Source organism: Pithys albifrons, chromosome 3 (assembly GCF_047495875.1).
Source record: "Pithys albifrons albifrons isolate INPA30051 chromosome 3, PitAlb_v1, whole genome shotgun sequence".
NCBI lineage: Eukaryota > Metazoa > Chordata > Aves > Passeriformes > Thamnophilidae > Pithys > Pithys albifrons.
In genome coordinates, this window is record NC_092460.1 from 42,765,133 (window position 1) to 43,053,490 (window position 288,358).

Here is a 288,358-nt window from a genome sequence, read left to right on the forward strand (position 1 = left end):
CAGTCTTTGTCACACAGGCTGGAACAACACGGTGGGCAGACGCTGCCTGCTCCCTTCACGGGCTGACAGCAATGCCACCGGAGCCACCTGCTCGGCGAGGGGCTACCCGTGGCTCCAGCGGGATGGGTGACACCGGTGGGGCCGCTCCCCCGCAATGAGGTGGCGATGCCGCAGCACTTGCCACCTGATTTATTGCCCCTCCGTTGTGCCCCCCACGCTGCCACCCGCAGGGCGCTAAGGGAGGATGGATGGCCGGTTCCCTCGGGGCGGGCGGGGCCATGCCCGGCCAGCTCAGCCCAGCCCAGCCCAGCCCAACCCAGCCGGGGCCGCCGCCGCCGCCGCCGCCGCCTCCGCCCCGCCAAGCGAAAGCGAAAGGCCGGGCTGTGCTTTGGATCCGTGAGCACCTCTGGCAAAGGGCAAACGGGAGAAGGGCAGAGGGACAAGGTAAAGGCGGCGGGGCTGCCCGCGGGAGGGGCGCGGGAGGGGCGCGGGAGGGCGCGGGCAGGCGGGACCCCGCGGGGCGTGTGCGGATACAGCGATCGCACAGGGATGCGCCAAATAGCGCTGAGCGCTGCGCCTCACAGAGACCTGCTGGGCTGCCCTCTTACCTCAACCCTGACCGCCTTCTTGGATGAAAAGTGCCCTGTCCAAAGGGGAACCAACCAGGCGCGTGGTCTGGGGTGCCCCCCGCATTCTGCCCCTTCGGGCACCGGCTGTGCCGAGCTCACGGCGCTTGGGGGTTCTTTCTGCGGGAAACCTTCGTTATCACTGTTTCCCGCAATTACGTGATTCGTTTCTCGCAGTGACATGATTCGTTTCCTGCAGTAACAGGATTCAAAGACACGTTTACACTGTGACAGGTTTTATGGGAGGCTGTTACTTTAGGGCGATGCTCTCACCTTCGCCTGGGAACGCAGTCGGGGTTATCTAAAAGCACAAGGATATGACTAAACTGGATAGGATTCTGTGCACGGAGAACACCTGAAATAGTTCGCCGGGGTTGGTGGTGGGTGAGTGAACTTGCACCCTTGTGGATATCCCCACTGACTCCGTGCGAGAACTTCGTGGAAAATTTCTACATGTAACAACTCTTGCAGAATCGGAGTTTGTAACAATGTGAAACCTCGGGAGAAGGAGAAAACGAGGTGACAATTACTGTCAGCATTGTCTGGATGTGATACAAGTCGTTAGGATGTGGTACAAGTCGTGAATGTTGCGAGTCAACTCTTTAAGCCACAAAATAACTTTTGAAGAATAGCAATGTACTGATGTGCTGTGCTTTCGGCGGTTTACTTCCTCCTCTTTGTTACTCGTCCCTTGGAAATGAATTCCTCTTCACCCTCACTGTAGTAGTTCACTTTTCAGCACACTTTCTGTATGTGCTGCATCATATATTTGACACGTATTTAAAATCCTATCGGAGTGTGTGTGCATACGGGGCTGGATTTACGGTATTTATGGAACCTTTCCAGCTGTCTGGGCGATAACCTTGTTTTCTCGCACGTTTTCCCGGCAGAAGGTGACACAAAGTTTAGTTAAGGCCGATTTAGCTCCCGGAGAGGGCTGTGTTAGGCTGTGAGTACACACTGGAACCGGTTCCTCTGGTTTGCTGCCATCAGCATTCCTGCAATTCCTCCCGGCCAGCCCCCCTTCCCAAGACACCCCTAGACCAACACCACCAAGCTGACACCCCTCGGGGCAGACAAAGGAGACTACGCCTCTCTCCCCACACTGGCACAGCGGGGAAGCAGCGCATTCCCGGTTGGATTCCTTTCCCTTCCCGCAGGGGTGGCTGAGGGCACAGTCCAGAGTTCCCATCCTTGCAGCTGTTTGTTGGACTGACGGCCTTGCTGGGCATGGGCATTCTTCTTTTTGTGTTTATCACCCCGGAGCTGTTGGCCTGTTAGAGCTGAATGATCGCTCAGCTTCTTATCTGGGCTTCTCTAAGTCAGCCCAGGCTGGGCACAGGCTAAAGCTCCTCGTGGAGCAGCAGCCAGGCCATTGAGGGGAGGAGCCTTATTGGGACACCAAAGCCTCTCCCGCGGAGGTGTGACCTGCTCTGGGGGCGTGTTTTGGCATCGAAGTGCGATTTGTGCCGCTGAGGTGCCACAGACCTTCATATGCTGCCTAAAGAGTGTATCATCTCACCCTCAAATCTTGCTGTTGGCTGAGATTTCTCTCAGACAATAGAGCTGAGTCAGTCAGTGATGTTTCTGTAACCAAAGACATAATTTTTTCAGTTGCTTTTACACAGATCACTTTTCAGACAAAAATGTGCACTAATGCCAGGTGCAACTTCAAAAAGTGCAACGAAACTGAGTTCCTTGTGTGATTTACTTCATTGTTAGAGCAGGAATTCAAAAAGTAAATAAACGTGGCAAGATGTAAACTGTATTTTTCAAGTTCTGCTGGACGGAATAAATGTCTAATAGCAGCATTACCAGGAAAGTGTGGAAACACTATTTTTTGTACTCCCCCATGAACTCTAAAGCTTTATTTTTGAAACTAAGGCTGAAGAAGAACTCGGGGTTTCTATTCCTCATGGCTCACACAACCAGCAGGGAGTGCACTGTCTTTGGCGGGATTGTGGTGATAATGCTGAACATCAGGGCTTCCAGAAGAACATTCACCAGGAATTAGTTGTTCTGTGACATACAGTGACATTCCCAGACACAGTGACTATAAAAAGTTACAGCACACAGCAAGTTTCTGCAGATTGACACTTTAAAGCAAACAAAAAATGAAACCAAACCTTAAACTCCTTACAGAGTTCTCAGGTACTTGCAGTCCCTCGGTGGGGACTTTGCTGGCCAGCATGGAAAACTTGGGCTGGGTGTGAAAACGGGTGCACAGGCAAAAGTTACAAGGGTATTTAGAGGGAAATAGGGCTTTCTCCCCCCTCCTCAGCAGGATAATGTGCACACTGGGAATCCAGTGTATTGGATGCTCCATCCTTAAATACTTCACAGTATCTTTTATCACACAGCTAAGAAGAACCAGAGAAAATTCAGAACCTAAAGCTAGTGAGTCAGTTCTTATTTTTGAGGCTTTGAATTATTATGGAAGGATGTATTACCTGCAATACAAGAAACTGAAAAGACTGAGGTGTTTCCATTCACAGACTTTACACATCCATCTTTACCACTGTTTTTCAGTATTTTAATCTACCATGTGATGTAGAAAAAAGCACGAAAATTATTTTCTTAAATATGCATAATCTTTCATGTATTTACACATACTAAACATGTAAATTAATTGAAACTATTAAAAAAGTCAATGGGTTTATGGGCTTTTTTTGTCTAAACCTTAACCTCTTTTGGTAAATATTATTAATAACATTGATGGGAGATTCTACTTTTGGAAGCTGGCCAAGCTTGAGAAGCCACTTGCTTGTGAGATTTTACCTTGAGTGCTGCATCCAGCGCTGGGATCCCCAGGAGAGGACATGGAGCTGCTGGAGAGAGCCCAGAGGAGGCATCAGGATGGGCAGAGGATGGAGCAGCTCTGCTGGGAGAGAAGGCTAGAGAGCTGGGATTGCTCAGCCTGGAGAGCTGGGATTGTTCAGCCTGGAGAAGGGAAGGCTCTGGGGTGACCTCACCAGGTCCTGAAGCACCTGAAGGGAACCTGCAAGGGAGATGGAGAGAGACTATTGAGGGCGAGGACAGATAAGAGTCTTGGAAGAAGAGCATTGAACCTGACACCCTTGGCTCAAGAGATACCATGGTTTGAGGATTGAGAGACTGTTCTGTTGCTGGTTTGGGGGTTTCCAGTGGTTGCTGTGAGTTTCTTGTTGTCCTGAATGTTTTTCTATGGAATGTTCAGAAAGCTTTCCCTTGTCCCCCGTGGTTTGAACCCTCTTTAGTTGTAGTACACTGCACCCCCAGTGCTCCACTATTGTTCTTATGGTCGCTCCCGAGTCCCTGTAAGGCAGAGAGCACCTCAGCAAAGCGCCATTTCCCCCTTGTTCCTCCTGCTCTCCAGCACTGTCTTTCTGTGCCACCCACTGGGCCGCAAATGGCGCAGCCTGAGGGGACAGGGACAGCCTGAGGGATTTCCAACCTTTAGAGACCCTCTGGTCCCTTCCGGGCAGAGCAGAGGAGACAGGTGTGCTCGTGACTCCAGTGGGTACTGCAGCACAAAAGCCTGAGGGAGAAACATCTGTCCTCCCACGTGACAGGACAGGTGAGGTAGCTGCATAAAAACCCTGACTTTCCCTGCCCTTCCCACTCCTGGATAGTAACAGAAAAAACAATGCGTGCCTACTTGTCACAAGGTGAGAAGGGCTTATATAAAAAACTGAAAAAGCTGATAGAACAGCACAGCCATCCCATTGGTAAGGCCTCTTTAAAAGCTCTGGCCCAATGGATGCAAAAGAATCAAAAATCTGTCCCTGAAAACGGAACTCTTCATGATTGGGATGATATTGGTGCCTTTTTGTGGAAATCCCTTGCAGGGGGTTGTGGCTTGGGGGTTAATCCTCAGACTCTTAAAAGAGCAAGCCCGCAAAAGGCGCCAAGAATTATCATGTATTTTGTTTGAGGAGTTAAGATCTAGGGATTGCGGTCGATGCGGGGAACTGACATCGTGACAAGAGCAGGAAAATTTAGTTAAAGGAGATAAGAGGTTTAAAGATTTTATTGCTGCGTCATCAGAGTCAAAAAATGGCAGCCCTATCCCTCGGACACAAAATGGCGGTTCTACCCCTCAGATACAAAATGGCGTCCCTACCCCTCAGATACAAAATGGAGGTCTTGCCATTCAGACACAAAATGGCACCCCTACCCCTCAGACATACAAAATGGCAGTCCTACCTATCATACACAAAATGGCGCCCCTGCCCCTCAGACACAAAATGGTGGCCTTACCCCTCAGACACAAAAAGGCGGCCCTGCCCCTCAGACACAAAGTGGTGCCAAAGGTGGGAAGGAGATTTATTCTTTATCCAGCCTTGGTTGACAGAAAGATTAAGCAGCCTTGACAAACTCACAGTTGTAACCTTATCTTTGCAGTCAGAAGTGCTACAAGTCAGGATAAAAGATGTGTTAAGACTTGCAAAGGAAAATACTTCAGGAAGAAAATCAAAAGGAAAATAATTAAATTTTTGTGCTTAATTTGACATCTGTCTTTGCAAGTAGAGGTTGTAATTCTGCACGTTGGTGTGGTACAAATGCCAGTGATTCTGTAGATCTCTTTTATAAGTCTTAAGTTTAATTCTGGCTGTGGTGGCCTCATTGATAGTTCACTGCGACCTGGTGACATCCCATGGATAAATATGTAATATTTGATGGACTTAAAGTAGAAAGGAAATCCAAAAGCTGATGATTTTTAAGTAATTGTAATTAGCTTGACATATTGCATTTCTTGCTTTATCTGATAACCTGGTGGCTTTTCTCATCCCTTATCCTTCTGTCCCTTAAAAAAGGCCTCTCTCCCTTCTACTAAAGACCGATGCAAAGAAACTGGTTGTTTTCTGAGAAATCAGTGAAGATATCCAAGTACAGAATGGTACAACTAGGAACCATTAACAGTACTGACTAAAAGAAGTTATAAACTTGGGAAGACCTTATCTTTAATTTCTTACAGTTATCTTTGCTCTTAATTGTACCAACAGTAGATAAAGGTTTTGTATTGAAATGTCATTTTAATCATGAGATGCTTTTGAATGCTTACAGTAGCTTCATGTTCCAGCTGTAAACCTTAGTAGGGCCCAGTTATTATAAATGACATTTTTATAAATTCACCTTCCAGGGGTTTTTGGAGGTTTTTTTGTCCTCTCTCCTTCTTTCTTTCCCAGCAGACAGGAAGTGGCTCTGGAGACAAGTGAGCTTTGTCTGCCCTTGGGAGAAACTTCTGGCCATTATAAAATCCAACTCCCTAACAGGGCTGTACATCCAGGGCTGTGCCTTCCCAGGGTGTGTTCTCAACATGGGAGTACAAGCGAAGGAAAGGATACAAATCCAGGTTTGGGAGGAGGAGAACCTGCTGTCAAGTGCTTTGTTGCACTGCCAGAATTCTCAGCGTTCCTGCTGAAGTGTGTCACTGTTCCTGCAGATCAGCCTGGTTATCAGTGTGCAGGACTGGGGGGCTTTGCTTTGGTCTGGTTTTATTGTTTTGGGCTTTTGTGTGTGTGTGCTGCATAATTTAATTGACCCTCTGTTGCCAACCATGCTCTAGGGAGACTGCACACACCAATGTGATGTAAAGCAAATCCCAAGTTTATTCAAAAACACAGGTATATATGACCTCAAGTGACCCCGCCCCAGGTGCGGTGGTCTGACTCCAATTGGTTGAGGCTGGAAACATGTCCTTTTAAGGTGAAAACGAAACTTGTGAGGTGGTCCTCCAGACCCACCTGAATTAGAGGCTGCAACAACCCTCTGAAAGGTTTTTTCATCCTGGCCTTGAATTCTTTCCATGGTTGGGCATCTAAGCAGCTTCTAAACAAAATAAATGTAAAGCTGGCTTAGTAGTCCTCTGCTTCCAATGGCACTTACTGGTTATGGCCAACAGCAGAGACAAAGGCAGCACGTGCATTAATCACTCTAAGGAAATAACGTTTGTCTTGCCAACCACATTAGCAGAGCAACTGTGTGATGTGGCATTTCTGGGGATAAACTGTGTGTCCACATCCTTGGAAAGGCTGTAAATGTCATTCAAGGAAAATTAGGGGGTTATTTAAAAGGTTAAATTTGGAATTATGGCAGGAAGAAGAGAAGAGCCTCACCGGATGCCATTATTTATTACTGATCATTGCATTAATGACTAATTTATATGTTTTTCTTTGCTATGTGGCCTTGCAGTTTTTCAGAGCTGGCTTATGGTATCCTTGTCCCTTTGTTTTTCTTCTCAGTCTCTGGACTCTTATGTTTGTATATTGCTTATTAAATATTCAGTAAACGTATCACAAGGAATGTTGTTGAAATGTGCATAACATGGTAAGTTACTGGGTTCTCTTTCAGGTCACCTGAAGGGCTTGAGTGCCTGAAAATCTACTTTTAAAAAAAAAAACAAACCTGCTACATTCTTTGATTTAACAAAAACCATTAAGATGACTTGCTTAAATTCAGACCTTTGTGTTGCTTCTGTTGTAATGGCACTTCAGCCTGTAATAACTCTATAGATACAGCAACACCAAAGCCTGCTTCAAAATGTAAATAATACAAAAACTCTAATAGGCTAATATGCATCATTCCTGCCTTCCCATTCCTGGGAAACAGGATTCATTATTTTCCACATGATAAACTGATTCTTTCCTGTTTGGGGCTGCAGTTAAGGGCAGAAAGATGCAATGACAAGTAATTTTACACGACAGTAGGGAATTGGTGAGAGTTCTTTTGAGGCTGGGTGTTGTTCAGGTACAGGAAGGTCTGAGAGCAGAGTGCAGTTAATAATGTCACCCTTCCAGCTCCTGGGCTAATCCTGTTGCTTCATCTTTTCCCTACTGTCCTGTCCCTGAGCTCTGTTCTGCAATGACACCTTTGGGGAAGGGGGTGAACTCTGCAGGGCAGATGCCTTTATAGCAAGGCAATGCTTCCACAGGCATCATTCCCTATTATTAGTACACATTATTATACTATTATAAATGAAGCAAACTGGCCAGCAATAAAATTTGGTCCAGACTATGCAGTAATGCACAACCCCATTCCTGTCAGTTCGATCCAAGCACACTGAGGCAGCAAAGGAAGCATCAATCCCTGTTTGTTTCAGGTCAGGAGGACAGGACACACTCGATGCCACATTTGTCTTGCTGATAAAAACTTAACCTGCCAAATTTGTGGGAACAAATTTGAATTTGTGGGCTTTGTTTATGCTGTGTCACTTCTTTCTTTCATGTGACCTCAGTTGTTCTCATCTGGTACAGAGGACTTAAAAGTCATTTAAAAGACTTAAAAGACAGTGACCATGTCATTGAACATGACCCAGGACTCCCCTCACGCTGGTGGGGGTTAATCTTTTTGGGGCCACCTGGCTGTGTGCCAGACCAGGGAGGAGAATCACCCCTCTGAAACATGGACCAAGCAAACTAGGCACATAAAAGGCTCAGAGAGCTGGGATTGTCCCGCCTGGAGAAGAGAGGCCTCAGAGAGCTGGGATTGTCCAACCTGGAGAAGAGAGGCCTTGGGATTGTCCAGCCTGGAGAAGAGAGGCTTCCCTGAAGGGAACCTGAAAGGAAGATGGACAGAAACTATTTACAAGGGCCACATTTTGACCAGAACTGGGAACACTGGCCTGTGTTGCATAAATATAAGAAGAATATTTAATTTATTTTAAAAGCCCTAATTTATTCCAGCTAGAGAAATCCCCAGTGAATAATTATGCAATTAAAGGAACTCTTTTTATCACAATACAGAAACCCTTTGTCCAATAACTTGTCAGACAAATTTAATTAAAAACCAGGGTCTTAAAAATATACTTGTCTGCAATTGAAAGTGTGTAATCCCCTGAGATGGAAGCGCTGGTTAAACACGAGTTCAGGCCAACATATTTCTGCCACATTAATGTCTATTACAATATATTAATTTAGAGAGCAAGTTCCACAGATGACTGATCATTAATGTGCACTATGATCACATTATTTGTTTGGTCAATAAACATTTATGCTGAATCAAAAAAAATGGTGCAGTGCTTTGTATTGCAGCCACTTACCCACGTTCAGATAATTTTGTCCTAATGACACACAAGCATACATGGCTTTCTGTCAGTTGGTTATGCATTAAGCACTTTTTATTTATGCTTGCACTATGTCAGGTGAGTGAGTGGCTGTACATTATGCACTCAGCTCGTGCATTGCTGTGTTCATGAATTCCACAGCAAATTGTAAATAATGAACTGATCTGCTGGAGCCCCTTTACCTGGTTTGGTGTGTGATACCCGGAATTCTCATCCCATCCAAATGAAAATTGCAGGAGCAACAAAGCCCACGAGTGAAAGGCAGGAACATGGTGGGGAATGAAGAGCAAGGGCACTATTTCCATTTGAAGGAGAGCAGATCTGACAGCTGAGTGAACACAAAGAATGGGCAGCAGCGGCGCCGGAGCCCTGACAAATGTTGGAGGAATCCCTCGCCTTTGTTTGGCCTCTCGAGTTCATTATCAGGCAGTTCTGCGAGTGGCTGCCCACATTGTCACTGAAATAGCACCCTTCTCTCTGCAGTGATACTCTGTTAGGGATGGCAGTGAGTCATGGGGGGCAATATGGGACCTACGCTGGAGGAGGCTCCCAAATTTCTAGCAGTAATAAAAGACTTGTTAGTTGGCTCTTTTCAGGGCTCTTTTTGGTGGGGGAGGCCCTAAATGTGCCAGGGCACCCGAAGGGCTGACACAGATTTGAACCTGCCCTCCCCAGCCTGAGCCACCACTTCAAACTACACCATCAGCAAGGAGTAGGAAGGAGAAATTGGGGGTTTCCATACTATTTAACAGAAGGATGGTACTTACTTTTTTCCTTCAAAATGGGGTTCAAAGAAATGGCTTTTTCCCTGTTCCATCAGTTCATTGAGACTTCATTACTCACATCACCTGAAAAGCATTCCAGGGTCAGAGATACAGCCTAATTTTTATGGTTTATGGTTTGATTTATGGTTTATAGTTAAAATTCATTATGCTGGAAAGGCCTGGTGTAAATAGGCACAGCTTCCTTAAAAGAGCTTTGAAAAATACCTGGTTGGGATGAAGTCTGTGCAGATCAGATATACTGAACATCAGCTTTCTTTGTTCTGAAAGTTTGGGAGATGGTGATCAGTGAAAACTATTGAGAAACAACAGAAAAACAAATTCATAAAGAGCTTCTTGTGGTCAAGTTCTACTACGTATTTTAAAATAAAATTATTTTAATAATTATTTTAATAATAATACAAATAATAAATTTAAAACCATAATGGAATTATGGTTTTGAATACCATGTGGTAAAATTAACATGAACTGAAATACATCTGGCCCACAAGTGCTTTCTTTTTTCTTTTAAAAATATTGGTGCTCAGTGAGAAATTCAGTAATTTTCCACTTTGAACTTGATGGGACTTTTCCCTGTGTATGGGCTTTTGAGTTTCTTGTAAATGCAGATAATTATTTTCAACAAAGAATGAATAAGGTTGTTACAAAATAACTGCTATATGTTTGAAAATCCTCTAAATGGTGAACCTGCAGCACTCAGGCAAACTGTCTGCTCTTTTTTTGCTCCAAAAGACCAGTTTCAGAGATTTGAAGGAGCAATACCAACTCCAGCCTCTTGGCAGAGGAGAAGAACGTGCTGGTGTTTGCCTTTTTTCAAGGACCAAACCATGAATTTGCCAGTTTTGTTTTTATTTACCATGTTCAGCTGATACCAAACTGGTTTAAACCTGGGGGGTTAAATTGGATTCAAAGGAGAGTTATAAAAGCTCCTTTTCTTTCTCACCTCCACAGCCCAGTCTGGGTGTTTAATTTAAGGCAAGAACTCATTCTGCTGTTTGGAGCAGCTGCCTGGGGAAACAGATCTTCTAAATCATGTTTTTCTCTCTTGATGCTCACTTTGGGTGTGTTCCTTAATATTCTGTGTGCAAAGCACTCCACAGAGTGTTTCACAAAAAGTAGTGATTATGCACACGAACTGCTGCTTTTTCAGGGTTTTTTATATGTTAGTGCTCACTTGAAATTTGCATGGAGCTCTTTCACGTGAAATGTGAGGTATAGAATGTTTCCTGTAATGAAATTTAGAATTGCTATAGAGTAAGTGGCTTGGTGTGAGGGTATGGAGTGTAAACATCATCTGCATTAAAAGAAAAAAATTAATTAAGTTTTAAGTTCTTTCCAGAAGTCAATTATTCTGAAATTCTGATATTTGTCATTAAAAATGTGAAAAATGTAACTATTTTGAGGAACAATGCCCCAGAAATAAAAGCAGTTCAATTTTTCCAGTCTTACTAAGTCGTAGCTTTTCCTTTTTTTGGGTTGCTGGTTTAAAATAGTTTTATAATACTCTATGTTGTAAGACAATGGTGGCCAAATGCTGATGAGGATTGCCCTCTGCAGCAGTTGGGCTGTGGGATTTCTGGGGTGGTTATTTGTTTCCTTTTTGTATCTGTATAGTGGATAAAATATGCTACATTATGGTGACAGCTCCTTTTGTTTGTTTTTGTAGGGCTGACCCGAGGACAAGGTCTGCAAGGTCTGCATAGAGTTGTTGCTGGGGGGGAACATGACTGAGATTGACTATGAGAAGTTGGCTGAAATAGGTAAATATTTTTATTATGCCTGAACTGGCATCTGTGCAGAATGAGACGTGATTTAACAGACCATCCTCAGTGAGTGAAAGGCTCCTCCAACATGTTCTAACCCAGCCCGAGTTGCAGCCTCTGTGTGATGTGCACCCTCTTAGAGCCATTAGGGCTGAGGGTTGGTTTAACACCTGCAGCTTTTGTGAGTTACTGGCAGGGCAATTCCAGGCTGTGAGAATGTCCCCACATCGTCACAGGCTGTGGCACAGACAGGAGTCACTTCTGGGAGCAGACAAGGACTGAATGAGCCCAGGGATTGCTGCATTGCATGTTGATTCCAAAGTGTTAATCAAGTGGAGCAACACAACCATGGCAGGAGGGCCTCAGCACTTGGAAAAATCAGCATTACTTTGTCAATTTTCCCTTGAGTTTTTGAAGGCAAAACTGAAGTTTTTGGAGCCCAGAGCAAGGTCTGCCAGGTCCCCCCTGCCTGTTCCTGGCCCTGTCCCTGTCCCTCCCCCTAATTCCACCACTTCATGACCTTCAGGAGCAGCTGAATTACCTTTATTCTCCTGGGGACAGCTCCAAAATCCATGGAAAGCTGTTGTCCTCCTCCAGGCAGGCTGGGATTGGCCCCTCCCATTGTGTCACCGGCTGAGTCAGTCACGGACAGCAGAGGATCCTGTGCTGCAGCTCACGGGGCAGGGCAGTGAGTTTCTCTGTCACCTGCAGGAGAAAAAACAGAGCTCAGGTTTCATTCCGTTGGGGCCAATGAATATTAGTTATTATTTGTGTTTATAACAAAAACCCTCCTGACCTGCAGTGCCCTTGTCCACATCTAAAAGACTCAAAATAAATAAAAAAGCAAAACCAACGAAGGAAACCAACCCCAAATATCCAAAGCTCTGTCTCAGCAGGTCAGGGCTCTGCCTGTTCAGCAGGTGTGGTTGGTGTTGGGACCTCTTTGGTCCCTGTCAAGAACTGCAGCACAAATGGCTTTGGGCATTTCTTTTCCTTCTCTGGTTCTGTGGCCCATCCCAGAGCCAGACTGGCTGTTTCTGTTGGGTTTAACTTGAATGTACGCCTCACTTTTAATAACACCTGTTACACTTTCAGTGCGTTGTGGCAAATGCTCCACAGGTCCCCCACCATATCCCGACAGACTGGCATTTACTGATTCTTTTTCTCTCTTCCCTTTGAAACTTTTCCTTCCTTTAGGTGGTTACAGTGCTCAGGTATGAAAAGAAAACCTAATAAATAAAATAGTGTTTTCCTTGTTATGAGTTTTAAAATAATTTAAATTCCACAATATTTTCATTTTAAGAAAAAAATATTTACTGCATTAAGTTCATATTATTGTTCTTCCCAGCTCTTGGGACAAAAACATTCTTTAAAGAGAATGAATACTTCTTCAGGTAAGGCTGGTGTAGCTTTTTATGTGTGATACACTTTTTAATGGTAGAAAAATAGGCATTTTGGAGATAATAAGAACTTAAACATTTTGTGTGTGTATAAAGAAGACTCTAACAGTCTATTTCTAAAGGCACGCAGTTTTTTCCCTACTGAACTGCTGATTTATTTTTTGAGGCAGCTTTTATGAATTCAGACATAAAGAAATGTAAAAATAGTGCACATGTTCCTGACTCCTCTGTGTTTTTGAGAAGCCCAGGCACAAGTGGCATTTTTCATGCCTGTGAAATGCCTTTTTTGGTACAAATCACATTAAAAACAAAAATGAGACAATAAAACTTTCATGTGGCTGTTTGCAGGATAGAAAGATACTGAGAAACTGTGAGTGGAAAGCAATCCAAAATATTTAGTGCAAGTTTTTCTCTAACACTTATTAGCTACTGGCACATAAGTCTGGCTGGAATCAATATTTAATACATTTTCTCTGCCCTGCTGTGCCTTGTTTGGTGGTCAAGGCACATGAAATATGCAGATGATGAAGAGACAAAATGTTCTAGAAACACTTTTTAAAGTGGCATTAAAACTGTTTTAGATATGGAATAGCAGGTTGGACCTACAGGATCATGTGGCCCAACCTCTCTTAGGAACAGCACAGTCCACAAAAACAGGCCCAGCAGAAGCTCAAAAGCATCCAGACTGATGGAAAAACCTGTTAATTCTACCTTATTAAAACCTGTGTGATAAGAAGAGATGGATGATGTACAGGGGCTGGTGCACCTGATCAGAACATTCGTTTTCCCCTTTACCTGTGCCTTTCCCTCCAAGCCACCAAGACACTTGGGTATTAGTGTGCCATTTAGGATTGTTACCAGCACTTCCTGTAAAACACTTATTTGAGTAGCATAGGATCATTAGTGATGCCAATTATCCCAGGATCTGTTCATTTGAATATGGACTTAATATCAGCTTTTTTTGAACCTTACGACAGTTGGGGAAAAAAACCTGGGGGGGAATAAAAAAGCAAAACAAACCCAAAAGTCTTGGAACAAGATTCATCAACACTGTGTTGCTCATTTCAGGACAAAGTAGATTTTAACTCTAGGATCTCATCCAGAATGTGCTGAAACTGGAGGAAGGATGGCCATTTTACTGGGGTTTTACTGGGATGTTGAGCAGAAATTTGCACCTTTGCTTGGCCTCCACTGCAGTTGATGCTGGATGGACATTTGGCTGCCTTTCCTACTCCAGGTTCAGAAGGTTAAAGGATTTCAAGGGAACAGTGGGTTTGGGGGAGGTGAGATGGGGCTTTGTTTAAAATCTGCTCCCTTTCTGCAAAGGAATGAGTTTGCTCTTGGAGGGGATTCCCAGGAGGTGTAAATGTGACTAAAGACTAAAGGAGTAGCTGTGTTAGTAAAGTGAAATTCTGATTTCTCTGTTTGGGACCTTGAAATAAAAGGCAGGAAGCTGTGAACGGATACAAGCAGATTAAGGGAGTGTGAAAATGATGAGCCAACAGCAGCAGTTGAGATTAGCAAGGTCCCAGCATGGGACAGCTGTCCAGTCACACAGATTTTTGGGAGCATCACAGCAAATCCCAGCAGGGCATGGAGGGAGATCTGAGGTATTGAAGTGTTGGGTTTCCCACACATGAGAAAGGGTAAAGAATAACAAACTGATTTGTAACTACAACAAACAAAGGCCTGTGTTTTGATCAAAATTAGCTAAAACTCTACCTTCAATAATGTGTTGGAGGCAGAAGCTTCCCTTTGTTCACGTGTTCTTGTTATCCTGTAGAACTGCAGAAAGATGAAGCAGCTGACACACAGGCAGGACAGGAGGGACTATTTGTGCCTCCAACCCCTGGGGATCCCGAGCTCAATGTCAATCACCCCTACTATGATGTGGCAAGGCATGGCATCATCCAGCTGGCAGGTATGTTTGCAGAGCCCCGTGCCTTTACCTCAGCACACCATTTATCACATTTCTTCACTGTACTCAAGGTGATACAGAGGAATCTCACTGATGCTTTCAGCCTTCCCCCCGAAAAGCAGCTGAATGTGAACTCAGTGCTTTGCTGCAGGTGAATTATGAGCCAGGCATTTGAGCTTAATCTTGCTTTAAAACACAACTATAGCAATATGTTATGATCTAAGGCCTAACTGTGACTGGAACAGATCTGTACTCCATTTGTGATAAGCTGTTTTGTTTTCTGAATCACCTCAAGTGTTGTGTAGCCACACATAATCATTCTTCTTGTCTGCCCAACTAAAGAGATATAGCTTAGTGTGTAAAAACTAACAAAAGGCAGAAAGGAAACAGCTGACATCAATGTTGACTGCGTTTATCACCTGACTTTCTGCCGTGACTTGGAGAGAAGTTATAGGTCCACAGCATATTTCAGTATTGGATTCTTTCACGTTTGTAGTTATTTTTTTTTTAATATCCTGCTGGAGGGAATTGGGACTCTGCTCTGTTTTGATCAGCACTGCACAGGTCATGTTAAAATTTGATCTTCTCTAAAATTTATTGATGCCTATGAAGAGAAAAACAGGCTCTTTCCTTTCCTTAGCTGCCATCACTGATGGGAAGCTGGCACTGCTTTATTTACCTTCATGGAGCTGAGGGTCTCACCTTTTCTGGTTTGTTGTTCTTTTTGTTCTTTTTCTTTTTGTTCTCTGGCCCTATGAAGTTGGAGAAGGGGCTGGTGATTCTGAGAAAGCTCTTCTGCCTCAGTTTTGCCATTATTGAAAGTGGACAATTATGTCTCTTTGTGTTCTACATTTTCAGTGTGCACTTTCTGAAAGAGTTGGTTATGGGTTTTAATTCAAATGGGACCAACAGCAATAATTAGTGACTCATTTAGTAATTTATCTGGAAACCTTTCTAAGGTTTATTTTCCTCATAAAATCTATTATCTCTAACAGATAAAATATTCTGGAGTGCATTGTAACACAGCAATTTCTTTTCCTTCACAAACAAGCCATGATTTAGAAAGCAATCTCATATTAATGCTTTGATTTAATTTTAACACATCATTCATATTATGCATGTCACATTATAAAGCCTTTATAACTACTCTGAGAATATAAAACAAGACATTTAAATAACTTCAGGAAATAAATTACGGTCTGTTTAAGAACAACATGCTGACATACCTGAGCACATATTATAGTGGTGGTGTGCTTGTTCTTCCTCTAATGGTGCTCAAGCACTTCATTTACCCCAGGAGTGAGAATTTATTTTTAATGTGGGAAGGGACATCAGGCCCTGTGAAATGAAAAAAACCTTTAGAGAAAAATAATAAAACTAAGCAGCCTGTCAAACAAGAACAGCAAGATAGACTAAAGTGATAATGACCAAAATTCGAGCTAAGATACATCTTTGAAAGATGTTAAAACAAACAGCAAAAGTTCTCTGAGTGTTTAAATCAAAAAAAGAGAGAAGTGATCTGTGAAATAGGAGTGTGGTGGCCATCAGAGAGAATCCAGCTGTAGCTGTCAGACTTTTAGAGACAGAAATCAGCCTGGTTTTTAAGATAGAGCTCAACAAATTGTCTGGTGCAGTTCTGATAAATTCCAGAACTAAAGCCTGGAGAGTTTGGAAACAGGCAATTTCCAAGAGTAGGGAAAGCAGGCCTGTTTCCTCCCACAGCAGATGCTGCAGGGGGACTGAAGTGTTCCCTGTCCAGAGCTGGGCACCACCAACCACCCCTGAATACAACTTTTCTCAGCTTTGCTTTGCCATTTGCCTTGTGCTTTCTGTTGGTCACATGTGACCTGACAGGGAAGTTTCACAGTGTGTTTTGAGTAATCACAGGACACAGAGGTAGCCTCAAAGATCAGAAGAGCCACACTGTTCCTTCAGAACTCTGAAGTGCCACTGCAGAAGTAACTGAGTGCTGTCTTTGTTGCCTGTTCTGTCCTCAGGTGATGACAGCTCTGGCAGAAAGGTGATCACCTTCAGTTGCTGTCGCATGCCCCCCTCCCACCAGCTCAACCACACCAGGCTCCTGGAGTAAGTTCCTTCTGATCTCCTGCATGGACTCCCTCACTCTTGATATGAGCACTTCTCTCAGCTTGTTTGCAGGGGCATGAGCTCTCAGGGAGGCAAGGAGTGAAATTAAAGAAGGATGTAACACCTACTAGTGTTAATATTAAGTGAATGAAATGTTGATAGCACTGCCAGTTGCCTCATGTCGAGGGAGTTTTGACTGAAAGAAGCAATTCACTGTGTACTGATAATAACTTTTCCCCTTGATTTTGTTAACAAATTCTTACTGTAATAAAAAAGTTAATGCCTAGTGAGGACCAGTGAAAGTGAAATTCTGGCCATTCAGTGCTGCATACATATGTTCTCATGAATAGCTGTGTTTGCCTTAATTTGCTGACCTTCATCTCCTAAATAGCTCAGGCAGGGCATTGTTTAGTTATTTGCATTCAGTGGTTCTCTATTTTATAAAAATGCCTCCATTTCATTCAGTATGTTAAGCTTAACATTTTTATATGTATCTCACTTTGGGTCTTTTGTGTTAAAGGAGGGTGTGAATAGGAAATTCACCACATTTTTCCTTATAAAATTGCTGTTTGTCACTACAAGATCTGTTCTGTCTTGAGAATCCTGTCCTTACTAAGCACTTTAGGCCTGTTTGGAGCTCTTGTCCAGCCTCCATTGCCAAAATGTCTGAGCACCTTTCAACCATCAGTGCCCACCAGCACTGAAAGGACAGAAGTGCTGCTGCCTCAGCTCAGAAACAGAGAGGGATTGAAACAGTGGGTGCTTGGGAACAGGTTTGGAGAGCACAGAGGGAGTGTCAGTGCCAGGAAGGAGGGAGAGCCCTCAGACAGCCCCTCACTCACCCCATCCCCTGCAGGGCTTGGGAAATGCCAGAGGAGGAGTGTGACAAACCAGGATCTACACAACCTAAGAACCCTTGCTTAGCTCTGAGGAGATGCCCTGATGAAACTCAGGTTTCCAGCCCTCAGACTCCTCTGGACCTGAGCACTTACCTGTTTTCCTGTATCTGAGCCCACATCAAGGTCCCTGGGACAGTCTGTGCTGAGGGAGAGCTGAAGGCAGGGTCTGACTGTGCAGGTGGCTATACAGCTATTGGCTGATCTGCTTTTAGGTAGTTAGACTCAGATGTGGAATTCTGAGGAAAAGCTGTAGAGTAGGCCCTGATTGGGAGGTATTTTGTGATGAAATCCCTTTAAAAATTGATTTGGTAAAGGTTTTGTAATGGCCCTGCAGTTCTGTTACAGCCTTGGAACAGGTAATTGACTGGAGAAAAATACTGGTTATTTCAATTACATGCCCACAAAACACTCTCAGTTATTTTTAAACGTACGGGCTGTCTGGATGCAATGTGACAAGGAATTTACATGCTGTGAAATAAAACACGAGGTACTCTGTGTGTAACAGTGTCTGTTTATATATATTTTCATTTCAAATTCCTTAAAAAAATAATCTTGAATGACTGTCCCTGCTATTTCTTCCATTAAAATAACATTTCAGGCTCAAGTCAGGGATCAAAACAGCATTACATTAATTGCAGTGGCAATCCTTGTCCCAGGATATTTGCAGTCTAAGATTTACAATATACTGAGGAAATAAGCAGATAAATGAGGCTGTGGCAGTGTGAGGAGTGAAGTTATGGATTTTCCATGTGAAAGTGGGTAGTGACAGTGGCCTTCATACCTGCAGGCAGCCACAGCCCAATAAATGGCACAGGGAACTCTCTGATTTATTGAATAAAAATTGCTTGCACACAATTAAGAGCAATAGCTGAGGCTCTGTTGCAGAGTAAGAGCATTGAGAGCAATATGAGAAAGTTGAAATCTGGCACAGCAAGACACGAGGCCAAATTGCTCTGCTCCATCATTGCTTGATTTGAATCACTGGCCTGTGTAATAGGCCATCCTGTGTTCTTAATTGTAGGAGAAAGGGAAGAGAAAGCATCTCAAACTGCACCATAAAAGCATGAAGAGGCAGAAATCTGCTTATAAACATGGAGTGTTATTTCAGGATGGGGTAAGGGATATGCTGCTTTCAACCAGTTCCAGGGGAAATGATCTATGAACAGTCACCACCAAACAGATAAGGGAAAGGCAAACACAGGCAAGAAAAGCCGTTTACAGGAGCAGTTGTAATTGGCAGCAATTAGGGGGAATGAATTATTCAAGAATTTAGACAGTTTTAAATTAAGAGAAAATCCCACGACCTGTTCTTTATTGTTTGGAAAAGGCAAAATGACATTTGTTTCTTGTCTCAAAGGAAGGACTTTACAGAGACCAGAACAAATCAAAATAAAAGTTGCTGTTAGTTAAAATGCATCTTTTCAAAAATTTCTTGGCAAACACAGTCCTGTACTCTCTTCATATTTAAGTGATTTATGAGCACCATAGTTTTTGTTAATAAATATATTCTTCAAAATACCAGGCATTGCAATGATGTGGAATTATTTGCCACATTGCCACTAGAGTGAGATGAACTTGTTAAATACCTTGAAGCAAACAGGAATTTGCAGTCACTGTGCAAAAATAGCACATTTTTGTCCCCTTTCTCAGTTGCTGCTACAAAAATCTGTCTTAAAAACTGTCTTAAAACTGAAATGTTCTCTTTCTCCTCAGGTACTTAAAGTATACTCTGGACCAGTATGTAGAGAATGATTATACAGTTGTCTACTTCCACTATGGCCTGAAGAGTCTGAACAAACCCTCTCTGAAATGGTTACAAACAGCCTACAAGGAGTTTGACAGGAAGTATGTCTCCAAAATATTTGGTTTACTCTTAAGGTTGTGTAATGTCTGTAAACAACTTCCATCAGGAAAGTGGATCTGTCCTGACCTACCCACATCCAGCTGAGTCCATTTTGCCCTTGCAGATTCTTGGAATTATGTTAGTGCTGTTGGAAAACCAACACAAAAGTAGCTCCCTTTGGACTTCTGGGGTCAAAGGACAGGGAGGGCAGAGGAGAGTGCAAAGGACAACATAATTATCTGCACTGAAGGCAAGTGTTCAACAAGAATAGGTTCAAAGGAGCAGAGCTTGGAAGGTTTATAGCAGAGGGTCAGTAAATCTCTTGGTCATTGAATTGTAATCTAGGAAACTCTGAAGGACATGAACTTCCACACAAGGAGCAGCTTTGGGCAACTTGAGTGAGGCAGCTCAGAGGTTTTGCTTGTTGGGTTTTGTTGTGGATTTGGGGTCCTTGTCCTTGGAGGTGCCCATTGCACAGGGACAGCTCTCTGTGTGTGGCAGGGGCTCTGTGAATACAGTGTCTTTTGCACTCACAGATGGAGGGCCAAGTTAAAACCCACAAGGAAAACCTGTAATTGCTGAGCTGGTCCCTTTCCCCCCTCTTAGCACAACCTGTTACAAGAAGGTTTTCCTCAGGAGTCCTTGTTTTCCCCGATCAGTGTTTTCCAACAATGAGTGTTGACTCTTGGGAGGAACACTCCCCACTGGGAAACACCCCCGGCAGAGTAATGAGCAACAATTTCTATGCAAAACCAGGACCTTTCATTATGCATTTCTCAGGTTTGTTTTGCAGTAACATTGAGTAAGAGCAGAGACGTTTTGTGCAGCCTGGTTTCCATTTCAGCCTACTGGAATCTATTGTTCATGGATCATAAAATGACACTGCAGAGTCCAGCAAAGCTGTAATGAAGGAGGGGTTTGTGCCATACAAAGGGGGCCATGCAATAGCAGACAAGTAGCACTTGCCTTCATCTTTAGTAATTAGTAGCAAAATAGAACAATATTAGTGGGGAAATTACAAAAAGTAGGTGTAAATTCCACATCTGAAAATTTAGATTTTTTTTCTCCAACATGAAACTCCCGTAAGCAGAAAATAAAGGGATATGAAAGAAAGGGATTTTTATATCACAGATATTTTAATAGATTCTTCCTTCTCTTATCAGTAATTTTTTAAAAATTGCCTAATTTCCTTGCTGCCCCCTTGATATTAAATCCATGAGGCAGCAGACATTGGTTAGGAACATTGCAGTGGCCTATTGTCAAAAAGAACCATTTTCCAGAATTGTCTGTGGGTTTGGGTTCTTTTCATTTTATATTCCATTTCTTCTGAATTAGGTGTTTCGAATGTGTTTGAAAGGAATGCTGTGTAATGTTCCTGTAATAATACTCTCCATTCAGCTGGAGCTATTCAGTGCTCCTGTCTGTGGTATTCAACATTCTCCTAACAATTTCATTTTCTTCTCTCAGGTATAAGAAAAACCTTAAAGCACTCTATGTTGTACACCCAACCAACTTCATAAAAATCCTGTGGAATATCTTTAAACCTCTTATAAGGTACTTGGCAGTTTATTGAACACATTATTCCCATTTAGTTCAAGGATGGTTTGTTCTCTAATAAGTTGCTTATAAAAAGGCTCGAGGTAAAATATGTCAGGTAACAGCACAAGATCCACTTAAACTGTCTGGAATTAATGAGTAAGGTGAGCCTAAGCTTGGGTATGAATAAGAGGGTAGAGTTCTTTTCTTTCTAAGAAAAGGGACTCTCAATCTTTAGTAGTTTTACTGGTATGTTAAGGTAAATATGACTTAAAAGATAGTTATTATGTGACCGTGAATGACTCCTTTGTGGTGTCTGACAGCACTTACTATAATGGAACTGGGTGTGTGGCTGGAGTTACTGGGTGGTGCAGTAAAGTGGATAATGAATGCTTAACCTTCAGGGGAGCTGAAGTGGGGAGATGGATGGGAATGGTACCGATGTTAATGGATAAACTGTGGAGTGCCCAGAAGGATTGGAAATGCAGGAGATAATGAGGAAGGGGATGTGTTTTACTGTGTGTTCTTTTGCTTTGCATGGTAAAAACTGGTGCCATCTACAGGGAACCCCCAGAAATGGGCAGGCACTGATACCTGCAAGGATGGCTGGGCTTGCTCAGCGTCTGCTCCTGAATCTCTGACACTTCCAAAGTAATTCTGAATTTGGCAGATTGTATCATGAATGTCCTTAGGGCTGGAGGATGAAAACACCTCACCTTGAGAAGCCACAGTGAATCAACCAAAAACATCCACTACAACTGCAATTTCAATTTCTGACTGATAGAAAGCTAATTAATTAGAGGGGAAGTTTAACTCCTAGACAGGTCGAAATGTGTAAGATGCATGTGAAAATAAAAAAGTAATTACAGCTAAAAATCACTCCAGAATATGCTGTTCTTGAAACAAGACTAACTATAGATCTATATTTTCATTAGCAGTAAAATAAATGTCAGTGATCCAGGACACAGTGCAATGGGGAGAAAAGTGGACAGAAAACAGGATGTCCAGTACCTGGTGGTGGCTCAGGAATGGGGATGGATTTTCTCCTTGTTTGTTCCTGATGTGCTTTGAGATGGATATGGAGAGCTTCCTACAAAACAAAACAAAACATTAAACTGATCAAGACAACCAATCACACACGAAAAGGGCAAAACCAAATCCCAACAATCAAACAAGAAAAATTCTTGATGGATATCACAATGCTCAGGTGAACCACCTTCTTTCTCAGAGGCAGCCAAGAATTCCTCGGGAATAGCTCCAGGCAGGGGGTTTGGGACACTGAGGCTTTTCAGGCTGTGCATGTCAATGCACTCAGAGGGATATTTCACTTGCAGCAATAACTGGCTGCTAATTCTTACAAAATAAAACTTTACAGGTACCTGTTCCAAATACTGGTTTCCCCTGGATCTTAGTATGTCTGTGTAAATAAGCTAAATACTTTTTTTCTTGGAAAGTACAATACACTTGCATTTAAATCCTTGTTTGCTTTGAACGTGAAAATGGGTGAACCTGATAAGCTTAATCTTATCTGGCGTAAACAATTCAAACCAGGGCTCGTCAGAGGCACCGCCAATCGTCTTGACCTTCTGAACACTGTTTTCACAAGGAGTGGTTGTTTCTGTTTGTACTGACCTTTACCACTTTTACCACTGTGTACCTGTATCCTTGTTTAGTCTAATTCTGTAACACTCTCTGTTTTTAAACTCTGTAACCAACAGCAACAGAGCTGTTTGTACCCTGGGGCTGACAGAGTGACTGAACGTGTGAGTAAACTCTGAAAGGGTCCCTAAGCCAGAAAGCAGGAATTAGCTCAAGCTAAGGAAAAAACCTCTTTATTCCTTAAAATGGCTTAATAGCTGAATGCTCACATGCATTTTGCTTTTTGGGTTGGCTCTAGTTTGGGTTTGTCAAGTAAGGGAAAATTTAAGGCTATAATTTTAAAACTGAAGTGTGAAACGGCCCATGTACAACCTGCCTAAATTATATTCTCATTGAAGACTAAAACATAGAAATACTGTTAATTTAGTACAATAGTACAATTTCAAATTTGTTCACAGTACCTTTTTTACAGTTTAGCCTAATCTTATCTTGGCAAAATATTCTTTTAATTTAAGCATCAATTTTAATCCAGTTCACAAAAGCAAGGGAGAAAAACCCTCCACAGCTTCTGTTTCCCACCTTTGATGAATTAAAGCCCAGACTAATTTGTAGATAGTGTTGCCAATAAATATAGCAGGTGTAAAATACATTTCATTACCAAGAAGCATGTATTTCTTTTTCAGAGGCCTCTTAGTACATTTGGTACCTGTTAGCACATGGCCTAAGTACTTTTAAATGATGTTTTAATGTGTTTACTAACAACTGGATGAATAACAGAATTATTAGAGTGAAGGACAAAAGTTGTAATTATTTCAGCACACTTCTGTTTGAAAGGATATAAGAAAATGGAAATACCTGAAATTTTAAATGCTCCTAAAGTTGACTGATCTTCTTTCCAGTCTCAAAAGAAAGCAGTAAGAAGGTCATGTGTCAAGTGTATTTTCTCCAAACTGCAACACAACTGTAAGAAGCCCATGTGTGAGCTCACAGAAACCTGCTATAAAAGTAATACACATTTAGGTAGTGGCGATGTGGCATTTTTAAGGAACAGCACTAATTCCTAATGACAAATTCTGGGCTCTGTGGCCTGTCCTGTATTACCAGAGGTGATCAGATGTAGAGAGCTCTGTGCTCACCCATGGCTTGGGTCAGCTGTGGAAAGCCCAGGCTGGTCTGGATCAAAGGCACTCTGGATTGCTCTGGAGCTGTGCGTGCACAGCCTGAGATTCCTCAGTGTCCCAAAGCTGCTTTCCTGTTCGCAAAATTGAGCTCGTTTCAGTTGAAATCTCGAATTTAATGAAGTGGCTGCAGTTTGTTCCACGTCCCACCAGAGGGCGCCTGTGCTTGTGCATTGGACAATCCAGGGATAAACTCATTCCTGACAAGAGTTTTCCTTTTACTACGGAGCTAAGGTGCAGCAAAGTGGACTTTTTGTCGTCAACCTTCTGTTTTTCTTGGCACTTCATTACAGTACAGCTATTTGATGTTATGGCATTATTTCAGACCGTGTGTAAGTGTCGCTGACCCTTGTTTCAATACCTCAGCATGTCAAGTCCGGTATTCTGGATAAAACTCAACACCTAACTAGTGATACTTCACATTTGGAAGTCTGTTTTGTACAACTCAGAGAAAAATAGTGTTTCCTACAAATTATCCAGGCCTTTTCAAAATTAATAAAGCTGGTGGACCAGCACCATCCATGCTTTGAAAATCTCACCTTAACTGACCTCTAATTTATTTCTGCAGCCCCATTATTCTGTCTTTAGGGAGGAATACCTGAATAATACAAACATGTTGTTCTGTTGCCTGTGTAACATGTTCTGCAAAGCTCACAGTCCTTCCAGTGAGGTTTCTAATGCTGTGTGAAACCTGGGTTTCAGTGACTTTTAAAGAGATGCTTTTCATATCTATGCAAATCAGGAAACATTCAGATGGAAGGCAGTTATTTTTATTCAAATCAGACTCTCAGGCATGCACTGTATATGTTTGATCATATGAAATTAATCACATCTTATGTCTCCTGCTGCTTCAATTAGAGTCTAATTTTGAGTTCCATCAGCACTTTTAATAGAAACTAAATCCTTTGTAAATGTTCCTCCCATGCTGATTTTTATACTACTTTGTGATTTTCTTTTTTTTTTAGCCATAAGTTTGGGAAAAAGATCACCTACTTGAACTATTTAAGTGACCTGGGAGAACATCTCAAATATGACCAGCTAAATATCCCTCAAGAAGTCATCCGGTACGTGGCAAATTTAATAGACATTGCCTCACTTTTCCTCAGGTAGAGCTGCATCCTGCTCACTGTATCCTGAGCACAATCAATTCCGTCAGTGATTAAAAATCTCATTTACCTGTTTGTGCTTGGTTGGATTAATTCTGAAAGCTGCACTGGCATCTAACACATTCTGAAGTGCATCAGGTGTTCAGTTTTCTGCAGATCTGAACATCTCCATCTCAGTTGTGGAGCATTTACTTTATGGAATTGCAGCTCCTGTGTGAGTGTAAGCAAACCCAACCCATGTGTCCCTCCTGCTTGTGGGCAGAACTGCAATCCTGACCTCTTTCCTTGCGTGTTGCAGCAAGTTAAGTGATTTTCTTTCATTAGGAACATTCCCAGTCAGCAAAGTGTTGATTGCCTTTAAACTTTATGGCTGTATCTCCTGTCAGTGCTCCCATTACTTCTGTATCTCGTGTGTTAGGGAAGAGCATTAGAGAGGGTGGGGGAGAAGGCAGAGCCCTGCAGAGGGCTGTGATTGTCAGGTGCCAGTGCTGGTGTCAAGAACAGCCTCCCAACACGCTGCTTTACATGGAAAGCCTTTGATGTGCTGACAGGAAGTGATTTTATGTGGCTGCTGAATGAAAGGAACTGGAAGCTTTGATTGTGCCTCTTACTGATGCCTGGTGGGTTTTTACACACCCTTTTGTGTAAATGTGAAGTAACATAAAATACCTTACAGCTCCAAGGTTACAAGTTGCATTGCCAAAGAAAAGGGAGTTGTGTTTTGAGTAGCAAATAGGATTGAATTTTGCTGTTAAATTGTAGTGTGCCCCTATTTATTGAACATATTGCTGTGCTCCACTGGCTGAAGCACAAGAGCTGTTCTATGTCTTGCTTCAGTATTCTACCACAAATACTACTTAGAAATTTCCTCATGCTGAAATGAAATGCAAGTTGTGTAAGACCTGCAGGAGATGAGTACCATGAGCAACACTTACAGCTGTCCATATATATAGTTTGTCATCCAGGGTGCACAGAAATCAATGAAATCCTGATATTTTTTTTGCAGACATGATGAAAATCTTCGGAGGAAGCAGAAGGGAAAACTGCCACCTGTGGTGAAGGTTCCTCCCCCACGGCCACCTCTCCCCACCCAGCAATTTGGAGTCAGCCTGCAATAGTAAGCCAGATCATTTCAAACATATGAGATTTCTGTGCCCTACAGCTTTGCAATGTGCAGGCTCACCAGACAGTCTGCTTGCAAGTAATTTGTTTATTATATGTTTAGTTTCTCATTCTCTTTGCAAGCCACAGAACTATGAGGCCAGACAACATTTTAGGAATTCAGGACAGGTCTCCCAGTCCCAGTGACCTGCCTGGTGTTCATATTTACAGTATCTTAGTGGGAGTCAGGGCACAACTTCTTTCCCAGTGGCCAACAATATGCCCACACATGCCAGAGCCCGGAGCCAATCTCTTGCTGGTGGGTACTGGCAGGATGAAAGTGTTTTGGAGATATTTAAGTGATGGATAGCAAAGCCAGAACAGAGCTCCAGGCTCCACAGTGGCTGCATAAAGCTAAAATGGATGCTTGAGCCTTTATACATTGCTGTTTAGTTGCTCACACGTTGTTCTGATCAGAGTTTGATGAAATGAATAAAATCACTCTCTCCCAGCAATGCCCTGACAGCTGTTTGCGTAGATTACAGCACTGTATGTGGTGTAAAAAATTACTTACTTTACACGAGGAATGAGATGGCAACAGCACTTGCAAGATTCAATTTGGGTAAAAAAACAACACAAAAAAAGCCCACAAAATCTTCTAGCTTCCTACCCACACTCATTTCTGTCATCTTTCTGTGGCATCCTTCTCAAAAAGCAGCTGAAGAATATTGTTCACATTCACCAAAGGCAATTTAGGCTGTCTGATACATGGACTTTTGTCAAATCTCTTCCCACCCCCAGCCTACTTTTCTGCTTCTAATGATTCAGCTGTAAATGAGATATAAAACATAATTTCTCTCTGCTTGAATGTTAAGCCTCAATCCTTTCTGGAAGGCCTGAAATTAGTGCAATCAATATCTATTGTGTAAGAGCTACCATGACATTAACTTTTACGATACCTCTCTGGAGCTCAGCCTCACATTTGGCTCACTCACCTCTCCAAACCAGAGCCTGTCTTTGGGGGGGCTCCACTGGGCCACTAGGAGGGACCATGTTTTATACCAGCAATTAGTAAAGCCAGGACTGTTTCCAGGCACAGGACACACTCTGTCCCTCACCTCTACCCAGCCTGCTGGCTCAAGTTGCTCTGCTGAACTTCCCACAGGCTTTTGCCATCGGACAGCCTGTTGTGTGTCCCCCTTGCCATCAGACAGTGTATTGTGTGTCCCCCTTGCCATCAGACAGCCTGTTGTGTGTCCCCCTTGCCATCAGACAGCCTGTTGTGTGTCACCCTTGCCATCAGACAGCATGTTGTGTCCCCCCTTGCCATCAGACAGCCTGTTGTGTGTACCCCTTGCCATCAGACAGCGTGTTGTGTGTCACCCTTGCCATCAGACAGCGTGTTGTGTCCCCCCTTGCCATCAGACAGCCTGTTGTGTGTCCCCGTTGCCATCAGACAGCCTGTTGTGTGTCACCCTTGCCATCAGCCACTCCTGCTTTATTTCTGTGCCTGCCCAAGCAAGCCAGCAGTGCATCCTCCTGGGCTGCACACGGTGGCCACCCTTCCTGGCCCTGCTGCTTTCCAGCTGCGTCACTATCAGGGAAGTGTGTCCTCACTGCATTCCTTGGCTTTCCCAAAGTGTAAACAGGGTGAAAGCTCCAGAAAGGGCCTTCCTGTGGGTGGGGAGCATGAAGCAAGGCCTCACTGTCATGTTTGTTGCAGAGAATTCCAGCCCTGGGGATGGATGCACCGACAAACAGGTGCTCTCTGTGTGTGGGTGCAGTTCACAGCACTCCAGTGTCCAAGTGCAAGTCCATGGGGATCTCAGTGCCTTCTGTCTGCCCACCCCTGTCCAGGTTCACTCAGCACAGGACACACAAATCCCCTGCATTTCTGATCCCCAGCCTGGCTTGCCTGGTTGCCAAATTGCACCTTTAAAGGTTAGAAGTCAAGTTCAAAGTTATGAATTTTCTTGAAAGTATAAAAGAAGACAACAGAAATTCATGTTCATCTTCATGGGAATATATCAGACAGAACGTTTTCCCAATAACCACCCTAACCCCTCCCTGATGTCCCAGCCTGTAGTGGGCGGAGACTTGCAGAGCAGAGTATACAGCACTGAGGAAATGATTTTCTGTTACTCGCCAGTTGCTGTTGCCTTTATAAATCCAGACATTTCAAAGAATATTCATGCATTGTGTTGCCACAGCAAGACTAGTTTTTCTATTCTTCACACAATAAAAAAGATGTAGAGCAGCAGCAATTACCTATTCAAATGTATCTTCATTAGTTTGCTCTGCATGTCAGGGTGAAAAATAGGATTTTTATTCTAAAAGCCATTAGTAAAGATTTTATGTTTAAAAAAGGCAAAGAAAAATTAGGGGACCCCTTGCTTATGTTGATAAGATAAATACAATTAAAATGCGTGAATGAAGCTTCCTAAATGCCCAGACAGGAGTTAAACACTGAGTATGTGGGTGAAACAGCATCGCTGTGTGTTCTGGTGTGTGTTCATGAGCTTCTGTTGCTGCACCCACTTGTCTCTCTGACCAAACAAAGTCACAGCTGAGCTCCAGCACAGAGCACAGAGTTGACTTTCAGCACCTATTCATGTTCTGCTTTGTCTGGCATGTTTCTAAATCTAAAATTAAATATGTTTTGTGGGAAAACAGGAAATGTTTTCTTTTTCTATCCAGTGCCTCGAATGAGGAGAGGGGGAAGAGAAAAAGTACAAAATTGCCCCAACTGCACAGCTCCTGCTTGTTGAATTGTTACCATAACCCTCTCAGGGTGCTTTGCTTTGGCCATAACCCTTCTGCTTGTGCATGCTGTGCATGTGTGCCCAGCAAGGAGGGGTGCATTATAACCAGTCCTGTGTGTGCCTCAGCAGGGGAAAATGAAAGGGAGAGAGGAAGATTCTCAGCCAGGAATACTTAATGGCACTCAAGAACAGTGTGCAGAGGCCAAGGTGGTGACTGTGTGGTGTCTGGAAATGAGCCACTGGGTGTGGGAGGGGTTGCAGCAGCTACTCTTGTGCCCTGCAGGGAGCGGATCTCCCTCTGCACAGCTGCTCTGTGTCCAAGAGCAGATCCCTGGGATCTCTGCTGCAGCAGGACACACATCCCTGATCAGTCCCAGCAGCTGCCCCAGCCACTGTACACATGTACTGAAGGAGAAAGGATGGAGATGAGAGTGAGATGTCCCTCATTTCAGGTTCCTCATAGTGCTTTAGTTTGTGTTGCTTTGAGTTGGTGTTGCCCATCATAAGGCACAGCTGCTCATCACACCATGCTGGGCCAGGCAGGACAAGCACAGACTGCCTGGCAGGACCCACAAAGGTGGAATTGCATTGACCTCTGAGCTGCTCTGCTTTACATCAGCTGCACTAATGGTCCTGCACATTTCCTGGCACTTCAGGTCCAGTAAAGTGGACATTGTGTCTCAAATACTCTGAAAATACAGGTCCCAGCTCACCCCAGTGCTGCAGAAACAGAACAATCCCTTGCATGTGACTGTCAGGGACTATCCTACTGCATCTTAAAATACCACTTAGCTTGAGAACCTCCTTCACTGGACTGGCAACAAAACCTTTCCTTAAAGGGAAACTGGAATCCTATAGAAAATGTCAGAAGTGCCAAAACAGCACCTTTATTTCCTAGGAAAAAAAAAAAGAAAAGTGAGGTGTAGGTTTTATTATTACAAATTACAGCCCAGTTGTTTGTCTCACCTCTCTGACAGATAAACTAGTGCTCAACAGGAGCCAGTGCTGTAAATAATCGGTTTGCTATTTATACACTGAAATGGGCAACACATTTATGGGTAACAACAATAATTAGAGAACATTTATAAAAAGCTGCTGGGCTGCTATTTGGTGCCTCTGGAGTGAGCAGCTGTAAGAAAGCAAATACAATCAGTGCAACTTCAGAGAGGCTGAGAATGGGTTCCATGAGCTTAAATTGTCATTAGTAAAGATGTAACAGCTTCCAAGCACATTAAAGTCTTGATGATGTTCCCATTTCAGTCAATTAGGCTTTCAACTAATTTTAATAAAAGCTGCCCCAAATGTTTAGTGCTGATATGAATACATGGAATAAAATTATTAGACACACAAAGAGGGTGTTAGAACTCCCCTATTAGAAAAGCTGAAATTAATGTCGTGGTTTTTTCCCTTACCCTGATTAGCTGCAGGCTTTGCCTGGCTGGTGCCCTGAGCAGTGACCTCATCTCCCAGCCCTTTCCTTGCTCAGTCCCTGACTGGGAGATGTAATTTCACAGGGCATTTCAGTTCTGTGTCTGTGCAGAGAGCCCTGAGAACGAACCAACCTTCCTTCCTTCCTTCCTTCCTTCCTTCCTTCCTTCCTTCCTTCCTTCCTTCCTTCCTTCCTTCCTTCCTTCCTTCCTTCCTTCCTTCCTTCCTTCCTTCCTTCCTTCCTTCCTTCCTTCCCTCCTTCCCTCCTTCCCTCCTTCCCTCCTTCCCTCCTTCCCTCCTTCCCTCCTTCCTTCCTTCCTTCCTTCCTTCCTTCCTTCCTTCCTTCCTTCCTTCCTTCCTTCCTTCCTTCCTTCCTTCCTTCCTTCCTTCCTTCCTTCCTTCCTTCCTTCCTTCCTTCCTTCCTTCCTTCCTTCCTTCCTTCCTTCCTTCCTTCCTTCCTTCCTTCCTTCCTTCCTTCCTTCCCTCCTTCCCTCCTTCCCTCCTTCCCTCCTTCCCTCCTTCCCTCCTTCCTTCCCTCCCTCCCTCCCTCATTCCCTCATTCCCTCATTCCTTCCTCCCTCCCTTCTTCCCTCCCTCCTCGGGTTTATTGGAAACACCAAGTTATTAATGGGCTGTACAGTCACTGCTGGGTTTCGTCTGTGTTTCTGCAGCATTGTTGTACTATACTGTCCACAGAAATATGTACTGGGTTCCTTTAAATCTGAGACTTTATTCTATTCTTGATTACTGTGAAGTGTAGCAGAATACTCAGCAAATATTGACCCTCTGTTGCTATAATTTTAAACTGATAAAGACATTTCTTTTAAATGAGGAAGATAATTGCAGTATTTTCAGTGCTGTCTAGATCAAGAAAATGCCATGTTCGACTTTTTTGCCTCACCTGTTTAGTCCCGAACGAGAAAGAAATCTCATTTCATGGAAATCATTCAAAGCATTAATAATTTTGCTTTGCCTTCAAAATAAGTAGTACAATATCCTTTTAATTATACATACACTGGGGCTTAAAAAGAGACAAATGACAAAGGGAAATCTGCATGATAAAAGGCTCCTAAAGTTGTGAAGCATTTGCTGCAATCTCCTTCCTTGGTTGCCTTTAAACTGCCTTTAAACCCAATCGCACCAAGAGCATCCAACCCTTTCCAAGGGGAGCCACCACCATCCGTTGTCCAGTCAAACACAGCCCAGCTGGGACAGGCCAAGGGACAGGAACCAAACTAAAGCAAACCCACCTCCAGCAGGGGTAAAGTTACTTGTGCAGGACTCTGTGTTGGGTGCAGGCTCCCTAATTTATGAAATTAAATGTTTGCTCTTAGATTTCCCTCAGGTTTTTGCTCAGACTTGCTTTTGACTCTTTGTCTATAAATGCCAATTAAAGGCTGTTGCTTTTTCTTCCCCCCCACCCCCCCCCCCCCCGACAGTATCAAGGACAAAAACAAAGGTGAACTAATCCCCCCAGTAATGAAGGAAACTGTATCCTACCTGAAGAGTAAAGGTGAGTTCTGCAGCAAAACGAAAGGTGAGTTCTGTCTTTCAGAACAAGGACAGTAGTTTGGGACTGCACAACACTCAGTGCCTGAGTCAGCAACAATTACAGTGACACAGGAATGTTTCTGTCCTAAAAACTGGAGTGGCAATTCAGCACTGCCTTGAGAGCTCTGAAGGAGAGGAAATAATCATTATCAGACTGTTGTCCCACTCTGGAAAAAAAAATCCCAGACAAACAAACACAAAAACAACAAAGCAAAAACAAAAAACCACAACCAACTCCCCCAAACCCCCCCCCCCAAAAAACCAAAAATCAGTCAAACAAACAAATACAAAAAACCCCACAACCTCCAAAAAACCCCAAACAAAACCAAAACAACTTCTTGCCCTTAGGATGAATTATGAAATAGCAAATCTTAGATGTCTTGAAATACTCATTGTAAACCCATGTAATAGTGTTGGGGTTAAGTAGAGTTCCCAATAAAAAACAGTGAATTCTATTTTTAGAGAACCAGGAGCCATGAAAACTCACTTGCAAAATAACAGGAGTAAGCCTGAAGTCCTTCCTTCAGAACATATTTTTGCTGGTATTTGCAGAGCCTTTGTCAGCAGTTTGAATCTGTAACTACATTATACAGAGATACAGATTTAAAAAATACCCATATTTAAGGTGGGAGCATCCAAACCTGAGTTCCCTCTACCCCTTCAGGGCAAAGAGAGGCAGATTTTGCCCCCTGGTGGTGCCCCCAAACTCCCCATCCTGGACCTGACCAGAAATCAGGTGCTAAAAATGCTGCATTTCCCCCATGGGGACAAAGGCACATGCAGGGAGACAGTCAGAGCCAAGTCTGCAGTCTGAAATTCCCTTTCCCAGTGTACTGTGATTTTAGGGTTTCCTCCCTGGTTTTTAAGGCAGTCACAGCAGTGTTTCCACAGCCCTTTGTGCTCCAGGGTTCCAGAGTTTCACAAATGTGTGCTGATTCTTACAGAACTAAATCTACAGCCTTGGTTCACTTTCCTTACAGGTGACAGAATAGAAACACAACTGGCACAGCATTACCCAGTGCTGGAACTGGGAATGATTCCTAAAATCCCTGAAAGAAGGATGTGAATTTTTAATAGCTGTGTCAAGTGAAGAAAAACAAAAAGGAAACATCACTGTCATTTAATATGCCATTAAGTTTGGTTAATGTTTGAACAAATTTTGGGAATCAGCATAATTTTTAAGACAAAAAACAGTCTCAGATCTCTCTATTGCTGTTAGATGAGTTTTATCTGAAATCTTCCTCATTTAAAGAGCTGTTTGTATTGACAGCACACAAATGATGTAACACAAATTTTGAGTAAACTGTATTCTTCTGTAGACAGAAACCTGTATCCCAGAATATTCTTAATTCTTAATTTCCATCCTTCAGCTGTCACTCTGAACAAGGTAAATTTTGCTTTCACTGCTCGAATTGTATGTGATCTGTGTTCATTTTAACTGTTGCCATCAGTTTCAGCTTATTTGAGCCCTAAGTGAGAAACTGCAAACCTTTTAAAAGTTTGTACTGCAGAGGCTTCACATTTGGGAGGCAGAAGGGGCAGGCAGGGCAGACATTGCTGCTCACCTTTACTGCTCCAATACTGTGGCTGAATGCAGGGAGTGTAAAGAGTTCAGCACCGAGGATGTCGGAAGTGAGTGGCAGCCTGAGACAATCCCTGCAATTATAACCCTAAGTGGATAATTAGAGCCTGTGTGTTGTATCAGTGCATGCCCCACCTGCAGATTAAAGCCAGACTTTCTGTGGATTAAACTGTTATCAAACAATCATCTGTATGTATATTTAGCTTATCTTAGTAGGCAAACACCTTTTCCTCACTAATCACAGGAGTCGAGAGAGCTAAAATGGGGATGAATGTGCACTAACATTACTACTGCTCACAGCTGTTGTTATTTAGGAATTCAGTGAAAATTTAGTCACTAAAATAGTAATTAATTTAACCTGTGCGCTGGAGGAAGGCTTTGCACACCTGGGACTTTCTTGGGCCTGTTTAACGATATTAAAGAAGTAAGAGGTTTATGACCATCACTAGGGTGTGTTAGTGACCAGTAACTAGTAATTCCTGCATTAATTAGAAACAAAACCTCCTCCATGTCTTGCTTTTGTTCTTTCTGGATGTTTTGTCCTATCACTGTTGCACTAGTCTCATAATCTTCCCTCTCAACAATTTGTAAGTCCAGCTCAGACACCCACAGTTTTTTGAAGCAGCAAAGCCAAATGTGCAGTACAGGGAAGAAAAAGCACGTTTTACCTGTCATGGTTAGGGTTAATAAAAGAAAAAGAGAGGTTGGCTCAACCAGAATTTCTCCTGGATGAAATGTATGTTATTCTGAAAGCAGAGATCATCCTTGGGTTTTCTTCCAACTTTGTCCTTTTTTTGGCTGTTCAGTGTCAGTAGAACCATCACAGTTTGTGAGGGATGGACTCTGATGAGTTGAGACTTCTGAGCAGAGCCCTGGTCCTGCTTGGTGCACCTGCAGAAGTCAGTACACCAGGAGGTGGCCCAGCGCATGCACTTGCTAATTGGACTCTTGATTTTTTCCCCAGCTCTCAGTCCCTCTGTTTTCCCAGGAAGGCAGGTCCTGGGCTCTGTCAGCACTGTTATTTTCCAGCCAAGCCCAGGTTTGCTCAGAGCTGTCATATCCCCTCTCAGAAAGAGACTTCCACAAACCAGATCTCTGCAGAGAGATGCCTTGTCAGGTGGAGTGTTTTGTGACATTCCCAACCAGCTGCTGCTTGAAAAAGTGCCTGCCACGCCAAGGCTGTTAAGCAGGAGGTGAAAGACATGCATTTTTTTGCACTTGTAATTCCAAGTGTGCAGGTATGTGTTGTACCTGCTGTCTGCTGTGATTGTAACACAGTCTGGGCTCTCAGTTGTGCCTGTGCTGACAGCCCTGGATGTGACTGGCAGAGTTCTTTGCACTCCAGACGTGCCTGTGAGCACAGGCAAAGCTTCAGCGCATCTTCTGCAAGTGACAAACACTCCCTGTCTTTATTCTGCTCCGTGTGATTTTGGCAGAGCTTCCAGCCCTGCAGAATGAGCAGGGGAGTGGGCTGTAGGTTTCACCCACGGTGCAGAATTCCCACTCTTTCTTCCCATTGCTGCATTTCCCCATCTATTACCTGAAGTCTATTTCTGAAATTCTAAGTTAGATGACAAAAGCTTCCACAAAATCCTGCTTCAGCAACAGGGCTGGGAGTTCCTGCACCATCAGAGTCTCTCTGGCACCTGTGAAGTCCATTCCTTGCCCAGCTCAGGTGCAGGAGCTGTGCTGATACCCAGCCCAGGCACCAACCCAGGGGGTACCAGGCTGAGGAAGCTTTCAGTCTCTGCAGTTACCCAATCACAGAAGTCTGAAGGTTGGAAGGGACCTTTAGGATCACCCAGTCCAACCGTCAACCCAACACTGCCACTGGAACCCCAAACCACTGAACCACATCACCCAAACACCGGGGGACAACAGGAGTCTCTCTCCAAGACACTTCTGGTTTATCCAACCCTCCTCTTACCCTGATGCCTCCAATCCCTTTGGCAGATTGTTTGGGCTCACATTCTTCCTCCTTGACTTTTAGATGTTGTACCTCACTTCCAGGCACCACCATTTGCAGCAGTTCCTCCTGGTGGGAGTCACTGCCACCTGCACAAAGAACCAAAGCTGTATCCCTACCTGTGTCCACCTACTGAGGGGCTCTGCCAGCTGCAGGCACAGCCTTGTCCCCCACAGAAAGTCACCATTGTGGCAGGGAGGGTGGATTTGTTCATATATTTATCCAAAGTGCATTTACAGCTATTTCTGAGCCAGCAGGCTCTCACTAGTAAGTCACCCAGTTCTTTTACAGACACTAAAGAATTTACTCTCAGCAAAGATTCTTGTACACCTCTTTGGATTTTAGAAACAAGGTCTGTTATGGCTGAGGCCACAGACACTATTAAAATAGGCACAATATACTGGTTTCTTAATTTCTCTAATTTTCAGGTTATTTTTTCAAGAAGGGAGTAAAACACAGCCGTTTCACCGCTTTCTAGCTCCACGTTAGAGTGGAAAATGGTTTTAATACTGAACTTTAAAAATGCCTAATTTTGGTTTCTACTAACCTCCACAGGGGAGAATTGGTTTCCTAAAATGAGTTCTGAGTATTTGAGAAAACTATCAGCTCATTAAGACTCATCAAGGTTCTCCTGGGCCAAACCAGAAAAGTGCTCTTAAGTTCAGAAAGAAGGGATATCAGTAATGCCATTCTATGGATAAATCTGCATGGCAAAATCCACGTTTTGTCTGCAAAGCCCCCAACATCAGGCCACAGCTTTTAAGGGAATTTGTATTTGATTCAATATGTGTATAAACGGCATTGTTCAGACCTGCATGAAGATGTCAAATAGGGTACAAAGGGCAGGGATGTTGCTCAAACCTATCTCAAACATTAATATACTGTCATTTGTACTGGGTTTTTTTAAATATGTGGGTAGGATTATAATTTTTACTGCATTTTATGTTTTAGAGAGTATTCCCAAAGGTATAAACAACATGCTTGTTCATGTTTTAAAAAAATTCAACCCAAAGCTAACCTGCTGTGACTATCACTAAAATTTCCAGGATTTGGTAATATTTACATTCTACAGAGTGGTCGTATAAGGAAACAGCTGCAGCAAAATTTCACAGGGAAGTGCTTACTAAAGAGCTCACGTGAGCTCAGCAGGTGATGGAACAATAAACTCACAGTGAAGGAATCACACCAGAGAACTGTAAAGCACAAAAAATAACTGTCCCCTATAGGAAAATTCTCTCACAGTAGCCCCTGTGGCCAAGGCTTTCTCTCTTACCTCACCAATTTTGCTCACTTGAAGTGCTTTGCAGCACAAAGTTTTTGCTCTGTGTTGTCTGGTGGTCCCTCCGGAGAGTCCTGGGCAATGACTGAGACTTCCAGATGAAATGGTAATAACCCTGCTGTAAGTTTAATGATACAGTAATAAATGTCCTATTAGATGATTACAGTGACATCTCAAGCTGTCCTCTATCAGTTCAATAGCAGGAGCAATGGTAAACAGTGATTAATCCTTCCCCTCAGTCCTGCCATGAATCACCACCAACCCTGCTGAGGGAGGAAGTTTGGGTTCCATTTTTTCATGTGAATGAACATGCTGGTGGTGCTGGTCAGGATGGGTAGAGATGGGTGGTTGTGCATGCTGAATGCACTGGGATTGCTGCAGCTTTGCCTCCTAGCCTCAGCCTCTTCTGATCAATCAAATATCTTTTAAAAATGCAGCTCTGGGAAGGTTTGACATGGGCCACAGGAATATTTCTGAGTTCTTGGCTCTATTGTTTTCAGGGGAATGTTTTTACCTGAGATTCATGGAGATGAGATAAACCCTCCCTTCCCCTGTGCCCTTGCTCTGCAATGCACCCTTTGCCCTGCAAATCACTGTGCAAACTGCAGCCATCCCACTTGTTCTACATTCACTGCACAGAGCACAGGGAAAGGAGGGCTCTGCAAGCTCCTCCTCAAACTGGGCTGTGTTCCAGCTTAAAAAACAATCTCAAATTTGTCTGAAGCATAAGAGTTAATGCCACTTTGGGCATTTCAGATGTTACAACAAAGATGGACAATTAAAATATGCTGTAGACTCAGCAGTCCTCATATTAGAAATAAATTAGTTCTAGTTTTTAAAATTAATCTTGCTGGAATTAGGGCATCAGCAAGAATGTGTCTAAATCAGTTGTATGAATGAGAAGGAAAACCACTTCCCTATCAGGATGGACACTTCCCAAGACTTGGCAGGACCTCAGGCAAAAGGAACACTTCCAAACTGAATTTGGGACAGAAGGAATTCAGATGCTCACTCTTTGCCATTTCTCTTCTGAAAGCAGACAAATTAACAAAGATTTTTGCTGCCAGCAACCCTCAAATCAAGGATGACTGAAAGAAAAAGAATGTAATTTTCTCATCTCTCTTTCTTTGACAAGTTTGCCGCAATGTGACAGCATGTGTTGCTTTAATTTCCTTTTATCAGTTTTGATTTTCAGTGTCTTTCCCATGGGACAACTGATCAGAGGTAGAGAGGGGGCCAAGTATTTTTAGCAGCAGTTTATTAAAGCAGAGTGTGACACAGTTGTGTCATGGCACTGTGGAGTTTTGTCTACTGTGGTATTTCAGTGTGCAAGGAAGTGCCTGCCTGTTTTCATTTGTGATTGCTGCACTCAGTTCAGTTTTCAATCGCAGCATCACTTTCCATTGAGCACAAATGGCTCCCTCGCCACTCACAGACTATGTTTTTCTGCATAGCACTTAATATTTAGAATAAAATTTCATTCTTTTTTTCTGGAGAGTTTAGTGCAGCACAGAAAATGTCCATTGATCTCTGTATCTATTGCTGGGGAGGGGCAGGGAGCAGCTTGGGCCGAGTTATTGATCCCTGTGTGGGCCATTCCCTTCAGAGCTGGACTCAGTAATCCTTGTGGGTCCCTTTCAGCTCCGAACACTCTGGGATTCTGGGATCTCAGCACAGGCTCTGCACTGTTGGGACAGTGAGGGTCATGCAGGTGTGTGTTTATCAGACCTGGACAGCTCAGGGTAGCGGCTCCTGTCGGTCCCCCCTCACAGTGCACTGCAGGCACTGCTGCTCCAGCCTAGGTATCCCCTAGGGAATGGTATTTCCAGGGGATTCCCTAGGGAATGGTATTTCCAGGGGATTCCCTAGGGAATGGTATTCCCTGGGGATTCCCTAGGGAATGGTATTACCTGGGTATTCCCCAGGAAATGTGTTCCTCACGCCATTCATGGCCAAATAGCTCAACCTGTACACACACAGAAAAAAAAATAAATTCCTTTTCCAGAAACAGCTGACAGGAGCCATGCTGTAAGCAGGATTGGGTGGAAGAACATTGCTAATAGAAATTAAATATTGACTACCTCAAAATTATTTCCTGAAAGGCAAAAAATGGGTACTTTGAGCTGCATTGACCAGGATTACCTTCAGCCTATTTTATTTTCTTGTCCTGTCACTCTGGTGGCTCTCACATGTATTTTCTCTGCAAAAAAGAAGACAAAGTGATTAATTTTATTTTAGTTGTGCCCCTTGCGTAAGCTTAATTCTGGTAGTTCTAAGAGCTGGGATTTTTCCCCTTGTGTCTGAAAAGAGTCAGGATGAGAGAAGGTGTTTGCTGTCTGTGTATAAGGCTGTTTATTTATCCATCACAGGGAACAGCCAGTGAGAGGCTTCAGGTCCCTTTCTTCCTTCCCATCCCTTTTCAGGAGACCTTCTGCTAATGCTGTTCAGGTTACGTGACATGGAAGGACCTTCATCCAAATCATGGTTTTAGGGACCTTTCCCTTGCCCAGCTCAAACCCAGAAAGCACTGAGAGCCATTAATATAAACACAGACTTCTTAAAAAAAGTGTCCTTTGTTCATATGCATCACAGAAGTTCATATGAATTAGAAAAATAAGAAAACAGAAGTTTTGTTCACAGAAATCAGAAAAAAAACATTGCAAAAAAGGTCTGTCACTGTACCCAGGCTCGTATTCCCCCTTCAAAGCATAATTGCTGTTGACTATTTCAAAATTGCTGTAATATCTGATTTTCTGGTCTGAGCATCTGTTACACACACAAAAAAAAATTTCTATGACTCTCTTGCTGTTGTGGTTCTTTTGCCTTAGAAGCACAACATAGCTTTTTCTTTTTCCTAAGAATTGCACTTACTTACAGTTAATTAAGTTAATTAGTGTGCTGTCCCTTGGCTGTGCTGCCCACAGACATCAGGACTGGGGGTATCTGCTCTGGTGATGGGCACGTTGCCATCTGTGATCAAACAAATGGCTCTGTATTGATCCAGTTTCAGCTGACCTGGGAAAGAGTTCTGGGAGGAGCACAGTTAGTGCCTGTATTCCACACGTCTGCAGGAGAGGATGGAAGTTGCTTTTCCCCCTCCTAAGACACACCCAGCACGGGCTGGATGTTCTGTGCCATTGCAGGAACACTATTGGGATGCAGGGCCAGACAAGTACAGCTGCTGTCTGTGCCACAGATTAATGTCTTTGATTAGACCCTTGAAAGCTTAGCCAATAAAGGCATAAACATGTTCAAAATTGGTATTTATTGCACTGTAGTCCTTACAGCGAGATTCTCATCAGATAAAAACATTAAACCAATTCCTGCAAACCAAACTGCCAGCGTTTATGATGTCCATTTTCCGAAAGTCTTGTTTTCACAGAAAGCCTCTTGTCCACTGACAGCCAGCATAAAATCCCACAAATTCTGGGGAAATTACTGTATTTCCTGTGTGCTGAGGGCAGTGCCTTCATGAGCAGTTCAGAGCTGCCACTTCCCACACTGTCTTTGGGCAGGTTGCACTCTGAAGCTGATGGAACAGTTTTACTACAGGGGTGTTATTTGCTGTGCCTTTATTCAACTGAAACACAATCTCATGGAAAATAAGGCAAGGGTCAATACAGCACCATTACTGTCCATTTGGTGCCTTTAGTAACCACACTTACCCTTCTTACCTGCTGTGGTTTGAGTTGTCATCCTCCTTCCAGAGCTGAGTGCATGGGATGAAGGTTTAATATCCACCCTGGAACTGAACAGGCAAGGGCACATATTCCTGGGAAGTAACTGGGAGCTGCATCCAGCTGAACTCCAGCTGGGACTCAATCTAGTCAGTGCAGCACTCTCAAGCTTCAGATTTGTGCCAAAAGTCTGAAACATGCCTATAAAAATTATTTTAATGGCACAGTAGCCGTTCTTTTACTATACTATAAATTCATGTACATAATACTAAATGCTGTTCTGTAATTAATGGGTTTGTTAAAGAATTTTTTGTTACTTTATTATAAATTCATTTAATAATTATTTTTTGTGTATAAAATATACTTGGAACCTGAGCGATTTCACAAGAATTATTAAGCATTCACCACTTGGACTCAGTTTTTCTAGAACACCATAATGCTTCTTGCTCATGCAAACAGACCCACATGGACTTCCGCTGGAAAACAGAAATGCTGGTTTCAGTCTGGTGCTTATCTGCTGAAAGGGAAGCATGGAAAACCAAAAAGCCTTTCTGCTATTCCTCACTCACATAACGAGATGTCCAGCAGTGCCTCCAGGGCTGTGGGTGTGCTGCCAACCTTCCCAAACCTGCAGCAATTGGGTGTTTTGGCAGACCAGCACAGGTTAATGTTTTAGATTCCTCTGCTTCCGGTAGGAATCTGCAGCTCAGACCACAAATGTGTGGAACTGCATTACCTGCTGGGGGTGAGGGACAGCACAGGCTGGAGAGGGGAAAAGAGAGAGGGAAATGAGGATTTCACCAAATTCAGAAGCAAGGAGTACCACAAATCTCAGGAAAAGTTGCAGTTCCCATCCCCATCCTGTTTTGCATAATAATCAGATTAATAACGTCCCTGAAAGCCATGGCCAAAATGAGATCCTTGATTGGGTGCTTTTTATTGACACTCTGCAGCTCCTGTGTCATTAGGTGCAATTAAAAGCTACTTCTGAACAAAAAATACACTTGTCAAGACACTCTAAAACACTTAGAGCAAGGGGTAGCATTTCTGTAAGACCTGTTACAGAAAGTGCTGAAGGCAGTGCTGAAATACAATTTGATCCAACTTTGTATTCTCAAGGGGTTTATTTCCAAAACGGGAGTGTTTTGAGTGTCCTTCTTCCCAAATCTTCCTCCTCTGTTCTGTTTCCTACTAAGCTGTAGAGAAACACAAAAGAGGGTCAGCTTTTCCAGAGGAGACCTGGATTCCTTGTTTTTTCAGGGCTGCAGGTGGAGGGCCTCTTCAGAAGGTCAGCCAGCATCCAGATCATCAAAGACGTGCAGAAACTCTACAATCAGGGTGAGTTGTCCTCACACCATTCCCAGCAACAGGGAGGGGGCTTTGTTCACCTTGGGCTTGCTGGTGAAGCAGAAATGCCAACTGTCTGGTTATTAATTAATCATAAAGCCATTTGTAATATAAAATAATAAGAGCATTAGTGCAGCAACCTGAGAGACAGCACCAGGCAATTGATGATTACTGAGCATCAAGTCATCTCCTGATGTAACACCAGAGCCTTCAGAACCTGTAACAAGTAATGAATAACAAGTTTGAGTAAAAAATGGTCGATTTTTTCATAAACATCTACTTTGCTGTAGTTGCAAAGTACAGTGTCTCTGGTTATGGCAAAGAAATACAATTTCACCTAATAATTTATGAAATGTAGTGAAGTAATTGTGAAAGTCACTGATGTCCCTGTAAAGGCACTTTATGAAATGCCTTTATGGGGAGTATCTGTCACAGCAGGATAGTTAAAACTCCACAGAAAATAAAATATCAGGGGTTACCAGCAGCAGAAAGACAAGAGGTTTTCTGTTGAACATCTAGTGTGAAACAGTTTTAAAGGAATAGTTTAAAGAAAAAGTAAAACATGACTGAACACTTTTTTTACTTCTTTTTCCCCTATTAGGCAAGTCTGTGAATTTTGATGATTACCATGACATCCATATTCCTGCTGTTATCCTGAAGACTTTTCTCAGGGAGCTCCCTCAGCCCTTACTGACGTTCGAGTGCTACGATCACATCCTGGGAATCACCAGTGAGTGGAAAGGAGTGCAGGAATGTTTGTGCAGCAGCTTGAGCTGGGCCTGGCTCATCCACAGTCACTGCTGGCTGTTTGCCAGCCAAGGTGCAGCAGCAGAGTTCTGGAAACCAAATTCAGTTTGGTCATTCAGATGTTTTTGGGTTGGGTTGGGTTTGGTTTGGTTGGGCTTGTTTGGCTTGTTTGGTTTAGTTGGCATTGGTTTATTTGGTTGGGTTTAGTTTGGTTTGGCTTCATTTGTTTTGGTTTGGGGTGGTTATTGTTTAGTTTGGATTTTTTTGGGTTTTTTGTTTGGTGGTTTTTTGAGGGGAGAGTTTGGGCTTTTCTGTTTGACTGGTTTTGGGTTTTTGATTTTGTTTTGGGTTTTCTGGGGTTTTTTTCTGTTTTTTTGTTGTTGTTTTGTTTTGTTTGTTGCTTTGACATTTGGAAAAGGGACGTATAAACACTGATTTTTACTGACTGAATCCTGTGCTGACTCTCTGGATGTGACCTTACTTTGTGCTGGAGCTAAGGGAAAAGAGTGAACAAGTCTGAAAACAATCTGAGAGCAGTGCATCGTCCCAGGGCCACCAGGAGGCTTTGCTTGGCAAAGCACCTGTTTAACATTCTATTTTATTGTTGTTCACTCATGTTTTGAATTTTGGCAAAGTATTTTGAGAAGTGGAGTTTAAGGGAATTAAAATAAATTGAGTGACAGACTTAATAAAACCTTGAAGCTTATAATTGTTGAAGAACTTCACCTTTGATCAGGAAAGCTGCTGCCAAGATTTCTTTCACCCAGTATTGCTGCAATTCCTTTATTATGTGTTCTGCAGAAGGCTGGCAAAAAATTCTTGGGACTCAGATGAATGTTTGATGAGAACTGATGGCTTTGCAGTAGGAAAAATGTCCCCACAATAAAGCTGCATGTGATTAATTCAGTGCTTCAACAACACTTGACATGCTGAAACTTTGTGCATGCACAAACACTCTGGTGCACAACTCCCAGGGAGAGGGAGAGAAATGCAACAGAAATGGGAGAAGGATCAGCAAAAATGAGCTGGTTTGATTAGGCCTGATTATCAACATCAAAGATTTCTCCAAAGTAGTGTTAAATTTACAACATTGAAATAATCTGTGTGATTTCAGATATTTTAATTTATCATATATAAATATATTACACATTCTCTAATAACTATTCGAAAAAATAGAAATGTAAGAATAAAAATATATAGCATATAATATAAATAAATATTATCTATAATGTATAATAAACTATAATAAATATTTTAATTAAAATGCTGTGGTATTCCAGGAGAGCAGAAAGGTCCCCTGGTACGGCATCTGAAACAGGAGCGTTGGTGTAACTCTCACCTGGACAGCCCAGATGGTGCAGGAACTTTGGGGTCCAGTTCTGGCTTTGCCCATCAGTAGAAATGAGTTAATGAACCCGCTTAGGTTCATCCCCAGAAAATGCTCAGCCAGCCAAGTGACCATCTCAGATGTTTGTTGCCAAGACAGAAGAGTTTCCTCCAATGATTTTTAAGTTAGTAGATTGCCAAAACAGCATTTTGGGCAGGACTGTGGCTCAGCAAGAATAAAATCAGAGCATAAAAAGCAAACACCTCAATTCAGTGCATGGGGAGGTAACAAGGTTTGAATCAGGCCTGTGAAAGTCCTCTTGAGCAAAGAAATTACTTTGGCTATTCCACTGGATTGAGAAAATACTCTGCAGTTGGTCTGAGGCAGGTACATGATAATAAAAATATGACAGAGGAATACAAAGGGGTATATAACCCTCGTAGCCACTGTGGTCACTGTGGGTATTAACAGAGCTGGATTTTGTGGTCAGTTTTACAGAGGTAATTCCAGCAGATATAAATAAGTTATTATTTCAGTGCTTTGGAGTTAATACTGAGTTGGCATTGCAGGTGTGGAGAGCTGTCTGCGAGTCACCAGGTGCAAACAGATCATCCAAGGCCTTCCTGACCACAACTATGTTGTTCTGAAATACCTGATATGCTTTCTTCATATGGTGAGTATGGGCAAAAGCTCCACAGTGGGTTTCTGTCTGAGTTAATTCCACATCTAACACTTCCACAGAAAGGAAAGCTGAGTATTTTAAACAGTGTGGTGAGGTGATTGTGCAGGACCTGCAGGACCCTCCAGTTCTGGGAAGAATTGGAGCTCACAAAGATCTGACCATCCCTTCACCATGAAACCCTTTAATTAATTGTAATGAACACTAATGTGTGCATTCACATGAACTGTGTCTGCACTGGGGTATTTACCAGTCCTGCTCCCTCCACTCCACACTCAGAATGTATGTTTTTAGTGATTTATTTTTGAGAGTTTTTCTTCCAATTTGGAGTGAAAACCCCCTGAAAATACTGGTTGTGTAATTTTTGGTGCTGGAGAAAACCTACATGAACTCACCTTTTTTCCACAAAGAATAAATCTTGGGCAACTAAAATAATTAGGGTTAATAATTAGGCAACTAAATAACTTAGGGTTATTTTAGAAAATTATGGAATTATTAATAACAACCATCAGCAAAATATTTCATATTAAATACTAAAATTGGCACTTTCCTTTTTAAAATAACCATTTAATATAAGGATGTACAATTAAAAACTTAGAATGTACCATTTTGCAAGGATTTTTTTTATGCTTCAGGATAAATAAAATCATGTATGTTCTGCCCCACTTTTTATTTTGCTGATTCCTCTTAACCCCTTTGTGGAAAAGCCACAAGAGTGAGGGTTTGGGGCACAGGCACTGCAGATGGTTGTGCAGACCCCCTTTGGCTGGACAGGGAAAGGCAACCACAGGACTGTACCTTGCTCTGCCTTCCCCCTTGTCCAACCTGCCTTTTCCAGACTGCTCTGTCCAATCCTGGGTGCCCAAAATGCAGGTCCAGCCTTCAGGAGCCCCAGGAGCACCCAAAGCGATCCCACCCATGGAATGATTCCCACCAGGGAGGGGATTGGTCCTCAGGAGCTGCTCTGGGGCCACAGCCACGTTTGCCACATTCCAGCCAGTAGGTTATTTCAGAAACAAGTCCATTTAATCCCTCTTGCTGCTGAAGCACCAGGGAAAGCGAGATTAAAGGATAAACACACTGACACAACTCTCAGACAGCACTCCCAGGTTCCTGTAATACCCACATGTTCATTTACTGCTGCTCAGCTGAACTCCAAAGCTATTAAGGAAATCCTCATGTCATTTGCTATTATTTTAACAACTGATATCTCTGCTCAGCATTATGAGTCTTGTAAGTGACTTTGTTCCAGCAATAGATGCACCATCTCCACACTCCTCAAGGGCTGAGCACTCGAGGTGTTAATGAGGTGTGTGAAGGCAGCACAGTGAGTGCAGTAATTGGCCACCAATCCAGCATTATTTTTGGGCATGCCTTCTGATGTAAAGCGTCAGGGTGATGCCAGTGCTCACATCTGCAAGTTTTGCTGATCCACAGCTTTTCATCCTTAATGTCTCAGGGAATATTTGCATTTGGAAAGGTCAAGGAAACGTGGAGCAATCTTGGAGCTGAAGATTTCTATTCCGTGCAGATTGGTGTGCTGCACAGGCTGCCACAATCCAAACTTTAACAGACCACTCTACCACTAATCCTAGTTTTTACCTGCAAGCATCAACCTTCTTACACACAAGAGGCAATTTAATTCCTCCATGAGCCGCCTTGAGGAGTGCAAGAGGTACTTGTGGTAATTTCATGAAGTGGGATGAATTGTGATCACTACATACAGATTTTGAACACTCCAAGTTTGATGCAGACTTGTGGGAGAAGAAAAAAATCCCTGTTTTTCCTGCAGTCTCAACCCCTTTGCTTAATGAAACAGCTCCTTCTAGTCCAGGAGTGCTACAGCAAGACAGTGCAACTTCTACAGAAGTAGCAGACTTGAATTTGCAAAATAGGCCCAAGTCCTTTAACTTGAGGTTGGTTAGCAGTGATTTTGGCAGGAATGAGCCAGCAGGGAAAGGTACAGCTGTTGCAGCCCGATTCAGGTGGGCCTGAGTGACCACCGTACAGGTTTCGTTTTCACCTTAAAAGGACATGTTTCCAGCCTCAACCAATTGGAGTCAGACCACCGCACCTGGGGCGGGATCACTTGAGGTCACATATACCAGTGTTTTTGAATAAACTTGAGATTTGCTTTACATCACATTGGTGTGTGCAGTCCTCCCCAGGGCCTGGCGACAACAAATGGTGGACCCCAACGTGTCTCAGAACATGAAACCCACCTGCACGCCTGCCTAGAGCCTTAAGAAGTGGCCCCTGAGAGCTGCTATGCCCCAGTTTTTTTGGGTGCTTTGTGGAGAAGCCCCTGAGAGCTTCTGTCTCCTGTAAACTTGGGAGTTTTGTGTAGTAGCCCTGAGAGCTGCTGAAAGAATGTGGACTGAAGGAACCACGACCTTCGAACCGGTGAGTTAAAGAAACATGGGAAATTCCAACTCGACTAAAACGAAGTTATTGCTTGATAAATTTGAAAAACTAGCTCGTGTTACAAAAACAAACATTGAAAGACAAGCCTTACAGGAATTTTTGGATTGGTGTTTCACTCGAAGGCACCTAACAGATGCCAATTCCACGCTTTCCATAGAAGTGTGTGACAATATTGGGGCAGATTTGTGGAATTTAGTGCAAACTGCACCCGAAGAATTTCTGCCGCACATTTCGTCATACGCAGCTATAAGGAAAATGCTGTTAGAGGTAGAACGAGCCCGTAAAAACCTCGATCTACCGGAGAGAAGGGAAAAAAGTCACCTTTTGCAAGGCGATTTTTCCCCTGAACATCCTTCTGCACTGCCGTGGGCACCGCCGCCCGCGGAAACGCCGCCGCGGTACCCACACGCGGCACCGCCCGCTCCCTCTCCGGAAAACCCGGCAAGACCACAGCAACCATGGAATCAAAGCTTTTCCACGCCGTTCGTCACGGTAAAAAGCCAAGAAGTCGTCTTTGCACCGCCTTACAACTCACAGCGAATGAGACCACCGGCTGCCGCCGTAGAAGCGGCCGGACCTCAGCAGCAACCTTGGAACCCCACGAGACACGCCGCAGAAAACCAAACCGTGGGTGACTTTTATTTAAATCCTAACTCCGAGAAAGCGCGATGGGGAATGCCCTCAGACGAGAGAGTCATGTGGACGGGGGGACAAACCCCAGGGAGTTTCTCTTCCCCTGTCCATCCACATTCCGCGCCGGCTTCACCGCCGCCGCCGCCAATGCCCTGCGGGTACCTCGGGGCTGGGGTCGCCCCGCCGCCGCGCTCCCCGCCGCCCCGCGGGTACGCCGGAGTCGCTCCGTTGCGGCAGGAGACTGTTCAGGCAGACATTCCAGCAGGGCTACAGCTGCCCGGCATAACCGCGTGGCCAGGAAAACAGAGAGACCACGTGATGGCAAAGCCCGCGAAATCAAACAAAGGAATGGCGCGCCCTTACCACGAGGCGCCAGGACCGCCCAACCCCCCTCCCTACTGCACGCAAATCACAGCGCATGCGCCAGGCGCGGGTCCGCCGCAGCCTGCAGGGGCCGGGGTCGGCTCCGAATTCGCCCGCTCCGGAGGCGAATCAGTTCCCGCGCCACCACCACCACCTCCTGCGTGGATCGACTACGTCATGGAGAGGGGAGAGACTCCTCCCCAGTGGAGCAGAGCCACCGGAGCTCCCCCTGGTCGTTCCCTTCACTGTGCGCCCTCCATAGCGCAAGTGTCCCGAGAGCGAGTTCCCACAGCGCTGGTCGCGCAGGAGACAAGCGCTGCAGCACCAGCGGGGACTCCCTCCCCGATAGTCGCGCGCTGCCCGCAGCTGCCAGCACCGGCACTGGAACCCCCCGCGCCGGTAGAGGCTGCCCCTGCGCCGGCAACCTGGTACCTGCAGCCTCCATCACCGACAGCCACACCCACCAGCTGTATCCCAGAATGGAGAGCAACAGACAAAGAAGCCTCTGTTTGGGACGTGCTGGGGGGGGCTGGGAATCACGGTGTGGTGAAGGAGGGATTTGAAAGATCCAAGAATGCTGCTAACTTAATTTCAAAGCTTTCTGATACCCAGGTACCAGATTCTGCAGATGGAGTCACAAAGCCACCTTGCGACCTCACATTTAATACCCAGCATAGGTACAAAGAGTTAGTATCCATAGCTGCAGAAGTAGGTACACCCTCACCTTCCCTGCAACCCCGGTTTCTGCGCCTGTGATTAACACTACACAAGGCTTAAAATGGGAGCCACTTGATTGGAAAATTGCACAAAAAATACACAGTGTAGTCGTTCAATACGGCTATGACAATGCCTTGGTAAAAAACCAAATCACAGCCTTCATAAAATACAATAACCTAATCCCAGCAGACACTAAGGCTTTAATGGAGTTTATTCTACCTTCTGCTGCTTATATGATATTTCTACAGAAATGGAAAGAGCAGTTAACGGAGGAACAGGCAAAAAATATACACTTAGAAACTGGACATCCCTTAAGATTAGCATCTTTAGACCAGCTAATGGGATCAGGAGCTTATGAAGACCCACAAACACAAGCTGCATTACATTTTCATATTTTGCAACAGTCAAAGAATGCTGCTTTGACCGCATTCTCTAATCTGCCTAAGAAGGGAAAACCTTCTCTACCCTATATGCAAATAATGCAGAAACCTGGACAGACATTCATGGAATTTGTAGATAAAGTAACAGAAGCTTTGGAAGCTGCTCCAAATATTACCCCTGACATTAAACCAGTATTATTGAAAGATCTGGTAATTAATAATGCCAATCCTCAATGCAAACAGCTCATAGCCTCTCTACCAGCCACAGCTACTTTGGTACAGTTAATTGAAGCCTGTGCCAGGTTGCCCTGGGTAGAAGAGGAGGAAAAAGCAAAGCTACATGCTTCGGCTCTAGCCACAGTTCTTAGCAAACAATCCACCCAAAAAAGGGGGAAAAGACCCTGGAATTTAACAACAAAATCTTGTCCAGCACAACCAAAATATAGCAGAACTCAAAGGTTCACTGGAGAATGTAACCGTTGTCACAGACTTGGTCACAAAGCCCAAGATTGTCATTCTAAATATAAAAAGGATGGTACTCCTCTAACAAACATGGGGTGGGGAGCTGGACCTCCAAAAAACCAGAAGGGCTGCAAGCCATGGGGCGCAGCCAGTCAAATAGCTCATGGAAACTGGAGCCAAGCTGCCTTCCCCATATGGCAACCACAACCACAAGCAGCAGTAGCCTAAGACTAGTCGTTAACTGTCCAATCAAACAAGAACAGTCTAGTTCAAGAGCATGTTGTTTAGCCTGTATTTTGAAATTCTGTTAATTTCCAGTTAAAGTGCAGTTTTGAGCTTATTGCACTGCCAAGTTGCCCAGCAGGCTGCAGGGGTAAGGACACCTGCCCCCCTAAGCTGCTGAACATTTTCTAGAGAGCGTAAGATCATCAGTACTTACTCTCTTTCAGTGTTGGTTATGTTTAGCCTTTGTGAATTTTCTCTGTAAATTCACACTTGTTTGCTGCTTTACCAGGAGTCTATAAGGTGACTAAAAATCAAAGCTTCATTCTCAGACCTCTGTGATGGCCACACAGAAGTTCTGAGAATGGACCTTGAACTATAGCATAAAGAGATTTAGCTCAGCTGGACTGAACTTGCTTCTTTGCAAAGTGAAGTCACTCTGCACTCTTGGACACTATGCACAAAATTTAATAAAATTTGTAGTTTGTTTACAGTGGTCTGTGCGGTGACGACTGCCCAGGAAGGACCACAATTTCACGCGTGAAAGAAAAGTTTCTTGTTTTGCACTAGTTGTAAGTTTGCAAATTCCAAACATACATGTCTTGTGTCATGTATTAGTTTGTGTGAGTTTACAAAGGTTACTGTACCTCCTTCCAAAGGTCTATTTTGAAAAGAGAGGGGGAGGTAGGGATGTGTAACCCGCAAATACCCTGTTAAGTCTTGAATTAGCAAAATCTAAGATCTTCAAAATGTTATTTCTCAATTTTCAAAATTTTCAGCCTTTCTGTTCAAGTTGCAACATGCATGATCCTAATGGTAACAATTTCCCTGTTGGATAAGTTAGCTAAAGAGCTAAGATTTAAAATTACAGTGTTGTTATGTGTATTATGTTGTTTGCATTTTTGCTTTGTTCTTTGAAACAAAAGGGGGAGATGTTGCAGCCTCTAATTCAGGTAGGTCCAAAGGACCACCTTACAAGTTTCATTTTCACCTTAAAAGGACATGTTTTCAGCCTCAACCAATTGGAGTCAGACCATTCTACCTGGGGCGGGGTCACTTGAGGTGATATATACCTATCTTTTTGAATAAACTTGGGATTTGCTTGAACATCATATTGGTGTGTGCGATCTCACTAGAGCGTGGTCGGCAACACTCAGATATCCCTCCAAGCTGATGGACCTGTGGGTAGGGTCAGCTCCCCTCACTGGCTCCTCCTCACTGCAGGTGGTGTCTTCTCTTTCCCAGTCTGGGCCACTTGTCTGGAAATGCCTGTTCATGTTTATGTTTTGCAGGTCTCACAGGAGAGCATCTACAACAGAATGACAGCATCCAGCCTGGCCTGTGTCTTTGGCTTGAATTTGGTGTGGCCCTCCAAAGGAACAGCCTCCCTGAGCGCTCTGGTGCCTCTGAACCTCTTCACTGAGCTGCTGATAGACTTCTACACCAACATATTCACCGCGAGGACAGTGCCTGGGGAGGTGTTACCCTAGTGCTGCAGGAACAGGATGGGGTAAGGCTGCCTGAGGGGAAGGGCTCTGGGCCTCAGCCCCTGGGACACTGGTACTCAGGGCTCTCTCCTCTGAGGACAATGGTCAGTGCAAAGTTCTGCATCTCCCCAAACACCACAAAGATTCTGGGACAAGGACAGTGTCCTGTATGTTCTAATCACATGGGGAGAGTATGAACATGAGCTCAAAGACCAATAGGTCAAAGTGAATCCCCTTATTAAACTCGAGCTGCTGGCAAAAACTGGGGTGATAAAAACCCCATAACACCACTCACCTGTCTGCCATTCCTTTGGGGACCTGGACACATTATTATGTGACTTCACTTTCTGCATTGGCAAAGCCAAGTTCTGGACCACTCCTGCATGTACATATTTCTTTTTTTTATTTTATTTTAATTCATGTTTGTTAGAAATTTCCCTGTTAAGTTAATAAAGGTGGAATCAGTTTTTAAGATACAAATATTTCTAAACTATTTTTCCAAATACACAAAAAAGTGGGCAGTTATTGACAAGTACCATGAAGAATAAAACGTTTCCTGGATAATTTGAGTTCTGCAGACAGCTAACTAATGATGCTTGCAAATATCTAATATGTGCAGTTAATCACTGCAGCTGCACAAGCAAAGGGTGTGGAAGCTTTTTTCTGCTTGTAAGCTCAGATGGGGAGCAGTAATTTTGACTGGTTTTTTCCCCCTAAATTCTTGGCATTTTCACCAGTGGAGTTCTATCAGTGGTAATTCAGAACACAGACCAGTTTCGAGACAAGTACCCCAACATTTGGGCTGCATGATTTTGCAGGTTGAGTCGATAGAAATTTGCTTTTCAAATCAGTCTCTCCAGAAAGCAATAAGAGCAACAACTTGGATAATATAACTAATACCATTTTTAAACATTGAAAGTCTATTATTAGTCCCAATGTGAATAATTAGCAGGCATAAAGGAGGATTTTCAGTGTTTGCTTTCTAACTCTGCCATTGATATCACTCTGATGAACTCCAACCCCTGCTATTTCATTGTTTAACTTTGATTGGCAATGGTGGGCTCTAAGCAAGTGATCATCTCATTGCCTGCAGAGCAGCAGCAAATTAAGCAGTGGTACAGAAGGTAAGTGGTGTTTCCCCCAGTGCCCTGCTCTTCCTGCTCTGTGCAGAGCTAATGGAGCAGAGGGACTGCTCAGACTGCAGGAAAAGTCACGGTCTCAGGAGGACTGTGAGGCACCCCCTGCTTTGCACACACAGTCACCTTTTAGCCCCTGGGCTTTCGTGAGTTGAGGATTTGTGCTTCCAGCCCTCCCCCGGGCCATTTGGAATTCTCTGCCCCTGTCAAGGGGGCAACAAAACCTTGGTGCAGAGGGAGAAAAGGGTTTGCTCCTGTCAGCAATTTCAGGACATACCCAAATCCTTCAATTGACGAGGCTTCAGATGCTGGAGGTGCCAGACCCCGATTTGCCCAGTAGGTGTCATCTATAGCATTAGACAATGACTAAACTTTGAAAAATTCAGGCTTTAGAACAAGATGTTTTAGGACCAACTTCTCACGTCACAGTTGTGTGTTTTCCCCATTTCTCAAGTGTCTTACAGACAACATTTTGGCTTCTGAATAGATGCAAGAACAACCATGTATTACTCCCATTTAAATGTAAAATCTTGCACAATACAAAGAGAATAATTAACAAGTATTCATGATTGTTGCATTTCAGCAAAATGAGATTGCCAAGGAGAAAACTATCCTAGTTTTGTACTGCAACTCATCAGGTTTGCATCTGAGGTACCAGTGACAGCCTCCAAGCCCTGTATTCAGTTCTGCTCAGCACTGCTCACTGAGTTGGTTCTGTGCATCAACACCCCGTTTTCATTTTTGGCCTCTAGGAATTAACAAAACTACAGTATTTTGCCACCTTTTGGCCTTGGTCAAAATACAGGTGGGATAGTTTTGCTGTCTTTAAAAAAAATACAGGTGCACCTGGCTTTGGCAAAGTGGTTTGGGACTAAATATTGGTAAAGTGCTACACAATGGTTGTTTTCCATTTCCCCTTTCAATAAACCAGCAACAGCAAATGGCACTTGGTGTGCTGTGACACGGGGATGGGGGTCCTGGGCAGCCTTAGCACAGAACAGCCCAGAGCCTGAGGGCTGAAATCCTGAGTTCATGGCAGTCAGCTCTGCTCACAGTCCCTGGTCCTGGGGAGGGAGCTCCCCCATGTATTGAGTTCTCTAACTTGTCCTAGACTGAGGGAGAGCAGCAATTTGGCAGCCACAGCAGAAGGGAGTCCTCAGGATGCAGCTGCCTCTGACCCCTTTACTCTTCAAAGTACAAAGTCCACGCCAGGAGCATCCCGTCACTGATAAACCCTCGCTGATCTGCCTGCCCATGGGCACCCAGGATGACAAGTAAAGGCAGCCTCACTGTCTCAGTACAATCACATGGCAAAGGGCAGATCTCCCCCTCAGTGCTTTGTAAAATACCATTCCCAGCGATTTAGAGCCCCTCTCATCTGGAGAATGAAGAACCAACAGGTATTTTCTCCTCGCCAGGTGCCTCCTCGCTTTAAAGAACAGGTCCCATCTGTTACCCCAGAGCAGAGGGAAGTGCAGGCTCTGGCTCTGCTCAATGCTGGGGGCACAGACAGGGCACTGGGGCTCCTGCTGCCCTTTGCCTTCCACCACAGCCCTTCCCTGCACTTCTGCCCATGGCAGGGACAGACCTGCCCAAATGAAAGGCACGTGGGCAGCAAACCCTCCAGTGAGGAGCCCCCATCTCTGTTCCCCCTGCCCCACAGAGACAGGCAAAAACCATCTGCAGCAGAACCCCCAACTCTGTCCTGGGTGCCAGACCTAACTGTGACATTAAATCAGCTCTCATGAATTATTCAGAAGGGTTTAGAGTGAAATTCGTGTTAGAGAAATATATGTTTCAAATTTCCTGTCTCTGAGAGGAGTCCTGGAGGTGTCCCCTGCAGTTACTTTGATAACAGTTTCTCTTTACAAATGATAATTGCACGATTCCAGCTTTTGTACAGTGTGGCCTTGTGAACTCTTCCCTCAAAGAACAATTCAAAGAACAATTTTCAGATCATTTCCATCGCAAAAAGAAAGTGATTATGGAGATAATCTGTTGGAAACACACATGCTGGATTTCAGTTTAAAACAATAAAATGCAGCCATGGAATGAGAAATCAAGTGTTACCTAGCTGACAATATACAGAGAATAAATTGCTGAGCATTTGAGTTTACTGAGCTGTTAGGAGTTGAAAATTGGTCCCAAGATTAGTCTGATTATCAGGACCCCTCCAGCAACCAGCACTGAAGGGAAGGGGGGAAGGAAATACTTCCCTATCCCGAATCTATGAAGAAATGTCAGAAGATAGAACAGTGTCATTACCAGAGGGGTTTGCAGCACTTGCAGAACTCCCCCAGCTCCCTCTCACCTCCACGTGTGCAGATGATGTGACTGGTGAGCTGCAATCCCGAGCAGCCTCTCTCACAGCCTTGGAAACGTTAACAGATTCATCCCTCTGTGAGGAAACCAATAATAGTAGAGCTCCAGATATTTTACTGGCATGCTCAAGGTGCACTTAGGTAGCAAGCTGAAATTTTCATGGCATTGATGGTGCAATCACACCCTCCTTCCTTTCCTGAAGAGTTTGTCTTCACAAATGTAGGTTTGTCAACACTCCCACTCTTTGAGGGGCCATGGGAGTGTTGGGGATGTGGGAAAGAAGGGTGAGGGAGGGCTGTGCCAGCACCTGCACCTTGGGAAGGGAGACATTTCTCTTCAGTTGAAGCTTGACTGGCCACTCACATCCCTACTCATACCCTGCTCGTTTCTAACATGTTTTCCTGCAAAAAGAGGAGTCAGAAGCAAAGCCCTGCTTTGAGCAGACACATCTCCATCAAAGGCAAAGGTATGACTGTGAGAAGTGTGTAAATCTCGTGTTCAAAAGGTGTTCTGCCTTCTCTGGTGGAATAATCCTCATTTTCACAATCTGAATTCAATGTTTGATTCTTGTCTTTATCCATGCACGTCATGGAAAGCCAGTTCAGTGCACGGGATGGAGCAAAGGATTCCAGTGTTGTTCTTTCTTGCAGAGTGGGAAGCTTGAGAAAGGACTGCCTTGAGGATTAGGTTGGTGATTTGGACAGAGCTGGGCTGGAGTCTAAGCAGGAAACCCAAATAAAACCAGAGAAAAAGCCCTTTTCTGCAGTGGGCCTGTTGGCACCTAAAAACTGTTATCCAAAATTGTCACTCTGAGGGAAAAGCCTTTTGGTTTGCCCCTCTGAGCTGGAGATGCACAGGCACATGATGGCACACGAGTTCTCCTGTGTCTTCCTAACTGGGCTCTGTGCCCTGCGCTGCTGGGAGAGCTGTGGGACCTGCACACAGAAGGACTGTAGCCCAATCAACCTGACTCTTTCTAGAATAGCTGGCAATTCACCCTTAAAAATAATTAGCTAGCTGTCAAATTCTGCTGGAACATGACAACTGAACAAAAAATACAAGTGTTTTTCTAAAAGGCTCAGTTTTGGTGCTGTTCTTTCAGAAATTGTGAAGTTCTTCTCAAAAGCTGCCTGTGAATCACAGAATTCTGGGCTCATCCAGCAGAGCTCCAGAGCTTCCCATTCCTGGACTTCTGAGATGCCATCACCTTCCTGCACGTGGTGTTGCAACTACTGCCAGAGGTAAGGAGGGAATTCTGCTGGAGCCAAGGGAGAGGACACACACAGCTGACTGATCATTAATGCTGACTTTTCCTGTGGCCCTGATTTCCCCAAGGTGCCATCCTGGTGCAGGGACTGCTCTCCTGGCAGTCTGTCTGTCTGTCTGTCTGCAGTCCCCAGAGCACCAGCCTGTCACTCACAGGTTGGAGCAGGAGCCCGTAGCTGGGAGTGCCTGGATCTGGTGCCTGGCCCAGGTCTTGGGGGCAAACCTGCAGCCTGGGAACATGCTGCTCCAAAAACACAGCTCTGTCTGCTGTCTGCTCCATTTTCTCTTGCTTCAGTCTTCACAAACATACTGACTTCACCTGCTGCCAACCCACATATTGATGCCAGGCTCCTCAAGCCTGATATGAAATCAGGATTTCTGTACTTTGGGTTTTTTTCCTTTGCTGCATGGATTTGTGTTCCCCAGTACTGAGTTGTACTCTGAAATTATTTCTGCACTCCAACCTTTAATTGCCCACAACAGCAGTTTACAGCATCTAAGTCATCTGTCATGAAAATCATCCCCTTAATTAATGGAACAATAAAAAGCCACTGTAAAACACTCCAAACTGCATCACCTTTAGTGTCTGAACTGGATTTCTGCAGCAAGTCAAGGGACAGTCTTTGGATGGGTGGATATTTGACAACAATTCTTGACCCAAAGCTCTAAAAATAGCAATGACTATAGTAAGATTTTCTCTTCCAAAAGCGTCCAAAGAAACCTGTTTGCCTCTCTATATTTCCCACCCCTTCAGAGCTGCATCCTTGCCTTTTGCCAGTTGCATCCTTCTTCCTCTGCAGTGTCAGCAGCCCATGGACACGACCCCTCTGGGGTTCTGGGGGGCAGGAATGATCCAGGGCTCTCATTCTGCAGCTGGATAAACTGAATTCAAACTGCAGCAGCTTTCATGTGCAGGGAAGTGTCAGATTGCAGTGTTTGAGTGAGTGAAATTGCCCAAATTGTGTTTTCCCCCATCTCTGAAACAGAAAGATGGTTATGCCTGATAAGTAGATTGAGCTTTTATATCTAATAACCCAACACTTGTGCTGAAGGGGAAGAGAAGTTGGGACGATCTTTTCCTTTCCATATTTCCCACTGTTCCCAGCCTTCCTCATCAGCCTGTGGCTTTGGAAAAACCTGCTGAACTGGTGCAGTGCTTAATTCTGCTGCAAAGCAACAAGATGTTGAACTGTCAGAATCACCTCCACGTTGCAGAAGGACTACCAGGCCTACATTCTGTTCTCATCCTTTGAAGTTTGACTAAGTTTCTTTTCTTTGGTTTGTGGTTCACCTCTCCAGGCAATGCTGCAGCAAAAGCCTTCCAAGGCCCAGAGTGCACACTGCCAGTCCTGATGGGTAAGTGGCCACAGCACAAGGAGAAAACAAACCTATTCCATTACAAAAGAGCATTAAAATTCAGTGAGATAATATCACTGTCTCCTGCACCAAACCAGCTTTTATGGCATAATACAAACGAGAGGATGCAAATGCTGAGAGGCTTTGTAGAGCTCTCTCTCAAGCCCTGACACCCAGCATGCTCCTGCCAGGAACGCAATGAACACCCCAATCTCTGCATGTCACAGGATCACAACTTCTCAGTGTAATTACCACTTGAAAGTTAATAGGCCTCTGCTCCCAGCACGAGGCTGTGCTGGCTGCAGGCACAGCACGTGCTGCATCCAGGGCTGGCCCTGGGGACTGGCTGGGCAAGCAGTGCCTTGGAGGACAGGCTGCTGGGGGCTGCCTCAGAAATCCAGTCTCTCCCTAAAGGAAACCCTCTCTGCCAAGCACTGAAGGTGTGGATGGTGCAGAGATGGAGAGCTGGTTCCTCCTCCTCCCAAGGGTCTTGATGGGCAACACAACTCAAGTGCAGGAAAGGGAGATTCAGACAGGAAACTAAAGCTCCCTGGCTGGGACAGACTCACAAAATGATTTAGGTTGGAAAAGGCCTTTAGGATTGTCAGGTCCAGCTGCTAACCCGGCACTGCCAAGGCCACCACGAAACCATGTCCTCAAGTGCCATACCTGCACATCTTTGACACCCTTCCAGGGATGGTGACTCCACCACTCCCTGGGCAGCCATGAGGGTTTGGGGGCAGTGACTTCTTTCTGTCTGGGCAAGGAAATGCAAGTCTATGCCCTTTTCTGTAGCTTTTTGCAATGCCATTTCCAATGACCCAAATACTTGTGTCACTTGCTAAGTGAGTTTTTGACTGAGGAAAGCAATTTGATGACCAAAGAGGTAGAAAAGAAAACCAGGCAAAGCATCTCATGTGCAAGCCCAGCAATCCCAACCTCTATCTGGAGAAAAAGGAGGCTCCTGCAGGCTGAGCTCCTGCAGGTGCCCAGCCCATGGCTCAGTGAAACTGGGAGCACATTTTGTTGATAAACTTTGCAAACCCTCTCCTGCCCAATATAAAGTCCCAAATGGAAGGCTTGTGCCAGCATTTAATGATGGAAATAAGTGTTTGTGTTGTTTGATAACAGTTCATTTTAGCAATATGCAGAGGCTTGGTGGCATTTGTGCAGGGATTTGTTTGTGTTTGGTTGTACAGTGGCTTTGCCCCAGCAATCCCCACCACTGCTTTCACATGGTAGGTCTCCAGTTTTGAAGGCAAATTGGTGGAGTAAATGCAAATGGGAAGCTCTGAGTTGAGGCCCCTGGAGGCAGCCACATCTGCCTGTCTTTGACAAGAATTTCTGAGAGTGAGAGAAAAGTAGAGTGAAATTAAGAGCTTTGATCTGTTTTTTTTTGTTTCATCATTATTTCATGTCTGAGGCCTTTGCATGTGCCTTCCAGTTCTTTACTGAGCTGCAATGTTTAGTTGCTGCTCCAGCCCAAGGCAGGAGCTGGCAGCCCACTGGCACTGCCAGGACTCACCCCTGGCTCCAGGCTGAGCCCAGCCAAAGAAACAGGTGACAGACACAGCCCCAGACCAACATTGCCCCCCAAAAAGGGACTCTCTGGCCCCAGCACGTTGGGCACCCTGTATGAGGCAGCCCCAAATGCCCAGGGCACACAGAGGGGTGATGAAACAATCCCAGAATCCCTTCTGCTGGAAAAGGCCTTTCAGATGGTGTTAAACCACTAACCTGAAAATGCCATGTCCTCCAGTAATCCACATCCCCAAGTGCTACAGCTGCAGGTCCTTTACATCTCCCAGGGATGGTGGCTCCACCGTTCCCTGGGCATCCTCTTCCAATGCTTGACAACGTTTTTCAGGAAAGAGCAACAGCATCTTTTTTTTCTTGTTTTCCCTTCACCCTGGCTAGAATCTCTATATTAAGCCTGTGTATGCTTTGCAGTATTTTTTTTAACATGACAATTTAATTTTTTGCTTCCTTTTTAAGGGGAGGGAAAAAATATCCCAACTTTTGCTTTAATGATCCTTACCATGGTAAACTTAAAAGTGTCTTAGAGCAGCAGTCTGGCATTTTCTGTTTGCACCAGTCAGTGCAGGTGATTGATCTCAGAAGCCAGGCTTCATTTTCTAAGCAAAATACACTGCAGTTGGCAAAACCTGATTAAAGTGAGTGGAGTTCTATCTGATGTGGCTGTTGCCACTCATTTCAGCATAATGACTTGCTTTTGAACTACAGAGGGCCTGCAGAACACAGAACACTAAGTAGGCTCAGTTGATAATGTACTCTGCTGAAAGTTTCAGCGATCCTAATGGGCCATCAGACTGCTGAGAAACCTGCTGGGATGTGGGCTCCACTCCTGATGGAGCTGCTGTGCAGTGTGTGTTGCCACCCTAACCTTAACCCTTACCATGAAGGTCTGCCACGAGACAAGCTGCTGCTGCTCCTGTTAAATCCATCCTATCAAAATTGCTCCTCTGATCGTGAACTAAATATTAAAAAAAAAATAAATTGAGGGGCTTGACTTTGCTTCCTGATGTTTGAGCATTTGGGTCCTAATGGATCCATTGTGGCTTCTGCCTTTAGGAATCACAGAATATGCCGAGTTGGAAGGGACCCACAAAGATCATCCAACCCTTGGCCCTGCACAGAACCATCCCTGAGACTATGAAGCCCAAAACCATCAGGATCCTTCCTGGCACAGACAAGCCATGCCAGCATTCATCATCCTGCTTTGTGTTCCTATCAGACAGAGGAGTTTCTGTTCCTCTCATTTCTGAGGGAGGGGAGACACTGAGAGCAGGGAGGGTGGGTGACATTAAATGTGCAGAGGCACAAACACAAACCCCCAGGCTTGGGGACAACAGGCTCCACTGCAATGGCTATGGCAGAGCAGGCACCCAATGGCATGTGGAAAGGTCCCATGCACAGAGAACACTCTGCCAGTGGCACAAAGAGCTCTGAGGTCTGGCACAGCTCTAAGATACCTTTGGCCTGGGAGGGCAGGCTGGCACCCCTGCAGCTCCTGTTCCTATCACAGACAATGCTGGTGCCACAGCGAGGGCCACAGAGGCTGCTGGGGCTCCCCCAAAGCCCCAAGTCCTCAGCTTGACTCACTCTCCAAGATTAAAGGCTGCCAGAAGCCCCCACTCCCTTGCAACTGTATTAATTATTCAGCAGCACGCAAAGCTCTGGAATTGGCCCCTGCCTGACAGCACAGGGCTCAGGGTGTGAGTTAGGGTGGTGCCAGACGGGGGCGGGGGATGAGGAGGACACACCATTTTGGGGGTTGCTGGCCTGGGGGAGATGTGTCTTCTGATATTGGAAGCAATGCTGGGAAAAATCAGGCTGAGTTTCCTGAGGCTGGGAGAAAGGAGGGGGCAGCTGAGCTGAAGAGAAAGCAGGAACGCAGTGCTGAACCCCTGGTAATTCAGTCCAAAATTAAATGGTGGCACTGCCACGAAGTGAAGACAAGGCCACACACACCCAGACAACAAAAATACCCTTTTCTTTTCCCCTGCCGCTGACAAAACCAACCCTAACCCTGCTTCTGCTGTGCATAAGCACTAACCACTGTGGGAGGCTTTGAGTAGCTGCAACTTTGCTTTCACTTGATTTAGTGGGACGTTCTGTCCCTTTCAGTGGCCAGAAAGCAGCCAGCTCCTCGGAGAGCTCTCTCTCTCATGCTTTACTACTTAGAAGTGATTTATAAAGGCCTTGACAACGCTTTGAAGAGCACCTGGAAGTGCAGGTCTGACACTGAAGCCCAGGGGTCTGCCAGCAGATCTGCAGTTACTCCAAGAGCTGGGAAGCTGAGGTAGGGACTGCCCTGCCTGGAGACACCATGGCCTCAGGAACAGCTCACCTTCCTGGAAGAAGGAAAGCAGAAAGCACTGTAGTTATTCTGGCATCCTTTAAATCTGAAAATGGAAGACAGTGGTGGAGAAATCAGCACAAGTTTCTTACCCCTCAGGCAGAGTTGGGCCAGGAAAGGACACGCTGTGACCCCTCAGGGCCAACACCACCAAACAACACCAGTAAACTGGTCAGTCAAGTTTAATGCATCATAAAGAAGTAAAACTACATTGGCATATTTAAGACAAACACTTTTTTTTCCTATGCACACTATCCACTGGACAGTCCCCTTTTCAAAATAACTACTTTAAACAGTCCAAGACAGTTCTTCAGAAATTCTTCACATATTCAACCTTCCACACTTTTCCCTTTTTTTTTAAATTTGTCTGAGAAGGAAAAAAAAATCATTAAACCTGAAAACATTTACATTGCAAGCCACGTCAGAATGCATAACTGGCATACAATAACCAATGTATAACAATTGTGTTTTCCTTAGTTTACTTTGTTCATCGATAAAAGAATATAAAAATCTTGTTCAACCGAGTGTTGTGTATTAAAATAGATTTGTTTAGTACTGCACAGTTTCTCCCGGAGTTGTGACAATGACTGAAGGGACCATGTGCTGCCTGGGGATGGGCCAGGGAAAAAAGCCAGTCCCTCGTGGGGTTGGGTTGTTTTTGTCATTATAAACAACAGAAAAAGGAAGATACTCGGCACCGTGTGATATGTTGATGTGAGAGGCCAGCCTTGTGTCGTGCTCTGGTAGCTTTCCTTGAGTATCTGTTGTGCTGCTGGATGGAGGGCTCAGAGGGGACAGGGAGGTGGCACCTGGGCTGAGAGGGGTGGCACAACAGGCTGCCCATCCCTCCCTCCCAGGCAGCCACTGAGGGGCCGGCAGGGCCCTGCAGAACCAGGAAGACTATGGAGTGACACGAGCAGGTGTGCTGGGATTGCCTCAGGCTAATGCTAAACGCTCCCCAAATAGGCTAAAAGCCAACAAAATCTTACAAACGAATCAAGTTTCCAAAAAAAGAAAAAAAAACCCACAAAAAATCTTTTCATTTTCCATGCCCTGTCCCTCCTCCAGAACTCTTGGTATTATCCAGTTTGAGAAACAACCCCTTGAGGCAGTTTGTTTTTTCCTGTACCATTCAGCAGATATTTCTACAAGAAAAAAAAATTAAAAATCATATTACGTATTCTTAACAATAAAAATGCAGTACAAAAATGTAAAGTTATCTTTTTGGCATATTATCTGTACTGTCAAGAAACAGAAAACAGAATACTTATTTGCTTTTTTTTCCTTTAAAAAAACACATCTCCAAAATTAAAAAAAAGAAAACCCCAAAATAACCTCTTTAAAAAATGAAACCCAACCTGCCAAAGATATCCACTATCATGGTTTACGCTAAATCTTGCACAAAAACTCCATGAGAAAAATACACTGATAGCAAAATAAGTAAAAAGGACCTGCAAAAAAGTAAGGAGTTTTACAGTCATACTTCTTTAAATACTTCGGAACGCATATACAGAAGCATCGGCATGAAAATACTTCAATATTTGACTAGAAACGCTAACTTCATACAGTTTCTTTATTTAAATATCTGCAATTCTCAACTCTAATAATACTGAAAAAAGGATCTCCTTGTTTGGAAGGCTCTGAGAGTGTGTGTGGTGCCCCACTGGCCCTGAACCAAGGGGCCCTCTGTGCCGCTCCGCAGCACCGCGGCCAGTGCTCTGCAGCTCAGCTCCCGCTCCCCACCGCCCCCCACACTCCCCTCGCAGCCCAACTACTTCCCTACTACTTCTCCACTAAATCTTTGCATTGCCAGTTCCTCGGAGCAGCACAGAGACCTGCCCGCCCCACGATGCCACTGCCGCCGCCGCTCCCCCTGCGCATCTAGAAAGACAATTAAGGCCAACAGAACAAAACAAAATCTCATCAGCACTGAAGGGCCTGGCAGCCCCCGAAGGCGCTGCGCCAGCGCCCTGCCAAGGGCTCGCTGCCCTGGCACAGGTGGGAGCGCTCCTGCTCCCCGCGGCAGCGCAGTCTCCGCTCGCTCTGGCACGAGGTCCCGGTGCCGCGGCCGCGCCGTCAGTTGTTGCCCTGCGAGGGCTGCAGGGCTTTGTGCAGGGCAGCGGGGCCAGGGGAGGGCTTGATCCAGGGCACCGAGAGCAGGGAGGAGGTGGTGGTGGTCGTCATGGTAACCTGGATCATCTGCTCGCTCTGTATCAGTCTAATGAGGGTTTTGAGGCGTTCCAGAGATGACTGAGTCCCTTTCCGCTGGGCCAACAAGCTGGTTTTTAGCTCTAAGCATTTCTATCAAATAAAGAGAAGGAAAGAACGCATTCAAATTGGTGTCAAACATCTCTCCAAACACCCTTTTGTGCCTTGAGTGCACATCCTCCTTTGGGGATAGCAAACCCACAGCTTAACAAATGGAGTAACCACCAGTGCTGCACACACTGCAGCAGCTGTCTGAGGAACAGTGCTCCTCTTCCCAAACCAGACACATTCAGAGGCCATTTCCAGCCCCAGCCTGGCACAAACACCCTCTGCACTCCCAGGGATGTGAGCCATGGGGGAGCAATAGCTGTGCTGCTGGGAAGTACCAAAGGCACCAACCAGTGAGATCTCTCCATCTCACCGACAGGCACTGATAAACTCCTGGGGGTAAAACTCACCACGATGCATTCTATGCATGCCACAAGTTTTAGGGAGTCAGTACTGAGAGGATGCACTGATCTCACTAAATGCTCACGTTTTTATGCCAGAAATCTTGGCTCTAAGACAGCTGTTACACCAGTGCAGTCACCAGAAGCCCTTGTCCTACAGGGTGGCCAAATGCACCCTGTGATCCCCTGCAATGTTTCATACAAACCTCCATAAAAATGGGCATGACAGCACGAACCAAACAAAGGCATCTCAAATCCCTTGCTTTTCCCAGAAGAAATAAGGGAGAATTAGTAACTCTCCTTTCCCTCCCCAAGCACAGACTGCTGCAGCTGAGATGCCACCCTCCTGCCAGGGCCCCTGTGGCAGAGCCAACCCCTGAGCCTGTCTGCTACACGGGAGGGGACAGTGATCTCTGCTATCTGAAACCTCCTCTCTATTCTTTCTCCCAGCAGGCCCAGGGCTCTGGCAAAACTGGTGCCATGTCTGCAGATTGCTCCTCTTTGGCTGTGATCCAGACTGCCAAGGTAGGGATGGGGATTCTCCAGTCCTGAGGAAGTGGGAACTGCTCAGTTGAAACTCAACTTGTTTGGAAAGCAACTGTGTGGAGCTGCGCAGAGGTTGGTATAGAGAGATGAAATCTCAGGTGAAGCATAAATCATGTTCTGTTTTTACAAAATAACATCATGACACCTGTGGTGTGTATGAGAGTGTTCTTTTTAACATAAATCTCTTAAAATATCAGAAAGAAATTGCTCTGTGCTGGAACACCTTTAATTGCTTTTCTCCTTTCAAGTGGATACATTTCCAGTAAATGTAATCATTGGCTGACACTCCCATTTAAATCAAATAGTGCTGCCCACTGAAAGAACCTCATTCTGCTTAGGTAGAAATCTTACTGATTATGACATGCATCTGGCAAGTGACTACTTTGCTTTTCCAAACTCCTCACCCCACTGACCTCTCCTACCTCCCTCACACACGTGTGTTTCCATTAGTGTCATGGTGGCTAAACACACTTACAGGGAATATTCCCCACTGTGATGTCTTTTAATAAGTTATTGCTTTTCCTTCCATTCGGTTTTAAATGTCCCCTCTGGATTAACTGCACTGGTAAAACAAGCAGTGACCAGTTACTCCTGCAGCTGCCGCTTTGATTTTTCCAGGGTAGGGAAGTGTCAAATATTCATTGAGGCTGCCATGCAAACTAAGAGCTACCCCTTCAGAGTGAGGTAGCCCCAAATCAGTCCCTTCAGCCATGAAGGATAAGAATTATGGCTTTGAATTCAGCCCATTCAGCAAGAGACTGGTCCTCGTGGCACGGTGTGAGTGGGAGACACCTCAAACCAACATTCAGCTTTGAAATGAGTTGGAATGGAGAACATTATTATGAATCCATCTCCAGCTGTGGAGAGGTGTTACAACATTCAGCCCCTGATACAAATAAAGATGATTATTTCTATTGAATCTCAGGAGTTTTGAGCTAAGGAGGATGTGCTTGTGACTGATGGAGTGCCTGGAAGTCACTGGGTAGATCAGAGCTACCTGTGGCACTCCAAGGAAGGCAGCCATGGCTGTTTTGGGGGGGTTGTGTGTGTGTGTTTGCCACATGAGTTCAGGTGGTTTCTTCTCCTCAGCCTGCTAGAGAACCTTGTTTCTGTGCAGAAAGGAAACCCACACATATTTCCTCAGAAAGAAATGCATTCACACTTGAAAATCTCTAGCTTGGGAGCATAAATAATTTTCTAGCCACAAAATACCAGTTTTTTGGGCATAAATTCTTTATAAACATCTCTGCAGGAGACTCTGTGTCCCCAGTCAGGTGTCCTACCTTCACTGCATTGCTGAGAAGTCGATTTTTTTCTTCCAACTGTCTATGCTCACTCTTCAGCTCACTGGTCCTCTTCAATAACTTTCTCTTCTCTTCCTCTTTGACTGTGGAACAGTAAGATTAGGGATGCAGAGGTTAAGGAAGGACAGACAGCAGGGCTGTCCCTGCCAACACAAGGCACAAGGGGGGCTTCAGGTCTCACTGGCCTTTTGTCAGCAGGCACAGCCAAACTTCTGCACTGAAAGGGTGGGCAGGCACTGACAGGGGCTGTCCAGGGAGCACTGGAGTGCCCAGCCCTGGAGGTGCCCAAGGCAGGACTGGCCGTGGCACTCAGTGCCCTGGGCTGGGCGACAAGGTGGGCATGGGGCACAGAGTGGGCTCCATGGGCTGGGAGGGCTTTGCTAAGGTGGGCATCGGGCACAGGGTGGGCTCCATGGGCTGGCAGGGCTTTGCCAAGGTGGGCATCGGGCACAAGGTGGGCTCCAGGGGCTGGCAGGGCTTTGCCAAGGTGGGCATCGGGCACAGGGTGGGCTCCAGGGGCTGGCAGGGCTTTGCCAGCCTCAGGGATTCTGGGATTCCATGCTTGTATCTGTGCCAATGGCTGGTGCACAGGAGGACAACCTGAAAGCTACAGTCCACATTTGAGGTGAATTAAAATTCACCCCTTAGACCACATGTGGTCCTGGAGGTCTCCAAGAAAGAGGTGGATGGTATTTCAGAACAGGTGAGTCACCTGGAATGGCAATAGTTTGTGGCCCTGGCTGAAAAGCACAATTAAACAGTGCCAGAGCTCCACAGAACTCCTCAAGAATGTGCTCCAATGCCCCAAACAGCCCATTGTAAGACTGCAGAGGGAACTAAAAAAGAGTAATGACCAATGCACAGGTGTCACACAGCATGTGACACTAATGACTGCTACACCAAACAGTACTGCAACACTTGGAAGCTGAGGTTGCTGCAGTGCCTGAGACACCAGTCAGGCATTGTGCTACATACCCAGTGACACAACTTAGCCTGACTGTGCCTCTCTGCCTCCCAGACTATGATTCTGCCTCAATACCCCATTTCCAGCCCTGTTCCCAGGAAGGTACCACTTTGATGACAGCCTCCCCCAGAGAGTGAAGCCCCTGAGAGACCAATCTCAGCTTCCTCTCAGAGGGAAGATGGCACAGGAGCAGATCGAGGGGAAGGGGAGAGAGAGTGACCTTCTGTTCCCAGTCCTTGTGGCCCTTTGCTTACTACCCCCTCAGCCCTGGCAGCACTGCAGCACTGCTTTAGTGTCACTGCCACACACAGCTCCAATGGCACTGCCCACAGGGAATGGCAGGCAATTCCCTGGCAATAGCTGTGTGAATCCCCACCTGTTTTATGAGTCACATAGGAGTGAACAATGGCCAGAGTCCCAGTCCATGGCACGTTGTCATCTTTCTTTAACACCTACAAGCCCAGGGAACAACAAAAAGTTAAGACTCCACAAAGACACAGGTTAATGTTTTTCTTCCTCCAGCCTTACAGCTCTGCAGGACCAGATCCTGGGTCCTTGTCTCAGAACATAACAGTGATCTCAGAGCTGCACACAAAGAACCCCAAGGCACAGAATCTACACTTTAGTGACACTGCAGTGGTTTAGTAATTGTTTTCTTGCTCAAATAATCAGCATTATTTACAGTAACTACATAGATTAGCATTGCTGTCATGGCTGTGTGTAAGAAACATAATTAAAGAAGAGTTCTCCTCACAGTTTTCAGATCCACCGGTGAACAGTCTCCTGAACTGCTCCCTCACATCTGAGGTTTGCATTCCTTGTCAGGCAATGCCACATGCTGGTGGTGTTAGTGCAAAGGAAAAATTGTAAAGACAAAGCAATTGAAGGTACATTTTAAAAGGACAATTCTAAGCAGCTGTGATTGCAGGCAAACCAGGTTCAGGATGATGAAAATGCCAGAAATAAACACTGCAAGCTGTAGTAAGGCCTCTCAGCAATCCTTTAGCTAATGCAGACCCTTGAAGCTGCAGCCCCTAAACCAATGCAGTGTACACAAAGTGGAGGTTCCTCCCCTTTGCCCTCCTTGGCACGGCACGCTCCACACTCCTACCTTCTGTTGGCACTTGGGGCAGAGCCAGACGCCCTTGGGGGCAGTTTTGAGGGGGGGCTCCAGGCAGCTGAGGTGATACGCCCTGGGACAGGTTCCGCAGGGCTGCAGGTCCACCCCGCGCTTGCAGGCACTGCAGTGCTCCTCGTGGTGGATCTCGCTCTGCAAGAGAGGAGGGCCTGTGTGAGCTCAGCCCTGCACAGCCCTCTGTGTGCAGCACCCCAGGCCTGGCTGCAGCAGGCAGGCTCCCCAAACTCTCAATCCACCTGCCAGAGGGACCCTGACCCCTGCACAGGGCAAAGGGATGGATGGCAACAACAAACACAAATACACAAAAGAGGCATAAACAAGGTCCATGAATTGAAAGAGAAACATAAACCCCAAGCAATCAAACACAGCAGGGAGCTGACAAATGTACCAGCTTGTGACCGAGGAATTATTTCACTGGTTTTGCCAGTGTGTCACTCCAACACAAGTATCTCTGTCTCTCTGTTCTGAAGCCCAGCACAAGGTAAGTGGGGATCACTTGTCCTTCAGCTCCAAAGCAGAAGGAAACGAGCAGAAAAGGGTTGTATCCTTGGGGAAAAGGCACAGCTCCATGTTTGATGCCCATTGCCTCCAAAAGCACTGGGGAAGCACCCTGGACTCTGCACCCTCCCTGGCAGCTCCTGTAGAGGCTCCTCTCCTCCCTGGCACTAATTGTTCTCTGCTTGGACCTGCTCTGACAACCTTTCCCCAACAAGACTGATTAGTGCTTTGTCTGAAGCAATACATAAAATGAACTAAGACTCATCAACAAAGTTACAATGTCATGTAGTAAATTGCTATGCTAATTTGGTGGCAACGTTAATTACTCTTTGTATAATTAAGTGCATTTTAATAAAACAGATACTGATTCTGAAATTGTCATGGCTTGTGAGTGATTATAAAAAAACTTAAATTTCCTACTGGTTTTTCAGGAAGGAGAATAATAATTTTATATGTTTGTTAATTTAAAAAGCATATTTTTATTTTTGGGAATATTAATTATAAAGTGTCATGATAGTTTGATGATGTCTCATGATAGTCAGGCTTGTATCTTGAATTCTAACTCAGTTCTGTGGAAAAAAAATCACTCTTTAGAAACTACCTGCTCAAAAAATCTTAATTTTAACCTCAATGTAAAGAGATTTAATCTACCAAACTAGAATGGTTACTCATTTTTCTTAAAATTTTCATTAAACCCACAAATCTGTACTAGAAATTTCTAAACGACTGGATTCTACAGAAGGATTAAGCTCAAGCCTTGCATTTGAAGGAGATAATCTCCGAAATTCTGGCTTGGGGGATGGAAGGTTTAGTTAAGAGGGACAGGAGAACTCTGCAGTTTGGTGCCTTGGCAGGGAGCACAATAACCAGAGGCAGGCACTGAACTCCAGAGTGGTGAGAGGACTCTGCTCACACACAAGTGCCACACTCACCTTCCAGAATGGATCCTCATTTGCTGGCAGAGAAAAGAAGGGCAGAGAACAGGTTAGTGGCAAACACGTGGCTGCAGGGAGTGCCAGGCCTCAGCTGGGAACAGTTCCAGCCAGGCTGTGGCACAGGGAACCCGGGCACTGCCAGAGCCAGCACAGGCAGGGGAGGATGCAACAGCAAGCAGGGAATCAGCAGCTGAGAGTCTAAATGTGCACTGCAGGAATCCTGTGTCCAAAGGCCGGGGGCTGGAAGGGCACAGTGTGAGCACCACCTTCTATTCCACATTTTCAACAACTGTAACACAGAGCTCCTCTCCACAGGAGGCCAAAAGTCTTCCTTAGGGACTTGAGCCTGCTGTGCACATTTCTCTGGTTTTCTCAAGAACTGTAGAATACTTTGGCAAAGAGTTCCAGAAATAATCACAGACTAATAAAATCTGTAGATGCCACTTCAAATCCACAAATGCACACAAAAGGTGCACCTTGATATGACACCACAATTACTCAGGGGATATAAATGTTATTCAGATAAACACAGGCTTGATAATTGAAGAGGCTTTCCTACAAATGATACATGTCAGGAGACATGACCTCATTTCAGGTAAGGCATTTTCAGATAAATGAATCCTGATTAATTGACATTTTGATCAAAATTTACAAGAACTGTTCTCTTCTATATTTCCAGAAATGACAGCTGTTTCCTGGACATCATGGGGATTTTTTTCTAGTTTGTTTATTTGTCTTTTCAGCTCACTTTTGCTACAAAGTTTTAAACTTTTTAAAATATGCCCACTTCCACCTTCAAGTTTCTGAAAAATTAAACTGAAGGCAACATTTTTAAAGGAGCACCAAACCAAAGATACAGGACTCAAGGAGGAATTAACAACGCAGGGCAGAGAGTGGTGATTGCCAGGCAGCTCTGAGACAGTTGCATCACTGGACCCCTGCCACTTTTCTACTTCCTTGCAAATAAAATGGGAAATATGTGGTGGAAAAAGGTCAGAGATTTCAAACCCCAGTTTCAAGGAAACCCTCCCAGGGGCTCCAGCCCAGCTTGCTACCATTGCCATCCTCTCCTGGTTTTTCACATGTGTTTACATGGGAAAAACAAGCACTATGACAAGACTAATAACAAATTACCATTTTAATTTGAAGATAAAACTAAGGCAGGAATAATGTTGGTTCCACAGGGGCTCACACGAGCCTGGGCTCCTGCTAAGAGGGATGTCATCCAGGCTGTTCACTGTGTGATAACCTCTGGTGTCCCCTGAGACCACAGGGAACTCAATGCAACTCAAGCTTCTCTTTTCTTCCTTAAAATACTGCATGGCCTTGCCTGAAGAATTAAAATGTACTCAGTATCCTCCTTGGTTCAGCTCCCAACTCTCTGCCTACTCTGTGCTGCAAATATTCCCTGGAATGGGCTTCTTCCCACAAGCTGATCAGCATCCCCAAATGGCTCCTTGAGCTGTTCATTCTCAAGGCTTCTACTACTAAAGTCTCGCAATCTGAAGTTTTTATAAATTCAAGACTGGAAGGAATATCCAAGGTCATCAAATCTAGATTTATGGCTGCAGTTCTTGGAATCAGAAACACTCGGTGCTTTTCTGCCCTTGTTTCTAAAGCAAAAGGTATGGGGAAATTCTAGCCCTTGAGGCTGGACAGAAGTTCCTTAAAGCTTGTGAAAAGAGGCAAATGGAAAGCCCAAAACAGTAATTTCTTTTTTTAAATCCAAATTTTTCAATATATATTCCTAAGCACTTGGGGTTGGCAACACTGCCTTCTTCAATCAGTTCTCTCACTACATGGTGCTTACAATAGCAGAGACCAGATTTGCCTCTGATTGCAGAGACTTTGGATCCATTTCTACACAACTGTGACCTTTAGCCTTATCCTTCAATTGTTATTGCAGGAAAACCATCTATTTTCAGTGCACACTAAAAACTGCAGGGACCTTACACAGTGTAATGACCTGGCAGTAACTGCTATGAAATCCTCCTAATAACTATTAACATGTCATTACATGGCATTGTATCATTCCAAACATGCTTACCTCTTGCTGAGAGGAACAAGGGGTTATTCAGATAGTTCGAGGCGAGGCGTTTCCGCTGCAGGGAGAGAAACCAAGCACAGGTCACTGCAAAGGGCTCTGCTTGTTCCTCACACCCCACATTAACAACCTCCAGGGCATTCCCTCAGCCCTAACCAGCTCTCTAAAAGCTCCAAAGGATTGGCCAATGGGACAGTCAGACAAACAGCTGCACCATTTCACAGAATCCCAGAGAGTTGGAAGAGACCCACAAGGCTCATCGAGTCCAACTCTTATGTCAGTGGCCCACACAGGGGATTGAACCCATGACCTTGGCATTATTACAACCAAGTTTTAACCAACTGAGCTACTATTTCCCTTCCTAACAAGTTCTTCACAGAGGAGTTGGCTGTGCATTGGATTAGAAACACAAATTGCAAATGTCATTGATGTGGTTCCAGCATATCCACAAGGGAAAACCTGTGCAATAAACTTGCTGTGACATGACATCTTTATTTGCATGTATGGAAAAGTGATGGACTTCCCAGCTGCAGGAGAAGCACCTTCACCTCTGTGCCCGCTGCCAGCAGTGCAGAGGAACACACTGAGCCTGCAGGCAAAGCAGGAGGGCCAAAGCAAAGCATTTCCCTGCAGAAGAGAATGTGCTCGGCCTCGAGGGGCTGGCAGGGATTTCAGCCTGCTGAGACCACCACACTCACCAGCACAAGCCACTGACACCTTCTTGGGGTGTTTGACCCATCAGATGGCACGAGTTGCTGGTCAGCAGCAAACCATGCTTTGTTAACAGTCTGCACAGCCCCCATGCCTCCCTGACATCCGATCCCATCAGATCTCGGAAGCTAAGCAGGGTCAGCCCTGGATTAGTACTTGGATGGGAGACCTCCTGGGAAATGCCGGGGGCTGTAGGTTCTAATCCTGAGGACTTCACTGGCACTGTCCAAGCTCGCTCGGCCGTGGCAGACGAACCTCAGGACTTAAACGGTGGGGCCAGTTCTGTGCACGCTGAGCCTCACCTAAAAAAATCCACTGCGCAGGCTGGAAGGGCACACCCACGTGGGGACAGCCCTTCCCAAATCTTCGTTCGCAAAGCTGAGCCACACACACAGCCCCCAAATGTGTCTCTAAGCCCCCCACACGGGTACAGCAGCTCTGGGAACAGCACCACATTCCTCCATTAGAGGCTGGTAGATTCTGCTTGGGGGACAATTAGAGGGGTTTTGCTAATAAATGATTTATTCTGTAGTGAGTAAACTGTTCTCTTATACATGGGTGCCTGCCAGTCTGTTAATGAATTTTGAATAGATGTTTCTTTCTTCAGAAAAATAACCAGCCTGAAACTTAACTCTTTCCTATGGGGGAAAAAAAGGCTGCTGAGGGCAGGGAAATAGGATGGTATCTCATTTTTCTTAAGAACAAAGCCATGAAAAGAGAAAGCACAACCTTCCAGTGAAGCCATAAGACCATGACCACATTTTTGCACATTTTTGCTGAGCTCCTGCTGCTCTGAGGGGCGTCCACAAATGCAAACTCCAATTGATATGCAATTTCAATTTAAACAATCATGAATTAAATATCATCCAGGAGACTAAATTAAACTGCGCCAAAATGCCTGAAATGCCACAAATACCTCAACTCACTGATTAGCAAATCAATTTGAGCAGCTAATTGATCAGAGAAAAACCATCTGCCTTCATTTTACTGGGACAGCATTCCCCATGGTCAGTGCTTAATGACAGCTCCTAACGAGGACACAGCTGATCAGCACAGGACTCCTCCACAGACAGTCCTTCCTTCACCTCAGGAGATGCTTTGGGGAACAGATAAAATGAGAAGTACTGAATTGCAGAGACCTTCTCCATCCTCCCTGCCACCTCTGCCCCAGGACAGCTGAGTTTGTCACACACACTCATCCGGCTACAGCCACAAAACTCTGCTGCAAGTGTTTTAAAAACTTACCAGGACAAGAAGGCCTAAGGCCCTTGAGATTTAATGCCAGCAAGGCTGAGGTTCCTGCTGTGCTCAGAACTGGGTGTATGGACATCAGTATTTGCCCTGAGGAGAACAGCTGAGGAGTTCTGAGGAATTCAAGCACCCAGAGCTGCTCTGCAGTATAAAAACCTTCAACACTTGCAAAGAAAGAACAATCAAATGACTAAGCAGCTTGATTACCAAGGTGGGTTTCTTCTTGGCCTCCTCTGTCTGCCAACATAGCCAGAAATCTGAAATGCTGGCACACCAAAAACTCTGCACCTCAACACAGAAACAGCACTTTCTTCAGGCTTAAAGAATTCAGAACCCAGAGAAAACCTGCTCAAATGGAGAGCTGCCTGCAACTGAGTTTCATTTCCGTAGGAAATTCAGTTACCCCAAACTGTGCTGAAATTTAAGGGTGAAATTTTAATTAGATGAATAAATTTACATAAGTCAGTTCTGAAACAAAATAAAAATTCAGAAGAAGTTAAGCTTATTTTTGTGCTGCTTGTACACCAGGTTTGCAATGCAGTATTAGGCAGGACCAAATTCTGATGCTACTATAAATGTAAGAATGTAAGTGTAACAGATAACAGAGATTATCCAGAGCATTTTATTTTCAATTATGCATTATAGTATTTATTTGCAGCCTTCTATACCCCCACAGAGCACACTGACTCTTAAACCAACATTTCCCTTTTATGAATGTCACTAATAAAAAAGCAGACTCTCCCTTTGTTACTTGGCACACAGGAAAAGAGAAATAGCAATGCAAGTTTGAATATAATGCAGCACTTCTGTTCTTCAGTTGTGACCCAAAGGGACTGCCTGTGTGGGTGAAAGAGTAATTAGGTCCCACATTAATTTAGTCCTTTTGGCCTTTATTAAAACTAAGATGAATTCCAGTTTGAAGCAAGTGATGTTGTGGGGTGCAAACCTGTTGCTTAGCTACTGAGATGAGATCTTTTCTTTCTTCTCCACATCAATATCTTTTTACAAGTAACTGTGTGGGTCTGCATTCATATATATTTTTGTAGTAAGAAGCACTTAGACCTTTTATTGACATGAAATAGAACTGTGCTAAAAAAAGTGACTGCTGAAGTACCTCTGTTTCCAAGAGTCCACTGTAGGCTGGGTTTGCTGTGCTTCTTCTCTTCCTTTCCTGACGCTTGCTCTGGATTTCTGTAACCATGGAAAGAACATGAATTGTGCATTTCTCATTCATCACGGAAAAATGCAGATGTAACTTGTTAAGCAAGATGCTCTTCCCCTCCACCCCTCGGGCTTTGTGTCAGATTCAGTTCCTAAAGTGTAATTGGGTTGCACAGCATTGATATTTGCTGCAGTTCAAGGTTTGACATTAATAAGCTTTTCCTTGTGAGACTCAGAACACAGGCATATTTTTGTTTCCCTTCCTTCAAGGTGGACTTGTGCTGCCCTACAAGATTTTATTATGATCCCTTCCCTTCAGACAAGCATTCACAAACATCACCAGAGAGCTGTCACAGCACCCTGGGTGTAACAAAAAGGAAGCATTAAAGCAATTAAGCCTTGTATTCTCACCATATGAAAACACAGAGATCCTTTTTACATTCCCTTTGCATTACTTTTCCTTGTGGAGGTTACAGAGAGCAGGGCTGGATTCAATTCTAATGATGATTTGCCCACCCAAAGCACACAATTCACACTGCTGAGCATGGCACATGTTGTGAGCTCCACCTGTACCTGTGCCCCTGCAAAGAGCAGCACCAGGGTGGGCTCCCTGCACTGCAGCCCTGGCAGAGAGGGGTGAAACACAGCAGAGACCCCTGCCAGGACATGGTCCCTCCTCCTCAGGGCAGCCTGTGCTGAGGGCTGTTTGGCCACCACTAGCGATGGGCACCCTCAGTGTGCACACACACACACAAAGAGGGAGCACATCACCCCACCACAGAAACCTGCAGGGTTATTGCTGCTTTTATCTGAGCTAGGATTCCATGGACATCACATGGAATTCCTTTTTCCAGCTCTTGCCATCAGTTCAGAACAGTGAGATTGTTCCAAGCACGTTATTTTGTGACTGAAGAGCAGACACACTCCAGCAAGGAGAGCCCCACAGCATCCACCCCATGACATGAACTGTGTCCTCTGTTCCAGAATGTTTCCTTTGTGAATATTGTAGGTTTAGACTCTGTGCTGAGGTGCCAGAGGGATTCTGTTGGTCTAAATGCCCCCCAAATGGTGACACCTGCACTCTGCCCTGCTCTGAGTGAATCTCAGGAGAGGAACTGGCAGCAGCAGAGCCCCAGGGGGACACCCAGCAGGAACTCAGGACACCACCTGACTGTGCACAAGGTCTGGCATCTTCCCTCAGTGTCTGGGCTACAGAGTTCTATCTCAGAACATCCTCAGCACCAGAGAAGGGCCTTCAGGATGCTGAGCATCATCTGTAGCCCAAGGGTAAGACACAGCCCAGCTTTCAGAGTGTTTGTGAGCCATGAGAGTTGGATTCCCAGCACACAGTTCTGGTTTCCAGGCACCCTTTCCAAATGCTGGTCACTCCTGTGTCACATTTCAAGTATTAAGCCCAGACTGTCAGTCTGTGCATCGGACACAGAGTCCCTGGAGACGAGGCCAACATTGCATGGATTTTGTACTGCCCTGAGTGCCAAGATACTGATTGAAAACTTTGCCTTCACCAAAGTCCATTGGCTAAGCCCTGCTCTTGGAGTGATGAAGGGAAGGAAACCAGATAGACAGGAAAAACAGAAGAGCAACCACTTTTTTTAACTGCTTAAATCATAACCATTCCAGTAACCCAGACAGAAATATTTCAGTTTTTCTACTTTGCCATGGTAAACAAAGATGTGTATTTTTAGAACAACCTTTAGAACTATAGGGCATTCTTTTAAAGTTTTGCTTTCTATCTACCGTTTTTTTTTCTTTACTTAATGATAATGCTAAAAGGTGTTCTCATAGTCTAGAGAAAAAGATCCAATATGTTAGAACCATGCACTGCACCACAGAGTTGAGCTACTTCATTCCTCAGCTTATTAATTTAAAAAATAGGACCCAAGCAGAAAAAAAAAGAAACTGTAGTAGATTTGACAAATACGAATAATTTTGCAGACAGCTTTCTGTTGGAGGCCAGACTTCACTGAGCTGCTGCCTTCACCAACAAACACTCTGCATGGTCATTCCATGAGGGCTGAGGTGGCAGTTTCTCTGCAGGGGGAGCTGCTCCTTGCCACGTGCCAGGTAGTGGGAGCTGCTGGGGGCATTCACTGGGCAAGGCCTCAGAGATGCCTCCTGCTCAGAGCTCCTTTGAAGCCAGGGAATGTCCCTCTGGCTGTGAGCACACACAGCAACCCACATGCCAGGGGTCACAGCCCTGCAGTACAAAATTCATGAACAGGAGCAAGAAAAGCAGTGGAAATTAATGACACTGAGTGAATAAGCTTTTAATGACTCAATCTTCATCGAGTTTCATTCCAAAAATGTGAAATTGAGAAATGCATTAGAAGTATTAAAATAAACTGAGCTGTGTAGTGACCACTTCTTTCTGGCAAATAACAATAAACATAACATAGCACTAAAATAATAACCTTTAGCATGTGAAAGCTGTAAGGGCATTTCTGACAGTTGTAATCACCAATTCACATGAAGAAATATCCTTTCTATAGTAAATAGCTCTTTGTTGGAGCCATTTATTTAATGCTAGTAGGAATATAAAAAGTGAATTTGTCTGCAAGAATTGATTCTGTGGGATGGGTGTTGCAGCAGTTTGGGTTGGAATGTGCCTGTCCACACTTAAGTGTGAAACAAACAGAGCACAGCAGCACTTGGAAGACTGAAATCAGCATTAAATTCACACACACAATGTGATTTTAGTCCCAATAAAATCAAAGGGTAAAGAATTATTCAAAATAAAGTCCTCTCTGTTGTAAGCATAATTTGCACTTCAGCATAATTTCAAATGTTGTCCTATTTTCCTTAGACAAAGAAAACAAGAGCCAGTTGTCATTTGCACTTTTTGGATTATAAATCTTCTCCCGAAATTGCTGTAGCTTTTTGATTTTCATTTCAATCCATTACCATTAAGGGATTAAAAATGTCAGTGGCTTAAAGTTTCTTTAAACTGCTTTCAAATTCTCAGTCACTGGGACATTAAATGATTTTCTCAAATGCAGAGTTAAAGAGGAAATACACTGAAAAAATGCAACAAGACCCACAGAAAACCTGCTGCATATCTTGAGGAAACCTTTCAATTCAGATGCTGTTCTCTCCCTAATTCAGAACATGGATTAAAGCCAAGGAACAGGGAATCTTATTACAAAGACATCAGCAAGGTCCCTAAGCAGGTGCCTAAGACTGAAGTACATAAAACTTGAACTCAGTGCACTGGAAATGCTTAAGGATTTTGCTGACTGTGGTCCATGGGATGGATGGTAAGCATCAATTATCATTAACATTTTTGGTGATCAAGAATCACTGGCAGCTGACACAGACACCACCTTTCCCTCCTTCCAGTGGTGCAATCACAGCACTTGTCTCAGCTGAGCAGGGAACTCAAACACAGCAGGCTGGAGACTTTCCCTTCCAAACAGTTGGAACAGAGGTGTGTTATGGGTTCACCCAGGTGGGCCTAGATTTGGGCTCTGAAGTGTGGACTAGGCCGAAGCTGTCAGCTGACTTGAGCTGAGCTGAGCTAACAGCTGACCTCTTCTAGCCAGTAATTTTGTATTCCATACCACATTATGACATCATCTCCAGGGAAGTAGGAACCAGTGTGGGAGTGGTTAAGGCAGTCGCTTCTCAGCCCTCCTCTTGGGAGGACGCACGATGCTGTCCCAGGGGGGATGGAGAGGACCAGGCCCACCACTGGCTCACAGGGTATCTCAGGAAAGTAAAATGTGTTGTTCTGGGTCTCTCCTTTCTGCTTGGGTTTGTCTCCCTGGGGAATAAGCTTCTTAAGCAATGTGTAGTTAGGACAGTAGAATTTGTGTGTTCGTTAAGAAGTTGAGGTGGGGAACTTGTTGTGAGTGTATATTTGTACTCTCTTCTAATTGTCTCTTTCTGTGAAAAATATATGTAGATTTAGTATAAATGCAGTTTGAAGTGTTTTTTTTTCTTTCCCCTCTCTTTTCCTCCCTTTCCCTGGTGTTAGGAGGGAGGCTTTTCTCTCTGTGCTTGGGGGGGTTGGCAGTTGCTTATCTCAAACCAAGACAAGGTGCCATCTTACCTTCCAAATGTTCTGTTGTGACCAATCCTAATGCTACCATGAAGGCGATTTTCTAAGGAAAGAACAAACAGGGGTTAGATTTGCCACTGCAATAATCATGGTAAGTAAATACGTAAAACCAGCCTTGACAGAATAAACCCAGTAAAGGCCTTCTAGAAATGTATTTTATTGGATTGCACAGATATGCCTGTCCAGTCACGTTCTTCATGTATGAACCACATGAACTTTAGGAATTCAGAGACTTCTGCAGCCAGTGCTGTGACTACTGATTTTATACAGCACAGGACTCAAATCCAGTCAATCCAATCCATTCAATCGCCACCTGGTTTGTTACTCCCCTCTTTGGAAAAGTAATTGTGTATTATTGTTCCTATCTGGGCATGGCAGTACTTTTATTGGATGTGAACAAGCTGTGTGAAGTAAGACAAGACCTGGTAATCTTCCACTGAACATTACAACACTAAACAAGACACCTGAAGCATATTGGAAGTCCCTTCTCCTAAAAAAATAATCAGAAATTTCTCTTCCCAAGTTAAACAAAGAATACCCTGTGCATGAATTACAAAGAGGAACACTGATCCAGTATTCCCCCTTAATGAGGAGTGAACACACATCTGACACTTGTGATCTGATTTTGCAGTGATGAATCTGATCCAAAATATTACTCACAACTTTGTAAACTACTTGTGCACAAAACACATTTACATACTAAAAAATCTTCAAAATATGCTGATGCTCTCAGACAGGTACTAGACAAGACGTGAAATTTTCTGTCTGATTTTTCACTGGAAAATCTTTCCTCACAGCAGAAGTTTTGCTGAAGCTTTTGCTCCATTTTTCTGATGAAAATTGAAATTCTGCTGTGAAGTGAGCTCCTTGGTTTTCAGTCACATCTGTGGTGCTTGTGGGGCCTTGGGGGTCTCTGCCTCTTTCTGCTGAGCTGAACAATCTTAGGTCACGTCACCCAAGTGGCACTTCCATGAGATGCAATTCCACAGGAGGGACAGTCTGACTGAGAAACCCAAATTACTGGGAAATCAGGCAAGCAGAGCCCACAATCCAGCTCTGGTGAAGTGTACAGAGACCACAGGGAGATGAAATTATAAAACACCCAAAATAAAATGTGCAGATTTAGGTCAAACTAAAACACAGTGTTTAAGCAGTACCAGGTCAAAATGTTCTGTTTCAATCAAAGAAGTGTCAGGAGAACATGTTTCAACACTTCCAAGTCAAAATTAGTTTGACCTTCTTGTTTTGTGAAGAGCCTGATGATTCAACTTCTCATTTCAGTTCAGGATAAAATCAACTCTGAGACTACAATTTCCTTTGCAATTCTGACTTTCCCACAGTGAAACTGGAAGCAAGCACCTCCTCATTTTGTAGATGAAAAATCCAACTGTTGGATGGGTTCTTCAAACTCTGAGGGTCAGGACTGGCCATCTATACCCCTCTTGTATCTGAGAAAGCATCTTTGTTAAACAGGAGAACTAACACCCTCATAAGACAGAAATAATTTTCTTTCCACAATCTGGAATGTAACTCTCTCTGCAGATTAAGACACAGGGATGCAGAATTTCCTCCCTGGCATGACATCCACATTTCCGCTGTATTTCTGCCTTGCACAGCCTGGCAATGACAAGGGCACGTGTTCATTTGCATGTCAGCCCTTGGTTTCAATAATGTCCCTCCTTACACACCTGAAACACCAGCCAGGCTCAGTGGGGAACCCACACCTGAGGGAAAAGAGGAATATTTGATCCACTCTGCAGATCTGAGAGGAAAATTAGTCACCTGAGTAGAATTACAGGCTTCTCCTCAGTCCCACCAAAAGGTAACCCTGGCAGAGGAAAATGTCAGAGCTCTGAGCAGAAGTAATAACAACATTCAGGTGTAGAACCAGAAAGCTGGAATGGTTAATGTGCAACTGTGTGTTCCCAATGGAGCACAGAATTGCCTGGATTACCCCAACATTAAGCTGCTAAAATTATTTGAATATTTATAATATTAATATTTAACTAAATGTAATGACAGCTTCACATGTAAAGAGCTGTCACAAATGGACTTGATAACTATCTCATGATTAAACACAGGAAGGGTTAACTTTTATAGGGCTTTGAAAGATGGTTCCTTTTCACAAAACCCCAGTAGAAGCTGTGTTCTTTTTGACAAGCATATTATATTCCCAGTATGTTTGTTTTTATGGGTTTGGCTATTTCCCACCCCTGTAAAGCTGAATCCAAACCTGGCAATGCCCTGCCATGCTCTCCCCTCAGGTATCACAGGGGCTCCTGTTCTCCTCTGCCAGCCCAAGGCTTCCCTTTTCCAGAGTTTCACTCCAGGTTCAACATCAGCACTGACTTCACAACTGCCATGAGTCTCTTGTATTTCTGAGGTGGGATTAGAAACACTGGCACATGAATAGCCAGCATTGAGGCCTGGAATTTTTCTTTTAAATAGAAACCTTCTGGGATGAAAATGTCGCCAGAAATACAAACCTTTACTAACACAAAACTCTCAGAGTACAGGATCGGGTTCCCAGCAGAGTGCCCAAGGCAGGAACAGAAGGCAGAGATTGCCCTCACTGGTTTCTGTTCATTCAAGGCCCTCAGGAACTGGGAATGGGATTCCTGCCTGCTGCTAATTCTGGGTATTTCTGGGTGCTTTGCCTTAAATTTTCGGTTTACTTTGTTAAACCCCAGTCTGTCCTGCCTAACATCTATGTAGAGCCATACTGGAGTTCCTTCCTCAGTTTTGTGCTCTGAAGATAAATAAAAGCATGAAGAGAAGTGCCTCAAGTGCCTATTTTCTTTTTAAAAATATCCTGGTATCGTTGTTACTCTTTGCTTTAAATTTAATCATCTGCTTAAAGGCCATGAGTGCTTTTAGAAACACACAGCAGTCTTTTCATGAGGCAAAACAAAGATTTTCACAAAAGCATTTCATTTTCTAATTACGTGTTCTATTTATGTCATTACATGTATTTACACTAATTATGCTGTTAGTTCTAATTACAGTAATTGCATAAATACATGATAATCAACGAAAGTTTATTTTGAAAGAACAAAAGAAATTAACTCTAGACCTACCTATTTATGGCCATGAAATAATTCTACGAAAAGAACTGTCATATTTTAGCATCCTACCCAGGAAACAGCTTGCTGAGACCTCCAGGATATGCAGGGGAGGAACAGTGTCCATGGGTAGAAAAAGGTCATGGAGATATTCTAGTCAGCAATTAAAAAAGCTCATTAAGTTTATGATTGCCGTACCAAAAAGTGTGCCCAGTCCCATCATCTCCTCCTGCATCTCTCTGGAAGACTTTGCTCAGTACTCTTTCCATGGGGATAAGGCAAAGGAAAATGGATATTTTTCCCAGAATTCTGTTTTTCAGCAGGATCTACTGACCTTTCTGCCCTTTGAGTACTACAAAATTAACCATTTTTTGGAAATATCCGCCTAAACAAGACAGGACTCTACAGTCCCATCATTCAGTGGCAATGAAGGTTAATATGAGGGTCAGATTTTAAACTTGGTGGTTTCCTCAGTGTAGTTCTGCAGAGCTTCTGCATAAAGCTAAAAATATCTGTCCTTAACCCTATTTAACTATAGGAACCTCTTAAAATGGTAAAACAAATGACCACCCACAAGCCTCAAGTGACATTATTAATTTATATTGTAATAATCCTCTTAAACCTACAGCTCCAAGGATGCTTTTGTGCTACACATTTATTAGACAAATGAGGTTAAGATTTTATATGAGCTGAGCATTTCTGCAGTAGGAGATTCAGCTTATATTACCTCTCAAACTGCCTCAAAAGTACATCCAGTCTGTTGTGAATACACCACAATGTCTGCTAAAGAGACCCCATTTCTACAAGGACTTGCAGTTTAGAGTTTAGTTGAAATAAAAAATATGGCATATTAAAAATATAAACAAAATATTTGAAATACAGTATATTAAACCTCTTTCATCTTATAACCTGCATTCTGCTCTCTTACTCAACTTGAAGGATTTTAATGTATTTCAGATAAGGATCCGAGTACATGAAGACACAGCAAATGCATGAAACTGTTGTTAAAGACGACCTAAAAATTACAAGATTAAATATAAAGAAGATTAAAGAAATGTTAATTCCACCTCAAGTGCAGTCTGTAAACCCAATGTTATATATTTGATAACATAAAAGAAAATACCTGCAGCTTGTATAGACAGGAACTCCAGCTACAGCCACAAAGGTGCCAAGATTATTATGAGACCTACAAGTTCTGTTACATTTTGGGACTTAACCATTTGTTAAAAATGAAAAATAAAAAAATCACCTCTGGATTTTCCTCCTTTTTCTTTTTGGTAGCAGGGGGTCCCTGAGCTGACTCTTCAGGAGGTTTCTTTGTCTCAACTTTACTTTCTGTCTGGGTTTGGACTTGAGGCTGAATGATGATAACCTAAAAGACAATATACAAATAATAGCATTCATTATATAAAACTGCATTTTTCTGCCTGAAACCTTGGATCTTCTTTGAAAGGTTACTTGGTGCTCCTAAAGAAAAGAAATGTAAGTCACAAGCCAAAAGTATAAAAACCCTGGATAGTAGTAATTGAATTACCACATGAAGATTTACCTGGTGCAGGTCACATTATCTTAGAAAGTATTAAATTAAAAGGAATGAAGGGCAATTTCTGCCCACATGTGAGTTACACCCATAATCAAACCCTCATGAAGGACTGTGGACAACCTTCCTAAGCTCACCTGCTTGATAAATATTGGAAATGTTACATTGGAATGCTGGGCCTTTTCCAGTGATTTCCTTGCTAACTTGCAATCAGTGTTATTTAATTGTTAGATCCTTTATCTCAACTTGGTCACTCTAGAAGTCTCAAGAGTGTAAAAAGGGATGGTTTTCTTAACCAGCAGCCATTTCAAGTAAAGGAAATACAAATTATGGCAAAGACATGGGGAAGAGATGCCTGCTTTTATTCACCTCAGAAGCCATCTTAGATCCTGCATTCTTTTTCAGCACTCTGTGAGAACCTGTGCTGCCAACAAAACCAAAAGCAGGAGAATCCCAGCAGTGAATTACAGTGAATGTCTGCTGGGCACATTGGCAGCCTTTATTGAATCTGTTTGTGGTGTAAGAGTGGTGAAGTCCTTGCATTTCAAAGCCAAAAAGCAGGAAAGAGGAAAGCCACAAAGAGGAAAGAAGTAATGGATAACCTGAATTTTTTTTCTACTGATTCATGTGCTGCTCAGTTTTGGAGCCCTGAGCCCTCATTTCATTTGGTGATCCCCTGGAAGTGCAGAAGGGAATGCCTGATTACGCTGCACACTCCCCTGGGTCAGTCACTGCAACTCGTATCACTGTGTAATTGCACAGGGAGGGCATGGGAAATCTGAGCCTGCCCACAACTCAGGGATATTATTAGTCAGGACTGGTTTAAGGAAATGGAAGCTCACATGCTCCCATTACTGTCAGGCTCCAGAATGATGAGTTTTGTTCCCACTAACAAACAGGCTTGTACAGGTGTCTCCCAGCCCCTCCGTGTCCCCTGAGAGTTTCCCCATTGCTCTCTGGCCATTCTCTCCCTGAGGAGCCGCTGGCAGGGCTGTGCCCAGCGTTGTGCCCTCCCGGGGCCCTGCCCTGCTCCCCCTGTCCCGGTGACCCAAGGGAGGGAGCACCCACCTTGCTGGCCATTCTCTCCCTGAGGAGCCAGTGGCAGGGCTGTGCCCAGGGCTGTGCCCTCTCGGGGCCCTGCCCTGCTCCCCCTGCCCCGGTGACCCAAGGGAGGGAGCACCCACCTTGCTGTCGGCGCTGATGAGCAGGGGCTGCACCTTGATGCCATCGCTGCCCACGGCCACGGTGGCGCCGGTGCCCAGGGGGGCGGCATTGCTGGGAGCTGTGGAGATGATGGCATAGGCCACCCCCGCACCGCTCAGGGGGGCTGGCAGCGGCTCGCTGGCGCCCTGGCACTGGCTGTGGGCCGCTGGCACATGGCTGACCGTGTTGTTGGAGGTCGGGAGTGCAGGGCTGGGGTTCTTGATGCTCACCACGGTCGCTTTCTGGAAGGTGGGGGGTTGCTTGGAGGGCTGGTCTCGGCACGGGGAGATGGGGAGGCTGTCTGGAATCAGGGTCTTTGGCCTAACCTGCAAACACAGAGACAGCTGTTACCAGGCCCAGCCTCACACCCTCAGGGAACAAACACTGCACACTTGCCTTCTCCCAGGAGTATCCCTAATTACACTAACCATGGACCAGAAGCATCTGGACAACATTAGAGACAACTGGAAGTAGCCAGCCATTCCTTCACTTGTAGATATGGAATCACAGGATATTCTGAGTTGGAAGGGACCCACAAGGATCATCGAGTGCAGCTCTTAAGTGAATGGCCCATACAGGGCATTGAACCCAAGAAATTGGTGTTACCACCACTGAGTTTTAACCAGCTGAGCTCAGGGAACAAACACTGCACACTCACAATCCCCCAGCAGAACCCCTGATTGCATTAACCATGGACCAGTGGCATCCAGACAAAAAATGTAGAAACTGGAAGTAGCCGGCCATTCATTTACCTGTAGATACATTTCAGTGCTTCTCAGCTGGGCCATTTTGGAGTCCTTAACTCATTACAATGCTGAACAAGAAGGGAGGGGAAAAGTCAATTCCTCACTTTTACTAACACACATCCAGAAAAACGTTAGACAAGTCACATCCAGTTCTCAGCAGGGATGTGTAAGCCAAAGCCTTTATAAAGATTGGAAAACCCAGAAGCAATAATTTCCTGTTCTGAAGGACACAACACTCCAGCTATGATTTAAGGAGTGGGAACTGAATCATTAAAGGAGTTGGGGGATTTACAGGAACAGTAAAGCCTACACCTTTATACTAATGGATCAGTGAATGAACATCCTCACGTTTAAGGCATGCCATACTCAGCTCACAAAAAATAAATAGAACAGAGAGAGGGACACAGGAAACCCACAACCTTCAAACTTCATCTTTTGTTGCTGTAAGTAAAGAGCAATTTTGCAGCTGTGGCTGATGCAGGAGGAACTTGCAGAGGTGGAGGAGAACACTTTGCCCATGAGTGATAGCTGTGAACAATTGTTTTCAGCTACCATGGTGTGTTTCCAGTGGGGTAATTAATGTCACCTTGTCAACACGGCTCTGCCTTAACAACACGTTAAGTACAGTTGCAGGGTTGCAAATAAATAATTCAAGCTGCCTCCCATGAAGTTCACTCCACTCTCGGCTTGTTCATTTGTGCGGCCACAGCCAGCGGTCTGCTCCCCGTGCGCTTGTTCAGGGCTGTCACTGCTCACACCTCCCATCCTGTGACACCAAATGACAAGTTGGAGCAGATAGCCCCAGAACAGCTGCCTGTGTCACCACAGAGCCCACAGGAGCCCTGCCAAGGATGCTGCCTTCAGCCTGCAGCCTGAGCAGGCCACTGAATGTGAACATAGGGGCTCCTGATGTGCAGGGCATCGTCCCTCAGGGCTGCCCATCATCTCTGCCACACCAGGGAGCTGAACCCCCTTTTCACCACAGCAAATACCAAGTGCAGCAACAAAGCCAGGAGGCTGCTGTGTGGGGCTCAGCTTTGGGGCAGAGCTGTGAGATGATGGAACTCCAACTAACCACAGTCAGGACACACTGAAGGGGTCTTTGCTCTTTTGTCTTTGTCCAATGGCTTTAGAGAATTATTATCTGACTTACTTAGCTAAGGAACAAGGCAAATATCCTGGCCAAGTTGTGTATGGGAGGACTCTATAATTAACCTCACCTCCATAGTTAGTTAAAGGCTTATTTTCCAAAGTAGTGCACAGAGGATCGGTGTAAGCCCATCCTGGCCCAGGCATTCTGCAAAACTAAGGCTTCCAACATAAGCATCAGCTGAGTGCAGTGGGAGACATGATACTCAAAGCAATTTGTTCATGTCTGCATCAGCGTCAGGGATACAAGCAGATCATGTAATATCTGCTTTTACATTTCATAATGTCCTTTCTCTCCCATGTTAAATCTTATATAAATCTCTCATATGTAAGCCTTTAACAAATTGCTTATGCCTGTGTGTCCAGAGACATTCTCACAGAAATAGTATCATTATCGAGAAAAGAAAGTCTGAGAAGCTTGGTAAAATACTGTTAGAATGCATTACCATGGACAGAAAAAAAAAAAAATCCAAATTTCATTCTTAGCTGTTTGGCTAACATCTACATTTTACCATCTTTCCTTAAAACAAAACAATTTTCTTGTAAATTACTCTAACATCTGCTAGAAACAGAAATACTGTAAACACACAGATAAACACAGAGACACAGAGAGAGACACAGAGAGACAGAGAGAGAGAGAGAGAGAGAGAGAGAGACGGAGAGAGAGAATATGGAGTAGTTCAGATCAAAGATTCAATAGAACAGTCATTAAGATCTTTAGAAAAAAATCAAGTCTGACAAAAACTCAGCTCAGGAGTTTTTCTAGCCAAAAACTGTCATGTTGTCTACCAGGATCTACTGTATCTGTCACTCCTAATTGCACTTTTATATTTAATCAAAAGCCTAATTAAAGCTAAATGCCTATATATATTCCAGCTCTATAATTATCTTTTCTGCACTACTGCATATACATATTGTCAGATGTAATACCTCCACACACCCATAATACACATCCTGCAAGCTGGGGATGAGCACACATTACTTTGCTATAAAATAAGCTCTTCCTGCACAGACAATTAAACAGACTTAATTTTCCCAAGTACTCCATTCCTCCCAAAGCCCTGCACACCGAGACTATGTGACGGGGCTCACCCAGTGGTGCAGCACAGAACATAGACCGGGTGTTTTCTGCCACCGTGTGACACAGAGGAGGAATAGCCCCTGCAAACCCTGCCTGGCTCAGCCAGCGCTGGCACAGTGGAGTTACTTGCAATTACAGAAAAATAAAAAGGGTTGACTATAGGAAAAAAAAAGTTTCAGGTGCTCCTGAGTTAAAGCTAAAAGAATTGAAGGTGTAAATGATGTTAATTTTTACAACTCGCAGGTGTGGATCCAAAATAGAAAGCAAACAGAGAAGCCACTGTGCTCCAACACCCATGAATGTTCCCTCTGGAATATAAACACTAAGGGGAAGCATTTCATAAACAACTAAGTGAAGAGCCTTTGGCAGAGTGTCACCTTTAAAAGCGAACCACAGTAATCTGTGAGGATAAACGGTGTGAGCTGGGAATAAAAAAACGAAAAAAGGAGAAGGGAAGAGCTGGTGTAAAATCCCTTTCCTCAGGGCTAAGCTGTAGCTGAAAGGTGGGAATGAAAGGACAGCGGCACTAGGAGAAGTCTGGAAGTTGACAGTGACTGAAGAAGAGCTGGAATCAAACCAGGGCAGGACAGGGACTGCACCTGCACAGTGTCAGGAGACATTTCCCACTGAAAGCAGCACAGGTTGGATGGCACCAGTGCCTGTCATGAGAGCCCCAGAAATAAAAGGTGCACAAGTTGAGCAAAGGAGAAGAGAAGAGAGGGAACAACAGACAGAATGTTACCAAGTGAAAACTGCAACTGCTGGCGAGCACCGCAAATAACAACCCTGGAGCTCAACCCTCCTCTCCCCAAGTATCTCTCGTGTAACTTCTGACAGCTGTCAAAACAGAATGTGATACTACCAGGGCTCCAAATGTGGGGCAACAGAGAGCTGCTGCTCCAAGAGAATCACTTCCCAAAGCCATGTTGTTCAGAGTCTGCTTAATCCCCACAATGACAGACACAGACATGGCCCCAGTGCTGCTCCCTTGCCAGCTGAAGGGGAGCCTTTTCAGGAGACCCCCTCACACCTGAGCATTCCCTGCCTGCTCCTCAGGCAGGGAACTAACAGGGACCCCAGTCCTGGGAGATGTGCAGGGTGCTCTTTGTTCAACAACCCCTAATTTCATGTATTGTAAAGAGTTTCAGATCAGGAGGGGATCAGCTCTGTGACTAACACCACTTCCTGTATACCCCACAGCACGAAGCCCCATCCAGATGTCCCTACCAAAGCTCAAAGGCTTCCAGTTCACTAAAACATCATTGCAGCTCTCAAGAGCACAGACTGTTGAGCCTGCAGAGGTGAGTGAGTGGCTGAGTGCTGGAGGTGGGCGAGCCTGATGTGGTCAGTGTGCTGGGTTTGGTGAGGTGAACACCACTGACAAAGGCAACTGTGACCATGGGCAATCCATTTCCTGAGGTACAACGCACCAGGTGAGTTGGTCCCATGTTGCAGTGAAGAAAAATACTGTAAAAATAAAACCTCTTACAAAATAAGCCCTCAAGACCCAACCCCAACAAGTATGGAGAGAAAGAGGAGAAGAGAAGGCAAGCACACAATTCCCCCATCTCTGTGGGCAAACCCTTGTAGTCCTAAAGGATTTAATCAGAACAGTTCCCTCTGTGCAGATCTGCCAGTGCTGTGAGAATTGTTAAGGACAATTCTGGTGTGTTCTCCTTAAGGCCTAGCAAAGAAGGGAAGTAACAAGTGCACTCCAATTACACAACCAGAAGGGATCACAGTGACCTCCAGCTTCCCGGCTGGCCAGAGAATTTTCCCCTGAAGACTGATTTTTAAAGCAAATACTAGAGAGTTCTTAACGACAAATTCATCACGAGCCCCAGTAAATTGTTCTACTATTTCATTATGCTCACAACTGGCATTTGATGGCAAGGTGGAATCTACCTAAGTTCAGCCTGCAGTTCCTGCATGTTGTTACAGCTCTGTCAGCAGCCCTGGTGCCCTCCCCCTCTCCTGGATCAGATATCAGCTCGATCGTGCTCAGCATCCATCAGCCCTTCCCACTGGCAGGCCCGAGCTGGAGGAGAGGAAATTTTTCAGCTCAACGCAGTATCACGTTGCCTTTGAGAGAAAGACCATTATTCACCCTTTATTTTCACTTCACCCTTGTACTTGGAGCTTAAAAACAAAAATGGATTTGGCACAATTCATATGTCACAGAGGCAACGTGCTGGGAGCAGCAGACAGAGCTTTCATTCTTGAAAAGCTTCGGAGGATCACACAGAAAACATTAGCAAGGCTGATAAAACGAGTGCAGTGTGGAGTAATTATATCCTTCACCAGAATGAACAGATGCACTGACTTCAGTAAAGCTGTATCTGCTCATGCAGGCTCAGGACTGACTCTCTTCCTCTCCTTTTCTCATCAATACAAATGATGCAAAAGAAAAGGTTCTGCGTAACTTCACAGCAAGAACACTCCCTAAAATCCAGCTCATTCAAATACAAGTGTTTCCTGCTTGGCTGATTTTTGGTTCCTTCCCTGATAAGCTCCTGTTATCGTCAGCCTGGTCTGAGACCACAGTCAAAATAAACATGGCATTTCCATTCAGTTTTCCTCCTCCTTCAGCTTTGCTCACTGCTACAGCAATGCAAGTTTTGCTGAGTGGGAATCTGCCAGTTCTGCTTTTCGTGGATGTTGGCACAAGGCATTCAGGTGGGAGTTCTTTATTAAAAATATTATCAATGTTTTGAACACAAAACTGTATTTTCACAGGAACTTGACTGACTTTTGCTAATGAAATGTACATTTTCTCCTCACTTATATTGCCTGTATTTTCTGTTTTGGCATTGCTACTATTGAGTTGATGATTCATTAAGTGGGAGCTTTCCACTTGCAAAGGGGAAAAACTACCATTAAACCAGCAAATTAAAATCAATATTATTCAAAAAATAATAAGTAGAGGTTGAAGTTGACAAGGATTTCTGCTTTTTTACCTTCTGCACAATGATTCTGTCCTTGAACATGCAGTTATCTTTGTGCCTGTGAGGAAAGAATTTAATCCTTATTGTTTAGGATTACAATAGAAATATAAAAGGCAGACTGTGATTATACACACCAGTCAATAACTTACTTCCATTTCCACTCTTTCAGCATTACAAGTCAGCTTGCTTCTCTCTCAGATACTCATCTATGATTAACTTCCTTCAATTTAAAGTGTCTACAAAGCCTTTAGGCACAAATGAAAGAACATTTATCTGCTTTGCTCCTTTACCTCCATACCCAGCTGGGCACTCACTGAGCTCAGCTCTGGTGCCACCTCTAAGCCCGTGGGTGTCACTACTTTGTACTGTCCTCCACTTTCAGAGCTTATCTGCTTCTAGACATCAATACTGGCACATTATAATGATTTGACCAGCCTCAACTCATTTGCCAGCCAAAATCAAAAAAATTCAAAGCCAAAAAGCAAGGGCAAAACTAATTTCTGTCTGCCTGAGCAAAATGGAAGCACACAAAATGCTGAGACACCAGGAGATGAAAAGGAAGGGTTTAGGGATGGGGAGCAGCACGAGTTCCCTCCATGCACACAAAGAAAACCTTCCTGAGACCCACTGCAGCCTTGTACAACTGGCCTGGAGGCTCAGGGGCAGCAGAGGCAGATCCCAGTCACAGGTGGGTCTGAACCACATCGCTGGCATGGACACAAATGGCACCAGTGGGGAGAGGGGACATGCCTTCTCATCTGCTGTGCTCACACAGCAGCTTTTGACATGGAGAAACACAAGAGCTTTCATTTGACACAGAGAAACACACGAGTTTTCAGCTGGTGAAAAGGCACCCTGTCAGCTGTTCAAAAGGCTGGAATGTTTCCTGAGGTTTCTGTGGATGTTTCAGGACCCTCTGTGCTGACCCTCATGGAGATCTGACTTCCATGGAGATGCTTTCCAAAATGCTCACACCACTGAATGGATCTGTAGGCTTCAAGAAACAGTAACAGCCAGTTCTGCTTCTGGATCCCTTCCCTCATTAGGAACAGAAAACTGACACTCAGAAAGGCAGAGGAAAAAAAGGGAAACTCTGGGAAATGTGCATGTGGGTGTAGTCCCCCTTGACCCACCCTAGAGGTTCATCTGTGACCACAGTGCAGGAGACCAGACTCCTGGTCACTGCCAAGCTCTGCCACACCACCATCCACCAGGAATGTCCTTATGGAGCAGGGAGTCCCTGCAGCAGGGCTGAGGCAGCTCTCTTCACCTTCCCCTCCAAAAATTAAGAGCACAAACCTCACCACTTCCTACACCAAATGTTTTCCATGTCCAGCCTTCTCACAGAAACACACAGTGCCATCCAATTGATAGAAGCATGGCCATTTAAAACAAGCCAACTGGTAAAGAGGAACCCCAACCAGAACTCTCAGCTTCTTCCTCAGGCAGGGAAGGGAGGAGGGAAGAAATAGCTCCCAAGAGATGTTAATCTTTGTGCTTAACACATTACTGGAAGGTGCTTCAAATGCAGTGACAAGCACAGTATAAAAGCTTTTATGGAGTAAAACAGATTAACAACTTTATTTATTAAGGGCTACATTTTCAGCCAGGCCTGTGCAAACCTTTATGAAAAAGCAATTTTCCTTATGTTTTCTGAATGCAGACAGTCAATGAATATTAAATGCTGCTGCAAAAGCCCTAGCTTGGTTATATGCCACGCTGATTAAGTTACCTTGAATTAGATCCCTCTTCTTTTCCACCAGCATTCCACCACTTTCCCCTGGAAGGACTGAGGGTTCTATACCAGAAAGGTGCCCAACATCCCTTAGGGGATTATAGGCATTTTCCCCTCTGATACTGTAATAACAACTTTACCTAAATCAATTATTCCTCAAACAAACAATAAAGTGCCCTTGTCTCTCCACTGCACAATTCTGTGTAACTTTTTGTACAAACTGTATGCCTGCCAGCTTCTGTTTGTGTTTCACAAAGGCTGGCTTCATTTAGTAGTGTTTCTCCACTTTCCAATGGTGATGTGCAGTTTTAACAGATCACATTTAAAAATAATAATAGGGGTTTTTTTTGTAAGAGAGAGAAGCTTTGCCACAGACCACTCTGTTCCCACATCTCTTCCACAGCACACAGTGGCATCCCAAAACTTGGGTTCTGTCTCTAGGAGTTGCTTTGCTTTCAAGAACCTTCCAGCAGGAGGAAGAACCTCCAGCACTGAGGAAGCCAAAGCAGTGACTGGCTTTGGTTCACATGTGAGAGAAGCAACAGCCACCATGGAAATGTGCTCAGGAGAACTGTGACATGCAATGTTAATATGGAATGTTTTTTCAGGTTTTGGGAATGTCCAGAGACTCCCAGAGAACCCAGTGAGGAACAAACACACAACAGCCCCTGTCCCACAGCAGCTTTGCAGCCCAGCAACCAAACTCAGACCCTGCTGAGTTACACAGATTAAAGTCACTGCAGAAGGCAAAAACTGAGAAGCATCTGAGAGCAGAACTGGGTAGAGTTGATTAAATCCACACATTTCACCTAAAGCGACGTGTGTACCTGTTTCCTTTCCCCACTGCAGACACTGTCACCCGCCCCTGACCTGCTCCAGTCAGCAGGGGCCTGGGCAAAGCCATCCCCAGCCCTGCCTTCAACCAGGACTGGAGAAACAGGCCAGGGCAATAGCATCACAATCCGATTTAACTGCTCTCCAAAGCATTACAGTCTCTCCATTAATTTGAACATGAATTGGACTGGACCTAAACTACCAACAACAAAATGGGAGGTTTATTTTAATACCTTCTCCGTTTCCCTTAAAATCTTCCCTGTGAAGAACAGAAAATAAGATTCCCCACACGCCTTCAGGTGCTACAGTGCAACTTAAATTTGTGAGTAAACTAGTTCCATACTCCTGAGAGCTGGTGGGTGCCACAAGACAGAGGAACAGCTCAGGAGTACCAGAGTAGGAGCCATCCAGGATTTCCTTCTCAGAGTGCAGCGCAGAGTCTGCAGGTTCAAAGCATCCCACCCAGCTGGAAACCTCAAAAGCCCAAGTAAGAAGAGAAAGACTGTCTGAAATTAACTTCCCAAACATCACAGCTCATAGCAGAAATCTTATTTGTTTGATGAAAGCAAAAATAACTTCATATTCCATAAGGAAAATTAATTAAAAACCAAAAGAACAAAGGTCTGCCAGAGAGGCTCATTTTGGCAAATAATAAATGCCTAAAGAAACATTGTTTGTGTTGTGAAATGAACTTGTAATTAATGTTTGTTTGCTCACCATTTAATAGCTGCTCTGCACTAAGTGATGGGATTTTGCTGCCGTTTGTGGATGTGCAGATCCTGCAACTTCATTCCCCATATGGAAGAGCTGCCAGGGGGCCACACCACAGGCCCATTGCAGCGAACCAAAGCAGTGCCAAGGAGCTGCAGCTGAGAAAGACTCCATGTGAGTGTGGCTCAGGCACCTCTGGGCTGTGTTTGTGCCCACTGCAGAGGGGCACAGCATGAGGCTGTGGGCCAAGAAGGACAGCCCCAAACCCACAGAACTCCTTGGATGTGCTGAGACCCTGCAGCGAAGCAGTGCCTCTTTCTGCCCAGACAGCCTGGCATCTCTGTGCCTCTCGTGCCCACCTCCACATTCAGAGTGACTCTGGAACCCCAAAGAACGATGACACTGGCCAAAAGCAGGAATGGGTTGGACTCCTCCTGCTTGGAAGATGGGAATGTGCCTCCCAGAAAGACAGTGCCAGGACGGCAGGAGTGTGCCAGTGACCCAGAGCAGGGCACAGGCCCTTCCCTGTCCCCTGAGGGACAGAAGGAGCACAGCCTGCTCTGGGACCAGGTCTGATGCTGTAACAGCTCAGGACATGGACTGTGGCAGGTTCAGTTCTGCATCATTTCCAGCTCCTACTGGAAGATAATATACACCTCTAATGTCCAAAATATTCCTGAATTTGGTGCTTGTTTTCTCAAAGCTATAAGGGAGAAGAGAGAAGAGATGCTCTTGACTCTAACACCTCCATGGTATTACATGGCCTCACTTCCTGGCATTTTTATATTTCCCTCTGAAGCTTCCAGTTCTCCTAGACTAGAGATTCCCATTGACCCTCAGAATCTGCAGTCCCCTCCCAGCTCTTACAGGGGAGAGCTGTGACAGTGACACAGTGTGCACATCACCTGCAGTGGCCTCCCAGGTCACCTGGATGCAGCTGGACTGGGCAATGACAGCTCTCCATCACTCTGATCCATGGCTGTATTAAACATCCCTTCAAGGCATTGACTGCCCAGTTAGAAGCCAGATTTTCCACTGGCAGAGGAAAACCTGATCTCCCTGAAGACCTCAAGTAGAAAGCTTGGATGGGCGGAGGGAGGTCTCCACTAGAAACAACATGGGAATTTTAAATTCCTCTGTGAGCTTGGAGGGGGAGATGAACACACAGCCCATGGAGAAGTGGCCTGTAAATGGGACAGGCTGTTCCTTGGCCTGTGAAAAAGCCAGAAAAAACTCAGAACAGCTGATAAAGTGGTCTCTTACACAGCTGCCCATTGCACCTTTAGTTTTGGCAGCAAGATTGCTGTGTGGTGATTTCCCAGCCCATCCCTATGAGACATGCAGAGAACAGGAAAATCCAGGGAGCTGTGGCTGAGGGCAGAGCAGGGAGCATTGGGGTTCCATTAGTATTGAGCGCCATTGCATAAACAGGGCTGGAATTGAAGCTGCACCAGGAAGGGAGGGAAACAAAGTGAGACACAAACAAAAATATTGCCCTGAGATGAACAGCAAGACAGAAAGAATGTTCTTTTCAAAAAGCTGAGGAAATCAGCTTCCTCCACTTCTTCCAATCCTTCCAAATTGAACCTGGCACCGAATGAGAATTTTTCTGCTTAGCAGAAGGAGAGAACATTGATACTGTTCTAAGTGCAGCATTTGCAATGCCATCACCATTCTGAAACACAACCTAATGACAATTCAGGCCCTGGGACAGGTCTCTTAGCTGCTCTTGAACCTCATCTATTTTCAGGAGCAATCTGCTCATCTCTGACACCCCAAAATGGCAGAAATCAAAGGGTTATTATGCTGCAAAAACAACTGAAAAGCAAAGATGTGAACCTGATAAGAAAACTATAACCTTCCTTTATGTTCACAACTCTGCCTTCCACAAAATGCAATTTAAAGAGAGAATTTAAGAACTTTATCTTGGAAATGCTGCTTCCTCCAGGCAGATTTAGCTCCCAGATACTCTACTAGATTCCGCCAGTAAGAAAATATTAGGAAAAGAGTAAAGGAACAATAGGAAGAACACACACAAAATCGACCTCAACTCTAGAAAAGCATTCATATATCAGAAATAGACCTCAAAGGGCCACACTGGGAGAAATATATTTATACTTAATAATCATTAATCTGACAAGCAAACCACAGAACTGCAGCAAAACACTTGTTGCAAATGACATCTGAAAGTTTTGAGAAAGAGGGTTGAAATGGAGATTAAATCATATGGTTATGGAAACAGTGCTGGGTGCCCAGAAAAGCAGACACAGTTTGAAAACATTTTAAAAGCCTGTGAGTGTAACTCCCCTTTCGCTCTCACCTGAGAACCTGCCTCTGTCTGGCACTGGTTTCTCTGGGCCAAAATTTGTACTGGGATAGACAGGGATAAGGCATGGAACTCAGCAAAAGAACATGGCAGGGTAAATCATAAGCAGGGAAGTTAACAATTCCCCCACATTTTTTTAATTACAGAATTGCCGATTTTCACTTGTGTGATTTGTGATTCATCTTCTAAAGCACAAATTTACATTCCACCATCTGTACTTTGTTCTTCCACAGTGAATCTACACGATTTTTATAGCTTTTCATTGTGCTAACAATACACTCCCAGAAGAAAATCAATTTATGTTTTTGTGGACTGACAAAGAAACACAACTGTGCTGTTCAGCTCACTAAAGGTGAGTCTTTATTCAGCAAAATGTGTGTCTGACCTCCCCAGACCCAGGCACCAGGCAGGAACCGAGTAGAATTACATCAAAAATGACATAAAACCCACTTTGAAAGTGTATTTTGTACCTGAGGTAGCACTGCTGGTCCTTGTCCTGCCAACCTCTGCAGGGAGCTGACCTGAGGAACCTTAATGGGCACTGCAGTGAGAGTTCCCAAAGCCTGTTGGGAGAAAACAGGTGAGCACAGCTCAGAACAGCAGCAGAGCTTCCCCAGACAATCCCTCAGCCCAGCCGTGCCCTCCCAGCTCCTGGATCCTTCCCAGTGCCACCAACTGGTGTTCCAGAGACACCTGACCTGCCCCTCAGGGAAACCGCAGCATGTGCACTGTGAGATGTTGCATTTCAGGGCAGCAGGGCCACAGAGGGGATTTTGCTGGGCATTAGGAAACAGAAAATACTGAATTATTACCTGTCAATCCACTACAGCACAGTGCAACAACACCCAGCTGAGATGGCCCCATGTGGGCAACACAGCAGCTGTTGCTGGCCATGTTTAGTTTCAACTCTCACCCTTCTCTCAGCTGCCTAACAAATTTATTCAAGGCTTATTTAAGACAGGAGAGAATAAACTGAGAGCTTATAAAGTTAGGACTGGGCCATGGGTTTAAAGAACACAGCTAACTTTCCTCCTTCAACCTTTTCCACTCCTTCAGCCCTGATTACAATTCACAGAATCACAGACTGGGATGGGTTGGGAGGGACCTTAAAAAACACCCAGTGCCAGCCCTGCCATGGCAGGGAGCCCTGTCCAGCCTGGCCTGGGACACTCCAGGGATGGGGCAGCCACAGCTTCTAATCAAAATTTCATACTTTGGTTAACTGGCCAACATTCTTAAGGCAAAGCTTTATGATTTCTGCCTGGTGTTTTTTATTGCTGTTGGGACAACATAAGCAAGGGGAATTGTCACCATAATAACACCAGAGATGCTCAGTCACCCTCACAAAAACCCATCACACTGCCACAAACAGCTAATAGGGAAAAAAGAACAGACTCAACTGAATTTCTCTAAATTTAACTCTGCTCAAAACAAAAAAGTTTGGGCTCACAGCCAGTAAGTAAAGTATGCTAATATTACCCCAATGTGGTAATGCAGTTTGTGAGGAGAGACTTAAGACAAGTGAAACTGTGTCACGTCCATGTCTTTGATTCCCCTCAGGCCTCACCCACAGAGGGATAAAAGGCTCTGTTTCACTCTGTCTCCGTGTTTGTGAGAATACCCAACATTTTCAGGCAGAATATTCTAACAAACTGGCCCTGCAGAGTTTACATTTTTAACTCTGCTAATCCTCTTGGACACATTTGGAGGTGTGATGTTATTTATTCAGCAAAGATCAGCGTTTGCTAAGACTCACCTGAGTTAAACACGAAGGAGAGCCGAACAGTTACAAACATACGAGACAAATTCTCTTAAGGTGAACACCAAAGTGAACTTTCCCACCCATGCTAGAAGGTTTCCCACAAGTATTTTCCCACCATCCCAAGTGAGGTTTCTTCCACCATGTCATGAAGGTTTCCTGGAGCCCTCAGGAGCAGCTCAGCTCCTCCTGGGCTGCACACACCCTGTGGGAGTCTGGGCTTTGGTTTCAAACAGGCCTCAGTCCCTCAGGCCTCAGACTCAGCCAGGCCTCAGACTCAGTCAGGTCTCAGACTCAGCCAGGCCTCAATGTTGCCGCCCACTTACTCCAGTGGGTCCAGAAGAACCACGTGACACCGGAGTCAGAGGTCAAACAACAACAAGCCCAGCATCTCACCCGGAAAAGGCTTTGGATTTGACCTTGTAAGTACATGTTTCTAACCTTAGCCTATGGAGTCAGATGTGCTGTGCCTGGGGCAGGGTTATCTCACGTCATATATGTTGTCTAATTTGAATAAAGTTGGGATTTGCCTGAACACTATATTGGTGTGTGCGGTCTCCTTTGGACCCATCCGCAATATTTGGTGACCCCGACATGATGTTTGGGGACATAGAAGCCAGCTGTGGACAGATCCAGAACCTTAGAAGCGACCCCTGAGAGTTGCTGGTGTGCTGAATTTCGGGCACTTGTGTGTAGCAACCCCTGAGAGTTGCTGGGCCCTGAGGACATCAGGTGCTTTTTTTGTGTAGCAGCCTGAGAGCGGCTGGAAGACCGTGGCCACAGAACACGGGCCACGGAAGATTGGAATGTGAGTTCATCGCGGTAATCTGACCAAGAGTCGGTGGCAGCCTAAAAGGCTACAGCGTTGAAGACAATGTACTGCTGGATGACTACAATTCTCTGACCGGTGAGTCGGGGTAAAAAAGCATGGGAAATTCAGAATCGGTAAAGAAGCCCAAGCTGCTTGACAGCTTCGAGAAAATAGCCCATATTACGGGACATAAGATAGATAAGCCGGCGCTAGAGAGGCTTTTATTTTGGTGTCAGAATAATGGACACTCAACCGATGCTGGCCATGCATCTTGTATGGACGCATGGGAAAAAGTAGGGGCAGATCTGTGGGAAGCAATCCAGGCTGCTTCCAGAGATGCCTTAGAATTAGCTCCGACATATAAAGCCGTCAGAATGATGCTGTCTCAGCTTCACGGCAATACAGGAGCCAACGGAGCTTACGAAAGCCTCCAGTCCAGACAAACATGGGGAGGAAGTTTTCCGTGGAGCAGGACCCCCCCGCAGCGCCCACCGCTGCTTTCTGCACCACTGCAGAGCTCACCGCTCGCCGGAGCCACAGCACCACCTCATGACCTTACTTTTAATAGCCAACAGAGATATGAAGGTTTAACTGAAAAAGCAATAGATTTGGGTATTCAGCTCCCGATATGCGCATCAGTTACCACCACTGCTCAGGGCCCAAAATGGGAAGCACTGGATTGGAAGCTTGTGCAAAATATACGATCTATAGTAATGCAATATGATTATGATAATGCCTCGGTTAAGAACCAAATTGCTGCTTTTATGAAGTATAACAATTTGCTTCCTGCTGATATAAAGGTATTAATGGGGTTTATTTTACCCCCTACTGCTTACATGTTATTCTTACAAAAATGGCAAGAACAGTTAACTGAAGAACAGGCTAAAAACATACACCTAGCAGTGGGAGATCCATTAAGAGTAGCATCTCTAGACCAATTAATGGGTGGAGGTGACTACAAAGACCCACAAACACAAGCTGCACTACACACTAGAGTTCTACAACAGTCCAAGAGTGCTGCCCTGGCTGCCTTTTCTAACCTTCCTAGAATAGGGGAGCCTTCCCTACCCTATATGCAGATCATGCAAAAACCTGGACAAACATTCATGGAGTTTGTAGATAAGGTAACAGAAGCTCTTGATGCTGCTCTAAATGATACCCCTGACATGAAACCTATTTTATTGAAGGATCTGGTAACTAAGAATGCCAGGCAAAAGACCATTTCAGAAATGCTTGAGATGGCTGGCAAAGTCAACCAGCGCAGTCAAACTCAGGCTGTGGCAGAAGCTTTCACAGCTATTGTCAAGCCAGATGGAAAGCATCTTGCCACCATGGTACAAAAAGTAGTTAAATCCAGAAAGTGTCTAAGTATATCTCTTGCCTTTGTGTCTTATCTTGTTGCTGTTACTAACCAAGATGTATGGATAATGTTTTCTCAACAGGCAAATTTGGAGAGTTTCTGCTCAGGTAACATCGTTACAGAAGGAGAACCAAACAGAGCATGCCTTATAGGAGTGCCTTATTATAACATCAAAGATTTTATTTCTTTTGGCATTGAAGAAGCAAAAGTGTCTATTAAAGATCAATTAAGGTGTGCAAAAACAGGTAAGAAACATCCCTGCTGTGCTAATCACACAGATGCTTGTATCGGGGAAGTCACTGCAAAAGTCATGTGGCAGTTAAATACCTCAATAGAGAGGGAACCCAAAGAGCTAAAGTTAGTGGGGTCACTTCCCGGTAATGAGTCATGTGTTGAGTTTCAACCTGTGTATTCTAGCGTAACAGAATGGTCAAAGAAACACTGGTCACAGCAGTATTTTCCTGTGAGAAGCACAGATTTCACTCCTCATAATAAGAGTTATGCCAATAGCAGTTGGTGTTGGAATGTTGTTGGTTCACAAGATACAGGTTACCCAGAAACAAGATTGGTTCACACCAAAGGCAACCAGAGAAGAGCATTGCCTTTTGGATATTTCTTAATCTGTGGTAATAGAGCGTGGCCTGGAATACCTACTCAAGTGAGAGGTGGCCCATGCTATTTGGGTAAGCTGACCAAATTTACACAGTCAATGCAAAAGCATGTCTGATGGTCTAAAGATTTTAGCCCTCAAGCTGAGGAAAACGCCATAGAACACTGGAGTGACACAGGTAATTTGCTAGCATCAGTGTTTGCCCCAATCTGTGTAGACAGAGCATTACGTTTGGTACGAATGCCGAACTACTGGGTGCAAGAACAACTAAACATCATTACAAAAATGCTTGATGATTTTTCAACAGATGCTGATAGGATACAACAAGCAGTATTGCAAAATAGAGAGACCCTAAAATTCTTGCTAATGATTCATGGTTACCAATGTGATGAGTTTGAAGGGATATGTTCCACAGAATTATGCAAACACTACAAAGAAGTCCATGATAAAATACAAGTAGTGAAAAATAATTTTGACAAGCTAACTGTTAACATTTCTCCTTTAGAAAAATGGGTTCATTCTCTGAGCCTAATCAGTTGGCAAAAAGCAGTGCTGGTACAAGGAATATTAATTCTGGTTGTTACTATGATTTGTTTGATTGCTCTTATTTATAAGACTAGTCGTTGACTGTCCAATCAGATGAGAACAGTCCAGTTCAAGTTAGCATGTTGTTTAGCCTGTATCTCCAAGTTGCAAACAGATCCTAAAAGCTGAAAGTTTGTTAAGTCTGTTAATTTTCAGTTAAAGTGCAGTTTTGAGCTTATTGCACTGCCAAGTTGCCCAGCAGGCTGCAGGGGTAAGAACACCTGCCCCCCTCAGCTGCTGAACATTTTCTGGAGAGCTTAAGCTCTTTCAGTGTTGGTTATGTTTAGCCTCTGTGAATTTTCTCTGTGAATTCACACCTGTTTCCAGACAGCATTACTGCAGTACCAAGAGTGTCTAAAGTGACTGAGACTCAAGGCTACTCTCAGACCTCTGTAATGGCCACACAGAAGTTTTGAGAATTGACCTTGAAATATTGCATAAGGAGACAGCTCAGCTGGACTGAATCTCCATCTTTGCTAAGTGAAGTCACTGTACTCAGACACTGTTAATAGAATTTGTTGGGTTTTTTACAGTGGTTTGTGTAGTGACGACTACACAGAAGGACCACAACCTCACGCGTGAGAGAAAAGTTTCTTGTTTTGTACTGGTTGTCAGTTTGTAAATCCCAAGCCTACATGTCTTGGTCATGTACTGGTTTGTGTCAGTTTACAAAGGTTACTGTACCTCCTTCCAAAAGTCTATTTTGAAAAGAGAGGGGGAGGTAGGGATGTGTAAACCGCAAAATGCACTGTTATGTCTTGAATTGGCAAAAGCTAAGATCTTTCAAAATTTTTTCCCATTTTTCAGACAACATGCCTGTTAGCTGTACAGATGGCACACGACCTGCCAATGCTGATACATGAATCTGGGTAGTATCCTAATTTCCCCATTGGATAAGTGGCTAAGGAGCTAAGACTTAGAATTATTGTGTTATTATGTATTTGTATTCTTCTTTTGTTTTTTGAAACGAGAGGGGGAAATGTTGCCACCCACTTACTCTGGTGGGTCCAGAAGAACCACGTGACACCGGAGTCAGAGGTCAAACAACTACAAGCCCAGCATCTCACCCGGAAAAGGCTTTGGATTTTACCTTATAAGTACATGTTCCAAACTTTAGCCTATGGAGTCAGATGTGCTGTGCCTGGGGCGGGGTTATCTCACGTTATATATGTTGTCTAATTTGAATAAAGTTGGGATTTGCCTGAACACCATATTGATGTGTGCGGTCTCCCTTGGACCCGTCCGCAATACCTCAGCCTCGGCCAGGCCTCAGTCCCGGCCAGGCCTCAGTCTCAGCCTCAGTCCCAGCCAGGCCTCAGCTGGGCCTCAGTCCCAGCCAGGCCTCAGCTGGGCCTCAGTCCCAGCCAGGCCTCAGTCCCAGCCAGGCCCAGAGAGTCTATGTAGATTAGAAGGGACAAACCTCACCTGGCTTAAGCACCAAAAGAGATATTTCATATCATCTGACATCACTCAGAATTATAAAAAGAGAGGAGGGTGGAGCTTCTGCCTCTGTTTGGTCTCACCTCAGCCTCATCAGGCCGCTCCATGCTGCCTCACTGAGATGGGGACTTTTCCATTAAAATATCCCATTAAAATAACGAAGTGTTGACACTGACTGAAATTGGGAACTGATTATAAAGAAAAGAATCAAATTACTGAGAAATGGGGTAAGATGCAGTTATCAGTTGTTAAAATACACCAGAACTCCATATCTGAGCAACAAATCTTTTCTCTTGTACTACTTTAAACATCAGTTGCAGGGAAAAACCCAAACAACCCTGTGTGGAACAGAAAGCTCTGTGTGTGAGAAGGGAGCTCACTCAGCCTCTGGGTGCACCACTGGGTCAATCACTGGATAAAGTTCCAAAACAATGAACAATTGAGCCCAAAGGGATGGGAAAGGGAGAAGAAACCAGAAGGGCCATGAAAGCTCTGCACTGTTCTCTCAGCTTCACTTGGAGGCAAAGCCAGGAGGAACTGTCAGAGGGGATCAGAGAAAGGAACTGCCATCACTCCTGTCACCTGCACTCTCAGAAACTCATCAGAGGTATTTTCCTGGAGTGGGAGTTCTGCAGGGATCTCCAGAGAACAAAAACAAATTATGCCACTCTCAGGTTATGAAATTTTCAGTGACAAAGATGCAGCCTCTTTTACAAATGGTTTTACAGTAAGGATCTGTTATTTAACATTCAAGGAAACAAGCTCAGTATAGAAATTATATGACATGGGGAAAATTTAAAACTTTACTTTCCTGTTAATGACAGCACTATAGTATGTTCAGGCAGAAATCTATAAATCTATTTCACTTTTCACGATTTACACTGTTTTGCTATTTTTTCCCCAGCTTGAGCATTAAACAGTTCAAGCTGTTAAATCTGCAGAATTCAATGACAGAAGCCTCTGGACTTCCCCTGTAACACATTTCCTCTGTTATCTCAGGATACCTTGCCTAGGTCAGTATTATTGTTTCTGCTTTAGTGATCAAAAAATCTGGATTTAGAGGCATCATTGCCATCACTGTGGGCCTGTTTTTTCACTCCTTCCTCTTCTCCAATTTGCCCAAAGAGCAAGTGGGTGCACATTCTTATAAACCTTTAATTAACAAGCTGAAAAGACATTTTTCTGGCAATGTCTGACCTTTAAGCACGTTGTGTGAATTTATTGATACCAGCAGAAACAATCATTTAAAAGGTTATTTTACGAGTGCTGAATAGTTTATGGCAGCACTTTTGTCAAGATAAACGAGTTTCTTATTTCTCCATTTACAGCTCTAAGCGTTTTAATAAAAAAAAGCTCCATAAAAGTCAAAGATAACTTGGAATCTCCTCTAAGACTATTTGGGCTTTTCTGGTGACCCCTGAAAACCCACAGTGTGAAGGGATGGGGGAAAGTGCAGTCCCAGCTGGTGGGTGTCACCCAGCAGCACCTTGCAGAGGGTCCCACTTGGAATTGCAGAACCAGGGGAAGGGATCCAAATGAGACCAGCCTTTTCAGGGGTCACTTTAACAACCAATACAATAATTACAGCTTAAAAAAGGAAAACCAACTCAAAAGCCCCCAAAACAAGAGGACACACTTTCATTTAAAGACAAAAAAAAAGCAGTTCCTCCCATTCAACTGAAAGAAAATTAAAAACTTAGGAGATATTGCCAGGTGCAGTTTAAAAACAAAATCACTTCTCACCCTCAGTTCTCTTAATACCCAATAGCACTGTAAGGATTTGCTGTGTTTTCCCCTCTCTGCTTCTCCTGCACTAATCAGCACCACCCCTGGATTCAGGCTCTCAAAGGCAACTCAGGGACAGAAGTGTGGGGACATGGCAAGGGAAAGACATAAAAGTGAAGCAAAGACCTATGGCATGGCCAGGAATGGGAACTGAAGGGCTGGAGATGGCTGGAGGATCAAAGGATGCTGAGGCAGAAACAAAGACAAGATTTACGTTGTCAGTGATCAGAGCAAGGGCCATATGTGCAGTTTCCAGCTAATATGTTTTGACTTACTTAGTCAATGTCTGAGTTTTTAAATCTAGGATTTATGTATATTTGTGGGTGTAGTAAACTTCTGCATTTCTGTCCAGAGGGAACACATATACATATACACATGTGTGTGTGTATGTACACGTGTGTATCTCTCCTTTATTGAGAGGTATTTGCATTTTACTCAGTGTGTGCAAATACATTTGCCAGAATGCTGCAATGTTTGCTTTGAATTCCAAATTCCTTCCTCCCCCTCCTCTGGATGTGCCAACAAATGTTTAATAACCTACTCCTACCATTCATTATCCATGGCAAGTCATTGCTGAGCTTGGGTCTGTGAGCAGTTTGGGATCAGAGTACAGATGTGGAACTGTCCTCCCACTCCAGAAATACACCAGGATCAGTCAAATCCCTCCAGTCACTCACCAAAGAGAACCAGACTCAATGAGCAGCAGAAGGTTAAAGAGCCACAGAGTTTGAAAAGCCTCTCAGTGCAGCACATCACCCAAACAAGTGCTGAGCTCAGGAACACACGGGTTTATTGTGTCTCAGCTGAACAGTTCAATTATTTGAGTTCAACTGACACTGCATTGCTGTGTTATTTGCAAACTATTTTATCCTGACATCAACACTGCAGCACAAACATTGTGTTCCTACAATGTATTATAGCAGCACCAAGCTTTTCCTTTTTAGAGTACATATGCATCTCTAAGGTCTCGGTCCTCCTCCTGTTGCAAATAAGACACCTAAGCTATTAAAGAAATGGTTTTGTCTGTTATGTGTTCAATATTGGCAACAACAGTTTTACAGAATGGATTTTTAATGTGGTAGTGACAGGGGAACAGATTGCTATGGCAACAGCAAAAATGAAAATTCTTAACCTGAATGTATCGTTGCTGAAGTAATTGCAGGGGTTTTTTACCCATTCCACATCCATTTTACAACTGGAACATTGCATTCAGCCTTGAGCTTGCTTTATATTAATGCCAAGCACCACATGCAGCCTCCAAGTTCATTTGACCTCAAACTTGCTGCCCTTCCCTCCCTGCTCCTGGTACCTGCTCACCTAAACCTCTCAGTGTGACCATTTTTGCAGAGAATCCACCAGAAAAGGCCCTGGGCTGTCTGACACAACTTTGAGGCTCCTACAGGACATTTACACACACAGATTTTTTCCTTCCTCCTAGACTCAACTTGTATAAAAACCTGTGAAAATCACTCTTCATTTTCAAAAATACAGTGAAATCACTGTATTTTTAATAATCCGGTGGAATTAAGTTTCGGTTTCACACTCTGACTGTATCTTAAGGAGACTGTTATATCTTACACATATTCTGTGTAAACAGCAATTTAACTGGAATTTCATGGAAATTTAAAGATTTTCCAGCTTTTAAAAGCATTTGTTCTCTCCCTCTCTTATTAATCATGCTCTTGTATGCACATTCATTATTGTTAAGAAGTAGCCAATCATTAAGACAAGTCTTGTGGCTTTTTTCAAGTATTGGTATTTTTGAAACCATCCTTTCTCCAGGCTCTAAAATTACCATTTGAACCAACCCTCATTATAGCAAATAAGGATGACTGGAACTTTCGCCCTGGAAGTCAGAGCTGCTCTCACTGCCCTGCCCTGGGGTGGGCACACACAGCAGGAGACAGGGTACCACCTGTTCTGTGATTTGAAGCCTTATTCAGAAATCATATTCAGTAATTAAGTCTCCTCCTCCTGCACAAATGAGCACAGTTTCCCTGAGTTCCAACAACACTCAGCAGCTGTGATCACACCTATAGTCTCCTGCTCGGCTGATTCACAAAAGATTTGCTGTTTAACCACCAAACTGTTCCAGGCTGATGGTGTTTTAATGACTAATGTCTTCCAATTACTTATTCTGTGTTCACAGCCTGCAGAAGTGTTCCTGAGTGAAGGGGAAATGATGCACAGTGTCCCCCAAAGCAGGTTGTACCCTCAGGTAAGCTCAGGGAAAAGCTCCAAGGGAGCCCCAGCAGCTGCCAAAGCACCTCCAGCCCAGTGCAGGATGTGGGGATTACAGGTGGGAAGAGAAGGCAAGGGGAGGAAAAAGAACAACCCATAAACTTGCATTATGTCCTTTCAGGCAGAGAGCTCAGCCATACTGAGCACCTGCCCATCAACAAGAGCAGCGGAAAATGCTGCTTTAGTGCAGTGAGATGAAATTACCAGTGCTGTTGAACTCCTAACTTTGGTGTTCCACAGCCCCAGGATTGCAGCTGTGAAAAACCATTGCAGATATTGCCACGTAGGTGCCACCTTCTAGGGAGAGAAAATAGCCTTATTTCATCTTGGAGGGTGACAAAATCTATAGTATTTCCTTACAAATGCAATTGTTTCTGTGAGGATCCAAATTAAAAGGCTGACCTTATGCTTAGACAGTAAATGGATTAGGCAAACTTATGCTTATAAAAATAAATTCATAAAAAGATGTGCTGGTTTAAAGGTGAACCAGCAGGGGAAATGAACTCACCACAAGAGAGTTTATAAGTCAGAGCTAAAATTTAATAATAATATTACACTAAAAACACTGACACGAAAGGGAAATTGCTTTCAACTCACAAAAACCCAGCAGTATAACACTGGGGCACAAACCCAAGGGGGTTTCTTTGCCCTTGTGCTGAGACCCCTGTGGCTCCCCCCAGTCCAGAGCAAGAGGAAATGAAAACCTGTTCGTGCAGGCGAGGGCTGTGGTCTGGGCAAGAACGGAGATCTCCTCCTGTCGAGGTCCTGGTGCTCCTCTGGGTCCGAAGAGAAGTTACCAAAGTCTTCTTACCCACCACTTATGTACCCTCAGGGAGCACCCAGTCTCTCCCCCTGGGCGGGGACTCACACAATGGGTGATTAACTCTGGGAGCCAGGGGGTATTGAACTGTTATGGCCCATTAGCAGCTCTGCCCCCTCAGGCTGAGTGTGAAGCTGATAATGGCTCCCTGGGAAGCTACTGCTAATGGTCCATTGTCCTTGGGGAATGAATAGAGGGGGTTGAATACACAGCTTTGATCACCCCACACACAGTGTTAACTGGTCCCTCCTGCTGAACTAGGACATTATCCACCCCTTATTCTACACCATCTAGTCATTCCCAAATTTAATTGCCCTTTTACCTATATATACATATAAACAATGAAACATTACAAATTCTTCTCACTCAAAATTAGGCCCCCTTGTGGTACACAACGTGTTTCTCCATCTTTTTGCATTACCCACCAAGTGCAACCAGACCCTTGAGCAAAAACAATCCCTCGGATGGGTTTGCCTTTGTTTGAGATGGGACTAACCCAAACAGTCTTTCCTAACATACCTCTCATATGGACCACAGGGACTTTATCTCCATCTACAGTATTCAAGAGTTCTGATTGGGCAGGGCCAGCTCGATTGATGGAGCCCCGGGTGTTGACCAACCAGGTGGCCTTTGCCAAATGCAGCTCCCAGTGTTTGAGAAAGTTCCCCCACCCAACGCCTTCAAGGTGGTTTTCAGCAGTCCCTTACATCGCTCAACTTTCCCGGCAGCTGGAGCATGGTAGGGGATATGATACACCCACTCAATGCCGTGCTCTCTGGCCCAGGTGTCTATGAGGCTGTTCTTGAAGTGGGTGCCATTGTCAGACTCTATTCTCTCTGGGGTGCCGTGTCTCCACAGGACTTGTTTTTCAAGGCCCAGGATGGTATTCCGGGCAGTGGCGTGAGATACGGGGTATGTCTCCAGCCATCCAGTGGTTGCCTCTACCATGGTCAGCACGTAGCACTTGCCTTGGCGTGTTTGGGGAAGTGTGATGTAGTCAACTTGCCAGGCCTCCCCATACCTGTATTTCAACCACCGTCCACCATACAACAGGGGTTTCACCCGCTTGGCCTGCTTGATGGCAGCACAAGTGTCACAGTCATGGATAACCGGTGAGACACAGTCCATGGTTAGATCCACCCCTCGGTCACGAGCCCATTTGTATGTTACATCTCTGCCCTGATGACCAGAAGCATCATGAGCCCATCGGGCTAGAAACAATTCTCCCTTGTGCTGACAATCCAGATCTACCTGAGAGACTTTAATCCTGGCAGCTCGATCCACCTGCTCGTTGTTACAATGCTCCTCATTAGCCCGGCACTTGGGTACATGAGCATCTACGTGACGGACCTTCACACTCAGCTTCTCTACCCAGGCAGCGATGTCCTGCCACATCTCAGCTGCCCAGATGGGTTTCCCTTTGCGCTGCCAGCCGGCCTTTCTCCAACGCTCCAGCCATCCCCACAGAGCATTGGCCACCATCCACGAGTCAGTGTAAAGGTAGAGTCTTGGCCACTTCTCTCGTTCAGCGATATCCAAAGCCAGCTGAACAGCTTTCAGCTCTGCAACCTGACTTGATCCACCCTGTCCTTCAGTCGCTTCTGCAATTCGACGTGTAGGACTCCATACAGCTGCTTTCCATTTCCGGCTTGTCCCTACAATCCGGCAGGAGCCATCTGTGAAGAGAGCATATCGCTTCTCCTCTTCTGGTAGCTGGTTATATGGTGGGGCCTCCTCAGCTCGTGTCACCTGCTCCTCTTCTTCTTCAGAGGACAATCTGAAACTCTCACCTTCCGGCCAGTTGGTGATGATTTCCAAAATCCCAGGGCGATCAGGATTCCCTATCCAGGTTCGCTGCGTGATCAGAGCGATCCACTTACTCCATGTGGCATCAGTGGCGTGATGGGTAGAAGGAGCTTTTCCTTTGAACATCCAGCCCAACACTGGTAGTCGGGGTGCCAGGATGAGCTGTGCCTCAGTGCCAATCACTTCTGAGGCAGCTTGAACTCCTTCATAAGCTGCCAGGATCTCTTTCTCAGTTGGGGTGTAGCTGGCCTCAGATCCTTTGTATCCCCGACTCCAGAATCCCAGCGGTCGTCCTCGAGTCTCCCCAGGTACTTTCTGCCAGAGGCTCCAGGATGGGCCGTTCTCCCCAGCTACAATGTAGAGCACATTCTTCACATCCTGTTCTGTCCTGACTGGCCCAAGGGCTACTGCATGGATAATCTCCTGTTTAATCTGCTCAAAGGCTTGTTGTTCAGGGCCCCACTGGAAATCATTTTTCTTCCGTGTCACAAGGTAGAGAGGGCTTACAATCTGACTGTACTCAGGGATATGTATCCTCCAAAAGCCCACGGCGCCTAGGAAAGCCTGAGTTTCCTTCTTGCTGGTTGGTGGGGACATAGCTGCTATTTTGTTGATCACCTCTGTTGGAATCTGGCGACGCCCGTCTTGCCCTTCACTCCTAGGAACTGAATTTCCTGAGCAGGTCCCTTGACCTTACTTCGTTTAATGGCAAAACCAGCTCTTAGGAGAATCTGGATTATCTTCTTTCCTTTCTCAAAAACCTCCCCTGCTGTGTTCCCCCATACAATGATGTCATCGATATACTGCAAGTGTTCTGGAGCCTCACCCTTTTCCAATGCAGTCTGGATCAGTCCATGGCAAATGGTGGGACTGTGTTTCCACCCCTGGGGCAGTCGATTCCAGGTGTACTGCATCCCCTTCCAGGTGAAAGCGAACTGCGGCCTGCACCCTGCTGCCAACAGGATGGGAGAAAAAGGCATTGGCAACGTCGATGGTGGCATACCACTTGGCTGCCTTGGACTCCAGCTCATACTGAAGCTCCAGCATGTCCGGCACGGCGGCACTCGGGGGGTGTGACCTTATTGAGGCCACGGTAATCCACTGTCAGCCTCCACTCTCCACTGGACTTTCGTACTGGCCATATGTGGCTATTAAAGGGTGAGTGAGTCTTGCTGACCACCCCTTGGCTCTCCAGCTCACGAATCATCTTATGTATGGGGATCATAGAGTCTCGGTCAGTGCGGTATTGCCGACGGTGCACTGTGGCTGTGGCCAGTGCTACCAATTGTTCTTCAACTTTCAGCAGTCCCCCAGCAGAAGGGTCCTCTGAGAGGCCAGGCAAGGTGCTCAGCTGTCTGATTTCCTCTGTCTCCACAGCAGCTATGCCAAAAGCCCAACGCAGTCCCTCTGGGTCTTTGAAATACCCACTCCTCAGATAGTCTATGCCAAGGATACATGGGGCTTCTGGACCAGTCACAATGGGGTGTCTATGCCATTCCTTCCCAGTCAAGCTGACTTCAGTTTCCAGTACAGTCAGCTGTTGGGATCCCCCTGTCACCCCAGAAATAGAGATGGATTCTGCCCCAACGTATCCTGATGGCATCAACGTGCATTGTGCACCAGTGTCCACTAGAGCTTTGTATTTCTGTGGGTCTGATGTGCCAGGCCACCAAATCCACACAGTCCAATAAACCCGATTGTCCCTCTCCTCCACCTGGCTAGAGGCAAGGCCCCCATAATCCTGGTCATGGTATTCACTGCACTCTCCCTGTGAATACGACCGGGAGGTTCCTTCAAGAGGATCGGGCATAACATCATCATTCCTATACTGTCTGGAGTCTTGCCAACGAGAGACCGGAGCAGCCTTCAACCTTGAAGAAATCCCTGTTTTAGTTGTGCCTCTTTGCAATTCACGTACTTGAGCTGCTAAGGAAGAGGTGGGTTTCCCATCCCACTTCCTCATATCTTCTCCATGCTCATGGAGGTAAAACCACAGATTGCCGCGTGGAGTGTACCCTTTCTCCTTAGCTGGAAGACGCCTGCTTCTGTTAGCAGAGATTCTCGTTTGTTCTGGAGAGATATGGAAGAGTCCTTCCTTAATCTTCTCTTCCAGTTCAGCCAGTTTTGTTTCCACAGCTGAGACGTGGGCTCGTAATGGAGCAGTGACAGTGTCTTCATAAATCCTGAGTTTGCTGACCAGTGCGCCCACCTTGTCTTCTCCCTCTCTCCACTGCAATGTTGCAAGGTAGCGAGAATACATTTCTGGCCCAAGTCATGCAAATTTTAACCACATCTGGGATGTGCACTGGACACCATCTGGACTTTTAGGGAATCTCTCATCCTCTGAAAAGATTATTTCCAGTATGGCTAATTCCCTTAAGCACCGGATACCTTGTTCCATCGTGTTCCACTGTCCTTGCTGTACGTGGAGGTCCTCCTTACAAAGATATCTCTCTCTCATGCTTGACAACAGTCACTGCCAGAGGCTGAGAGTTTCCTGTCTCTTTCCAACGCCCTGAACAATGACCACATCTCGAGACAGGGATCCCAGCTGCCATGCCTCACTCCCGTCTAGAATTGTATCATTGGCTGCAGCATCCCAGATTTGAAGCAGCCAGGTTAAGATGGACTCATTTGCCTGTCGTGTGAACTCTCTCCGGAGCTCACGCAGCTCTCCCAGGGATAGGGACCGGGTGATTATTTCTGGCTCCATTTCTTCTGCTTGAGGTGAAGGTCCTGACTCTTCCTCGTCATGCACTATACGAACTGATTTGGTCTTTGATTTTCTTTTCTGGACAGGGGCAACTGCTATCGGTTTCTGTTGTCCTTCCGGCTCCTCCATAGTTTGTGTGGACATGGTGCTGGTTGGTTTGTTTCCCTTTCTCTCTGGCTCAGCCGTGGTTTGGGTGGGCACGGTGCTGGTTGATGTATCTCTTTTCCTCTCTGGCTCAGCCGTGGTTTGGGTGGGCACGGTGCTGGTTGATGTATCTCTTTTCCTCTCTGGCTCAGCCGTGGTTTGGGTGGGCACGGTGCTGGTTGATGTATCTCTTTTCCTCTCTGGCTCAGCCGTGGTTTGGGTAGGCACGGTGCTGGTTGATGTATCTCTTTTCCTCTCTGGCTCAGCCGTAGTTTGGGTGGACATGGTGCCTGTGGATTTGCTCCTTTTCTCCTGCTCCTGACGATGCTGTACCACACTAAGCAGTGTGCGGTAGGCAGTGGCCAGGGCCCAGCAGGTTGCTGTGAGCTGCACATCTCTGGGACTGCCAGAGCATCTTCCTTTCACATAGCTTAGCATTTTGGCAGGGTCCTGCAGTTGTTCCGGGGTGAATTTCCAGATCATTTGAGGAGAGAAGGTCTCCAAATACTGGCCCATATCTTCCCATTTCCCGTGCCACTCAACATCATCCGCTCCCAGGACAGGCCTCCAGCAAGGCTCCTTAGAAAGCCCAGTTCTGACCCTAAACATGGTGTATACAGTACAGAGGAGACAAAGCAACACTAACAACACTAACAGTAAGATTATGCTGTCCCTAACATCAAAAGGAAGCTCAATATTTTCAATTATTGTTGTAGCAGAGGTGAAAAGGTGGAAGTAACCATCTCTGCCTGTTTTCCCCACAGGCTGAGTGCCATTTTTAATGAGACCCTAGAGGCAACAACCCAAACCAAGACAGGCAGACCAGACTGAATATACATTCACAATGAAATTCATTGCTTCTGATGTTATGACAACATAAACATAGTATATTAATAAAGCAATTTTTATCCTTCTCCCTGGTATTAAAGAGAACATCAAAATAGGCAAATGGTTCCCCATGTGTCGAAATATAAACAGGCCCAGATACACCATCCACATGAATACATCAAGCAACATGGTAGTCAGGGAGTTTCTGTATCCAAATACACAAAATGAAATTGTAATTCTGACTTCTCTCTCGTGCCCCACGTTGGGCGCCAAAATATGTGCTGGTTTAAAGGTGAACCAGCAGGGGAAATGAACTCACCACAAGAGAGATTATAAGTCAGAGCTAAAATTTAATAATAATATTACACTAAAAACACTGACACGAAAGGGAAATTGCTTTCAACTCACAAAAACCCAGCAGTATAACCCAGTGTCCTGAGGCACAAACCCAAGGGGGTTTGTTTGCCCTTGTGCTGAGACCCCTGTGGCTTCCCCCAGTCCAGAGCAAGAGGAAATGAAAACCTGTTGGTGCAGGCGAGGGCTGTGGTCTGGGAAAGAGCGGTGATCTCCTCCTGTCGAGGTCCTGGTGCTCCTCTGGGTCCGAAGAGAAGTTACCAAAGTCTTCTTACCCACCACTTATGTACCCTCAGGGAGCACCCAGTCTCTCCCCCTGGGCGGGGACTCACACAATGGGTGATTAACTCTGGGAGCCAGGGGGTATTGAACTGTTATGGTCCATTAGCAGCTCTGCCCTCTCAGGCTGAGTGTGAAGCTGATAATGGCTCCCTGGGCAGCTGCTGCTAATGGTCCACTGTCCTTGGGGAATGAATAGAGAGGGTAGAATACACAGCTTTGATCACCCCACACACAGTGTTAACTGATCCCTCCTGCTGAACTAGGACATTATATAAGATACAGCCATAAATCTACAAACATCCACCTGAGAACACACCATTATATATTACACATAACACTTCTCCAGAGCTGCAATACACCAAAGTGAGCAGCAATGCCCCCCTGCAATGCCAGAGCCAGGGAATTCCAGAGTCAGGAAAGGAGGAATTTCCTCCCAGTCTAATCTAACCTGCTCTCTGTCAGAGTGAAGCCATTCCCCCTCGTCCTGTCACTCCAAGTCCTTGAAAAAAGTGTCTTTCTCTCTTTATTAAAATTCTTCTTAAATCCCAGATAACTGTCAGGGAGATACACAGAGAACTTCACAGCATGAAATGCCTATTAATTTTTTTGTCTGACTGGCTCTTATCCCAAAAGGATTATCTACACCATGGCATCGACCCCCAAGGCCAGATGTTGGTCAGGGATGTTACCTGGTTATCTGCTACAGGAAGACATGAAAGTTCTGTACTATATTCTCATACTGCAAAGTGAAAAATCATAAAAGTTAGGGTGAACACATCAAAAGCATGGTGGGCTTTGTCATTGAAAGTTCCTTTTCAAGGAAAATGCATTAATAATAGTAATAATAACAACTACTACTATTACTACTAGCTAATCAAGCCTATTGTATTGTTATTAGGAAAATGGTTAGAGACAACCTAGTGATGCATCTTGTCCATGAACTGCTGGTACAGATCAAGTCTCACCAGACCTGCCGCCAGGGACATATTCCAAATCCACACATTTGAAAATGCTCATAGAATTAACTGAGGAACACTTTGTTATTAAGACTTATAACTTAAATTGATTTAGGGACAGTGTGTATATCATGATACAGTTTAACTCTGGTTCTGTGTAATGCAGTAACCTCTAAATCCAAACCCAATTTTTACACTCAGGCCAGAGGAACTAGAGTTTGAGCTGATTTTCCTCAAGACTTGAGAACAAAGTGGAAATACTTTGAGCCATCATGGTGGTAGTTCAAAGCCACTCCCTCTGGCTTTAGAGCCCACTTAAGAACACAGATACAGCAGAGACCTGAAGCTTTTTATCTTCTCATACTTGGTAGGGAGGTTGGGCTTTTCCAGCAATACTAACAAATGAACTGTTTATTTTCCCATAGAACAAAAAGGTTAAAAAGTAACACAAGTATATAGACTATAGATTATGGGCTTGTATTTTGAAAAGACAAGTGCAGGGGAAGTGAATTCAGTGATGTCTCACTGAAGAAAACATTGCGAAAACAGCAGATAAGGCGGTGGGGTTTTATTAAAGCAAATGCTGACTAATTACCATCTAATTACCACTATCATTCTAAAATCATACCCTGTAGTATCCCTGCCAAATTCCTACAATATTCTCATTACTATAATGCTAGAATATCTGCCTTTTAAAAATATCTTAGTGTACTGGTTTTCTTCAAAGACAGATGAATGTTACAGTGAATTAAACAAGGCTGACTTGTGGGTTTATTTTAGACCCATAAGGAAAGTAAACATTTCAGGTAAGACCCTAAATCATCCTCACCAGTTCAGCAAACAACAGTAAGCAGAGTGCTGCTCAAATCCTGTCAGTGCTGTCATACCTGTTCTGGTATTGCCTATTCAATCCCTGCTAGGTCAGTGATCTTGCATAGAAAAATGAAGTTCCCTCCACCCCAGCCAGTGTCACTGTTTGATTCAGTCAGGGATACAACAACCAAACTGTTGGTAACATCCCAATCCATCACTACAGCTGTGAATCTGATGACACAGTCACTGAAAGGGGGTCTTAATAAAATCAGGCTGAACAGAGCTCTGTAATAAAGATCTCACTGAGCAAAGAACCCCAAACAAAGAGTTTGAAACATGTTTCATTAATGAAACATCTTGTACAGAGGCAGTGGGGACAGGTTCTTGCTTTCACTGCTCAAATCTCCAAGGACAATATTTGGCCAAAGAATTACAACAATCAAAAAGATTCAGGCCCCAGCAGAGAAAACCAGGTAAATACAAACCCAGTGACAAGCACATGACTAATCCTGCTGAAGACATGTGAAGTATACACATGTTAAACTCAGGGTTATGCTCAAAAGAAGGATAAACTTCAACTTGTTTTCTGAAATTATTGGCATCTAAGTCTGATTGTAAGATGAACAAAAAGAATTTTGGTTTGTCTTACCTTGCCTGTCACCTGCCTTATTTTAAAAGGGTCTACATTTCACTTTCCATAGTGATAAAAATCCATGTCCAGTGCAAGTCTTTCTACTCAGAGGGCAAAAACGTGACTCAAGCCTACAGCACATCTCCTGCACCAGAATCATGTGCTCTGAAGGAACATCAAGTGATTTCAAGGCAGCTAAAGAAGAAACAGGCTCATGATGAATAAAAGGAACCCATCTCTGCCCACACATACACACATATCTGAGTATCAAACACGCTGTACCTGCCAACAGGCATCCACCAACACTGTCCCTGGCACTGATGGGAATGGAAACATCTCTGCCTTGCCATTCAGCTCGGCTTCAAATTTAGAGCTGAACAAGTTTGGTTCCATTTGGCTCAGAGCGCACTCTGCCTCACATCGTGCTGCAATTCTGCAATGCCCCCAGTCATCACATAGAGCCCACCTGCGGGGCACTGGCAGGGCAGGGAGGGGACACCAACACCCCTGGAACAGCCCTGGAACAGCCCTGAGCCTGGCAGGGCTGTGCTCTGGGCTGGGCTGAGTGCCCAGAGCTCCATCTGCAGCTGCTGCAAACACAACCCACCACTCTGAGCACAACTCTGAGCAGGGCAGGGCACACCAACACCCCTGGAACAGCCCTGAGCTGTGCTGAGTGCCCAGAGCCCCATCACAGGCTGCTGCAAACACAACCCACCAGTCTGAGAACACTCTGAGCAGGGGGAGTTGCCCTTCCCCACAGCAATGTCTCCACAGGCAGATCACTTTCCTCTCTCCCTCTCACCCACACGAACAATTTTAATTGCTTATTGTGTAGCAATTTAACTGGAGTTTTTATAAAATGGCTGTGATGTGAGGAAAAGAGAACAACTAAACCCTAACATCAATAAGTGCTAATAAATATTAATATAACATAAGCACCACTTTTATTGCAATGTGAAACCAGTTTATTACCCACAGATGAAATCAAATTGCTGCTTTTATTGCTGTCAGGAATGACTTCTAAGATATCTCTATTTACTACTTGAGTATTCAGCTGCACTCTGTGTTTACAGCATTTAGTCTCTCTCTCCACCTCTCCCACCCACCCACCCCCTGCATTTGTACATAAAATAATTTAAGAGCAGTATTTCCTGATCCAGTTTTCCAATTAATTTAAATACAGACACAAATGCACATCATGAGATTAGCAGCAGACCAACTGCCAAATCCTGACACAGTCAAACACCAAGAGGAAATCTTATCATGCCTGTATTTGCAATATGAACATTGAAAGAAGATACAGAATTTGCAGTCTGGTATCAAACACTCAGATTCCTGCAAATTATTCAACTATCCCACAAACTCTGTGGATAATGAAAAAACCCACCTTTTGACAATAAATAGAACTAAGGCATTTGGCAATATTCCAAAGCCTTTCATTTCCTAAAGTGGTGCCTCTTATTAAAGTAACAGCACATGTAGAATAAGTGGATGTGTTTATGCATCCTATAATTTAGGAAACCTAAGAGATGATTTCCCTGCCCCTAAAGCTGATCACCTTTCATTATTACAAACTGCACTTCCAGTTTCAATCACACAGCCCTGGAATTTCCTGTCCATCCCCTTGCATTCTTGTGCCCACATTTCAAACAGAACTAACTTGAAAAATCTGACATTTTCAAGAATCTTTGCCTGGTAATTTCCGTAAGGCACAGACAGCCCCCAATTACAAAGCAATAGCTACAGAGTATTACCATTTTAGAGCATTCCTTGATTTTCTGGAGTGAACCAAAGCTCTCCATGGGAGTTACTCTGATTAGTCAAAACACTGATGTGCTCTAAACCCTCAGCATTAGCACGAGGGACTCACAGCTTTGTTTACATGGATGATACATAAATAGGTATGAAAATATCACAGAAACTTCCATAAGGGGACTGCCTATATATTCACAGAATCCCAGAATGGTCTGGCTTGGGAAGGCCCTCAAAGCTCACCCAGTCCCACCCCTGCCCTGGGCAGGGACACCTCCCATCAGCACAGGCTGCTCCAAGCCCTGTCCAACCTGGCCTGGGATACTGCCAGGGATGGGACACCCACAGCTTCTCTGCCCAACCTGTGCCAGGGCCTGCCCACCCTCACAGGGAGGAGTTTCTCCCTAATATCCAATCTAAACCTGCTCCATCAGACTGAAGCCATTCCCTGTGTCCTTGGAAATGGTCTCTCTCCATCTCCCTTGCAGGTTCCTGAAAAGCCACAATGAGATCCCCCCAAAGCTTCCCCTCTCCAGCTGAGCAATCCCAGCTCTCCAGCCTTCACTCCCAGCAGAGCTGCTCCATCCTCTGCCCACCCTGGTGTCCCCTCTGCCCTCTCTCCAGCCTTCCCTCCCAGCAGAGCTGCTTCATCCTCTGCCCACCCTAGTGCCCCCTCTGCCCTCTCTTCAGCCTTCCCTCCCAGCAGAGCTGCTCCATCCTCTGCCCACCCTGGTGCACCCTCTGCCCTCTCTCCAACCTTCCCTCCCAGCAGAGCTGCTCCATCCTCTGCCCACCCTGTTGCCCCCTCTGCCCTCTCTCCAGCCTTCCCTCCTAGCCGAGCTGCTCCATCCTCTGCCCATCCTGCTGCCCCCTCTGCCCTCTCTCCAGCAGCTCCATGTCCTGGCTGTGCTGGCCCAGGGCTGGGGCAGCTCTGCAGGGGGGGCTCACCTGGAGGGCAAAGGGGCACAATCCCCCCTGCCCTGCTGTCCAAGCTTCTCAATTTTTATATTCCTAAATTTTAAGACTTTCCATATTGGGGAGTTAAAAATGCTCCCAAGAGAAGACATGAAATTGGAGCAAATGCATTTAATCTATTCTATGCTGTTTGGTTCTCTATGCACAGGCCAATGAATTCCTTCTGGCTACAGGGACTAGACATACAAATGTGCTGAGAGCTCCATCATTCTTCTGCAGGATCAGAAATCATGGACAAAACAAAAGTAGTTCTCAGTTAATCTCCTTCTGCTTGTGTTCCTCAGCACAGACACTTCCCAGGCACTCACAGGAGGAAAATCGATCCCATAACCCCTGAAGGAGCACATCCATACCCACATCCCACTCCAGATGACTCCGCAGAGGGGATGGTACTGACACAGAGGTTGCAGAGGACACAACCACGGTCTGGTTTCCAAAACTGAGCCTTGCTATTGTTCCCTGGTCATTAATCCTCTGGCAGCGTGTGTTTCTCTGCCAGTTCCCACAGAAGCAAATTTGGAAATGCTGCTCCTACATTCTTACAGCAGAGTCAGTGGGAGTCCACTTTGCTTATCCCTTCCTGCTGAACACTCTGCTGCCTTCACTGGGAATTTCTGGCTGTGTAAGGAATACCATGTTGGGCCTAATCAGGTTTTATTCAGTTCCTGAGAGTCTTTATTCAGCCTCTGACCCCAGTGGGTGTCTGACCCCATTGTAGCCCAAATGGAAATGCAGAGTGAGCGGAGTAAAGCTCCCCCTGCTTTAGGTGTATTGACCATGAATGTATGACTGGGATATTGAAAAGGCAGCCATTTATAATCAGGAAGCATAAGGGCTTATTCTGAATCTGACATTTAAATATCCCATCAACAGCAACCAGCATTGCAAAATGGTTTAATTAACCTGAAAGGATGTAATTTTATGCTATTTAGCAAGAAATACAAACTTTAAAGTGCTTTTACATAGCATATATCAGAGTTGTAAGACCAAATCCTGCTCTTAGCTACCCATACTTAAATGTGGAGTAAATGCATCAATGTCCCTTGATAAACCTGCACCTAAGAGGGTGCCAATACAAGCAGAATCTGCCACACACACTCTGTAATCCATTTACTAAAATTACCATGCTCTTTACAACATTCTAATGGTAGAGTTCAAACTTAAGCCCCAGTGACAGGAATGGATCACTGGATGCTGTGTGGGGGTGGGAATCCTTGGGGTTCCCCCTCTCCTTGTGCTTTTCTTTACTGTTATTCTTAATTTCATTGGGCCGAGTCACCTCTCCCATTCTGTAGCTACAAATATATCTACAAATATAACTTGTCTTTAAGCTCTCAAAGGATGTTAGAGGAGACTGAATATGTAACATGGACTCTTTTGAGGCCCACAACTAAAATCATCTTCAAACGAACTTTCTGTGGAGTTACCATAAACTGGCAGAAGCAGGAAGCTCACAGAGATAATTTGGAGCCAGCAGGAAAAGCAGCCTCTCTTTGAGGAGACTGTAAAAAACAGCACAATTTGGGCAAAGGCAACAGGAGAAAAATACAACTGGTGTGATGGTAAGAGCTGAAGCCACAGGCTCAGAAACACAACAGTTTTTTAGCAATGACAGCCAGCCTGGCACACTCCTGAAGCCAACGAGCTGGTGCTCCACAGATGGCCACAATGACCATGGTAGTCACAATCCATGGCACAATGTCCTCAGTTCTGCCCTCCCCAGAGCTGTGGGGAGCCTCTGGCTCCTTCTTTTGTCCCTCCCTGAGCTCACCAGGGACCATTTCCACCTGCCCTGGGCATGCTGAGCTCTGTGTGGGTGCTGAGGGAGTGGCACAAGGCAGATGGGCAAAGAGCTGAGCAAAGGCTGAAGGGGTCACAGCTCCAAGGACCTGGGGACAACTCTTACTCCCAAGGATGCCACTTACAGCATGGGCACAGCTGGGGCATTCTCACAGCTGCCAAAAGGCCAGTGGTGTGGCTACCAAGACAGGGATCCTGCCCAGGGCAACTCTTGGGAGCTTCCTGTGGAGGAGCATAAATGGACCCTTTACTTCTCAGTTTTCCAACAGTAAAATGCAGAATAATAGCCCCTTAGTCATAATAACTTCACATGGTGAGGATAAATTAACTATTGCCATGCATTCAGTCACTGTTGTAACATGGATCACAGAAATAAAAGCTATATGCAGCCACATAACCAATACAGGTAAATATATCTATAAATAAAATGTCTAAGTACTGCTGCAATACAAATAATAAATAATAGCCAAAAAGACTTAGTCACACAAGTGGATTTCCAGTTATGGAGGAAGCACTTTTAGAGAGAGCAGAGTGGACCACATTAAGTGGGATGGGGAAGAGAAAGGTAATAAATCACTCTACAAATAAATTATTCTGAAAAATGGCCATCGCAGGCAGGGCTATGTTCTTAAACTTCTAGAATACAGGTTTTTGCTAGTAAATTGAATATACAGATAGCTAAGAAGTATATATGAGCATCCTCCTAAATGTGTAAGAGCCACCTTACCCTGGGGAAGAGAAAAAAAACTGGAGTAGCCTGCTCGATTTAAGCATGGACACAAGTAGATCTGTGAGCTGTAGAGTTAATGAAGCATTTGTGGAGCACAGTTTACTACCTTGCCAAGAATTTATAGCACTATAAATTCTCACCCTGTACTGCGCTTTGAAACCACCTCCCTGCACAGAGCAGAGCTGAGCACAGCAGCACACGCTGTGGGGACAGTGCCGAGTGCCCTGCCCTGCCCAGGGAACGCAGGGGAGAGGAGGGGAAGGGAGGTGAGGGGGCGGGGGAGGGGGAAGGGGGAGGCGGAGGGGGAAGGGGGAAGGGGGGAGGGGGAAGGGGGGAGGGGGAAGGGGGGAGGGGGGGAGGGGGGAGGGGGAGGGGGAAGGGGGAAGGGGGAAGGGGGAAGGGGGAAGGGGGAAGGGGGAAGGGGGAAGGGGGGGGAGGGGGGAGGGGGGAGGGGGAGGGGGAAGGGGGAAGGGGGAAGGGGGAAGGGGGAAGGGGGAAGGGGGAAGGGGGAAGGGGGGGAGGGGGGAGGGGGAGGGGGAGGGGAAGGGGAAGGGGAAGGGGAAGGGGAAGGGGAAGGGGGAAGGGGGAAGGGGGAAGGGGGAAGGGGAAGGGGGAAGGGGAAGGGGGAAGGGGGAAGGGGGAAGGGGGAAGGGGGAAGGGGGAAGGGGGAAGGGGGAAGGGGGAAGGGGAAGGAGGCGGGATTAGTGCGGACACTGGGGTGGGGAGGGGAAGGGAAGGGAAAGGGGGAAGGGGAGAGGGAAGAGGGGAAAGGGGGAAGGGGAACGGGAAAGGGAAAGGGGAAAAGGGGAAAGGGGAAAAAGGAAAGGGGAAAGGGAAGAGAGGAGCAGGAGGCAGGCTCAGTGCTGACACAGGGATGGGAAGGTAAGGAGAAGGAGGCAGGCTCAGTGCTGTCTGTGGAGCCTTGGTGGACAGGGAGCTGTGCCTGTGTGTGTGTTGTGGGGCTCCATGGCCCAGGGCAGACGAGCCCTTCCAGCACTTTTGTCTCTCCCTGCAGCTCCTGGGAGGGGCTGACAGCTGGGGCCCCTCTCTGCCTGCTCTCCCAGTCCAGCTCTCTCCCAAACAGCCCAAAGGTTTCCTGCTTTCCCCAAACCAGGCTCTGGGATGCTGCTGGCCCACAGGTTTGCTGTTTAGAAGGGAATGAGGAGCAGCAGAGGGGCATTTTTGTTACACAGTGCACTGTTCCAGCACAGCAGATGGGACTTTGTCCTTCAGCAAAGCAACCTCAGATCCTACTTTCAGGCAGGAAATCGTGGCAAGGAGAGGACAGGGCAAATACCACATAAATAGTGTTACAGCAACAGTATCATCTGAGAGGTTTATATTAAAATCTTTTTATACCAAGATATGCTGTAGGTATGGTCATGCTGATACCCTATGACCACCTAGGAGTTCCAGGGCATTCTCTGCACAGAACAGCAATGTCTGAAGGCAAAGCACTCCCTATGTACACAGCATATGCCAGCAAAATTCAGCTTATGCCAGCAAAATCCTGCTTTTGCCAACATAACGTGCTCCAGATCATCCAAATGGAGCTCTGAGCTGCATCTCTCCAGCAGGAGCAAGAGCTGTACCCATGACACCCCTGCATGTGCCCTCTGATCAGTGGAGCTCCACCAGTCATGTCCTCACATGTGGCACTGGCACGGAAAGGCTGCCCGGGAATGCTGCAGACCCAGCACTTGGTCCTGCACTCACCACTCCCTGTGCCTGCACATTTTATATCACAGTGTTTCCTGCTTCAAACAACTCATGTGATAGATATCTAAACAATCCCTTAGTATCTGTTATGCATTTACTTACTTAGATACTTTTCCCAATGCAGACATGGCTTCTATTACAGCCAACAATGTTTCCAAATCACTTTAAAAATCTGCTGGGTAAACAACTGCCTAAAATGGGAGTGCTGACATGCAGCTGCCCAAATGAACATTTTCTAACCAACTTACATTTAATCCTACATCTATATTTGAAAGTTCTGCATTTAGATCATAGTGTTTGGTGCCCTATTTTTTTGTGCTGAGTTTCATTTGGCATTTCATTCTTCCTGCTAGATAGCACTTGAGATGCCTGTATACACATCCTGATCCCCTACGTGCTTTCCAGCAGAATCCACTGCTCAGAAACTCATAACATTACATTTCATGCCCCTGCCCCTGCCCTCATTTTGCAGATGCAGAGGAATAGGCTCCACTACACCAATAATCTCATTTACTACCATCAGCTTGCCACCTTAACCCAGTTTGCATAAAGCAATCATTATCCTCCATCTCACAAACTTCATGCATTTCAGTACAAAAAAACCCCAAGCAACTTTACTGAGCTGTAACAATGCCACACACACACATTAAAAAAAAAGAAAAAAGAAAGAGATAGTAAAAGCTTATGGATAAACATCAGCAATGAAATTTCCCTGTGACACCACAGTGCTGGTAGCTGAGCTGTTACGAGTATTGATTCATGATCACTCCAGGAACAATCAAGAACACTGAGCATGAGGCAAGAATAGATTTTCTTCCACTGAGCCAGAAAAAGAAGCCTTGCAAAACAAATTTCGTTTGGGTAGAGGAGTGATAATTAACATGCAATCCAGCACTATGGTCCTGACAGGTTAGGACCAAAGGTCAGCTTGTATTTTTTTACTTTTATCATTCAATAATTGTTTCTATCCATGATTGCTGACTGTGCTCAAAAGGTGAAAACCTCTATAGTCCTCTGCTTTAGGAACTTACCATTTTTCAGCTTCTTCCTTTAAAAACTTGTCATTTCTCAGCTTCTTCGTCCGTAATTTATAAACAGAATCAGAGATAGCAAATCACAAAACTACAGTTGTTGTAAACTTGCAATGTGAACACATTCCTAAAGAAAAACATCAGACCTCTTCCTCCAGACAAACCAAGGCAAACCCCAAATGCTGGTCAACATTCCCACGCTATTCCATTAACATCAAGCCTCTGCTTGAAATGAAGCTGCTCTTTGCAAGAAAAGCTGCAATATTAGGACAAAAACTGTCACAGGACAGAGAAAACAAACAGACCCAGCAGCAAGAGCACCAATGCTTGAGTCCAGCTACCTGCTCTGCCCCACTGGCCCCAGCATTGGGGTGTGGGAGCTGGGACTGGGACCCCTTTGCCCTTTAGAAAAGAGGGAAGCATCACCAACAATTCACCAGCACAGCAGGTCAGAAAGTCCTTTCCTCTAACCACACCTGCAGAAGTTAAAGTTTGCAGCCAGCTGCTCTAACCCACTCTGCTCTCCAGCACCTGTTGCTGTTGCTTCACTATTCAGCCTAAATACCTTAAATGTTATTTCAAGCTTCTTCCCTCACTGTTTTGGTTCTTTTCTTCCTACAGCTCCTGATAGTGACAGTAAAAGAGAGTCCTTCACAAAATGAGAGACTATTGTAATATTGAAACTTTTATTTTTCATATGATTACCCTTCATATAGTTATTTTCTGTGATTCTAAGAAATACCTACTGGGATAGCAACAGTATCCTTTCAATAAAGTATAAACAACACCTTCAATAAAGGAAATTACTCAGCATGAATACAGAATGGATATTCGAAATCAAATTCCCCACATGGCTACTTCAGTCTAACAGCTAAAGCCAGTGCTGTTTCTCCAGAAAAAGTGACAGGACTAGTCGGTTGTCAAAGTGCTTTCCATGTGTCAGTGGATGCAGCAGGTGATGGTTATGCCCTGGCCAGTGCTTAGGAAGAGATTTCCTGGCTATTAAAAAGCCTCACGTAACCTGGAGTTACAAACCTCTGCAGGTACAGTTTGGCTGTTGCCCTTATCCATACTGTGCCCTTCCCTCCTGATTATTACAGATTCATTCCTGAGCTTGTGAAGGGGAATCAGAGTAAAGAAACCCCTGTGTGCAGAAAGCAGAAGAGAAATCCACACCACCAATGTAAGCAATAAATACTTTACATCCTTCTCTCCAGAGTTTTGGGAATGCTTTGTCACTTCGTCCACACTTTAACTTCATCAGCATCATCTCCCTCTCCTGACACACCACGACTGGAGTAAAATTTTCTCTCTTGTGGCTGTTCATGAACTGCACGAATGGTGGTGTGCAGCAAACAAACAACACCCTGTCCCCTCCCAGCCTCCTTTCACGACTTCAATCCACTTGTTTCATACTTCGATTACTGTGAGCACAAGCATTAAACATATATATGCACCTGGACGCGGAGGCAGCAGCAGGTCCCCTGTGCCCGCGGGGTGTGGGGTACCACCTCATCCGGAGCCCCTGCACCCCGCGGGGCTTTGGACACAAACCTTGCAGGCTTCGAGGGCAGCAGGTGGGAACCCTGGGGCGAGCAACACGAGGGGAGCAATTCCCCTGTGCTCAGCACCCGAGGGGGGAAACATCCTCCCTTGACAGGACGAGGGGCGAGCCCCGCACGCCGAGGGCACTGGGAGGGAGGGGACGGTCTGAGGACAAGTTTCTTCCCGCACCCCGAGGGCACCGGGAGGAGGGGAAGGTCTGGACAAGTTTCTTCCCGCACCCCGAGGGCACCGGGATGGAGGGGAAGTTCTCCCCGTGCCCCTCGAGGGCACTAGGAACTCTCGACGCACCCCGATAGAACTGGCATGGAGGAAAAGGTCTCTCCTTTCCACATACCCCGGGGACTCCGGAAGGGAGGTGCACTTCTGGACACGTTTCTTCCCGCACCCTGGGGGCACCGGGAGGAAGGTGCAGGTCTCCCCCGGCCCCGATGGCACCTCCCCTGGCCCGGAGCCCCCCCAAATCCCCCGCCCTGTGGCCGCCCCCTCCCGCCCCCCGCAGCGCCGCCCCCCGCCCGGCCGGCCCCAATCTCTCCCTCCCTCCCTTCATCCGTCCATCCATCCCGCCCGGCTCTGATCCATCCCTCCCTCTCTCCCTCCCTCCATCCCGCCCGGCTCTGATCCCTCCCTCCCCGCGTCCCCCGGTCCCTGCGGTGCTCCGGGCCGTACCTGTGCGCCGGAGCCAAGCTCTGGGGGCCGCCGCGCCGCCCCCGCCCTGCCCGTGGTCTGCAGGTTGACGGGCGCGCTCTGCGGGGGCTCCACGCCCATCGCGCCGTGCAGGGTGGCCGTGACCACGGCGATGGGCGCCCGTGCGGGCAGCGCGGGCACGGGCAGGCCGTGCCCGGCGAGGGGCAGGCCGTGCCCGGCGCTGCCGCCGGAGCTGCCCCCGCCCGGAGCCTTCAGCAGCGCCGGGATCGCGCCGGGCTTGGCGCTGCCGCTGGAGCCGCTGCCCACCAGCACCGCCAGCTTCTATGGGAGAGACACAAGGAGAGAGAAGCGGTACCGTCACGGCAGGGCTGCACCGGACCCGGTCCCCGGCCCCCGCGGCACCGAGCGGCTCCTTCCCCGTGGCTTTGGTTGGTTTTACGGTTCTCTCCTTGACAGGGGCAGGGCTGGGCTCCCCCTGCGCGCTCGGAACTCGCGGGGGCACGCGGGGCTCCCAAAGTATTTTTTGGGTTTCCTTTTTTTTTTTGTCTTTGGTTTATACCCCAGTCCTGGTATAACTGATCCAGGTATAGGTCTAGGTAATACTGCGGCTTCAATTTGTAATAAAAGGCTTAAAGAATGTTATTTCCCACTTTCTCTTCTGCCGCCCCGCGAATCGCTGCCCGTGCCCGCCGCGCCCCGCGGCGCTCTGTCCTGCCCCCGACTGACTGCGGGCTCGGTTTGCTGCTCTCCCTTGAACTTTTGCTTTTCCTCACAAACCTACACAGGGTTTGGTGGAACTTTGTGCTGTGGTTGTGGTATTATTATTTTTCCATAGCACCACTTTAAGTCGTAATTCTGTTTTTATTAACAGTTCCTGTTTTACATTGCAACAGAGCAACAGCAACTTCCGATAGCAACACCTTGATTATGACCTTATTATATATAGTATCTCATAGGACTTGTATTTGAGATTTCTGTAGGCACAGTCAAGTTGCCCTTTGGTAATGCCACTGTAAAATGCTCACTTTTGAAAAGGAAAAAAAACTTTTACGAAGTTGTTGCACTTAAGTAATCTCTGAAGCCTTTCTTATTAATGCCATTGAAGCAAGTTAGGTGTATGTGGGGACAACAATGCGAGTTCAAACCTCTTTGATACCTTTAATTATTAAATATCTCATTTTTATAAGAGTTGACATCCAAGGTACTTAATCCTGCAAAAATTTCTGTCTCTGTTTAAGTGACTGTACCATCTGATGTACAGCCTTTGGAAAGCTGCTGCTCTGCTGTTAGAGTCAGCCAGAGCTTTGCTGTCAATTTTGCTTGTTTAAAATGCAGTGTATATAGAGAGATGTTGTATTTATATAAAGTCACAGGTATACTTAGTTCTTTCACTAATCAAGGCTAAAAATCTTATTGCTGAGCATAAGGCAGAAGCCTTGCAGTACAAAAGTAACTGATTCCTAAGAAAATACATTCCTCCTTACCTTTAAACCCATTATACACTTTAAGGCTGTAAAGCCCTAGTGGACAAATATATTTTGCTCCAGGAACTGTAGTTTTGGTGTTTATATGAAACAGCAAGCATGTGCTCTGGCAGAGATACTTGCTCCAGATTTTACTTTTTTGAGATCTTTTACACCCTTACTGATTCTGTGCTTCCATGTTTATAATGCCAGCATTGTTCCAGTAACTGTGACATTGTATAAATTGTTCTAAGCTCGTTAATTTATGTCTTTACCCTTCATTCTCTGTTATCCTAAGAATCATCCCAAGGAAGCACATGCAATATTCTCCTTATTCCATGCTATTGCATGTCATAGATGTTTCTAACAGAAAAGAACTGTTCTTTCAGCACAGAAATACTATCAGTTTACAAGTGCTCAAGTGAAAGCCAAGAAGCTCAGGCATGTTTTACATAGGTGGGGAAAGTTGCTTATGACAAAATTCTATGAAACTCTATTTCTCTGGTTTGTTGTAGCAGAGTTTTCCACTGGTGTTCCCTGTGCTTATTCCACACTCCAGTGGTGGGATGCTGTAGGTACCAGGCAGGACTGGGACACACATGGGAATGCTGCCCACCACCTCTGCTGCTTTCTGGAACATTCCCTTGCATGGCACCTGAACTGCACTGATTGCCTGTTTGCACTAAAATCCCTACTATGGAATATTCTGGTGGTATTAGTACAGCTTTGCTTGGCTCGCAGACAGTTCAGACACAGAAAACATCTCAGCAAATAAAACTTCCTGACCCCAAAAGACAGACAGTGCTTGGTAGCTCAGTGGAAAAACCAAGTAAATTAAGTAGGAGTAGATTGTGACTTCCCTGACTAAATTCAATATCAGCTATTTGCTTTTGGCCTTGTTTCAAAAGGCAAGATTGTACTTACAAAAACAGAAAATCTGTAAACAAATAACAAATTCACCACTCAAGGTCCCACCCATCCCGCTCTCACAGTTGTCCCCACGTGCAGAAACAGGGAGTCAGTTTTGGGTGTCTCTGCATGTGATGAATGTTCACATCTCCCCAACAGTCTGTTCACGAGTGTGCAATCAAGGCAGCTGAGGAAATGAAATAAGGGTTACTGCTGCTTTCAGTCCAAGCTGGGAAAAATAGGAAACGCTTCTCAAATTGAACATTCATCTCCTAATGGCAAACTTTCATTTTAATTCAGGTTTTGTGGCTTTTTAAAGTAAAAACATTGTGTCCCTGGGATAGCCTTGCAAGGACCAATCAGGCCATGTCTGTCACTTCCCAGGGGAACAATGTTATACTAAATTTATTCAAATAACTGCAAATTTTAGAAACTAAACATGGAATAGAAAGGATCAGGTGCTCAAGATTAGCTTCCAGAAGAGAGTAACAGAAGCTATCTGTTGGGGGAAAAGCAGTCACAGCATCTCTTCTGTGTCTCATTTATTCATTTTCTAAAATGTACATACTGAAACTTTAAATTAAAAATACCCCACTTAATCAGATTATGCTAGTTAAGAGATGACCTATTATTTGGTTTTTCTTTGTAACAACCATTTTTACTTCATAAAGCTGAAAAGACACTGATAAAGAGGTGTTGGCAGAAACAAAGATTATGATATGAGAGATTAAAAAAAATCCTCAAAAACCTACATCTGCTGTATTCTATTTCTGCCAGATTAATTAAAAGAATAGTCTTGGTTTTTAAAGAGAAAAACAATCTGCATTTTGAGAATCAGTCAGCATAACATACTCTGTGACAGTTTTGGAATGATGAACAATAAGACCCTAAGCAAGCTTTGGACACTGCAGGAAAACATGTGCTGATACAATGGAAGAGCCAAGGAGAGGGGGAAGAAGAAGAAAAACATTGGCTTTAAATGCTGGAAAGCAGGTCTGTGTTCCTCACCCGCAGCATAATAGCCCTCACAATACACCAATTGCGAAGAGGCGCCTTTTCAATAGCAACACAACTTTCATTTTCACCGCGGGACGCCACAGGCAATCCGGAGTGTGGGATATGTATGCTGGTCACATGCAAACACACCACAACGTGCTGGAGAGCGGCCACTTGTTTATGATCTCTCGGCTTGTGCGTGGCACGGGTTCAACTACTCCAAGCAGAGCTAATATTTTTTCCCTATATATCAAAATCCCTCTGGCCTTTCCATTTATTTGTGCTTGCAAACCCCTCCCTGCTGCAAAGGTTTGCAGGTGACGAGGCACCGGGCACAGCTTCAGCCTCAAATTTGGGTACTCAGTGCTACTGCTGCTATCACACAGCACAAATTACTGTGTTCAGTGAATAAAGAGCTGGGAGAGCAGAGGGAGCCGGGCTGTGCAGGCGGCTGAGCTGCACCCCAGGCACGGACACCCCAGGCACGGACACACCAGGCATGGACACACCTGGCATGGACACATCAGGCATGGACACCCCAGGCATGGACACACCTGGCATGGACACCCCAGGCACAGACACACGAGGCATGGACACACCTGGCATGGACACACCTGGCATGGACACCCCAGGCACGGACACACCTGGCAGGGACACACCTGGCATGGACACATCTGGCATGGACACACCAGGCATGGACACCCCAGGCACGGACACCCCAGGCATGGACACACTTGGCTCCGGCCACGCTACACACACACACACACACACACACCGCTCCCGTGGGAGGGGCTGGCTCCTCATCTTCCCTCTGCTCAGCCCACAGCACATCACCAAAGCCTCATGGACCCGCTGTCCACTTCCCTCACACGTACACCTCCAATAAGAATGTGGTCCTGCTCGGCAAGGGAGGAATTCTCAGCTTCTGCTGCTCCCTGCCACGGCAGGGACTGAAAACAGGCACCTGCCTCAGCAAACCTTGTGTTTCTCCACTAAAATATGGGACCTGTTTAAAAAAGACCTAAAATTCACTGTCCATCACATTTGTATTTTAACTCCTATGTGCTGTCATAGAGCATTCCATTAATCCATCTAGAATGACACTGACAAAGCAGTTTCATTGTGAAAAACTGCAATAGTTTCAGAGCAGTATCAGTTCTTTTCTTCAGTGGCCCCACGGCTACAGAAAACATTTGGCATAGCCCTGACAGTTTATTTAGCCTAACCCTGAGAGCTTATTTAGCTTGTAGGACACTGGCAATCCACTTGCAAACCAGAATGATGGCTTGTCAATTAATAATTTAACATCTAGCACTAATCTAAAGCCCTGCATGCAAACCAGCTAACAGACTTCTCCAGCAATGAGAGCCATGGCCTCTGTTCATTTACCCAATTGTCACAATATTTAATATTCAGAGAGTGACAACACACACATGCACTGCAGACAGACCACCAACTATGGCACTAAGCTCAGTGTCTTAGGATTTTGGTCCAGTTCTATGAATTTCCATATACTTCTCACATATGTCCAAGTTGCTACTTACACACACAGCTGATCCTGCCTGATCTGCACCCAAAGTCGGGAGCCAACCACCTGCACAGCTGCACACACTGATACACAGACAGGGCTCCTGTGAGCACACCCACGGGCACAGGGCAGTTTGTGGGTATTCACGGAGGGAAAGGGCTCCGCAGTCCGTATTTTATCCCTGAACTCCCACACAAAACGCCTCCTTTGCACACAGCCCTGGGCTGGCACCAGGCTGGCTGAGCCCAAAGAGGGGACATTAACGCAGGTTCGCACAGGAACCAGAACGGAGCCCAGGGCATGGAAAAAGAGGAGGAGGAGGAGGAGGAGCTCTCCAAGGAAGGCTGGGCAGCTCCTCCTGCCAATGGCTCGGTAAATGAGCTGTCAGTTCGATGCAGGCACTCTCCCCGAGCCACCCGAGCCGGGGCAGGGGCAGAGATGACAGAAAGGAGGGGAGGGAGGAGAAATTGCTCGACAGGAGTATTTGTAGTGCCTCCCAGGGAGAGGTCACCGTGGCGCAGGATGATGTGCGGTACCCGGGGGCACGCAGCCTTCCTCCTCCTCCTCCTCCTCCGGCTGCTCCTGCCCCCTGCCCTTTCCTAAAGGAAGCCCCCAAAAGCTCGAAAAATAAACAAGGAGGCAGTGATTGCGCGACTCAGTGGAACTCGGGTGTTAGTTTTTGTTAAGAGGATTAAAAAAATACCTGAAGACAATCTGGGACTCGATGAAAAGCGCCTTTCCAGGGGCAGACTTTGTGCCTGAGGAGGCTGAGTGCGAAACACGGACGGGGAGGTTTCCGTGTGCTGAAGTACAACCTCAGCATTAGCATTTTTTACGGCTTCTTTTGTCTATTGGTTTCTTCTCCTTTTTCTTTCTCTTTTTTTCCGTTTTTTTTTTTGACAACTTCCTGCCTGCCTGTCATTAGAACTAAGAGTGTATTCCTCTGCCTCTATCAGATCTCAGTTAATTAGCCAGAGCTGCAGCAGGCTCAAGGATTTAAATTCAAAGTGAAACTCGTTCTAATCAAAACTGCAGCAAATCGGGGGTTTCGTTTGACTTTAACCTGAAAGTCAGTTATTGTATCACTGATGCACACAGCGCATTACCAGCTGAGTGCTTTCAGCATTCCCCTATCAGTGTGACATATTTAATCGGCACGAGGATCCAATCAGCGCAGCAGAGGGGAATCCAGTGTGTGCATTAATTTAGTTGCAGTTGAAAAGCAGTAAAGCAGGTCAGAAACATGTAACCTTCTCCCTTCCCCCTCCTCCCTCCCCTCCCAAACAAACACACAGCACATCACAAGAGTTTGGGCGGCGGGGAAAGGATTGAAAGCCACCCAGTAGGAATCCAGATTGGAGAGTCAGACAATAAATTAGTCGCTCCTGCCAAAGAATGACAAACACTGCCTGGTACAGACGAGGGGAACAGCACACAACACCACCACCTTCCCAGACATACCCCCAAAATCCCCTGTCCGATTAATTACACTGGGTAATGGTTTGGTTTTTACTCTTTCACTCTTTCTAAGCTGGAAAGATGGCTGAATGATTACCCCTTCGTGTATGACATTAATTAGAAGGGAAGCAAATGCCAGGAAATACTGAAACAATCTCTCTACTAAGGTGCATCAGCTTTGGATTTTCTGACCAGCCACGTTCTCACGGAAAGGCTTCCATTAATATTATGGATATTAAAACCTCGTTTAGAAGCATTCCCAAGCTCTTGTACACATCACAATTTCACCTATTGCAGGAGGATACTGGGGCACACAACAGCTAAACTTGTTCCGCTTCCAGTTCTACCCTTGCATTCCTCCAAAGACAATCAGGTTCCTTATCTCCTTGATACCCTGTCGAGAATATCGACGTGCCATTTGCCTTCACAAAGGATCGTATACGAGCTGAGTGTTATGTGAACAAACTTGTGCGAGCCTCAAGCAAACCCATGGCGCAGAAAGGCGAGGACAGGCAAGGACTGAAGTTAAACTCTGTTCTCTCCAGGACAGGCCAGCAAGGAGGAATTAGCAGATTGATGTAAACAGAGAATTTTCCGAACTGGTAAATACCCCAACAGTGGTAACAATGGGCTTAGAAACGCACATATTCACTCAAGTGCAATTAGCCTTTAATTTCCGAACCCATTAAACAGCTTGCTGACTGCAAACCCCAGTGTTGTCAACCACATTGCTGACTGGCAATGCACTCGTCAGAGCTCGGAATGAGCTGGTAAGTGACGAGTAAACAGCACTTTTAAACTAACTCGGAGTACGGGGAAAAGAGGCCGATATTTAATGCGAAAAGTCAGATTGATATCATGGAACCTTCTGGAACTGCCTGTGCATCGTGAAGGAGATGAGAAGGGGGAGGCAGGGTTGGGGTTTTTTAATAACCTCACAAATAATCCCTCCTCCTTTCTCTCTCTCAAACCATGTCAATGATCAAGGAAATGAGAACAAGGCTTTTGATTCACAGCTGACTTTCTCTTCTTGTTACATCAGATCAAGAAGGAGCAGAGTAAGGGCGGGGGGGGGGGGGGGGGCGGCGATTTCTGCAGGGGAAACAAATCTACGAGCTGGCATTTTGTCTCCTACTCCTATTAATTAGCCCACTTTTCTGCCAGAAACAGAGCTCTGAAAACTTGCAGCAGAGTTATTTGTGTGCCCACTCGCACTGTATATCTGAATCCAGAAAATTAAATATTACATGTGTGGGATAAGCCCCTCCCGGAAAAATCTCCGAGGAACCCAAATTCGCCACAGAGGGAAACTTTGCCTTGCTCTCACTGTGAATAAAGCAGAAAGCACTCAGGATCCCTTGGCAGGCCACAGGAGGGTGTCAATGGCCAGGGTCCCTCTCGCCACTACCAGCTCAAAATGTACATCCCTTTGCTGTTTCCAACTGCAGTTTCCCTGATTCGCCACGTCGCACGAATTCAAGAGGACTGCATTCATCTGCCTTCCTTGCTGGTGAAAAACAAACCCAACTCTGTACAAACAAACATGAACCCCCAGGCCCCGGGTGTGCGCCACATAAACACTAACGCGCTTCTAATTTAAGTTTTGAGCAAACAAAGGCGGTGATTAAAGCGCCGGAACGCGCAGCTCGGCATATGGAGCCCAGTAACTGCCCCAGAACAAGTTGAATGTTGCCATTGTGTGAAACTCATTCATTACCGCTACAAGACGCAGGGCAGACATTTGCATTTTTAGAGGGGCATCTTGTCACTTTTAGGTAAATCACGGATCCAGACCCTTTCTGAGCGGCAGCAAAGCTCCCATTTCTCGGTTCTCCTGCCTCCTTTGTTTCAGTGCTCTGCCTCACTCGTTTCTCTTGCTCTGCATGAATGTCATTAAAGTTTGCGTTCTGTGTGTCTGGGTGAACTCAGGGGCTTCTCATTTTTGCCTCCTATGACCAAGCAAGGCAGAGGAGAGATGCAACTGCATGGGATCAGAAAAACTAACAATAAATCTGAGTAATTTATTGTATCCAGTTCCAGTGCCGCCTCCTGATTGCGTTCCCTCCCCCATTCCTCCTGCCAGCCTCGACCTGGTAACCATTCCTTTCATCTCCCCCTCCTTCAGTCCAGCTTAAAATCAAATTTGGAAATGCTCTTCTTCCTCGGTGTGGCAGGAAGGACCAGCAGCACAATAAACTAAAGAAATCCTTTCCTCCTGCTCTTTTCCCAAATAATACAGAAACCTCCTGAAATGAACAAATGTAACTGTGAACAGATACAGACTTCCCATGGGATCAAACCATCAGTTCCTGGTATCCACAGAAAGAAGTTAAATGGTTGCATTTCCCCCAAGGGAAGGCAGAGCTTCACTTGTGAAGTACTCCCATCAGAAATTCGGGATGAGTTGCAAAGAAAGGAAAAACTCCCTGCCTCCTCTCCATGCCTGCTGTACACATTTCCCCAGCAATTCTACACGTGAGCGTTTCATCCCAACAGCAGGAGCGTTTAGGATGTTTGTGTTCCTCAGGAGTGATCACTGTTTTCCAACGGCAGGCACGTTTCCAAGGGAGTCACCAAACTGCTCGGAGCAAACTTGTAATTTTCCATCACTGCCAAGTACAGTTTTGGTGAAAGCAAATAAAGCAGAATGGGAAATAAAAAGCCCAGACTGGGTTTCTGTGTCTGCACACCTCACTCCAATCCAGGCTCTCGTGTCCACAGGGCCAATGCCAAGGGCAGCAGTGGCCAGAGGCACCTGGACCCAGGGGATCCTGCTCCCTTTGGCAGGGAATGTCAGCAAGGAATGCAATGGAACTGGAGATTGTGTCACAGAGCCTGAAGAGTCTGTTCAGTCCAGAGGACAAAAGAGTAAGGCAACATTATAAACAGGTGCTTTACAAAACCCATCAGGTATTAACGTGCTTTACTTACAGAAACCCCTGGGCTTGGCTATGAGCTGCATCCTCCACCCCAACCTCTGTCCGGCTGCTGCCTGACACATCAGCACTGAAGAGTAACCAGAGCTGCCCTCCAAGATCCACATCAATCCCTTTGCCTTAACTTCCCAACTTGATACTTTTCACCGAGGTATTGTGAAAATGAACTTGCTAACATGCACTAAATGCTGATTAAAAGCAAGTGAAACTATATGATTTTATTTCAGTCCCACAGGATCATGGCTGTCAAACCAAAGGCAGTGCAATCTACAGACTCAGAAATGTGGCAAACCCCAGAGCCAGAGAGGCCAAACACACAGCTGGATAAATGAACCTCTAATAACTGCATCTCTAATGGAGGTGCTGCAAATTTGAAGAGAAAAGGTGTTCAAAGAAGCTGGAAGGAATGGGAGAAGAGACACAGAGGGCCAAATTTCTCCCAACAGCTGTCCATGGACACAAAAGGGTTGAAGTGGAAAACATCTGAGACATTTTCCTCCTGTACCACAAGATAAAAATATTTATTATAACTTACAGAATGAGAATTATAAACAATTGTGCAGGTGCTTTGCAGAAGTAAATCAGAAAGATTGACAAAATCGACTTCCATCTCAAGCCTTCCTACTATTTAACACACGTTGATATATAGAGGATGACAGTCTCAGTGATTTTGCCTGTCCCTTCCCAGGATCTCAGAGCATCTCAGCATCAACAGAATTCCCTGTGATCCAAAGAAATCCCTCCAGAGGGAGCAACTCTGAGTGCTGAAACTGAGGCCAGAAACACAGTCACATGTTCTGTCAATCAAAGCTGGAAACTGAACCTCAACGTCGCAAACACAAAACTTGAGTCAGTGAGAGAGGCCCTTCACTCCTCCTGTCATTTCCTCTTCAGTGGCACCACTTCATTTGCCATGTGGGTGTCCCAGACACGGGGCTGAGCAGTCCCACTGCCCTCTGTGTGCAGCTGAAGGCACGGGCAGCTTGGCTGCCATGGCACTGCAAGCACCAACAGCACTGCAGTGCTTTTCTACCTTCCAGGAGAGGAGTGTTCACAGAGGCAGATTATCCAACAACATCTTACTGAAAACACAAGGTGATGTTCCAAACCTGGCTGAATGAACACCACCTGATGAAACACCAGCTCTTACAGAAGCAGGAGATACTGAAAAGTAGGGATTCTGATTCCTCTGTCATGTGCCAAGCACTATTCAATGCTCTGCTGTTCTGTGGGGGACATGGAATGACCCAGGTCCTCCAGGGACAGGGGTGGTTCAGACAGATAAAAAATTACCCTCCCCTCCCTAATCCCCCCAGTCTGACAGAGGATGCTGTGAGAGTTCACACATGAAAAATCAAAAGCCAACTTAGTCAGTTTGAGAATCCCAAGTAATACCACTTGACTAGATACAGATAATTGATCAGTCATAACAAGAGGGGGATACAGCATGTAGTATTTTTCTTTAAATAAGACTTCAGAGAATGCATGAAAAAGCTATTTAGAATGATTGAACTGTACAAATATATTAGCAGATGTTGAAAATATTGTATAAATTTAGGAAACAAGGGAATTATATGCTTTCACTCTAACTTAATGGAATTGCAAATGATAAGATAATGCTTAAAGAGAAAGAAAGGTGCACAGCGGCAGCGTTGGGAAAGATTAGACAGAGACAAAAGAGCTGCTAATGAAGGACCGTGTAGATCCTTGAAACTGAGACTCTACACAACCATTATTCCAGAGGCCAAAGAGAGAGTAACAGCAATAAATAATGCAGATCGTGCCAATGGCAGTAAATAAAATGGAACAAGAGAGAGTGAGAAAGAACAGACTGGGCCCACTTCAAAGAAAATGGCAGAGAACACAATGGCTGAGGAGAAGGCAAGGACACTGCACAGCAACTCTGCTGCTGCCTTCACTCAGCAAGGTGGAGAAGATTATATAGCACACAGAGAAAATGGAAATTATCTGCAAAATTTAGCCCCCAGTCTGCAGCTGTGAGACATTTGGGTGCTGAGCGCCTTCTGGGGTGGTGGAAAACACTTGGACACTCCAGCCATGGCAGCTCTGGGGGAGCTGCAGCGACACGGTGGGGAGGGGTGGGGGGGGGGTGGGGAGGGATAGAAAGGGTCCAAGGGACAAAAGAAAGGTGAGAAAAAACTGAGAAAATCTGCAGCAAACTTTCCCCACAGCTCTCCTGATTGTATGTAAAACCAGCTGTGTAATAAACCAGTAGCCCTACTAATTAAAGGTAAGCTGGCAAAGGAAAAAAATCTAGTTTTTAATGCTGTAAGTTGCTCAGATCACAGCCTTGCTGCAGAAACAACCGGCCAAGGTGGCAGGAGGAGGCACAGGGGAGGCAGAGAGAGGGAGCTGGGAAAAGCCCCAGTCCTGGTGTTTGGGGCAGCAACGGGCTCAGGCTGGGCAACTCTGCAAGGAATTGTGAGGAAAATGGGAAATAGAAAACAAGGGATTAAAGAGTGAAGGAAGGAAACAGGAGCGGCTCACAATGCACTTTGGCCAAAGAATCCAAGTACAAAGCTACTGTGCCTCTCACTGCAAGGCCAACAAGTTTAATAATGCTACTTCCAGCAGTAATCAACACTCATTTTCTTGAGATGGAGAACTAAAGGAAAGCAGCCTGTGTGACCACTGCCTACAACACAACCACTGATAACATGCAGACTCAGCAGAGAGGCTAAAGGCTGCATGGACACAATGAATAAATTACCCTCTCAACCCTCAGAGGATTAGAGGTCTCTGTCAAGTCATTTAGATCTAAAATTTGACCTGTCTTAAAGCATTTATAGCTTGTCAGGGAATACCTCCTGGATATTCAACAGCCATTTCAAGGAAAATAAATCTCTTTATTGTACAAATTATGACACTGTTATAGTTAATAATTCTAATCACAATTCCTACCTGCAGACAGCCTTCACCAAAAGAGCTTATGCACTACAAGTTCACACCTCAGCTTAATACACCAACATCTGCAAGCAGACACATCCACCCACAAGACACTGCACCCAGTCTTATGCCGACATGATGAATAAGAAATAAATCACAGGAACAGGAGCCACCAAAAAAAACAATGAGAATTATTAAAAATAATCAGTCAAATGCAGAGGGAGAGAGCAGGGAAGGGAGAAACAGGACATGGAGGGAAAGGCATTCAAACCCTGAGGATTTTTTGGCAGCATTCTTTGCAGGAACCAAAGGCAGACTGGGTTGAATGCAGTGCTGTGTAAAGGCAGGTGCATTAGGGCTTGTTAACTAAAAGTTTCAGGAAGAAGTAAGTACAGCATCAGAGATGCTTTCTTAATGTGAAGGTGGACAAAGTGGCAAGAGGCAGAGACTGCTGAACTCAGCAGGAGCTAAATCTATACATGGGCAAAGCAATCTGTAAAGGGAAAGCTTTTCAAGCTGTAAAGAAGTGAAGCTCCCTGTGTAGTAGCAGTGAGTGAATCTCCTGCTCCTCATTGTACCCTCATCAGCCTCTGACACCGCTGCACTCAGGGCTTGTCAGCGTTTCCACTCCAAACCTCAACGCCACGGCAGTTTATAGTTGGTTGTTTATCCTGGGGGGTGTGGATGGAGGGAAGGTGGTGCATATGCTGAAAGAGGGCACATATGTTCTCAGCTGAGAGATTTGTGTTGGGTTTGGTTTTTAATGTGCTCTAGGACATGTGAGCGATTTCCTAAGAGAGTTTGCCAGTTAACACACAGTCTGTGAGTATAACAGGCCTTGCAGTGCCACCCATGCAGAAGCTGCAGAAAACAGGGCAAGGCCTGTCTGCAGTGACTGGAACACAGGGGCAATAAACCCAGGCTTCTGAGTCAGACAAGCAGGGCTTCAGAGCAGCCAGGGCAGCCTTTAGGTTGCTCCAACAGCAGCTCCAGGTCTGAGGAAAACAAAAACCAACTGTTTTGAACTGGTACATGTACATGTCCAGAGGAGCCTTGCTTCCTTTATTACATAAAGAGAAGAGGTGACCATCTCAGAGCAAGACACTCACTTTGAGGGGACTACAGCCCCCCCAGTTTCTCTGGGAACATCCTACTGAAGCCTTTCCATGGACCAAGCACCTCAGAGGGAAAATGCATCCTGCTTGATCAGGGAACTCCCCTCCACGGTCTGTCTCTCCTCACTGCCACTGTGGGCTTCTAAATTAAATATCCCTGGTAGGTGATGGAATTTGGAGAATTCTAGCCCAGAAAATGAAACAGTGAAATGTTTAGTCACGCCAATGCAAATGCACTGTTCTTGATCTTGGGAGTGTTTGTATATGATTGGGATATCTCAGTGGTGAGTTATCCCAATTTTAGGACAGTGGGAGGATAGTGCTGAGTGAGCTGTGGGAGTTCTGTTCTCAAACCATGAATCAGACTCACCTTGCCTTAGCCCAGGTCTTTATGCCTTAGAGCTTAAACATCTTATGATGTTCAGAGAAAACTCTAAATAGCTGCTGTCAGCATTTAATTTGGCTTCAAACACATTAAAAGTTAATCTGGTGCACAAGCAGAAGTTGTTATCGCTCACAGGGACAGCCCATGAGCTACCTGGACCTCCTGTGCAGGTGTTCAGGACCCAGAGAGTGCAGACACGTGCCCCTTGGCACACAGGGGGTCTCTGTGGCACAGTCTTGCACAGAAATGCTCCTGCCTTGGGCAGAGCTTCAGTGCAGTGTGAGAGCAGTTCTGGCTGGGTGGGAGCCTGACTGGTGAGATTGCTCATGCTGAGCAGTGGAGTTTGGATGTGACCTTATCAACAAGGATTGTTACAGCTGTGCAGGAAGCACAGCAAAAGAGCTGGGCAAACTCAGTGCCCTGGCAAAGAGCACAAGAACAAGCAAAAGTTGACTCACGGCAACAAAACTCTGCCCTCACATCTTCGTGAGTAAACTATAATTAGACACCTCCATTTTTTAATCACTCGTGATTCTTTTCAAGGACTGGAAATAGGAGAGAAAATTTCTCAAAGTCTCATACAGAAATATTTGTAAAGTGACTTTTAAAGCCTTTCCATGTTGAAGTGAAAAGAAAGTTGTGAAAATGCCTGTTTTCCTTCAAGTGGCCAGTAACTACTGAAAGGAAGGGAGCTGTAGCTTTGGGCCTGGTCCAGTGAGGAAAGGGAAGGAAGCTTTGGGACAGTCACTGTACACTGGTTTCCATCTCCTGGGCTGCCACACCCTGCTGGCTGTCACACAGTGGTTGGGACATGACCACATGCACAGCTAAATGTTTTAAGGCAACTTTAGGATTGTTTGAAGCATTGATCACATAGAAATCAGAAAATCAAAGTCAGGAATTCTCTCATGATATTTGATTTTCTTCCCAGAAGCCATTCTGGAACCCAAGTCAAACCTCAACTTAAGTATGTCTTAGTTTGAGGGAAACAGAAATGTTTACCAAGACCAGAGGAGAGGACTCCTCCTCCATAACCACATCACCCCTTTTAAACAAACTCCTTTAATTAGAAAATGTATACAAGAAGTATAACTGTCCTTAAGGACCTCTCCCCACCAGCTTTCTTTGTCTGAACCTTTGATAAAGTACTTCAAGTAATAGCGTTTAATATTTTACTAGATTAATGACTTTCAATCTTGACAATCCTCATCTCCAGCTTTAGTTTCTGGCCACTCCTGCCCTTTTCCCAGTGACAGGGACAGCTGCCTGTGAACTCAGCTGTTCCTTTCCTGGAGCACAAGGATGGTGACTCTGCTCTTCTCCATGAGGACACCCATTCCCACAGAGGGCACTGAGGGTGGGTAGAAGATAAGGGAGCACTTTTCACAGCCTCAGCATCTGTCTGGGGCCAAACCAGCTTGTCATGTTCCCGGGAAATTCAATGCTTGTTTTATTGATCCCTGAACCCAGCTCAATACTAGGACAAAATGAACAGGGCCACAGGACCCACCACAAAGTTATATTTTACCTTCAGAATTTGGTGCACTGAAGCCAAATTATCTTGATTCAGGTCAGATTTTCCCAGGAGACAGTTGCCTCACATGAAATTAACCTAGTATATTAACTAATGGTGTGTAAATAAACCCCATTTGAGTTACATTCAATCCATATCCAAAGAACAGTTATTCCTAATGAGGAGCTGAGTCAGAGGGAAGCTCACCTGTGGTGCTGTCAAACACCCAGTAAGATGCACTGCTCTGGTAAACAGCTCTGCAAACTCTTTTATCACTGGCTTTGCTTTCAAACCTCCTGAGGTGATAGTGATAACCAGCAGTAAGTTAGAAGAACATGAGCCTTTCAGCCAGGCACTGTAACATCCCAGTCTGCAGCACTGAGGAGTCAGCAGAGCACTGACAGACCAGACCAGTGCTGGGCTGAAATGATCCCCGAGCAGCACTGGGACAGCTGAAGGGAAGGAATCCCAGCACTCTGCAGTCCCAGACCCTCGGGCTCCAAAGGGTGATCCAGCTCACCTGGTCTGACACCCCACAGCACACAGCTACAGCATCCAAGCCACTACAGACCAGGAACTGATCCTCAGGTGAAGCCTGACCTCCCAGACAAGGCATCCTGCCCTGAGCTGAGGCTCTCATGGAACACCAAACCCTCTCTTTCCTTTGGTCATCCCTCCAAACAGTTCTATCCCCTCCAGTCCTCCTTAAAGCCTTCAGCCCCAGTTGTTCAGGAGTTTGTCGGGTTTGTGAGGGGCTCTGGAATGGCCAGAACTCCTGATGGGAGCCTGGTTGCTCCAGGATTTCTCTATTTTGACCAGAGTTAGGGAGCCAAAGCGGGCTGAGGGTGCAGGAACACGTGGCACTCGTGCAGTGCAGTGTGTGTGATCCAGGCTTTTGCCTTTCCAGCTCTCAGCCATTCACATCCTGGCAACATCTCTCTTTTAAGTCCCCAAATACCCCCAGCCCAACAAAGAACAAATACCAGCCCCTCTGAAGCTACAGCAGAGAGAAAATGGCAGCTAAAAAATGCATAAGGCCAACTTCAAAGTTGTTGAATTTGGTGCTTGGGCTTTGAAAAAGCTGTCATTTGGGAGGGAGGGTGGGAGGCTGCTCTTTCCCCCTCCTTTCATTAAACGGCTCTTCAGAACTTAGGAGAGCTGCAGTTCTCATTACGCATTCCTCCTTCTGGAAATAAATGCTTGTGTGGGTTGTCACGTTAGTCAGTGGCTGGATGTCACAAACAAACTGCAGCCTGGTGTGGAGCCCCGCTCTGTGTTTGTGTGTGTGTGACAGCAGGGTCTGTGCCCAGGGGGTTGGTTGGCTCCCCTGGCACAGGGTGGAGCTTTCCCAGGAGCTGCGCTCCCGTAATGAGGCACTTTCTAAAGAGGGAACAGAGAATCACGATCTCGTTTCATTCCTTTCCCCACCAGGAGATGTTACACAAACTCCCCATATGGCTCAGTGCTGCACACACAGATCCTGCTCCTTCAGTGCTTCTTCCAGCTCTGTGAAGTTGAAAACAAGCTCGGTAGTCCCGCAGCTCACTTCAGCCTTTAAACAAGCTGGGGCTCCCCAGGGGGATGGCAACCAAAAACCTACTTTTCTTTTCAAGGTGCAGAGAAACTTCCCCCACCTTTCTCTCTCACTGTACATGTTTTAGTCAGTTATAATCCCCAAATCAAATTCTTTTTCAAAAAAACACAAGATTTTAACAACACACCCAGTGTGCACCCCTTGCTCTGAACCACTAGTTTTTCCCAGCTGAGAGATCAGCACCCTGGACTGTTCCCAAACTGTCCCTCTGCAGGGAAGCTGAGCCATCCTGCACGTGCCTGCCCCGTGTTTGAATGTGTGAAAACACAAGCCAGGGATGTTACTGAACAAACAACCACAATTCTCCCTACCCTGGATAAATAGAGGGTTGCTTTGCAGAGCCTAAAGGCAGAGGAGACTACGTAGCATAATCAGATTATCTGATGAGAATAGTTCAATGAATAAATGGAGCTGTTTCAGTCACTCCTGAAATAAGTTGGAGATCTGCTGTTGCTGACAGGCCCTCCCAGTGCTGTGACTCTGGAGCTGTGATGGAAACCACAGTGTGGGACCCACAGCTGAGAGAGAAGAGAGAAACTCACAGTCTGCCTGCCACTCTAGCAGAACCCACATCGCTAATCTGAAATTCCTTTGCACTGACCTTGCCTCCAGCCTTAGGATACCTCCACACACCTCACTGTGAAGGCTACACAGGGTTTTAAGCTGGACAGCACCAGTAACATCACTGTTCAAATATTTCTGAACCAGGTAATTGCTGGTAAATGCAAATGGACAAAAGTTAAAACCAAAACAGAACAAATCAACCCCCCAAACCTTTGTATCATTTCATGCAGAGAATATTGACTTAAGCACTGTATCCAAATACTGTACCTCCAACTAACCACAGAACCAATTTAAAAACATAAGCCTCTTAAAAAGCAATAAATTTTAAGTGTTTTTCTCCCTCCTTTAATAATTCATTCTGCAGGAGTGGTGGTGTCAAATTCTCAGAAATAATCACTAGAAATTCAATTATTTATACAAATTAAAGTGGAGAATTTCTGCAATCACGTGATTCCAACAGCTAGGGCTTCAAAATTCAAGTCAAGCATTGTGTGACACACACTATCCCTGCTACAGCTGGCAGTGCTCCATTTACATGCTGTAAACTCCAACTGGACAATGAAAATAAAGTTTTCCAGCAGCATTTCTTCTATGCTGCTGTCCAAAGTTAGTATTTTGCCCCCCCTAAGGATCAATACTCTTACACTGCTCATGATTTTATGCCTGCCAATGCTTAGGACAAGGACACCGTGTTTGGGTTCACATGGAGGGGATCTTGAATTCCAAGGGCCAAAGTGCTTTTGTCAGTCTGGGACCGACTTTTCTCAAAGTGCTTAATACACAGAATTACTCCTGTTATAAAATACTCATATTATGTGATTAAAACCCCCTCAGTTTGAACGACCTCTTTGCTCTGAGGCCCCCACACAGCACTGCACAGGAGGAACACAGAGGTACTGCAGGGAGGGTTCTTTGTTTGCTTGTTTGAGCAAAACTGCACCAATAAAAGAAAACAGAGGCAGTAATGACCTCTTGTTTACAGAGGTATAATACTACCAGATTTTATGCTTTACAGGATTTTCCTAACTGCAGCAAAACTCTGAAAGAATACAAAGCAGTTTTTAAAACTCCTCTCTATAAAAAAAAAAGATAAACCCCCAACTAACACCCACAACAGGGAACTTGGGGCCACCAGGCAAAAAAGTCCTGGGTTTGTTCCTGTTATTCTATTTTATATATACTTTATCTGTATGTTAGCAGCAGCACACACAAACGCACATTTCTAAGTGCCCTTGGTGCATCCACGTAGGTCTTTCTGTCCTAATGACTGGTTTCTAATGAAACATTTGAAGGCACTGGGCTATGTCACAAAACACTTCACACAGAAATGCAAATCACAGAAGAAATCGCAGCACTGTCTTTCAGAGAGCTGCAAGTCACTGTCCAGTCTGCTGTGTTTTGGTTTGGTCTGTTTTTAAAGAGGAGTTAATGGTGAGTGTTCACAGTGCACGGGCAATGCTTTTCAAGCTCTCCCTTTCCTTGCTCCATCCATTTCAAAGGCTCTACACTGCATTAATCAATAGGCTTCCCTTGCATGAGCATCCTGGTGACCTGAAACGTGTCCTTTCAGGGGACCAGGACTGCAGGAGTCTTTTCTGGGTGCCTTTCAGCCACTGGGATAACTGCTGGGCCTGAAGTGCTCCTGTCACAGAATCACAGGATCAGCAAGGTTGGAAAAGATCACTGAGCCCAACTGTTGTGTCTGAACATCAAATAAGATCTGGGAGTCTGGAATATAGTGGATTGGTTTATACCTCTCACAACATCCTACTTGAAGAGGTATCTGGATGCTGGAATCAGGGTGGAGGAGTGAATGCCTCACTGTATCAGGTTTAATAATATTTGGTGTTCTAGATTTTCCTTCTCAACTTTGCATGCATCAAAAATAGCATCAGATCCTGAGCTATAAACCCAGGAAAAGTGCCTGCATTCTTCTGTTGGGACCCCTCCAAGCCCCTGGAGGGAGCAGCTCCAGTGCTGATCAGTCAGGCTTGGGCCACAAGACCCAGGATTGATCAAAAGTGCTGAATCAGTCTATAAAAAGCACACAGTGCTTCTGCTTTGGGTGACAGCTCTTCAGCACTTTGCAGAAAAAGCTGGGCAAGTGTACATCAAACACATTAAAGTAGAGTGGAGAGAGTTTCCGATAGCCCAGTCTCTGCTGTTGGATCTGTGAATCTGCTCAGAGTATTTGTCTGACTTCCAACTGTGGTTCTAATTCTGAACACTTGGCAGGCATGGCCAGACATCAGGAGAAGCAGCTCACATTACTGAGTATGTCAAATGAGGACAGAGAGTGGAGCTGAAAAATAATAAGCTCAGCAAGACCACTCTAGAGGTGTGTCTTTATCTGTGAGGGCTTATCCATGGACAGGGGGTTTGGCTGCTCAGTTCTCTCCCCCAGCACAGAGCAGGGCTTGGCTCCAGGGAGCTAGGCTGGAACATCCTCCAGAGGGTCTGTCCCTGTTTCTTCCCCGTGCACAGCTCAAGTGCCTTTTCCTTTGCTGGCCTTCTCCTTTCACTGAGGCCATCTGGGGATGGATTAACAATCTGAGCATGCTGAGGGGTTTGTCAGGTTTTTTTCTCCTTTTAACAAACCAATCAAGTTATAACTTTCTACATTTCATATTGCCTAATGGGCACTTCACCTGCTTTTTAAAGTTGTGTATTAGGAGAAAAACTACAGACCCCAGTTTGTGAGTATCTAGATAAGAAGGATTCTTCCATAATAATAAAAAAAAGGCTAAGGTGAAAGACAAATTGAAAAGAAGCTCGAGAAAAACTCGCAGACTGTTTCTACTCCAAATGTAAATGTTGCAAGGAGGAAAGAGAAGAAAAACAACCTATTTATAGTAATGTAACAGTATGGCACTTTGGTCTCTGCTTCTCCCTTTCACAGCTCTTCTACCATGCCCTTCTCCTCCCTCCTCTCCCCAGGAGACCCTGAATCCACCTTCCTTCCTCCACATCCTGCAGTTTGAATGCCAAAGTTTTCCGTATTTCCCAACTGCTGTGGATTCTTTCTTTCCCAGTTCCAAACACAGCTAAAGAGGAGTCCTGTTGTAACCAATGTCACTCTGACAGCCAAGCACAAACAAAGGGGATTACAGACCAGAGAAGTGAGTCCTGACGTTCTGCATCCCGAGCTCTGCTCTGATCCCACCACAGCCAAGTCACTGTTGGAGCTGGGAAAGCCCCAGAGGGCACTGCAAAAGCTTCACATGGTGGCCAAAGGCAAGGAAAACCTTTCACACAAGGAATGACCACAATTACAATAGTTCAGATTTGCTGACACAGCATATGAGAGAGGTTTCCTAATCCTCAGTGGCCCAGAGGAAGCAGGTGGGGATTCCTTGTTTGTGTCTCATCCAGAGACACCTGTGGAACCAAAGTCAGCCTGGGGGAGTCGTTCAGAAGGACACTGAGGGTGCTGAGAGATCACAGGGGGCCAGAGCAAACTGGACATCCACTGACTGAGGGCAACCAGTCCCATGTTCCTACAGCACAAATCAGGCCTTTGGGTTTTACTTGTTTTGTGGATGATCTGTAGTGGAGAAGAAATCGTTTGCAGAAAGCAGGATAGTTTGAAGTTTTAATTATTAAGAAGACCATTTGTTTCAAATGCAAACTTGATTTTGCATCAGTGAGAGCTAAGTAAGTAGGGGAGTTCATGGTTCATCATTTTCTAAGTATTAAAATGTGAGTATTTGAAAGGCACGTGAGGAGGAGGAACAGCTCAGTCCTTGCTGCTGATGAAAAAGAAATATCAAAAATATTTTAGGAGTCAATGGAACAACAGCTGCAATTCTCAGAAAGGCTTATTTCTGATTATGGTCAATCTGGAAAAAAAGAAAAATCAATGAATAATTTTTCCTTTAAGGAAAACCTTTGCTTTCTAATTAATTTATTCCAGTTAGAAAAATATTTCCCTTTCACTCAACTGCTGAGTTACCTGTATTTTATCTCACTGGTTTCTGTTCTGCTTTCAGCCTAAACCCAGCAAGCAGAACTGCAGAAAACAAAACCCAGCAAAGGAGTCAGGCAGGCAGGAGAGTGACCTGCTCCCCTGCAGTGCCCAGTGAACTGAGGGGGTGCAAGGAGCTGGCAAAGGTTTGGAAGCTCTTCTGCATCTTCTGGGGTCCCTGTTTTCTGTCCTACTGGACTGACAGAAACTGAAGTCAGACCACAGAGTGTTGTCCACACAGTTCTTGGGCAGAACCAAACTGAGTGTCCTGTCAGGACCAGGCAGCTGGAGGGGTCAGTCCCTCCCTGGACTAAACTGGGCTCAGGTCACACAGTGGAGGGACTTCTGTAGCTACACAGTGAACAGCAACATTCTCTGCACCAGATCTACCTTTGAATACTCTATTTTTCCTCTTTTTTTGATTTTTTTTTCCTGGTGAGTGAAGCAACATTCCACTTTGATCAGATGCCAACAAGACTGTCAAGAAGCCAACAGCCCCTCCACTTCTGTGCACAACATTTAAACAAATTAAATCAAGCTCAGGGAAGACCAAAATGTTTGACTTTTGCAAAATTGGGAGGTTGTAATCAATTAAACCACCAACCATGTCTTCTCTCCTGCTGTAGGACCTGCTCTGCTTCTTCCTAACTCAGAATTCCATCAATAACTGTATGCAGAGGGGAGCCTTGCCCAGCTCTTGCTTTTCCTCTCCTCCCATAGAGAGACACACATGATCATTCCCATTAGGGTTCTGCTGTTATGCACCACGGTGGGGAAAGTTCTAACAGTCTTTCCTCCCCTGAAAAGTGAATGTATAGGTTTGTAGTGGATTTGGACTCCTACCACAATGCCTGAGGCAGGAAATGCCCATAATCCCCAGTGGTGCTGGAGTTAAACCCTCCCAGTGTCCTGTTTTAGGTAAGGGAATCACCAACAGCCATGTCAAGGAGTGCAAGCTGGCACATTCTCTGTGCCCATCCCATGTTCCAAAAACACCCATCAGCACCACCTGGGAGGGGCAGTGACTGTCAGAAAGGGCAGGAAGGGCACTTTTCCATCCATGCCAAAGTGTGGAGAAGGCTGTGTTCTGTCTCTCAGAACATCTCCCTGGGAAACACAAGACTTGTCTGCTCTCATAGCCACTCCAGTCAGCTGGGGCAGTTTGTATTTACAGCCCAACTCGTGCAAGTGTGAGCGAGTTGAGATGCTCCAACAGACAACAGTGAGGGAATCCAGGAGACACATTCACACACACAGATGTGAGAACACACAGATTTAGATATACTTATGTATATACATGCAAGTATATGCTAAGATGAACCACTTAACTGATGGGTACTGTGACAGGGATTGCTTTTTTCTTATTTTAAGTACTTCATATTCTATTATATTAGAAGCAAATCGTACAATGGAGCCTGACATGTTAAGTATCATTTTAGTAATTAGGTAATAACTGCCCCAGCTCCTTGACAAGTGTCTGCCCACTTTGTCTTTGGCTGATCTTCTGATATTAAGTTCTTACTCCAGCACCTTAAACATCATTCATATGAAAGGAAACTGAAATAAACCAAAAACTTGGTCTTCAAATACAAGTATTCTTTCCCCTAGTTTATTCTTCTAGGAGTAGAAAGTTTGGGTCTGTGGAGTAAACCAGTGAGACTCATGTAGGAAAAACATTCTTGGACAGACTCATAAAGTTTTTAGACAGAACAGAATGTTTTTCTGAGAATGTGTAGCAAGTTGAAAATCAGCTCCAGGCTTTTAAGTTAACCAAGAAAAAACCCAAATCTTCCCATGCTAAATATAGTTAAAGATCATTTTACAGTCTCACTTCTCCTAACAGAACCACCACAGTTTCCCCTCCACCAGAAGGAACTGACTGGGCATTTTCTCCAGGGAGACCTGGAGCAGCACTGGCTGTTTCTTCCATTCTTTTCAAGTGCTACACAGAAATGTCATCCAGAAACTTTCCTAAAGCTTTCTGAGAAAAAAACCTCACACTGCTGTGCTAGAGATACACACAGAGAATTCAGTAAGTGATATGTTGATTAAAAGATTCTCTGTGGATTTTTTCCTCTAAACTGCAGCCTGGAGTCTGTTCCCTCCACTCTGGAGACCCACACCATTCCCTCTGTGCATTATTCACGGCATTGTTCCAGGAACGTGCACCCAGCCAGGCTGTGTGTTTGGCAAATGGTGCAATTGCAAGACTTCACTGTTCTGCCTTATTTAGACAAAAACTAATGGGAAGCCTTATTGTCTCTACTCAGGCAGAGTGTCCCTGCCCTGTGCTCCAGGACCCAGACTGTGCTCACACTCAAACCCCACCCTCTGACCTCCCACTGCAGAGGCCTGCACTGAAACTGGAAATCCTTTCCCTTTTTGAGGGCTCCTCTAATGATATTATTTTAACACACTCATTTCATACCTTTTAGCATCTCTTTGACAACAAGCAATCAAAAAAGTACATGAGGTGGGGACAATACCAAATTAGTGGCAACTGATCCAAACCAAAGGCTGAAAAAAGACACCCCTGCTGACTGTGGATCAAGATCCATTCATGCATGCAAGGCAGCAGGACATTGATTACTTTCTGCCCTCTTGGCACATTTACAGTTAAATTGCTTCATTTGTAAGGGAATCAATGTTTCTAATTACGTCAATTACAGTATTAAAACTGTAATGATCTACAGTAGAAGTGAAACAAGGATACAAGCCAGTATTTTGGATGTGTTCCAGTGCAGGTTTCAGCTCAAGGTACATTCTTACTGCAAATGAAGTGATAGAAACACAGCAGTGTTGGGCCCGGGGACCCTGAGCAGCCACCTCCACACTCCTGCTCCAGGGCAGGCTCACATGTGTCCCAGGGCACCCAGATGTCCCAGGTGTCACTTTGACCCAGCCACTGAAGGACTGATGCTACAGTCACATTCAAATGCCTGACACTGTTTAATGCTCATTAAAATAAACCCACCACCTTTATCACCTCAGCTCCTGAGCTGATAACCCACAGCACAGAGTTCCCAGGAGGAAAGCAAGGCAGTATAAGAACTGGGGCACCAAAACAGGCCTGAGGAGTACATGCAGCAGGAGCAGATTGAGGAGCAAGGCTGTGCTGCCAAGCCAGAGAAACTGCAGGCCCAGGGGAAGGAAAACCCATCAGAGAACAAACCATACCCAGCATGAGAATCCCTGACCTGCTAAGGAATGTTCAAGAGCAGAGAGAACTGAACCAGGGGAAAAAAGCGGTAAGGATTCATTATTTTGCCAAAGCCTGTATATTTCCAGTGCTAGTTAAAAGGTGAATGTTTCTGTGATCCTTACAAAATCAATATTCACTGCTTTATACAATGACAAATTCCCTAAGAGAAAAATTGTAAACAAGGTGTTCAATGCCCACAACTCTCCTGGAGACAGGGGCAGGAAATATATGCACTCAGCACGAAGAAAATTAAGACATACTTATCCAATGGTAATGGCATCCACAGGGAAAAAATGGGTATTCATTTGTACAGCTTTGCTCTGCTCAGCCCAGTGCTTTTCAGCGCTGCAGGGTTTTGAGCACAGGTTACAGGGATGGGCTGACTGTGAAAATGCAGCCCCACAAACCCACGACTGGGACGTTCTGTGTCCCTGCAGGTGTGGGAGAGAACAGGTACACACTTAGGGGCACACACACCTCCTACCCCACTCCTGGTGCTCCACATCCTCAGCACTGGAACTCACCATGAGGATTCTTCCAAGGGCCTGATCCCTGACAGGCTGGTGGGGAAACACTTGGCTTGGCATAATTATTTGCACACCATAGAGATTAATCTGAGCACTCAAATTCTGCTTGCGAGTTCCTCACTAACATTCCTGGCTGCAGCATTTCTAATTACAAGTATTACCATTTCTAATCTCCTGAAGCCCTGCCTGCTGTGTCTGCATCGAGGCATCACATTACAAGGCCCTCTGTTGTCTCACTGCATTCTTCTCAGGCCTTCAGATGTTAATAAACCAGAATAATGAAACAGGAGGGTAACAGTAGGGCTGAGTAGGTTGAGAGTACATTTTAATTTTAAATGTAGGGCTTTCAAGAAACGGGAGACACCTGAAAACTATTGTGGGCTTGACACAGGCAGACATCTGAAAATACTGAGATGCCCTGATCACACCATAAAGAACCTGAGCTGGAGCAAGCAGGGAAGGAGGTGGAGATCCCTGACAAATCTGGATGAACACTGGCACTGGAGTGCCACCAAAACAAACACAACACACTCCCTGGCCTTGAGCTCTTTGCCAGCCTTTGAAGGGGCCTGCACAGCACCCAGCAGACACACTCACCACCTCTTCGGTACCCCCAGGCCCACCAGACAATGAGGAGACAACAGAAAGCACAAAGTACTTCAGAATTTGTGACAATAAAGCCTTGTGGTATGAAAACACAGTAAGGGAAAGGCAATATAATTGTGGCACAGATCAATAGAGCCTAACTGCAGGGAGAATATTAATGTTATTACACAGTTAATCTAGGGCTGAATTTGTCTTAGTGAATTGTTAATGTTCTTTCTAGACCAAACAGGCCAGGTCATGTTGCTTCTTTCTGCCTTGGCAAGCTGCTTTCATTACGTCTCCACATCCCTCCAAAATAAGGCACACCATGACCAGTTTTAAATCTGTAAAGCTACAAACCTCTACAGTGGGGAACAGGAGCAGCAGAAAATTATAGTTCACATGTGTATAGTACAGCCTGCCAAGAGCAAAAATTTAATTTGTCGCTGCTGGGTTGTGGATTTGGAGTGCCAGAATGATGAAGGTCAGGACACTGCAGAGTGGCAGGGGCAAGAGTTGCTCACAGACCTCTGTCCCCAGCACTGATCAAAGGCAGCCTTGAGAGGGCACAACAATGAGATGGCCCTTCAAAGGGGAAGAGAAGAGAACCTGTGGAAGGGAACTGGCCAACCCCTGCATCATAACAAGAGAGAAATGCCTGATCTTTGGTAACAGGCCTTGAGCAGGGAGGGAGCCCTGAGCTCTGGGCCATGTGGGCACGCAGGTGACCCAGCCACCTCTGGGGACAGGCAGCACTGCATCAAACCTGCCCAGTGCCCTCCCTGCCCCTGCCCCAGCCCTGCTGAAGCCCCCCCGAGCACTGCCCTGCACCCCAGCCCTGCAGCACTGACACACCTGGAGACACCTGGGCACACCTGGGCACCATCTCAGCACTGCCCTGCACCCCAGCCCTGCAGCACTGACACACCTGGACACACCTGGGCATACCTGGGCACCATCCCAGCACTGCCCTGCACCTCAGCCCTGCAGCATTGACACAGGGCACACTTGGGCACATCTGGGCACCATCCCAGCACTGCCCTGCAGCACTGACACACCTGGGCACACCTGGGAACCATCCTGGGCTGGGCACAGGTGCTGCCCTCAGCAGTCACTCCTCTGCAGGGCACAGCCAGCACAGCCAGCTTGGGCCAGAAAGGCCACAGAACTGACCTTTGGTGATGTCAGAGGAGGAAGAAAACCAGAGGATATGTCAGGGTCTATTTTCATTTCTCCTTATGCACCCTCTGATATACAATGACTGAGGGTACCATGGGAGGGAGAAGGTGAGTTGTTATACTGTGCTTTAATTGTGCTTCTCTGTAACTAAATAAAGCTTTAGGTATTCTTTGAGTTGACTTTGCATTTCTCAGTTTTACTGGTCTTGGATTTTAAAAGCAATACTCTTGTAGTGATTTTTGCTTCAAGATTACTTACACACGCTTTCAAGGTTTAAACCACTTTACTATTCCCATCGGTAAGGGAATAACAAAGGGAGACAATTTGCACTTCAAAATTCCTGATAAAAATAGTGAATATGTTCAAACTCCATCTTTCTTATTTTCTAACCAATAATAATAATAAAATCTACTGGTGTCCCTCCTGTCCCACATCTCATTTCTCTCCTCTGCCTGTGAGATCTAACACTATCACAGATGTATAATGTAACATATTCCAGCTCATGCAAACAAAAGCAGCACAGAAAAAAAAGTACACAGCGGTTTCGAGTCATTCTTCACAAATAACAGCAACAAATCATCTTCCAAATGAGCCTGATTTGCACCAGCACTCTGATTGTCTATTATGCTGGGTGAATTTCGGGGTTTTTTCCCTAACAACTGTTATTTCAGAGTCACATGGACACCACTGCTCAACCTTAGACTGGGTTGTCTTCCCCTGATATATTCTCTCCTTTCCCTCCTTCCTCACTTCCCATCAGCCCATGCAGAGGGGCAGCCCAGGGGGACGAGGCTGGAGGCAACAAGGATGGCAATGAGGATGGCAGGAAAGCAGCTCTGTGGAGTCAGGTCTGATGCAAACTCTGTTGCTGATCCAGGTGGCCCTTACCCTGGCTCAGAGCATTCCCCGTTCTCATCCTAAGGAACATCCCTGAGGACTGAGCCTCCTGGCTCTGAGGAAGCCCCAGACACTCCCACACGTGGCAGTTTCCCGTGAAATTGCATGGAGTTTGTTCTGTTAATGAGAAGAGGCTTGAAGTGCAAAGTAACACTTTGCAAAGGGCTTCAGACCACCTTGAGCACGGACAGAGGGGAGTAAAGGACCCCTTTGCATAAAGAAACAGCTCTTCTAAGTGTCCAGTTTTAACTAACAATGCCAGTAATACCACTACATGCTCTTAAAAACCTACATTCAAAGCAACAGAGCTTCGCCTGTTTGTGCTCTTCTCAAATTTCCCCAATGCATGTGTGAATATCACGACAATAAATCTGAGCACAGCAATAATAGGACTGGCTCCCTCAGACCTTTCGAGCCTTCTTTTACATCTCCCAGACCCCTCAGGTCATGCTGAAAACCATTGATCTCGTGAGATCCTTTTCCACGGGGGTCACAATAAAGCACCAGTAATAAACTGAGCCCTAATGGAGCCCATTTCTTCCTGGAATCCCACAGAAATTCTCAAACACCGAGGAATTACATCACACCTCATCCTCTAAAAATACCAGATATTACTGTGATTGTTACTTTCATAGAGGACACAGAGAACGAGGCTGAGGATCATGAACAGAGGCAATCCATAGGTTTGAGGTGTGTTTCCTAAACAGTCCAAAACCTGTCCTGAACAGCTTCTGGGATGAAGCAGAACTGAGGACACTCAGTGTAGGGCATGTGTAGCCAGATGTGTCTTTTTCCAGCCTCGAAGGAAGAGCTGGTGTCAGGGGCAGGCATCGAGCCAAGACTCTGCTGAGGAGTCAATTTATAAGAAATACACCATTAGAATATAGATTTGGAAAATCTACATCCTGGGAAAAACATTACTGAACTGAGGACACTTTGCAAGACTGTTTCCCTCATCCACTATGATTTGGGAAGTATGAAACCTTTCTAGTTAAGTGACCGGACCCAAGGGAATGGCTGGATCTGTGCCAGGGCAGGGACAGCACCCAGGGAATGGCTGGAGCTGTGCCAGGGCAGGGTCAGGTTGGATCTCAGGAAAAGGCTCTTCCCCCACAGGATGGTGGGCACTGACCAGGCTCCCCAGGGCAGTGGGCACAGCCCCAAGGCTGCCAGAGCTCCAGGAGTGTTAGGATGATCCTCTGGGGCAGAGGGTGAGATTGTTGGGTGGCCTGTGCAGGGCCAGGGCTGGACTGGATGGTCCCTGTGGGTCCCTTCCAGCTCAGGTTATTCTGTGACTATTGTGATTCCAATAAATCTCAGCTGGGGTAAATTCTGCCAGTGTATCTTAACTGAGGCAAAGGATTAGAAGAAATAAACTGAAATTCACTCCAACCCTTTCCCAGCCACTTTACAGTTATTTACACATTGTCCAGAAAGGATCTTTAAACATCTGTACTTTTCCTGCCTGAAAACAAAGACTAATGGGTGAAAGCTGATTTTTCTACTGTTGTGCCAAATCAGAGCTGACTTTGGGCTCCAGTTTTAGATTCAAGTGTGAGTTACAACAGTTCCGTTCTCATTCACATGCATAACAACACAGCTCCCATTAACACCGCTGGAAAGACAAAGGAGCTGGGAAAGGAGTGTTTTCTTCAGCCAAAATAAGATGATGTCAAGCTACTGCTTTTAATGGCTATGAGCACAGCAACACCAGGGGAGGCTCTTTTACTTTGGACGTTCAAAATTACAGTTGAAATAACATTGCATAGGCTTTGTAAAAAGTAAAATACCTTGTATAATTTCCAAGCTGTTTTCCCTACTTGCTCCTGGCTGCTGTATTCCTTATACCCTCCCCTGCAATATGAATTCAGATGGTGCCTGACAAGGGGAGATTCAGAAGGAAGATTTATCTCAAGGTATGTTTCCATGTTTACACACCCAGCATCGTTTCTCATTTCCACCTTTAACCATTATTCCACCTTGGCAGTAGAAGTCAGGTTCTTAATTATGTGGAATTTTTCATTGTAATGAAAGGAAACATAAAGATCCTTGTGAACACACTCACATTTATAACTTATTTACAATGTGTTTCCAGAGTCCCAATAATTCATGGTGCTAAAGCTGGGAGACTCCACACACCAGCTACAGTATGAATGCTTTGAAAAATTATTAGCCAAACTAGGCATTTTATTGGTCAGCTTTTTATGTTGGATGTGCTCTGCTGGGATTTTGCTATATCAATGTTCTGACAATTTTTTCTAACTAGCCTGAGATATTATTGTATTAGATGATGATTTAGTCATTTTATTAAGCCCTGACACTAAATACATGTTATGCTAAATTAGTTCTTTCTTTTAAAGACTTTCTTCCTGATAGACAAAAAAAAAAAAAAAAAAAAAGAAAAAACAAATCTGTTCCTTTTAAGAGACAAAAGTAAACCACGGCAAGATCTGAAAGATAATAAACCTTCTCAGGAAAGAAATATTTTTATTTTTTAACGTGATGATGAGCTGCTTTTGAAGGCAAACTCACCACAGGATCTACTATCTGTCAGTTCTCCCACCAAAGAGCAGAATGTCAGAAAAATTGCACCATAAGCAGGGAGTCTCAGTGCAAACAGGTGGGGCTGCTCTTGCTGAACATTCAAATGTAAGACAAAGCTGATGGACACACAAGTGAGTCTGGTGGGACTGCACACACAAGGCACATTCTGCTTACCTGGAGCCCAAAGCCTGTCAGGATGGAGCCCCAAATCGCCCCCTGGAACCACACTCAGACCCAGGGCACTGGGAACACCCTACAGACAGTCCTTGGCTGCCTCCAACATGTCTCACAATGAAAGTTCAGCAAGAGTTTCAGTCTGTACCACCCAGTCTGTAGCATTCCACAATAAGCTCCTCTGATTCAGATGGAAAGACATGTTCCAAAGAAATTTTTAAAGACTCCAGTTAAAATTCCCTGCTGCTGGAGGGCTGGCACTTGGCACCATCAAACACACTTGTCTTTAAGAAGCTCCATGCACCAGAGATGTAATAAAGAGCTCCACCTGCACGAGGGCAGGGACACTGCAGGCATGGAAGGACTTGTAGTTGCCAAGACAAGTGGATGTGCTGTGTGGAGCTGCACCTGTCCCTGGTAACTGGGAGCACAAGGCCAGCTGCCAGGCTGTGTTTGGTGCAGCTCTTTGCAGGCTGCCATTCTGTGAGCAAGGACTCCTCCACCCCTCACTGAGCCCTCCCTAAAGCCATTCCTGGGACCTGTCAGCTGCTCCTTCCTCTGACTCAGCCTGCAGTTACCCCCAAGGAAAGAGTGGGCAGAGGAAACATCCCTGTACACACTTACACAGCACACAACACATCTGTATGTGCAGGTATGAGGAGGAGGGAGGTGAGGAGGCACCCCTGGACAATGGAGAGGAGATGGCCAGGCAGCAAACCACACCTCCAATGGGATCTGCTGCTGCAGCACAACCTGCACTCTGCCTTTTTCCCTTCCCCTTTTCCCTTCCCCTTGGCTCCATTCCTTCTGGAGCTTTCCAGCATCATGAGCCATCCTCTGGGGTGACGAAGGATAAAATGCACCAAGGGAAGTAAAAGGCACAAAATCTGAGTGAAGAACCTTCCAAGAATGAAGAGGTGCAAAATCCCGCTCTTAATTACATTAATATTAAAGGGCTTACTGGAAGACACTCTAAGAACAATTGGTTCTGAACACTTCAATATATGAGCATGGCTTTCCTTTTCCCTCTTCAGAGTGCGCTTTATTTAAACTTAAAACATTTTAAAATGTCTTAATTGTTTCTAATGTTTCATCTGAAAGGAATGTCTTGTAGTGGAAGAAAACTGTTTGGTTGGGGTTTTCATGAGTAATTCTCAATGGAAATTCTTATCATTAGAAATCTGACCTTACAGTTAAAGAGCTTCAAGGGAAAAAAGCATAATGAATTAATTAGACACAGTATTTTTCCTGCAGCATATTTTAAAAATGAGCAGCTGGAGACTGATCCTGCAGCCCTCTCACACAGTAGCTGCTGCACTGATGACTTGGGGAAGGCAGACAGGGACAGAAGGACCAGGCCCTAAGCATAAGCCAGGCCTGTGGGCAGGCACAGATCAGGCCTCCCCTCCTGCCAGAGTGTCCTGAGCCCTCTCACTGCCCACTGGAGTCAGTGGGAACAAAAGGGGCCCTCTGTGGGTGCAGCTCCTAAGTATCTGACCCACAACAACTGCACTTCAAGTATCTCTTTATTTGCATTCCCACCCTGAAGCATCATGTACCATGAGAACTATTCAGTACACAGGATTTTGGAGTTTATGCTCCTGACATTTCACCATTGCAGTAACTACTCTGCAAACCATGACGGAGAATTTGATCTGTGACCAGTTGTGCTGTTTGCCTACTCCGAGCTCACAACTATGGAAATACCTTCCATACTTCATCACTTCTGAGATCTCTGACTGTCATTTCATTCTCACTGTTACAGAGACAGAACAGCAACTTTAAGGCTGCCTGCCTCATGTAATCAGAGAAAGACAATTAAAATTCAGGCAAAAACTGTCTTAATTATAGGTCTGGTGGCCAGGGATCTAACTGGAAATCTGGATTCAGTGCTCCCAGTCCTTTGAAACCTAAGGAATACTGTCTGCATTGCTTTGCCACATGTACCAGGAGGATGATGTCTCCAAGACAATGTCCACAGGAGTAAACACCTTACCCTGCACTCAGAGGTGGAAGGGAAAGAAGCCTTTGCTGACTGAGGAGAGGGATGTGGAGCTGTGCCTGAACTGGCTCTTGGTGCACTGTGTCCAGGGGCTGTCCTGCCCCTCAGCTGAGGCCACCTCAAAGCAGCCGCACCCAAGTGTTGAACTGTTAGTTATCACTTGCCATTTATTCACCACAATCCATGTCTTCCAGGTTAATGACCTGAAAACTCACTATTCTCATGGAATGTAAATTAAGACAGTAAATGTATTTCTTTGTGTTCTAATTGTATGATAAGTTCAGATTTTTAATGCAGTTTTGTTCATATTCACTTTCATTTCCTTTTAGTCAATCTAATTTATTAATTAATCAGCTGTCTCGAAATATAATCCAGCCACAGTGCATTTCATTTAATGCAATTAAAACCCCTGAATGGTTTCTGGAGGGAATGTTTCTCAAATGGAGTAGTTCTTCCCTGTGGGAATTGCTGAACAATTTAGAGCAATGTAATCCCAAGAAGACCAGTCTCACTGATGAGTAATTTTGTTTGTTAATACTTTTCCCATATAGAAGCTCTTTTCTGGGCAAGACCAAATTCTGAGATCTTTACTCAGTGAGTCAACTTTCACTGAGCTTGTCCCCCCCAGCCCCCAGTGCTGTTGTTTCCTTCTCAATTTACACTAAAGCAAATTCTCGAGGAGTTCAAAGGCATTTCAGGTAAATAAGGAAACTGACATTCAGGAGACCAGCACTCAACCTGATTTACTGGCAGTGTCAGTCTGTCCCAGCCCTCCAATCCCACCTCAAACTGAAACTGAGTGCTGGATTTGAGGCCTGAAGTAAAGACATGTGAAACAAATATCAATAATTGCCTAACTGAGGTATTGTGATGAGACAAAACTGTAAAAAAAGTTATATACATGTATCCAGACAAAGCCACTGACTGCTGAGAGGCTCATCAGTACAGCAGAACACTGTGATATCTCATCTACTTACAAGCTGAGATGATGCCACAAAGAGAGGGTTTCCCATTGCCCTCCCTTTTTCACAGGGATTGCCCGCTCAAGAAAAGCCATATTCCAGATTCTCATAGGTATGATTAGCACATTAGTTTTTCAGCCATTCAGGTTTTCAAGTTGCCATTTTCCCTGCACAAGATTGATTATAATCTTACAAAAAATCTAAGCTGTGCCACTGTGGTCAAAATCAAAAAAACAGAGTCCAACATGCAGAAGATTCACTTAAAACTGCTAAATATGGAGTAAGGAGAGAGTTTGATCCATCTTTTCTTGGGCACACAAATTAATTATTTACCTGTTACGCTCTCAACATTTTTGTCTCTCTGTTTTATTCCTGCAGTCATCATTATATCCATTTAACTTTGAGCCATCATTTCTAATGCCTACCTTTGCAAACATGATTCATTTAGTTAGCAAACTATCCAGTGGCTTTTTCCCCCTCTAGGCTTAATAAAGTTGTGCCAGAAGCAGCTCACAGAAAGCACAGCACCAGTGCCCAGCACAGGGGAACACTGACTGCCCTGCCACATTCTCCACCACCCAAAGCAAGAATGTCATTGCAGAGAGGACATGAAGGGCTGTCCCAGGACACCCTGGGCCTGAGTGTGAACTCCTGAACATTGCCCAAACCAGGCCTGACCCTGCTGCAGTCAGTGGGTCCAGGAGGGAGCATTCCTAGGGCAGTGAGGGCACAGTCTAACAAAAGGCTTCCCAAAGCCACTCCAGAGGGCAAACCCAGGACAGGTGGGAGCAGCCACAGTCCCACCACAACACCCAGCATCGGACTGGTTTCCACCTCTCACCCACAGGTGATCCTGCCCCAAAAACAGCAAAGCAGAGAACTTCTCACATCAGCTCAGAGTCCTGGATCTAGGAAGGGGAGATGGAAAGCCTGTCTAGTGCTCCTGCTCTGCCAAGAACAGCCCAAAACACCCCCAGGAAGCAGGGCCAGCAGCAGCTGCCAAGCTGAACGCAGTGCTGCTCCCAAGGAGTGTCAGTGTCTCTGTCCTCTCAAGAGCAGCTGCCCCTGATTTTTACTGCCATTTCTCATGGATTGTGAGCACACAGCAAAACCCTACGGCCCTAAGGGCTGAGTCTTGAAAGCCTCTGGATGGTACAGAGCAACACAGACTGCCTGTAATTACACTCTGAGTCAGATCATGGGTTGTTTAGCACAGGGACCTCATTTACTGTATTAAATTCATCCCAATCTTTTCGGTGTAGCTGAGAACTGGAATGCTACAGATGCAGGCAAAGGGAGGTCAGCAGCTGGCTACCTAGAGCTGAAGATTTACTTGCAGGAGAAAACAATTAAATAAGTAATACTGCAGCAAAGTTTAAAACCCAGAAGGCATAAAATGGTTGTGTTTGCCTTTAGACAGCTTTTTCTGTGCTTGCCTGTACATGACAGCTGCTTTTTCAACTTAACCATTTCAGAGCAGGCTCCAGCATACACAGTAATGGTGCCATTCCCCTGCAGAGCTGCTGGTCGGAAGGAACTGCTCAGAGACCCTCTCTTTCCTGAAGAATGCAAGGGAGAAAAATGTCAGCATTGTGCAAACAAGAACCTTCATCTGCTCCACACTCCAGAAATATCCCTTCAAACGAGACGGACAAGATTATTTTAGAAAATAAGTTCAATGAAAAAAATGAAATTCTATCTGATCTCTGGGCTTAAAGCATAGGATAAGATCAACTGCCTGTTCTTTGTAAAGAACACCCTTTGCTGTCCCTTAGAAATCCAACAGCTCTGGGAAAGCAAAAACTAGGAAAAGGTGGTGAACATGACTTGTTTGGATGCTACACAGAGCTGAGCACCTGAAATGGCACTGACTTCACTGGGAGATGAAAGCACTGAGAACTCCATGGGAACCAGGCTCCCTCCTTTTCACATGAGAGAGCATTTCCCAAGAGACAGCAAAGCTTTCTGCTAAGGATTGAGGGTGTTGGTGGGGTTGGCAGAGTGGGAAGTGAACAGAAAAAAGGGCAGCCACTGTAAGTGTGTCTGAGCTGCTCCAGCTATGCCAGGGCAAACCAGCAGGCCTTATAACTTCCTAAGTTATAGGTCAAGGGAGCTGCTCTGGGCACAGCTCCCAGAACTCCACTGATTCCCTCTGCTCCCTGTACACACATTCCTGCTGGAAACACTCTGGTGGGATCTCCTGCAGACAGATTGCTGAGGTTCCCAACCCCTGCCACGCTGCAAGGGAGGCAAACCTGCAACTACAGCTGCTCCCAACAGCTTTGCTACAAATTTATGAAGTGGAAGTCCTGACAGAGAAACCCAGGATGAAGTCAACTCCCTCACCCTGTCAAGTGCGTATTTTTCTCATTATTCAACACTTAACAGGGATGACAGCCAAGATTAAATAGTCACTCATCTTCTGTGCCATTATACCTCCTGTATGATTGCTTCAAATTAAATCTAACAGTCAATGAAATAGTCAATATTTAATTTACTCATTGCAGGTGGTGATTTAGCTTCAGTTATGATATCATTTAATGACAGAAATATTGGTATTTATCACTTTTTATGAGTCTTCAGAAGATATGGGGTTCCTTCATTAGGCAAACTGTCCATGCAGCTTTAACTCTTACGTCATCTCAGAGTGTGGATTTTGAACTCTGGGGGCCTGTTCCTTTTCCCTGCTTTTTTGGGTGCTCCCTGTCAGCAAAGAGGCGTCAGGGGACTGTGTGAGTGTCCAGAGACCCAGCAAGGTAGTTGTGACAGGACCTACACTTCTGTTCCTCCACGACATCCACAGACTAGTTAGTGGAGCAGAACATCTGGATTTAGGAGAACCTGGTAACACCAGTGACAGTGCAGGGCAATCAGGGTTAATTCCCACTCCCTTGACCTCTCTGCCTTACTTACATAAAAGCCATTACACAAACAGGGGGAGTCCAACCAGAAACATTTTGGTGACATTCATGTCTGACCTTTTGGCCACTCAGGAGTTCATCAGCTGAAGACAGATCATTTTTACCCTGTTTCTTGGGGAGAAAACAAGCAGCACTGTTATTGCTCCTTTTTAATGATCATGCTACAGACTTCTTCTTCTTCTTGTTAGCACTTTTTTGGGTGAACAAAAATACACACTTCAGCTCCCTGATGAGACAGACTTGACAGTGAAACCCCTTCCCCCTGAAAAATGGGGCTTCTCCACATATCAGCAGTTACTGCAATATAGGACACCACGTCACACCTGCCATGGGCAGCTCAGCTCTTGCTTAAAGGTCAGAAATGAGAAAGAAAAGGCACCACTGGACTAAGCATTCAACTTCCTCTCATCCCCTCTCAGGCTGAGAGGGCACTGGGGGCCAAGTCTGCCCGCTCCTACTCAGAGGAGTGTTTGCTTGTCTAAAGATCCACACTGAAGTGTCTCGCAGGGGGTGAGAGAGGAAGTACTGGCAAGGGAGGGGAGGCAAGAGAACAGCAGGTGAGCACAAAAAGCTCAGCCCTTCTGCCCCTCCCCGAGAAGCCACAGGAGCTCCTCAGTGCTGGGGATGCCTCAGGAAAGGCTCCACCACTCCCTAATCCCTCGGGAATTCCTGCCCACAGAAGGATGCAGCTAGGCTGCTGCCCATGGCCCTGCCCAGGCCCCTGTGCTGCCCCTGCTGTTTCTCCCCACACAGGCACTCATGGCCAGGGCTGTGCACGGCCCTCCCTCGGTGCTCCCACCGACCTGCACGGAGCAATCCCGGGCTCCCAGACAGGCATTCCAAACCCTGATGCAAGCACACAGCAAGGTGTCCCCTCCTCCCGCCTTCAAAGCCAGACCCAGCTCAGCCCAAGCCAGCAGTACAACCTGTGCAATCACACAGTTGATACAGAAAGTTTCGTGAAATGTGCTTTTGTTTCCTCTAAGTGATTGAGCAAAAAATCTGCTTTGGGATTAATTTGGGTAACAATCTGCTTTGCTAATCATGTGTTTGCACATACTTGTTTGGAAATCCATGTGTTGTGTATGTCATTATAGACCACACAGTTATCATACTTTGCTTTCTGTTAATGTGCAAAGATCTGGTTGAAAAACAGGCACATCTCACAAAAATATCTCTGAAATTTTTTCCCTCTTTTCCATCACAAACACTTCAATCAGTTGGTCCTGCCATAGGCATTTGTGCCAAACAAAAAAACTTTCCTAGTTTTCTTTTAGAAATTTCTCACTTTAAAATTTTGAACTAGACCAAAAGTATTTCTAATCTTTATTAATTTGACGTAACAGCATAATGAACTTCATACTACAAAGATTTTTATGCTCCACAACATCAGGGAAATCTGATAGTTTTTATGGTGCATTGAATTTCCAGGTCTAAACACAGACTGATTATCACTGGGGGGTGGTGCAGCAGAGAAGGCAAAAGAAGACTTTTGTAGCCATATGCTCATCCTCATAAAGCTGCACAGTCAATTAATGAGTTGAGTAATTTCATATTTGTAGCTATTTGAAACTAAGGTTGTGCCCATAGCTGAAGAGCCTTCTTCCTGCTTAGAGACCCATTTTTGTTTATCTGCACTTTGAATGTAAGTCCCCACAAATCCTTGTTTACATTTTCTCATGTTAATGATCCCGAGCGGAAAGGCAGCGCTAACAATGGCGAGCCAGATTGGATCTGTGCTCCAAGCCCCGGGATCGCTCTGCCTCCTCCTCCTTCTCCTCCTCCTCCTCAGCAGCAGCAGCAGCAGCAGCAGCAGCAGCAGATCTCTGCCTGCCCTGGCTCCCAGGGATGCTAATTTGCCCCTGATGTATGGCAGCAGTGAATTACAGCGCCCCAAGCCTGCTAAGCACAGCCCCCTGAGCCCCCTGAGCCCTCGGCTGACCCAGCAAACCCCTCTCTCCCTCCTCTGTGCTGCAGGTCAGGCCATGGGCAGAGGCAGCAGGAGCTGGCCCACACCTGCGTGGCTGCATGGAAGCACAGCTCCAGGGATTTGGAGGTCAAGTGACGATTTAGCAAGGATTTCCTCTGCATTTACCACATGTCCATGTGCAGCCTGACCTTGGGCTGGCCCACAGGCTGTTTGGGCCTTTACATTCCCTGCACCTCTGACCCACTCCTGTCACCTTCAACTGCTCCAAGGTGCTTCCCAACTGCTCCTGCTGCCACACAAATGCCTCAGCAAGTCCATAAACTCTGCACAGAAGTGTAGGAGGTGGGTAAACAGTGCTTTGAGGATAGGGAGTGTAATTTATCAGCCAGCTCTTCCAAGCTTCTAGCCACAAATGAGAAGTAAAGCCCCACTGTGAGGAGAGCACAGGTCTCCAGTTAGAATGGTGTGCCTTTGGTTGAGAAAAGCATGAGGGCTGGGAAAGCAGCAGCAGTGAGGGGCCCTGTGCCTTGTGCAGGGCAATCACACACTGGCTTTACCTGTCTGCCCTCAGCTCTGCCCGCACTGTGCCCTGCACCACCCTACCGTGGCACCACCACAGCCTGGGGCTCCTCTCAACAGCCCAAGAGCAGCAGAAAGGACTCCAGAATAGGGGTCAGCCCTCCACAAACTCCTCAGTAAGGGTCTAAGGCACATTTTCAAAAAGGCTTCACATCCCAGGCACTGAGCTGCTTAGAAAATCCAGCCATCCCCTTCCAGTGAGAGCCTCAAAAACCTGCCTGCAAATCCACAGTGCACTCCTTTTGTTTCATTAATTGGCTGTAGGGTTTCATTTCTTCATCTCACTCTCCCCCCTCAAGTGGAATGCTCTAATGAAGGCGGCTGAGCTGGGTTGGTGTTTCTGAGCTCAGCCAGACATGCAGCCTGTGGTGATTCACACAGAAATATTCTGAGCTATCCCTGGCCTTCAACAGAACTGTGCCTCCAAAACTATTTCAAGTCCAAGTAGGCAAATGACTACTTGAATTTTAAATAAAGGCATTGCTAAGGACTGTTACAGAGACACCACAAAAAGACACCTCTGGCTCAGGAAGTCCCTGAGTCACAAATTGTGGGATGTTGAGTGGAGTTTCCCTGCTTGTCCTTCCCTTGTTCCTGTTGGGGGCCACTCCACTGACATGGAGGAGGTGGGTTAGGCATTCTCAAGTTCTTATGGCTGTTTTTAAGACCTCAGCATCAGTTAAAAGTGAGGATTGAAACATTTCACCCCCAATATCGTTTCAAGTTACCACTGGCAGAGTAAACCCCACCAAGCTGGCAGAGACAGGATGAGCTCTGGCACCTGGTTCCCATTTGAGTGGCACCAGAAAGAATGCCTAACCTTGACTCTCCAGTATTTCCTAGCGTTTCCAGAGCCAGAATGATTGCAGATTCAAGGACTACTCTGGAAATGGCATCTTAAAAGGAGCTTATTTATACAAATATCACAGGCAAAAAATAACAACCTGGATCCAGTAAATTGCTGTGGCTGTGGCTACAATTTGAAAATAAAAAGCTTCAGCTTCTGTCTTCTCACCAACTTACTTCCATTTCAGGGAAGCCTGCAGAATAGGCAACATTCTAAGTTCTTTCAGGAATTTTAGAAATTTTTCTTTCCCTCCAAAAGATTCTTACCACCTACACTCCTTTCTAAGAATTCATTACATGGGCTGTGAAGGTACAAGCTGGTATGAAGATGGAGATCAAATTTTAAAAGGTAATTAGGTTCTTGCCCTCTCTTTGATCTCACTGAGAGTTAAAAGCCATCAAATGCCTAAAATCCTCAGACTACAACCTTGCAGTGGTGTATAAAAAGCAACACTGTCAGCTCCAAACATTCAGAAACTCAAGACCAAGGCCCCTTCCCACACACATAAGAACAGAAATGAGCCTGAAAACTGTAAGATGTGAGCAAAATAGTCACAGGAGGGCTCCTGTAAATGGATTGAGCTTTGGAGCTCCTCTCCACCATCAGGCGAGCTAAAAACTTTTTGCTGTTTAGAATGCAAGTTTAACATTTGCTGACAAAGGCTGAGCCTTAACCTGGAAAGTGTTCACCACAGTGAGGTCTGTGATAAAACCATGAGGGCTCATAGCCCCAGCATTTTAGATCAGGGATTTGGTCTGGGTTGGACACCGGGGTTAAATCACAAGCAGTAAAATATGTGTTTCACCTCTTCCTAGCCCTGGTCTGTCAACACAGAATCACAGAATCATCAGGGTTGGAACAGACCATTAAGATCATCCAGTCCAACCATCAACCCAGCACTGCTTCTGTTACCCCTAAACCACATCACCCAAACCACAGTGGGGCAACAGGAGTGTTTCTCCAGGAGACTCCTGGGATTCCAACAGCAGGATCTCTGTGCTCACACCAGCCCAGAACTGAAGGACACTTGCTGGGCATGCAGCCATGTCATATCCTAAATAAATGTGACTTGTGCACTGATTCATTCAACAACCAACAGACCTTACATTGGAACAAAATTAAAAAGAGAAATAAAAAATCCCAGAGGTCTTGTTGATGTCTGTAAACTATAGGAGGAAAAACCATGGGGGAAAATGTCTGCAAATGAAGCCAGTGCCTTGGGTGAGAATGCCAGGAGCATCTCTGCCCAGGCACTGGGGCAGCTGCTCCCAAGGCCCTCTGTGGCTGGGCAGCTCTGCCACGGAATGAGGGGAGCCACCCCACTGCTGGCAAAGACAAGGCAAAACTTCTCCAAATGAATTTGGGGTGCTCAGTGAACTATGGCAGAATTAGTTCTGTTTCTAGCCCTGCCAAAACCCCAGATTAGAGAAGCTCACTCTGGAACTGCCCCACAAAGCCAGGGAGAAGCAAAAGCTGATTCTGCTCTCACCCACCTCCATCTCTCCCTCAAGCCCTTGTATCTCCTCGAGCTCCCTGGTAATCCTGCAACTGCTGCCAACATAACACAGAGCAGTAACTCCACAGCAGTGTCTCCCAAAGTAACCCAGCACATTCAGACAGGAGCAGTGACTAAACTCAGTGTGATTAACCAGCACACTAAATTCCAGTGACCAAGCAGCTTGGCCCAGTATTTCCCAGTGCCTGCTGTTGAGTTGATCAGAATACAGAACTTTCTGTGCATGGAGAAGATAGTCTGTTATCACACTGCAGCTTGTCTTTCACATCACATGCACCACTTACTGCACAACTGAAGCACAGCTTAGCAATTTCATTCAGCCGGCCTGCCACAAAAACTCAATTTAAAAACTGCATTATTATAACTTGTGGATATGGATCCCATTAACTAGCTCCTTGTCACTTCATATAAGCACCATTTCTTCACATTTAAGGTACAATTTTAGTAGGAGCTTTTCTTTTCTTTTTTTCCCCCTTCTCTCTCCTTTGTTATCTCAATCTGACTAAACTTTTTCTATCTGCCTTGTTGTACTTTTGTCATCCCTCTGGCATTTTAAGACAGGAGGTACATTTTTAGGAGGCTGTGTGCTCACTGGAGAGGCACATCCCTGCTTCATGTGAAGGGAAGCAAGGAGTAATCCCTTCAGGTGCCATGGAAGGGCTTTAAAGACATTCTGTTGCTTTCCATGGTTCTCCTTTACTCCACAATAAATCATGAACACGAAACAGAAACTCAAAAACTGTCTCCTGAAGGGTTCTCAGTTGCAGGCAGATGATTTCATGCCATCAGAAGGTGAGACATGAACCTCCTCCAGCATCAGGGATCCCCTCCAGGGAGCCTCTTTACACTTTGCTGGTCACTCCACCACCCTGTTCCCTCTGCTCCCCTATTACCTTCCCATCTATCCCATCTTTTTTATAGGACCTGCAGGTCAGCTCCATTCTAAAGCCATTGTCAAGGCTCTGCCAGCCCTTCCCTTCCAAACTCCCCCTCTTTGTCCAAATCTGAGACTTCTCTTCCACAGGATGGGAGAGAACAGGCTGCTCAGAGCTGGAGACATGGGAAGCATTATCAATCCTGTAATATTTACACCCAATATTAGTTTATTTAGTGCTTTGAAAAATGCATTTCATCACTGTTCCAGGTCCTACACACACTCAGGCAGGCAGAGTCAGGCTCTTTTCTCATCCTTATACTGTGCCCTTTCCCATTTCCAGCTAGGACAGTGGCCTGCAGGTAGCCTGAACTCACACCACAGCAGAGTGTCAAAGTGACCTACATTCCTCTTACGATTCCTTGGCTTGACAGAACATGAGTCAGACAGGAGGCAGGATCTCAAAATCCTTTGGCTTCACTGTGCCCCCAGAGAACCACAGTGCTGAGTGGGAATGATGGACCAGGAGGGTGTTCTGTAAAGGGTGTCCTGGCAGGTTGTACAGGCTGGAGGGTCTGTGTGAAGGACAAGACTTGGTCCAGGTGGGTCTTGTCCCTATCAGGATGTTGTTGGCATTTGTACAGGATCTGGAGCAAACTAAAAGTGAGGGAGTAACACAAGTATTTCTTTGCACTAAAAGGTGACATTTTCAAAACAAATGGTGTTGGCTGAGAGCTGTGTGGGTATGGGCAATGCCTCATCCTCTCTAATACACTGTCTAAGATAACAGGAGCAGTAAGAAATGGATTTGAAGTCAATGACACTCACTGTTTCCCTCGGTGCAAGCAGTGACAGCTCAGTTTGCAGTTACAGACACACTGTCCCAGTGCTGCTGAACACCGGGCCATGGCACTGAGGCCACATGACCACAGGCCAGTGTCTGGTCAGTCACATTCCATTCCACATCAGCAAGAGCGACATACAAGAAAAAGGGCAAACAAAGCCCTGACTCCAAACATTTGCTCACTTTGAAAGACCTCCTGAAGGATCTGCACTGACCTTTGACAGGTGACTGAGATCCTGAATGCACAGGAATGCAGCTGGATTTTTATGTGCCACAGCAGCACAGCCCAGACAGCGACACCTCAACCAGATCTGTAACTCAGCCAAGTCACAGCTGCCACTGTGACCACCTGTGTGGCTTAACCAAAACACCTCCTGAGAGGAGCAACACGGCCTTGAGAGGCAAAAAAGGCAGAAAACAACAACTGCTATCACGTACTGTTCCAAGTAACACCTCCTTTTTCCTATCTTTGGTCTCTCACAAACATAAATCAGTGTTTTCAACAACTGGGGTCCTTCTTTAAGAACACCAATAAACTGAACAATGCAGCCAAGACCATATGTGACTTCTTGATGAAGATAACAGGAAAGTCCACAGGGAAGAAGTGACTTTTTCTTGAACTTCATTTGCTCATTTAATTACCATCAGTGTGTGCGTTTAGGTATCTTCTCAAAAGGGGGGAAAAAAAGACATTGGAGTAGTTTTAAAAAAAACTTTCAAACTCTCAAGCTCTGAAGGACAATATTTGAGCATAAATATTCCTTTTTGCAAAGTAAGAACTGCTTTGATCTCTCTGCTGCAGTTAATTGATGCATTTTGGCACGTTTCAGCACACAGGGGGAGCGGGAACAAAAAACAAAAGACAAACAGCCTGAAGTTCTAACAAAGGCCTAAGAAAACCATTTCTCCTTCCACATCCTGTACTTATTCTTTCCACACTAGTCCTGAAACAAAAGCCCAATTTTCAAGGCAAAGTATTTATCTTCTTAAAGTCCCCTTTCACAACATTAAGCCCATGGGTAATGTTAATTAAGCCATACAAAACCCCCTGCAAATCTATTCCCCTCATTAAAGCACTACAACAAACCACTGGTACGTTGCACTAATCTTTACCAACTTGCTCAGAAAGGCTGAGTCTTGATACAAAGTTTGCTGAGACTTTTATTTCTTCCCCATGTACAAACCTCAGGGCTTGAGCCTCAGTTGCCAATGAAAATTCCAGGTTGGAAGCCAAAGACATGCAGGCTCAGGCTACTGGAGGGAACAGGCAGCAGGAATCAGAATAAAGAACTGTGCTAAGGCAGAGACACTGTTCTGCTGTTGTGTCTGTTTAGCAGTTCCACCCCAGCCTGTCTCTACACTGAGACAGTTTAGAAAGGGAAAACTCGGTTTTAATCAGCTTAATGCAGTGGGCAGTTCTGGCTGCATAAAAATGCTGCTGTTTTATAAGAGTTACAGATTCTTCCCACTTGGATATTAATTACTGGAAGGAGAGGTGAGTCCTTGCTGGGAATGGAGGAGGGCTGGGAAGGTGACACCCTCCATGCCCAAGCCTGAGGAGGGCTGTGACCACTGGGGTGCTGTAGCACTGCCCTGATTTACCGTGGCTTCTGCTTCAAGTGGTCATCAGAGCAGTTCAGGCACGGTTCATCATTATTATTTCATCAATTAAATGCACCACGCTCAGCTGGCAGCCAGTCAAGTGGGCTGTCACAGATGCATCCAAATCCAGGTCAAAGGGGGTCTTTGTTCGTCAAAAAAAAAAATCCACTGTGGAATGAGATGCTCCATACTAATCAAAACAGAAATGGTGGAAAAAACCAAAACCTTAAGATCCAGCAGAAGTCGACCAAGGGGAAAAAATAGCATACTTTTCTCTCTCTTATTATTCACTGGAAACACTTTATCTTCTGGGGTTCAAAGAAACTTCCATTAGGCAAAAATTCAATGCACCACTTCAGCAAAATGCCCTGGCTGCAAAAGGCTTGGAAAAAATCCCAGGCATTTAAGGAATTTTCTTCTTCTCCAGTAATCCTATTGTTTTGTTTTGAATCCAGGAGACAAAGGAAGAATCGTGCCCAGCAACTGGAATGCCCTCTGGCCCCCTCTGTGATCCCGAGGCTCTGCTAATGGGGCTGCAGTGACCTCACACGGGTTTGCTGCCCCTCTGGAACAGCCCCCACACAATTCCCTCACCACCCATGGCACCACAACCCGAGAGCCACTGGGGCATCACTGCTATTGCCAAAACACACCTTCCCTTTGCTCCAGAGTCTGTTTCACACACCCTTGGCCTCAGAGGTGCCCTGCAGGGTCAGCAGTGCGGGACGGGGGAACGGAGCAGCTCTGGGGCTGTTTAAAGCAGGGCAGGGCCTGTTCTTACTATTTGAGGCATCACATGGATCACAGAGACTTTGCCAAGGATTTTTGTGTGGTTTGTATCCCAGTTCTCTTAGCTCAGATCATGGATACCGTTGTTTGCTCCAAGCAATTTTATGCATGGCTTTTATACCACATGGATTGCAGGGGTGGGTGACAAACATGTTTTCTTTTCAGAGGTTACCAGCTGATAAATAACTACCATTAATCTCAAGTCTGCACCTAAAAGCACAGGGATTTGGCTCCCATGTACTTCAGAAATGTATCCTGGGAGGCACGGCCCCAACCCCAGGGTGACAGGGCCCCACTGAGGTTACAGCCCCCAGGGTGACAGGGCCCACTGAGGTTACAGCCCCAGGGTGACAGGGCTCACTGAGCCCAGCAGAGCTCACCTTTCCCTGCAGGAGCTCAAAGGTCCCACTCAGCATTCCCAGGGAGGCTACTTACTAATTTTTTTTCCAAGTGGTAAGATAAAAAATACTGAAAATGACAATAATCAATGACAGTTCCAAACCTAATTACAAGCCATTCTCCACTCATACTAAACTGTCAGTGTCATTAATAAAAGCATAAGTGCTCTGATCTTGCTCCCCTTTCAATCAATAGATTTCAGAGGGTGCAGTTCAAGTTCCTGGTCATAACATGTCATTGTTCATGATTCATTTCTGGTTTTGTATTGAATTTCACAACAAACTATGCAAATTATAGTCTCAAATCAGAATATTCTGTCTTTTGTCACATTGCCCAAACCTCTCACGTATTCTTTTTTAACATAAATGAATTGTCTATTGCCCATTAATTTTGCAAAAGTAAAACAAAATCGAAACTCAATTCAAAAAAGAGCTGCTCCAATCTTTTAAAAGAGCACACATATAATGTGTGTGTATATATATATATATATATATATATATATATATATATATATATATGGAAACTGCAGCACTGCATATTAAATACAGAAGAACTGGAATTAAAATACCCATTAAATGTTCAACAAAATGGCTTCAAAGAAGCCACTCCTGTCTCGTGGATGAGAACACTCAGGTAACTACTACATTTATTTAGGGACTTTTGTGGGTTTCCTGGGCAAATAATGGGCTCTAATCTCAGTTATTCACAATGAAAAGAAGGCGAAGTCATGAAATGGCATTGAAGGCACATTATCTGTCAATACATCCTGCTCCAAATGTGATTCTTACTTGTAGAACATCAGCTTTAACAAGAAACCCATTTGAAATCACTAGATTTGTTTCATTAGTGCTTGTTCTGGCCTAAGTCAGTGATTCCTGCATCCCTCTGCTCCTTAACAGCCTCAGGGAGGTGGCAGAGGGGACGGGCTGGGCACTCCCTGCCAAATGGCCTAGGTGCTTCACGGGGCTCCAGTAATGCTTGGGGAGAGCTGCCCTCAAGATGGGCCAATTAAAGACTAATTCAAAAGTGCCTGTTATTTACTAGAGAACTCTCTTGGATGGAAAAAGACCTTTTTTCTCTTTTTTTCTTTTTTTAAATAAGAGTATTCAGCTAGCAGTCTCTCATATACTTATATAAATACGTATTTTTAGTATTTTTGTTGTTATTTACATGTTTCCAGGCATACATTTCAATTCTTTTTGGAATTTAGAGTGCTCTCTACACAATCATTACTGGTCAGGACTGGAAGCTGAAGGTTTGGCCAGACAGACCTCTGGTTGGACTCTTCCTGTGAGCACTCCTTACATAGAATAAGCACCTGAAAACTGCCAGGCTTGTGTGGGCTGCCAAGCAAGGAGACAGATGAGGGAAATATATACACAGTAACAGGGGTTTACCCACTGCATCTTTACTCTGAGTGTATAGAAGAGTTTTATAAACTCCAACAAGATTAGGCACACGAGCAGGTTTATGAAATCGGGCCAGGGCTGCAGGGAGAGCTCTGAACCACACCAGTGTCCCAGAGCCTGTGTCCCCTCCAAGCAACGTGTCCCCTCCCTTGGCTGCCCAGCAGGAGGATGAGCACGACTGCAAAGGCAGAGGCTCCTAAACCTCAGTGTTTCTGCAGATCCTCCCCACACTGTGCTGCTGGCACAACCTGAAGGCAAGAGCACAGTTATTCCAGCATTTCAGCCACTGAAACTTTTCTTCTCATCCCTTTCCAAAATCCCAAGGGTCAGCAGGCAGTGTCATATGCTAGAAATGCTTCCCAAGCACAGCACAGACCAAGTTCTTACAGGCATGCACAAAAAGCTCTGAGGAGACGCCCACTAAGGTGCTGAATGCTTGGCCATAGCAGTGACTGCACAGACAGCCCTGCATTAACAAGGTGTTCAAAGTCCTGACAAATATCCCAGAGCACCAGGAGAACTGCCCAGCCCTTGCCCAGGGTTAGTGGCACCTCCTGGCACTTGATCACCCTGCATCAGGCCTGCATTACTTTAATGAACAAGACCAAGAAGAAATAGAAAAGATCCCTGATGACTACACCCAGTCTTCGTGCTGCCTGGAGCAGAGGAAACTCTGGAAGAAGTTTACTGGGCTTCAAGCAGGACCCTGAGGCTCAGTTGGAGCACTTTCCACACCTCACAGAGAGGCCAGTGGAGAGGGACAGGGTGGAATCGCTGCAGCGACACGGTGCCAGTGCAGCACTACAATGGCACTGGGGTTACTGTCACTTTAACAAGCTTCTGCTATACTGCTATTATCATTCAAAGCTCCTTATCATGCCAAGTGCAAATATTATGACTAGCTGAACATGCAGAGTAATCATTGTGAACTGTGTACGTATATTTGTGTTCAATACTGAGGGCTGTTGCTGTCACCAGGTTATAAAAGCCGAGCTGGCGTTAACAGCCCTGCCGAGAATTTGCATGAGGCTGACAGGGACGGAGCCTGGCATGGGGCAGTGTCTGACCAACAGCAGCTAGGACAGAGGGATAGGGAGGGCACAGCAAACAGGGACTGTGCAAAACACAGGCAGCCCCACCACAAAGCCAGAAGGATCTCGTGGCTGCCTCACTCCACAGAATCAGAGCTGAACCTCCAACACGTGTGGGGCCCCTTCAGGTGGGAAGCATTCCCATGCAAGCACCCTTGGAGGGTGGGTGGCTGCAGTGACCCCTCTTTCTCCCAAATACTTCATTAACAGAAGCTGTGCAAAACTGTCCTGAACATCTTATGGCACTGCTGAAGTATTGCAAGGGCTTGGGTCACAGTGATGTCAAAGTTAAATGCACTGACTCGCATCAGAGGCAAATTTGACCACTGCCATTGACTAAGATTTGCTCACAAATCAGGTGGATTGTTGCGGTTTCAATTTTTTAAAGAACAAAGGAAGCCGAATATTCTGTAAATCAATGCATGGTAGGATCACAGAAACCTCTCTCATGGGCACATGGTCACCTGTGGAACACCTGCTGTTTCTGACAGCATGTTACTACAGTTCCCATTCTCAGAAACTCACTTCCAGAAGGAGAAGGGCACCCAGTGAGAGAGTCAGATTCCAGCAGGGAGGAAGGAGCATGTGCTCCCAGGGTGTCTGTAACAGAATCTGGGCTCTGCCACACAGGCACTTGCTCTCATGGATTGTTTCTGTCTTGCCTTTCACTGGCACTGAATTCATCAATATGAATGGACAAAGTTAAGAGCCCTCAACAGTAGCACTAATTAATTTTTTTTCCAGTGATGTTAAACCCTAAATCAGTTTTTGCAAAGTGCTACTTGGATCACTTATGCTGGTACCAAACAAACTGAATTATTCATAACAATGGCACTAATCAAGTTCTGAAAAGCCTGGTGACCCCCTGCTCTCTCCTGATAACTGGGAAACAGCGCGAGAGAGGGCAGGAGGCTGCAAGATTGAAGTCAAAGTGGTGCAGGAGGAAATTGGAGCCAGTGATGCTTTATGTGGCTACATTGTGCTAAGCAAGCAGGCCAGCAGATCTGCTGTCCTCCAAAAGGAGAGGCAATTTGCACAAGTGCCCAGTGCATAACTTCCAGAAAGGAAGTGCTGCAGTGTAATAGATAAAAACACAGATATATTTATTAGTGGTTTCATACAGGTAAATCTTTGAGGTATATAGTTGGATTCTCACAGTGCAAAAACACAGCTGCATTATTTCCAGTTAATTTGGGCACATAATCCTGAGCACAGCAGTAACCAGACCTAAACCCAATCCCCACTGCAGTATTCCCTATCAATGAACAGCCACAAATGTCTGCTCCAAGAGGTAAGGTCAGGCACTTGCAGGGGTTTTTCCATTTGCAAATGCACAGACAAACCTGCACTCACTACAGGCTCCACTCAGGGTCCTGACACAGCTGCATCACCTCATGGTCGTGGTCATTCAGTCTGGGATATCACCCAGGGTGACCTAACACAGGACACTGCATGTCAAACAACACCACAAAGTACAAGAAAAAGAAAAATATGTCTCTTAAATACAGGCACTGCTCCATTTCAACCAGAAGGGCACTTTAAATCACCATTGCCTAGCTATGACAGTAATTGCAATTCAACAGGGCAACTATTATACAGTGAACACCACTAAGTATGTTTTATATAAAGATTAGATCTAGTAAGACACTTGTCATATATTCCACAACTGCCACATGATTTTTCCAAGTAGATTTATTGAGGGTGACCAACTGCATGAAAGACAGTGTGACCTGTAATGCTGTAGTTAAAGAAACATTATCAGCTTCAAAAAACAGTGAAATTACTTTATCTATTATGGCTGCAAATGGTGACTGACTGTTGCAACGGAACTACAGCAGCAAAGGGAAATTTAAAAAAGTGTTTTAAGTGAGTTTCATTGCACATTCAACAGCAGCTCATGTCTAGATGGTTCAGAATCCTGCTTTTGATTGGCTGTCTCAGGCATCAGCTATCTGGGGTTATGTTCATATCCATTTACTTCCTCTTGGCAAAAGACTCTCAGAAGCATCACTGGGGATGCAGGATAAAGCTTTTATAATTTAAAATTACATATTTTGAAATAACTCAGTTGGGTCCTCTATTTTAAGGATATTCTGTGAGTTTCCAAGACTCAAAGATCTGTAGGGATGCCAGAGCTCTGTGCTCATGCTGGGATTACACACACATATATACATATACACAATAAACAAGCTAAGAAGTCCAATGCAGCTTCAGGCTGTGGTTGTTCAGATCCACCCAGAGTGCTACAGGGACTGTCATTTGGCCAAGTAACTAAGAAAAGATGTAGTTGTGAAGTTGGGCTCTGGGCTGCTTTGGCTCCTCCAGGCTTTCTGCCAGCTCTGCAACGAGTACGGCAGGTCACAACAGGTCTTTAATGCAACGTTCTGATCAGTGCAAGAAGCCAAGGAATGGTTTTTAAAAACACAGTTTTTAATAGCTTGCTATAAGACTGTCCTAATTTCATTTTTAGGCATGTCTCCAATTTTTTTCTTTTTATTAATGAAAATTCCTGCTCCCAGGTTTCATAGCTTTCAAAGAAACAGTTGCCAGCGTTGATGACTATAAATGTACACTGTCAGCAGGATACCATTATCACCTTTTCTTAAATTAATATCAGGTAGTTTACTCCATCTCGGGCATTTATCCTGAGACAATCAGTTTAATGGCCTATGCAGGTGCCCTGCCAAAATCAAGACAGATAGAGCACGACAGCCAGAAGGTTACCTTATGTCTCTTCTAACGCCTCACTTCAAGTTACCTCTAATTCTGCAAATTCAATTTTTCCATATTCAAAGCTCCTCATAACATGATTTATACCACCTACCCTTTTTCCTTGACTTAAACTTCCTGTTTCAGCTGACCACTAAAAATAAGCCACCTGCTCCAGTTCCAGGGAAGGAAGTTTTCTGTGGCCTGCTGTCCTGACACTAGTTTACACACAAGCGTTCCAAGGAAACCATGTGGTCACAGTTGGCTTCCCACTCATTATGCCAAGCAGCTCTCTGTAAGCCTGTAAGGAGAGTGTTCCGCTTGCACTGGAACAGGCAGGAGAGCTCATAACCTATTTACAGACACTGTGCAGTTCCTGTTTGCTACAGCTGCAAAGCCACATGGGCACAATTATTTCAGTGCAGCCTCTTCTGCTGACTGGGTAGATCCCACAAAGACAGTGCAGCTGTTGGAATGAGGTCCAGATTCATAAACACATCTATCAGCTTTTGATTGCAAGGGACTATTCACTGCAAAACACCTCTGTGGCTCTGCACACAAGTAAGGAGACCTCACCTCTGCCACAAACCCTTATCGTGACTTTTGTCACAGTTCTTACACCTCATCCTTTAGCTCACCTACCTGTGAAAACAGGGAAGGGGGACAAGCCTCCTCTACAACAGGGGCTTGGGGAGTTTGGTGTTAATTTGTGCTTATTAACTCCTTGGAGAGCCAAGGAAGAGAGGGAAACATAAAAGCAAAGTCTTTTTATTACAGGAAGTTGGAAGACAAGAAGTGGGACAACTCTGTAGCCCTGCAAGAGGGCTTCCAGCTGGGAAGGGCTCATGGATGAGGCACCTTCTGCACAGTCCCCTCTGTTTTTTAGGCCCTCCTCAAGTGTATTCCGTTCCACTTGCCCCAAGCTCTGGGGGTGTTTTCCCCTCAAACAAGGTCAGAGCTGACACACTGCTCTCCCTGCAGCTCATGGCATGCTCTGGGCTCTGTCCTGCCAGTGCTGAGCTCCCCTGGGAAATGCCCTACGGCCAAGCACCACCCAAGGGCACTCAGAGCTTTGCAGAAGGGCAGGATCCCATAGAGAAAAAAAAAAGCAGAAAAAAACCAAACAAATCTCTCCTAAAATTTCTTCACAGCATAGGTCAGGTGATCCTTCCCTATTTGCCATACAGTTCCCCTGATTTTACACCCCTAGCCAACAACAGGAGAACTGTCCAAGGTACAAGGACATCACCACACAAGAAAACCCTCCACTGCTCAATGTTATCACAGCAGTGACTGGGGACAGGTGATCTGCCAAATGAAACAGCCAGAAATAGAGCCTTATTGGCAAAGGACATAAACATCTCATCTCTAGAATTATAAGACAGAGTATATCTTTTTTTCTGTTTAAAATTTGCCTCATAACTTCAACCACCTGTGAATACACATATATGTCTAAAAGAGCTGACAGACACGAAGTCCTGCAGTATTAGCAACCAACACCTTTCTCACAGAGCCAGCAATCTCCAAATGTTTTCCAGGGGCAACCCCAGATGTTTAACCTCTGGCTTTTGCTGCTGTACCAACCAGTAACTGTGTCACACATTTAAATGATCCCTTTTTCTGTGACCTAGCCTGTCTGCCAACTGAGAGAAACACTTTGTAGGGCCTGTTAACAACTGTTTTGAAACAACAAGCAAAACACATACACGGTAACAGAAGATGTAAGTTGAGGAGAAACCCAGAAACATTTGGCTTGTACAAATTCATATTTCTGGCTTACCTGTCCCCAGATAGCTCACAGACAGTGCACAGGTCTATGTTAATACATACCATAATGCACTTTATTCTGGATGACTGATAATGGGATTAGTGCTCCTATATCAAAAGCAAGGCATCCAAAGTTGTATCAGTTTATTCCTAAGGAACAGAATGATTGTTAGAGCCTAATGTGCTTATCACCACGAGGCTGAGCAGCGAGGTGAGCTCGATGTAGTTCCTGGAAATGAGAGGATGTGGTTGTGTCACAGGACTCACAGGCAGCGTCTGACAGAGCTACTGTCTCTGGAAGGGACACCCAGTGAGAGAAGGGACTCTCTTTGGAGCAGCACCTGTAACTCAGGAATGTTTCAGGACCTTGTGGCCAACAGAGCAGTGAGGCTGAGGTGGTTTACAGGCACATGAATAGCCCCAGAATGCTCATTCTCCTCCTGGCTCACTCCTCAGTCCCACAGCAGCAACTGGGTTTGTCCAAGTCCCTGCCACAGGTGGGCCTGAGGTAGCCAGGTGAGGGGGGCACCTCCTCCCTGTGGGACACTGTCCCCCAAAGGGTTTCACTACCCCTGCTCTTACCCCAAGGATCCTCTTGTGCTATGAATGCTGACCCCACCAGCAGCCCCTGCTGTGGGTCACAGAGGGCTGGACAGGCAGGGAGGCTCATTGATCTGCCAGGGAAGGCACCACAGCCAAAACCTCCAGCAGCCAGAGGAGCAGCTCTTGTGGTACTCAGTGGGTTCTGGATCCGACCTCAGGGACAGGGCTGAGCAGGGACATGGGCTGGGCTGACAGGCAGGAGCAGGGACATGGGCTGGGCTGAGCAGGGCTGAGCAGGGACATGGGCTGCGCTGACAGGCAGGAGCAGGGACATGGGCTGGGCTGAGCAGGGCTGAGCAGGGACATGGGCTGGGCTGAGCAGGGCTGAGCAGGGACATGGGCTGCGCTGACAGGCAGGAGCAGGGACATGGGCTGGGCTGAGCAGGGCTGAGCAGGGACATGGGCTGGGCCGAGCAGGGACATGGGCTGGGCTGAGCAGGGCTGAGCAGGGACATGGGCCGGGCTCAGCAGGGCTGAGCAGGGACATGGGCTGCGCTGAGCAGGGCTGAGCAGGGACATGGGCTGGGCTGAGCAGGGCTGAGCAGGGACATGGGCTGGGCTGGGACCATTTCCTCAGAGAACAAGAGGCCTTCTCCAGGGCTGTCAGGCATCAGTAGGAGCAGACATCACTGTGGTGTATTTTCCCAGTTTAAACTTCACTTCTAAAAGAGTACTTGTATTTGCCCAGCCAAAAGTCTCAGCAGCCACAGTGGGGATTCCATCAGGAGACAATGACAAGGCGAAGGTACCACAAGAAGGAAAGCCAAGAATCACCACAAGGGTAAAGCCCCCTCCTATTTCAACACCTCACCACAGAAAAACATCTGTCAAACAGTATTGCAGTCTGAAGTAATCAGTGCAACTAATTATCACTAATTGTAATATAGTTTCTGTCTTGCTGCTAATACATTTAGACTTGCTAATCAAATCAAACTATTCCACCTTGCTGTGCTACTCTCAAAAAAACATTTCAGCAAGGATAAAAAATGAAGCTTTGTTCTCATTTTTTTTCTTATGGCTGTCTGGAGAGGCCAGTGGCTTTTTGTCATTTATTTCACACTGTGACAAAAGTAGTAGAAAATGCCATCAGCAAGAGTATTTGGCACTGCGTTTTTCTGTTTAGGAGCCAGAGCAGGTGAGCAGCACCTTTACCCGTGTGTGCCCACACATCCACTCTCAGTAGCCAAGGAGACAAACACCTGATTTCAAGCATTCATTCAAAGACAAGGCAGTGCTGTGGGTATCCTGATACACCAGACACAGAAGTCATGGATCCAGGTCCCAGCTCTTCTGCAAACTTCCCAGCACAGCCTCACTAAATTCCTCTGAGCCTCAGCTGCCACTGTGTGGAAGTGGGATTATAACATGTCTGTTTAAACTGAAAACTCTTCAGGCACAGAATGTTCTCCACTGCATTTCTCTGCCTGGGTTAACACAATGAGACCCCTAAAAGGCTTCTGGAAGCTCTTTTAATAAAAAATAATTAAAATGTGGTTTCCAGAAATGAAATTACATTTGCAAATATATGATTTTCCTTCACACAGAAAAAAGTAATAATGGAACTCCTTCCTTCAAAAATTGCACTGTTCTATACATTTCTAACAGGTGACCATCCTACTGGGATTTTAAGGTGTACCAGAGATTTGCACATTCAGGAAGGGATTTTCAGGTACGTAAAAAGGCTGTTCCAGAGTACTGATGCTGTTGAACTGAAGTGAACATGACTATTCCACCCAGAATTCCTACACAACACAGAGAAAAATTTGACATAGACACACATTTAACACTGATTTTAGGGCTGGAGTTTACTCCCCAAAGTACCAGTATAGCCCTTGGAAATCTTCAAAGTTCCTGGAAGATCAGACTCTCAGCCCCTTCCATGTCTTGGGGGACTTTCTGCCATCCTACACCCAAGCCCTTCCATGGATGCAGCCAGCAGCTTTCTGATGGAAAAGCAACAGTTTTGTCTTGTGTCACAACAGACACCCGCCTTCAAAACGCTGCTATCAGTAAAGGTGCATCACTTCAGTCCTGCTCCCAAAGGTCAGCCACTCTTCCTCCCAAAGCCAGTGCAGAACAGACCACAGTTACTGTAATAGTGGGACTGCACTGGGGTATTCAGCAGAGCCTTAAAAAGCCATCCCCAAAGTAACTCACAGCTACCATTAGTTGCCAGCTTAGCACAAACATTTGACATTCCCAACAAAGAAGAAAGAAAACAGCTAAATATTTTATGGTGAAGAGTGCCTCAGATTTTAATTAATTTTTAGGCTTTGAACTTTGCAAACAGCTACTTGTAACAGAGTTTACAAAGGCCATTTAAAATTGTGATGTTGATCTAGAAATCAATGTGCTTTCACAAAAGGCAACTCATTAGCAGTAAACATTCCTAACTGCCAGTTTTCCACATACAAGAAGCACCTGGAGGCTACTGAAGCAAATAATAAACCAGGGAGATTATAAATTGTGACAAGATGATCAAAATTAGCTGAATATTGTAATAAAAAAATCAGACTTGCTTAAGAATACTTTGGTGTGCACTGCAGGTGGCTCAGCACCCACTGGAGGGTGCAGTCTGTGGGCATCTCACAGGCTCTGGGAATGCTCACATAGCTGAGTGCACAGCACAACCCACCAACTGCATCTACCTGCTGGTTCCAGACAGAGGGCAGGAAAATCAATTGTTGTGCTGTCAGAGTACGCTTAGAAAGGATCTGAAACTCCGAGAGCTACTGGGGCACCTGGGCAGTGCCTGTGGCAAAGCTCCATCCCAAACTACTCAAGTAAAGACAAAACTTCATCAGGGCCCCCACCTGGCCAGCAAGTCCTTGCTTTCAGCCCATCAGCAAAGTCCCTGAAACAAGTCCCAACATCAATATCCCACTTAAGCCAATCCCACAACTTCCAGACAATGCATGCTCTTTATGCAGACCCTGTACCTCAACACCACCTAACTCTGCACAACCATGCAAGATTCAAACCATGTGGATCACAGCAAAAAAACCCTTGAAAAAAATCAAACTTTCTCTGGTGGAGAAGCACACAGACCATCAGGAATGAGACGAGCTGAGATGTGAGAAGGAGCTGGAGCTGTTCTGGCTCTGAGGAGGAACCAGCACGGTGGATGAGGGTTCACAGCTGAGTGAGTACAAAGGACTGCGTGGGAAGGAACAAGAGCTTGCACAGCTCTCTCAATTCCCAGCTAAACTCCAGCACCAATAGACACCCCATGGATTTTGCATGACTTGCTCAAAGTCTATGCAACTGTATATTACCACACTGATTGCACCAATGTATACATAAAAACATCTATTTCTGGGAGACAGAATATGGATATGCCCCTCATTTGAATCTTTTTGTGATTATTCATGTAAAAACTGAAGCATAATTTAATATTAGTTACCACACAGTTATAAATAGTGAACTGCTCCAGAACACTGTGTGAAAGAAATCAACCAAATGGAAAGATTTCCTGTGGCAGGTCCATGGGATTAATCCCTTCTGTGGCACACAGCAAACCATCAGAGGAATACCAGGCATGTCAGGTGTGAGCTGGTTGTAACAAAGCTGCCTTTGCACCACATGGGACAGTGCTGATCTGGGGATCATATGCTGCACAACAACACAGCCCAGCCTGCTTTTCTAAGGAATAATTTGGGGTGAATGACAACCCTTTTCCTGCACAGGGAGAGCCAGTCCATAGCCTGCAGGAAATAAATAACTTTTTTTCAGTGAGGTGAGCTTCGGATGATCCAGCTTTGAGCCAGCTCATCACATCCCTGAGGAGCATCACACCAGGGCAAGGCAAAGGGTGGCCACAGCCTCACCTGAAACAGCACCCAAAACATCAGCCCTTCTCATAACTTGAATTGCTGCATTGAAATAAAGTCTTACCACTGATGTCAGTGACAGCAAATATCTTAATTCTCACAAAACCAGGGCTCCTGTGGGGCTATAGAACAAATGAATCTGTGATACAGTGAGAACATTTCCCCTGCCTTCACTGGCCCAGTGCAGGAGTGTACAAAGAGCTCTTCGCTATATATTGACCCAAATTAGTCCCCCAGGTTTGCACACCCCTCCTCAAATCCTCTTCCAAACCCAGTGCCCAGCAGTGGGTTGTACTGCTGAAGGGAAGAGCAGCTTTGTTTTGTATTTTAAACACAGAACATTCTCAGCTTCTTCAGGATTCCTGGTTGTACATTTCTGAATTTAAGTGTTTATTTTTTAATTCAGATATTTATTTGACCATGGCAAAATTACAGTTATATCCTTTCTATGTCTGAATGTATATACACTCAGATTGGGCCACTCAGAATTCTGGTGCTCAGCAATCTTGAGGGCACTTACTCTGAAATTATACTATGGTATTATTTGAAACCAGAGCAATCTGCTGCTTCCATTTTAAAAATGGGAAAGGAGGCTCCGGTGCCTGAGGGTTGAATTACATACCGGAAGAAACCACCAAAACAAGAAGCAGACCTTACATCTCCAAAGACCTGAGCCAACAACCAGCAATAATTACAATATTCTTTCCAAGTCACGTCAGTACTGGGCCCTTTCTTTACCTCCTTGTTCCTCCGTTTCTTTGTCACTGTCACAATTCAATTAAGCTTTCACGTGGCTACCAAGTGGCCCATTGCTCTGCTGCCCTTACTCAGTTGTTAGATGGAGGACACAGATAGCAAACTCTCTGAAGCACAGACTGTTTCAGACCTGTATCTGCAGCAAGTTACAGCTGTGCCTTAACTTTGGCTGCCAGATCACTCTGCACCTCAACAGTGACACCAAACCAAAGGCCTGCAGGTTCCAGCAAACATTTCGGTCATCCATGAGGTTCTCAGAGTGCACTGGATCTGTGCAGGGGAGGAAAGGGCAGTGCTTGACAACAGGAGGGTTTCAGCACTGCTGTTACCCAGACCCCGGGGGGGATCAAAAACCTGTTCCATTTCAGGCTTTACCACCCTGTGCTAATTCCAGTTCCAAATGCAAAATACAGTTTGAGCTGCACAATCTGGTGACAACAACATAGACAGAACAACAGCCAAGCTCTCCTCCTGTCAGGGGGAGCAGAGGGCATGGCCAGCAACTCCTGGAGCAGGGATGTATTAAGTAGGAAAGAACATCAGATTACTTAGAGCAAGGGCACCTTTGCAGCTCAGAGTCCACCACTTCCTGTGGATGGCAGATGAAACTCTTAGGTAAGACTGAGATTATAAAAACAAATTCTATTAAAAAAAAGCTTTAATTAAGCTATTTAAAAGCTTTTTTCCTAAGGAAGTAGTATTTGCAACAGTTGCTTCAAACCTTCTGTGCAGTTTCAACAGAGCTGGACAGAAGGGCTGATACCCTGAGGATATTAAGTCAGCAGCAAATTTCACAAAAATGTGAGTTTCACTCTTTGGCCCAACTGAAGGTCAGGCACCAGAGTCCACCCCTCAACAGGCTCTGGAGGATTCATATTTGAGAACACCTTTGTATGCCCTGTCACTGCAAAACCTTGGATCAGTGTGCCAGTTCCTTCAGCACCAAGATAAAGCACAGACCTGCCAAACCCCAGTGTCCACAGTGTCTGTGCTCACAAAACAAGGTAATTAAGAAAGTAAAAATGCCACAGGACCATTAGGCCTAAAAAACACCAGGTCTGCCTTTGCAGCAAATTCAGACCCACACGACTTTGGTAGCCTGACTTAACTGAGCCTTGTTCTTAAGGTGTTTTGAAGGTCAACAATACAGGAAAGCTTCCTGCAATGTCTGTTAAAAAAGCAAAACATCACCTATTCTAATTCAGTTTCCACACATGCATAACTTGGCCTTGGAAACATCTGTTTCAGAATTAATTCTGGCTCCAGGTTCCCAATGAAATGCAGCCTCTCTCTGCTTCCGTTTGCTTTGCAGCATCACCCTCATCTGAAACTTTCCAGGTCACTGCTTGAACTTTGGCTTTAGCACTGGGGGCTTTCTTAGTCTGAGTCAAGCCCTTTCAGATGTTTGGGGGTCTCCCAGAGCAGATGCAAATACATTTAAACCCACATTGTCTCAGCTGTCAAGGACAGCAAGACTGATCTGTAGCCCACAGAAGGCAGTGAGAACTGGTCTAACTGGGGTCAAAGTGGAACCAAACGCAGGCTGTACAGCAGGGATCCTTCAAATGGCTTTGAAAGGACTTTGGATCTGGCCCTGCCTCTACTGGTGACACCACCAACTAAATTTGAAGAGGACAGAAGAAAAAGTTGAAGGTCATTGGGAAAAAAGTCACTTCTGAACATGTTCCTTGGGCTGTTTCTGCAAATTCAGTGAAGTTTAATGAGCACCTGCCCTGCTGCCCGTTGTCCCTTCCCAGTGAGAAAACCCCAGGGGCTGCTGGACTAAGGCTGGCCCTGGAGACAGGAATTCACTGATCAAGGACTTGGGCACAGGGACCAGAGGGAGGGATCAGTCCCTTCTGGGACTACACACACACAGGGCTGTAGTTACGGAGAGGCTGGAGCCAACAGCACAACTCCCACTGAGCTCAGCAGGAGATCCAGGGGCCACTGTGCAGAGCTCCTGAAAATGCACCATCAGGCAAAATGCAGATGTGTTGAGCCAGGACAGTCCCACCCCAGCACTTCCCAGAGCTGCTCCCTGTGCCACAAGGAACACACCAACCACAGAGGTAGAACTGCACTTAAACTGCAACTCCCTGCTCTCCTTACAAGCTCCTGAGTGTAATCCTGTAATGTGAGATCTGTACATGCACAGTATTTCCTAACCCCCCACTGTGGCTGGTGTAGTTTCAGCTTGAAAATTACATTCTGTTGCATCATCTGTAGAGTCTTTATCCTTGGAAGCATCTTGTCTGCAAAGTGATTCACATGGTACTGCACAGATATAAAACTCCAAAATGATCCAATGCAATGTTTGCTTCTAATTAGAATTACTAACCAGTAATTACTAACCAGTCACATAAAGCCAGAAAAAAAAGTCTGATGCAAACCTTCCTTCAGTTCCTTAAGACTGTGAAAGTGAACAGAGTTCTGTTAAAATCTTATCTTTACTCTTGCTCAGCCAACTTCTCCATGAGCATAAATGTCCTGATGTGAGAACATTTGAAACGAGCAGAAAACCGTCCCCAAGATGACCCTGTGCATTCCTATGTCCTGTTTGCAAAAACCAGACTACAGGATGGCAAAGAGCAAGTTGCAAGTACCCCTGTAAGCACTGTGGTCAATCTAAAAGCAGTTTCCACACCAGAGCAGTCTGCCAACTTCTGCTGAGTTATTCCTGGCATACATTAGAATCAGACTCTATATTAAGCTCTCTGCCTCAAAAATGCATAAAAGAACAAGTCAGAGTTAAACTTAACATACCCTTAAAAAGGCAGTACCAGAGCCTGGATAGCCAGTGATAAAAAACTAAAATAAAAGTCAGAGCAACTGTGTATTGTTAGCCTGAAACACAGAGTTCTCCTACAAATGTTACAATGCAGTGCCCAAGGAAATGACTAGTCCTGGCACTCAGAGCTCTGACCCAGGTGACAAAGTGGTGTTTGGTCAAAAGTTGCACTTGATGACCTTGGAGGTCGTTTTCAACCTCACTGATCCTGTGACTGATCAGCCACAGCATGGCACGTGCTGAAACAATTACGGCAGGGGAGACATTGTACAGTGGTTCTCCTCCTGTCTAAATTCATATCTGTATTAATTAATTTTTAATTAGGAATTTGTGTAATTATTTACATTTTTGTAGTTCTTTACACTTCCAGAAGGTGACAGAAACATCAACCAATTAATCCACAATCTCAAACTACTCCACTGTAGCACCTTTTGATTAAACTGGTAAAAACCTTCACCAGCTTCAGCTGTGTGAAAGAAAACTTTGGGTCCAGAAAAGTACAGACCATATTTTCTTTCCTGTATCTGATTTAAAAAAAAAAATTCCTTTTAAAATACACTCTGACTTTTTCTAACATGAGGAATGGTAAGATGAGACACCTTTACACCCTGAATCTCCAAAGCCAGCAGACTCTGGCACTTAGTCCAGATGGTAAACCAGCACATTAATACCCCATGTGTCTCACAGAATTTTTTCTGGGAACAGAGGGGGAAGAAGTGGAAAGTGAGAGGGATAAGTCTGGGCTCTCAGGCTTGAACTGACAGACACACAGGAGGTAAAGAATGTTTTTCATCAAAATTGTTGAGGGAAGGTGTCATCTTTTCCAGTTACCAACAATACCCCTTGTGTCAGGCTGACCTTTCTGTGTAAGTTGCACCAGGGTTCCATCACACTTGCTTTCTTTTCACTTTTCCTTCTCATTTGCTGTACCACTCAAACTCTGAAAAGATAGGCTGGACTTCACTGCTGTCCCTCACTGGCAGAAAGAAGGAATAAGAATTAAAATCCTGCATGTTGCTGCTTTTCTTTCTGGCTGTGTTTAACACCCTGCCCCTGACTATTAACAGCAGTTTGGAGCTCTCTCAGTCACTTTGCAGCACGCATCTGTACAAACCATGCCATCTTCTGGTGCTTCCTGGCAGGAAAACAGAAATACCAGCACAGAACTCACACTGCCATCTCTGTGAGGGAAGCCCTCTCTTTCCCACCCTGCAGGTCAGTGCAGCCCTGCACCTTGCACAGCTGTGTCACGGCTCTTCATGGACCAACATCCCAATTATAAAGAAGTGCCAGAACAGCCTGATTTACTGTGAAAATACAAACTCTGTCCTACAAACTGAGTAATCTGTGCTTTGAAAAAAAACCTCTGTATTCAAGATATTATAAAAAACACTCCTATGACTGATGCTCTAAGAACACAACAGAAAATAATTTTGAAATCAGTTTCTTAATATGACAAAAGCGCTCATCTATCAGGAAGTTTATGAGAGCTGGAACTGCCTCCCCACATGAAGTGATAGAGATTGGCCAACATGTTCATCTACCCCTTCATCCCTTCACATTCTTTTGTGCATCCTGTAGAAATAGTTCCAAACATTACAGCTCAGGACCAAGCAGCTGCCACGTGTTTCCTTCCCCTGCAGCCAGCCAAGGCTCCTCAATGCCTCTGCACGTCACAGATTGCCCTGGATATTAAAAGACTGGCTGTTTGCTTCCACTTCATTACAAAGTTGTTCCAGACTGTCATTTTTCTAGTCACTTTGAGGTTAACACAGGCCCCAGCCTCCATTCCTGTTGTAGCTGCACTAGGAGGACTGTTGTACAATGTGCACCCCTTGTACCTCAGAAGTGTTAAACAGATGTTTGTTACTCCCCAAGCACCCACTGCCCACCAACCCTCAGCATGCATGTCTGCATTAACTGGGTAATGTAGCCACGGGAACCACACACCGGTTTGGGTTGGAAGGGACCCTAAAGCCCATCCAGTCCCACCCCTGCTATGGGCAGGGACACCTACCACCAGCCCAGGCTGCTCCAAGCCCTGTCCAGCCTGGCCTGGGACACTGCCAGGGATGGGGCAGTCACAGCCTCTCTGCCCAACCTGTGCCAGGGCCTGCCCACCCTCCCAGGGAGGAGTTTCTCCCTTATATCCAATCTAACCCTGCTCTCTGTCAGTGTGAAGCCATTCCCTGTGTGCTGTCACTCCAGGCCCCTGGAAATGGTCTCCCTCCATCTCCCTTGCAGGTTCCCTTCAGGCACTGCAAGGCCACAGTGAGGTCCCCCCAAAGCTTCCCACACTCCCAGCTCTCCAGCCTTCCCTCCCAGCAGAGCTGCTCCATCCTCTGCCCACCCTGCTGCCCCCTCTGCCCTCTCTCCAGCCTTCCCTCCCAGCAGAGCTGCTCCATTCTCTGCCCACCCTGCTGCTCCCTGTGCCCTCTCTTCAGCCTTCCCTCCCAGCAGAGCTGCTCCATCCTCTGCCCACCCTGCTGCCCCCTCTGCCCTCTCTCCAGCAGCTCCATGTCCTGGCTGTGCTGGCCCAGGACTGGGGCAGCTCTGCAGGAGGGGCTCACCTGGGGGGCAGAGGGGCACAATCCCCCCTCCCCATGGCACAACCCTCGTACCATCAGGTCATAGCCCACCCCAGCCTGGTCAGAGGAAGCACCACTGGCACTTTGATGCCCTCCTTGGCTGCTCACACAGCTCCTTGTAGCAATGAAGGTCTGCAGTGGAAAGTTCTGGATGAAAGAACGGTACTGGCTTTTAAAAGAAACATTGGAAGACAATTCCTTTGTTCCCCTGTGTTGTAACAGCCAATATTATTTAACAGTAAAGAATGGCACTGCTATGCTTCCTTCCAATTAGGTTTGTTTACTTGTCTATAGAGAGCAGAACCTTCAGTCCAGGAAGTTTCAACTGTGTTTATGAATAACATTGATTTTTTTGTGTGTCCTGTGCTGGATAATGCTACAAACATTGTGAATCTGAAAAGAGAGACAATCATTCCTACTGAAATAGTGAATTGGTGGCATCTTCTTAAGAAATACAAGGAGTTCCAAAGTGTCCCTCTAATGTTTTCAAGCAGGGTGACAAAATCAATGGACATGAACCTCTCTTAACAGAGATAAACTGAGTACAACCCAGAATACTCCTGTGCCATGGAAGAGACTTGCATTTTGAGGGACAGCAAAGACAGAGGTCAGAGGGGAGGCAGAGGGGAGCCAATACAACCACCACTGACCAGTTCAGTTCTCACTGGACCACTGCTTGTCCTACTCGGAGAGCACTATAAACTCCCACATTAGAAACAGACAATCCGAGTGACTCCATCAGATGTCCCCAGCTCTCAGACAGCACTGACATGTTTTCCCTCTTGTCCCACTGAGGTAAGTTTACCAGCCTCAACAAAGAGCAAAAGATGGTCCCTCGTGCATTTTGCTAGACCAGGTTTGTGTTACACCTCTTGGTACACAGGTGGGCAAAGCAAACCAACACATCCATTTTGGGAGTTAGGAATAAGTTCAAATGAAATTATTTAGTTTGAAATTAATACTCTGAGCCACAAGAGTGTAACTCTACATAGAAGGTTATTCAAACATTACAATATGGACAACTGAATATAGAAAGGCTGGGAATGATACCCCAGTAGAGGAAAATCAATCACATCTCCAGTTATGGCTGGTAATTAAAAAAAGATGGAGAATATTAGCTTTGAGAAATAAAAGCGCACAGTATTTTGACAATTGAGTCACATTACTGATTTGAGTCACATTAAAACACAGTGTTGTTTGGAATTATTACGTAAATTCTCTCCCCTGCCACTAACTGCCCATGCCAGTAGTTAACAAAAAAAGTAGTTAACTGCTGATCACTTGGGTGGGGGCAGGTTTGTCTCTTTTGTTCTTGGGGACTACACACGGCTGGGAGTTGGGTGTGTGTGCGGGGTTGAGAAGAAGCCGGCTCGCTGCTGCTGCCTGCCCCAGGACTGCTTCTGGCTGTCTTGCTGCTGCTGCCTGTCCCGGGACTGCTTCTGGCTGCTCGTGGTTTCTGCTTCTTGGACAAGGAACACAGGGGGAAGAGACAGAGTTCATCTGAGAGCTCACCACTAGTCTGTCTCGCTGGAGAGGGACTGGAAACTCACTCCGCAGCCAGCCGGGCTGTGACATTGACATTGCCTAAGTATAACTCTCCTCCCAGAGGAAAACCTGCTGGATTTTGTCATTGTTTTCTTTTTCTCCTGTGATGTTGGGGAAGCGGTTTGCACTGGTCTGTTTACAAATATATATATATATATAGCAGTTAAGAACAGTTATCCTTCTTGTATTAAAATTCCTTTTCTTAAATTTGATAAAGAGTGGCATGATTATTGTGGAGAAGGCCCCCTCCCCCCACTTGTGGGTAAGCATTTTGGTTTTTCCCCTCAAACCGAGACACACAGCTCCCTGCACGTTTCCTGGGCACATATTCAGTAAAAGTTTCTGCCATGAAAGACTGGATCAACTTCATGCAAATAAACAAAGAGTGAAAAGTGTGCCCAGGAGCATCAATCCTCACCTTAACTCTCCTTCTAGCATCAAACTTCCTGTCTATCATCATTAGCTAATTAATCTTAAAATGTTGGCTTCTATTTCCTCTGGGAAATAAGGAAATGTGGAAGAGGAAACTGCTCAGCCCTGTGCCAGCCCTGGCTGTGCACTCAGTCACCTCCTGCCCACCAGCAGCTCCTCCACAGAAGCTCCTCAGCCTCTGCTTCATTGGCAACTGGGAAAGGAAATCATCTTCCCATCTCAAACTTTTACCTCTTCCTCTGGATTTCCCATCCCAGGACTGGGATGTCCCTACTGTGTTCACAAAGAGCCCATAGGTTTCAACTTAATCGCTTTGTTCTAGGTACAATCTCAAATTTCTTTTCTCGTGCTCTTGGAGTGGTTTGATCTCTGTGCACTCTGTAAACCCCTTTTATCAGGAGGAGGGGATTTTTCTCCTTGGTATATGAATGATGCTTATGCCAACAACCTTGAGTTTGGTAGAACTGCCCCTTAAAACACAAACTCCTGTGTCTACTGCTTCTGCTAAGCTATCTGCACCAAGAAAAATTTGGGATGCTCTTTGACAGCAGACAGTTCTCTCAGACTAGACTGGATAGCTTTGTAAAGCACCCAGATCCTTTTGGTTTAAGGCTGATTCACTGCACATCCAGCACAGCAAACCAAATTCCCACACAAGTCCAGTATCCATTCATGCCAAGTTGAAGCCTTTCTAAATTGAAAATAGAAATGCCTTGGGAGGAATTGCACCTACTGAATGGATCCTCAGCCTGGGAAGGTAAAATTCCTTCAGTGGGCAATAACCCAACAGACTAGAGGAGCACTGAGCTCAGCTGGGTCAAGAGACTGCCTGTGAGTGAACCTCAGGTGAGGGCCCTGTCCAGCCTGGAGGGAGCTGTGCCCTTGGAAAACCTCAGGTGTTCAGCCCAGCTGATGACTCCGTAACTATCTCAGGATCAACAGACTTTTCTCAAGGAACACTGAATTGTTAAGTAAATATGTAGCAATTTTCACCTAGTTATTATTGGGACTTAATTCTGGTATAATGGTTTTGAAGCTATTTTTTAAAAGAAATAAGTGCAAGTGACACCAAAAGCTGAAGGATTAGGCAGATTCTTTAGAGAAGGACCTTTAGTAGACACCAGCTGCTGTTGCTAACTAGTTGAAACTTAGTAGAAGGGTAAGAACCTTGGAGATCAAGTCAAACACTGTGTCAGTGGTTGGTCACTTCAGCTTTTTGTAGTTTGGGCATGAAGAGGGAACTTATGTCCCGAACCTGATACTTCCCACATCTCGGGAAGTCTCAGCATCCACAGCTCAACTGAGCCCAAAGGAACTAGAGAATCTTAACCTGACGTATTATCAGACCCTTGCCTTCTCTCTTTTTTTTTTTGTTTTTCAAATGGTGAGGCAAACCAGAAGACATCAGACAGTGTGATTATGGAGAGAGCTTTGGCCTGGCCTGTGCCCACCTAACACTGAGAGAACTAATAGGGGCCATACAGTCAAAAGATCTCCAGGAAATACATTAGTGGGTTTCAGTCCAGCTTTCAGGACACTGGATCATCTTACAAAATCCATCATTTGACAGCACTCAGTTTAATAGCTGGCAATTTCAAAGAGCAACCAGGGACTGAACTACAAAAAAACCCAGCAACTCAGCTTAAGAAAACCACAGAATGGCTTGGGTTGGAAGGGACCTTAAAGATAATTTTGCTCATAACTCTGTGTTATTTTTCCATAAAATAGGAGAGCAAATTCATACCAGTGGTTGAAATGGAGCACCCCAGGCAGTCTAAGCCAGGAAAATCCCAGCTTGCTTGCTCTGTATTTGTAACGCAGTTGGCAAAGACACTCCAAGATGAGTTTTGGGGAAAGTTCATTCTGCCACTGTGAAAGGCAAAACATCAGCTACTGTTGCCTTCACTGTTTGCATTTCCTCATGGTCTGGGAGTCCTGGAAGAGAATCTCATTATGCCAAACCCTGAACACACACAGGACAAAGGCAGACCCAAGGAGCTTAAAGTTCAGCACATTTAGGAGAATGACTTTAATTAAGAAAATGCAATAAAAAAAGAAGGTAAAATAACCAGCTATAGCCAAAACTTTTTAACCAAGAGGCCTGAACTGCAGAGCTTAAATCCAGATTTAGTCTCATAAATAAAAATGATCTACCTAAAGGTGCTAGAAATAGGAGTTCACACTGAAGGCCTCACAAGCTCTCTGACTTCAAACTCACGAATGCAAACAAAACCAGACTCCCAGCCAAGGCTCCAGACTGGGCTCAGACTCTATTCTTAAAACAGGGCTCCAACCTCTCCTCCACCTACCTCAGGCATAAATTAGAGCTCCGTGCTGGCCTAGATTTCAACCCAAGTTCCATCAGTTTTGTGAAATTACACCCCAGTCTCAATATCAGTGCACAGGAGCTGCTGCTGACTCCCCCTCTAATCAGCAGGGCCAGGCCTCTGTGTGTGTTTGCACATACACATGGTGGGGGAGAAGGGATGAGTCTCCACTGTCAAAAAAAATCAGCTGAATGCTGCACTCCCACGTTGAGTTTGGCATACGAAAATTACAGGCTTTCCACACTCCTCAGTTATATTATTCATGCAGAATGCACTCAGCTTTCCATTGTTCCTGCTCTCATTGTTTATAAATGAGTCTTTGCTTCATCTGGGGAGGGAAGTTCCTTTAAGTTTCCCTTAGTAAAAGTACTTCTGCACTGAGGTGCAGTGCTGGCACTCAGAGGGTTAAAGAAGTTTCTGGAAATGTTTGTGCTTCTGGAAAAGAAAAACCCAGTATTTTCTTTCCTTATTAAAGGAAAAACGAACAACTGGAGTTAAAAGACTTGCTTTGGCCAATGTGATACACAGGTTCCTAATTCCTTCCTAAATGTTTTGGAAAATAATTAAGTTCTTCATTTTGTTCTCTGTTACCTGAACATTTGTGAAGGAACTATCTGACCACGTTAAGACTCTGGCTTTTACACCTCATTTAAATATTCCCAGCACTATCACATTAAAGAAAAATAACACTGAGACTCGTTCTTCAAACGTTGTGCCTGATGTAAATACTGTTTCTTATGACAGGCCATGAGTTGTTGCAGTACCTGCTGGTCCCTTTTCTCATGGCCAATCCAGACAAACACACACCCCTTTGTGCAGCAGTACTGCAGATTTCGTAGGCAGTTAGATGCCTCCCTGACATCCGATCCCGTCAGATCTCGGAAGCTCAGCAGGGTCAGCCCCGGATTAGTACTTGGATGGGAGACCTCCTGGGAAATGCCGGGGGCTGTAGGTTCTAGTCCTGAGGACTTCACTGGCACCGTCCAAGCTCGCTCGGCCGTGGCAGATGAACCTCAGGACTTAAACAGTGGGGCCAGTTCTGCGCACGCTGAGCCTCACCTAAAATCCACTGCGCAGGCTGGAAGGGCACACCCACGTGGGGACAGCCCTTCCCAAATCTTCGTTCGCAAAGACAAGCCACACACACACACACTGCAGATTTCATCATGCAGCTTGTTTGACACTTGGGGCTGTCACCATTAATCCTGGGATTGGGCAACATCCCGGTGCATCCCCCAGCTTAGAGTCATTCCAAGCCAATTTAAATTGATAAACAGTGGACTGAATTGCAAAAGGAAAAGTTAATGGCACAGCCACTGTGTGGCTTTTGGGATCAGAGGACACCCTGCTGTTTAGGGCCCAGCATCCCCGTGTGGGGCTGCATCCTTTGCCTCCCTGTGACACACTCACTGCCTTTAAAGTTCCAAGGGCCTCCTTGTGCTCCACTGAGGCCGAGGCGAAGACAAGCCACACACACACACACACTGCAGATTTCATCATGCAGCTTGTTTGACACTTGGGGCTGTCACCATTAATCCTGGGATTGGGCAACATCCCGGTGCATCCCCCAGCTTAGAGTCATTCCAAGCCAATTTAAATTGATAAACAGGGGACTGAATTGCAAAAGGAAAAGTTAATGGCACAGCCACTGTGTGGCTTTTGGGACCAGAGGACACCCTGCTGTTTAGGGCCCAGCATCCCCGTGTGGGGCTGCATCCTTTGCCTCCCTGTGACACACTCACTGCCTTTAAAGTTCCAAGGGCCTCCTTGTGCTCCACTGAGGCTGAGGTGCTGCAGATCCAACACAGGCTGGCACCCCACATGCTCAAACCAGAAAACTGCACTCAAATTCAGCCAGCCAGCCACATTTTGGAGTGAAATAAACTTCTTTTTCAAACTAAGGACTCAAGAAATGTAATAGTTTGCCAGTTGATGGAAATGCATTTACATTTCACTAATGTTAAGCAAAGAAACAATTCAATCTCTCAAAAACCATCTCCTGTCTCCTATCAATGGCCTTGATGAAACGGGTGGGTTTGTCTTTTTAATACCAGCCCCTCATATAGCAGCTCTTAACGGAGGTTTAATGAAGCCATCCCCAAGAGCAGCATCTCCACGCCACCAATCTCCATCCTCGCTGGGTTTTCCCAGCACTCAGCACTGCCTCCACCCTCCCTCTCCCCTCCTCACCTGTTTTTCTCCCTCTGCTCAGGCTCGGATTTTTATCACAACCGTGCAAACTCTGGTAACTCCACTGAACTCCAGGGAAATATATTTCTGGATTTACACCTGCCTAGCCAGCAGAAAATGTAAATTGACCTGAATAGTACTTAATTAAAGGCATTTCCCCCCTTTAATTTTGGAGAAAAAATAACAAGTCTAGATTGCATTGCTCATACACATCTTCAATAGTATCACATTCCTCCACAGACCCTACTGAGAAAAGCCACTCACATACTTTTTCACTCAGAACATACAAGCAGAACTTAGTCTGCAATTAGATGTGGAGAGAACATAAAATATTTCTTTCAACAAAGATAAGCCCTGTAGGTCTTTTGAAGGAGGGAGTGTAGTGCAGTATTTCAACTGGTTTTAAAACAACAGTTATTTTTTATATATCTGCAGTTTAAGTGCCAGCCTTGGTCTAAGAAGAAGACAGAAAAAGAGATTGCAAATGCTTCTGTCACTGCAATATTGTAATTAGTTTTGGAGGGGTGAAAGATGGTAGATTTAAACAACCCCATGTAATGCAGAGAGTAAATAACTTCCAAATCTGGGAACTCCTCGGTGTGTGCATTGAGTGCAGCACATCCACGGAAAAAGGTGCACTGAAAAAAACCTGAGGTTGTTTTCCATTTAAATCCATGCCTATTCAAAACAGTCATATCTGAATTTCTAAGAGCAAGCAAAATCACTCTGCATTTACCACACTAAATGCCTTTTTCATCAACCAACAAAACAGAGCAGATACAGATGAACCAATCAGGGGTTTGCAGTGAGCTATCAGTGTTAGAAAAGCTACTCTGCACATTCCAGTTGAGTCACCACAGAGAAATAGGAGGGGGAAAAAGGGGGGAAGGAAAAAAAAAGGGGGGGATATAAATTACTGTGTGCAACTCCATCTGCAAACTGCTTCTCCCACACTGGTATGTAATAAAATGTGTTGCTAAGATACAAGCTGCTAAAGAAGTTCATTAAAGGACACTTTAAACAAAGCTGCCAGACTCTTTTCCCTTTAAAGACTGCTTATTTGGTTCTGTCCCTTGTGTTTATAATTAGATCCTCTGTATGAGAGATTGTGCTTCATTCAAGCCCACTCAGCAAAGAATGTTAATAAAATAACGTAAATAAGGCACTGGCTTAGGTTGTACATATTTATGGACTACGGAGCTGTTGACAGAAATACATCTGGATTCCAACTTGTATTTTTAAATGCAAAATAAATGCTTTTCCAAGGAGTTTCTCCCCACGCTGGAGAGCAGAAACGTCACCTTCTGCACCCAGCACTCTGACCTAAGTTTAAGACAATACTTTCAGACAAAGAAAACTGGCTTCTTGCCTAAAGTTTGGAATTTGTAAGGTGCCTCTGGTACAGCTTTTATGTGTGAGCCTTTGTTATCTACACTGAACTAGACAAAACTGTTTAACGTCCTTTCCCTGGCGATCTTTCTCTTTTTCCACCTGTATTCAAGTTCCTAGATGTGTGTTAACGATCTGTAGAATTTCCTTGATCTTAACACATTCACAAGTATGTCTGATTTGTCACACTGTATTGCCAGGGAAGATATGTTATCAAACAGGGCTTTATCTGACCTTATGTAAAACACTTTTAGCCTCCCCAGGTACACTTGCATGGTAGGTGTATCTTGGCTTTTGTTTTGGCTGCAGGGAGAAGATGGGCACGGCTTACTTTGCCTCCACTCGCTGTGGTGAAACGGTATCTAAAGAAATAATTCCAGCATTTATCTGTTTGGCACTTAATGGCACACGAGCTGCATAAATCACAGATGAGAGTTAGAGTCAGTGATTATATAGGAAATGTTACTTGTCACTTTGTAACCTGCATCTCATAACCAAGTCTGTGGCACAGTCCCCAGTATGTATATATTTTTAATTACATTTTCAGGCTTATTTACATGCGCATATTGGCTTTCTGCCTGAATGATATCAAAGAGAAAGACCTTATGCTCACACCCAATCACACACACACACGCGCGCATTTATACACAGAAACACTGCAGTCTGTACATTTCTGAGAATGGAAGTTCCTCTTGTCTTTCTCATTCTTAGGGAAGCTTTGATTCTCACCAATAAATCTTTAGGCAATCTGAGCTGATTCAAAGAGCTTTAGAAAAACACAACGTTACAGAAAATGCAGGCTACTCTCTGCTGCATGTCAAAAGTATCAATGATCCTCACTTGCCTCACTTAATCAAAGTGTAATACACAATTTCACTTTCTGTAACCTTCTGAGATTTGTCATCGATAGCTGAGTTTGCGCAGAGGCGACTCCACTGCCCCTCCCTGAGTAAGAGGTGAGCTACATGACAAAGTACCAACAGGAGCAAGTTAAATCAATGTGGAAACGAAAATAACTTACTATATAGATTTAGCTTCTGTTTCAAGACCAATCGTGTGCTTCTCTCGATTAAACACCAGCAATCAGAGCAGCCTGCACGTGAACACGCTGCTCTGGCCACAGCCTTCACGTCAGGCTCTTAAAACTGAATTACAACTCTGAAAATGAGATCGCCTCTCAAAAGCCTAAATTAACACTACCCATCACATCCACGCAGTTCTCAGGTACTTATGGGTTTGATTTCACTGCAGCCACACTTAGAGTCAGTTCTCTCGTTTACTTCCAATCACTTGAAGGATTGGTCTGTAGTTTAAACTTGGACATGCATTGAACTCCTCCATGGGTTAAAAAAGGAAATATATGCAGTGTCTCTGTCTATTAAGCAGAAGGGTCTGTCTGTCCATGTGCAAAAGCCCCGTGGTACATATTAGATTTCAGCAGAGCTCACTGCTGGCAGTTGCAGGTTGGAGTGAGAACTAAGCTGCATCAGCAATTTCAGATGACACTCTGGAAATTGCTACTACATAACAATAAGCAGCTGATTCAAAAAAGAGAGGGGTGGGGGAAAGCGTGTTTAAGGAAGTACATTTTAGCTCCAGAAGAACAATTCCCAATAAAAAAGTAGTACCACCTTAAGTTTAAAAAAAAATATATATACATATAAATATATATAAAAGTACATGTATATTCACACATATAAGGGAAGTGTGAGATGAGGATTGGACAGACCAAATACGAGTTTGTTACCTTGAAATAACTCTCTACTTTAATGGCAGACTAACAAATTTGCATTTCAATTAGTCCAATTCTTTTTTTTTTGTTCCTCTTTGTTCTTATCTTAAACTTGCAGCCCATTTTCACACTTCCCTTACCTGCAGCTGCTCTGTGAGCACCAACTGCCCAACCAACACCGTGGCCACGCATAAACCATTTACCGCGGCCTTGTCGTATTGATTTGCAAACTTCTCTCCTTTAACTCCATCGATTACAAATTGTGTTGATGCTTCAGATTTTGTCTGGGGGGTGGAGGGCAGAGGGAGGTATCATTTTACAATCAAGTACCAAAATACTGCATATTTTATCTTTGATCACAAAGAGAAAGGCACAGAGGGAAAAGTTAAAATTAACTCTGTATGAACATGTCTTTATACGCCTTCATGCTTTCAACTTGAAAAACAAATCTGGAATGAGATGAAAAGGTATTTTCTCTACTTGAACATACCACAAATTTTTAGACTGATGGCATACCCCATTGGAAATATGACTTAAAGCCACCATTTACAGCCCCTTCTCCAACCTCACGCTATGGAAAGGAGACGTATCTCTTTTCTTCCACAAATACAGTGAGTCTGTGGACCAGATCCCCAGACAAAGTGAACTGCTTTGAACATCTGCCAAGACACACTGCTCTGGGTGAGCTGCACACGTAGCATGAACCAGTGGAGAATCTGTTCCCTGAAACCAGAGCTCCTGACAAGGACTCCTGCAGAAACAGCACTTAAAAATGTCCAAGTGTCTACCAAATAATAATCCAGATTTTAACTCCCAGACGTGGAGTTCCTACACAGAATTGAAGTTCCTTTGAAAGGATCTCCCTACCAGCGTATCTTGTACATCTGAGCAAATACCTGTTTGCTGCAAGTGTCAATTAGGTATTTCACAATGTGTAACAGGTATCAAGTGCCTTTAGTGTAAAACCAGAAGTGAAATAAAAAGGTGGTACTGTTGGCATAATTCCTTTTTCTGAATAGACAAAGGCATTGTAAGGAAAAAATTGCTAAACCACAGGGATAATCATCATAGCCAGCTCCTCTAATGAGGCATCATGGGATTACTGGAGTTATTATAAGAGTCATCTTATTGAAGAAATTCAAAGTTAATTGAAATCAATTGTACTGTTCTGACAGCAGGTGTTTTAAGTGGCTAAAATATCAAAGTGAACTCTTTAAAATGGTTAGAATGAACGTGACATTCACTTTTCAACTTAGCCCTGCCACGTGATTCACTGCACAAGTACAGAAAAGTGAACAATCAAAGAAAAATGCTGGAATGAAATGGCATTTCCTGTGCCAGGCCAGCAGCTCCCAAACAAAAGGGGGTTCTAACCCCCTCCAGTACATATTTTCATTATGGATGTGCGATTTCCATTAATCTTACAGGGGCAACCTAATGGAAGGCAGAAAGCCATATTTTCATTGTGTTCCACCTCCAGGAAAAGGTCCTTTATTGCCCTTTTCCCTCAACAGGAACAGGGATCTCAATATGGTGTCAGTGAAAGCAAAACAGAATGCCCGGTTGCCAATATGCAAACTATATTCCCGATATTCCGGAGTATCTCCTCTAAGGAGCTGGAGGCAAATTCAGCCCTAGTTTTGTCACTTTTTCTGCAGATGGCAAAGCAACCAATAAATTGACAAGTGATTTTGCAATTTAAAAAAAAAAAAGGGAACTGGGGCTTTCTGAATTACAATCCAGAACTAATCTTACTGTGATCCAGTGAGTTCATTTGACTCTGCAGTTGTTCAGCATTCCCAGAACAGTCAGTGGTACCTCTGTGTCCAGTGGAACTGCAAAGTCAGGCTCATATTTAATACCTGTTGTCTTTGCATTTAAACACTCAATGCAGTGACTGAGAAATTTAACACTCCCCCTGGGAGCACATCACCCTGTCTCCGGTGGCTCCCAGAGCCACCCAGGGATGGAATTCCTGCCACAGCACTCAGGGGTGCTGAGCACTCCTTGGGACAGAGTCTGACCTTGGGTTCAGCTCCATCTGGGAATGTCTTTCACATTTTACCCCCTTTTTCACTGAAGCTTCTAACCCTTGGAAGGTACCCAGCCCTATGAAATCCTGAGCTTTGGCAAATGTCAGTAATTTACCCTTTACCACTGTAAACAATGCTGCCATTTCCAGGCACAGCATGAACAGCAATACACCAAAGCCCAACACCCTCCTCTTGCCCCAAACAAAGAGCTGACTCCAGTATGACCAGGCATCTTGAGTTAAACCTTTCCCAACAACTTGCACAGGAACTGCCCTTCAATTTTAAGGAGTCTGACACTTTCCAAACAGGCTTTGCTGGGGATCACCACAGGCAAAATACAGTCAGCAATTTTATTTCAGATATACCACCCCCAAAAAAATCAACCCAGTGATAACATAGGCTGGGAGAGTCTGCCTGAAACTAATGTTGATTTTCTGCAGAGATAGTAAATTATGGTAAAGAAATGAGGCAGTGCACAAGTGAATGGCATAAACATAATGTCTTTCAGAAAGACATATTTTTATGACCACGCTCCAGGACAGGCTGTCTGAATTCAGAGTTCAGGGGCCCACACATGCTCATTGCTAATTTTTAAGACCTGGCTTACCATCTAACACTTATGTCAGTAACACAGAACTTATAACTGGAGGTTAAAGGTTTGCTTATTTGATTATCCTGATCTATTAATTAATAAGAGACAACTTTCTAAAATTAAAAGACCCTTAATGACTCTTAAAGGACATAAAGAAAGCAAGAAACACACACCAGAGCACCTCTGGTGTGCTTTTAAGGCCAATGCTGGCTCTTATGATAGCTCTTTTATTTACATATAAATGCTTGTTGCTTGCCAATTTAGATAACAATGTTACTCCTGCTCTGCATGTGCTGTAGATTGAAGGTATAAAACCACTGGACCAACTAATGGAGGCTTCACACATCATATCTTGTTAAAGAAGAGGTAACCCACTCTCAAATGTGATTATAATTAATCAAAACTGCAGCATCCAAAGGATATACTTCTGAACAGAAGTCTAACTTTTACCTGAGTTGGATTCCAAATTAAGTACTGAGTGAAGCTCTGCCCTTCCAGTAATGAAAATGATGGTTCTACAGTACTTGTTTGAAAACACTGAGCAAATACTACAACTATGAATAATTCTATGTCTAAGCCACCAACACAAAAGAAACATCCATGACTGGCCTGGGATCCCTAATTAGGTTGCAACTTTAAATCCGACTATGCACAACTCTACTTCATACACTTACCTTAGAACTTGAGTTTACCATTCAGTTGTTGTCTTGCCTTTATCGGTAACTTTCAAGAAAACAAAATACCAGCACAAATGGCAGCGGTTACAATGGAAAAGTGATGAATAGGGGCACTGAGAGATAACTCTCACTCCTGCTATATTTCCAGCAGATGTGGATGATGTGAATCCATTCATTTTACTATCTGTTTCATCATCCACATGTGCAGTTTAATTGAAATGCAATTTCAGAGTCTTCTGTATTCAGGGCATGCACAATTAAAGGTATACATTACTGAATTATGAATTAGCTGTGCCTAAACAAATCTTCGGGGGGGGGGGGGGGGGAGCAGAGGGGGGAGGAATGTAAATACACAAGTAAAAATAACCTCCCTACTTACAGTGAAGTTTCCATTGGTGTTTTCTATGGCCACGAAAGTAAAGGCTCCAAACAACCATGAGCCCAGTCATTGTCTCAGGAGCCTCCAGTGCACCTTCTCCACACCCTCAAGGACCCAGAGTTCATTTATAAGCCATTACCTGAAGAGCAACTGCTAATTACAGCAAGTCTGCAGTCACACGCCCCCGCGTTTGTGAATGGTCACAGGCTGAGACCTCCAAACTCACCGCACTGGTGATCTAAGCAAGATTTCAGAGTACACCTCTGAGGTGGCAGCCTGGGGCACGAGGGCACCACAACACCAGCCAGCCTATGATTCATGAACTCTTGGTGCACAGAATGATGAAATCAGTAAAAGAAACCTAGGGGTTTGCCTAAAATTAGGAAGTTTCCTGCTAGGCCAAATTTGCTGTTTAAAGAATTTAAGTACTTTATGTTTAATTACTTCATGGTCTATATATTTATTTACAAGATTATGAGGAGGGCAAGTTATAAATATACAACATTATTTACTAGTTAGTTTGGATTACACATAAATATGCTGCACAGGCTTAGCAAAAACCTTTTTCCCTGAGCTGAATCAGAACGTTCAAACTGTATTTTCCAATGTGTCTCTCTCTGCCTTATCTAAATTCCAACATGACACATAATAAATAGCTTCTCATTTGCTATGATCATAAAAATTTAAACAGCCTTGAAATAGTTGCTACAATACAGGGGGAAATGATCAAATGTATGTTCTAAATACCCACTTAGAACAGTAAAACTATTTCCATATTGAAGAAAGAGCACATAAAGATGCATTGTTGCAGTAAAGGCTGTTACCTTGTTTAAAAAAACCCTTCTGCTCAGTATAGTAGTATTAGAGTCAACAACTTGCTGTTTTACACTGCAAAAAAAAGGACTAACAGCCCTTAGCTATCATGTAGTGTCAGATTTGCTTTAAAAAAGAAAGTATCTGATTTGATTCTATACAGTGATTAAACATCTTTGTGCTCTGCTGAGTAGGGTATTCTGTCCCCTCCCCCCTCCAAAAATGGCATCAAAGCAATCAAAATGGTAATGCTGAGCATGAATGGGGCCCCATCCCCCACCGGCAAACTCCGCAGACTTTTCTCCATGTTAGGAGCAACCAACACCCCTTCCTCACAAAATGGAAGCTTCCACTACCAAACTGAGAGTGCTGACAAATTCCGATTACAATAAACTGGGAGGAAAAGGGTGGCGAGCAGCCACCATCGCCCTCGGGCACGGAGCACTTCGCAACTTCAACCACAACTCCGGCAAAACACAACACACACCAAAATAAAATAAATTAAAAAAACTGAAAAAGAAAAAAAAAAGAAAGGATAAAGAATGGGGAAAAGGGGTGGACCCGCGCACGTGCCCTCTTCCCCGGTCCCCGCGGCGGGAGGGAAGCAGGGATGGAGGGATGATGGGGGGATGGAGGGATGCAGGGACGGATGGAGGAAAGGTTCGGCGTGGCGGGCGCTGTCCCCGTGCCTGGTGCTGAACAGAGCACGGCGCTCGGCGCCGGGAACGGGAGGGCAGCGCAGCGCCGGCGGGGCAGGGACAGCCGGGGCAGCCCAGGGCAAAGTCCAGCCCTGGGCTGGGGAGGGGGCTCGAGGCACCAGAGCTTTGCCAACCGCCCCTCCTGCGCTTGGAAATGCCGGGAGAGGGGCCGGGGGCGCGGGGAGTCGGGCGAACGGGAAGGCGAACGGGAATGCGAGTGGGAACACGAGTGGGAACGGGAGCGAAATGCGAGTGGGAGCGTGGCGCTGTCCGCGGTGCTGAGCGCCCGCCGCCCCCCGCCCCAAAACTTTCCTGCCGCGCTCCTCCCGGGGGTCACCCAGCACAAAAACACAGATGGGAAAGTTTGGGGAGGGCAGGCAGGGAGGAGGGCAGGCAGGGTCCTCGCTTGTTTTGTTCCCCTCCTCCGTTTCGGTGCTTTGGTCCCCACGCCCCCCCTCCCGGCAGCTGAAACGGGTTAATCTGTTTTAGTCGTATTTTTGGAAGGGAGGGGGGGAAAGTGAAAGTGCCTAAGTGAACTCGAATCAAAAACCAACACGTCAGAACAGACCAAGGGAAGAGAAAGGCAAGTGGGGAAGAAAAAAAAAAGAAATACGAAGAAGAAGAAAAGAAATAAAGTGATCAATAAAAATCAGTTTTGTAATCAAACCCAGAAATGGCTCCGAACGGAGCTCCAGCCTCCTCCCTCCCAGTTCTTACTCTGCACATTACATGGAAGTGCACAAAGTAGCCCAATACAGGAGAATTTTCCATATTCCTAAAACATGTCGACCAACTCAAAATGGACGCCTCTTTTTTTTTATTTTACGTTTTAACTACTGCTTATCTTTTTACTACTAGTACTGAAAATCATTCTTTCCCCCAGCAAGAATCAGAGAACCCGACTTCATTATGAAAACATGCATTTTCTGACTCTACGCAGAGGAAAATGGATGTTATATTCCCTGCTGCCGGTATTTTTCAGCTAACGCAGACACTTTTCGGATGTTTAGATAGTGCACAGTAAAAACAAGAACAACCAAACACAACTGAATCGATCTGTTCCTTACTTGTTTCTCATTAAGAGCTGCTATTCTTGATTGCCTTTCATGGATTTGTTTCTTAAGATCCCCGTTCTGCAAAAACGGCAACAAGATGCATGTTAAAGGCAAAGTCCAAACTAACCCCTGTAATGAATAAACTTGCGAGCTAGAAATTGTTCAAAGGCACAACCGTTCCACCGAAGCCGTACGGAAGCATGCACACGCAAAACACCCTCCTTAGCAAGAAAGCTCAGTGCAGACTACAAAATGAGATCTCTTACTGATAAAGTTTCTCATCCTGCTGTCCCAGCACAACTGCGCTTATTACGGCAGGGATAAAACACTGAAGAAGAGAAAAAAAAGGATCTGCATTTACCTGTGGATCTTGCTTCATCTGTGCAACTAGTTTCTATTAAAAAAAATCACCTCCAAAAAAGGAGGAATTCGAAACTGTTTCAAGTTTAATGGATTTTTTTAAATGTATGTATGTGTGTGGACGGGGGAGGGAGGGGGGTAAGGAACAAAGAGGCAAGTAAACACTGCGAGTCAGTTTCAAGCAAAGCTCATAAATATTCAAGTCTCGTCCTAATCTCTCCAACACACACACACGCACTCACTCGCTCACACTCACGCACACTCACACGGCACCGACCGCAGCGCTCGCTCCGCATCCCCGTCACGCATACGCGCACACACACAGACACACGCATAAAAAAAACTCGGCCGGAGGAGCCGCCGAAGTACTTTGTGGAGTGCTCGCCATTGCGGCGGGGCTGGGGGTCCCACCGCCCCCCCCGGCGCTGCGGCACGGCCGGGCATGCTGCGGGGACAGCGCGGGGACAGCGCGGGGACAGCGGGCCGCCCTTTACCTGCTGGCACGGGATTTCCACCTTAAGCGCCTCCTGCAAGCGGTGCAGCTCCATCCCCGCAACTTGCCAGGCACTTTTCCTGCCACTTTCAGCGCCGAGGGAAGTTTTTTTTGTTTGGTTGGTTGTCTGGTTGGGTTGCTTTTTGGGTTGGTTTTGTTTGGCTTTTTTTTCTCCTCCCTTTCTTTTTTTTCTTTTCTATTTTGGCTTTTTGTTTGTTTGGTTCGGGTTTTGTTGTTTTTTTTCCTCTCTCTCTCTCTTTTTGGACCCGACCCGCCAGCCAGGCGGGCGGCGCAGCCCCCGTCCCTCCGCGGCTCGAAGAAGTGATTAACAAAATTAATTAGGCAGCCCCAGCAGGGCCGGGCACGGCGGGGCGCGGTGCGGGCACGGCGCGGGCCCGGGCCGGGCGGCGCTCACGAGTCCTGCCCGCCCGCCCCGCAAGTTGTGTCCCCGCGCGGGCTCGTCACTCACTGTCCGGCCCGCCGGGGGGGCCCTCCCCGCGCGCCCCCGCCCCGCCCCGCCAGCCCCTCCTGCGGGAGCGCCCCGGGAGCGCGCGGCACAGACCCGGGAGCGCGCAGGGACTATATTTCCTGGCACGGCGCGCGCCTGGATCCGCTCCGCCCGCACGGAAAGTTGTGCCGCGGCCCCGCGCGCGATGCCCGGATGGAACGGGGTGGGGGGAGGGGGGGCACGGCAAGGGGCGGGTGGAGGAGGGGGGGAGAGGAGAGGGGGGAGGGGGAGGAGTGGGTCGCGGCCCCACGCGTGCGCAGAGCGGGAACCACGGACAGCACCGAGACACAACAGAGTGGGCAGGGAGGGGCGGGGCCGGGACGGGGATAGCGATAGGGATAGATAGGGACAGAGATAGGGATAGACACGGATAGACAGGAATAGGGATAGATAAGGATAGATAGGGATAGGGATGGATGGAGACAGGGATAGCAGTAAGGAATGGATAGGGATAGGGGACGGGAAAGGGGCAGTGACAGAGGGAAAAGGACAGACATAGGCATAGGAGTCGAGGGGAAAGGACAGGGATAGGACAGGGACAGAGCAGAAGGGACAGGGGCAGGAATAGGGGCAAGGATAGGGACAGAAGGGAGGGGACAGGGAGACCGACAGGGACAGCTAGAGGGACAAGGATAGAGATAGGAACAGAGGGGAAGCGGCAAGGAAAGGGCCTTCCCTTCTCCTCCCGCGCTCCGGCGGGTGCCCGCCCCGGGCTGCCCTGAGGGGAGGGAGGGACCCGGCAGGACACCGGCCCCCCTGGCTGTGCAGGGCCAAGTTTCCTACAGTTCCCCGCCTCGGACCCGGCTCTCCCCCTCCCTGCGGGATCTCCTCTGCCGTTCCCCGTCCCTGCCCGCACGGCGCGAGCAACCGGGACAGCTGGTACTCACCATGTTCTGCCACAGCCCGCAGGGACCCCCTGAGGGACTCCATGGGGGATCCTGTGTGGGAGATGCCCATGAGGGACCCCAATGAGGAACACCATGAGGGAATTCCCTGAGGGGACCCTGTGAGGGACCCCAATGAGAGACTCCATGAGGGAACTTGTGAAGGACCCCCGTGAGGGACCCCAATGAGGGAATTTGTGCGGGACCCCCGTGAGGGAATCTATGAGGGAACTCGTGAGGGACCTCTGTGAGGGACCCCCGTGAGGGACCCCGCCCGCCGCAGGGAGCCCCCTCAGCCCGGGCTCGGCGGTCCCAGAATCCCGAGGTGTCGCCATCCCAGGCCCCGGGTGCCAGAGAGGGTCAAGGGCAGCACGTCCAGGGCCCGCCCTTGCCCACTGACCCCATTATCGGCCAGAGAAGCGGCTGTGCCCCACGGCCGAGTCCTGACGCCCCAAACCGGCACGGCCAGCTGAGAGACATTAAACAGCAAAATGTTATGAGGGGCAATTAAGCTTTGTGTCAGACGATCAGTTTCAGGCGTGCAGCCACCGGGAGCGCGAGCGGCTGTGGCGGCTGAGGGGGCCGGGCGGGAGTGTGGCACACAGGACATGGGGACACGGGGACACCGGACACACCAAACGCCGCTCTGAGGGATGGCAGCCGGAATTCAGGGCATGTTTTGGCAAACTGCCCGAGCGCCAGCGCCAAGCACTCCGGAGCACACACTGCCACTCCCGCACGCACCGAACATCGGCATTTCATTGAACCTGCACTAAAACACCGAGCTGGAACTCGCCCCAAGTCATTAGTCAGTGTTTAAAACACCACTGTGCTCCAGATGTGCTCGTGTGCCGATTTTAATAACTAATTAAGTTAATCTCAAAACTAATTAAAGACACTAACATACACCAAAACCAACTTACATCAACTATACTCTAATTAAAGCTATTTTGAATTATAATGTGCTGGGAGCCCAAAACAATGTACCCAATTTTCATTAAACTCCTCAGAATGTCCTGTGCAAGAATAACACAACTTCTTACACTAAAATCCTATGAAGATTCGTGGTGAAATATTCTCAGCCTGCCACAATTAGGAATGAAGTCTAAAATGAAATGTTCTATTAACCTTAGAATGAAATTAATTAGTTTAGAAGAGCCTTATTGGAGTTAACAGTATTTGTTAAGGTAGCCGGCTACATTCATAGCATTAGTTTAAGGTTGGCACACAACTTGAACAGGTGAAAGCAAAAAGCTACTTTTTCTCTCAAGATAATGTCTAGGTCAGTTTGTTTTCCACAGTGTCCTTTGTGTCTGGATTAAAAATACCAGAGGGGTGTTTAATTCTCAGCAATAAAATAGCTTGGCTGTATGGGGGACTGTTAAAGTCTAAACTCTACTCACAAAGACAGATCAGACACTCCTGCAGATACTGATGGGTATGAAAAGGCTTCAGTGTTGAATTACTGTAACTTTGTTCATGTCCTGTACAAAGGTATTTTGTAGTGCTAGACTCAATAAAAGCCAAGAATTTTGTCACTTGTGAATATTTCCTTTGTAACTTCTGGTTATACCAGGGAAAACTTCTGTGAGCTTGGTCATCAGCTATAACTGATTAAACTAGTCAAGCAGGATTTCTCTACGCTGTTAATTGTTAATTCACTGACATCCTGCCGGTTGATTTGTTTTATTGGTTAAGAAACGAGCCTTTTTCTCACCATTATAAGTTAGTCACTTGTTGATCAGAACAAAACTATCCATTCCTGTTAGCCTGACTTCCTGCAAAGAAGTGTATGGGTTCATGAGGTGGACAACTTGATGACAATACCTGTGAGGGGTGAGGGTTGTCATGTCATGCTCCCCACAGCACTAAGAGGCCAAGAGAAAAATTTGGAAATTTATTTCAACCTGCCCCCCATTCAAAAACTGACCTATGTATCTGTAATGTTACTATGTTGGGTCACAGACTTAAATAGAAACAAATTATAAATTGTAACCCATAATGAAGTGCATTGCCTTTCATTTATTGACAGTAATATTGTTTTCTAGAGAAGTTGTGTAAAATACATTAATCTGTCAAATACATTTCTGCAATAGTGTTATGCGGCCACCTCTGAAAATGTTAACAGCTTTTTGCAGTTTGCCTGGGGATACAGTGGCACAAGTCACCCTGCTTGGTGCAGGGAGCTCAGTGGGCTCCCCATCCACTCCTTCCCTGCATGAGGAACACCTACAGCTCAGCTGGGAATGCAGACTGAGAGGGAGAGCGGGCAGGGCAGCTGGCAGCACTGCAGAGGGGGCTGCTTAGGAATGCAAATCCATGGGCAGTGCTAACCAAAAAAGTAATTTTGTATGAAGTGGGACATGTCATGTGGCTGAACATATTTTTCCTTGACCCTTGGAAAGATTATCCCTGTTCTTAGAAGCTGGGGGACTTGAGAAGTCCTCCTTTCTCCTGGTGGTGGAGATCACATTCAGAGAGAGCATGGACAGGGACTTGTACACACAGAACTGCTCTGCTGTGCTGGAGAAAAGGGGGGTGTTCTGCAGCAAAATATAAACGGAACCTCTCTTGCCAAAAGTGTTCTTGGCTTCTATATGTAACTGTTTGGATGAACAAGAGGCCAAGTTTACAAACACTCTGCTCATGAAAAGCTTTTTGTATGTGACTCACTTTCACTGTCCTTGGTAAAAAAGTTACTTATGTGCACAAATATTTCTAGATCAGAACCTTGTTCTGCAAAGAGTTATTGCAGAAATGTATTGACCTGTTGACCTACCCGATGGGACTACCTGAAAAAGCACAGTGCAGCACCAATAGAAGACCAATAAATAACACTTTTTAAACAGTATTTCCTGCATACAGGGACAGGACCAATCCTATCAAGAACATAGGACACAAAAGTTATTTATTCTGATGCACCTAGTTACAGGCAGCCAGGAATCCAACATGAATCCCACACTTCAAGCCTCCCCCCCAAAGCTGATGGTGTTCACCAGGCTGGCTGATCTGCCCAAGATGTGCAGGTTTTGGGGTGGTGGTGGTGTGTGTGTATTTTCTGGAGACCTCCATTCTCCAATACCTTCCTTTCCATTTTAAGATCACCTCTCCAGCTTAACTGAGAAGATGCTTTAGAGAATAGGATTTATTTTATGGAAGTAACATCTTCTTCTTCCCCAAATCAATTTAACTGGAGACTGGAGACAATGGTTATCTCGCTGAGATTGAGAGATGTAGCCAGCTCTTTTCTCCAGTGGAAAAACCTTTGGGAGAGGCAAAATAATCAGGAAATTCATTAGTTCCCTGTGATGATCTGAGGGAAGGGATATGAAGAACAATGAAATGCTGATGTCCAAGATATGCAGGAGGCTGCAACACTTCAGTCTAAATATCTGATCCTCTGGGTTCATTTCTAAGCATTCGAAATCCTCACTGTCTCATTACCTGGAGTGCCCATATTCCCACAATTCCTCCAGCAGAGCTGCAAGTCAGTCATTCTTCACAGGTTCATAAGATAGCCCTTGCATGCAAGGGCAAGAGGCATTGTGTCCTTTCCTTTCCTTTGCTTGAGTAAAATCAGGGTCGCGGGAGCAGAACTTATTCTCCTCGGATCGTTTCTGCATCGTGCATTTGAAAGCTGAGAGGAGACAAGCATTACTGACACATTGTTAGGCAAGAACAACAGCCGCCTGCGCTGCAATTCCTGTGAGGGGTCAGCGTGGGAAAAGGGAGCTTCCCCTCCCAGGCGTGACAAAGACCTCTGCTGAACTTCGGCAACCCCTCTGAACGGGAATTCCTTAAGCCATTATTCCTTGTGTGAAGCTTTCTTCCTTATCTTGCTGTCGCCTTTGTTTTGGGGTTTTTAGCACGCTTTCAGTTCTCTCCAGCTGCTGCTCAACTCCCGTGCTTTATCCAGTTTGATCCTGGCCCCTCGGATGGTTTGGAAGTGCACGGATGTGACAGCACCAGGTGCCTGCAGATGAGGCAGCTCCAGTGCAACTCCAGCGGGGGGCTGGCATCTGGTGAGCTGGCCATGCAGACAACTCATTTCACCTGCTCCCTTCCCCATCGTGCTACAAAAGCTTTCCCTACAAAGAACATATATTCCTCTAAGACAGAATGGAAGAGAAACAGCAAATCAGCTCCTTGCCAGAATTCTCACACTGATGATTGTGACTTGGTCATACTGTCAATTATGAACTTCATGATGTAATGGAGAGTCTGGCATTGGGAGTTCATCTGAAATTTGGAGTGCAGTACATGTGTCAAAGGATAGGATAAGGGTTCAGAATGACTGTGATAAAAACTGGAGAAATGGTCTGAAGAAGTAATCTGCAATTCCATATGAACAAGTGTTAAGACGTTAAGCTTATGCAGACAGAATGAACTTCACAAAAACAGGAACAGAAACCAGCTGCAGTGGTTCTGCAGGGAAGGGATTTCAGGTTATAATGGATCATGTTGTTGCAAAATGAGACAGAGAGGCAGGAACAGGAGACACATGAAATGATCCTCCTGCTCTACACAGCAATGTCCAAGTCTCAGCTGGACAACTATGCCCGGTTTTGGGTACCGCACTTCCAGAAATATGTGGCTGAATTACAGAGAAAGCAGACAAGGATAGCAAGAGCAATGAGAGCTCTGGAGAATGTTTAAACTTTAAGGAATGAGTTAGTTATGGCTTAGAGTCAGAGCAGGAGGACTGAGGAGAGACATGACCAGTGTTCAGACAGATAAAAAGACGAAGGGAATAACTGGTTCTTCACATCCAGGGAGAGAGCCCAGGCAGGGGCAAATCTACATTGCAGAGAGGGAGATACAGAGTAAGTATCACAGAAAACATATCTAAAGGCAAAGTAGGTAATGCTGGTGAACATTCCCTTGGGAGCTGCTGGTACTGGAGACCTCCGAGAAGAGGCTGAATAATCAACCTCCACACTGCCTTAGAGGAATGGGAGATGCAAGATGAACCCTTCAGACCTTTTCTGATGATACAGCTGTTCCTTCATATTAGGATACCCTAAATTGCACCTACTACTAGCACTCCTTCTTCCTCACACGATTCCTTCTGTTGATTCTTGGCTGTCCTGTCCTGTGTTTCACTCAGCCACACACAACTCCCATTCCCAGTTACCCAATTACAATAGATTAAAACATCATGCCTTGCAACCTGTTGCTTCTGCTGTTAAACCATCATAAACCCACACTTTCCATTGAATGTCTGAATAGCAAAAGCAGAAGAGAGTGGTTCCCTGTGATCATATTCCAATTACCAGGGTTTTTAGATTTCCAGGCACCTTCATCTGGTGGAGAGGGATAAAAGAAAGAGAGCAGACACTTTGTAGTAGTTCCAGATGTAAAACATAACTTGAAAGAAGTTTAAAATACTGTAAGGCTTTTAAGAACTATTGAGATTTTTCTGAACGTGTTTTTCTTCTTGCTTTACTTCTTCCACATGCACCAGAATGATTCACACACCCTGACTGCTCAGAAACACTCTTGGTATCAGTCAGGACAAGCACAAGATCCTTCCGAACTGGAAGACTCCAGAGAGATATAAACACCCTCTCCTGGCTCTGTTTGTGAGAGGAGGAGCACACTGACCACTGCAGAAGCTGCAGGATCCCTCTGACAGGAGCCAGGATGCTATTCAGGGTGTGGCCATAACCTAAAAGCAGGAACACAGTGATTTCAGAGGGAACCAAAGGCAGCAATAAGTACTCCCTTTGGCCTGTCTCTAGAACCTGCTGCTACAAAACTGGCATTTACAGTGGAACATCTTGAGGCTTTTCTGCAGTCTTTGTCCTACCATTATAAGGGCAAATTTCCTCCTGTGTGCTCTGGTGAGGCAACCAGGATTTGATAGTGGGACTTTCTGTCATTCTCCATTCATTCACATCTGCTGCATCCCAGTTCTGGGACACAGATTTCCCCATCACTGAAGGTTTGAGAGCCTCGAGGCTACATTTTTAAGGATATCTATACCTTACAAACTTGGATCCCAAACACCTTTAGAGATCTGACTCATCCTGCAAAGAACCAATTTCTTTGATTTCAGAAGTTGTTAGGTACCTGTGTAGCAGCCTTAAATTCTGGCTTTCCCTTTGAGGTAGAAGCTTTTCTTGTGATCCCAAGTTCATTGTTTGCAATTAAATGGTTCCTATTCCATTATCAGCCCTGAGCATTTATCCAGTTATAACAATGTCCCTTGTTCTGCCATTGTAGTATAAGCACTTTACTGTTCTGCCTTTCATCCCATCCTTCCATTTTCTCCTCTATTTCTCCTGGTTTTTCCCAGCTATGCCATTTTAGCCTCCTGTCTGAATCACAGAATCAGACCTCCCAAGCAGCCCCTGAACCTCAAGATAGGACAAAAGTCTATTCTATGTGCTGCCTTCAGTGGACAATACTTGATTCCATCTGCAGAAAAGATTTGGCCCTTTAAATGCAAAATGCTACCAGCATTTCTGTGCAGTTGACAAACCACCAGTGGGTTACATGCCAGTGTAACTCATCAGCTGGGCTTTTGCTTTCATTTCAGCCCCTGCAAAGTCCCCCCCCTCCCTGTGCTGGCAACCCACAAGTAAAAGGACTTCTGTAAAATGGAAACATTCCAATGCAAGGGAAAAAATCTTTTCAAATCAAAACTTTTGGCACCTTTGCAAGCCTCAGAAGCACTGCCCCCATGCTGGGTTTATGAAAACCAGCTGCATCAGGAAGCACAAGGTAGAACTTTGGGTAAAAGAGATACACAACTCATTTCTTTTCTGTCAGGAGCAATCATGAAGAACTGACTGAAGCTCTTCCACTCATCCCCCCATAAGCACAAGCCAGGTACACACACCTTATCTGGGGGAACAGAGGTAGAGCTGCCTCTATTCTGTACTAAATTCACTTTTATTCTGAATACCAAACTCAGTTTTTGTGTGCTGCTGCTCATCAGTACATATCACATCTCCACGTGGTATAGCATAGTATAGCTGCTTTTTTGGAAGCATGATTCCCTGCAGGGGACTGTTGTGTTCATTCTCTCTGGGAAGAGTCAAAACAAAGGCATTTTCTTCTCAGTTGATTCTTTTTGTTTTGAAAGAACATTTTGATTCTCTCTAAATACACTTTTACATCCATGTAAATGGCCATACAAAGTGTAATCCTGTGAAAACCCAAGTGCTAGGACTGCTTCCCTTTGACAGAGCAGCCTGTGTGTAAAGGGAGCTGAACTCCACATGGCCCTGGACACCTGGGGAAAGCTACCCAAGAAAACAGTCCCTTCTGGAACCTTTCTGATGGGAGACCCCCCAGCTCACACCCATGCTGTCAGTGCTGGATAATCACTGTGCATGAGATCTGCATCAGTGCAGTGTGATTTCCTAAAGCCCTCACACTGGGTAAAATTACTAACTTTGAAGTGAGGAGTAAAATTCAAATGAGGTATAATAATGCTGAACACTTCTGCAAATCCCTCCCAAGACCTTGAGGCTCAAGAAATGTTTTAAAATTTGATCAGCAAATTTTGGGTGTTTCTCTTTTCATGTTGGTGCTTTTTTTCCCCTCTGGAGAATCAAGTCATTTAGAGGTGCACCAACTCCCAAAGCTGAAAACAAAAAATAGACAAAATCCCCACTTTTCTTTCTTTCCTTTTGGTTTTTAAATTAATTTAGGCTACAAGGACAAGAACTGAGGTGTATAGCCTATACAGCAAAACCTTGGGTCAAAGTGTAAAAGGTTTAGAAAACAAACTCACATTCCCAGGTGACCCAGTCTCTTGGATTCATGATGCCTCATCCCTTCCAGGATGTATGCACTCACATTTGAGTCCCACTGAGGCTCTGAGACTGGGCTGCTCATCTCCATGGCGAAGAGAACCCCACCTCTGTGAATGTCCCCCCTTCCCAGGCAGTCCATGCCAATGGAGCCCTGAGCAGGGTATTGCGGTCCAGAGCAAGTTCTCCCCTCTGACTCCTTCCTTGGAAATGAGCAGCCCAGACCAGTCCAGCATCACTCTCCAGAGCGTGCCTTGCCCTCCTTTGCAAGGCAGGAGGGAATGAGCCAGTTTCTACAAAATGCCTTTGAGCAGGTTCAGCTTCCAGTGGCCCCTGGGAAATGTGGGCAGTGATACAAAACCTAGCTGAAAAATCACAGTAATGGGAAGAATGTCTCTTGCTAGGCCTGAGGTTTCCCAAGCTGCCAAGGAGCAGCCTCTTTCCAACCAGAGGTATGAATTCAAACCTTTCAGGCAGTTTGGAAGATCTTGTATTTAAGCTTTCTGGAATGGAAAAGCAGGAGAGAGTAAGCAGCTATCAGCCCAAGCCCACTCACAATTTAACCACACTGCTATGGAACAGGTACCTGTGCCACTGATGTCTGACTTGACCAAACAAGTCACCTGTCACAAAGGTCCTACTGCCCTAAAACCCAGGCCTGGCTCCAGCACAGGCCACAGACTTTCTGACCTTGTCATCTCCTCGTGGTCAGCAGAGAAGGAGCACTGACACCTGTCCCCTTGGCTCCATCCCAGGGGACTGACCCACCTGATGACACAGTCTGATCCTACACAAAGTGCCTGCGCATCTTCTCAAGGTTCTGTTCCCCTGTGTGCTGGCAGGGATTGAACCCAAAGCCACTTTTACATCAAATGAAAATACTACATTAATTTCTGTGTCAGAAAGCAACAGGGCTTGGTAGTGCAATGAGCAGAAAGTGCCCCAGCAGGGAGCAGGAGGAGCATTCCAATAAAGCCTTCACCCCTCTTTGGCTCTGTGCAAAAGGCCCAGCAGTACAGAGACATTGCCACGGGCCAGCCCAATTTCTGCTGAATGGGATGAGAGGATGAAGCAGCTCCTTTCGCTGTGTTCAGCAGGCTCCAGCAGGCAGAAACCCTGCACAACACTGCCCTAGGGCAGAACAGATACTGAACTCCCACAGTGGAGTACCAGTAATGGCATTTTAAAACTGTATCAATTTGTATCATTTGCAAAGCACGAATATTTAATCTGGTTTTAATTACAGAAACCTCCTTGTTACTGTATTTCTTTTGTCTCTTCCACCCCCCTCTCCCTTTCAATTTTGTTGTTGCTGCTGCTGTCCTTCACTCCAGCCTTGCAAGGCTGATCCAGTCCCCAGAATCCTTTTATCGCTCAGCTTTGAAAAAGAGAATTGAATTTCTTTTGTACATTGGGGTGAATTTGTAAATAACACTCATCCAACAAATTTTGCTCCAAGGATCACTCTGGGAATATATTCAGATCAATACCATCCCTGTTAATATCACTGGAAAGCAACACTGCACAGCACCACAGCGAGGCTGTGGGAATATCATCTTCAAAATAAAGGGACTGAGAAAGTCAAATGAGAAGTGTTGAGCAACAGGGTATTGTTCATGCAGCCTATGCACTCATTCTCCAGAGCAGGGTACACTAATTATCTCCTGGTATTGCAGCAGCACACACACGGGCTCCCTGGTATGACAACTGTGCTGGGAGCTGCACAAGCTGAGGTTAAAAACATGAAATGAAGTAAATAAAATAGTTATGACAAAGCCCCTGTGTTCAATGCAATTATTGGTCATGTCTTACTTAACACGTAATCATGGGGAGCAGCTCCAAAGAATATTAAAAAGTACATTCTGCATTCTCAGGGCTTTTTTCTCTACTTTAAATAAACATACTGAGGTTCCTGAAATAGTCCTCTCTGCACTAAGCATAAGTGAAACAAAAGATGTGCAAAGGCTGCAAAACACAACAGAGCATCAGAAAAAACAGATTAAACCCTTGAGTGAATGAGGCTTTCTCTCCTGACCACCAGGATTCTGGTGGGGCACTAAAGTGCTCTCACCTCACTCAGGAACTGTCCCCCAAAAGCTGGTGAAACAATAGGTTTTGAGGACTTTGAGGAAGTCACCAGGGCTGTTGAAACAGGGGAGGGGAGATGGACACTGGGTATACACACACAGTGCTCCTTCTCCTTTCCCAGCTGGACACAGAAAGCTGCTGGGTGTGACAGTGTCTCCCACAGGAGATTCTGCCCCCCAAACATGGGCACACCACCAAGGGGAGAACATGCGAGTTATCCAAGAAGGCCACTGATGTCCCAGTACTTCCTGTTTTCCACACTACATTCCCAGTCTATATGCTTGCCCTGTGTTTTTCTGGGCTAAATGTCAGCCTGCCTATCCTTGTCCCACTTAAATACTAGGTGAGTTGTGTAAGGATGCCAAGCAGCTCATCCTGCAATATTCTGCAACGCCTGTTCTACTCTCTTTATGTCTCTGCAGAAACCTTTTTTACAAATTTCCCATCCTTACACAACTAACATTTGACTTGCTTTTTCAATGCCTTTTGTTAGACACTGAAATCCCCTCCTAGCCCTTTTATTTCTCGAGGAAAACTTGCAAACATATCCCAGGCACAGGACAAAGCAGCAGCAGAAAGCAACCAAAAGAAAGCCCAAATTTCCTTGCAAACAGCTCATGATTTTTTAATTCAGTCTTATGACTGGGTAGGAACAGGCTGACTCATGACATTTGAGGGCCCTGGCTCAGCAGTCGTGGCTCTGCTGTCAGAATGTCTGTGTGTGTCCTCTGGGCCACACACTCCTTCAGCTCACCCTTGGCAGATTGGCATTGCTGGGGCAATAACATGATTGCAAAAGGTAAGGGAGAAAACCAGTGAAAGGTAACTTGGACCTAAATAATGTGACATGCAGAGGTCTCCTCTGTACTGGCTGGCTGCTGTTCCTAAAGCTTTTCCCTCAAATTCCCAGCTGTAAATATATACTGTAAAAAGGTATCATGAAAATAAATGTGTTCTTATTCAAGGACTGGCCCAGCAAATTTCTGTCCTCAGTTTCCCTCAGTGATGAGCCCTTTTAGGATTATTCTGCAGCAACCAAGTTAAATAACCCAAGAAGTGTTACTGGGATCCAAGTTTTCCCTCCCTTCTTTCTGCAGGCCTGGAAGTGAGCCCATGGGTCTCTACTCTTCCCTTCCATTTCTCAGCTGTTACCATGTCAGTGACACAGGGAAGCTGTGCCTGCCCCATCCCTGGAGTGTCCCAGGCCAGGTTGGACAGGACTTGGAGCAACCTGGGAGAGTGGGAGGTGTCCCTGCACGTGGCAGGGGGTGGAAAAAGAACTTTAAGGTCCCTTCCAACCCACCTGCAATTCTATAATTCTACATAATGACAAAAATAAAATGATCGCAGAACAACAGATAAATTTAGAAAGGACAGGGTAAGAAGAGCAGTGTTTTCATTAGTCACACATTTTAAGGGGGAAAAGACAATATTTGAGCCCAGCCTTGAACACCTCAGAAACATCATATTGTCCCTGAGCTCAGGAGGAAGTCAGTGAGCAGAAACATGGGATGGTTGTTCTGACAGGATGCAGGTATATAGAACAAAGAGCTGCAGAAAAATCATACATGGCAAAAGTGTTAAACAGGAGGTCACCAAAGGTGTTTGGAAAAGGAAGGAGGGAGCAAAGTGATCTTGGGGGGAAATGGGCACCTGTTCTTTGGAACAGAGGTGATCTGGAAAGCAAGTGGGAGCCCCAGGAGCCCACCTGAGACTTTGTGCCTCCTCACCACCTTGTTCTCAGGGCTGGGGCTTGAAGCCACAAATCTGGCTCAAAGCTCAGTTATAGCAGTATATGTAAAAAAAAAGTAACAACCATCTAAGCTCTACTTGGTTGATGTAAAAACACTACTTTGATATTGACTTTCTTTTCAGTGAAAACAGCACTGATTGTTAGCAGATTTTAGCAATCCTCGATAAGGTTGAAGCCCAGACTTCAGAGACAAACGTGATGAAATAATGAAGTAGAACAGCTTGGACTATTACCTTTGTTACAATTCAGAAGTGAACAGAAAGCAATAATGTAAAAACTACAGTTTAAAACTACTCCTTCTGCAATGGTCATACTATCAACAGCACAGGTGAGTATTTTTTAATATATATATGTAATGATCTTTAAAATCAAATAATCCCAACAAGGTATCCTAGGACACCAGGCACAAAATCTAGTGATGAAATCCACAGCACAAGAATAGCAATTTGCTCTGCCAAACCAGCCAGAGAAGTCAATCCAACTTACAATTTAAAATAAATTCCAATCCTGTATACTGACATGATACTTATCTCTCATCTCACGGACAGTTGATAAGCATCTCCTCATTCAAACTATCTTGGCTTTGCTGAATTCAAAGGTGTAACTGAGGACACTGTTTATGGGGAGACAACTTGCAGCCACTCTAACATTCTCACTGTTTTTAAGAGTTGGTAAGGTTTCAGCTCCCTCTGTTAGCACTAACCACTCTTACACCAACTATATCAATTAAGTAAACTTCTTTCTCCCGAGCGCAAAAACACAGGGACTAAAAATAAACCTGTTACAAAATATGCATTTTGTTTATACATATTTACACAGACCTCAGCTCTGCATATATGCAGTACCAGAAGGATAAAGCCATCTGATGCAGAAGATCAGCAAAGCACTCTGTGGGCTCTTCAGGGGCCAGAAAAGAAACATTTGTATGGTGGCAAACAACACTATGCAAGACACGCGTGTGATTTAGTTTGTGATGGAAAACAGTTGCGTAAGTTGTGTATCTGGAGAGACTGGCAGCGATCTTGTTCGACCCTGCACACAAAAGAGAACACCTCTCCTCTACGTATTAATTAAGATTTCAAAGCTCAGGGTTACATCCTTCCTACTTCAGGATGTAACTGTGTTGGCTTCCCCTCCGCCCCTCTTCCTTTTTCCCTTTTTTTTTGCCTCTCCCTCCTTTTTTTTTATTTTATTTTGGAGGCAGCAAGTTGTCCCTTATATTTCCCGTGCTCAGCTCCTTGCAGCCCTGCCCCGCTTGTCTGCTCCGCGCACATGATGTGTCAGCAAAGAGCGCGTGTTTTCCCCCACTCCCGGAGGACGAAGGCGGCGGGGGAGGGAAAAGACTGGCAAAGCGTTTCTGCCCCGCTTCCCCCGTGCAGCCTGCCGGGAGATGTAGTGCGGCAGCCCCTGCCGAGGAACAAAGGCGATGGGGAGCAGAGAGGAGCCCGCAGCACCGCTCGTTTTCCCTCCCGCACATCACCCGGGCTCGCTCCATCGTCCCTGCGCTTTGGCCAACTCCGTGGGATGCGCTGGGACCGGGACCCGCCGTGTCACCGCGCCCGCCCCGGGGCTCCGACACGGGAACTGCGCCTGTTTTCCAGGCTGGAAAACTTCTGCCCTGCTTTGTGCTCGTGTACCAGAGCTCTTTGATTTAACCACGAGCAGGGAAAATCCTCCCTATGATCTGATGGCATTCAACTTCGCGTCCCACCAGGACGACACAACATTCTTGTCAGCTCGTAACACATTCATTTAAATGTTTCTAAATGAAAAAATCAGGGGGCGATCTTTCTCCGGTGTTGTCGGTATTTTTAACCTACACCCAGCTGCACGATTGCCCCTACACCACTACTACCACTCGTCATCTCTTATTTCTGTATTATTTTCTAGCTAGAGGATTAAAAAAAAAGTGAAGCGATTTCTTCCTTTCAGCCTCTCGGGCAAGCAACTGTGGCGGTGGAAAATACAAATTCTTGGAAGCCCTCTGGGATTTCTGTTTTTAAGAGAGATCAGATGCTCAGCCTCGTGCTTCCAAAAGCAGAGGGGCACTGTCTCTCGACCACGCAAAGGCTTTTGCTAATGTTTGCCTGGAGTTTTCCTGGTGATGCTTTCCCTGCAATTGCATCACATGCAAGGCAACAGCGCTGATCTCTTTTTCGCTCCATCCTTTGCCTGGGTAATTCCTTTAAGATCCATATTCCCTTTTCCCCCACGCCATTAACCTTGGATCCACAGCTCCCGCTGATGACCCTCTCTCCTTCCCTCCAGTTCATCCCATCAGCTGTTACTTTTCATTTCATGTCTCGCTGGTGAAACTTCTGAACTCCTCTTTACATGCCCAAACTGTTTGCTTCCCCAGATGCTTTTGACTTCCCTCAAGACCTCCTCTTTTACCCCAGCACAGCGGCTGGGGGTGCGTTCCAGCAGGGTGAGGGGAGGAGAAAGAGGAGGGACAGGCGGCGTGTCCAGCCAGCCGGGGATGCTAGGGCAGCGGCTGCAGGAGGGATAGGGATGCTCCGGCCTCTCTCCTTTTGCTGCGGGCTGGCCGCGGCTCCCAGACCCGGCTTTGTCCGACACCCGGGGCCGGCAAAGTGCGCCCAAGTTAAGCCCAGGCAGCGCTGGGCTCGCCCCGGACCGCCGCGACTCCAAGAGAGCCGAGAACAGCAGGATCCACCTGCCCCGAATTTGCGGAGCATCGCACCGCATCCGCCGCTCCAGCCCTGAGGCCACACGCCTGGGTCGGAGGAGGGGGGGGAGGGGGGGGGGGGTGTTTTACTCTTTTATTTTTTTTTCCTTTTAAAAGCCGAAGCGGCAACCGGCAGGGACTGCAGGAAAGGACTGATCAGCAGGCACTGCCCGTCACCGCGTCAGGAGGGGCACGGGAGGCACATCCAACTGATTTAGTGACGGGCTGGGGGACACCGGCTTTGATGGGGAAAGGGTCTGTTTAGAGGGCAGGGAGGGTGGGGAAGGATTAAGGAAGGAGCATCTGCCGAGCCGAGCAGGCAGCCCTGGGAAAGCGGCTGCTCCCTGAACTCCACGAGCATCCCCAGACCCCTCTGCCACCGGGGCGGAGCGGGGGCTCGACTTGGGAGGGGCTGGGGGGGCTCCCCCAGACTGTGTCCCCAGAGCTCCCAGCAGGCAGCCTGGCGGATGCGACCACCACCCGCTCCCCTCCCAGGTCTGCCCGATTTGTACAGGAACTACAAACTTGGTAGTCAAAACGAGATTAAGATTGGGATTGTTCAATTTCACACACTTTAAAAATCACTGCTGGCGTTTGAAATGCGTTCTGAGATACTTTTCCTGTTGCTAACCCTCCTGCGAGGTAACGGAGCTGTGGGTGGGTCTGGAGATAAGTTCTGTGAGGAGAGGCTGAGGAGCTGGGGGGGCTCAGCCTGGAGAAGAGGAGGATCAGGGGCATCTTTTGGCCCTGCAATCCCTGCCAGGAGGAGGGAGCCGGGGGCGCGTCGGGCTCTGCTCCAGGGCACAGGGTCAGGAGAAGAAGAGATTGCCTTAAATTGCACCAGGAGAGGTCCACAGGGAAATCGACTTCAGTATTTCTATCAACCACACTTTGCTTCAAGAAAGACCAGAAGTTTGTCCAAAGGGGACACTTCCAAATTAAAGTCTAAAGAGGGTCCCTAATGCTGTCTGAGACATCCCAGACATAAGCAGGAGTGGGATTTAAGAACGGCCTTTCTACTCAGATGTTCCTGTTAACCTGCAGCAGGTTCTGCTCTATTGCTGACTGGGGTGGGTTTGATTCAGAAGCTCGATAGCAATTCTAACACCTTTGTAAGGCATCACTGCACCCAAGAGGCTGCCAACTGCCCTCCCTCCTGTGCCAACAGAGCTGAGGGATGGCCACGCACCACAGGGAGCCCCCTCTACCACAGAGGGGTTGCCGGAAGTGACATGCTCTGCTTGTTCTCTGCTTCCCTGCACGCCCCTGCTCCCCACCACCACCTACCCTGCAGCTGCAGCACTCCTGGTTATGTGTCTGGCCAGGTCAGAAACCCACCCAGCCAATCACCACCCCCTCAGAAAAAATAAATTACTTTCCAAAGCAGATTCTTTTACACACACACACATTGTCATGCCTTGGAAGTGCCTAATATTAACTCTAACCATGGAAAGGTGGTCATCTGGGGAGTCACCAACTACAGCAAGAAATTACCCATTACATTGAAGATAACATTTCTCTTGCTAGCATTAAACAAATTTCAATCTCTTCCTTGTTGGTTCCTTTTATCCAGATGTGTAAAGTCTCACATTCCACATGCCAAGGTGCCACTGAGTGTAATGTGTATTAGCAACCTCCAGCACATGATTATACCTTGTTCTAATTCTGTACCACCCTTAAGATACAGCTGTACTTTCGAGACAAAAATAAGAATTTCTGAACACAGTGTTCAGTACACACAGATACAGCATTCCAAATGGTGACAGCAAGTGCAACCTTTTAGCAGAAATAAGTGGTAAGAAAAACAGACTTCTCATGATTATAACTTAGAGTTAAGAAAAAAATAACAAGCTTGAATCTACTTGTCATGTGAGTCCAATAAAGAGTCTCTGACACTTTTAAAAGGGACAGAAAACCATGCTTTGCCTCACAGACCAACCCCCTGCATGCTGTGGAAATAAGTGTGCATATGATAGATCTAATAATAGGTAGCTGTCATGGTGATGGGTGCCCAGAACAACCAGTTACCCCTCTGCCTCTCTCCCTGCTTTCAACTCCATCTCCCCCTCCCTGAGCCCACACACTTCCCAGGCCCTGCAGGACCACCCTGTTTGCACAGTGGGATGCTGGATGAGCTGGACTGGCTGCACTGCCAAAGGGAGGTAGGCACAGGCTGCCTGAGCAGAGACAAATCTCTGGTGCAGTAGCCACAGGCAGGCAGAGCTGCTCCCTGAGGAGCTCTTGGAGGCAGCAGAATTGCCAGAGCCCAGGTCAGGCTGAGCAGCCCAGCCTGTTACTGCTGGCAGGGCAGGGGAGGGCACATGTGCTGTGCCAACAGGGCTGGGAACACCAGGGAGCAGAGTGAAACCTTCCTCCTGCAAGCCTAAGAAAACACCTTCCCTGTGCCAAGACAAACTTCAGTGTAATCTTTGCATTTTCCTACACAATCACCCAACTCCTACTTCTCTCTCTCTTTTAAGGACATCAGTATTTTTCGTCATAAAAGAGTCTTTGTAATGTACTCATTTTGTGAGTCCTTTTGTTACCTCCATATAATTCTCCCAGACAATTATTATCAGAGCCATTGTTACACAACCCAGTTAAAGTAGTTCTTCTGCACCTCCATCTCTTTCTCCTGCTACAAAATGAAATGTTTGAATGAAGAGTTACATTCCTCAAGATAATGAGCTCTCCAAAAGGAAGGTAATAGAAAGTATGTATTAATTAACAATGCTAAATTGTGGGATGGAATTTATATCACATTGAGAGATTAGGAAGGGAGGAAAAAAAGAGTTTATTTTCTCTGGCACAGGCCATCTTATTAAAATTAAATAAAAATAGAAAAAAGAGAACCCCCTAAAGCAGGAATACACAACCCCTTTCTTTTATTCATTTTCTCTGCAGAAACGAGTGAGTGAGCATTTCCTGTCAGTTGATGACTGCCCAGAGGACGCTGCGTCACTGACAACCAACAAGTGAGAAAGTCTCCAATCCTTTCCTCAGGGGATCATAATCTCCTACCAAGGACATTTTACTCTGCATCGCCAGAACAGGCAGAGTTTCACAAGCTTCCCTTCCCTGTGCGCAGGTTTGAGACAACACTGTCCCCTGTGGCTGAGCTGCAGGACAGACAGAAGGCACAGGCTGCCCTGGGGAGCAGCACACACGGCCAGGGCAAAGCTCAGCCCTCTCAAACACACAATTATATGGACCTGCCATTTCCATCCCACCTGCTCCAGGCGTCCCAGAAAAGCTTTCATGTCTTCCACCCTTAAATGCAGATATTTCTTAGCCAGAGAAAAAAATCAGAAATTGAAGAAACACTCAGTGCCAAAAGCCTGTCAATTATTCTGAACAAAGATGCTGTATTAAGTTTGTATTTGCATGCCATACCGCAGCTATAACATGGACAGAAACTCTCTTCCCCATGTTCACAAAGCAAGGAACTGTTTGTAGCTACACACCCAGCACTGCTATGACTCCAACCTGGCCTAAACTCAACTGGAAGTCCACCTTGAGCAGAGGGAAGCAGGTACTACTTTTTATTCCAGCAGGCAAACTCTGTGATGACTCCAGATTCAATCCAGCAGGAAAGCAAGACTCTGCTTTGTTCGAGTGCTGCAATTACAGTCCTTCTGACTGAGGATGGACCTGATGAGCATAGCTGATACAGACATCAATCTAAAAATAGATGGGCTCCACATGACTGGGTGGCAGATGTCAATTTGCTATTTAAACTCTGAAATTTAGTATCTGCAAAGGAGGTCCCTAATCCATAAGACATGAAATGCACCACAAGCTGAAGGCTCAAAGCCCAGTTTTGCTCATGTTCTGTGTAGCTGTTTTACAAACTACTTCATCCTCTCTTGATACCACAGAGAACCTGATGCTTCCTGGTGGAGCTGGACAAACGCTCACCCACTCACTAGGTACAAATGTACACAATTTTTCCACTTTGGAAGGGAAACCCCCCATTTTTTTCTAATTTCTAATTACTAGACAGCTGGCCACAGTCAAAGCACCATCCAGTACTTTCTGGTTAGCCTTAGTTATACACATATTTGTAATTTCCAAAACCTAAACTGTAGTTACGGAGTTACAATGGTATCCATTACACTGCTGCTTTTTATCATTATTACAACTTCTGCCCAAAATGTTGGCAGTATTAGGGCAATTCAGCAACGTGTAATTTAACTTACCTCACATCCCAAGCTGAGGGTGGTCCTTCTGCTCAGGCCCAAGGTCACTGATGGGGCAAATTCAGAGAAAGCTCTGCTGGCCTTGGCCAGGGGCAGCCTGAGGAGGGAAACCCCAAAGCTCTTTTATCAGCTCTTCGCCATCACTGCCTGCCCTGCCCCAGCTCTCCCTCACTGAAAACCATCAGCTGATGGCAAAACAAAGGAGCTCATCAGCACCCTGGGCTGTGTGAGCAGTGCCAGGCCTGATCCCCATCACCTGGGGGTGATTCCCCATCACCTGGGGGTGATACCCACAGTTGGGTGTCCTCCATTTGATTACTGGTTTTTAATTTGCGACTTAAACTCTGCTCTCCCTGTGACTTGCAAAGAAGAAATAAATTATCTGAGGAAGACTCCAAGATCTTACCAATTTAATCATATGCAAAGTTAAATCTCCTTGCAAAAGTTGCAGAAAATCAGTGACAGGAGGTGCATGGCAGGGAAAACACACACCTGAAGATCACAGTGGAATTTTGACTTTGTGTTATCTAAAAAGTCTATTTGGTCCTCAGGTGAAAGAACAGGATCACATGCAACTTCATCCCCTGGCACTTGCAGGGACCAGCTGACAGCTGCTGCCACTTAAAACAGGAGATGTGTCACTCCTGGGGATGGTGGTGTGGCCCAGCAGAGCATGTGGAGACCAAGCACCACAACATCAGGGCAAAAGGGAAACATGGGATAGAGCAGTTCCATTTTTACCACTTATCTCCAACTCAGTTGCAGCACACTGCCTTAAAAGTCTAATCGTAAATGAGCAGTAGCTTGAATACTGAAGTGATCCTAGATCTAATGCAATATATTTGTGATTTTTTAATCTCTGTGCCTTTTAACCTGAATTCCCCCAAACAAGGCCTCTTTCTAGGGACAGTGAATAAAACAGATACAAAGGCAAAGAGTACAAGTGTGATACTGATCATCTTGATTTTCATTTCTTTGCTGCAAGGAAATACTGGCCTGGAACAAATGCCCTCTGACATCCGATCTCTGTGTCAGCTTTAAAAACAAACTCTTGGCTTCACTGTAGAGAGGCAAGTTTTGCACTGCCTTTAATTCATTCAAACATGTAATCCCAAAGGGACAACAGTCTGGCAGAATTTCCTCATGTGATGGATCCCAAATCCTGGTGAGAAGAGGGGAAGAGAGGCTGTGTGGGAAGTGCTGTATCCCCATATTTCTGTGCTGGGAGCTGGGACCACTTACTCATTTCATACAAACCATTGCTGGTCTCATGGAGCAAACACAAGGGTTTCATCAATGATGTGTGATGTCCCCTGCCAGTGTTTAAAGAAAGCAAAAGGACTTTCTGCTTGCCAGTTGTTCCCAGAAGAGTAAAACAAAGTGTGATGGCATCATGCACCTTATTTTAGGTTTCCACCGAACAGGAATTCGATCAGAACCTGTCCCATTGTATCAGATCTAATAAGCTACAGATGGTGCTGACATTTGTACTGCTTTTTCTTTATAATTTTTTTCATTAAGTTACCAGCCAAGAAAACAGTTCCTCTGTTGAAGAAATCACCAACAATTGTTTGTGCTGATTGCTCCATCATTCAAACTTATTTTTCAGCACTGATATAAAGTTACTGTTTTCATCTGGATGAAGTATTTTCACTCCTTGTGCAGTGTTCACAACTTTTGTTCAACTTTTGTTCACAAAATGCTGGTATCAAAATCCCAGCTTTTCACAGCAGAGCGGGAATTGCAGTGAAGGGAAAGGCTTCTCAATGCTCAAGGAAATCCTGGGAGGATTTTTTGGCTCTGTTGAAGTCAGGAGTCTGGCAGAGCCTCAGGAGTGAGGGAGGAGCAGCACAGCCAGGCTGAACTCCAGCCTCCCTCTTTCCAGGGATCTCTGGTGAGACCTTGCAGGGAAGCATCACTCAGCCCCCTTGCCTTGGCTCTTCCCTCCTGATTCCAACTCCCCTCAGCTCTGAGGGGAAACAAGTTTTTCCTCAGGCACACTGAAAGCCAAGACACTGTTTAAATCAGAGATGATAGATAAGAACAGAAAAGCCAAAAGACTATAAGGACAAAAAAACCCACAATAATCAACTAAAAAACCATCCTGAGAATAAACAGAGGTGGCAGAGAACCCTCTGGAGCCAGAGCTGGCTAGGAGAGGACTTGGAGCTACAGCCAAGGGTGCAGATCGCTCGGAACCTCCCATTGTTCCTGGGGTACTCAAGGACAATGAGACACGGCTGCACAATTTTGTGCAATTTATATGGGCTGAGATGGGTTGGGGGCTCCTGGGGTGCCACAGGGCGGTCCAGGAGGTGCTGATGGGATGGATCCCTGCACAAAAGGGCTCTTGTTCCACCCTGTCCCACTCTGGCAGGGTGATTTCAGGGCAGGGACAATAAGGACTCCTGAAAATCTTGTCTGTGCTTGGCCCTCGGGGAGGGATGCAGAGGTACCCAGTGCTCTGCTCCCCCAGTCCTTCCTCCCATCTTGTCATCTCCTTATCCTCAGCTTTCCCTCAGCTCACAGACACACAAAATTATTGGTATTATTAGAAACCACATGCTCTCAGATCTCTCTAAATCTGCAACATCCTCTCCTGTGTGGACTCCTCTCTCTTGACTTTGTGTTTATGTCCCTTAAATGGCTTTTTATTCTCCCTGTTCTTAGTTCTCTTTACCCCTAATTTCTCTTTGACTCTTTCCCCCATCATTATTTCTGTGTTCCAGGACTTCTGTACAGTTCTAAATCTGCCTATGCATAGGCTGTTTAACAGGAGTATTTTTAAGGTGTTAAAATCATTTGAGTTCATTATTAGAAATGTAAGGGAAAATAATCAAGAGAATTTACCAGCTGCTCATACTTCTGGTCCTTCCAAAGAATTTCTAGTTAAACACACACACTTTGCAGGTTATTTTCTCTAAAATGTCAATAGCATTTGAAAGTGTCTTTCTACAGCAAATGAATAGCAAATGCACATATGCAAGGAAGTTTTTTAACCTATTTTTGTAACTATTATTTTTGTGTCTAAGGACATATTTACAGGAGTAATTCTGTGGCTCTGAAGCCACTAATAAGCCACATGTATTTATAAGTGTATGTGGTTTTGTGCCTGGGTGGAGAGTACTTTCAAATATATACAACTAATTGGGAAAGAGCAGAACTTTCAGTGACAATTTTCCCTCCTCACAAAGAGGTTAATATAAAAAGAAAGGTAAAATTAAATATCCTGTCAGTGGGATTCGTATGGAGAGTGTTCTCTCCCAGATCTCTTTGGTCCTTGGCACTGGGCAGCAGCAGCCCAACAAACTGGTTTTGCTCCTGTGAGAGGAGCCCAGGGACTGATGACAGAGGGTAAGGAGGAGAAGGTGGGACCAGTGGCCAGTAAAGTCACTGCAGCACCAGCACGTCCCACCCTCACACCTCAGCTCAAACCTGGGTTTAACACCAGGGCTGGTTTGCTCCCAGACATTTTATTTGACCTCTCCCTATCCTTGTTTTGGAGAGGATCTGACTTATCACACCTGTCCTAGTTCAGCTGGAGGGACCAGCTAACCCTGTGTGGTGGTGATCAAACCTGTGTATTCCACCCCCTCTATTCATTCCCCAAGGACAATGGGCCATTAGCAGCAGCTGCCCAGGGAGCCATTATCACTTCACACCCAGCCTGAGGGGGGGCGGAGCTGCTAATGGGCCATCAACAGCTCAACACCCCCTGGCTCCCAGAGTGAATCACCCATTGTGTGAGTCCCCGCCCAGGGGGAGGGACTGAGTGCTCCCTGAGGGTACATAAGTGGTGGGTAAGAAGACCTCAGGTACCTCTTGTCGGATCCAGAGCAGCAGCAGGACCTCGACAGCAGGAGATCACCGCTCTCGCCCAGACCACAGCCCTCGCCTGCACCAACAGGTTTTTCTTTTCCTTTTGCTCTGGACTTGGGGGAACCACAGGGGTCTCAGCACAAGGGCAAACAAACCCGCTTGGGTTTGTGCCTCAGGACACTGGGTTATACTGCTGGGGTTTTGTGAGTCGAAAGCAATTTCCCTTGTGTGTCAGTGTTGTTATTGTAATATTATTATTAAATTTTAGGTCTGACTTATAATCTCTCTCGTGGTGAGTTCATTTCCCCTGCTGGTTCGCCTTTAAACCAGCACATCTTTTGGCACCCAACGTGGGGCCACAAGAGAGAAGTCAGAATTACAATTTCATTTTGTGTATTTGGATACAGAAACTCCCTGACTACCATGTTGCTTGATGTATTCATGTGGATGGTGTATCTGGGCCTGTTCATATTTAGACACATGGGGAACCATGTGCCTATTTTGATGCTCTCTTTAATACCAGGGAGAAGGATCAAAATTGCTTTATTAATATACTATGTTTATGTTGTCATAACATCAGAAGCAATGAATTTCATTGTGAATGTATATTCAGTCTGGTGTGCCTGTCCTGGTTTCATTAAAAATAGCACCCAGACTGTGGGGAAAACAGGCGGAGGTGGTTACTTCCACCTTTTCACCTCTGCTACAACAATCATTGAAAATATTGAGCTTCCTTTTGATGTTAGGGACAGCATAATCCTACTGTTAGTGCTGTTAGTGTTGCTTTGTCTCCTCTGTACTGTATACACCATGTTTAGGGTCCGAACTGGGCTTTCTAAGGAGACTTGCTGGAGGCCTGCCCTGGGAGCGGATGATGTTGAGTGGCACGGGAAGTGGGAAGATATGAGCCAGTATTTGGAGACCTTCTCTCCTCAAATGATCTGGAAATTCACCCCAGAACAACTGCAGGACCCTGCCAAAATGCTAAGCTATGTGAAAGGAAGATGCTCTGGTAGTCCCAGAGATGTGCAGCTCACAGCAACCTGCTGGGCCCTGGCCACTGCCTATCGCACACTGCTTGGTGTGGTACAACATCATCAGGAGGAGGAGAAAAGGAGCAAATCCACAGGCACCATGTCCACCCAAACCACGGCTGAGCCAGAGAGGAAGAGAGATACATCAGCCAGCAGCATGTCCACCCAAACCATGGCTGAGTCAGAGAGAAAGAGAGATACATCAACCAGCACCATGCCCACACAAGCCACAGCTGAACCAGAGAGAAAGGGAAACAAATCAACCAGCACCATGTCCACACAAACCATGGAGGAGCCAGAAGGACAACAGAAACCGATAGCAGTTGCCCCTGTCCAGAAAAGAAAATCAAAGACCAAATCAGTTCGTATAGCACATGACGAGGAAGAGTCAGGACCTTCATCTCAAGCAGAAGAAATGGAGCCAGAAATAATCACCCGGTCCCTATCCCTGGGAGAGCTGCGTGAGCTCCGGAGAGAGTTCACACGACAGGCGAATGAGTCCATCTTGACCTGGCTACTTCGAATCTGGGATGCTGCAGCCAATGATACAATTCTAGATGGGAGTGAGGCAAGGCAGCTGGGATCCCTTTCTCGAGATGTTGTCATTGATCAGGGCATTGGAAAGAGACAGGAAACTCTCAGCCTCTGGCGGCGACTGTTGTCAAGCGTGAGGGAGAGATATCTTTGTAAGGAGGACCTCCACGTACAGCAAGGACAGTGGAACACGATGGAACAAGGTATCCGGTGCTTAAGGGAATTAGCCGTACTGGAGATAATCTTTTCAGAGGATGAGAGATTCCCTAAAAGTCCAGATGGTGTCCAGTGCACATCCCAGATGTGGTTAAAATTTGCACGACTTGGGCCAGAAATGTATTCTCGCTACCTTGCAACATTGCAGTGGAGAGAGGGAGAAGACAAGGTGGGTGCACTGGTCAGCAAACTCAGGATTTATGAAGACAATGTCACTGCTCCATTACGAGCCCACGTCTCAGCTGTGGAAACAAAACTGGCTGAACTGGAAGAGAAGATTAAGGAAGGACTCTTCCATATCTCTCCAGAGCAAACAAGAGTCTCCGCCATCAGAAGCAGGCGTCTTCCAGCTAAGGAGAAAGGGTACACTCCACGCGGCAATCTGTGGTTTTACCTCCATGAGCATGGAGAAGATATGAGGAAGTGGGATGGGAAACCCACCTCTTCCTTAGCAGCTCGGGTACGTGAATTGCAAAGAGGCACAACTAACACAGGGAATTCTTCAAGGTTGAAGGCTGCTCCGGTCTCTCGTGGGCAAGGCTCCAGACAGTATAGGAATGATGATGTTATGCCCGATCCTCTTGAAGGAACCTCCCGGTCATATTCACAGGGAGAGCGCAATGAATACCATGACCAGAACTAGGGGGGCCTTGCCTCTAGCCAGGTAGAGGAGAGGGACAATCGGGTTTATTGGACTGTGTGGATTCGGTGGCCTGGCTCATCAGACCCACAGAAATACAAAGCTTTAGTGGACACTGGCGCACAATGCACGTTGATGCCATCAGGATACGTTGGGGCAGAATCCATCTCTATTTCTGGGGTAACAGGGGGATCCCAACAGCTGACTGTACTGGAAGCTGAAGTCAGCTTGACTGGCAAGGAATGGCATAGACACCCCATTGTGACTGGTCCAGAAGCCCCATGTATCCTTGGCATAGACTACCTGAGGAATGGATATTTCAAAGACCCAAAGGGACTGCGTTGGGCCTTTGGCGTAGCTGCTGTGGAGACAGAGGAAATCAGACAGCTGAGCACCTTGCCTGGCCTCTCAGAGGACCCTTCTGCTGTGGGACTGCTGAAAGTTGAAGAACAATTGGTACCGCTGGCCACAGCCACAGTGCACCGTCGGCAATACCGCACTGACCGAGACTCTGTGACCCCCATACACAAGATGATTCGTGAGCTGGAGAGCCAAGGGGTGGTCAGCAAGACTCACTCACCCTTTAATAGCCCCATATGGCCAGTACGAAAGTCCAGTGGAGAGTGGAGGCTGACGGTGGATTACCGTGGCCTCAATGAGGTCACACCCCCCCTGAGTGCCGCTGTGCCGGACATGTTGGAGCTTCAGTATGAGCTGGAGTCCAAGGCAGCCAAGTGGTATGCCACCATCGACATTGCCAATGCCTTTTTCTCCATTCCATTGGCAGCAGAGTGCAGGCCGCAGTTTGCTTTCACCTGGAAGGGGGTGCGGTACACCTGGAATCGACTGCCCCAGGGGTGGAAACACAGTCCCACCATTTGCCATGGACTGATCCAGACTGCATTGGAAAAGGGTGAGGCTCCAGAACATCTACAGTACATCGATGACATCATTGTATGGGGGAACACAGCAGGGGAGGTTTATGAGAAAGGAAAGAAGATAATCCAGATTCTCCTAAGAGCTGGTTTTGCCATTAAACAAAATAAGGTCAAGGGACCTGCTCAGGAAATTCAATTCCTAGGAGTGAAGTGGCAAGACGGGCGTCGCCAGATTCCAACAGAGGTGATCAACAAAATAGCAGCTATGTCCCCACCGACCAACAAGAAGGAAACTCAGGCTTTCCTAGGTGCCGTGGGCTTTTGGAGGATGCATATCCCTGAGTACAGTCAGATTGTAAGCCCTCTCTACCTTGTGACACGGAAGAAAAATGATTTCCAGTGGGGCCCTGAACAACAACAAGCCTTTGAGCAGATTAAACAGGAGATTATCCATGCAGTAGCCCTTGGGCCAGTCAGGCCAGGACAGGATGTGAAGAATGTGCTCTACACTGCAGCCGGGGAGAATGGCCCATCCTGGAGCCTCTGGCAGAAAGTACCTGGGGAGACTCGAGGACGACCGCTGGGATTCTGGAGTCGGGGATACAAAGGATCTGAGGCCAGCTACACCCCAACTGAGAAAGAGATCCTGGCAGCTTATGAAGGAGTTTGAGCCGCCTCAGAAGTGATTGGCACTGAGGCACAGCTCATCCTGGCACCCCGACTACCAGTGTTGGGCTGGATGTTCAAAGGAAAAGCTCCTTCTACCCATCATGCCACTGATGCCACATGGAGTAAGTGGATCGCTCTGATCACGCAGCGAATCAGGATAGGGAATCCTAATCGCCCTGGGATTTTGGAAATCATCACCAACTGGCCGGAGGGTGAGAGTTTTGGATTGTCCTCTGAAGAAGAAGAGGAGCAGGTGACACGAGCTGAGGAGGCCCCACCATATAACCAGCTACCAGAAGAGGAGAAGCGATATGCTCTCTTCACAGATGGCTCTTGCCGCATTGTAGGGACAAGCCGGAAATGGAAAGCAGCTGTATGGAGTCCTACACGTCGAGTTGCAGAAGCGACTGAAGGACAAGGTGGATCAAGTCAGGTTGCAGAGCTGAAAGCTGTTCAGCTGGCTTTGGATATCGCTGAACGAGAGAAGTGGCCAAGACTCTACCTTTACACTGACTCGTGGATGGTGGCCAATGCTCTGTGGGGATGGCTGGAGCGTTGGAGAAAGGCCGGCTGGCAGCGCAAAGGGAAACCCATCTGGGCGGCTGAGATGTGGCAGGACATCGCTGCCCGGGTAGAGAAGCTGAGTGTGAAGGTCCGTCACGTAGATGCTCATGTACCCAAGAGCCGGGCTAATGAGGAGCATCGTAACAACGAGCAGGTGGATCGAGCTGCCAGGATTGAAGTCTCTCAGGTAGATCTGGATTGGCAGCATAAAGGTGAATTGTTTCTAGCCCAATGGGCCCATGATGCCTCTGGTCATCAGGGCAGAGATGCGACATACAGATGGGCTCGTGACCGAGGGGTGGATCTAACCATGGACTGTGTCTCACCGGTTATCCATGACTATGACACTTGTGCTGCCATCAAGCAGGCCAAGCGGGTGAAGCCTCTATGGTATGGTGGACGGTGGTCGAAATACAGGTATGGGGAAGCTTGGCAAGTTGACTACATCACACTTCCCCAAACACGCCAAGGCAAGCGCTATGTGCTGACCATGGTAGAGGCAACCACTGGATGGCTGGAGACATACCCCGTATCTCACGCCACTGCCCGGAATACCATCCTGGGCCTTGAGAAACAAGTCCTGTGGAGACACGGCACCCCAGAGAGAATAGAGTCTGACAACGGCACCCACTTCAAGAACAGCCTCATAGACACCTGGGCCAGAGAGCACGGCATTGAGTGGGTGTATCATATCCCCTACCATGCTCCAGCTGCCGGGAAAGTTGAGCGATGTAATGGACTGCTGAAAACAACCTTGAAGGCGTTGGGTGGGGGAACTTTCAAACACTGGGAGCTGCATTTGGCAAAGGCCACCTGGTTGGTCAACACCCGGGGCTCCATCAATCGAGCTGGCCCTGCCCAATCAGAACTCTTGAATACTGTAGATGGAGATAAAGTCCCTGTGGTCCATATGAGAGGTATGTTAGGAAAGACTGTTTGGGTGAGTCCCACCTCAAACAAAGGCAAACCCACCCGAGGGATTGTCTTTGCTCAAGGACCTGGTTGCACTTGGTGGGTAATGCAAAAAGATGGAGAAACACGTTGTGTACCACAAGGGGACCTAATTTTGAGCGAGAAGAGTTTGTAAAGTTTCATTATATATATGTGTATATATATGTATAGGTAAAAAGGGGGATTAATTTGGGAATGACTAGATGGGGTAGAATAAGGGGTGGATAATGTCCTAGTTCAGCTGGAGGGACCAGCTAACCCTGTGTGGTGGTGATCAAACCTGTGTATTCCACCCCCTCTATTCATTCCCCAAGGACAATGGGCCACTAGCAGCAGCTGCCCAGGGAGCCATTATCAGCTTCACACCCAGCCTGAGGGGGGCGGAGCTGCTAATGGGCCATCAACAGCTCAACACCCCCTGGCTCCCAGAGTGAATCACCCATTGTGTGAGTCCCCGCCCAGGGGGAGGGACTGAGTGCTCCCTGAGGGTACATAAGTGGTGGGTAAGAAGACCTCAGGTACCTCTTGTCGGATCCAGAGCAGCAGCAGGACCTCGACAGCAGGAGATCACCGCTCTCGCCCAGACCACAGCCCTCGCCTGCACCAACAGGTTTTTCTTTTCCTTTTGCTCTGGACTTGGGGGAACCACAGGGGTCTCAGCACAAGGGCAAACTAACCCCCTTGGGTTTGTGCCCCAGGACACTGGGTTATACTGCTGGGGTTTTGTGAGTTGAAAGCAATTTCCCTTGTGTGTCAGTGTTGTTATTGTAATATTATTATTAAATTTTAGGTCTGACTTATAATCTCTCTTGTGGTGAGTTCATTTCCCCTGCTGTTTCGCCTTTAAACCAGCACAACACCCCGGGGAAGTTCTTGCAGCACTGCAGACTTTTAACTCACCCTGTCACACTCAGGTTTTTCCTTCAATTTGGGCCCGTTTTTAATAAGGTCTGCAATGCAAATCCTGAAGTCTCTCTATGGTAAAACCACCACTAATCCCACTAGGATCAAGCTGAAAAACTAATACTTTCAGGTGCTTTTCTGAGTAGAACAGAGAAGTCAAACCTCTGAAGCCAAGTGGGATCCCTTATTGACCCAAATCCATGACACGGATGAACAAACACTCCCCTTCATTTAGGCTTTGCATGGGACATGGAAACACAATTGTCACTGCCAAGGTTTCTGAAATAACACCTTAATAGCTCTGAAAAAGTCAGCTTTGCTCTTCTGTGGTTTTTTTTTCCAGTTCATTATGAACTTGACACTGCCAAGACTTAAGCTGGTGCATTATTTTAATTCATTTTTTGTGCATTATTTTAATTCATTTGACCTCAGTGAGACTACTCACACATGTAAAGTTATGCACAAGCTTAAATCTTTGCAGAATCAGGATTTGGGGGCTTAATCTAAATCCTGCTGAAGGTTTCAGTCAGGTTTGGCTCTGTCCCTACCAGGGAGCTGCCTTTCCATGGGGACACATCCCACTGAGGTGGGGCCTGGCTGAGACTGCCCTGGGGACAGGTTCTTCTCTAGACCCCAGAGAAGGTTTGGGATCGGGGTATCTGTGGGAATGTCCAAGGTATTCCTTTGGCCAGGCACCTCAGAAGGGCCATGCAAACATATAAGAAACAGATGAAAGATGCAGTGATTGGACCAAGCAGCTAAAAGAGCTCAGCACCAGCAGGTGGCTCAGCTCAAAGGCAGGGACAGCCAAAGCAGAGCTCCCAGAGTTACCTGCTACACTCTTTGGAGGTACAAAGGAAATGTTCCTTTAATCTGGGAAAGTCCCCATTGATTCCACTGAGAAACCACCTCAAATCAGGGGTGTGACCACAGTAAGGGACTTGAGATGAGATTTAAAAGAGTTTGGAAGTCAATATTAGAACTACAGTTCATGTGAATACATTTGGATCAGGCCCTACACACACCACAGGGAAAGATCCTTTGAGGTGAGTGGGGAATTCACCTGTGAAATGTGACCTCAGAATATTCAGAAGGATATTCACGTCTCCTCAGCAACTCCTTCTCTTTCCCATAAGGCATCTAGACTTTCACCAGCACTGAAGGCAATAAAGATGCAGTGTGTTCTATAAAACCTTTACCAAACCCCTGCCTTCTACTGTCTGACATAACAGGCATGGCCCTTAGCTGAATTTGAGCTGCTTTTAAAGAAACATCACTGCATTACTGCATTAAGACACTTCAATACCATTAAGCCCTTTGGAAAAAAATATAAATTTTGATTGTGTGAGTTCTTCAAAAGGCACTATTGTCCACAAAATGACTTGTTGACCCACAATAAGGCCTCTGTGGCTGCTGGATCACTTAGACCAAACCATCTTGAAAGGGTCTCTACTGTATAATCCCATTAGTTAAGGACCTGACATCTGATTTCTTTAAGTGCCTTCATGCTTTATCTCCTTTCAAGCATTGTGAAAAGCCCATCTGCTTATTAAAGCAACAAGTCAAAATGAGCAGTAACACTGAAAATGGGGAAATGTGGCCTGAGTCTGGTAGTGCTGTTTGTTCTACATGGTGTTGGTATAGGGAAGGAGGGAGCACCCAGACAGTCCTTTGTAGTGCAGCCAACAGGGAAAATGATCTATTCTAACCCCATATTCTCTCTTGTGCTTCTGCTCTTCAAAAGAAACAAGCGAACAAAAACCCCATGAAGGAAACAGGAAGAAACTGCCCAGCTTTAGCTTTTCTTAAGAGAAGATGGATTCAATTCCTTGCCCCTGAGGTCCACACGCCACTTGCCCCCCTCAGTCCCTTTAGCTTTGCACCTGAAGAACTCAGCTTGCTCTGCAGCCCTTGAAGGTACAACACTGCCAACTCCAAATGTACAAAGACTCATTAACTGGATCCCTAAAATAACTAAAAATAGTTTGCAGGATAAGGACAAAATAAAAGGATGGGAAAAAAAAGAAATCAAATGTTCATTCATTTTCTCTACCTCCTCCTTAAGGAGTTCAGGCTCATTTTTCATGCGTTAAGAGTTGGATATTGGTGAGGGACAAATTTACATCTGATTTGGGCCCCCAAAATCTCACCAGCTTTTGATTAGCTTGGGATTCATTGGAATCTTTGTTAAAATTAGAAATAGACTCTTAAGGGGGAAAAATAATACAGAACTACCCTTAAAAGTTTCAGAAAAGGTGAGAAATGCAGCTCTGAACTCTCAGGTATATTGGAGTGGAATTTTAGTGACAGGGTTGCCTTTGTGTCTGAACCCACAGTACATGCACTGTGAAGGCATTTTAGAAGCTGTGAAATCAGGCTCAGCTCCTGAATAATTGCTTAAGCTCTTGTCTTATCCCCCAGAAGGGAACAACAGGAGAAATCTTTACTGGGCTCGTCCACTTTGCAGCATTTCCTCACCAGCTCTGACCATTCACCTCTCCCACATTGAAATCTCACCACACACGTTTCCTTCATTGGCCCCTCATGGCCTTTGTGCTCCCCTGCAGTGCAAACCTCCCACACTGCCACTCTACATTGCCTGGGTGGTTGTTTTCCTGGATTCTGTAACACCTTCTGGGAAGTTTATAGTGCCAGCTCTGAGAGCAGCAGATGACAAAGTTCCAAGGTATCATCTTAAAGAATAAAGTGAGCATTGAACTAAGGCCTCACAATGCAAATATTAGTGATTTTTGTTCATTAACTAAACTAGACAATGCAGGAAAGAGAGTATTTCAGGTTAATACAAACCATGTTTTTGTTGATTGATTGTTTTTTATGAGGAAGTAGAAAAACTGCATATGGTGATCAGGTGAAAGCTGCTGTCCAAACTCTACGGTTTTTGACTTTTAAAATTATGTGTAAGTGTCAAAACGTTCAGAATGTGTCAAAACAAAACCATTTGGCTTTTAAGATGAATTTTTGGAGGGTAGAACCATTTAATAAATTCAGCAGTTCTGCACAGAGCACTTTGGTTACAGCAGGCTCACCTGTCCTCAGCACTGACCCTGAGCCAAGCTCAGGGTGCTAATCCTGCCCAAGGTTGCAGTTCAACCTCAGGATGGGCCATTTGTTCCAGAGCTGGACCTGATGCTCCTTGTGGGTCCCTTCCAACACAGAATGTTCTGTGATTCAAGAAGAAGTGCAGCATTCCAGCAGAGCGGGGGTTGTTCCCTGTTGGTGCATCCCAGGCACACGAGGGTCACCATGCCCTCAATGTTCGGGTCAGGCTCACACCCTTCATTCACTCAGGCTTTTACTGAGTGCCTTTATTTCTGCAAGTGCTTTTGCACACCAGCCAGGGCTGTGCCGGCCCTGCTGTTCACCACCCAAACATCTCTCAGGGGCAGCAGTCTGCCTTTCCTCTGCTCGGTGGGGCTCCCCGGGCTGGCACGTCCCGCGCTCCCCATCCCATCCCCGCGCAGATGGAGCAGCCCCAGCGCTGCCAGCGGGGCATCCCAAACCCCTGCGGTGGCTCGGGGACACCTCCGGCTCCCGCAGTGGCCACTAGATGGCTTTGTCAGGCAAACCTCGCCTCCCAGGATAAGGATGCAGCTCTTACACCTTGAGTTTTCACCTTTCCATTTCAGTTTAACAGGGGAAAAAAGCAGCGAAATTCTCTCTCTAGAAAACATCACTCTGCAGTTTCAGAGCACCCTTCTTTGCTGTCTTCTCTCGGGGACCTGAATGGAAGTGAAATCTTGGCAAGTGCTTCCTTCAAAAAGGTCTTCACTCAGCCCAGACATCCTTTTCCATTCCCCTGTCAGCAGCCAGGATATAGTGACAAAACCTGGCTGTTCAGGGGGGCACTCAGGACCTGCTCCCCCAAAGAACCAGCTCTGCCTCCCCCTAAATGCACAGTCTGTAAAATTGCAGACATGTGGCTACAAGTGTCAGCCTTCAGTGAAAGAGTTCAGTCCATATAACAAAACCAAACAAACAAACCAACCACTTCGGGTAACTTGTAAAAAACACCATGGGAAAGGCAGAGACAACCACCTGAGCTTCCCAGAGCAGCTTTCCCTGTCACTCCCCTGTCCAGAGGGGTCACACATCATTCCACAGGTGCCTCTCTGTGGCCTCACAGCCCTTCCCAGCAGCAAAACACTGGCCTGTGCCACAATCCCCTTTTGCCTCCATAACAGCAATTCATTAACTCTGGTATCTCTGCCAGTTTGCTTTTGGCTCAGTCAAATTGCAGCTGCCAGTCATGATCTTCTCAGAGCCCTAAGAAATGGAGAAATGGATGTGTCTCTGTACCAGCAGCTCACTGGTGCTACTGTGGGCAGTGATATACAGATATATTCAAAAATAAGTAAACAATATACAATTTAAGAAAAAATACTGCAATAGGACCATGCTGCAGACAGGGATAACTTGGAAGAGAAAAGGGAAAGGGTTGCAATATTGTTAATTCCATGCCTGCTCTACATGGGGTTTATTCAATCCTTCTTGCCTTTAAAGACCCGGACTAATTTTTAAAAAGATTAAAAGTTGCAAGTAGGCAGAAAACCCCCAGAACTCTGGAATCTAAAGTACTTTTCTTCAGGTAACACTTCACTCCAGTGCAAGTTTCTCAGTTTCATAAGTTTACTTAATTCTTCCCATCAGCAGAAGTGACTGACTAAGGTGACCCAGGTAACTCAGGTGAGCCAAACTCCCTTCTGAGGTCAAGAGCAGCCACTGGGCCCCTGTAATCTCTGCTGTCTATAGTCAGACACATTCATGGGCTATTAAAATGCTTACTGTAATAGCTGGCAACTGGCCTCAAATGGAGATGGCAATGACAGGAGGTGAGAAAATTGCATTCACTGTTTCTTTACATCAGTCTTATCCCAAGAGGTGGTGGAGTTTTACAAGGCTGATTCCTGCTGCTCCTCCTCTCCATCACCTGGTGCTCCACTCTCTTTCCAAATTTCAGCAGAGTCAGCAGAGGTGTGCCAGTTTGTGCCCAGTAAGATCATTGCCCTAGAAAGGAGAGCAGGGCTGGAGGGTCAGGCTATGCTGGTAATAAAACCAACAGGTGACAAGTTGTGTAAACTCCAGGCAATAAATCCCCAGCACTAAGCCAGGAATTCTCAGTACAGTGAACAGCAGAGTACCTGAAGATCCCAGAAGGTATCAGAGCCTTCAGTGCCTCAGCCCTGTAGGTGCTTCCCATGGGAAGTTACCTGGAGTTGGGGTATTGGGATGGAGCAGTTTATAGGCCCTATTAGAAGCTGCCTTCTCCGGGGACACCTCCTTGTCACGGGGGAGAAGCTTGCGTGCCCTCATGAGGTTGAGAGCTATGCTAGAGGTGGTTTGTGCCACTGGTAGGGTCTCCCATGCTAGACAGGTCTCAGCTGAAGGGTCAGACAAAGTATGTCCATGGGCAGGATGGGCTTGCCAGCCCTCTGGCAACCGCCATAGGAGAAGGACAACTCCAGCCCCAAACCCGGGCATATGGAGCTCGCTTAGCCCTGTAAGGCCATCCGTCTAAGAGAAGGATACTCTAACCAAACCTACATCCTGAGGTATTCACTGTCACCATCCGAGCTCGCTAGGCCATGGCAGATGAACCTTAGGAGTAAAGGGTGGGGCCAGTTCTGCGCATGCTGTGCCTCACCTAAAAAATCCATTGTGCAGGCTCGAAGGGTTCACCCACATTGCAAAGCCCTGTAGCGACAGGCAAAGGTCGAAAACGGCAGGTGATAGGAAGCAGCTGGAAGCCGCAGACCCAACCCTGCATGCAGGCGGTTCAGGATATTGGTCATTCGAGACTTGACCCTGGAGATGACAGTCTGTGAGCCAGCATCCTGAACGACCAAGCAGCCTTTTCTAAGGACAGCACTGCTTGCTCCACATGGAGAGGGGTCTGGAAAAGGTGGCCTAAACAAAGCTCATCTCCACACCCAGTTGGATAACCGCAGCCAACCGGCATCTTCCATGCGGTCAAACAAGAACAAAGAGATTTCAAAGGCATACACCTGCCTGCAAAGGTGTGCTCAAACTAACGCTCGCATTTTGGAACATCAGAACCATGCTTGATACTGGGGATAGTGGACCTCCTGAGCATGGTTCTGCTCTAATTGCCCACAAACTGTCACGACTCAACATTGACATTGCTGCTCTCAGTGAAGTTCATCTTCATGAGGAAGGGGCAGCCTTAAAGAACATGATGCCAGTTACACACTCTACTGGTCAGGCAAACCCAAAACTGAAAGACACCTTTCAGGAGTTGGCTTCATGATTAAAAACTCCACTGTCTCCAAACTTGAAAATCTGCCGACAGGTCATTCCGATCACATTATGTCCTTACACCTCCCTCTACACCACAAACAACATATTGTTCTTTTTAGCGTATGTGCCCCAACTCTCCAAGCTGACCCAGCGGAAAAAGACAAATTCTACACTGACCTGCACTGTCTCACCCAAAAGGTTCCTGCAGATGACAAGATCATAATCCTTGGTGACTTCAATGCCAGAGTAGGTAAGAATTCTGAAGCCTGGAAAGGAGTCCTGGGCAAGCATGGCATTGGAAACTGCAATGACAACGGATGCCTCCTGCTAGAGTTTTGTGCAGAACAGCAGCTCACCATTACCAACACTATCTTTCAACAGAAAGACAGCCTGAAGACAACCTGGATGCATCCTCGATTCAAGCACTGGCACCTCATTGACTATATCTTAGTACAACAGAGAAATATCAGCGATGTCCATCATACTCGAGTGATGCCGAGTGCAGAATGTCAAACAGACCATCGCCTTGTGTGCTGCAAACTTAACCTCCACTTCAAGCCCAAACCTAAGAGAGGCAGCATTCCAAGGAGGAGACTCCAAGTCAACAATCTTCAAACAGCCACAGTGAGAGACAGCTTCCAGGTAAACCTTCAAACTAGACTTAAAGATAATCCCATAGATCCCTCTCCTGAAGCGCTTTGGCAACATATTAAAAGTTGCATCCTGCAGTCCTCTGAAGAGTCCCTAGGGTTCTCCTCCAAGAAAAACAGAGACTGGTTTGATGAAAACAATCAAGAGATTCATAAATTGTTGAAGAAGACCTGCTCACCAAGCACACCTTGCTCAGCCATCTTGCCATGTAAGAAAAGCCATCTTTCATCTTGCATGCAATGAGCTCCAATATAAACTTCGAGACATCCAGAACAAATGGTGGCTCAACCCAGCAGAAAGGACACAACTATGCACAGATTTGGGTGACCAAAGAGGATTCTATGAGGCCCTGAAAGCAGTGTATGGACCCACACACCAGGTTCAAAGCCCCCTACTCAGTGCAGATGGTCAAATGCTTCTCACAGATAAAAACCGCCATCCTGTACTGATGATCTGAGCACTTTCAGACTCTCTTCAGTGACAACCATGTAGTCCAAGGCTCAGCAATTCAGCACATTACACAACAACCAGTGAAAAATGAATTGGTTACAGCCCCTACTATGGGAGACACTTAGGGCCATACAACAGGTGAAAACTGGCAAGACAGCTGGGGTTGATGGAATTCCACCCAAAATCTGGAAGCATGGAGGTCAAGGACTCCATGCCAAATGCCACGAGCTTGTTGTATGTTGCTGGGAACAAGAGGAACCACCACCAGATCTCTGTGATGCAGTCATCATCACCCTGTACAAGAAGAAAGGAGAAAAATCAGACTGCTCAAATTACCGAGGTATTACTTTGCTCTCCATTGCTGGTAAAATCCTTGCAAGAATACTTCTGAACAGATTAGTACCCACTATTGCAGAAGAACTTCTACCTGAAAGCCAGTGTGGTTTCAGAGCCAATAGGTGCACCACAGACATTGTGTTTGTTCTCGGACAACTGCAAGAGAAGTGTAGGGAGCAGAACAAAGGTCTCTATGTAACCTTCGTTGACCTCACCAAAGCTTTTGACACTGTGAGCAGAAAAGGTCTGTGGCAGATCTTGGAACATTTAGGATGTCCCCCCAAGTTCCTCAGAATGATCATCCTGCTACATGAGGATCAGCATGGACAAGTCAGATATGGTGATGCACTCTCTGAGCCCTTTGCAATAACCAATGGTGTGAAACAAGGCTGTGTTCTTGCCCCAACTCTATTCACAGTCTTCTTCAGCATGATGCTCCAAAGAGCCACGGCAGACCTCGATGAAGAAAACGGCATCTACATCCGATATCGTACCGATGGAAGCCTATTCAACCTAAGGCGACTGAAGGCCCACACCAAGACCCTGAATCACCTTGTCTGTGAGCTGCTTTTTGCTGACAATGCCGCCCTCGTTGCTCACAGAGAAGCAGCTCTGCAGCACTTAACATCCTGCTTTGCAGAGGCTGCTGAGCTTTTTGGGCTGGAAGTCAGCCTGAAGAAGACAGAAGTTCTCTACCAACCTGCACCTCAAGAAGTCTTCCATCATCCTCACATCACCATAGGCAATTCAGAGCTTAAGTCAGTCCAGCAGTTCACCTATCTGCAAAGCATCATTTCCTCGACAAAGAGATAGACAACAGGCTAGCAATGGCATGCAGAGCCTTTGGAAAACTCCATAAAAGAGTCTGGTTCAATAAACACCTGAAGAAAAGTACAAAGATCAGTGTCTACAGAGCCATTGTTCTGTCTACTCTTTTATATGGGTCTGAATCCTGGGTCATCTACCGCCACCACCTGCGGCTTCTCGAACGCTTCCATCAGCGCTGCCTCCGTTCAATCCTAAACATCCACTGGTCTGACGACGTGACCAACGTGTCTGCTCTTGAACAGGCAGGGGTCACCAGTATGGAGGCCATGCTGATGAGAACGCAGCTGTGCTGGGCAGGGCACGTCTCCAGGATGGAGGATCACCCACTGCCTCTCGAAGATTGTGCTCTATGGTGAACTCGCCACCGGCTGCCGCAAGAGAGGAACCCCAAAGAAGAGATACAAGGACTCCCTGAAACAACAACTCAGCCTTGGCCATATTGACTGTCACCAATGGTCCACTCTGATCTCCAAACGGAATTCATGGAGACACACCATTCACGATGCTGCTGCTTCTTTTGAGACTGCACGCAGAGTCAGTCTCAAGGAGAAAAGACAATGCAGACAGAACCGTTCCTTGCCAATATCACCTAAAGAGATGTTCCACTGTGCCTTTTGTGACTAGACCTGCCTATCCCATATTGGCCTTTCTAGCCACCACCAGCTTGCAGCAAGTGTGGGTAGTGCCCTTCCCAAATCTTCGTTTGCAAAGCCTAACCATGATGATGAGAAGCTGCCACAGAGGCACTGTGATGTTATAGAGAAGACCCAAAATAATAAAAATAAGAACACACAAGTCTATCTCAGTAAGACTGACTGTGCTTTTCCACCAGTGACACCAAGTTCAGCTGCCCCAGTCCCTATTTCCACCCTTACACCTTGTCTCAAGCAGATGTAGATCCATCCAGACTCCAAACAAATCAAAGAGCTGCTCCTACTGGAGAACTCCTCAGCTTTTTGGCAGGTTATTCTCATCTTGGATCAGTTCTGTGATCCAGGGAACTTTACAGCTCAGGCTTCCTTTGCTGGCAAAACTGAAGCAGAGGGTAAAGGGCAGAAAGGGGCTGCTCATGCGCAAGGGGAAGGCAGAGCTTGGTAAATAACTCTGGGATTTCTTTGAGCAAACACAGCACTTGGTAAAACAGATGGGGCAAAAAGGGACCAGCATCTTAGGAACAGCTTTCTCAAAGCTACTCAAAAGAGCATTTCTCAGAACTGTAGGTAAAGGCACAACAGGATTTGAGTGACAAACTCTAAAAGGATGCACAGCAGAGGAACAGGACTCAGTTATCACAGCATTTGTTCGGAGATGATCAATGTACTTCCTCTGTGGAAGACCACTTGTATTTATTTCCTATGCTGTATCCCTTCACTGACAAGGGATTAAAGCTGGGAAATCTTTGGTCTCTACGAGCGTATTAACATTTGCCGCTGACTATCCTGATTTTTAAGAAGGCTGTTGCTCAGTGCCTCTTTCTTCCACAGCCACTGCACTGAGCAGGCTGGGGTAGGTACCCGAGCTCCACCCAGCCTGCCAGTTCTGGCATCTGCTCTGGCATGTGCAGCTTTGGAATATGATAATAATCAATTAGCCAGGCTCTTATGAGCACAGAGAATGAAACATTTGTACAGAGTGCAAGATTTTCTGCTGAACACACCAGTAGATACTGTGGGATAATAACAGGCCAGAGTACCTGAACCTCTAAGTGTTTCATGCAGCAGCAAAAAGGGAGGGGTCATGGAGTTCAGGGAATTTCAGCCACTGTTTGCCCAGTAGTTAACAGGGAGCACAGAATGTTTATTCATCTCTCCAGATAACAATAACATCAGTCTTAGCCTATCTTCCCTTCCTGTCTCAGATGGAAAGCTCATGCATAGATGCTCCACGATATACCATAAAAACAGATAACTAAACAAGCCAAGGAATTGGTACTATTAGCTTTTCCCATCCAAACATGGTATTCTTTAACCAGAGCTGAGCAGGGCCATCCAAGACCAACTCATGATGTTTTTCAGGCTGAAACAATTTCTCTCCCTGGTTCCAGTGTTTTACAGAGAAGGCAATGGAGGTGACAAGAGCTAAAGGGTCTCCAGGCTGGGTAACCAATGTATTCTTTCTGCCAGTGCAGTTGTGCACTGCCCCCTCACAGGAACCCAGCAGGGCCAGGAACTCCTGAAGAGCCCAGAGGTCATGGCCAGCTGGGCTCCCAGGCACTTCAGCTGCCAAATGCTTTCAAGGATGCAAACTCACTAGACCAGCACCAACCCAGGGCACTCCACACTACTGTACCCTGCTCATTTTAGAATCTCAGCATAACACGTGATTTCTGTCCCCAAAAGAACATTTGCAGGCCTGTGCCATCTGCACTGTCCTACCCTGCTCCCAGGATGTGGAGCCAAAAGGAGATACAGGATTCAAACACTGCTCCACAGCACAGACAGACAGCATCACACCCTGCTTAGGCCACACCACAAGGTTCAAATGCCATGTCAGTGAACACACACGCTTCCATCACAGAACTTCAGTTAGGGGATGATCACTACAGACCTGTGGAAAGCTGGGGCTGTACCACAAAGTAGGAGCCCCCAGCAAGAAATGCTGAGGCAGCAGCTCTGGGAGCAGGGCACAGCAGCACAGGGAAAGCATCCCCAGGTCCTACACCTACAGGAGCGTTGGTGTATATCTGACATTTGGCACAGGCAGTGAAAACAAGTGACTGTTCTGCCATGGAGAAGCTGCTGTGTAAGACAGAGGGCTCTGGTTCATGAGCACCCACCAGCCAGTCCAACAGGTGAAAGAAGAGCAGCCCAGTCACTGCCATGGCCAGGCTGGAAGCAGAGCTGGGGACTGGGGCACAGGCTCCTTCTGGTGCTGAATTACTGTTAAAAGCAAAGAGAATATCTTGTAACTGTGATTAAGTGCAAATGCTTCATATCTTATTTTGGAAACAAGGCTGTTTCCACTTCTCCCAGCTGATGCTGTTATTTCGAGTTAGTTTGTATTTATAATGAAGATGCCAATGTGAACAAAACCATTCTTTTTGAAGGCAGTTTTTTTCAGTTGTTTCATTTAAGTGATTTGGACATCATTGTGGAACATGAGGCTGATCTTTAAAGGTATTTGAGGAAATATTTTCTTAGATAGCCATCTTCTTTCCTGTCTTTAGGTCATACTACAGCATTGATTTTAAACCAGAGTCAATTGAGAACTTTAAAAGAAATCAATGCTATGATGTGGTTTGTGAGCTGCTCTCTTTTCTATTGTTCCCAGACAGTCAGCAAGCTGGAGTATATTAGCTCACCCTCTTTCCAGGGGTTTCATGTTATTAACAAACACATTACTTTAAAAATTCTGCTGAATTTCCAGAGCTCTACAAGGGCACACCTGCCCACTCTGTTCAGGCCTGGCACCTTCTCCACCACAGTATTTCTTCACATCCCTCCCTCCAACACAGGTCTTAAGTGGGGTCAGTTCCCAGGCCCCCGAGCCCCTCCAGCTCCAGCAATGCTTGCTGACAGGGGCCACATCCAAGGCCACCACCGCTAACCCACTCAATGGTGTGACAGACATGGAGGCCAGAATGGGACTCCTGACTCCAAAGAAAACTATGGTATAAGAATTATATTGCTGAAGTCAATCAGATTTCCAACTGTGTCCTAAAAGTAAAGCCTTAAAGACAAAGAATGCTGTGGGATTTCATCAATTTTTAAAAGGGAAATTTGGAATTACAATCCTGAAATTATACTAGAGTCTTCCTACCATCTCATAGGGATCAAGCAAGAGCTGGAAGGGGCTCAAAATGAAGAGTCTGGAACAATGTAAAAAGCTTCTCAAACAGTTTTGAGAGTCAGAAGAGCATTCACATACTGGGACACTTCTCTAAACCAAAGCTCATTCCTAACACTTAACTCATGAGAATTGCCAATCAGTAGTTTCACATTTGTCCATTGAGCTTTGCAAAGGTTACTGACCACACAGAGCAAAAGGTGAAAGTTGTTTCGCCTTCCACTGTGCTTTCCAGACCAGCAGAGAACAATCCTACCCTCATCCTTCATAGCTGTGCCTTGCAAAAAATCAAAAATAAACCAGTTAAACTCGCATGTATTTACTGCTTTTTCAAACCTGCACCAGGAAGCCCTCAAAATGGGAAGCTTGGGAAAACTCCAGTTTGCACCATTCTTTTTGCAATTGGCCTTGCCCTAAACTGGGGTGCAATTGCTGAATTAATTTGCTGCAGGCAGGCAGGGACACACCAGTCTGACAGCCCCAGGTACCCCCAAGCACCACAGACCATGTGCAGCAACCCCAGGCACAGGCAGGGTGACAAGTCACAGCTCACACCCTGCTCCCCTTGTCCATCCACACTGAAAAGAACTCAATCCAGAGTGCACTGATCTTCCCATCAAATAACTGCTGGCCTGCTTTACAGGTCAAACAGTGTTTCAGCCATTACCATCAAGGACAAGGCTCCCATTTGCTCCATTAGGGAGCAGGACTTCACTCCCCAGCTTTGACTTGCACCAGTCCTTTGATTTTACCGGCAGAAGTGACTTGCACTCCACCTGTAGTTTCTAACATGCCTCCCCCTTCCCTCACCCCCATTTCAATGCTGGGCACATTTGCCCTTGGATGTGTCAGGGCTGTGTTTTGGAGGAGCAAAATGAAACATCAATTAAAGAGGTTGCTGCTGCTGCTTCTTCACCCTTTAATTTCCTGATGTTCCAAGAGTCCCTTGCACTAATCACCATTGAGATCTGTTAGTTTATACAACCATATTTTAAGATTCATGCTTTTGGAGGTCATTTGACTCATTTATGCCTCCACAGGGATGGCCTGATTTGCTCAGCTCAGCTTCACAGCCCTCACTTACAGCAGAGCTATGTAATCGGCTTTGATGAGCTCATGAAAAGAGACAAAGCAAAAATGTACAGCACTCTGGATAGACATACACAGAGAGAAAAGTTTCTGCTGGAATGAATCAGAAAGAGCTAACTGCTGCCTGCAGTTCCTGCCCTGCCTTTACTAGGATACAAGGTCCCAGTGATTTTTGTTATATTATTTTATCTTCTCCCTGCCCACTGCCAACCTACAGTAACAGGAAGCTGTTTCAGTGGAAACAAATATATGTAAATGCTGCACCTTAATATTTAGACAGCGTATTTCCCAAAGCAATCAAAGCCTTCACATCAAAAAACATCTTTATACCAAACATGTGAAAATGCTAGAAAAGGGCTTTTCAAGCAGCCTTTAAAAGCAGCACAGGCAATAGTGTGTCTGCTTGTGCAATAATCACATCTCCATTAGCAGTCAAGGCAATCTGGGAAGGAAGTTATTAGCATAAAGAATTGATATTTCCCATAAATTTTATTAGCATAAAGAACTGATATTTTTTATAAATTTTTGGCCAATGAAAGAATAAGGAAGGCACAGTGGCAAAAGGATATTTTCTTATTTTGAATGACTTGGCCACAACCCATTACATTTTAAAGCAAAGCCCAGCCAGTGGTTCATTTTCTGTCAGAATTAAGTGCATACCTGAAGCTACAGGTGAAGTGCCACTTTTGGAAAACAAACCAAATCAGACTCCTTTGTCCTTCTCAGGGGGCTCTGGACTCCCACTGCTCCCTCACCTGAGGGCCCTGCAATCTTTGCTCATCCCCTGCACACATCAGGTGTGAGACAGTGCCATTATACCACTTTTACAAACAGGGAACTGAGGCACAAAGGCAAAAGCCTGTTTGGTATTGCCAGGGATAACCAACTCAGCCGAGTGAAGGAGACACTGCTTTTTCCAATCAGTTGTTCCCCTGGATTCTGGGAGGCTCAGGAAGCTGACACTGGAGCATGGTAAGAGCCCAGGGGAGCAGATCGAGCTGCTGAATGGTTTGCTTCACTTTCCTCTGAAAATGAAACCCAAGAAAAGTAACTGACACAAAAAAAGGCAAATCTCCAGTGGAGAAAGAGCAATGAGCAGTGAGAAGGCTCTTCCTTGGTTTTCTGGATAACATATTTATCCTGTCCCCAGGGATACTGTCTTTATATAACACAAGGAGCAGGATGTGACCAGGCTGTGGGCATGGCTGTGCAGAGAAACCCCTTTGCACTAATGGTGTCTGCAATACTCCTGATGCTTTTTCCAGGATACATCCTTATTTTATTTGCATCTCAATGCCATAAGGTCCTTACACCTGACACCTCTAAATCCCTTCCAGTGCCTCACATCAAACAGCACATTTAGTCTCAGCTCTGTGGTACAAAGCAGCACAATACGCTGAGGTTTCTATGCTGAATTGTGTCAAAGGATCTGCTGTTTTAATTCCCCCCTCGTCGTGCTGATAGCAAGAGCTCACTGGAGCAGGTCAGAAGTTGTTGAGTGTGCCATGGCAAATGCTACTGCAGCATCAGCTAAGACAAGGACTCGGGGCAAATATTGACGTGCCACAAAATCTTTCTTTTTCTCTGTTTGTTCTCCCTCTCCTTCTCAAAACACCACAGTGAAGAAAGGAAACTAAGTAAGTGGGAACAAAGTGCACAGTACAGTTTGGAAGCAGCTGACCCACCATTACCAAAATCTTTTTCAATTACGTAATTGAAAAAAATTACAGAGGCATTGCAGCTTTGACTTGCAGCAAAGAAAGGAAGAAGAGATCCCACTGAGACTCCTCTTCTTCTGGCAAAGTCTTGAGCTGACACAATGTCTGCTCCAGTGTGGGGAGTGAGCTGGAAGGGATGGAGCAGCTCCAGTGCAGGATTTCCTCACCTGCCAGGCCAAAAGACACCTCTGACACTACTCTGGGCCACTCTCTGCACACAGCCTGTAGGACTTGGCTGAAGAGGTGGGACAGGTCTCTGACGGGACACTGACCCAGGGTGCAGGAGCTCTGGGCTCAGCTCCCAGTTCTTTCCCTGGGACTGTCCAGTCCTGAGCCAGGCTCTGCACTGGGAGCTCACTACCACCTGCTGTCTGGGAAAAACACAAATGAGTAGGATCACAGCACTTCAGCCAAGAGACTAAAGGGGTGTCAAACTGAATGTAGACAGTGACCTCATCACCTGAAGAAAAGGTTCAGGATAAAACCCTTGCTCCCTTCACAGGTAATTCACATTTTCTTTTATGTAGTTTAGCACAGTCCACATTGGTTATATAACTGGCAAACAAATTCACATATTAAGACCCAGTTCACATGTAGGCACAGAAATAGAGCCGGCTGAGTGAATTCAGTAACTGGAGAAGTACCAGCAGATTCTGGTGGTTTGTAGGTGCCTCCTGCCAGCAAAGAGAGTCACCTGATGTTCTGCAGCTTGTCTCTTTAAATGGGAATGGGCCTCCTCTGGTTTACTTGATAGATCTGTCTGAAGAGAGTCCTGTCCCAGGCTAAACCTGAGCTGGTTATAGCACTACCTACAAAGGGACAGCAGAACACCAGGAGTGACTGCAAAATGCACATTATTCCATCAGCTGGCGCTTCACATCCGGTTTCTCCTCTGCTTCTCTGCCCTCCTTTTCTTCAGCAGAAGGTGGACATTGCCTGTTGGTAGCTTATGCTGCCAAATATGTGCCAAGTGAAAGCAACCTAATTATATTTATTGGCATGCAAATACAGCCTATAGAAACTTAAGGAGGCTATAAAAATACTGTCATGCTAGTAATTAATACATGCTATAAAGTGAGGCAAAAGCCATAACAGAGGGCCTTGCTGGACCAAGGCTGGGTTCTGCAGCAGAGCACCTCCCTGTGCCCTCTTTTATCAGACTCCCTTCTGAACATTGAAGACATTTTCACAATGAACTTTGCTCTGCTATGGTTGGCTCCTATTTTTTAGTTTGAGTTCACTTTCCCAAACCCTTGGTATTTTTCACTAAGACATTCCCAGTTCCAACTGTCCCAGCACATTCCAATGAGGCATCAACAAGGGACTGCAACTCCTGGGCTACCCCTGCTTTTCCTCCGTGTTCCTTCAGACTCAGTCACTCAGCTCAGGGTAAGTCTCAGAGTGGGGCATCCTGCGAGGGCCACTGTCACCTCCATCCCTTCTGTCATTAAAGGGAGACCCTCCCTCTCCAGGGTTGCCAGTACAGCTCGTTCCATATCACCAAGGTCACACATACACAAATGAACCTCAGTTAGGAAAGTCAGATTGCCTCAGTGGGAATTCAGCTCCATGAAGAAACCAGCAAGGCCTGCATGGCTGTGGCTGCCAGAGAGGCTGGAGGTGGATCTGGTGTGGAGGGAGGGTGGCATATTCTTGCTCCTCATGCCAGGAGAGGGCAGAGCCCTTGTGCCACCCTTTCCCTTGATGTGGGCCATGGGAACAGGAGTGTCCCTTAGACCTTTGAGGGGTAAATACAGATAATCAGCTAATCGCCCTAAGACTTGAGGATTAATGGATGATCTAATCTCCCACATTTAATTCAGCATGGAAAGGCCAGTGGCACCTGAAACCTGGAGCACACACATCCTCCCGGACTCCTGGCTCCAGTGGACTATGATAAATCATTCTGTATTTTTGAAGCAGAGCTGCAAGGCAGCAATAACACTTCCATTTTCAGTGGTCACCACAGCATCAAGTAAATATTTTATCAGCGTTTTACAAGGCAGACTCAGTAACAGTACATTTATTAACAGCATTAGAAGTGTAAGTATTAATTTTTCATATGCTCCCAAAGTGTAAATAATAAAGCCCTGGTTTGTCTCAGATCACACTGGGGGTAGTTTCATGGTTCAGAACAAGAGGAGGAGGCCAATTGCTCTGGGCAGTCTCCACTTCCAGAGCTTGAGGAAGAGCATCAGCATGAACCCTTGGCTGGGGAACATCAGACTAGAAATTCAGTGCTGACGGAAGTTGATCTGCCTGCCCTGAGCCAAAGAGGCTTGTGTGAGTGTGTCTGTGTACAGGGTCCTGGTCTCTGTGCTACTGGAATTAGAGGAGCTGTGGTGCAGCCTGTTGCTGCCCTGCATGGCCCCTCAGCTCCTGCTGCCCCACATCCCAGCCCCTGTGGCAGCAGAGAGGTCAGGGGCAGGTTTGCAGAGGCAAAACCGCCCCTGTGGTCGCTGTGCTGGGTGAAATGCAGCCCAGGAGAGGCTGCTGTGCTGAGTGTCTGCAGTGGTACAGCTATTTCACTCCTGCAGTGGTCCAGCTGTTTGAGTCCTGCACTGGTCCAGCTGTTTGAGTCCTGCAGTGCTCAGCAGCTGCTGCAGCTCCAGGGGCCCAGGAGCCATGAGTAGATGGGGTGTGGGGAACAGGGAGGGCAACAACAACATGTTTGAAAGAGGTTAATGCAGCAGATGGAACAAGGATCCCCTCAGACCACTGTTTTCTATCTCAAGGTAAAACCGAACCACTGCCTTGAACTTTTCCTTGTCACTGACTGGAGTGGAACTGGGATAGAGGGTACTGAACCTGACCTGAATGGAAAATGAAGCCACCCAACTTCCAACAGTCACAGGCAGCTTTTGGGAGCCACCAAAACAAGGTACACGAGGCAAATCTGCTGAATTCCAAAGGATGTGAGTAACAGACCTTAGAACTGATCAGACACCTCGCTAACTTGGGTTATAAACTCCTGTTAATCTAAAAAGTGCCAGTAAAAGAGAGAGGTGTAAGGATACCCAAACACCTGAACCTGGATGACTGGGTGTTGTAGTTTAGGATTATTATGTAAATTCTCTCCCCTGCCACTTAACTGCCCAGGCCAGCGGTTAACAAAAGAAGTAGTTAACTGTTGATCGCTGGGGTGGGGGCAGGTTTGTCTCTTTTGGTTTCTTTTTTTTTGGATTTCTCGGGAGTCTTGGCTCGGCGGAACGGGGGAGTGGGGGCTCGAAGGAGGCAGGCTGCCCTGCTGGTTACTGCTGGGGTTTTTCCTGGCTGTCTTGCCGCTGCCCACCTCGGACTACTTTTCGTGCCGTGCTGCTGTTGCTACCTGCCTTGGATTTGCTGCTGGTTGCTCGTACCTTTCTGCTTCTTGGACGGGGAACACAGGGGGAAGAGACTGAGTCCATCTGAAAGCCCACTGCTCGTCTGTTTCGCTGGAGAGGGACTGAAACTCACTCTGCAGCCAGCCGGGCTGTGACAAGGACACTTAAGTATAACCTTTTCTCCCGGAGAAAAAACCTGCTGGGTTTTGTTGTTGTTTTGTTTCTTTTGGTTTGTTTTTTTTTCCCTCTCTTGTGGTGTTGGGGAAGTGGGTTGTACTAGTCTGTTTACATATATATATATATATATATATAGCAGTTATCCTTCTTGTATTAAAATTCCTTTTCTTAAATTTGATAAAGAGTGGTGTGATTATTGTGGAGGAGGCCCCTCCCCTGCTTGTGGGTAAAACATTTTGGTTTTTTTTTCGCCTCAAACCGAGACACTGGAGTTCCTTGAAGCAAGTTTAATTAATGTATGTATTTGTTCTGCTTGTCCTCAGTGTAAGTGGTCAAATATCTTTGCTGTTCTCTAACAACTATTTCCTTTTGTCAGAAAATTGAAGCTTTGACTGACAGCTGAAAAGAGTGGTTATTGTAGCAATTGTCAGCCCTAGATTTTTTTGTCAGAAATTGCTAGTAGCTGTTTTCCATAAGAAATTAAATCATTTTTTTGATCAAGTCTGCTCTTGGATTGTGTATGAATGATTCCCTGGAGAGCACTTGCCATACCCTGCAGCTCTCTGCCCCTCTGCTCACCTACCTATAAAACAATGCTATTAGCAATATTTACCTCCCTGACTCAAGTTTTGTGAAGCTTCATTAAGGTACATTTTCAAATCACTTTGAAATTCTTAAATGAAGCTTGTCCAGACAGTATAAAATCCAGTTACACAAGAAACTAAAAAGCCATGATTTAATCTTAGCTTCTGAGTGAAACACAAATCTAAAACATACATATTGTAAGTGGAGACCAAAACCAAAAGGCACAATTGGAGAGGTGGAGCTATGAACACAGTTAATGTGATAATTGCTTTCCTATCGTTTACCTCAAGTAAATTAGTTATGGCTTGTCAAACCAAATGTGTGGCAAAGTCTGTGGATAAGAAGGGAGAAGGGAGGTGCAAACATGCCTGAGTACAGACTGAGGGGCTTTTCTCACTAGAGGACTCAAGCCCAGCAAACTCCAGCCCCTTGCAGCAGATGATGGAGGGTTAGGGAGCAGGAACAGAAATTTGTATCTAGGCAACATCAGGAAGCCTGTATTTGAAAATAAATGTTCTTTGTTTCTTCAATGAAAAAGTGTGTTAATAAGGACATGTAATGTGCGTTATAATTGGCTGAGAGATGCTAAAAACCCTTCTCACCCCACGATAAGACATGACTTCACAGTCATCAAACAGTAAGAGGCACAAAGATGACAAGACATACCTGTGCCAAAAAAGCATTACCAGAGGGGCTCCTGCCAGCTCAGAGCTTGGAGTTTGCTGCTTTGCTTTGCGATTCTTTCCACGGCTCCTCCAGGGAAATACGTGACTGCAACACCTAAACCCTCTGCCCCACAGCGTCCCCATTGCCAGTGTGACTGGCACAGGGCCCTGGTGCAGTAATTTCCTGGGAATCTTGGTTTTCCCCCAGCAATCCGGGCTGTCCTGGCTGTGTGACAGTGACCTGTCTCCCATCAGCTCATCCTGCTGCGCCCCCACATCCGGGGTTAACACTGCAGGAGGGGCGGGGAAGGCTTGAGGACCTTTGGAAGTGCCCTGCAAAAACTCCTCACAGCTTGTCTGGTTTTCTGAAGGGCCAGAAAGAGCAGCTTGCTGCTCTCCAAAGGCTGAGGTTTGGTTTAAGAATCAGGCAGGCAGAGCCTGATGGACCAAAGCACCTCCTGGACAGACACACACCCGCTCAGGTGCATCAGATGAAAATAATTTCTGCCCTGAAATAAGTTCAAATGAAATAAAATCAAGTAATTTTGTTTCCTTGATACTTTTGCTTTCTGTTTCTCTGATAGTTCAGACCTCATTGCTGTTTCTTGAGTCTGGGAAGAGAAGAGCAGAGAGCTTTTTCAAAGGGTGGTGCTGATTCCTAAGGGGAGTTTCTCCTTTCAATCCTTTTTTCTCAGAGCCCCACCCAGGACAGAGGAAGAGAAGTTTCACACAGGCTACAGCCAAAGCCATCCCACGTTCCATGAGAGGACTCAGCTCTTCAGTGAACAGTTTTATTCTGTGCCTTGACTGAACATTTCATAAATTAGCGACTGGTTTTTCTCTTGTACTCCGGACATGTATTTCTGAGGACTGTCAGGTACCAGGTGGGGTTTCCATGAAAAGGAGCACTTCAGGGATCATTTCCTGGTGTCCCATCTTTTAAGCACAAGCTTTATAAGTACATAAATACTCAAAAAGCTCAAAATTTCTGATGCAGTCTTAACCCTTCCTTATCAACATGCTGGTGCTGTAGTTACAAGCTAATGAAACCTTCCTGTGAGCATGTGGTGCCTGTCCTTTTTTTGGTGACTCCATCAGGTTATTTATATGACAGAAGCCTGCACAACTGCTTTTATTTAACCTTGAAACAGGAAGACTCAAGGGCATATTTATGATCGTACCTACACACAGAACTACCGAGTCCCTCTTTTTCAGGCAGCAAAATGCACTAATAAAATCTTTGCCTCTACAGCATCCAGATGGAGATCAGGCAGACAATTCTCCTTCCCAGCCATAACATTGTACAATTCTCTTAGTGTATTAATGCTTGGGGTTTTGTGTTTTTTTTTTCTGCAAATCCCTATGGACCACACAACAAAGTCAAAGGTATCCAGCATGAACCTGATCATGAGTTCTTAATTCAAGAACAATAATTAGCCAACTTAAAAAAAATCATAGTGTAACTAGGCTTGCAATCTCTTTGATTTTCCGTGCATTTCAATGCTAAACTTGTCTTTTACCAGTGGGAGGTGATAATCAAGCTTCAGTTCATGGATTTGCATGAGAAGTGGTCCCAATTATTTGCCTGGGTAGGCAATGTGTAAGGCAGAAACTCAATGTTTTTCTCCAATCCAGAAATTACTATAAAAATGTTGCAAGATACATTTTTAATTTGTATTTTTTTTAAGTCTCTCTCTCTCTCCAGAGACTTTCCTGCTGAGACTAATGAGGACTGGGCACCCCAACTCCTGCATGACTTCCTTGAGATGCCTCTTAGCAAAACTCTTTGCATGGATGTACTGCCTCAGCACCAGCCCACTCAGATGAGACAGTTTATCTTTGTTCCTGTGGTTTATGGAGAAGTGCCCTATCCTGGCTCCTGGCGGGTGCCCCTGGATGCCCAGGAGGCAGGACCACCACGGTCACCACACTCCTTCCTCAGCCAGGCTGTGCAGGGCAGGCAGGGGGAAGGAACCTGCCCAGGCCCTGGAGAGGCACGAATAGCAGGGCTTTCCTCACAGGAAAGGTGGGCAAGAAGGAAAGGGCTGAGCTTTCCTTGCTGGGAGCAGAGCAGGCAGCTGAGCCCATACAATGCACAGGCAGCCACCCAACCATCTGCTGCTCACACAGACCCCACTGAAGTGCCTTTGTTCTCAGGCACAGCTGAGCCAGACACAGCTCTGCTGGATTACCCACGGCAGGACTCAGCCCAGTCTGGGCTGCAGGGAGGCACCACAGTAAGGGCAGCTCAGGTGCTCCCACACTGCTGTTTCCCTCTGTGGGACAGACTGCATGGCCAGAGAATCCCACTGCACCCCTCAGAAAGTAGGGCAATTAAGAAAAACATCTCCTTTTTCCGCTCTGTAAAGCTTGGGCTATTAATTGCATCATGGTTAAACCGAACTCTGAGCTTAATCCCCTGCAGAAAGTTAGTGGATGGTGGGTTTATTTCTAATTTTTTAGCCAATCCAGAGTGAGAAAAGCATTTTGCCTCTAAAGGCCCCATTTTCTGGGGGCAAACTTACCAAAACCAGCAATGGTTAAACATGTCCAGTGTAACTGGCAAGTACTGGGGTGCAGTGCATGGGGTACACATGAAGCATTTCCACAGCCTGACAGGGACCCAGATGAAAGGAAAGAAAAGAAGTGCATGGTTTTTCCTGCGACTACATCCCTGCCTCTCACAACAATGTCCAGTTGTGTTCTCTAGAGCCTGTCCCCAACTTTGCAGCCAGTTTTGAATTTTAACCCTGAACCTTTAATAATTTTACAATGCACTGAGGAAATTCAGTCCTTCCCAGTCAGAAGCTGGAAGAGTCAGACTTACTGACTCTTTTTGGAGGCAGTTACACTTTGGTCTTTGCCTGATAAACAGACTTGGCTCCAGGGCCACCTGGTCACCAGATATCCCTGGTTTCTCCAAGGTCATCTGTCCATAAATCCGTACAAACCTACAAATCAGTGCACCTTTTTATTCCAAATTTTGGCATGTAGCCGTTTCCTTTTGTCTCAGGTTCCCACTCCCACCTCAGTCAGAGTTTTGCCCTTGTGAAAGCCGTAGGCACAAATGAGCTCTTGCATTTTCTGTTTGTGTGTTCTCTAATACTGTGAGATAAAGATTTGGAGACAGATACAGAATTAATGGTAGGTTTGGATATTTTGGCCTCACAGACAAACAGATGCATCAAACTTAATACTCACTAAATATATCTATCTTGCCTTGAATGGCTATTAGAGTCTAAAATTAAATGAAAGCATGCAGATATAAAATTAAATAAAATCCTGTAGTTATAAAACAAAAGGGGAATCCGGAAGCTGTTGTTGTGCTTCTCATACAGTAGTGAAATGGTTAAGGATTTTTTCTGAAGAACTTTAGAGGCACAATGGAGAAGCACAGAAGCATAAATCTGAAGGTTAAATTTGTATTGGCTTTGCTCCTCCTTCCCATAGGAGCACAGATGGTAAAAACCTTAAAGCTACCCCTGCTATTATTATGGAATAAATGAATTATCAGGTTTCTCCCTCACAATGCTAACTGTGGAAAGCACCTTCCCACTCACATCATGATCAAGATCATTTAAATGAAGAAGTGGTGTTTGTTTGAGCTGGAAAAAAAAAAGAAAGTAGAAAAAAAAAGGAAAAGACATCTCTAAAAGGCCTGGCTCACCCTTTGGACTTGGAGCAATTGCTTGCACAGTGGCCTAAAGCAGCAAACCCAGGCAAGACCACTGGAGTTCTAAAGGGATGCAAGGAGCTCCCTCCTCAGTTTTTTCTGCATCAAAGAGCCACTGGCTGTTTGTTGTGGTGGCTGCAGGAGACACCTGAGAGTGGCATTTCTAGAGGGAAGGCAAAGGCAAAAGAACCCAGCCTTGCAAGGAGCTTTCTGGGGGCAGAGTGAGGCAACGTGAGGGATGATGGAAACAAGGCGATACAAAGCACTAAAAACACACTGGAGGGAAATATTCCCTCTGATGCTCTGGTTAAAATAACCTCTTGGAAAAGATGAACCCCACTCTGCCTGTGCTTTTGTCAGTCTCGGTGCAGAGTTCAGAGCACTTCACAGTAAGACCCTGGCAGGCCTCAGGAAAGCACCCCACTTCACACAGCAGCAATGAAAGAGGTGAATCTGGGATTTCAGCTGCTGTTCCCATGTTAAAACATGGAAGAAACACGACCAGGGTTTAAATCTCTATGCCAATACTTTTGCTCAGATTCAGTGAGAAAAAGGAGCAGATTTTGAGAAGCCAATGAGAGGGGGGTTAATTCCATACCATTACCAACTGAACCCCAAGGGTCAGTGTGAGCACTGGGTCTTGTGTGTGCTGCTCAGTTACTCACTGAGTTTCTTAATTATCTACAAAATGAAATTAAATTTTGAAAAACCTGGAGTTTTGCTGTTGTTTTGGTTGATTGGTTTGTTGGGGTTTTTTTCCTTCTGGATGTCTAAGGGTTGTAATCCCCTTCTTCCAAGAGCTGCAGCTCCATGAGCAACTGGAGGATTCCCAGCAGCAGGAGGTGACAGCCAGGCACACCCACATATGTGTTTGTTTCTGTATGTTCTGGGAAGGAGACCCCATGATATTCATGAGGTGGTGCTGGGCAGGTAATTTCTAGCTTGAGGTGTCAATGAGGTCTGAACTTATTGTTATTTTATTTTAAAGGGAGAGATCATCTGAAAAAAGATTTTATGTTCTTCAGTCAAATTTATTTATCACACACAGTTGCCTTTTCCCTTTATTTACCATAATTTGGAAAATATTAGTCATTCTTCTTTCAAAAACACAAGTAGTGAAATAACACGGGCACTGAAGCATACAGATGGAAGTGATAACGCTAAAAACTAGCAGAAAACAGTAAGGAGAAAATTAACATTAGTTGTTCTCCTCAAAAAAGTTCAGCAAAACACCTCCTCTGAGTGATGAATTTAGTCATTTGAGCTTCATCATTTGTTCAGATGAAAGCAAGACTGAGTAACATGTAATTAGATGTTTCCTGATGAGCTCTGCTGAGCCACTCCAGAGCTGCTGCCTGCAGAGACTGGGCCCACCACACACTATCCCTACAAAGTCCTGGAAGCCCAGACAGGAGCTGCTAGTGGAGGCAGCAAGCAAGATACCCTTCCTCAACCTTTCTGTTCTCAGATAAGTGCTTTTAATACCACTGGGCATCATGGATGCCACAGGAAAGCAGCCTGGGTACAGAAATACCCTCGGATGTGGTGGCTTTTTGGGGTTGTACTTTTTTTTCACACCTCTTTTTTTGTGCAGCTGAATTTGCAGGCAGCTCCCAGCCATCCTCCCTGCAGGTTCTGCAGCCCTGAAGCTCGAGGAGCAGCTCTGCCCTCATGCTGAGCTCCTGAGAAGCAAAGCAAAGCTCTAGAAACACGACCTGTGGGCTCTGCAAAACTGCAGTCACTGTGTTAAACTGGACCCAGCACATCACTCAGGAGCTTTATTGCACAGAGAGGTGGGGAAAACTTGTAAAGAGAGCAAGAGAGACAGCAGAGAAAGCGTGGGGATCACCCTTTAAGCCTGTGGGATGGAAACTCTGAATGGATGGAGAATAACATTGCATCTTCACCAATGGTGGTGTCTCAGCAATGGAGCCAAAGTGGGGGCATGTGGGGACAGGACAGGCGGAACACGGGAGGGCAGCAAGAGGGAAGGAATACAGATAATCTGGGATAGCCCACGGACAGGCAGGACAGTGCCCCGGTTTGCCACCTCTGTGTATTGGCCATGTCGAAATCCTGACTTTCAGAATAAATATACTTGCCTAGATTATTATTCCTTTTATTTTTATCAGTGCCCACTAAAAGGAAATACTTTGTTGTAACACATTCTTCATGGCACTTCTAACTGATTAAAGAAATAAGGCTTAAATACAGCATAGCACAATATCAGATGACTGAAGGCCCACTGGTTTTATCAGCCCAGGGAGAGTCCCTTCCAGAGACTCCTTCCCTGCCTCTGGCCCTGGACACGGAGCTGGAAGAATCCAGAGCCACTGCAGGCCCTCCAGGCAGCAGCACATAAAAACTTCCCCTCCCTTCCTGAACCTCCCACCCAAATAACAACTTGCTATTTCAGTAGGAAAGAACAACCTTAATACTGACATTTCACCACCTTTTTCTGATTTACTTTGTAACCTTTGTGTCATCCTTTTAAATACACTTGTTTGTAATGTCACAAAAAGCTGCAAATACCTTGTTTGACAGGAGAAGTACACTCTTAACTTAGAAACACCCATTTGCTTTCCTGGAATTACTATTTCTAGGAACAGACAATGCCAGAGGAGCAGGAACAGTGATGAGTGCACACCGGTGGCCCCAGGTGTTTGGCAGCTCCCACCTCTGTGCCCAGGTTGTGACCCTTTTGGGTGGCACGTCCAGTCCCACCCTGTCACTCCCCAGGGCAGAGGGAGGCCACAGCTGCTGCTTCACATGAGAGACATGCCCCAGGAGAACTTTGTTCCCCCACATCTGCTTATTTATACTCAATTCAACCATTTCTTTGAAGACAGGAGATGCTGTTCTCTGCCCTCCTGTGTACTGAGTCACCTTCTCAGATCCAATCCCACACTGCAAGTCATGGCAGATATTCCTCAGTCTTTATTACAGTAATTACACCTTCAGAGCAAATTCAGTTTACACAAATAAAGGAAAAAGACCTCTCTGTGCAATCCTGGTTTTGTTATGTTTGAGTAAGGATGGGCATTTTGTCCTAAATTGTTGGTTATTTTTCTCCATGCACATGCAGCTCTTCCCCAAGTGTAACCTCAGCATCAAGTAGTGACTCCAACACAACTGGCTGCTCTCCAGCACTTCCAGGTTGTCAGAAAAATATATTTTATGAAAGAAAGAGACACATTGTTCCTTTCTGCCTGAGGTCTGCTGGGTAGCAGAGGTTCACTGGCAAAGGGGTGCTTGGACATATGTGGAGACTCAGAATAAAACTGTTGCTTAGGGATGTCTGGCTGCTGAGATGAGTGTTACTCATTTCTACCTACAGGCTGTCAACAATAACATCCTCTTGGTGCCCACCTTGCTATACTCAAATACTGGGGAAAATCTGGAGCAGGGGGTGTCTTGGAACCACACAGTAATTAAACTAAGACTGAGCAAAGGAAGAAGAAGGTGAAAAAAACCCAGATAAATTTAACCTTGGCCAATATAACTCAGGCCACAGCTGTTTAACTTGCTTTAGTATTTTTAGGAAAAAAGTATGAAACAAAAGCAATGGTCTGTGAGATTGAGAGGGGAGGAGATGATGTTGGTACAGAGTCACCCCCAGTGATGTGGCTGATGCTCAGCCCCAGCCTGGACACATTGACACTCCCACAGCCCCTGACATTCCAGGGCCTGGAACAACAGCAATGATGGGAGAGAAATGCCTATAACACAACAAATTAATACTGCTGGCAAACTGCTCCACATCACCTTTTCCAACATGTTACGGAGACAGGAGAAAGCCCTAACAAATTATGTGCAGGGTATAAAAATAATAAATTAAATTACAAGTGAGCAGCAACTCAATATTTTGCATGAAAAATTGATTTTCTCTCTCAGGTCTGTAATACAACCAGCAAAAGAAAGAAGAACCCAGCATATCATCTCCTCACCCTCCAAAGCTGTCCAGGTAGGGACCCTGTTGTTATTTTTCTAAGCCACTGAAGTTCTTTCTTTTGTAGTAGGTTTTGTTCTGCATTTCTCCTTCGACCCTCTGCTGACTCAGTGACCTGGGGACTTTAGAGGTGGAGCTGATAGTGTTGCCTCATTTCTAGTCAATATTTGATACTGTGAGGCCTGTTTTCTCTAATGTGACTGTGCCAAACTCCAAGTGTTTCAGGTGAATTTTACTACTGTGGTTATCAGGCTCAGACTGGATGCAGGATGTTTGCATTTCATTTCAGGCCAGTGGAACTCTTCCTGTCAATAAAACAGTGGGAAAGGGCATGGCCTGCCACTGACATAGGGCCCCAGCAGACAGGGCTTTTGGAGCCTCCTCCAGCAAAGCCTTCCCTCCCAGCAGAGACAGCAAACATCCCTTGTCCAACCCAGAGCAGCTGCCGCACTGGGACGACCCAGCCAGTGACTCACACCCAGCCTTTCTACTTACAAAAATCAGCCATAAACAACTAATGACACTTTTCCAAATTATAAATATCCCAGACAGATGCTTCATCTGTTCTGCAGCAGAGTCCTCCAGATCAGGTAAGTGGGCACAAATGGCAACCCCACAAACTTCAAACTGAGGTCCAGTATCACCCAGACATTTCCCCCTCCCTTACAGTTCCCCTGGGGTTGGGGTTTGGTGCATTTTTGAGGTTTAGTTCCCACCCCTTCCTGCAGTTCAGCTGAACTACCTTGGAGTGCCTCAGGGTCTGTTTAGAGAGGGCAAAGGTGCCCACCCATGAGACCCCAGGGACCAGGAGCAGCAGACACTTCACCTCACTAGAACATGGCCCTTTCCACATGAGAAAGAAAAATAATTTTTACCTCTCAAAGCAGCCAGCTAAGGCTTAATGAACACTCATAAGCCAGAATAAACTTAATAAGCCTGAACTGATGAAGGCAAAGGTGATCACAGAAGAGAAACGTTCTGCTGCTGTGGCAAGAGGAGCCCGGGTGGGATCACTGTGGCACCAGCACCCAGCTGAAGTTGGCAGCACTGCAGCCTCTCCCAAGAGTTAAACCTTTCCCAAGAGTTAAGCCTTTCCCAAGTCCTGTGGACTGAGGGAAGTCCTGCAGCTCTGGGAAGTGACCAGCTCCTCAAACATTCCCCAAACCAAGTTGTCCTCAACCAGCTCACAGCCCACCCCGGAAGGGTTTACTCAGGTTCACAGTTCAGGTTATAAAACTGCATGCTTCTGGCAGCATTATTCTCTAAAATAATGCCTGGGGTCCTGCCACCCTCCAGTGAAACCAGTTTGAGGATGCAAGGGAAAAGAAAAAAGGTCAGATCTCTTCACACTGTTGTTGATTCCTATACATGTGTCCTTATTTTACATGTATTTAATTCCCAGACAGGCAAGGTGCAAGGCTTAAAATGGAAGAATAAATGAATAGCACATCAAAAATACTGGTGGAATTAGATCTCCCTGAGTTTTGCTTTTCTGTTTGTCTTGCTGGAGCCCTCTCAGCTCCACTATTTTGTGTTGCTATCCTGTGGCCAGCTGTGAGAAGCAGAAACACTGTCTTGGAGAGGGCTCTTTCTCCTCCTCACTGACTCAGACAAGCCTCTGGTGTGAAAGTTTACAAATCTTGGTGGGCTTACAAATCACTGGAGAGTGAATTTCAAGGCACTAAACTATAGTTTGCCCCATCATTTTTCTAGGCATTGAATTTCCCCTGAACACTGCCCAAGTATTGGAATACATTCCCAAAAATTGCCAGCAGGAGGACAGTTTCTCACCCAAAATGTAGAGTGTTGACACACAGAGTAACTGTGGCAAATGCAAACATCATTTTGTCTTGTCCTATATAAACTCCTCCACAAAACATAATTTTTTGCACATTTCCATGCTCTGTTCCTTCACTTCGAACTTCTTCTCACGGCCAAAACTGAATACATTCCAAATTTTCCTCAGGGAGCAAAACTTCCTCTCAAGTCACACCAAATATAAAGCTGACCCAGTTACCAGGGAGCTGCTCCGTCAGAAATCAGCTGGGGAAGGCAGGATGGATGAATAACATCCCGGATCAAAGGCATAATTAAAGGGTACTAAATACAGCTGCCTATAATTTTTCAAAGGAAGAGGATTTTATATAGTTTTTTGTAAATCAACATCTTTCAGTGGTTTTTACATTCTCAAACTGTTGGGGTTTTTACTGTCTCACATATTTTGAGTAGAGCTATTTCTACACCAAAGCAGCCAGGAACTCTCAAGAAAAAACAATCAAAGCAAGTCTGCAACAAGAAATCTGGTTTCAAGTATGATTTGCATTGTGGACTGTAACCCCTTGCCACTGAAATTACAAGTTTATTAAAAAGGGAAACATTGAATTTTTCTTTTTACCAGAAGGTATTTGCTTTTTTTTCCTTTTTTTTCTGTTAATCCCAAAAGTGGCTGTAAAGTAACAATTATTATTATATCAATAATCTGTGTTTAATCTACACCTGCCTGCAAAGAGGTTATTTACAATGTTGAGGTGATTACCAGTACTTTTATTTCCCCAAAACTCTACATTAAACTCTACTCTTCTGATTGGAACTAGATGCAATGTGAGGTCCCTCCCAACACAAGCCATCCCATGATTCTGTGATTGTTATTGAATGACTATTTCCATAAAGGTGTGGAAAGAAACCTCTCTATTTCTCCATCCTCTGAGTGTAAGGACACATTTTGAACTCAACAAGCTTAAAATTTAATAGCTATAATTTTCTCCTGCAAAAGAAAATACACAGAACCTATTTTTCAAGGGAACCAAGCACTTGTTTCTTCCTTCTGTCAACCTAAATTAATTTAGAGTAACTACACATGCACTTACGTTGCTGCCTATTGTATTCTTTTTATTTGATCACTGTCTTGGTTTGAGGAGAAAAAAACCTCAAAATGTTTACCCACAAGCGGGGGGAGGGGCCTCCTCCACAATAATCACACCACTCTTTATCAAATTTAAGAAAAGGAATTTTAATACAAGAAGGATAACTGCTATATATATATATATATACAGACTAGTGCAACCCACTTCCCCAACACCACAAGAGAAAGAAAAAAACAACAAACAACAACAAAAAACCCAGCAGGTTTTCCTCCGTGAGGAAAAGTTATACTTAAGTGTCCATGTCACAACCCGGGTGGCTGCAGAGTGAGTTTCAGTCCCTTTCCAGCGAGACAGACGAGCAGTGAGCTTTCAGTTGGACTCCGTCTCTTCCCCCTGTGTTCCCCGTCCAAGAAGCAGAAAAGTACGAGCAACCAGAAGCAAATCCAAGGCAGGCAGCAGCAGCAACGCGGTCAGAACCAGTCAGGGGCAGGCAGCAGCAGCAACGTGGCCAGAAAAGCAGTCAGGGCACACAGCAGCAGCCGCGTGGCCAGAAAAGCAGTCCGGGTACAGCGGCAGCAAGACAGCCAGGAAAAAACTCCAGCAGTAGCCAGCAGGGCAGCCTGCCTCCTCGGAGCCCCCACTCCCGTGTTCCGCCGAGCCAAGACAGGAAAAAAAAATATCCAAAAAAAACCCCCAAAAGAGACAAACCTGCCCCCACCCAAGAGATCAACAGTTAACTACTTCTTTTGTTAACTTCTGGCCAGGGCAGTTAAGTGGCAGGGGAGAGAATTTACATAATAATCCCAAACTACAAATACAGTAATATGAGTCGTTTACCCAGAGATAAGTTCTCCTTGAGGTACACATCGTGTCTCTCCATCTTCCTGCATCACCCAACCAGGTGGAACCAGATCCTTGAGCAAAGACAACCCCACGAATGGGTTTGCCTTTGCCTGAGGCAGGGTTAATCCAGACTGTTTTTCCTAGCATACCTCTCAGGTGTATTACAGGGACTTTGTCTCCATCTACAGTGTGAAGGGGTTCTGATTCGGCAGGACCGGCTCGATTGACAGAACCTCTAGTGTTGACTAGCCATGTAGCCTTTGCTAAGTGTTGATCTCAGTGTTTGAAAGTCCCTCCACTTAACGCTTTCAAAGTGGTTTTCTACAGTCCATTACACCGTTCAACTTTCCCGGCAGCTGGTGCATGGTAGGGGATATGATACACCCACTCAATGCCATGTTCTCTTGCCCAGGTAGCAACTAAGCTGTTCTTGAAATGAGTTCCATTATCTGACTCAATTCGCTCTGGGGTGCCATGTCACCACAGGACTTGTTTTTCCAGGCCTAGGATGGTGTTCCGGGCAGTGGCGTGAGGCACTGGGTGTGTCTCCAGCCACCCTGTAGTTGCTTCCACCATGGTGAGCACATAGCGCTTGCCTTGGCGGGTCTGTGGCAGTGTAATGTAGTCAACCTGCCAGGCCTCCCCGTACTTATACTTATCCCAGCGTCCACCATACCACAGGGGTTTCACTCTCTTAGCCTGCTTAATGGCAGCACATGTCTCGCAGTCATGGATAACTTGAGAGATAATGTCCATGGTTAAATCCACCCCTTGGTCTCATGCCCATTTATAAGTGGCATCTTTGCCCTGATGGCCCGAGGCATCGTGGGCCCATCGAGCCAAGAACAGCTCTCTCTTGTGCTGCCAGTCCAGATCTGTCTGTGATACTTTCACTTGCGCAGCTCAGTCTGCCTGTTGGTTGTTGAGATGTTCCTCATTGGCCCGATTTTTGGGCACGTGTGCGTCTACGTGGCAGACTCTCACAATCAGCTTCTCTACTTGGGTGGCGATGTCTTGCCATATATTGGCAGCCCAGATGGGTTTCCCTCTCCATTTTCAATTGGTTTTCTTCCATCGGTCTAACCATCCCCAGAGAGCATTGGCCACCATCCATGAGTCGGTGTAGAGGTAAAGCTTTGGCCATTTCTCTCGTTCAGCAATGTCCAAGGCCAACTGCACGGCTTTAAGCTCTGCAAACTGACTCAACCCACCTTCTCCTTCAGTAGCTTCTGCAACTCGTCAGGTGGGACTCCATACAGCTGCTTTCCATTTGTGATTAGTCCCTACAATGCGACAGGAGCCATCGGTGAAGAGGGCGTAGCATATTTCTTCTTCTGGCAATTGATTGTATGGTGGAGCTTCTTCCGCACGTGTCACCTGCTCTTCCTCTTCATCTGCTAGACCAAAATTTTCACCTTCAGGCCAGTTTGTGATGATTTCCAGGATCCCAGGTCGATTTGATTTTCCTATATGGGCGCACTGCGTAATCAGGGCAATCCACTTGCTCCAGGTAGCATCAGTGGCGTGATGTGTAGAGGCAGCCTGTCTTGACAACATCCACTTCAGCACTGGTAGTCGAGGTGCCAGAAAGAGCTGTGCTTCTGTGCCAATCACCTCTGAGGCGGCTTGAACTCTTTCATAGGCGGCTAGGATCTCTTTCTCTGTTGGGGTGTAGTTGGCTTCAGATCCTCTGTAGCCTCGGCTCCAGAATCTAAGTGGTCGGCCTCGAGTCTCACCAGGCACCTTCTGCCAAAGGCTCCAAGACAGGCCATTATTCCCGGCGGTGGAGTAGAGCATGTTCTGTATGTCTGGTCCTGTCCTGACTGGTCCAAGGGCTACAGCCTGAGCAATCTCATGCTTGATCTGGTCAAAGGCTTGTTGCTGCTCAGGGCCCCAGTGGAAATCATTCTTCTTACGGGTTACCAAGTAGAGAGGGCTTACGATCTGACTGTATGCTGGGATATGCATCCTCCAGAACCCTATGGCACCCAGGAAGGCTTGTGTTTCTTTTTTGCTGGTAGGTGGAGACATTGCTGTGATCTTATTGATGACTTCTGTTGGAATCTGACGGCATCCATCCTGCCACTTCACTCCCAGGAACTGGATCTCTTGGGCTGGTCCCTTAATCTTACTCCGTTTGATGGCAAAGCCAGCTCCCAAAAGGATCTGGATGATTTTCTCTCCTTTCTGAAAAACCTCTTCTGCTGTGTCCCCCCACACAATGATGTCATCAATGTATTGCAGGTGTTCTGGAGCCTCACCCTTCTCCAGTGCAGTCTGGATCAGTCCATGACAGATGGTGGGACTGTGTCTCCACCCCTGGGGTAGTCAGTTCCAGGTGTACTGCACGCCCCTCCACGTAAAAGCAAACTGTGGCCTGCACTCTGGTGCCAGAGGAATGGAGAAGAATGCATTAGCAATGTCAATAGTGGCATACCACTTTGCTGCCTTGGACTCCAGCTCATACTGGAGCTGCAGCATGTCCGGCACAGCGGCACTCAGCGGTGGGGTAACTTCATTCAAGCCACGATAGTCCACAGTCAATCTCCATTCTCCATCAGACTTACGCACAGGCCAGATGGGGCTGTTGAAGGGTGAGTGGGTTTTGCTGACCACCCCTTGGCTCTCCAGTTCACGGATCATCTTATGGATGGGGATCACAGCATCGCGGTTCGTTCGGTATTGCCGACGGTGCACTGTCGTGGTGGCAATTGGCACTTGCTGTTCTTCAACTTTCAACAGTCTAACAGCAGAAGGACTTTCTGAGAGACCTGGCAATGAGTTCAATTGTTCAATCCCTTCTGTCTGTACAGTGGCTATTCCAAAAGCCCATCTATGCCCCTTTGGGTCCTTAAAATATCCATTCCTGAGGTAGTCAATGCCCAGGATAGATGGGGCGGCTGGACCAGTCACAATGGGGTGTTTCTGCCAATCTCTCCCTGTCAAGCTCACTTCAGCTTCTAGCACAGTCAACTCTTGAGATCCCCCTGTCACCCCAGAAATAGAAATAGTTTCTGAGCCCACATGTCCTGATGGCATTAATGTGCATTGAGCGCCAGTATCAACCAAAGCCTTATACTTTTGTGGGTCTGATGTACCAGGCCATCGAATCTACACAGTCCAATAGACACGGTTGTCCCGTTCCTCTACCTGGCTAGAGGCAGGGCCCCTCTAACACTGATCCTGGTCATAGCAGTCAGAACATTTTCTCGATGAGTACACCTGGGAGGTGCCCTCCTGTGGGTCAGATTCTTGCCCATGGGAAACTGGGACTGCACTTACTCTCACTGACCTTCCATTCTCCTTCAGTTCTTGTACTCGGGCTGCAAGGGCACAGGTGGGTTTTCCATCCCACCGTCCCATGTCTTCTCCATGTTTAGCCAAGAAGTACCACATCTCAGTTCGTGAGGTCTGTCCACTTCCTCTGGTTGGGGGGCGTCTGGCTCTGATTTCAGAGGTTCTCATTTGCACTGGTGCCACTTGGAGACTGTCTCTAATCTCCGCTCTAGTCTCCTCTCTAAGTTTCCTCTGCTTATTCTTTACCTCTGCAACCAATGTCTCTACAGCAGAAATACGGGCCTGCATTGGGCTGTGGGTCATGCCTTCATATATCCGCAGCTTATTTGCTACAGCGTCCACTGTTTCTTGGTTCTCTTCCCTATACATGGATGCCAAGAAATCCGTGTATTCAGCTGGCCCCGAGTGTGAGAGGTTCCACCACATATGTGGTGTGCATCTGACCTTGTCAGGGTCATTATTGGTTTGCCCACCCCTTCCAAAAAGCACGTCTATCATTGCCATCTCCCTCAGATGTAAAATTCCTTCTTCCATCGTCTTCCAAGTCTTCTTAATGTGATGTTCCTGCAGGATTTCTCTATAAACAAACTTCTCTCTTACACTCGTTAGAAGTCGTGCCCAGAGTGAAAGGGGCTTTGATTCCCTCACGAACACCTGTTCAATAGCCACATCCTGGGCCAGAGCCCCCAAAAACCTGGCTTCAGCACCATCCAGTTGTAAGGTTTCACCCATAAGGTCCCAAACTCAGATCAACCAAGTCAGGATGGGCTCGCCCGGGTGTCGAGCAATGTCTTTCCGCAAACTACGGAGATTATCAAATGACAATGACTCAGTGATGATCTCAGGCTCTGGGTCTGCTTGCTGTGGAGGTGCAGCAGCCCCCTCATCGTCCGCTGGTTGGTCTGATTTGGTCTTATATTTTCTTTTCTGGATAGGGGCAACTTCCATAGGCTTGGCCTGTCCTCCTGGTTTAGCCGCGTCCTGCGTCACTGTAACATCAGAGGCTTTACCCTTGATGCCCAAAAAGGCAGAACAAACTGTTTAGAGACAAATTTTTAGTCCATAAACAGCAAGGTATTTATTAAGACAACGTTGGGAAGCCCCCGACTAGCGTCGGACAAAGAGCTTCAAAATCTACAGTGAGAAGCTACAGTATTTATACATTTTGGTGAGGGATTACAGTATTCTTACATACATATTCATGCATAATTATAATATTGCAATATAATATTCATAGCAGGCGGAGTTGGGGCGGAGCTGTCCATTTTGAGGAATATTATGAGGGGAGATCCTGTTACTTCATCAGGTGGTGGTCGCATTCTTGCTCCTCATCCTCATGAACTCTGTATGATCTTGCAGTGGGTTTTGCCAACTATGGTGTTCTGGTTTCTTTTCTTGGGATTAACCTGTCAATTTGTTGTTTAGCTAAGCACAGGTCTACGCTAATTGGATCGTTAATTATGACTCCACTGAAGGTTAAACCTTATCTCTTGGAAACTCCCATGAAAGTTGGGTGCTCTTTGTAAAATCCCCTAAGTTCTGGCTTTTCTCTACTTCATTCCCCCCCTTTTCTTATGGCTTGCGGATTCTTCCGCCAAGCCCAAAAGAATTTTGTGCTGTTTTCACCATAATCCATAAAGTTTGGGTTCTCTTAATTATGGTGCTAATCTTGTACTACAAGTACACATTCAGGAGTGTTAGCAGGACGGTACTTACGGCTATAGCTATCATTGGATGCACTAGAGAATTGAATACCTGTGTTGCAGTAGGGGAACGTCCTGTTAGGATATCCCACCAATGCTGTTCTCCCTCTCGCTCTACCTTTGTCAGGATAGTTTTTATCTTTGCTCTATCGTGTTCTACTTGCCATAAGGTGCGTTGTGTACTTCTGTTTACTTCTTGCACTAATCTTTCTATGTCTGGGTGTCTAAGCATTTTCTTAAGAAGTTCAGTATCCATACCTATTTGCAGGTGTGGTATATTATGATACAGGCTATAATCCACTTTTATCAGCTGTTTAGTAGTTATCGGAGCAGTGTAGTCAAAATCACAACCTATAATGCGAGTAAAATTACATACACAAAAGTTAGTACCATTAGTTGTTTCATGGCAATGGTCAATTGTGAGTTCAGTACAGAGAGTCCTAAGGCATGCACATCCATTGCCGATATAGTATACCTGCGATTTGGTTTGATTGTGGGGTAACATTTCAAAGGTACATACGCTATTTTCAGTGTCTAAGCACAGGTCTTCTCCTTCTACAATAGTATTTTCACAGACATAACCTAAGTGTCCTTTGGAGATGCACGTTTCTAAGCTGACTGTTATCCATTTCCCCTTAATGTAATCAAAACTGGCCCAGACGTTATGATCAATTGGTCGAACTAAAACGTTTTGGTGCATTGTCCCCAGAGTCAGGACAGGAAAAACAGTTCGTTCCCTGGCGGCACTGATCGTGAGTACATATGCCTCGATTTGTTCATGTTGGGGATTGTAGGTAAAATTTACCAGGTGCCACCAGGCTTGATGATCCCTTTCAAACTGGGTAGTGGAATTGTTTTTAGCTATTAGTTCTCTTATTTCTTGAGGCAAAATTCCTGAGACTCCTTCCCTTATAATTCCAGCTGTTACAGACTGTACCCACTGCTGTGTTTGGATGCATTGGAGAGCGAGTGCAACCGTCCTGCTAACATCCCCAGCATATTCTGCAATCTTAAGGAAATCCTCAGCCGTGTGGTTAGCTAATAGGGTTAGCAGTTTGACTGCTACCGATTGTGTTTCGGCCAGGGCCAACATAGATGAGCTTATGGGAACCCTAAGTCTCCCCAGATCTGAAGTAACTGAGCTTAACTTATTTACTAATACCTCCTGGTCGATCGTGTTCAATACTCCTAATCCCGTCCCTAACCATCCAGTTACATCTCTACGGACTCGCTGGGGATAGGATCTAGCTGCCAGCCATGCATTCCAGCCTGTGAGGCTCTGCTGAATAAAGGGCTGGCATTCCCCTCGTAATTGCGAAACATCTACCTGGACATTAACTTTAATTCTTTTTAGTGAGTATGCGGGATCTAATAACAATTTCTGCCCATTTGAGTGGCTTATTACCTGTGGACCAATAAAAGTCAGATTATGTATTCTTCTACAAATTGGGCTGAGAAGTACTGAAGTTGTGGGGGTTTTAGTAGTAATAGGGGTGTCTTCTGCGACATGGATCATAAACTGGTCCGATACCGCTCGATCTCTATTTAACCATATACAAGTTACTGTGACAAACTGAGTTAAAATCATTTTTAGTTCACATTTCTCCTCTCCACTGCTTCCTACTGTGTCCCATAAGCAGCTAACTGATCCTTCTCTTTTTACCCATACTGGATGTTGTATCCCTTTACTGAATGTAAGGATTGAGCCTTTCTTCGGGGTTATGGTTAGTCTAACCTGTCCCTTATCCTGACTCACCAAATTGGCAGGTTTACATCCTATCTGAATCTCTTCCCCTCTTTTCCCAGTTATACTCGTTAGTTTTCCTTGACTCTCTGTGTATTGCCAATCATATGGCATATATGATTGGTTGTTGTGCAAGACATAGATAACTAAATACTGGTCGACTTCTGGGCTAGACTGTGGATCATCCGCATCGGACCACATAAGCGCCTTCCTCATTCGTGCAGTAGACCAAGGCCATTGCAACTCAAACGATAAAATTATACTTATCCAGTGTCCCGAAATCATTATGAGGAGCATGGTTAAATCCATTGTCAATGATTGTCGTTAGGGATCCTTCTTCCTTTAGTGGAGAGTCATTCCTTGAAATTCCTGGTCCAGGCTACAGGGAGTTGAGGGGACAGAAACAGTTACTCCTGAAACAGACATTCCCGTTATTCTTTTCCAGGATTCCTCGTCATAATTTTGCAAATAGTGAGCCCCGATTCCTGCCCCACAATACTCAGCTATTGCCCAGGTTTTATCCTCACAAAGGATTCTCCGCACTGCGTTCCTAGTCCAATGTTCCAGATTCATTAAATACCAATGATCCCTGTTTTCTACTACTAATGTTGATATTATGTGTAGATTTTCTACATCTTGTGGTGACCAATGTTGTTCTAACAGATCTCTATAGCGGTCTGTGATATCCTGATTAAATTTACGGTCGCAACTCATACAAGTACCGTAGTGTCTGTAATAATTTTGATGTACCCACCAAATTTTCTGACACCCACCACACAACACTTTGTACCAACGGTAGTGGGACCCATCCTTCCCACATCCACAAAAATATCTTGGTCTTTTTGATATTCTTTTTCTGATCTGTGATGATTTCGACCAATTCCTTCCTCCCGTGTGGGCTAATTCTTGAGCCAGGGATATTACTCCCCATGCTTTTACGTTTGGCTTAACCTCTTTAACTATTGGTAACAGGGCTCTTGTCCAGCGCCGCCTCTGTATTTTAGTGAGATTACGTTCATCCATTTTCTGAGGGGGAGTTTTCTTGTTCAGGTTCCGGGGCTTTCTTAACCCGTGAGTAGTGGATCCAGGTAGGTCGTTCCTTTATTCGGACTGCCGTGAAGGTGGTCAGCAATACCTGGAACGGTCCCTCCCACCTCTCTTGTAGGGGTTCTCCTAAAAGATTCTGAACATATACCCAGTCACCAGAGTTAAAGGGGTGCAACTTGTTATCGGGTTGTCTAGGCTGTTGTCCTATTACTATAGTGGCATTTTTGTCAAACTGTTTCCCTATCGCAGTAATGTAATCATATACATACTGGTTGCCTATATGATCTATAGCTTCACTGTTCACAATTTGCATTGCATAGGGTCGCCCATACAGGATTTCAAACGGGCTCAGCTTTTCTTTTGATCTGGGCTTGACCCTTAATCGAATCAAGGCAATAGGCAAGGCTTGGTACCATTGCAGGTTGGTCTCCTGACATATCTTAGCAATTTGTTGTTTAAGAAGATGATTCATTTTTTCTACTTGCCCACTGGCTTGGGGCCTATAGGGTGTATGCAATTGCCACTTGATTTGTAGTGCCTTGCTGATTGCCTGAACAATCTTTGCACAAAAATGCGTTCCCCGGTCCGATGAAATATTTTTAGGTATCCCAAACCTTGGTATAATTTCATTCAGTAATACTTTAATCACCTCTTTTTCTTTACATGTCTTACATGGAAAGGCTTCAGGCCACCCAGAAAATGTGTCAGTTAAAACTAACATATATCGATATCCCCCTTTCCTTGGGAGTTCGGAGAAATCAATTTGCCACATTTCCCCTGGGAATTTCCCTTTGTTAATTGCTCCCAAGTGTACTTTTGTTCCAGTGTTTGGATTGTTTTTCAGACAGCGCTCACACCGGGAGGTCACTTGTTTTATGGTAGTATATAGTTTAGGTCCTGCTATTCTACTTTTAAGATACTGATAGAGGGGATCTAAACCCCAGTGAGTTTTCTCATGTTCTGTCTTTACGAATTGCCACATTATATTTCCTGGCAATATTAACTGCCCTGTTTCCATTTGGCCCCATCCACTATCCAGTAGCTTGCCCTTATTTCTCTGTATCCACTTATGATCTGTTTCTCGATATTCTGGCTGGAAGTTAGTATCCAACTCTCCAGGTACTAATGCAGTTACTAGTAGTCCTTGACCCTTTATTGCAGCTAACTTGGCTTCTGCGTCAGCTTTCCTATTACCTATTTCTGGGACGGTGTTACCTTTCAGGTGTCCTTTACAATGCATTACGGCCACTTGGTCCGGGAGCTGGACGGCTTCCAGTAGTCGTAGGATTTCTTCTGCATGTTTTACAACCTTCCCCTGGGTGGTTAATAATCCCCGTTCCTTCCAAATCGCTCCATGAGCATGCACTACGGAGAAGGCATATTTAGAGTCCGTCCACACATTTATACATAGTCCGTCTGCCAATTCAAGAGCCCGGGTGAGGGCTATCAACTCTGCCTTTTGTGCAGAGGTCCCCACAGGTAAAGGATTTGATTCAATCACCTGTTCCGTAGTGGTTACCGCATACCCAGCCATCCTCACGCCTTGTTTCACAAAGCTGCTGCCGTCTGAGAACCAGTTCTTTGCTTCCGGGATTGGTATCTCTTTGAGGTCAGGACGGCTGGAGTACACTGCTTCAATAGTTTCCATGCAGTTATGCTCAAGTGGTTCCTCTGGTGTCCTTCCTTCTAAAAATGAAGCTGGATTGACAACGTTAGTGACCTGAATTACTATGTCATCAGATTCAACCAGTATTGCCTGGTACTTCAGGAATCTCGAGGGTGACAGCCAATGGCCACCCTTCTGTTCCAATACTGTCGATACAGTATGAGATACTAACACTGTCATCTTTTGTCCCAATGTGAGTTTCCTGGCCTCTTCAATGTTCAGAATTACGGCAGCAACTGCCCTTAGACATGTAGGCCATCCTTTGCTCACCTCATCCAGTTGCTTCGAGAAGTATGCCACAGCCCTTTTACATGGTCCCAGCTGTTGGGCCAACACCCCCATTGCCATTCCCTGGCGTTCATGAGAGTACAACCAAAAAGGCTTCGTCACATCTGGCAAACCCAGTGCCGGGGCCCTCATAAGTTCTTGTTTTAATCTTTTGAATGCTGCCTCAGCCTCAGGAGTCCACTCGACAGTCCTTTTGGTGTCCTTGAGTAAGTCATATAGTGGCTTTGCCAGTATCCCGTACTGGTATATCCATAACCGGCACCATCCCGTCATCCCTAAAAAGGCTCGTAAGTCTCTAGGTGTTTGGGGCTTAGGCATCTGGCATATAGCTTCTTTCCTTGTTGTTCCTAGAGATCTCTGTCCCTTTGAGATTTCATATCCCAAGTACACGACTTGTTTTTGTACTAACTGGGCCTTTTGTTGGGAGACTCGGTATCCGTTTAAGCCCAAGAAATTTAAAAGCGAAATCGTCCATTGAACACAATTTTCTTCTTTCTCATTTCCCAGGATCAGATCATCGACATACTGTAGAAGAACGCCATCTCTTGGCGGCCGTTCCCATCGCTCTAGCTCTTTAGCCAATTGGTTCCCAAAAATTGTGGGACTATTCTTGTAACCCTGGGGCAACACCGTCCATGTTAATTGAGTTTTTCTCCCCCCAATGGATTCCCATTCAAAAGCAAAAATCTTCTGACTTTCTGACGCTAAGGGAAGGCAAAAGAATGCATCTTTTAAATCCAACACTGTAAACCAGATTAAGCTATCTTTCAATTTGGTTAAAAGGGTATATGGATTGGCCACTACCGGATGTATAGTTTTTGTAATTTCATTTACAGCTCTTAAGTCCTGTACCAATCTATATGTTCCGTTTGGTTTCTTTACTGGCAGGATGGGTGTATTAAATTCAGACTCACATTCTATTAACAATCCTAATTCTAAAAACTTCTTTATTATGGGTGTTACTCCCTCTCTGTCTTCCAGCCTTAGTGGGTATTGTTTTTTATTTACCGGCTTTGCCCCTTGTATTAATTCAACTTTTATTGGTATTGCTTGTTTCGACCTCCCAGGTGTGTCCGTTGCCCAGGCCAAGGGATACACTTCATCCATGATTCGCTTGTTATTTTCATTGTTTCGCTCTGGCTCAACGCTGCTCATAGCTAAGCTTAGAGCAGCTATCCATCTGTCTTCATTAACCAAAAATTCCAGTTCCCCCTTACTAAATTTAATGACCGCTCCCAAGTTCTCCAGCAAATCTCTCCCTAATAAAGGCTTAGGAGAATTAGGTAAATACAAGAATTGGTGTATTCCCATCTGTTTCCCAATTTTATACTTTAAGGGTTTTAGGAAAAATGCCTTTTCTGGTTGGCCTGTTGCACCTATGACTCTTACAGATTCATCACTTTGTGGTACCAATTTTTGATTTAAAACCGAGAATGTTGCTCCAGTGTCGACTAAAAAATCTAGTTCTTCATTACCCTCCCCCAGCGTTATTTTAACCAGTGGGTCCGCTAGGGAACAACCCACCGGTCCTCCTCATTGATTGCTTTGATGTGCAATAGTGGTGGCAGAGTTAGCACTTTTTATTGCCAGGAGGGGACAGTCCCGCTTCCAGTGACCTATTTGCAGGCAGTGGGAACACTGATTTGGTCCTATTCTCTGCGATACGTGTGCACCTCCCCTTCCTCGCATGAAGTTACCACGACCCCTTCCTCCTGTATTAGATCCAGGGACCCTGCCCCCGGTCCCCACAGGGTACTGACCATATGTTTCAGGGAATCCCTGGGTCATAGCTACCAAACGTGGTGGCTTCCCTGCTAGTTTCTTTTCTTCTCTATTGTTATATACTCTCCAGGCTTCCGTCATCAATTTTTCCAGATTTTTGTCGTCTGGGTGACCTAATCTTTGCAACTTTCTTCTTATGTCTGGATTACTTTGCCCTATAAACAGCCCGACCAGTTGTGCAATGCCTATTTCCGAAGCGGGATCCAAGGGAGTATATTGTCTCATTGCCTTTCTGAGTCTATCTAAGTAGTCGGTAGGTGATTCCCCTGTATCCTGTCTGATTTGATATAGGGCAGCCCAATTTATTGCCTTAGGAATCGCATTCCTTAAACCCTCGGCAATTATTTCTCGATATTGCTTCAACATTGCATAGTCTTCTGGTCGGTTCACGTCCCATCTCGGGTTTTCTCTAGGGAAAATATCCCTTAAATCTCCCCGTAAGGACCTCGCGTGCGTCCTAGCCGCATTTAGCACCAACTCCTTCTCAGTAGGAGTAAATGCATTCAATAACAAGTCCGTATCCTCCCAGTCAATGTCTTGGTTCCTAGCTATTAATTCAAATCTCTGTGCTATACTTTCTGGTTCTTCCCTGAAACTCTTCACTGCCTCCTTCCATCTATCCAACTCCCCTGATGAAAAGGGGACCTTTATTCTTCCTTGTTCTCCTTTGAGATTTATTACTTGTCTAAGGGGAGCAATTAAACGACTATCTGCTTTCTTTCCTGTTTTCCCTTTGCTGCCTTTTTGCTTCGCCGACCTGGTTTGATAGGAATGGCTGGCACCTTCTGATTCATCACTGTCACTGCTACTTTCAGTGTCTGTTTTGCCTTTCAGTCTTCTTGTGTCTGGGGTTTTCGGTAATGTCCCAGTTTCTGCAGCGTTGGCGGTTTCTATTCTGCTTTTTCCCTGTGTTGTGTCGCTCGAAGTATCCTCCTCGCTATCCTGTTTTTCCACCGTTCCTGGCGTCACAGGAGCACCTTTGATTGTTTTTGTTTTTGTGGCAGCCTCAAATATTTGAAATCTCTGTATCAAGTCTGTTATGTCCATAAGGCTTTCTTTTTCACTATCACTATCTCGTCTCTTTCTATATTTAAGACATTGTTTTCCAATACTGCAGGCATCACAACAACGCTTTTTTGCTTTAGAATTCTTCTGATCTTTTTCTAGTGCTAACACAAAAGGGTCTTGGGGTGGGATATTTACCCCACAATCTCTCTGCCACTCTGGTTTGTCTCTCAATGAAAAAAACATTTCACAATATATAACCTCATCCCACTTTTCCAATCTGCGGAGGAACAGAAGGAGCTGCAGCATTGTATTATAATTCAAGCTCCCCTCAGGGGGCCACTTTTCTCCCTCGTCTAAGGTATATAATGGCCACCAGTCTTGACAATACTTTAACAGCTTCTTTTTACTCATGTTTCCACCCGGGACCCCTCCAAACTCTTTCCAGTGTTTCAGAATACACCCAAGGGGGGTTTTTAAATTTATTTCTTTACCTTCCTTACTCGGTTGACTGCCCATTGTCAATATTTACTCCCACTAGATTGTCAATCGCTTCGTTCGTCTCTAGCCGGCCTTCTCGCGAAGGACGCGGAAACGTAGATCGGAACTCCTCACTCGCTTCGCAGTCAGACTGCGTCTCATTCACTCTCTTTCACACTCTTGCACTCCCCTCTGACCGCCTCCCCTTAATATTGGATCAAAATAATGATGTTACCAGGGGAGGCCACAAGATGTCGCTGTAGACCGCAGGATTTTCAGGTGGTCCCTGGTGCAGCTTGATTCTATTATTACAACAGGTCTGAAAGCATTTGGAGAAAGACTAAGCCTCGAGTTCTCTTACAGAAATATTCCACCCACTTAACCATATGCAGAGCTTGCTCTGAGAAACAATGGTCACACCTTATATATGACACCCCTGGCAAACGATCTTCATCAAAAATTAAGCCACTGCAAACATTACATCTAGCAATCATAAACAGCGAACATTCACAATTTGGACAAATCTTTATCAGAGGCTCAGAGGAACAAAGCCCTTCTACAGACAGCCTTTCAGTACCTTTTCCCATACAGAACTCTTGAAATCTAATAGCTTACAGGAATTAGTTAACAGCAATCTCCTTCTCTCTCTTTTTTTTTTTTTTTTTTTTTTCTTGTAGTTCAAAAGACTAAAACAACACAATTATTAGCACCCCACTCAACATACATACCAACTTCACATATAATTCAAATAGCTAAAACAACACAATTATTAGCATTACACTCAACATACATAGTAGCATCACATATAGTTCAAACAGCTAAAACAACACAATTATTAGCATCACACTCCACATACATAGCAGCATCACATATAGTAATAAGTTCATACGCTATTCTGCCTTCGTGAGATTCAAATCCATGTTCTTGAGGGGACTCCAACCCCTAAAAAAACCTCTTAAAATCGGGGACTCTAACCCCTTTCAGGACTCAGGCTCTGGGGACTCTAACCTCAGACCTGGGAGCGTCCTCCTCGCCCTGTTCGATTCAGTTTTATAGTGCACCTTTATTCCTTCATTCAAATACGGTTATAAATACCTTTTGATCCTTCGAGAGGTCCTTGTCCACCGGTGTATGAGACCAGGGGTCAGGGAGACTGTCCGACAGCAAACTCGGTCGTGGGGGCGCCCTACAGTGTCCCCAGCCCCTCGGGTTTCAGCACCGATGGAGCAGGACTGTCCCTTCGTGGTCGCCAGAATATGATGCCCAAAAAGGCAGAACAAACTGTTTAGAGACAAATTTTTAGTCCATAAACAGCAAGGTATTTATTAAGACAACGTTGGGAAGCCCCCGACTAGCGTCGGACAAAGAGCTTCAAAATCTACAGTGAGAAGCTACAGTATTTATACATTTTGGTGAGGGATTACAGTATTCTTACATACATATTCATGCATAATTATAATATTGCAATATAATATTCATAGCAGGCGGAGTTGGGGCGGAGCTGTCCATTTTGAGGAATATTATGAGGGGAGATCCTGTTACTTCATCAGGTGGTGGTCGCATTCTTGCTCCTCATCCTCATGAACTCTGTATGATCTTGCAGTGGGTTTTGCCAACTATGGTGTTCTGGTTTCTTTTCTTGGGATTAACCTGTCAATTTGTTGTTTAGCTAAGCACAGGTCTACGCTAATTGGATCGTTAATTATGACTCCACTGAAGGTTAAACCTTATCTCTTGGAAACTCCCATGAAAGTTGGGTGCTCTTTGTAAAATCCCCTAAGTTCTGGCTTTTCTCTACTTCACCCTCTTCCCTATTTTTAGCCCCACCCTGCATCACTGTAACATCAGGGGTTTTATTCTCTTCCTTCTCCCTCTTCACTGTAACGTCAGGGGTTTTATTCTCTTCCTTTTCCCCCTTCATTGTGGCATCAGAGGTTTTATTCTCTTGCTTTTCCCCATTCACTGTGACATCAGGGGTTTTATTCTCTTGCTTTTCCCCATTCACTGTGACATCAGGGATTTTATTCTCTTGCTTTTCCCCCTTCACTGGGCTAGGCTTCTGAATGCGTTCTTGAAAAACCCTGGCCCTACCTTCAAACATTCTGCAAGCCGCAGGGATACAACCTTGCAGAAAAACCATAAAGAGCAAGATATCTCTGGCATCCAGGGAGAATTTAAACATCTCAAAAGCTGTTGTAGCAGACTTGAATGGGGAATGGACAAAGGGTTGGGAGAAAAAATTCCCCTTTGTTTCTTCCCAAGGGTCAGTACTATTATCACTGAATCCCCAGAGGTAGAAGCTTAGGTTACGGCAGGAAAACAGCCTGGAGAACACCACCCACATGACATCCAAAGGCATCAAATTCATGGCACCATAAATCTAGAGTAAGAACTCAATAATAATTGCGGCTATTTGAGTTTTACTCATTGATTTGTTGATAAGACTTAAACCTGCCTCTCCTTTTGGCATGAATTTGTACCAACAAAAAGCCAATATATTATACAGGATGGTCCTGATGAACCCTAAACTCAATACCTACATGGTGCCACAAGAACAGTTATCCCTCTTTGTTTACAAGCCCCACTTGGGCGCCAAGAAATGTCTTGGTTTGAGGGGAAAAAAACCCAAAATGTTTTACCCACAAGCGGGGGGAGGGGCCTCCTCCACGATAATCACACCACTCTTTATCAAATTTAAGAAAAGGAATTTTAATACAAGAAGGATAACTGCTATATATATATATATATACAGACTAGTGCAACCCACTTCCCCAACACCACAAGAGAAAGAAAAAAACAACAAACAACAACAAAAAACCCAGCAGGTTTTCCTCCGTGAGGAAAAGTTATACTTAAGTGTCCATGTCACAACCCGGGTGGCTGCAGAGTGAGTTTCAGTCCCTTTCCAGCGAGACAGACGAGCAGTGAGCTTTCAGTTGGACTCCGTCTCTTCCCCCTGTGTTCCCCGTCCAAGAAGCAGAAAAGTACGAGCAACCAGAAGCAAATCCAAGGCAGGCAGCAGCAGCAACGCGGTCAGAACCAGTCAGGGGCAGGCAGCAGCAGCAACGTGGCCAGAAAAGCAGTCAGGGCACACAGCAGCAGCCGCGTGGCCAGAAAAGCAGTCCGGGTACAGCAGCAGCAAGACAGCCAGGAAAAAACTCCAGCAGTAGCCAGCAGGGCAGCCTGCCTCCTCGGAGCCCCCACTCCCGTGTTCCGCCGAGTCAAGACTGGAAAAAAAAATATCCAAAAAAAACCCCCAAAAGAGACAAACCTGCCCCCACCCAAGAGATCAACAGTTAACTACTTCTTTTGTTAACTTCTGGCCTGGGCAGTTAAGTGGCAGGGGAGAGAATTTACATAATAATCCCAAACTACAACAATCACAGAGCAGCTCTTCCCTTTCAAAGGGTCGTGTTTTGCAATGTGATTGCACATGAAAAGAGTACATTGTTTGTACTAATTCTTCATTTAAGAAACAAAAGTTCACATTGACCGAAGTGCTGATTGTAATTAAGTGGTTTTAGTCAGAGCAAATTCCTAATAGAATTCCCTTTAATCAGTTCAGACTGCTTTTAGTTTTGTTGAAGGTAAATTTAGTCACAAAGACATGAAGTCACATGTAAATGTTTTACATTGTTTTGACTAAAATATCTCCTCATATCTTGGGAGACAATTGGTGCCATCTTGGCATTAACATTGCTATGATTTCTTTGACTCCAAACTATTCTATTTTATAGCTTGTTGGCACCTTGGTAAGGATACAAGTTATTTGCAGAGCTCTACCCTTTGTACAACGTGTGTGTGTCTGCAGGTCTGTGTGTAATCCACACATTTTCACCTGCTGTGGGAATGTGAACTTGGATCAAATCACAGAAATGCACACTGCAACTGGAATAATTATCCCAATTCAACTGGATGAGAAAGACTTTTTCATGGCAGGCTTTGTTTGCTGCTCCTTCAGCTATCAGCAGGTGACTCAGAGGGGAGTTGGAGGCGGTGCTTGCTCGTTAGCAGGAGAGTGAGAAGGCTTTAAAGGGAGGGAAGGGAGCTGCTTGGCTCATTCCCTGGCAGGCTTTGTTTGCTGCTCCTTCAGCTATCAGCAGGTGACTCAGAGGGGAGTTGGAGGCGGGGCTTGCTCGTTAGCAGGAGAGTGAGAAGGCTTTAAGAACATCTCTAGGGAGCGCAAGCGACCCGGAGCGCGGCGAACAGGAGCGGGCAAACAGGGGCGTGGCACGTCTGTGAGGGCGTGGCACGGCAGTTCGCACAGGCAGAAGCCTAGGTATTTCTGCAGCTTTTTTTTTTTTTTTTTTTTTTTCTCTCCTCTGTTCATTTGTTTCTTTGTCTCTTTCTACCTTTCCCCCCAGCTTAAGGCAGTCATGCCTCCCAGAAAAATGAAAGCTGTTGCTCCTGTTACCAGTAGAGGTGTGTCAATACAGACTGAACCCTCTAAAAAGGATGCAGCCACTCAGGCCTCCGGCTGCATAGACTGTCTGAGCCTGGACCTACTACCAGAGGACAGTATGAGAAGTGCCTGCATACGATGTGAGCAGGTGAACGATTTGCTGGGTCTGGTGGCAGAGCTAAAGGAAGAGGTTGATAGGATCAGAAACATAAGGGAGAGTGAAAGGGAAATTGACTGGTGGAGTCACACCCTTTCCACCCCTAAGGAAGCCCAGCAGGAGGTGGTGAAGCCCAGCCCCTCCTGCCATCAGGCAGACGGAACAAACCATAGGGTTGGGGATGAATGGAAACAGGTGCCTGGTCAGAGAGGCAAAAACACCCCCTCTCGACCCCTTTCACCTGCCAGGGTGCCCTTAAAAAACAGGTATATGGCCCTGGACTTGGGCAGTCTGTTGGAGGACAGTCAGGAGGAGGATCTATCTACAAGATCTTCTGGTTACCCCCAGCCTACCGGACGGGTTACGACTACAGGTAAGAGAAAAAAGAGAAGGGTTGTTGTAATAGGTGACTCCCTTCTGAGAGGAACTGAGGGCCCTATATGTCGGCCAGACCCGTCCCACAGGGAAGTTTGCTGCCTTCCTGGGGCCAGGGTGAGGGATATTACCAAAAAACTTCCTAAACTTATCCAACCCTCAGACTATTACCCACTGTTGGTTGTCCAGGTTGGAAGTGATGACATTAATAAAAGGAGTACCAGAGTAATTAAAAAAGATTTCAAGGCACTGACCCGATCTCTTCAGGGGACAGGAGCACAGGTAGTAATTGCCTCAGTTCCTGTGCTAGCTGGGATGAATGAGGAGAGGTTTAGGAAAGCCCAGCTTACCAACAGGTGGCTTAGGGGATGGTGCTATCGTCAAAATTTTGGGTTTTTTGATCATGGCGCAAACTCCGTGTTGCCCAGTCTCATCAAAGCAGATGGGCTTCATTTATCTAGGGAGGGCAAAAGAACTGTAGCCCATAAGTTGGCAGGGTTAGTTAGGAGGGCTTTAAACTAGGTTTGAAGGGGGAAGGGACGGCAACTGGGCTCTCCAGAGACAGGCCTAAGGGCATAGAGCCTGAGTTGAGAATGAAATCAATGGCCCAGCTGAAGTGCATGTACACCAATGCACGCAGTATGGGAAACAAACAAGAGGAGCTGGAAGCCATAGTGCAGCAGGAAAACTATGACATAGTTGCTGTCACAGAAACGTGGTGGGATGAATCACATGACTGGAGTGCTGCTATGGGGGGCTACAAGCTCTTCAGAAAAGAGGCAGGGAAGGAGAGGTGGAGGGGTGGCTTTATATGTTAGAGAGTCTCTTGACTCTGTTGAAGTTGAGGTCAGCAGTGACAAGGTTGAGTGCCTGTGGGCCAGAATCAGGGGCAAGGCCAACAAGGCTGACACCCTTGTGGGTGTCTGTTACAGACCACCCAACCAGGATGATGAAGGGGATGAATTATTCTACAAGCAGCTGGCAGATGTCTCAAAATCTCCAGCCCTTGTTCTTGTGGGTGACTTTAACCTGCCAGATATCTGCTGGGAGCTTCATACTGCAGAGAAGAGGCAGTCAAGGAGGTTCCTGGAGTGTATAGAGGACAATTTCCTTCATCAACTGGTAAATGAGCCTACCAGGGGGAAGGCCCTGCTAGACCTACTATTTACAAACAGAGAGGGGCTGGTAGATGATGTAGTGGTTGGAGGCCGCCTGGGGCATAGTGACCATGAAATAATAGAATTTTCAGTCCTCAGGGATGTAAGGAGAGTCACCATTAAAACCTCTACCTTGGACTTTCGGAGAGCAGATTTTGGCCTATTCAAAGAACTGATTCAGAGCATACCCTGGGAAACAACCCTTAAAGGTAAGGGGGTCCAGGAGGGATGGACATGTTTTAAGAGGGAGATTTTGAATGCACAGCAACAGGCTGTCCCAGTGTGCCGAAAGGCCAGCCGGAGGGGAAGACAGCCAGCTTGGTTAAATAGGGAGATTCTGCAAGAAATCAGGGATAAAAAGAAAGTTTACAGACTATGGAAAAAAGGGCTGGCTACTTATGAAGAATTTACAGATAGAGCTAGGTCATGCAGGAAAAAAATTAGGGAAAGAAAAGTGGAATTTGAAGTAAATTTGGCTATTTCAGTTAGGGATAACAAAAAGTCCTTTTATAAATACATTAATAACAAAAAGAGGGGCAAGGAAAACCTCCATTCTCTGTTGGACTTGGAGGGAAATATAGTTAAGGAAGATGAGGAGAAGGCTGAGGTACTTAACACCTACTTTGCCTCAGTTTTCACCAGTAAGACAGGTGGCCCTCAAGACAACTGGCCTCTGGAGCTGGTGGACAGGGAGAGGGAGCTGAATACCCCTCCTGTATTCCAGGAGGAAATAGTGACTGACTTACTGAGCCAGCTGGATCCTAACAAGTCTATGGGACCAGATGGGATCCATCCCAGGGTGATGAAGGAGCTGGCAGAAGAGCTTGCCAAACCGCTCTCCATCATCTTCCAACAGTCCTGGCTCTCTGGGGAGGTCCCAGATGATTGGAGGTTGGCGAGTGTCACCCCAATCCACAAAAAGGGCTGCAAGCAGGACCCTGGCAACTACAGGCCTGTCAGCCTGACCTCTGTGCCTGGCAGGGTTATGGAGCAGTTCATCCTGAGTGCAATCACACAGCACCTTCAGGGTGGACAAGGGATTAGACCCAGCCAGCATGGGTTTAGGAGGGGCAGGTCCTGTCTGACCAACCTGATCTCTTTCTACGATCAGGTGACCCACCTGGTGGATGAGGGGAAGGCTGTGGATGTGGTCTATCTGGACTTCAGCAAGGCCTTTGATACTGTCTCCCATAATATACTCCTGAAAAAGCTGGTAGCCCATGGCTTAGACAAGTGTAGCCTCTCCTGGATTAAGAGCTGGCTGGAGGGTCGGGCCCAGAGAGTGCTGGTGAACGGAGCTGCATCCAGCTGGCGGCCAGTCACCAGTGGTGTTCCCCAGGGGTCTGTATTGGGTCCAGTCCTGTTTAACATCTTTATTGATGATTTAGATGAGGGGATTGAGTCCATCATCAGCAAATTTGCTGATGACACCAAGTTGGGAGGGAGTGTCGACCTGCTGGAAGGCAGGAGGGCTCTGCAGAGGGATCTGGATAGACTTGAGAGATGGGCTGATTCCAATGGGATGAAGTTCAATAAGGCCAAGTGCCGGGTCCTGCACTTTGGCCACAACAACCCCCTGCAGCGCTACAGGCTGGGCACAGAGTGGCTGGAGAGCAGCCAGGCAGAAAAGGACCTTGGAGTACTAATTGACAGGAAGCTCAACATGAGTCAACAGTGTGCCCAGGTGGCCAAGAAGGCCAATGGGATCCTGTCCTGTATCAAAAATAGCGTGGCTAGCAGGACCAGGGAAGTGATCCTTCCCCTGTACTCTGCATTGGTGAGGCCACACCTTGAGTACTGTGTTCAGTTCTGGGCCCCTCAGTTCAGAAAGGATATTGAGATGCTGGAGCGGGTCCAGAGAAGAGCAACAAGGCTGGTGAAGGGACTGGAGCACAAGTCCTATGGGGAGAGGCTGAGGGAGCTGGGGTTGTTTAGCCTGGAGAAGAGGAGGCTCAGAGGTGACCTCATCACTGTCTATAACTACCTGAAGGGAAGTTATAGCCAGGTGGGGGCTGGTGTCTTCTCCCAGACACTCAGCAATAGGACAAGGGGGCACGGGCTTAAGCTCTGCCAGGGGAAATTTAAGTTGGATATCAGAAAAAAATTCTTTCCAGAGAGAGTAATCAGGCATTGGAATGGGCTGCCCGGAGAGGTGGTGGATTCACCATCCCTAGAGATCTTTAAATGCAGATTGGACGTGGCGCTGGGTGCCATGATCTAGTAAATGAGCTAGAGTTGGACCAAGGGTTGGACTCGATGATCTTGGAGGTCTTTTCCAACCCAATCGATTCTATGATTCTATGATTCTATGATCATTACATATTATTGCATGAGAGGA

At 45.7% G+C, this 288,358-nt stretch overlaps 2 protein-coding genes and 1 pseudogene across 6 annotated transcripts; 2 read left to right on the forward strand and 1 right to left on the reverse strand.

Annotated features, from left to right (window-relative positions):
* The first annotated feature begins 339 nt into the window (after positions 1-339).
* On the forward strand, positions 340-55,811 carry ARHGAP8 (Rho GTPase activating protein 8). 5 transcript variants are annotated; one of them, XM_071549802.1, is made up of 14 exons: positions 340-444; positions 11,119-11,212; positions 14,399-14,536; positions 16,531-16,618; positions 19,231-19,362; positions 20,828-20,914; positions 24,639-24,737; positions 25,786-25,896; positions 31,510-31,583; positions 41,386-41,463; positions 42,074-42,202; positions 44,116-44,219; positions 50,719-50,936; positions 55,474-55,811. In XM_071549802.1, the coding sequence occupies exons 2-13, from the start codon at positions 11,176-11,178 to the stop codon at positions 50,914-50,916; spliced, it is 1,275 nt and encodes a 424-aa protein (XP_071405903.1). In that variant the 5' UTR covers positions 340-444; positions 11,119-11,175; the 3' UTR covers positions 50,917-50,936; positions 55,474-55,811. The 5 variants fall into 5 exon arrangements, with proteins under 5 accessions (XP_071405903.1, XP_071405902.1, XP_071405906.1 ...); XM_071549801.1 differs by lacking the exon at positions 55,474-55,811 and having other exon boundaries at positions 50,719-51,397; XM_071549803.1 differs by lacking the exons at positions 340-444; positions 55,474-55,811 and adding an exon at positions 12,564-12,609 and having other exon boundaries at positions 11,180-11,212; positions 50,719-51,400.
* Positions 55,812-61,047: 5,236 nt separating this feature from the next.
* PHF21B (PHD finger protein 21B) lies at positions 61,048-205,918 on the reverse strand. The gene is made up of 13 exons (XM_071549806.1): positions 205,617-205,918; positions 125,673-125,972; positions 95,963-96,055; positions 83,947-84,291; positions 82,472-82,594; positions 78,152-78,203; positions 74,036-74,112; positions 70,963-71,017; positions 68,913-68,935; positions 67,456-67,614; positions 66,721-66,796; positions 65,360-65,463; positions 61,048-63,174 (listed from the first exon to the last, which is right to left on the reverse strand). The coding sequence occupies exons 1-13, from the start codon at positions 205,668-205,670 to the stop codon at positions 62,950-62,952; spliced, it is 1,686 nt and encodes a 561-aa protein (XP_071405907.1). The 5' UTR covers positions 205,671-205,918; the 3' UTR covers positions 61,048-62,949.
* Positions 71,751-71,865, forward strand: LOC139670757 (5S ribosomal RNA; annotated as a pseudogene).
* Positions 205,919-288,358: the final 82,440 nt, after the last annotated feature.

What these genes read in the sequence shown, in the direction of transcription:
- ARHGAP8 (XM_071549802.1), top strand. Translation starts at nt 11,176, where the DNA reads ATGACTGAGATTGACTATGAGAAGTTGGCTGAAATAG. An exon ending in TACAAGGAGTTTGACAGGAA is followed by an intron (nt 19,363 to 20,827) that starts GTATGTCTCCAA and finishes TTCTTCTCTCAG; the next exon opens with GTATAAGAAAAACCTTAAAG. An exon ending in TCACATCCTGGGAATCACCA is followed by an intron (nt 42,203 to 44,115) that starts GTGAGTGGAAAG and finishes TTGGCATTGCAG; the next exon opens with GTGTGGAGAGCTGTCTGCGA.
- PHF21B (XM_071549806.1), bottom strand. Translation starts at nt 205,670, where the DNA reads ATGGAGCTGCACCGCTTGCAGGAGGCGCTTAAGGTGGAAATCCCGTGC. An exon ending in AAAAGGAGGAAAATCCAGAG is followed by an intron (nt 78,204 to 82,471) that starts GTGATTTTTTTA and finishes TTCTTTCCTTAG; the next exon opens with AAAATCGCCTTCATGGTAGC. An exon ending in CTATGTGACTCATAAAACAG is followed by an intron (nt 65,464 to 66,720) that starts GTGGGGATTCAC and finishes ACTGTTCCACAG; the next exon opens with TCAAAGAGGAAGAGAAGAGA.